This window comes from Pecten maximus, chromosome 3 (assembly GCF_902652985.1).
Source record: "Pecten maximus chromosome 3, xPecMax1.1, whole genome shotgun sequence".
Classification (NCBI taxonomy): Eukaryota; Metazoa; Mollusca; class Bivalvia; order Pectinida; family Pectinidae; genus Pecten; species Pecten maximus.
In genome coordinates, this window is record NC_047017.1 from 7,965,257 (window position 1) to 8,220,593 (window position 255,337).

At 36.7% G+C, this 255,337-nt stretch overlaps 10 protein-coding genes and 1 long non-coding RNA gene across 18 annotated transcripts; 8 read left to right on the plus strand and 3 right to left on the minus strand.

The window, feature by feature from the left end:
- The first annotated feature begins 43,481 nt into the window (after nt 1-43,481).
- Nucleotides 43,482-56,509, plus strand: LOC117323068 (homeobox protein otx5-B-like). 6 transcript variants are annotated; one of them, XM_033878070.1, is made up of 6 exons: nt 43,541-43,611; nt 43,751-43,807; nt 46,508-46,606; nt 49,649-49,963; nt 53,458-53,612; nt 55,121-56,509. In XM_033878070.1, the coding sequence occupies exons 3-6, from the start codon at nt 46,570-46,572 to the stop codon at nt 55,649-55,651; spliced, it is 1,038 nt and encodes a 345-aa protein (XP_033733961.1). In that variant the 5' UTR covers nt 43,541-43,611; nt 43,751-43,807; nt 46,508-46,569; the 3' UTR covers nt 55,652-56,509. The 6 variants fall into 6 exon arrangements, with proteins under 6 accessions (XP_033733963.1, XP_033733960.1, XP_033733964.1 ...); XM_033878072.1 differs by lacking the exon at nt 46,508-46,606 and having other exon boundaries at nt 43,482-43,611; XM_033878069.1 differs by having other exon boundaries at nt 43,495-43,807.
- A 27,195-nt stretch (nt 56,510-83,704) lies between these two features.
- LOC117323069 (28S ribosomal protein S5, mitochondrial-like) lies at nt 83,705-93,921 on the plus strand. Its single transcript, XM_033878074.1, has 11 exons — nt 83,705-83,784; nt 84,842-84,946; nt 87,022-87,138; nt 89,425-89,625; nt 89,911-89,945; nt 90,134-90,224; nt 90,957-91,003; nt 91,440-91,497; nt 91,719-91,781; nt 92,917-93,053; nt 93,499-93,921. The coding sequence occupies exons 1-11, from the start codon at nt 83,727-83,729 to the stop codon at nt 93,772-93,774; spliced, it is 1,188 nt and encodes a 395-aa protein (XP_033733965.1). The 5' UTR covers nt 83,705-83,726; the 3' UTR covers nt 93,775-93,921.
- A 4,062-nt stretch (nt 93,922-97,983) lies between these two features.
- On the plus strand, nt 97,984-115,307 carry LOC117323071. The gene is made up of 7 exons (XM_033878079.1): nt 97,984-98,369; nt 100,827-100,922; nt 102,217-102,369; nt 109,575-109,708; nt 110,464-110,611; nt 111,244-111,373; nt 114,895-115,307. Exons 1-7 carry the CDS (start codon nt 98,064-98,066, stop codon nt 114,990-114,992), a joined length of 1,065 nt encoding a protein of 354 aa, XP_033733970.1. The 5' UTR covers nt 97,984-98,063; the 3' UTR covers nt 114,993-115,307.
- On the minus strand, nt 115,306-127,830 carry LOC117323070 (pre-mRNA-processing factor 39-like). Of its 3 annotated transcripts, XM_033878076.1 has the most exons (15): nt 127,740-127,830; nt 127,129-127,304; nt 126,268-126,393; nt 124,432-124,547; nt 124,054-124,212; nt 123,337-123,529; nt 122,991-123,101; nt 121,908-122,072; nt 121,610-121,736; nt 120,336-120,544; nt 119,924-119,983; nt 119,334-119,518; nt 119,003-119,095; nt 118,473-118,593; nt 115,306-117,544 (listed from the first exon to the last, which is right to left on the minus strand). In XM_033878076.1, exons 1-15 carry the CDS (start codon nt 127,762-127,764, stop codon nt 117,461-117,463), a joined length of 1,950 nt encoding a protein of 649 aa, XP_033733967.1. In that variant the 5' UTR covers nt 127,765-127,830; the 3' UTR covers nt 115,306-117,460. The 3 variants fall into 3 exon arrangements, with proteins under 3 accessions (XP_033733967.1, XP_033733968.1, XP_033733969.1); XM_033878077.1 differs by lacking the exons at nt 127,129-127,304; nt 127,740-127,830 and adding an exon at nt 124,714-124,792; XM_033878078.1 differs by lacking the exons at nt 127,129-127,304; nt 127,740-127,830 and having other exon boundaries at nt 124,671-126,386.
- On the plus strand, nt 127,808-133,760 carry LOC117323073 (transmembrane protein 179-like). Its single transcript, XM_033878080.1, has 4 exons — nt 127,808-128,170; nt 130,741-130,878; nt 131,458-131,545; nt 132,816-133,760. Exons 1-4 carry the CDS (start codon nt 127,869-127,871, stop codon nt 132,975-132,977), a joined length of 690 nt encoding a protein of 229 aa, XP_033733971.1. The 5' UTR covers nt 127,808-127,868; the 3' UTR covers nt 132,978-133,760.
- A 6,765-nt stretch (nt 133,761-140,525) lies between these two features.
- Nucleotides 140,526-143,253, plus strand: LOC117323075. The gene is made up of 2 exons (XR_004531645.1): nt 140,526-141,472; nt 141,529-143,253. It is a non-coding gene; the product is annotated as an uncharacterized LOC117323075 (long non-coding RNA).
- Nucleotides 143,254-143,443: 190 nt separating this feature from the next.
- On the minus strand, nt 143,444-151,335 carry LOC117323074 (ATP synthase subunit s, mitochondrial-like). Its single transcript, XM_033878081.1, has 6 exons — nt 151,232-151,335; nt 148,646-148,779; nt 146,545-146,750; nt 145,664-145,829; nt 144,587-144,917; nt 143,444-143,589 (listed from the first exon to the last, which is right to left on the minus strand). The coding sequence occupies exons 1-5, from the start codon at nt 151,253-151,255 to the stop codon at nt 144,788-144,790; spliced, it is 660 nt and encodes a 219-aa protein (XP_033733972.1). The 5' UTR covers nt 151,256-151,335; the 3' UTR covers nt 143,444-143,589; nt 144,587-144,787.
- A 167-nt stretch (nt 151,336-151,502) lies between these two features.
- On the plus strand, nt 151,503-156,407 carry LOC117323076 (distal membrane-arm assembly complex protein 2-like). Its single transcript, XM_033878082.1, has 5 exons — nt 151,503-151,527; nt 153,605-153,885; nt 154,497-154,723; nt 155,084-155,246; nt 156,159-156,407. Exons 1-5 carry the CDS (start codon nt 151,507-151,509, stop codon nt 156,322-156,324), a joined length of 858 nt encoding a protein of 285 aa, XP_033733973.1. The 5' UTR covers nt 151,503-151,506; the 3' UTR covers nt 156,325-156,407.
- Nucleotides 156,408-169,952: 13,545 nt separating this feature from the next.
- Nucleotides 169,953-204,110, minus strand: LOC117323078 (probable methyltransferase TARBP1). Its single transcript, XM_033878083.1, has 27 exons — nt 204,000-204,110; nt 200,967-202,028; nt 200,560-200,626; nt 199,730-199,875; nt 199,353-199,405; nt 198,757-198,857; nt 198,200-198,335; nt 197,188-197,284; nt 196,548-196,749; nt 195,277-195,525; nt 192,848-192,951; nt 192,379-192,525; nt 191,854-192,038; nt 191,089-191,284; nt 189,742-189,924; nt 188,733-188,905; nt 186,021-186,092; nt 185,030-185,261; nt 183,064-183,213; nt 179,861-179,944; nt 178,988-179,175; nt 177,788-177,875; nt 176,674-176,851; nt 175,887-176,072; nt 174,465-174,589; nt 173,921-174,057; nt 169,953-173,428 (listed from the first exon to the last, which is right to left on the minus strand). Exons 2-27 carry the CDS (start codon nt 202,017-202,019, stop codon nt 173,269-173,271), a joined length of 4,692 nt encoding a protein of 1,563 aa, XP_033733974.1. The 5' UTR covers nt 202,020-202,028; nt 204,000-204,110; the 3' UTR covers nt 169,953-173,268.
- A 209-nt stretch (nt 204,111-204,319) lies between these two features.
- On the plus strand, nt 204,320-214,904 carry LOC117323079 (glia maturation factor beta-like). Its single transcript, XM_033878084.1, has 6 exons — nt 204,320-204,387; nt 207,930-208,026; nt 208,228-208,277; nt 209,500-209,632; nt 210,381-210,454; nt 211,570-214,904. Exons 1-6 carry the CDS (start codon nt 204,385-204,387, stop codon nt 211,639-211,641), a joined length of 429 nt encoding a protein of 142 aa, XP_033733975.1. The 5' UTR covers nt 204,320-204,384; the 3' UTR covers nt 211,642-214,904.
- A 2,923-nt stretch (nt 214,905-217,827) lies between these two features.
- Nucleotides 217,828-233,844, plus strand: LOC117324594. Its single transcript, XM_033880514.1, has 11 exons — nt 217,828-217,941; nt 221,980-222,058; nt 222,839-223,038; nt 223,435-223,601; nt 225,283-225,461; nt 226,333-226,368; nt 227,794-227,898; nt 229,672-229,809; nt 230,177-230,287; nt 230,469-230,636; nt 231,995-233,844. The coding sequence occupies exons 2-11, from the start codon at nt 221,998-222,000 to the stop codon at nt 233,248-233,250; spliced, it is 2,421 nt and encodes an 806-aa protein (XP_033736405.1). The 5' UTR covers nt 217,828-217,941; nt 221,980-221,997; the 3' UTR covers nt 233,251-233,844.
- Nucleotides 233,845-255,337: the final 21,493 nt, after the last annotated feature.

Below are 255,337 nucleotides of genomic sequence, written 5' to 3' on the forward strand. Positions count from 1 at the left end.
TCCTAAGGCCAACGCTGTCATCAGGTCTGTTTTCATGTGTCAGGTGTGATATTCCGACCAGGTGGGGAATATTTCAACCTGCGTCATAAATGATTCTGTATTCTCTATGCCTACACAATTCTTGTCATACACGTTCATTTTTTTTTTTTTTAAACTGGTAATAATGTCAGTATTTTTCATATATAATGCCAACAACATTATTTAATAGGTATAAAACATCATTTGATGTGATATTATTTTGAGAATGATGACTGAATCGAAAGTTAGTATTTCAGAAATTTGTTAGCCCTGTTTATTTGATAAGAGTTTCGGAATCACAGATTTAGGTTTATACACACATGGGCATTCATTTTCAGGGTACCAGATCAGAGTAAACCTTGAAACACCTGGTATTTTTTTGTTATTGTCATTATTTATGTAGATAAGGTAATATCGATCTATCTGTTTAAGAGGTCCCTGTAAACATGCTGTCTCATATTATTCTTGGGCGTTGTTTGTATATTACAATGTTTATAAAGTATCGATTTAATCAAATATCATCTTCGCTTTCAGAAAACAGTATCACAACTTTGATGATAAAGACTTAAGGCTGTATGCTACCTTAATGTTCTGTATAGACTTAAGGCTGTGTGCTACCATATTGTTCTGTAATCACAAGGCTGTATGCTACCATATTGTTCTGAAATGACTTAAGGCTGTATGCTACCATATTGTTCTGTAATGACTTAAGGCTGTATATGTTACCTTATTGCACTGTATAGACTTAAGGCTGTATGCTGCCATATTGCTCTGAAATGACTTAAGGCTGTATGCTACTGTATTGTTCTGTAAAGATTTAAGACTGTATACTACCTTATTGTGCTGTATAGACTTAAGGCTGTATGCTACCTTATTGCGCCATATAGACTTAAGGCTGTATGCTTCCTTATTGTGATGTAAAGATTTAAGACTAGATGCTGCCTTATTGCAATGTGTAGACTTAAGGCTGTATGCTACCATATTGTGATGTAAAGGTTTAAGACTAGATGCTGCCTTATTGCAATGTGTAGACTTAAGGCTGTATGCTACCTTATTGCAATGTATAGACTTAAGGCTGTATGCTACCTTATTGTGATGTATAGTCATAAGACTGGATGCTGCATTATTGCGCTGTATAGACTTAAGGCTGTATGCTACCATATTGTGATGTAAAGGTTTAAGGATGTATCATATGTTGTCTTATTGCGAGATACAAATTATGCACAAGACATCATGTGATCTTTATTTTAGGAAAACAAAGAGAGTAAGTAACTCTTAAGATAAATCTCAGACATTATTTTATGGCAGCATTTGACCTTAAGTAGATTTAGCATTTAAGCTTTGCTGAGGTGAGCTTACATAGTGTATTTGTGTGGAGATTTAAAGGTGCCATAATTGTAAGCTTTTACTGTGATTGCCTCCAAAACCCAGTAAAATGTATAAAACTGTGTAAACTGGACCCTGTGTAGTATGTACAATTATTGAACTGAACCCTGTATACCGTGTACCTCTGTCTAAACTGGATTCTTTGTAACTTGTATATCTGATTAATCTGACACTTCATAATTTACAGATCAATTAGCTATAGGAGAATCATAAAATAAAATTGTGCACTGTCAGCAGCGAAGCCTAAATGAAAAATAAACCTTAAAGATTCTGACCTAATCTCACAGGTAATTGTTTGGATACTCTAATAAACACACAGACCCATTTGCCTGGCACTTTCTAACTTAGCTTATAGTGCTATATAGTGGTGATACAGTGCCGCTCAGAAAAGTATTAAAGCTTTAGACAGTTCCTTACCCCTAAATCCTGGAGATTTTGCTCAATGTGAAAAACCAGTATGATCATGTATTTTAGAATCTCTTTTGGCGAGATCTAATGCCATTTTGCTTACAACAGTGCTTTATTATTCAGGAATTGTATACAGATGTTTATTGTAATTGCCATTTAAGGTTGCTTTTACTTACTAAATATATTATCATCAACAAATTTATGTATATCAGGTATTTTATAAGTTTGAAGAAACATTTTAGTAAGGAATGACATTTTTATTTCTACATTTTAATGAGAAAGACAAAGGTAACAGTCATTTTATATAATTGTAGTTTGATTGTCATACCATCAAAGTCATGATCAAGATTGTCATAACATCAAAGTCATGATCAAGATTGTCATAACATCAAAGTCATGATCAAGATTGTCATAACATCAAAGTCATGATCAAGATTGTCATACCATCAAAGTCATGATCAAGATTGTCATACCAACAAAGTTATTATCAAGATTGTCATAACATCAAAGACATGATCAAGATTGTCATAACATCAAAATCATGATCAGGATTGTCATACCATCAAAGTCATGATCAAGATTGTCATAACATCAAAGTTATGATCAAGATTGCCATACCATCAAAGTCAGGATCAATATTGTCATAACATCAAAGTCATGATCAAGATTGTCATAACATCAAAGTCATGATCAAGATTGTCATAACATCAAAGACATGATCAAGATTGTCATAACAACAAAGTCATGATCAAGATTGTCATACCATCAAAGTCATGATCAAGATTGTCATATCATAAAGTCATGATCAAGATTGTCATACCATCAAAGTCATGATCAAGATTGTCATAACATCAAAGTCATGATCAAGATTGTCATAACATCAAAGTCATGATCAAGATTGTCATACCATCAAAGACATGATCAAGATTGTCATACCATCAAAGACATGATCAAGATTGTCATACCATCAAAGTCATGATCAAGATTGTCATACCAACAAAGTCATGATCAAGATTGTCATACCAACAAAGTCATGATCAAGATTGTCATAACATCAAAGTCATGATCAAGATTGTCATAACATAAAGTCATGATCAAGATTGTCATACCATAAAGTCATGATCAAGATTGTCATACCAACAAAGTCATGATCAAGATTGTCATAACATCAAAGTCATGATCAAGATTGTCATAACATAAAGTCATGATCAAGATTGTCATAACATCAAAGTCATGATCAAGATTGTCATAACATCAAAGTCATGATCAAGATTGTCATAACATTAAGTCATGATCAAGATTGTCATAACGTCAAAGTCATGATCAAGATTGTCATACCATCAAAGTCATGATCAAGATTGTCATAACATCAAAGTCATGATCAAGATTGTCATACCAAAAAAGTCATGATCAAGATTGTCATAACATCAAAGTCATGATCAAGATTGTCATACCATCAAAGTCATGATCAAGATTGTTATAACATCAAATACATGATCAAGATTGTTATAACATCAAAGTCATGATCAAGATTGTCATACCAACGAAGTCATGATCAAGATTGTCATACCATCAAAGTCATGATCAAGATTGTCATAACATCAAAGTCATGATCAAGATTGTCATACCAACAAAGTCATGATCAAGATTGTCATAACAACAAAGTCATGATCAAGATTGTCATAACAAAGTCATGATCAAGATTGTCATAACATCAAAGACATGATCAAGATTGTCATACCAACAAAGTCATGATCAAGATTGTCATACCATCAAAGTCATGATCAAGATTGTCATACCATCAAAGTCATGATCAAGATTGTCATAACATTAAAGTCATGATCAGGATTGTCATACCAACAAAGTCATGATCAAGATTGTCATACCAACAAAGTCATGATCAAGATTGTCATACCAACAAAGTCATGATCAAGATTGTCATAACATCAAAGTCATGATCAAGATTGCCATACCATCAAAGTCATGATCAAGATTGTCATACCATCAAAGTCATGATCAAGATTGTCATAACATCAAAGTCATGATCAAGATTGTCATACCATAAAGTCATGATCAAGATTGTCATACCATCAAAGTCATGATCAAGATTGTCATAACATCAAAGTCATGATCAAGATTGTCATACCATAAAGTCATGATCAAGATTGTCATACCATCAAAGTCATGATCAAGATTGTCATACCATCAAAGTCATGATCAAGAATGTCATAACAACAAAGTCATGATCAAGATTGTCATAACAACAAAGTCATGATCAAGATTGTCATAACAAAGTCATGATCAAGATTGTCATACCATAAAGTCATGATCAAGATTGTCATACCATCAAAGTCATGATCAAGATTGTCATACCATCAAAGTCATGATCATGATTGTCATAACATCAAAGTCATGATCAAGATTGTCATAACATTAAAGTCATGATCAGGATTGTCATACCATCAAAGTCATGATCAAGATTGTCATACCATCAAAGTCATGATCAAGATTGTCATACCATCAAAGTCATGATCAAGATTGTCATAACATCAAAGTCATGATCAAGATTGTCATACCATAAAGTCATGATCAAGATTGTCATACCATCAAAGTCATGATCAAGATTGTCATAACTTCAAAGTCATGATCAAGATTGTCATAACTTCAAAGTCATGATCATGATTGTCATACCATCAAAGTCATGATCAAGTTGTTAATAAAATCTATAAAGCTTGGTATTAAGTTTTGATAAAAACACGAGAGTCATTTTGGTAAGACACAGTACATGAGTTCATGAAATGTTCATCCTCATAATTTTAATATCAAATCTCTTTAAAAAGTACATTTAAAATTTAAATCGGAAAAAATTTCCATCATATTTTGTCATTCTTATGACCCCGGTCATTTCATGATTACGCTCAAATGTATTGTATGAAAAAGTTGACACAGACTCTATCAGTTCAAATGTGGCAGAAATATTTACAGTTTAAAATGTTCCTCATTAGTAATAGTTCAGTGACCATATCAGTGGCTTGTATGGATAAAAAATCACTTTGTTTTTAATTTAGTCTTTGGAAAAAAGCAAATTAATCAAACAGGAGGATGTCGCTACAAATCTGTTGTTTGGATATTCCTGAAATCAAACATTAAAAAATTATCAACAGGGTGTTTTATTGAATTTCTATTAACATTTCAGTTTTTCTGTTTTCAAACCTTTGCATTTGAGCTCAGGTGCCTGAAGAGGAGTTTAATCTGAAAGCAAGGATATTATGACTTTTTGTTATTATTTTTATTAAGAAATTTAAGTGTTCATTTTGTGGGTATTGTTTCATACTTATTGTTTTTGTATGTTGTACAATTGTTGTTGTTGTTTTGGTTTTTTTTTAAGGATGTGTGTTATGAAATCAAGATGTAATAAAATGTTGACATTTGTTTTGCTTGTAACACAATGGTTTTTACCACAGGGACTTGGCACAAATTCTCAGCCTCGTAGCCTGTATATATTACTGGTAATACACTTAAACAGACAATGTGGTTAGGAAGTTATGTCAGGTCCCTGTGGTTTTCTCCAAAAAACATGCTTGTATTACCCGACCTAATTTTTTCTCAGTTGGTGCTTTTTATTTTTTATTAAGATAATAAATTTTATGACCGGTATTCAGTGGATTTCTTACCTGTGTGAAGTTCGTTATTACCTGTTATCATACACAGGTGTCACCAGGTGTTATTTGATAACGGTTCATCACAGAAATGTTTATGATGTTTATTCAATAATGTCATATACAGGATAATCGCTTATGTTATAAATTATTGTTTAAGATAAATCATTTAGTTAGTTCACTTAGCATATCAATTGTTTAGATATTTATTTTCATAATAATGCTCATAGATGTTTTACTAAGGCTTGTATTTTATAAGGAAAAGAATGTTGCGTTTTTTTTCTAAAGATCCAGATCCTCCGGTATATGAAATTGTGATACGAAAATAGTTGGGTTTTTTTTGCATTAATAGAAACTAAACACAGTATGTCTTTAAAATTGTGTTAAATAATACAAAGAATTCTATGAATAGAAGAATTTTTTTGTTCCAAAAATCATTTGATATGTAGATGTCTTTAAATAAAATCAGAGGTCGCTGGTCTGTGAGTGGAAAATAAGGAGCTTTAAATTAAGGCCAACCAGAACAGTATGTTGATTGGTGATATTTGCAAGTTTAATGCTTATTGTATATAGTGCTTTAATTTGTTGTCGATATGCTGGCACACCAATAACTCAAAAAGACATTCACTGGTATTGTAATATTTGAAAATTTTAGTTTTGGGCCACAAATTTTACAGTTAATCTGTCTTCTTAAGGAGGAGTATTTGTATTAAACAACCTCTTGGGGTCAGAGGTCACTGTTTTTTGTCCCATAATCCATTGCATGAAGGGTCAGAGTTGAAGTTTATTTGAATTCTGACTTCTTGAGTCAATGGTCATGCTTCCATCTTTACTTATCATATTTATATTTGTACTGTTGTGTGTATCTGTTTAAAGTTAATCATGCAACATTAAATATGAATATTTCTCTGGTTTTGAAGTTGTTGTTTTTTTGTTTTTTTTTTTTGTTTTTTTTGTCGATAGTGTTTTATCAATAGAAAGAGTCTATGGATATACCACGGGCATGATTACTGATATGGTTTAGTAAAATGGAATATATTTGATAATGGTCAGAGGATCTAGAAAGATGATGATACCTGCCGCATGTATATTCGTCCCACTGAAATCTGCAGGGATATACAGGGCATCAGAATACCATCTAACCAAACCGTCTGAATACAGATTTTGGCCTGAAAGTGGCAGACGTAAACTCCAAATACAAGAAATCCAATTGTCGATATCTACTGTATAAAATACACCAATGATATTCACTAGATCATCGTGTGAGCTTGAACAAAATTTGTATTAAAAAAAAAAAAAACATTTTACCGAACACTCACTGTGTTTCTATGGTTACCGGTTCCGACCAACATCGGTAATCATTCGGGAATTTCCGTCATTAATTTGACGTCGCGTCCTATATAACTTTGGCACCAAGAAAAAAGCAAGTTTCCAATTTTAAGAAAATCTGGGGTCATAAACATGATTTCTATGTATAACTATAGATAGTTATGGGCTTTCAATTGTAACGTTTCCACCAATTCAAAGCTAGGAATGGAGTCGTGGCTCGGCAGAATTTGTCGGAATAATGCAAATGTATATTAGCAATGATATACTGTTCACATTATGTTATACACGTATATGCAATAGACATTATCACTTTGATAATCCTAACCCCCGTGAAAACAAACTTAATGACATCATCTCTCTTCATTCTCTATACTAAACTCCAGACGAGGGTGTTGGGCTACCTGCACTAGGTGACATTTGAACCTTGTCCGGTACAAGTCGACAGGCTGACATTTTCAGCTTTATAAAGACTTGCGTGGGTCAAATATCACTTCAGCGTGAGCAGAGATACCTGGTCTACAAACTACCTTTTGACAGGTCTTGGAAATGATAAAGAAAAATACAAAAAAATCTAGTCACAGCCACCCGGCATGTGTGTTTTACCACTAAAGTGCCCATACACGAAACAAATTAAAATTTGTCCCCGAGAGCAGATTTCCTGTAGGCCCAAAGAGAGCCAACCGGGAGGCCCATTGTAGGGCCACTCCGGGACTGTATCGGACCCTCAATGGCCCTATTGAGGAAATCAAGGGCTCTCTTTTTTAACTTTTCAGTCGGTAGAAAATCGTTTATTAAAATTAATAAAGTTCTTTCGGCCGTACGCTTGTTGTGTACTTGGCAGCTATCAGAAAACGTGGATGTTTCAAAAAAGTGTCTCCGTGAAATGAAGTTGAGGTCATTTATGACACGGTCGATTGACCTTTGAACTCCGACCCCCGGACCACACACGGTACAGAAGACATACCCACCAGGAAAGGTCCCTCCCGTCCGACCCCCTGTCACGTGAACGATGAGCTCCCCATGTCCTTTTCATCTGTTGACAAGGCGGCATTATTCCTGACGGGTGACGGAGCTAACAGACCATTCATATTAAGTTAAAATTATATCATAATCTAAATGTGGGATCTCCATTTTCAATGTCGAAGTTTCGTGTGCGAGGTAGGTAAAGAAATTTAGAAGAAGAAAATTGAATTACCGACTGAATTTCACGGTATCGGCGTGAAAAATACCGAGGCGCTCTCTTGTCGAGCAACTTTTCAATTTAAAGATATATTTTCGTGTTTCTATCGCTTAAATACACGCGCTCTTTGCTTGAAGAATTTCTCGTTAGGGACAGTAATGTATTCAACGCAAAATTTAATAATGAAAATTGTGATTTTCAGTGAGGAAATGTGAACATTCCTAGTATAGTCAATCCTGCTGTTAGTACAAACGGCACCGAGCACCTGCTCCTTGAGGCGAGGTGAACCTGTTTAATCAATTCACATTGTAATTAATTACGTTCCCTGTGCTCATCTGTTGTATTTAGTCTGTTAGCTAATCTGCAATATGCAATTTGGTAGTAACCAATGAACCAATCGGCTTTTAGACAAGTCAAGCTTGTGCAACGTAATGAAGCGTCTGAGCGAGACTGATCAAGCGTTTCCGATCGGCAGAGGGCGACCCTTTCTGATCATCGCTATGACAAAGCGAACATTCTGCTGGTCAAATACGCAACGTAACATTATGTAAACGGACAACTATACGCCCTGGTGTATATGGCCATGTATGTATAAATAACATACACATTCTTACAAATATTCTTATATATAGTCCGAAAAAGTTTTGATTATAATGTAGCGGACGTAAAATCCGTTAAATAAATAAATAAATTTAATTAAAATTGACTGACATTTAAAAACATTTTATTTATGTATTCGTTTTACAAATTATACAATATTCGACAATGTCATCCAGCACATGCCCTTAGGCCTATATGGCTTCATTAAATTGTAGGGATGGGGACGGCGACCGTTCAACGTCAATTTTTCTGTTCCGCATCTAAAATAGCAACCTTACTAAAATTCGATGTTCAATTCCACTCCGTATCATCATCAAACAACATGATAATACGTTTGATATTTTTTCTTTGATTTACGATTCCGTAATGCCAAACATTGGTAGAATTTGTCTTATCGCCTCGTTCAACTTTTACGCCGCCATGTTGGTAGTGTAACCGAAGTACGGGAGCAACGGCTAATTTGATTGGTCAAACGTGCTAAAAAAAATATTGAATTATACAATATCATAATTTATTGTAAAATTGACCTTAGACATGACCCTAAAGGCAGTGTCAATACGGACTTAAATTGAACATCGAATTTTAATTAGATTGCTAAAATTAAAATCTACATAGCTGTAGGTGTCAGCGAGCAATTGTCATGAATACTTAACAGTTGCCATTTAATGATACTGCAACGGTCACGATGTCATATAAAACCGCAAACCGGAATAAAATGCCATATATGACGTCAGAAAGGCGTTGCTTTTTCAGACATTAGGGGCTTAGATATTGAGAATTTATATATACACTACACATTGATCGAGTTTTACCCTTGTTAAGCTTAGCATGGCTTCGGTACGTCAATTGTTATCTATTACATGTACAATGTATCAATGAACTTTACTTACATCATTTTTATCAATGAAAATCAGAAACAATCAATTTGATAAAGTCATGTCATCACTAGCGATGGAGTAGGAACCTAATATCATTACTTTTATCATATTACTTTTTGTTACATAACTTTCATGAATATATTCCACGCAAAATCGGATTTTCAGCAAGGACACGTTAAAGGGGCATTCCTTCGTTCGCATATTAAAAACATGCACAATTTCTGTTGATGAAATCTATGTCGGAACGATGATTATATTGAGTGTTTGTGCCGCTACAAGTTATGAAATTTAACGCCGAAATATACAGGGAAAATGCGTATTGTATAAAAATACCATATGTCTTTGTGGTAATTAGTGATACTTCGGGTCGAATTAAGAATTTTCAGGACTTAACTCGCAGAACTTTAGTTTATCTTGATAGTAAAACTGTCGTATTAATGTAAAGATTGTAACTTTTACTACTTGGAAAAATACATATTTGCAGTAAGTTTAATTTTGACGACCTAAACATTATTCAAACGAAGTAATGCCCCTTTAACAATCATAATATGAGTTTAATCTTTCCTGGTCCGTAGAGCGAGGTGAACTTGTTTAATCTTACGTTCATCCTTACATCATCACTTTTTCTGAAATAGCTTTTATAATTTGTCTTTTTTAACGTCGTGAAATTTCGCCAATATTTGTGTTCATATACAAATCAAGCAATGGAAGAAACTTCTTAATATGCTCCACTTTGAAGCATAGTTTGGTTTGGTTTGGTTTATTTTGTTTAACGTCCTATTAACAGCTAAGGTCATTTAAAGCATAGCGTGGAGTTTTTAATTAAATACATCTTCGTTTATATAGATGTTTGGACCTAGTTGCGTCTGCTTATTTTGAGACTGTTTAGAAAGAAAGAAAAGGCCGACAATCGGCCATCTTGGATTTTGACAATTGGAGATTATAATTCTTATTTCTTAGAAAGCACTTTACAAATCTTTCTTAAATTTAAATTGTGGACAGGTCTTTATCCCTAGATGTGTGTGTTACATTTTGGGTTCACGGTGTCAACACAACAGGAAAAAGTGAAAAGCGAAGGGAAAAATAATTAAATACGAAAAATATAGATTTCAACATGTAGTGGGCCCCAAGATCCTTCGGTGATCTCTTATTCAAAAGACTAGTTTAACTGGGCTTCTATATTTTGTTGATATTGCCGTTATGAAAACAACGTAATTTATTGGAGTTTACTTTCCATACGAACTCGCACAGAAAACAAATAGACGAACATATCTGTATAACATATCCCTGTTAGCACCAAGTAACGTTGTACCATGGCCAGCTGTACCAAAAACAATGAAATAGAAATAAATAAACATACATGTATTTACTTGTGTACTAGAAATAAACATAATCTGTCATAATCCTCGATTCTACGTAATACTTCGGTATTTCAGTACGATATCGCGGACTTATCAACAGACGTCTTACGGAGCTAGTATCATGTAACGGCCGTAGTCTCGAGTGTCATAACACCCACTTCAAAGATTGTTGGTATTCTATCTCCACCATCTTTTAAATCCTGTAAGAAAAATACTGGAGGAATTGTCATCTTTGAAAACAATTGAATCATTTCCATCATACATAACGAGGATAAATAAAAAAAAACAGCGTTTCTATAATTTGGTTTTTCATTCCATCATCATAATTATAATGCTGTATTCGCGGAAATGCAATATATATTGGTTCTGACAGAATCTTACACGAGTTTTCATAACATGTGCGATTGATGAAACTTGTCACAATTTTTTTTTTTTTTTACTCATAGCTGGGTAAAAACAAAGCATTCTTAATCTTGAATTCAATCTTATCTTAAAATAAGATTTTTTTTTTTAATATTTAATGAATGTTGGAAATTGATAACTGAATTTGCCGATATGAAAAATTTAAATAATGAGATGTATTAACATTACTTCGTACTTAATTAAAATACAGGTGCGACCTACTAATCCGTTATTCTAAACTTATGCGTGATAGACACGGCCTACATGTTCTGGAAAATTGAGCGTTTTTGACGCATTTCGTTACGCAGTTGGTCGGACACCGGATCCCAGCCACACGTTTTCTGAGTATATCCGTCCCCTTGTACAGTCGCGCTTCGGCGGAAACTGACCCCCGATCGATGATCGTGACAGATCGAAATGTCACACCCACGCGTTTGGCCACTGCCCACTGAAAGGTGTCGACTGTCGGTTATTTCTTTATTGTGACAATTAAAATAAAGAATGGTTAGCTTCAATTCAATTCAATTCTTCAATCTGGAAGAACCTGGAAAAATACAGTATTCTAATTTCTACTTTTTGTTTTGTTTTTTAGTTGTTTTTTTTGTTGTTGTTTTTTTGTGTTTTTTTTTTTTTCATTGTTGCGTTTTTGTTTTGTTTTTTGTTTTCCTTCGAAAACTTGAATAGATATGAGAAAAAGAAGCCGATACCGGTCATGTTTAGCTCACTTATGTCATTGCACGACGTCCGTCATTCGTCGTCCGTCCGTCCGTCCGTCCGTTAATATTTCTTGAAATTCGGTGTTAGTCATGAACGGCGGAATTTTGACCAAATTTGGATTGAAACATCCTCGGGTGAAGGGCATCCAAATTTGTATAAACGACGTGCCCCCAGGGCTCAAACATGGGAAAAGACCTTTCATTTGGTCCATGTTTGGTCTGAAACATCTGTAGGTGAAGAGAAACAAATTTTGTGTAAACGATATCTATAGCCTGGAGTCTAAACCTAAATTCTTCTTCATCTGTATTTGCAAAATTTTGTCAGAAGCATCCTTGATTGAAGTGGAAATAATTTTGTATAAATGTGGATCTTTCTCCGAATGAGTTAAAGGGGTACAAATAAGCAATTTAAAGAACTTCTCCTGAACGGTTTGACGGATTTTGATCAAATTTGGTCTGGAGGATTTTTGAATTCAGGAGGTCTGATGTATGTAAGAAGGTTATGGCTCTCCGATAGGGATTTAAACGTATATGAGCGCAACGTATACCCTTCTTTATTCTTGGTTTCGCGCGTGTCGTCTGACGGAAATTCCCGAGTGGTTTGCGCGGTCGTCAATATCTCCCACAGTCCCTTAAACTAATACCGATGATATACATGTGTCGTGGAGGCAATAACAATGCACCCTGGAAGAGATTGGCGTGTCATCTGCCGGAAATTCCCGAGTGGTTTGCGTGGGTCATCTGACGGAAATTCCCGAATGGTTTGCGCGGATCGTCTGACATGCTCTGGCTGACGGAAGTAAACATAAGGTTAGTCAGAAATCAACAAAAATTACAACCGGAAGTCACCATATTTGAGGTTAGCCGGAAGTAATCATAAAATACTAACGGAACTAATCAAAATCAGTACGGGAGTATATCAAACCAAATATGTACATGCAGGTGAAATAAACAACTAAATTCGAACGGAAGTGAAAGTTAAATTAGGTATGAACGGAAATGAAATCAAATATTCAAAAAGCTGACGTACATGTAAAATTCAAATAAATTCTGGCGTGTTTAAAATGGTCTTAATTGATAATCGGTATCAAAGAAATTGGATTTGAGCTATTTTAACACTTTGAAAAAAACCACGAATCCACCAGTTTTCATAATTGAAATGCGTGTAACGCTTGAACTCTTTTAATGAGTACAGTTAATATGACACAATTATGTTTCAAACACTTAATACAAAATAATAACACGAGACTATCAACACTACAAAGACTAGCAGATGGAATAACCTCGTTTTGGTAAGTTGGAAACAAGACACTGTCGCGAGGTCGCGCCACCAGTCCATAGGTCGGACGCGTTCGGGGCGTGTGGTCCTTTCGATGTCGAACTGAAGCAGGGAAGACACCTATTCATTGAAATAAAGTCAAAAACGGTAATCGCACTTAGCAAAATTTGGCGAACGCGTTGGCAAGCCAATCTAGAAAAGTGCCTTCGATGAAAGTCCTTATCACTAATTATCTTTGATTTTTGTACGTTCAGAAACTTAAAAAGAATAGTTGAAGAACAATACATTCTTATCTTTTAGCACGGAAGCGATTTGCTATCACGCGCATGCACGTGCGTCCTTAGACTACCCGGGGGAGATTGGCAAACAGTTATCGCTCTTTAAACCGTTACGCACGTGTCTTCAAGAGAAGGACGCGTTAATCCGACATATGCCGCGGTATTTTGTCAAGAGACCAATCTCGTATACCACATATCGGGTGAAAATCTTCACATATACATGGACAACTGGGGATTGGTTCAGGTCACGTGAATACCAGACATGCTCGTAGGCGGACAAAATTGACAAAAAATTGATTAAGATAAAAAGATTCACCGGGAAAGGGATGTGTCTTTGACAATACCAACGTTCACGCTTCAATTAAGATTTAAAATGCGAGACATACACAGGCGTGACACTCATCACTACGGAGATCTTCGTAAAATAAATTAATCAGACTTATTGAAACCAATGGTCAGTTATCGGTATGATATCAATCTAATTCATCTTCGGGTTTTTTAAGGTATTAAGGTGTGCTTAGATGAACAGAAATATATATACAAGTCACTGGAATAGTTTTTTCTCGAAAGTTGCCTCAGTCACGTGTCCAATGCGAGATGCCAGAGATGACACTATGAACCTTACATAGGGTCAAACACGGGTGAATACATCGTGTAATAAGATATTTTCCTTTGAGAAAAAACAAGTATTTGAATATAAAATATGTATATATCTATGAAATTCAAATATTTATTCAACGGTATCATTCATTCATTCGTTCGTTCGTTCGTTCGTTCGTTCGTTCGTTCGTTCGTTCGTTCGTTCGTTCGTTCGTTCGTTCGTTCGTTCGTTCGTTCGTTCAGTTCGTTCGTTCGTTCGTTCGTTCGTTCGTTCGTTCGTTATTTATTTTATTTATTTATTTATTTATTTATTTATTTATCATTTATTTATTGTTATCACTTAATTGACTAATTGATTTTACAAAGAATATGGAACTGTCAAAAGTTCCTACATAGAATAAAGTATTCAATTGATATCTTTGTATACTATTTGTCATTTTAAACAGGAACTAGCGAACTATACCTGTATCGTGTGATGAATGATATTTAGTTATAGTGAGTTATTTATCTCCTCGATGACAGGGTAGTAATAACGTACACTCTGGAATAGGACCCGTACCTGTGGCCAGGTGTGATTTTACCACCTGTAATCAGAGAAGTAGGCGTACTTTTTGTGACAAGGACTCTCCAGCCTTAGTGAGGACTCTTATCGCGACCCTATCGTATACTCACACGACCACAACTTGAAACTTATTTCAATAATTCATTTCTACATGTATTTTACAAATCCGAGTTAGGCCTATCCTCATTGCTGTTTTTACACTTCCAGTGATGAAACTATTTATTTATTTATTTTATTTTGTATTTATTTATTTATTTATTCTTTTATTTAGTCTTTTATTTATTTATTTTTTATTTATTTTTTTATAATTATCTTCTTTTTTTTTTTTTTTTTTTTTTATAAAACCTACTCCTGTCGAAAACGCCGGCAGGAATCGAAACCTTAGGTGACAAGATATCAGCTAGAAAGTTTGGAACCAAAAAGAAAGTAAATAAAAAACAGCAAATGAAGTTTGTTGTTAATGTTTGCCTTCCATTTTCGTTTGTAGAATTTTGTAAAAAATCTAACATCTTTGTCTACGTGGAAAAAATGATGGCTTTCTTTTCAATATATACGCGTACAAAATTGAGACATGGCATAAGTTTGTTTTCTTTATTTATTTGTATATTTATTTATTTTCTTTACATTGAACTATAATTGTGACGTCATATTTTCCTTCGCCGGAAGTAGTGACGATATAAGCAACACTGTTTTAAAAATAAGAAAAAAATGGCAATATCCTCTCCTCGCCACTATTCATACGCCTACTTAACACATACACCAAGCTGTGCTTGCTGGATTGTTTCCAAACGATCCCTGTTTCCGTCGGCTCTACTTTGATGTGGTGACGTCATCGTCATGACGTCAGTTGCACGAACATTCTGTTCGCTTGTACCGGTTTATACGTGAGAGGAGAGCGACCGCTGCTTTCCGTTAGAAGCCATAACACGTTAGTCAGTCGGCAGATCTTATTGAAGATTACTCTCCTATATTTACCGCTAATGCTATTACTGGAGTAAAGCTTCTTAGCGATAGAGACGCGTTTAATTAACGAAATCACGTCATTCAAGCGCAACAAGGACAGAGAAATCCATCAGCTGTTTTTGTTTCTTGGAATATTAAAAAAAACACAGTTAACATAAATGTCATTATGCACAATTCAATATTGAATATTCTTTTTAAAAAGTTAGGTGCGTTCTATGTAGAATATTTGACACGAAACATGATAACTAGGCCACACTTACATAACGCTCTATCAGTGGAGCGAATCGAACCCGCCCGAGGGTGATTCACTCTACAATTACAGGTGCCAAACAGGACTTCGGACCTAATTAGCAGTACTGGCGGTGACCGGTGAAAAAGGTAACAATTACCCGTGGTCAGTCATTACCTACTATACACGGGTCTATCGACACATAAGTAGGGTCATTCAGCCGCTCGGCCAGTGGTCAGTTTGTCTAATCATCTTGGTCAGTACGGCTACTTTTGAAAGATTTAGGAAGTACATGTTTCAAGTTCTTAACAAGATATATGTCCAACTGTGATCAGAAGGCCCGACGGTCAGAGGTATTACTCCTCATCCCTGCACAACAAACTTGTGGTCACTTGTATTGATCAGGAAAAAAATATCTGAAATAGCGCCAAAACACCGTGGATTTTGGAATTTCAACATTTCTATCAGATAACACTGAATTAACCTACTCTGTCTCAAATATAAGTAAATCGATTGAAGTGACATCCTTTTAAACACATTTATTGATGTAGTTTCATGATAGGTATAAAATGTTGTGTGTATTTTGACTCTGTACGTTTATCCAAGAAGCAGACGAATATAAACATGTTCGTTTATTGCTTCACTAGTTCATCACTAGGCCTATCATCAATTTACAAATTAAAACAAAAACAAAAACAAACAAAAAACTCAGAATATATAAGTATGAAAACAAGAGCTGCAATGCATCGGATAATCAAGCTACAATGTATGTAGAAAATGGGGAAAAACACACTAAAAAATCGAAAGCATATGTAAAGTATATGTATGTACAAATGTGGTCGAATCCAAACGAATGTACAATTTAATAGCATGTATATATATATATATAGCTGAAAATAAATCGGTTGAAACTGTTTTTTTCCTCTTCTCCGGAGTCCAAACTGGTCGTAATGCAAGAACCCGAGAATCAGAGTCTAGACCTGCATGTATTAACATTTCTAGTGTACACAACACATTAAACTGTTATTCCTCTGTATATAGTGCTAAGGTTTAAATACACCGTAGCTGTCAAACGGTACAGTTCCCCAAGTCACCTGTCCCAGTGCAGTTGACGGGGTTATATGACCATTAAAAAAGTTATCAGTTATAATTTTTAGCTAGTTTCCACTGATCATTGTGATTTTATTTCAAATTGAATTATCGTTTTCAGCGACCTAGTGTCTATCTACCATGATATTTTTGCGATGAAGTATTCACCAAATATTAAGGAACATATCAAGAAATAACTTGTTCTTAACAATAATTCGTTGTATTTCAAATCACATCGAATACACAAATATAAAAAAAAAATCGGATTTTTTTTTCTCGCGTGACCAGATGTTTTTTTAGGATAGATATTGAGTGTTAATATAACCGGGTTCGTAACCAATTTATGATTTTGTGCACGTGCATTTTACACAAGATACAACAGGTAAATTTAACAGGTGTTCCACCATCTCCTTGGCGGCGCACGAAGAGGCGACGGCAGCCATAAATATATCCTTACATAATTTCAGATTTTTCACTCGAACACGTTTCCCAACTTTCCTCAAACACTTTATCGGGTATATATTTTCGGTCCCAGGGAACCAAACTGTCCCCGGCGGGATACAGGCCTGATAAACTTACATTACTAAGACAATACCACACAGAGAGGAAGAAAAGGTAAGTCACACTGAAAAAGCTTGAGAGACACAGGGCAGATCAGATATATGTCAGAGAGATGTTATCCTTAGTTACGACCATGAATTACCTAGATTGGTCAGTTACAGCTGAGAAATGACAGTTAATGTTATGGTTCGGTGGAAAGAGATATTTTCAATTGATATGTATCAAGTCTACGTAGTTATGCTGTTATGTACCGACATAGGGTGTAAGAATATTTGTGATGGACGGGCGTTACTGAAGCTAAATCATGCGATACCCGTACCGTGTATGCAGTGGCTTTATATGTCCTTGGCCCGATATCCTGCGTAACAGGTAGGGACTTCAAGGTGAAACTGGCGACTAATGACACTTGTTATTCGTAAATTTACATCAATTCATTTGATCGCGGATTATTTCACCTCCTCATTGTATGGGACTAAGGGACCTGAATAGCCAAAGTGATGATACCCGCAGTTGATAGCGCCAACCTGTTGTCGTAGCTGGCCACCATCTTTTGTGTTATTTGTCCTTTCGTTGATCGACAGGCTACAGTCCTCGTAATTGGTGACATAGACCTAAAAGTGTCAGCCATATTGCTTTCGAAGGCTCGCTCGCCGTCTGTTGACGCCCTTGGGTCCATGTAGACCTCTCCAACCCGTCATTTAGAATGGGATACAAGTTAATTATGGACATGGTTTTGTCCGGCAGGCTACGTGTTGATACAGAGGACAATAGTTAAAAGAAAACTGGACAATTGACGGAGCGAAACTGGACAATTGGAACAGGAGAAATACTGCTGTTTATTTCATCGTCAAGGCACTTGTTTCTACTGCCTGGTCAAGCAAGCTTTTTGTTTTTATATTCCAAACAATTATCAGAATTAAACGGAGGATATGTTGGACAACAAACCTCGCGCGTTACAAGAACTAACAATACACTATAAATGGCCACCCGCGGGCGTTTTGTTTATTAAACTGAATTTGTTTGTGAATTATTCCAAACACGCCCTATAGAAGTCGATGTTTTGTTGAAAGAACACTTGACACTTTGTCCCTCCCATTTCTATACAACGGAAGTTACACAACGCCGTTTGTGAGAGTTCTCCATTCACCAAAATGTCTTGACCTTGTTATTTATGGTCAAGTATATTTGTTAACTTCACCTACTCGTACGAAATTAAACAAACCAAGATTTTTTAATGAGATTCATGATGTAAATTTCAGAACGATGGATATCGCTATTTCTTAAACTAAACTTAGACTTTATTCCAATATTAAAATTTTGTAATAATTGCTCAGAATAAACAGGAAATAAAATAACTCCTAATACGACAGTAGACTGCAACTGACTTGATAAAAGTATGGCGTCAAAACTAAAAATGGTTAGTAAACCACGGTTCTAAGATTTCTTTTGAAACCGGAAATGATGACCAACTGATTGGTTTGAAGCAGCAAGTGACGATTTTTTGCGCTCCCAAATTTGCACTGTGTTATGCGATGACCGTCAAAGAATTCTGTTTTAAAGATAACATTGGATTTTATTAATAGGGGAAAAGCAATTAAATGAGTAAAACTGAATAAAAAAAAGGATACAAAAATTCCCTTTTTTTACTCCGAATATGTGTTCTAAATTTTGTAAAGAACATGTTGAAATTATTTCAGAGATAGTTCCTTAAACATTCATTATAAATAATAACCTCACCACTTCATGTCCCCACTGGTAGGGCGTAAGACTTGTATCTGTCCCCACTGGTAGGGCGTAAGACTTGTATCTGTCCCCGCTGGTAGGGCGTAAGACTTGTATCTGTCCCCACTGGTAGGGCGTAAGACTTGTATCTGTCCCCGCTGATAGGGCGTAAGACTTGTATCTGTCCCCGCTGGTAGGGCGTAAGACTTGTATCTGTCCCCGCTGGTAGGGCGTAAGACTTGTATCTGTCCCCGCTGGTAGGGCGTAAGACTTGTATCTGTCCCCGCTGGTAGGGCGTAAGACTTGTATCTGTCCCCACTGGTAGGGCGTAAGACTTGTATCTGTCCCCGCTGGTAGGGCGTAAGACTTGTATCTGTCCCCGCTGGTAGGGCGTAAGACTTGTATCTGTCTCCACTGGTAGGGCGTAAGACTTGTATCTGTCCCCACTGGTAGGGCGTAAGACTTGTATCTGTCCCCACTGGTAGGGCGTAAGACTTGTATCTGTCGTCCTCATTGTATATTTGTTAGAGGCGACTAAATTTGTTACCATTCGATATTCCCGATGTGTCTCTTGAAACTGTTTCACCTTTGGCCATTGGAGGGAGGAGCAATCAGCTATGTAAGGAAGGCTATGCCTTTTATCCTTCTGGCCATAACGCAAAGAATACTCCAAAATGGTCATTTCTGCTCTTTTCAGCATACCATTCTATGGTGGCTGATTTCAGCCATGTCACGCTACCGCATTGGCGCCCACGCCAAGCTAAGATGACAGTGCGCTGTGCGACAAAATGAACGTTTTATGCGACAAAATTATGCGATAATGCGATATAAAAATTCTGTCGCCCTGTTGCCTTGGCGGGCTACTTTTGTCACGAATATTTGTGTCGCACGATGCGCTCTTGCTCTCCGCATGGCGCACTGTCGCTGTTCTCATAGCACATTGTCGCTCTTCGCACGGTGACAAAGCGGCATTGCGACATGGCCAAAATCAGCAATCATAGTATTCCGTTGTCATCACAATAGACCAGAGAGATGTCAGACCAATGTGGCTGTGTGTTATTTCAGTGAGATTACACTAAAATGTCCGATTTAAGTAGGAATTTTCTTAAACAGGTTCTAATGTATTGATGGGACATTCCACAATAAACCCTATACCTTCCACTTTAAATATTCATCCACTGATCATTCTAAATTGTACCCCCTTTGGTACCATTTGAGATGTTAGGCATGCTCTCGATCCATTTATCTAAGTCACTATGGGCATCATATTTTCTTGAGGGTAACTCCGGTTATCAAATCGCTTGTTGTATCCTGATTATATACATAGCTATTGCCCTTTGTTTTGTTTTTTTGTTTTGTTTTTTTAATGACAATACAGCGCATACGCATAAAATTTCCATTGGTAAATTTGTTGGGAGCGTTCTTGTAATACTCTGCCATCTACAACTTCCAAACACGAGTACCCTTTGGAGATGACAGATCTTATGCAACAATAATTTATGTGTAGAGTTATGGCCCTTTCTTATGTTGACAGCGTATCGGGTTCTCTCATTTTCTGGCAATTAACACTAATTTGTATTTAATTGGGCTATTTTAGTTAGACGAAATAGACAGGTTTTATGTTGTACCCTAATATAATATTGTATCCGTTGTAACTTTCTCCACTCTTTTCACAAGAAAACAAAACAAATTGTTTTACAATTCTTTTTGTAAATGCAACCATTGTGTTTTTTATATATCCAAATGTTATTTTGAAGTGGTACGTGAATTTATAATTGATATCAAATAACGTTGCACTTTTTGGGGGAATGAAAATTTATGTTAGAACAGTTGCCAAAAAGTTATTTCAACTTATATATCAATAACTCTTCTGAGTTCGGATGGAAGTACGCGAAGGGTCTAACTGTGGGCAAAAGGTGAAAGGTGATGAAAGGCAGGTGTGTGCTACTGTGCAACCCGACTATACCGGAAGTGATGTAACATTCACATATATCACCTTAATTAAGCTGTCGTGATTTTCGGAGACAAATCTTCCGCCGATAGATTTTATTTACAGTACATGTATGTACCATGGTACTACTGCAAGGATGACCTACTATGCCTTGCTTGTTTTCTTCGTGGTCAATTCGGCGTAGGCAGTAATTAGGCAACGCAAGGACTTATATACATTCATGGTCAAAGGGTTACTGCTTTTGGTTTCCGTGCCGTACACTTAAGCCACGGAGACCAGTGTCCAGCACTGTAATTGTCCAGCAGGAGGTCGAGAATAGATGGTCATCATGCACAAAAGGCCCACCGTGTTATCCAATCATTATGATGGGATGAAGTGTTGCTAAGGGACAGACCCTATCCCTGTTTTCATTATCCGTGAGTACCCCCACGGGCTTGACTATCTACCCTAGTACCTGACGTAACCCCACCCCTGGGACACACCCCTTACCTAGGTAATATATTGGCCGTACTCCTAATTATATCCAAATTGCTGCATCACAGCTATTGTTGATTGACCTCCGCCTCAAAGATATAGTTCGGGATAGTTTACTGGACAATATGTAACTCAGTAGGCTGTCCAGTACTGACCATCACTGACCATCTCAAGGTCAGTTTCGGCACTTTACGTACTAACCGGATTTACATCGGAGGAGTGACTTTGACCTATTTAAAAACAACCACGTGAGTTAGCACGACTGTCGAATCGTTGGGAGTGCAAGTCTCCGAAACGGTTAGATGCAAGGGCTCATTCAGCATCCATTTTATAGAGCCCCGTTTACACAAGTCTTCGGTTGACTTTAAACATATTTATTGTCCAAAATAGGCACAAAGGATTTGGCACAAGTTATGACAACTTATGAAGCCATCTCCTATCAACAAAACATTTTACACAATTGATGACATAGACATTTACAAAGTCAAAGTTAAAATAAGTCAATTTTACATAATTATGCAAATAGTGATATAAAGATAGACACAACTTGCATGTTTAGAATCTCTTGCTTGATTTGATGAAAGCCTGCACATGTTCGAACACATCATTATTTACATCCAAAGCCAAGTCTTCGTTACCAAAACGTAACAAATTTAGATTATTCAAGTAATTTAAAGCATTAAACATATCTGAACGGGCAGTGGAAAAGTATTGACACTCGAAAAGGAAATGGTATGCATTTTCACAAAAATACCCACAATATGCACATTGTGGGTCTTGAACTAGATTTACATGGAAGAGATCATCTTTAAGGGAGCTACAACGGTGTCTTAGCCTAGCATGTATGATGTTTAATTTTCTTTCCCTATAACTATAGAAGCAGGACTGAGTTTTGGGAACATTTTGGGAGAGAGCTAATTTAAAAGATGATAGAGGTAGAGGTGTTGCAGAAAGTCGATAAATTGGAATCCTGAAGTTTTCCTTATTTCTTAAATCATATGGATTGTTATCACCTACTGAGGGGGGTAATAAATTTGATAGATAGCTTGGAGTCAAATTACTGTTCATCTTGTATAACAATTGCAGTTTTCTTCTGGCCCTTCTAACCAGATATAATTCTCGCTGCTTCGCGCTGAGCCCACTTTTCTGAATCTACCAGAGAGCAACCGTCCCAAACCTCACACGCATATTCCAGGACAGGTAATATAAATGATTTATAAATTCTTAATAGAGCATCACGCTTTAGCATATACTTAATTTTCCTTAAGACATTTATTTTTTCATTACTGATTTATAAACTTCATCAATATGATCAAACCAATTTGCATTTGCATTTGAACTCCAAGATGTCTATGGGAACTACTGAAATTTAAGAAATTTTCGTCAAAAATTAAATTAAGATCATCATCAATATCATCATAATTTGATATAAAAATAACCTCAGTTTTTTCTGGATTAAAAGTAACTAGCCATGTTTTTGCCCATCTATTTATTTTTTCTAAATCTCTATTTAAAGCTAATTCTATTTCACGACAAGTAGAAGATGATTTTTTTAAGAGACGTATCATCAGCGAATAGACGAGTCTTCGGTTACAATCACTCCTATAACTTCGAGGGTTGAGAGCGATCATAAATTTTAATAAATGGTAATCGCATATTTAATTAGAATTAATTTGACCGGAAAAGTCATAGTTTTAAAATAACCTTGGCAGTTATCAAAATACCACATTTACATTATACCCCTGCTGCGAAGTCACCAAATGTATGTACGTACATTTCTTAATAATTATTTTATTGTTATTTTTTTCATTTTTTATTATTGTTTATTTATTTATCTATTTTTTATTTCATTTATTTTTTTATTTCATTTATTTTTTTATTTTATTTATTTATTTATTTTCTTTATTTATATTTTTTAGGGGGGAAGGTTCTTCTCTGAATTTTGGACAGACTCGCGTATAACCACCCTAATAAAGAAAATATATGAATATATAACACACCACGGTTTATGTTCCTTGTTTGTTAACGTTCACAGAAACCCAATAAAACACGTTTCTTAACGATCGTAACTTTGGGACAAATTGTTGCCATGACCGCCGAAGGATGACACGATTAGCAATCCGTAAGGTACAGAGTCGGTACATCGTCCTGCTATCACCATTTTTTGACAGGGCGGAGAAATCCCAGCGATATATCAGTCTGTTCATAGTACTTGGTACACTGGTGTACTTTCCTTTGTGAAAAAAAGACGACCGAGATTTGTTTCCTCAATCGAACCTAATGTCAATGTTCCAATGCCCTTCTTTCAGTCTAACATAATATATGTACATGTTATATAAAATTCGACATCTTGGTATGGGTGCGGTGTTCCATGTTAATCAAGCTATATTAGAAATATTTACAATTAAAAACACGTGCACGGATCCCTTTCCTTTGGTGAAAGACCAACATTTGTAGCAGATGTGGACTTTGTCAATATATTACGAAAAAAAGCATCTCGGTTCAATTCAGACATATTTAATAGATCGAGACATATGTAGTTCTGAAACATGGAATAAATTATAATTAATTGCGCGTGTAACTTACATCACACTCAGCAACGCGCGCTCACTATTGACAAATTATTTATGATCTAAGCGAATATATTGAATAAGAAAAGTTCGATCAAATCAAAATTTGAATATAGGTTTGAAATCTTTATTCTGCCTTTAAGGTAGACGTGGTAAAAAAACCTACAAATGAACCATCAAGAATCAAAAGACTACAATAGTCCCTTTTGAGGCTTGTGTCGCACTTGCCTCGCGTGCATTGCTAGCCCGAGTTTCCTCTGGCCCTGACACCATGTCATGGTGCCAGGGCCAGAGGAAATTCGGGCTAATGCATTGCATGTAAACTGTCTGCGCTTGCAACGGTTACCGGTGTCCGACACACTACACAATATTCCAACTATATTGTGCCGTGGTTATAAAATATTCACTTTATTCCGCAAGTTATCCAATTAACACCTCCGGGTCGCGAGTTCGAAACCCACATGGGACATTTGCCTGGTACTGACCGTAGGTTGGTGTTTTTTTCTCTGGATACTCCGGCTTTCCTCCACCTCCAAGACCTGGCACGTCCTAAAATGTCCCTGACTGTCAATAGGACGTTTCACAAAATGAACCAAATTTTTCAATAACGGATACTTTTGGTTTGGTTTGGTTTATTTTTAAGGACGGCCTCCCGTGAGTGCGGCATGCATGCGTGTGGTGAGTGCGTATGTGTGTTTTGGGAGGCTGCGGTATGTTCGTGTTAAGTCTCCTTGTGACAGGCCGGAACTTTTGCCGATTTATAGTGCAACCTCACTGGATACTGAATCACTAATACACGCCGGAATTCACCTGCGCGACCACGTGGGTTCTTTTGGGAACTATGGCTTCTTCCCACTCCACACTAATCCGGTGCAAAAGTGATATTTTCAAGTTAATGAAAGGATATTCCTAATTGTTGTAAAATAAACTTTCAAAGAAATAGAGAGAGGCTGAGGAGAGCGATAACGAATTATAACAATGGCAAAGTGGATAGTGTATACGGATGTTACGGTGCCGACAGCGTTTACACTACATGTCACAAAAATGCAAGGTGACATCCATGGTATAAAATATATCTTATTAAAACCAACAAATGAAAATAAAATGTACAAAAATATATCTTATCAACACCTACAAATGAAAAAATGGTATGAAATATATCTTAATACCAACAAATAAAAAATGGTATAAAATATATCTTATTAACATCAACAAATGAAAAAAAATGGTGTAAGATATCTGTTATATGTTATAAACAAAAACAAATGAAAAATTGGTATAAAACATATCTAATTGACACCACCAAATGAAAAAAAAATGTACAAAAATATCTAATTTACACCAACAAAGGCAAAAATGGTTTAACACATATCTTATTAACACCAACAAATGAAAAAGCGTTCTAAAATGACGGCTAATATAGGAGTGGAGATTGATTGACTGTTCACATTAGTTAAAGATAAACCTGAGTGAAGTATGTAACCAGTGTTATTGTACACAATACAATAGTCATTTTTATTTAATTTATCAATTTTTTTTTTTTTTTTTTTTATTTATTTATTAATTTTTTTTTTTTTTTTATCGATATAGTACTTTTAGCTTGGGAAAGGTTACAAACAACTATTGAAGATGAAAACCCTTTTAACGGACGCAAACTGTATCCTCAATGTGTCTGTTAATTTTATGCATTCTCGGCATTTTTTCATCTGATCGGTAAATGTATAAACTTAGAACAGATTTGTATATTGATGCCGTTATCCCTAAGACCAATTAAACAGTTATCAGACAACCAACAATATTTATTCTTGTCGACAACGCGAAGTATGACAATGAAAAGGGACACATGATGATTTGTAAGTGGAAGATATACCTCTTTATTCCCCAATGATTGACCGTTACTCCACTGAATTAAAGACCGACAAGTATCTAATGTTTGTACACCTTTCCACCTCACTAATGAGCCCGTTATCGCATAACGTAAACAACAAATCCCGTCAAAGCATTCCGCCGAAATTACAACATAACAGAAAAACACATCTTCAGTGCGTTTGAATTGAACGCTGTTCCGTTTACTGTTAAGGGACAATGATTCTGCGACCATAAGTACGAATATATTGTGATCGCTAATGACTGGGGTGGAGAGGGAGGGGCGACGGTCATACTAACTTAAAAACCATCAAAAACACGTAAAAAGCCGTCACCGCCGGCGGACGGTGTCACATTGTTAAATGCTTGTACGATATGGGGCCTTAAAGTGTTATCATATAAAGGAGGGATTTGGATTAAGGGACCTCATATAATCATACGCCTAATTGATCAATCCCAGCTCCAAGCGCCGCTTTCTTTGGTCAGCGTACAAGAAAAACTCAATATTGACCACAAATCCGGTAATCCGCAAATATCAGCGTGCCCTGCCATCTACATAGACTACGTAATTGTATCGGCGCTAACGAGGGTCGAACCTCAAGGTGACAAGACAAAACATAAATAGTCTGGAGTTTCAACAATATACAGGTGCGGATCCATATTCGGTTCGTTATTGTGACTTTTTTCGTAATTACAACATGACATGACCCGTAAATTCTATAAGAAACGCGTAGAAAATGTAACATTAATACATGTTGGAGTGTATCGGAGACTTTTTGTAGTTTGATTTCTCGGTTACAACAAACCTAATATGTGTCGTGAATACTAATTAGGTGTCAAAAGATATCTTATTTAGACTCTTTTTCACAGGTAAAAAGGAAAATGTCGGTTCACACCCCCTTACTTTTTTCTTTTTTTTTTACTTTGACAGCGGCGTATAATAAATACTGATAGTCGAGTTTTGATATTTGCTGCTGAATAGCTCCAATACGACAGTGTCACCTTAATTCATAGTGCCAAGTTCCGCCCTTGTCTCTGTATTAACATATGGGGAACATAATGGTAAGATTTATGCGCCATAAAATTGCCGGCCGTGCCCAGTGAAAGTAAGCACATTCAGCCTTCAATGGAGGGACGGTGACAAGTTGTGCCGGCGGCCACCAGACGGCGCGCCTCTATTGTCAATGGAATAGTTGTGTGTGTAACGTCATGTCGAATTTTAATATGTATTTATCAGTGACTAAAGAGTCAGGTATATTTTCATACTCATGTTTTATTTGAATACCAATATATGACATTGAAATTGCTATAGCAACGTCGAGACCGTGGACACAGCGAGAACTGGAAGACCAACCGCACACCAGAGTTGATCATAATAATGTCTTCTCGTTATAGTGATGATACCTGGCACGTCCTGGGCCTCACAGTTGACTCGACGAAGTACAGCTATTTATGTTGGTCTATTCACTATCCCAATATGTCCAGAATATTTAAATGGCGGTTAAAATTTGTCAATGGCTAACCGCAGAAGTTCGCACCATTTCATTGCGAATTGTTTCCGTACTGAGAAAGTAATGGGCCAGCGGAGGAACCGTTAAACCGCTGTCTGACCAAAATAAATTCTACCCTTGTCATAAAAGGGTTGACGGTTTCTCACCTTCGTTGCGCCACCTACATTTTCGCAGAAAAAATGCTATTTAAGGCTTCAAATCATTGCACATTTTCCTTCGTCGCAAAACAGGGCTTTACTTCATCAACATTTTTCGTCTATAGACACAGATCGTCAATTTTCATTCGTCATCAAAATTAATTTAATCTATTGCCGACTTTATATCAGTTGTAGCAGACAATGTAAAAAAAAATACAACAATGGATATGATAGCAGATCTTAATCACCATTTCATTGGGTATTAGTGATAATTAGTGACCTACACCCCCCTTATTTATCAAAACTTTTCACCAGACCGGAGACATTTGTCACAATGTGTTTTTTTTTATCAGACTGCGTCCATAGCATCAGTTTCGCACATTTTTTTGTCAGGATCCTAGTTTCCGTCTGTGGTACTGCTGGATGTCAACAGTGGAATGGTCAAAAAGTGGAAAATTCTTTCGTTGACACTTTTTCTGTTAAAAAATCTCGTAAGCATGCGCATGTATTGAAGGATTTTATGTTCGCCTGCTCCCATACTCAAGGGATTTCCAAAGAAAAACTATAATATTATATTAAGATAATAGTTTTATTATGACGTCACTTCCGACTCCATTAAAAAACTTGCAAAGTAGTAAGTGACGATGGTAATTTTATTTGATCAGTAGATCAGTAGATTCCTAGAAATGAAACACGATTTGACGGAAAGATGGATATTGATAAGGATACTTGATACAGTTTAGAGAATTCATTCCAGATTTGGACATTTTTCTTTGACAATACCATATTGCCGGGCTTTTTCCTGTACAAAAGAAACCCTTCTTAGTAGTGAGTTGTGTAAACCCTATACAGGACGGGTTGGGAAGATGAGGGTCATCTTGATCTAGTTATCTACTGGCCTATTTAAGATTATTTTTTTGTTATTCTGGTAATAAAACAATTGTTTCATGCCTGGAATATCAGTCAATGGTCGACACTCTTTCCCCGAAGTGTTAGGACCAACCCGAGGGAAGAGTTTCGACGTTCGACTCATAAAGCATGAAACAACTTTGTGACGTTACAGTTGTCATTGACAATTAATCTTAGAGCTAAGAACTTGTGTTTGTTTTCAGTGTTCTGCAGCTATTTATATCTAATTAGTTGAAAATCAATTACTATTTAACTGGCTAACAGGCCAATAGTCTTTAACGATGGTCAACCATCTGCCTCTAAAGCACTACAAGATACCCAGCTAAATATTGCGTACCGCGCCCTATATTTCTTTACAGTGCCAAGAAATCGGGAACGAGGCCATCTGTCCCTTGTTCTAAAAGACGTCACATCCTGAAGGGTGGAGCCGGTCACCCCGGGTACCTGGGGCGTGCGGTCGAAAGGTGTGCCCTTCGTGTCATAATGCACGTGCCACAATTGTTCTCCTGTGTTCATTAGGGACGCAACAACAATAATTCACACAAACACTCGAGACGAGGTCAAATGTCCGGTACTCGATGAACTCTTATTTTAGGATGGACGCTACTTTGGACAATTTTCTCTGTCTTGCCCCATGCATCGCTATACCCCTGTAGTGGCCAAATTAATCAAATTTGTCCTCTGTTAATTTATATTGAATTATCAACATTTATCTTTGAGGAATTTGTTTTATGGTGACAAAAATATTTAGTATTATGTTGAAGTATACAAATAAAAATGTGTTTAAATCAAATCAAATATATGATACAACTCACAATGGACTCCACTCACCACACACTCAACTTAGCATTATTTGAGTCGAGGTCAAGTCAGCGTTTTGTCCGAGAAATCTACACGTGGGTTCTTAGTATCATGAAATACACGGAAACAGGATATTTGGAATAAGGTAAAAAAAATCTTGATATCTATACATCACTTTTGATGACGTAGTCAATCTTATATATGATGATACAGCAGAAAAAATCAAATTCTTCTAAATGTTTTAAATCTTACGAAGGTTTCACTTAATACCCCGAACTGCTTTCAACACACGACGTAGGGTCAAGTCAGGGTCATTCCACGTGATCTGATGACGTAGTCTTCTTTAAATATGATGCAAAAGAAAATAATTAAATTCAGGGGAAATGTAATGTTGTGATTTTCTTAGAACTGTATGAGATATTTGAATGTTCTTTATAACATCCCTTACTACCTCAAACACGCGACATAGTTCGGCGTAAGGTCAAGTTGGGGGGTCATTCCAAGTGACATGTACTGAAAACAAAAGTACTAATTCCTAAAAAGAGCCGCTATCTCTTTAATTCTGATGGAAATAACGCAGATCCGGGCCGTCGTGAATGTGCTGTATTCGGAGTAAGACGACTGCTTTTCGTTTAAATATATCATTTTAGGTATAAATACACAGAATGTCGACCTGCTGACGTAGATTGTCACGGAGTACTATCAACTTCCGGTGAGGACCCCAGCCTGATATAGGTTCATAATTTTGGGGCTAATTTTGTCATCCGAATTTACTCGGGGAGGAAAAGGGCACTACAGATCGTGTCAATAGGGCATCAGAAGTGTCCACTTACATTATCGTCAGCAAATCGACTACGATCTAGAAATATGGCGACTACTGATATTGGGAAAGCATAATTGTACCTCCACAACTTTGTGAATACAAGAACACTTCACTCCACAAGTTCCTAACAGAAATTCAGTAAATCTTATTAAATTGTTAGATATTATATCTTTTTTTTTGGCAGATAGATTTTTATCCTTATTCCTCAATAGTCTATTAATAGCCGATACAGTTAGTGACAGTAGAAATTCTCCAAATGCATCACTTTTACAACATTTTGTGTCTTTTAGAAATTTAATTTTAAATTGAGCGCTTTTTTCATAAAAACAAAATTGTTTTCAAACGATCATTTTTATGGAACATGTAATTTATGGTATACATTTAACAGAAAAATAATATATTTTTTAAATATCTAGGAAAATACGAGGAAAATGGGTCGCTTTTCTGTAATTTCACGGAGGTTGGTTGTTTTTCTTCAGAATTTGTTATTGACAAATTAATCAACTTCAAGAAATTACAAAGTGAAAGAATTGTTATACGCTTATTATATACCGAAAAGTCGAAAGAGTGTGTATACATTTTTTTATGAATGGCAGAGTATGTATAAATATATAGTTGTTTATGTAAAAATGAATATTTAGTTTTGCGGAGACAGCTTGATTTTGCAATTATGATTAATTTAATGAGATTGTTTTAAATCATAGTGTCTCATTATTCCAATGTGGAATGGACATCAAATTCAAGTGGGGTGTGGTATGAATTTTAAAATGAGAAGAAAAAGATGTGTTCTTGTTACACTAATTCTTATTTACTATGTACATGTATTGTGCATCTGATGTATGACACTTTAACAACAAAAATATTTGAATTGAATTGATTTCATAGTTTTTTCTAGTTGTTTTATTTATACGATCACAATAAAATGAAATAAATAAAGGAAATAAATTAGCTCATGGTAATCTCGTGTGGGCCACATTATTCCACCAAAATTACGGCCATTACCACCAGTACATGATCTCTATATTTGTGTCCAGCGATTTTCTTAACCATACGAATCTTGCATCAGGACTGTAACAATCAAAGACATTAAAAACACACATCTATCAAGGTCTATTTATAACAAATAGTGGTAAAAGCATATTTTATGTTATCCCGATGTCGAAAACCTTTAAAAATGGACAGCAATTCCTGATTTTTTTAGAAAAAATTTAATTGGTTTCTTGCAACACATTCTTTCAGACGTAACGCATGACACGTCTTCGACTTTAGCAAGGTTATGTGTGCTTTCAATCAATTTCAACGAATCACGTCCGTTACGCAGGAACATGTCCGTCTTGTCGTCGATTTTAGCGGATAATGACCGTAATAATCAATTTTAGCGGAACGTCCGTAACGACATCACTATGGTCCAGTTTGCGTCCGTCACACCATCAATTTCAGCAGCAATACGTCCGTCTTGGTCAAATCACGCCGTCAATATCAGCAGGGTAACGTCCGCCACGCCGTCAATATCAGCAGGGTTACGTCCGTCACGCCGTCAATATCAGCAGCAGTACGTCCGTCGTGGTCAAATCACGCCGTCAATATCAGCAGAGTTACGTCCGTCACACCATCAATTTTGGCAGCAGTACGTCCGTCGTGGTCAAATCACACCGTCAATATCAGTAGGGTTACGTCCGCCACGCCGTCAATATCAGCAGGGTTACGTCCGTCACGCCATCAATATCAGCAGTTTTACGTCTGCCACACCGTCAATATCAGCAGGGTTACGTTCGCCACGCCATCAATATCAGCAGGGTTACGTCCGCCACGCCGTCAATATCAGCAGGGTTACGTCCGTCACGCCGTCAATATCAGCAGGGTTACGTCCGTCACGCCGTCAATATCAGCAGGGTTACGTCCGTCACGCCGTCAATATCAGCAGGGTTACGTCCGTCACGCCGTCAATATCAGCAGTGTTACGTCCGTCACGCCGTCAATATCAGCAGGGTTACGTCCGTCACGCCGTCAATATCAGTAGGGTTACGTCCGTCACGCCGTCAATATCAGCAGTGTTACGTCCGTCACGCTGTCAATATCAGCAGGGTTACGTCCGTCACGCCGTCAATATCAGCAAGGTTACGTCCGTCACGCCGTCAATATCAGTAGGGTTACGTCCATCACGCCGTCAATATCAGCAAGGTTACGTCTGTCACGCCGTCAATATCAGTGGAGTTACGTCCGTCACGCCGTCAATATCAGTAGGTTACGTCCGTCACGCCATCAATATCAGCAGGGTTACGTCTGCCACGCCGTCAATATCAGCAAGGTTACGTCCGTCACGCCCGTCAGTATCAGCAGGGTGACGTCCGTCACGCCGTCAATATCAGTAGGGTTACGTCCGTCACGCCGTCAATATCAGCAGGGTTACGTCCGTCACGCCGTCAATATCAGTAGGGTTACGTCCGTCACGCCATCAATATCAGTAGGGTTACGTCCGTCACGCCGTCAATATCAGCAGGGTTACGTCCGTCACGCTGTCAATATCAGCAGGGTTACGTCCGTAACGTCGTCAATATCATAGGGTTACGTTCGTAACGTCGTCAATATCAGAAGTGTTACGTCCGTCCTACCGTCAATATCAGCAGGGTTACGTCCGTCACGCCGTCAATATCAGAAGGGTTATGTCCGTCACGCCGTCAATATCAGCAGGGTAACGTCCGTCACGCCGTCAATATCAGTAGGGTTACGTCCGTAACGTCGTCAATATTGGGGAAACGTCCGTCATGCCGTCAATATCAGCAAGGTAACTTCTATCAGGCTTCAAATTTTCTGTAAAGTAACGTACCAAGTTAATTGTAGATAGTATTTATACTTAACAATGTGTAGTATAGCCCTGTGTCTAAGTGGCCGCTAACATGTTCTGTCCCCTAATTAAGGAGTTCCTCCCCCTTTTGTACACTCTTCATCAATTCACGCACCACTTTAAATGGTCTAGATGACCGCTTGACCACATCACGTGTCGCGTTCAACATTCGCTTTGAGAAAAATAACCCCGGGAGAACTGTCTCGTGATGAAATAATTAGCACGGATTATCACAGTAGAGAAATGCCGATAATATCAAATTGTGGTTTATTTCATTATACTTTTGCTGCCGTTTTATTACAAATAATTTTTTGGTCTGAAAGGTCGGTCATTCGGCTGCGAGTCTGGGTTTTGTCTGATATGACCAGAGGTAGATAGCCCAACACCAATGTATGTTTTCACACACACGCCGATTGGCATTATGGCGTCAGTTAGCGCGCGCGTGGCTTCTCGCGAGAACGTGTGTCGAGGCGATAAGGCAATCTCGCCGTGTCATCTCTCGCTATGCAGGCTGCTGGGCAAATTACAGTTCGTTTTGGTCTGAATTTTATTACTTTTTGAATGATATCACAACCGCTCAGCGGAGGACAAGTGTTTCACTGAAATAAGTCATTCTAACATAGCGTTAATGTCGCTTTTGCCGTGACGTTCTGCAAGATTATCTTAACTCGGCACAAGACCGGAGAGCAACCGTCTATTCTGTTGTGAGCAAGCAGGGTGAAGGGTCAAAAAAGGTGACACACCCTCACATCACAAATAATTACAGTCCTAACTGATAGTAACATATTTATCTCCTCAACTCTATCTTTTCACTTCGTGAGCAGCTTTGTCTTGAAAAGAAATTAAATGTCTCCTGAAAGGAAGCCAATCGTTTATTGGGTTGTTCTGAAATAATTCATCGCTATGCGTTTCGACCCCCTCTGCGTGAAGTGTGAATTCTCTGCACGCGCAATAAAAACTCACGCGAGGAATTATGAAATTGAGAATCTATGCGCTGTTATAAAATGGGAGATGAAATTCATCATCCGAGTTCGCTTTCTGAATTTTAAGAAAACAATTGTTATTATCTTTTGTGTTAGTTATAGACATAGAATGTAATCCACATTTGAATAAATACATAAATAAAATCGGATATCCGTGCAAGTAAATTTATGATTTTGAAATTCAAAGACATGTGCTTCTTGTTTTCGCATTCAAATAAAGTTATATCAAATGAATGTAGTCTATATTTACAGACCGCATATCTCACGACAGGCATGTAAACTAAAAAAAATTATGTAATTGGTTCAATTCGCTTTATTGTGAATATCGCTATTTTCGCATATAGCTGTCAGAAACATAACATACCCTGTGTTATCAAATTTTCAAATGAACAAAATCTGTTTACAAGATCATTTACCTATATGTTACTTCCGGTGTTGTCCTTTTGGTCTGATAAACTCTTAACTACCAATATCACCGTAATGATGGCCGTTATACGGCTTCAGATGGTATCGGTCTGCAATCGGACATTGAGCAACGACTGTCGACTGCACTTTAACTCCGTGAAGTCCGTTTGTTGGTAAAAATATCCATAACATAACAATTTAATGACATAACACGACCCAAATTATACATTTATGGTTCAAAGCAAGTGTTATGTAGAGTATAGTCGAAAAAAGACATAGCATATTGCATTGCAAAATGTTCCCGCCTACGAAGTAGACATAATGACAAAGTTAAAAGCGTCACTTTTAAACTCAAACAAGGGTAACATGTTGACTTATGTGTCTCGTGGAGTATGTATAAATTATCCGCCCTGTGTTCTAACTAGCCATATTATACGTGGTCAGGCAATCTAAACACCAGCCATAATTACCTCTGACATAAGAGCAAACAATGGCGATCAAACGTGTACGGTATCTATTTCCTCTAACTAAGGACCATGCAATTCAAAATGAAGACCAATTTTATTCGAGCACTCCATCGCCGAAAATGTCAAACGTGGATCGCCCACTTAAAAGTGTACATAGCGGGTACCTGCGGAACTGACTTCAAAGAGTCTTGGTGACGGAGATCACATTGCTGTTGACGTCGGGACAACGTTTGTGTCTGTATTGTACCATTGCGGCGGTGCCAGACACAAGTATTCCCGCTATGGGGAGCCACCCCTCTCTGTCGTCTGCTTTCCGTATTTGTTTGTTTTTGTTAATATTTACTATGCTATCGTACTATATTTGTACAAAGTTCTGGCAGGGTTCTACCTCTAACTTGTTTGCATTTTCCATGATAGCACTAACAAGCCGAGTGTATGCATTCATTTCACACTCAAGTGCCTTCCTGTTTGACTATTAGTGTTCAAGTTTCCAATTTCTGTCCGTGTGTGGAAGTTGTCGCGTTTTGATACTTTTCGTCACGTTTCGCGGACAAGATAGAATGACCGCCATTTTTCATAAATGTTTTTTATCGCTTCACTTTAACAGATGCTATGTATGAGAAACAGAGATATCTGGAGTTAGCGTTTCCTCGATAAGTTAACAGACATTTAATTAAGGGAAACACATTCAGAAAATTACATTTTCCGAATACCTTACTTCGGGGTGGAATTTTGAGAAAATACAAATGGCCGACTTGTCTACCACTGATAAAGTCTCAAAGACTTGGTTTATCTAAACACGGAAAAGAGGGGCGCAAGAAATAAGGGGAGGGAGGGGTGGAGGTGACAGAAAAAAAAAGGCTCGAAAACATTAAATTTATTTAAACCAGTTCCTCAGTTAAAGCTATCAGCCAAAATGTTGTTATTACCAAATAAAAATAAAATAATTATTCGTGAATATTTTTTTATCTGAGATTGTTCCGATTTGTATACGGTCATTGTAGTCGGTCGCCAATCAGGATGTTACGACTAATTCAAATTTTGGCGGTAATGTTGGAAAGATCTCCGAATGACGTCAGTCGTCTACCGTAGTCAGAAGATCAAGTAGGAAATGTTACTACTCTTTCCGTTCTTTAATCGAATATGACGGGGAAAAAAGATAATGAAAAATTAGAAAGCGTAAATATGGATTTGTTTGTTGCTTTTAATATAATAAATATAAGGATTGCATTTTTTTTTAATGAATGATCGCGACCATTTGTTGTTGTTTTTTTTTTTTTTTTTTGATAGGGAAACAATTTAAGTTATGGTGTTGGTTGATCTGATATTTCATCTGAATAACGCGAGATTGACGCAAGAAGCAAACACTTACATGACATGATCGAGGTTGAAAGCTATCAATAAAGTTACGTTAATTTTAGAACGTGCTTAGATCTATAGTCCGCGATCCTAGCGTCACGAGCATTACAAACAATCTATATCTATATACTGCTCACATTGATACGTACAGAAAGGAGTTGTTGAACATTCACTTAAGTACGAATGGAAATCTTTTACATCCCGATATGAGGGATTAACATTTTCCCGCCATTATGAATTTCTAGAAATCAAAATCAAATTCGTAGGTGTTGGCTGTAAAGCGAACTCCACTTTACATTAGGTTTCAAATAAAAAGATGTTACAGAATCGTCCAAAATATATCAATATTGATATATATATATACCATTGTAAGATCGATATACGATGTATGAATATGAGACCAATATTTTAACTTGAGAGCAGATGATTGAGAAAATCACGGGTAACAATATATTTCTTTGTATTAATTGTTATGTTTACACGGAAAATTCACTCAAAAGACAATCTGTGTCAATTTCCGGAAATAAGAGAAGGAGACTAACAGAGGAAACCAATAGGTGGGATTGCGACTCCGGATTACACGGCCTGAAGTAACTGTCAAAGGTTAGGGCTTTACCGTTCACGTAGTCTAGCGAAAGATAAAACAACAAACAGGACTTGACCTTCGTGTCAGATTTCTTGGCTTCACGTGACCTTCGTTAGCGAGATCAAAGTGGACGCTTAACAGCGAGCACTGGTATTGTTCTGTTTTAAACAAAAATTGTATGGCATTTTAAAAACACTTCTTTTCTGAGTATTTTGAAGAAAGATATCCTGTTTTCGATGAAAATGTTGATAATTATGGTCACGAAAGGAAATGAGATTACAACGCATGTGTACCACGATAAATGATAACACGGTGATAAACGGCGGATACGGCTTTTTAAAAATAGAAAAGAAAGCCAATCTATGTATGCTAAATCATAGGGTTTGTTGAGATGGATGGCTTCGTCAAGATGGGAGGAAAGCCGGGGTCAACTCAATATTATAAATTTGTGAGTTATAACATATAATAATAAAAAATGCTCTAAATTCTTTTACAAAAAAAGCAATACCTTACATATAGTACTTGCGGGATATTGCTTTAAAGAGGAAAAATAAAGAACGAAATTGTATATGTAACATGTTTTGATAGTGATTTTGATCCATGGAGAAATCAACGTTGCTGCTTTTCTTTCTCTCTGGAAATATGGTAATAAGTTGTTAAAAGCTCTTCCATTCGGAGCGATGTTTAGAAAAAGACTTGTATGGTTAACGCTGAATGTTGCATCTTTTTGTAATTTTTCCTTTTCATTGATTTATTTTTCTTCCATTTTTTCTTTTTCTTGTTTTCTTTCTTTTTTAATGCGCATTTCTTCCCTCACGAAGACCCCCTCCTTTGGATCTGCCAATGACACACGCCACCTTGCGTTTCGTAACTTGATGTGACGCCTTGAAAGGATGTGTATTTTGCTGAAGTACCCTAGCTTAGTTTGATAAATCTATCAAAATAAATAACATCATCCGGGGGATTCATCCCTCTTGAGATAAATACAATTTCACGATTTTTCTGTGACATCATTATACATAGAGGCCGCGATGGCCGAGTGGTTAAGGTGTCCCGACACTTTATCACTAGCCTTCCACCTCTGGGTTGCGAGCTCGAAACCCGCGTAGGGCAGTTGCCTTGTACTGACCGTAGGTCGGTGGTTTTTCTCCGGGTACTCTGGCTTTCCTCCACCTCCAAAACCTGGCACGTCCTTAAATTACCCTGGCTTTTTATAGGACGTTAAACAAAATAATAAAAAAAGATCTGAGATATATTAATAAAACGTGTCAGTTTTAGTAACGTTTAATTAAATAAGATTTTAACTAGAAATATTCTTAGTTAGTTAGTATTCGAGTTACAGTTGAGGAATTTCTACATATGTTATTCATCATAATTGTTTTAAAACAACTTTGCATCAACATCCAGTAAATGATTCGTGATGTGTGTAAATTTTGTGTGAAATGTGTGTAAACTTTTGTCAAATCATGCTGAAAATATGACTATGAATGTAGATCAAATGTTAATTGAAATGTTTATGATTTCAATTTATCAATATTTTATTATTCAACTCATGTGCACTCTTGTCCTACATTACAAGGTACTTTCAACATGACGCAACACAGTTATAATATTAATAGTGATAGATAATATGTTTAAGTAATGTATATATCTAATACCTCTTTATTCAAATGTTGTTTTAGTAATGCCTCTATTTTTTTCCAAAAATTTGCTCACATTCGACAAAACTTAAACATTGCATATACAAAAATGTACCCTTTCATTGATCTGTGATTAATTACCTCATAAGAACTCTATTAGAAGTTAAAAGTCTGGATTTTAACCATCGTACAAGGTTTTAATAATGAAAGGACCGAAATAAACAACGAATACAATATCATTCTGAAATGTACATTTCAAACTGAAATATGACTGAAACAGTCCATTAGTCGCCATTATGTCGGAAGCGCGCGTCATTGTTTTGAATAAATACAATACTTATCATTCCTTGAACCCACAAAAGAATTTCAAACTCGTTATGAAATAGATATAATAGAATCTTCGACGGACACATTGAATTAAGTATCAATACGTTTGTTCGTTGTGATTTTATGTCGCGTTAAATGTTTATGTTGGAGTTCTATTGTGAACAAGTCCATAATTGATCAGGTACAATTGTAGGAGATATTGTGTTCTGTCAACAAGACATGCTGTCTGGGTTAAATGTCAAACCAAATTTATCAATAAAAAAAAATGCTAAAACAATATAGAGGCTCATCACACTTGTACAGTTGACAAATGTTTCTTATTCTTTTTCTCAATTTTTCATTTTGATTATTCATTGCCTATTTCGTCAGATTGTGAATCTCAAGTTTATCAATAGTCATTCTCAATTTACCACGTATTTCTTGGTAAAGGCAGTTAGTCCTGGTGAAATGGATTTTCATTTTTTTTTTTTTATTTTATTATTTTTCAGTTTAAGAAGAGTTTCTTCAATAATTCACCGTATCCATAATTTCAGCACAAATTACAATGATGACAGGCAAAGCTAAACATCAATTTCTGAGAAAATTGTAGTGAACCTTTAATTACTTCGGGTCATATTCCTACATCTTCTCTGATGCATGATTTGGCGTGTGTGACATTTTTGCTGTTAATATAATAAAAAATAAAGAATCTTGTATTAAAAAGTTCTTTGACTGAAAACAACAACAACAACAACAATGGTTTTTACATACGCACATGTCAACTGGGAAAACACATGTGGAATGCTTTTTCAGTCATGTTGACAATATTGTTTGTGTTTTCTTTGCTAATGGTCAGAAATATATTTGTATTATGTACCCGGTACAGTGGTGTTTGTGTTTGGTTTGGTTGACCGGATGAAGTCCGGAATCCTTGTGTACATTTTTTATCAGTGTCCGTCCCATGTTCTACCAGGAAATGACCATGGACAAACACGCCCTATGTCAAAAACACTGACCAATGTCCATCCATGACATGTACTACAAAAACACCGGTACCTAACTATAAGGATAAGACACGATAGCGAGATAATTCTTGTATAAACGGGTTTGATACTGACTTTGTTGGTCACCAATGTATACATGTATTAAGAAATTGCTACAAAAACAACTTGCCAGGAGTTCGCGCAGACTTTATTACAATAACTAGATTTCCTACATGACCTTACCTGTTTGCCTAGAAACCATTTACCTGTCGACAGGTGAGAAAAGAGGATAAGTAACTCGTCAAGTCGATAAGGTGATTACTTACCTGTATAATTTACACCTGTTTGTAACCCGACGATCGATTAGTGAACTCGAACGTCTCTGCACATGTTTGATGTTACATAGGTAAAAAATGAGTCCTTAATTTTCAAAGAGGAAGCAAATGAACTCAAATTTAAGGTCTTCATTGCCAATCCTTTGCGGTACCCGGCGATGGAGATATTGTCTGCGTCTCGGCATGTCATCGCTAATCGTTCGTTAATTAGCGGCACGGCTCCTTTGTTACCCCGGAGCAGTATGTACCGTAAGCCGACCATACTGAACACGCGCTCTCCGCTCGAGACCGTAAACCTCATTAACGATGTTTACAAGTTAATTAGGGGGATTTCATCACTTATTTTCGTGGACGCTTTCTCTAGATTTATTAAACAATGATTGTAATTCTAGCACCATGCCCTGGTTTTAATCAAATAATCCCTATGTCGGCTCTCTCTGAACCCCGTATAACTCTCTAATATAACGCGTCCATGGCTTGGTTCATACTGGGGGTGGGGATTCACCTCGGAGTGTGGTGCTTATTAACTAATATTATTATTTGGATTAAAAGTAAAAACAGCAATATACTTAAAGACAATAATAATAAGTGAACAGAATTGTGAGTCCCGATGTTAATATTTTATAAGCCGACAATATCCATTTTTCGTATCCTATTTCTGTATGTTTGTTTTCATACTTATAATATAGATTTAATGCGCTTTCAAATTATATCGTAAATCAGATTACAGGAATTATCTAGAATTTAGGAAGGTATTCACTATAAATAAAGAGAAAACTCCCGTTTTATTTAGTAGTGTAAAGAAAAACGAAGAGTAGGTATATGGTAGATATATATCCTATGGACCTATAACTATCGGGAAATGTTCTCCGAGATTTTTTTAACGTGGGATCATGTACGTCGGAGAATGTGAGACTCGCATGTATGACGTTTAAATACACTAGGAAACCCAGGAATTAACATTTAAACAAAATCGATGTTCCCATAGGAGACATAGTGGTCTTTTAACTAAACGCGTGCAGAAATAAGCACATTATTTTTTATTTAAGTTTGCGCATGGAGGTGGGAGTGTACAAACGCCTTCTTGCTATCTTAATTTTGTTTATTTAATTTTTCTATCTATCATATCTTGAATGTAAATTTTTCTCAGTCTTGTTTATCATAATCAATTATTTTTATTCGTATACTAATTCAATTTAATGTATAAACATATTAAAAGACCTATTTCATATAAATGATAGCATTGTGGGTATTGGACATGGCTCCCTGCTGATAATTTTAACTAGTCATATAAAGGAAAGAAAGAGGATAAAATTATGAGAATGAATTAATATCAAAGAAATAGATAAATATAAGATTTGATTAATTATTCATAAAACATTAGACTGTTGGTGCAGAGTAAAATATGCATAATTAAAAAAAATGTTACACCGAAATAAAGAAATGTTGCTTTCTACGACACCGCTAAAACGTCTTAGGCTATGTCTGTGATATACTCCTGAGAAAAACAACCCTTTTTCGAACAATACAACTCAAACATCAAAATTCATTTTGGAAGTAGCCTGCCCGACAGACGTGTTTAGAATTAAAACGTCTTAGGCTATTTACTTTGAATTTAAATCAATTTTATAACATAGATATTACAAAAAATGATCGGACGCAAGTTATCCAAATTTATCAATGTCCTCTCCATACTACATGTATATAGATGCAAATCTCAGCAATTGTCGAATTATGATCAACAGATGATATATTTTACATAGTATTTAAATAGAGTAGAAAATAATCAGGTAAGGAAGAAGAAAGGAAACAAGAATACTGTAAAGTTAATGAGAATACTGCATAGGAGTTTACGACCTGTCACAGATGAAACTATGGAATATATTGACCAGTACATGTTTTCTTCAAATTGAAAAAAAAGAGGTGCATATCTTTTTTGAACTCAAATAAATGATATTGACCTTACAAATTCCATGATAATCTCGATAATCTACCGATTTATTGTAATTAGGTAATAATTACCACAAAAAATTATAAATTTGTGTTTGTTGAATAAAATCAGAGGTCTGGATTCATGATTAATATCGCTGATCAATTGAAATCAATAATGGTTAAATTTTAATATTATTTTAATAGAATTGATTGTGGTAAGGTCGTTCAAAGCATGTTATTGGACATGGATGTCAAGTAAAATGTTCAGATTTGAATATTTTTGATAATAATTAATATATTGATGGTGAAATCTGCAGGTGTGTTTGATTTTAACAATGACGTCAGAAGGGTAAAACTAATTAAAACACATTTATTAATAATAAATTTGAATCTTAGAGTAAAAGATGCCTTCGTATCACCGAGTCCAAATTGATTGTGTCATTCTACGAGAGATAATTTAATCCCCTGACAAAAATACTAAAAACTTGAGACAGAGCTGAGCTATGTATGACAATGTGATGAAGACATGTCTATCTCAAATTTGTAATATCTCGTCGATCTAAGATTAAATACTCAATTATTTCATGGTTTCGTCGTTATTTAGAGAAATTCTTACATACATGTTTATTTATTTTTGTCAAACGCAAAAACTGATATTTATTTTCTTTCTAAAATCATATACCAAATTATCATTGTTTTAAATGTCACCACGTGTTCAGGTCAAAGCAACTTGAACTGTAGTTTAAGTAATGGGTATGATGTCATTTTAATTCCCCCAAAACTGATATACATATAGCTTCTAATCCAAAATGCTACTATAAAGGATTTTCAATTCTTCTTAAAGACATTTATTTGTTTGTTTGTTTTTAATTTCAAAATATGATTTGACATGTTGTAAGGACAGTAAAATAACATTATCTCTGCTATTCGTTTATATGGTGTCCTCTTACAACTGTCAATATACTTAGGGACGAAAAAGTTAAAATTACAATGCTAAAACAAATATCTTAAACCCATAAGCAAACTCGTAGATTAATTTTACCATTACAGAATAATGGTGCCTCTTATTCTTGGAACGTGTCCTTGTCACAAATTGTAACATTTCAATTCTTTAACCAATCCTTACATCGTGAATTGGTTATTTTTGGAAATCTCAAGTATCTTTCTAAATAACAGTCAGTCTGTTTTATTTCATTCCCCAACAAAAGTATTGAAATAGATCACTTCATCTGTCAATGGTAGGAAATTTACATTATTCTCACGCGCTAGTGGGTTTGAGCGAAGAGTCCATGAACGCTAATCGCTGATTGGCTGGCGCAGATACTGGGGGCGTGTTTACTATCTGTTGTGAGTACATGAACGAAAAGCTGGTCGTGGTAGAATCAATCATTATTATTTATTCATGTCGACGCCGTAAGCTGAGTTTTACACGGTTTAGCTAGCTTCTTAGATTCATCTCTAATCTTCATAAACTATTTTTTGGAAATTTCGACTGTGCTCGTCTCCAGGTATGTTCAGAGCAATCGTATAAGTAAAGCGTTTTGTTGAGGTAAAACTTTCACGTGAATAAGACATTGAATACAATTCACTCTAGCCAGTTCGGTCGCTGTCACTAACACTAATTCGGATTATCCCTATACCCAACAGGTGAATCTGAACAGATCTTGCCTACCACTGGAAGTGTGAGCTGAATGACCATACAAGGTAAGTGTTTTTCAATACCCTAATTTCGGATTAAGTGTTTTGATCCAGATTTTCTAAATCCTCTCAAATCTTCCAATATATTTTAACTGTATTTAAAAGTGTGGTCTTTAACACCGATATAACTGCATCCCTTAAAAACACAAATAAACACTTAAATATATCATCACCGCGGAGTATTTTTTTTATCATATTCCAATAGAATTTTCATATAGCGGTATCATATATATACATTATAAAATGTTATAAATTTTATTTAAGAAGAAAAAAAAATATGCGTAAAAAATTCGGACAGGTACTGGACACAAGACTGGACACGACGAGTAGAACAATAGTGTTTCCGCGTGACTGACCGTAAAACACCTATAGGTTACAAGGGTGGTCAGTGGATACACTTCATATATAGTCCCTTAACACAGGCGGACACTTACATTTCACACAGGACTTGGAGATTGGTAGCTAGTGAAAACGAACTTAGTTGTCGTCGAGTTGTCAACAACGCCGTGTAGATTTCAGTTTTTACTTTTCCGTTATTAGAAATGTCTGTTTCCGACATTCCCCGATTGTTGTCAGATCAAGTAACAGCTGATGAATTGGAAGGTAAGCTATCATCGAGTTCATCTTAAGCGGTTTTCTTCCTGTTTTCAAGACGATAATCACAACTTACACAAGTGTTCACTAAATATATAATATTTAACGGGTGTATGAAACGTCATTTAGAGCGTGCTAACGATATAAAGAAAAAAAATCTAAATATTCTTTTTTATAATCAGTTAAGGAAAGAAGATAATGAATTATAAGGAATAAAGTGGATATTGAAGGATTATCCTGATAATCTTAATTATTAATATTATACAACTTAGTGGGTATCATTTATATGAACTGCACTGATCATTGAGCTATAGTATAACTCAGCTTTAATACTTTAACACATTAATATACTTATATCGTTTACATATCCTCATTTTCTTTATCCACGATTAATATGGACTTTGTAAATATCATTTAACTTCACTTGTACATTTTGAATTAATTTTGATTTTTCTGCAGTGTTTATTTTTTAATTATTTTCCATCTTCCTATTTTTTTTCTCCTGTTTTATTTTACCTTAGCCGTACTTCACCAATACATTTCCTTGTTTTTTTTTTAATTTGTGTTGAACAAAGTGAAGTCAACTATACATTTATCGTGATTCATGCCGGATATATTTCGAGGACGACTTCCTGACGGACGCTACTCATATCTGTGCCTCTGACGTGACATATATATTATATTCGATACCGTGTTTGAAACTTGACCAGTGGACACTCGTGGAAGGGAAACACAGGAAACTAGACTTGTGTAAATGTTAGCCCTGGCTAGGTCCACTCCAGATTTTCTGACCACGCTGTCTCGAGTTACATAACATGTCAACATATGCATGATGAACACCGTGAAAATTTATTTAGCCGAACGTTTTAACAAATAACAAATTGTCAACATTTTTATATTTAAATAAGGTCAAGTTGTGTTTAAAATGTACACACCCAGATTTTAGTAAAGAAATTTTTCGTTGGTCGTTTGGTCTCCCGGGATACGGTACTTGAAAACCTGTGTTTGCCCTCCTGACCATTGTCCACTTCCATTGACCATTACGGCCTCATTTCTCCCCCATTTTATTTACTCAGCTAAACTACCCCACATGATAAACAAGATCTTGGCTGTAATGGATAGTTTAGAGCATGTTTCCTGGAGATTTTTAATAATAACATAATTAATTTTATATATTGTGCCTTTTTAAACATTTTTTTCCGTACAACACTATCAGATGAACGTGTACTTATCCGTTACTTTTCACAGGCGAGAATCAATTGATTATCAAGCAATGCCGTTCGTTTGTCAAGTCAATCTAGTACCGTTAAAGTAAATAGATGTAGTGGTACTGTACCTTTCTCTTTAAAAAAACGGACAATCCGAGTAAATTTGTACTCGACAAATATTTCCTGTGCTCCGATAATGACTTGCCATATTACCCCGCCACTTTGGAAATTGTTAAATTCAAAGGATGTTTGCGCTTTTAATTTGTAAGAAAATTGTTGATTAACACATTTGAGTATCCGTTTGTGTACTTCTCGTTTCTATACCGAGAGTGTGGCAAAAATCGTTAAGGCAAACCTTCGCCCAATATTGACATGGCGTTCTCAAGTAAACAAAACCGGCCTGTCAAAATGGCACTTTTCAAAAGTTCATGACATATCGCTTTCTTACGAGAAAATAAACACATACCCAAACCGTGATTCACATATTAAATGCAAATTAATTTTAATTGCTAAAACTAAATTATTACATTTTGATATAAAAAAACAACAACAAAATGTGACCACAATTTGAATTCTTTTTTTAATTTAGAAAAGCTGGATCAAAACCCTATATGAATGTTATATTTACACCTTTTAAATGTCTGTAGTTTGAGCTTAGATAATTGTGTTGAATTTATTATCATGATTGATGTTGATAACATATTCAATTAAGAATGATATTTATATTATTCACGATTAAAAGATAATTAAAAGATTCAAAAGCCAATTGAACATAATTTACATGAAGATGGAGAGTTATATGAATTACTGCATCGTTAACGAAATTTCTTTTACAATCTCTTGTTGTTGTTTTGGTCGTTGTGTTGTGTGCGGACCTTACATGTTCTTGTCCCTTCACTTATAGGTCAGTGACCATTCCTTGACCACACCTTGACCACACCTTGACCGCACCCGTCAGCAGTTATCATGCACCTCCTAGCCTACCCAAATAATAATTCTCCAGGTATAATATGCTTCATTTTCTTTCCCTCTTTTCGTCACTACTGCCGTGTCCCCAATCTTTCTCTCTGCTTTTGCTTCATCGTCTATAAATATATTTTGATATCTAGATAGACAAACAAATTATTTGTACAACCTAGATAAGTTTATTTGTTTTAGATAATACATTCTATTATTTTGTTTAGATTTGTTTATCTTATCTTAGTATTCAATGTGTAGATGTTCACGTTTCTATTAATACACTAGATCATCAAAGCTTTGAATTGAATTAATAGATCATCAAACTTAGAAATAAGTTAGCAGAACAACAAATGGAATTAAGAAATAGATTATAAATAATATCCTGATGTTTATTTTTGCTTCATTTTGATTCTTTACCGTGTATACAAAAACATTTTTTTCTGTTCTATTAAATCTTTATGATATTACTACCATGGACATTGTTTTTGCAAAGAAAAACATATCTTGATTGTCTCAAAAATATATCTTTATTAAAAAATATATAGGTATTATTAGAATATATTTACTGAATTAATACTTTATACCAGAAATTACAAAACACCAATGAATGAATGTATAGAAAAAAATTGTATAAATATTTTTCATTTAATAGTTCTTTAAATTGTTGTCCAGAATTTATCTAGTTTGTAGGTTATATTATTTATTTTTTCAAATTTTATATTAAAACAAATTAACTAATTATTGTTATTATTAAACAATTCATGCTGTGTTTTGATTTCCATTCAAAAGAAATAAGAATTTAGGGCGGAAATAGAGACCTTCCTATTTATTAAAATATCAGCTAGTTCTTATTCTTTGAGATATAAAAAGTCTGAAAATCTTATTAATTATTTAGATGTTATTTTCAAATTGATATATAGAGAACCAAAGGAGTAATATAATGAAGTTATATAGGATATATTGTAATTCATTTTTTTGTTTTTTGTTCATGGACTATGTTCACATCTGTCTTATACAAGATTTTTTTTGGTTTTTTTTTTGTTATATAAATTCAAGACATGATATTCGCTGCCTCTCTGATCAATAAAATACGGAACTCTTACAAGAAGTGAATTCTGTCTAATGTACATGTAACATATGCTGTAGTTTGTCAACAAAAGGAAATCATTGGATTCAATTGTTTCCCTTTCTTGGCGCTAAACATAGAGTTGTGGAGAAATCGACACAGCGCCCAATATGCTTATTGCAAAACCATAACAACAATTGTAGTTAGATTTCAATTAGTGAATTATTTGCGCGGTCGATATTCCGACATTCTCGGGTGATTCACGCGCGAGGCCACGGATGCACGTGTTAGAGTGACATGCATTCATTGCCAGCTTTTATTTGTCAACCATCATCAAATTGAAATATTCCACTTTCATAATGCTGCTTCTTTTTGTGTGAGCTTTTCGTGTATGTATACGGAGAGATAGAGAAATTCTCGAAATCACAACGCTGATGCGAGGCTCAGGGGACTTTAGATGGTTCGATGCACTACAAAACATAATAATTTCTACAAACCCTGAATTAGTGGCTCAGCTAAATAAACGGCAGACGATACTTTTCCCGCGTTTTTCTCCCTGTCAGTCGCTGAAACATTATTTTACCTCGCTACTTTGCTGAAGTGTCTTCTTTTTACTTATACACCTTACTGATCTTTAAAGCAAACTACATTTCTTTCATTTCATTTATTTGAACAAGAACTCGATTTGAGGGATTAGAAATAAGTTAATTTATCAGTTAAAGAAAACAATTTTGTGAAAATGTAATCATAGTAAACTAAATTGTAATTACACGTTTCATATTCAAGACTGTAAATTTTAATAACAAAAATAACTTCATTTGCAAGCTATAAAATACACAAATTCATATTGATTTTATTAATCTGATGATATTAAGTTTTAAGATAGTTTCCGATAAATATGCGCTTTTTATTTATTTATTTGTTTATTTATTTATTTGTTTATTTATTTATTTATTTACTTTCTTTTCTCCTATTGTCCTGATGATATTCATTTATAATTACATTAATGACATTGTTGTTTGTATTTGGTTCTTAAAATGATAATTGGCCAGTGTATGCTAGCAAATGAAGCTTAAAACAGTATTTTTTATAGTCTTCCTCATTTTGTTAAAGGGCAAGTATTTTAGGGGTCGATGAGTTTAATATCCCCAATATGTCCTCATGATCCCTTATTAATTAAATGTGAACGAGAGAAGGGCTTTCTGGGCCCATTAAGGGATGTTGATGACGGTGTTAACATATGTTGTCTCTGATTGGTTGATGTGACCATCATTGACCAATTACAAATCGCCTTTTATAAACCGCATGTCACCGCGATGGGTGGTTCCAAAGATGAAAACGGAAATAAAAATAAAACAAAGATGGACGCTTATACGTCACAATGTAGGGGCGACTGGACAAGAAGCAACACCTCTTGTCTAGTAGGCGATTATAAAATTGCGAGAGGGACATTATTAAGTCGGGTTAAATTGTTCACGTGTATTAAGTTCAGTGACATAAGGCATGTTATTACTCTTAATATTCTTTGGGATTTTTTTACTGACAATTTGAAGTTAAAAGTAAACACGGCTCCATTAGGTCATTGTTTTGTCGTTGATAACCTATTTATCATTCACAGAGATCTTTATTTGTTTGATACGTCATGTATTTACTAAAGAGGTTTGTTGTGTTTGACATTCAATGTTTATTTATACTTTGAAATTTGTTTAGAATATTGGAATATTTTTATTTTATTTATTTGTTCATTTATTTATCTATTTATTTTATTATTGTTATATATTATTTCCATTATTATTGTTTATTTATTTATTTGTTTTTATTTATTATTAGGAAGTCAATGTTTTTTTCAAAACAATATTTTCTCTGTTTTTGTTCGTTCATATTTCGTTTTCGACATTCTGTATTAGGGAAAATGTTGTTTTGAAACGTCTTTTATAAATATAACAATGTTGTTTTTCTTCTTGTTAGTGATAGAAAATACGACCAATTTTGACCGTTTCTCTCTCTTTATGGTTTCAGCTCAAAACAACGGGATTTCCGAATCGGAACACAGCCAAGCCAGTGAAGGATACAACGATACCTATCGAGTTTCCTCACAGGTGAAAATTGAACCAACTATTCTGGATAGTTCATCTCCCGACTCCGTGCATCAGCATCATCAACATAACCTTCACGTGCAACAATCCCACATGCACCAGACCAGCATGGCTAGTATGGCCTCCATGCCCTACAGCCAGCCTTCCATGGCCAACAAAGCCCCTCCATATACAGTCAACGGCATCAGTCTGACCGGACCCAACATGGAACTCGTGCACCCCGCTATGGGATATCCATGTAAGTAATACATGTTTTTCTTCTTTCTATAAGAAATATTCAAGAGATTGCTTGCAACAAAAGTTGGGGATTTGCCCTAATTTCAAACTAATACATATTTATATTTTTCGTTCGTGGACTGGGACCTCCCACGTCTTTCTCATACATACAGACACGGGGGCATGGCGTATTTGTGTGATGGTGTTGGCAATAGTTTATGTCTATATTATCCCTTAACAAATATTGTATACAGATTTATCAGACCCCCGTGCTTGTCAATATTTTCCCTATTTGTATCAGTTTTAAAGTATTGCTGAATATCTACCCGTCTGAACTGACTATTTCTGGCTTCTTGATGCCTACCTAGTTCACTAAAATGATGTGTGTGTGAATTGTTTTAAGAGTTGTATTATACTTGGGTGTTTCTAACATAACTTAATGATCTATTGATGCAATACATGTTCATGCAGTCTATTTTTAGAATTGATAAGTCATCAGTCACATTTTAAAGATGTGTGGTTTCGTGTCATTCTGATGGTTGTTGAATTGGTTTATCAGTATTTTAATCAATAATTTCATAAATTTTACAATTATAAAGCCCTTCATTGTGGTCAGAAAAATAACTCGGAGCTTATATGACAGATTGTCTATGTGTGACCGTTTGGTTGTTCCGTTGTGTCATAATCAGATGTCATGACGAATTGCACATGCATGTTGTCGGCTTTGACTGTCTCTTAGACTGGGTTCTAGTTTTACGGGGCACATTTGTTTGGGTGTGTTCCGAACCTTACAGGACAATATTTATACAGAAAATTCGTCTCTCGCATCAGCAAGTCATATTGGGAGAATTTCAAAGGTTATATGAGCCAGGTGACCGGTTAATGCAAATGTGTGACCCTAGTCGTCTGAATCAGTATGCACGCGTGTGGATATTGAATGTAGAGAAGGTATGCACGTGTTTGTGAAAGCTTGAGGTAGGAACAAGAGCAGAATTGCTACATGTGGGAGTCTATTCCCTAACCCGTAGTCAGACATCCGGGTATGTTTGCCACCCTGTTACAATCCCTATTGCCCGTATCCATTATAACTTCCCCATTCACAAACGTACATTTCCAGGTCGATAATAGACGAACACAGCGGGATGGGGCTGGAGGTTCTTGTGATAGCTGTGACCATCTTCGCGTCCATTGTTCGCTTGGTTTGGTCCCATCGCGATGAGCATTGTCCATTCTCTCCCCAAACTTGAGGTACAAGCGATACATAGAATGTAACGTAACGTGAAATTCGAGTTGGTCCTTTAATCGTCGCCGTGATCATTAGGTTGTCCCTCAGTGGTGTGGCACTCCAGTAGCAATTACATGTCACAGCATACACAACGAACCCATCCCATCTTGTTGAAATAAAAAATCGTATCGTGTGTTTCAATTAGGGAAAGTTTTATCCCATTAGACCTTACCACAGAAATACAGGTGTTTCATTCTGAAGATGCTTTGCGGTCTTGTGTCCATTCATGTTTCACCCATAGTGAAAACGAACTGCCCCAGAAAAGGACAAACATGGCTTTATTTTCTATCTGACAAATTCTGGTATCCAGGTGGTGTCTTCAACGAGTTTCGCCTTCCCGTGATTGTTGTAACGAAAGTTGTGCTGATCAATTAGAATTTATCAACCAGACAGATTATATTTGTGTAATTTCGAAGTCTGATGGGTAGTTATTAAAACCAATAGGTTCAGAACGTGCGAATGTATCGGCATCTTTGTTAGTGATAAATACAACGGGTAGACATCTATGGGAGATGCCCCGATGAAAATATTACACGCCGTTGTCATCGACCCGATAATATCCATAGCTCTGTTAGTTTCAGGAGCTGCAAAAGTCATATTCCGTCATCAGTTTAAAGTTTTAGTATTATTTTATTAAAGTGGTACTTGTGGGGATTCAAAATATTCAGAAGGATGCCAAAACATTAAACATCATATTATTGTTTATAATAAAATAAAAGTAAGATAAGTATAAATATGTTATTTTTATAAAGCTAACATATATTAGTTATGTGTGGTGTTTGTTCGGTGTGGCTCGCTGATTGATTCGTACCGATATACTCCGCGTTCTAGGTATGCCGCATTTGGCCAGGTATTGATCGATCTACCAGGTAAAAACGTCGGAAAGGAGAAAATGGAAATATCAATGATAATCTACTGGTTCACACACGGAAATGATTCGATACACAATTTTAATCCAATAGAACACTAGGAGAAAACGATGTTACAATTTTCTGGGCTGTAGGTGCGAGACCACGCGACTTTGTAGACTCGACAATGCCGTAGTACATTCGATAATGTCATCTTTTTATTGATCCCGTCAACCTTTTTATAATATTTCTAATGGAAATATCTCTTGATTGAAAGTTGATTGGTATGGTATTATTAAAACAGCTACAATTATTTTTTCATTTGTAGTCAACAATATGGGTACGATTATGTTTAATTTGCGATGAATAATATCGGCTGTTTCAGATAAATTGGCAACAGCTATAGTCTTGCACAGATATTTGTATATTAATATCCAGTAAAATACGAAAAAATCTTTTTAATTTAATCTTGTTTTGAATCTTAACGAAATTGAATCTAGAAGCGTAAGATGTACAATATATCTTTTTTATGAAATTAAACAAAAGTTCAGATGTTGTGTATGAGAAAAACGAACACTGTCAAGATAGCTCCCTCCCGCGCCGTTCATATAGACATCGTTTACGACACACGGAGCAATTTTCTACCTCTCGTCCGTGATAACTTTATATGAAACAATGACGGACCAGCTGCCGACAACAGTCCTTCAGAGTTATTTCTGCCGTGTTTCCATCCGCCAGCACTTTCGATTGAAGAAATATGCGAGCGAGCACAAGGTTTTCACATGAATGCAGCCGTCCTACGATCTCCGTATTCTTATAGTCACGTTTAGGTATTCACCAAGCTGCGACGCTGTCAATAGGGCCTGCATTTTCTATCATGGTGTCGCCCTGTCTTTATTGAAAAACCGGAGAAAGCAATTTTAGTTTGTAAACTTTTACAACAGTGTGTGTGTGTTGCTAGCGGTGGCATAGTGTTATGTTAGTGTGGTGTTTGAGACAGAAGTCAAGATGAGCCGAAAGGATTTTTGTGAGTGACACCAAATATAGCCGCCGTGTACAAAAATAAGGGGCCATATATAATGCCTTTGATAGAGATTGTCTTGACTGTTTAGGGAACCTTATTGGTAAAAGGTTCTTTATGCAAATATGATGCAGTAGGGCGCGCCATAAATATGGCCGCAATAGGTTTATTGCACCTTGGGTGTCACTTTGATAAATGGCTAGTGTCGTCTTCGCGGGTTTGATGCCAGACGAAAGCGAATATCACATCCTTAGAGCTGGCAACAGTCTGGCTATTAAATTATGACTGCATAAAGAGGAAAGAAAACTAATGTTAAATTTTGTAAGTTTTATTAATTTTTTATTCTTTTCGTATCTTTACAGCAGCCAACAACCGAAAGCAACGGAGAGAAAGGACCACATTTACACGAGCACAGCTGGACATTCTCGAAGCCCTGTTCATGAAAACACGCTACCCAGATATTTTCATGAGAGAAGAGGTCGCCCTGAAAATCAACCTTCCAGAGTCCCGCGTACAGGTAAGCACACATTGTCAATCATTTGTACGCTAGTTTCCACAAGATCCAAACTTAATCTAAATAGTTTACAATATCGAAATGTAACGTCAACAATATCGATATATACATGGATGTCGTCAAATTATCGATATAAGCATTGCATCATTACATTTGTGGATAATGGACTCGCATTAAACCAAATACTTTGGCAATAGATTATTCGGATGACTTCGGAATTATTCATTCATTTTGAAATTGACAGTAAAACAGGTGTTTGAACAAATAAAGTTATTCAGTTTTGTTCGCGTTTTGGACAGGAAATGAGATTTTTAATATTTCGGCATTCATTTAAAATAGTGGTCGTTTTCATGATGTGTAGCAATAGTGTTATACACCTACCGCACACGCCGGCTTCAGCGTTATCGAAACACCTTAAGATTCTAATACCTTTATATTCAGCGAGAATCCATCAGTGGAATGAAAGGAAAATAAACCAAAATATTTAGAAAGTGTACCAATTTGTGTTAAATGAAGCGAGCGGGCATGCCATACCAGATGTAGATGGTAGATGTGTGTATACATTGACACGGTGGGCAGGTATTCGTTTCCGTTCCTTTGTAACACCTGTGAACTTTCAATATTTTACCTGCGTCGGGAACACCGGTAAAGGTGTTTGTTCTAGTAATGGCGGTACACAAATCTCTGACCACCACAGAAATAGATCCCTCGGGGCTGTTATCCATCCCTGAAATCCCTCCCCAAATACCCGTCTAGATCAACACGTTTTGGATGAATTTCTGTAACGGTTAGTTTGCTCTGTAACCAAGATTTCGTAATACCTGCCAGTTGGTCAACATCGTCTGTTTTGACACCCGACACATTGGATAATGAGAAACAGGACTACAGAGCCACACTGACACCGGAATATAATTGATAAAATTTGAGCAAAATTTAAGCAAAATTTGAGAAAATATAGCACAAGTGTTTATTTTATCTGGTTGACCATATTTTTGCGGATGCGTTAATTTGTGATTATTTTAACATCTTTTTACAAATGCAATTGGTCAATGTTTTTTGGACGCGTCAAAATTTTTCTAGGCGTATTAACTTCTATGATGATAAAAAAAAAGGATAAATAATTTTTTTTTTCATATTCAATATGAGACATTATTGAGTCACATAATTAAACTTTTTTTATTACGTTTGGAGAATCTTATTATCAATGAGTTTACGTATACTTCAGACTACACGAACATGTTCAATGCTAAATATGAAATAATAAAGAAATAGATAGGACTTGAATTCGTACTGTTATAAGACAAAACACTTGTTCTTGCATTAAAATTATGACCTTGGGTATATATTCTATTACGCGCTTAATTATAAGTAGTAATACGACACTGTTGGACATTTTGGTATCGTTGAACCAAAAGCTACATTAAAGCTCCAGTATTTGTAAAATAGTTTGTATAGATGTTTTCTTTGTTAACAAACTGTTCTTAACATCGTCATTGTTTTGATTGTTTCAGGTTTGGTTCAAGAACAGGAGAGCAAAATGTCGCCAGCAGCAGAAAACACAAGAAGGCAAGCCAAAACCTTCCACACCCAAGAAATCCAAGTCACCTCCTCCTCCAGCGTCGTCACCGGTTTACGGAAAACCTCCTGTTGTCAGCAGCCCGGTCTCAAATGGCTCCATGAACACCGGATCCTCCATCTGGAGTCCCGCCTCCATTCCTCCAGTCAATGACATCATGAACGGAAACAGTTGTATGCAAAGGGGAGGCTACCCCATGAGTAATTCTCAGACCGCAGCCTACCCTCACCAGAACTACGGCCATTCCTCATATTACCACGGTAGCATGGATTACCTGAATCATATGCAGCTTCCAGTCATGTCCAACCAAATGAGTAACACAATGTCCGGTATATCGAATACACATGCGCAGCAGGTATCTTCATACGGAACACTTCCGGGTCCCCAGACCTTAGTTCGCGGTAACCATAACGACTGCCTGGAATACAAGGACACGTCATCATGGCCGAAATTCCAAGTATTGTGAACAGAAGAGCTATATTAATCTATTTATTTAAGTGAACTCCCAAAATGGAGTATCCTGCCCACAACCAGTGCCCAGGTCCTGTGCCAAGTCTCGAGTATAGCAACAAATGGATTTTCCAAGCAGAGCTTGTCGTCTTTTTAAAAAAGACAAATACCGGATGGAGTGTCTGCAATGACGACCAGACGAGCATGACTAATAGCTGGAAACTGTTTGTGTGTTAGGTGCATCAGAAAGATCCACACACCATTTTATGGTCAGTGTGACTCCGGACACTGTCCAGAACTTGTCTTGCCAAGTGCTTTCTGGAAACTGTGACGTCACAAAAGCAGGACATTATGTTTACCGTATATGGTAATGTCGTCGACGACAATCGCATGATAAAGAATAGAATGTGACGAATTTGTACAGAGATAAAATTATAATATTGTACAAACAGATTGTGACTATACGTGGTATGTTAACCTTCAATCACAGACAACCTTGTGAGCCAGTCTCACGAGACACGTACAACTCTCGCGAGATTCTCAAAATTTAAAAATACTCATATAATACAGGCCGTAGTTTCGTATTTACAACGAACTTTGATTTTATCATAGATGGAGATTGATTGTTCAAGCCCATTTTAAGATTAAAAACAAAATTTCAACCATTTTACATTCCTTATAAATCTCATAGTTAATTCTAGCATAATGAAGTGAGAGAGTTTATACCATATCACGTGATGTTTTGATGTGTTCGTGACGTAATGAGAGCGTGCTGATATCTGTAAACAATTGTGTATTTGACGAGAGAATGTTGTTTATGGTGAGTTGGAACATGCTTTTGTGTTCTAATAAATATGTTGTTTTGTAAATCCAATCACGTCTCTTGGTGCTTTTTTCATTAGTTCACTTAAGTTGGTGACATCACATCTCACATGTACCTTACATATCACATTAGTTATATATTATACAACTTACATGTTACATAACTTCCATATTACATAATTTACATATCACAAATTATATATCGCATAACCTGCATATCACATCGCTTATATATTAATATACCAACGCATCAGTTATATATTGCACAAATTATATATTACACAGCTTACATATTAAAACATTTACATATTAATATTTTTTTTGTAACTGACTACAATATCGCACATTTACGTTTCGCATATACCACATAAATTACATATAACATAAATATCTGAATAAATTATGTTTTGTATAAATTGCATACACCAAGAAAATTCAGAAAAAAACAAATTCCATGACAACACTCTCCTTTCAGCTAGACATTAATTACTAGTATAAAGTATATTTGATAAAAATCTAATATCATTGTAAGGATTACAAGTACAGTCGAATCTGTATTAAGCGACCACTCAAGGGAAGTTGAAAAACGGTCTCTTAATGGAGAGTGGTCTCTTAATAGAGATGGTATCTTAAATTTAATAAATGTTCATAAGCTTATTATTCGCTTTATAAATTGGCAATAATGATTTATAATATATATGAAAAATGAACCACCGCTTTGAATAAAACAAAACAATTTTTTTTTTTTTTTTTTTTTTAAGTATTTTTTTTAATAATTATTACTGTGCTAATTTTTCATCACTATATGTATTTTTTGAAATTCTTTCAGCATAGCAAAATACATCGATTTAACATGAGAAATATATTTCATTGGTTAATTTGATTACTTTCAAATTATTTTTTTTTTTTTTTTAATTCCTGAAATCTTGATCCGGATTTCCGCTCCGATTATTATTTACGTTCCTGCATTTCCTTCTTTAAAAACGGCGACTTTTTCACCGGCAAATATCTGTTTTAATGTCTCAAAAAAGATAACAAATCACGATTTAACAGTAAATTAACTGTTTATGCATTCCTTCATTGTTATATTTCGCATGCAAATTGATATATCGTATATAAAACGTCTGAAAATCGTCAGAATTCTAGACGGTGACTTCGGCTCATCTCCCGTCCTTTGGCACGTAAAGTAAAACTACTTGGGTGTTATTAAGGCGAAAATGGTAATGTAAGGCGTTTTGGAGACTTCTGGTCGCTTATTGGAGAGTTATTTTTATCATGGGAACGAAAAATATGCGAAGTTATGGTAATCAGAAATATGTTACCTTAATTGGAGGTCAATATATTTAATTAACAATACTTTCTTATTAATCATTCCTGACCAGGAAGAGGAAAAACCAAATCAATGCTTGTGATAACATTGATACAAACAGAGGTAGTCTAATAAAAAGGAATTCGCACGAATGTCTGAAGCAAATCCCTAATAAATATATATACATGTTTGTGCGAAGTCTGAGCCACAGTCTAGAAAGTTTGAATATCGTTTGGAATTATATCTGTAGAAACTGTGTTTTTTTATAAGTTTAAGTATATATTATCGATGGAAGAAGTGAGGTAAAAACTATTGAAAACAAACCACACATATAATCTTGACTAGACCGAGTTCAGACTACCAGTTTCTTAGTCGGTAAAATGTAAACAGTAGTTCCCCTCTACCTATGCTATTTAGAAATATTTGTATATAACTGTTCAAAATTCTTGTCGATATGAAACATAGAGTTGAAATGGATGACATTTTTGGGGGGAAAAAGACAAGATGGAATATTCCAGTTTTTTGGAGAAACAATTTTAAACTTCATGTTTTTATTGTTATCATCAGTATTGACGTGTGACATGATAAAACTATCCTCTTTTCGAAATAGAATAAAGCCAGTCGCCTAATTTAAAAACTGCTATGAAATATAATCCGTCACCAGAAGTACTGCTGCAAGTTACATTAACGCTGTTCTATGTTGCTGTAGTTGGTCCATCCGATTTCAATACATCAATACAGAATTCTTGATTATGGTAACAAATGTAGCATACATTTTAATATAATCTAAAGGGTTTTTCTGTAACATTATATAAAGAATATTGTTTCGTTAAAGTAAGAATTTCACCAAAGCATGGATATCGAAGTAAAAACATTGATGTTAAAGATTGGTCACGCTAGACAGATCATGATAGTACCATAAACACTTAATATATTATTTGCACTGTTAGTGCTTTTCAGGTTTTTTTCAGTACAAGAAGAACCGATGGGATTGTACACCTCTGAGTCACATACTGATAGGATGTTTGAAATATATAGTATATATATCCGATGATTAATAAAATAAACAATGCGTACTGTATATCATGTTTAAACATAATTGTAATAGAACATAATGTAGTTATTGTAGAATACCCAGATGTGGTCAGAACGCAGACTATCTGAAGTGGGGGAGATATAAAATAAAATATATTCATTATATTAATCAAATGTTAAATTCAGGTTTAGTAAATGCCGATTAATAAATAAAAAGTCAAATTTGTCCTATTAGGAGTTTCTTCTAGAAGCTTACAATATGGGAATCTTGGAGGGAAACACTGAAAATGATTTATGATTTAATTTACATTGAATAAAAATTAATAGAAATTGAGACATACTATCTTTTCAAAAGTTACCGTCATAGAAAACTAGATAGTGAAATATAATGCTAATGATATCGACAGAAGTAGCTCCAGTGCTAATATTTATCACTGATCTGAGGGTGTTTTTATAGAATATTTTCTCTGTCACTATGTAATATTAAAAAAAAAAAAAAAAAAATCGAGATACACAGTGATGTCTAAAGGTGTCAAGATTGGTTTACCTAATCAAAAACATGCCAAGATTGGTTTACCTAATCAAAAACATGCCAAGATTGGTTTACCTAATCAAAAACATGCCAAGATTGGTTTACCAAATCAAAAACATGCCAAGATTGGTTTACCAAATCAAAAACATGTCAAGATTGGGTTTACCAATTCAAAAACATGCCAAGATTGGTTTACCAAATCAAAAACATGCCAAGATTGGTTTACCAAATCAAAAACATGTCAAGATTGGGTTTACCAATTCAAAAACATGTCAAGATTGGGTTTACCAATTCAAAAACATGCCAAGATTGGTTTACCAAATCAAAAACATGCCAAGATTGGTTTACCAAATCAAAAACATGCCAAGATTGGGTTTACCAATTCAAAAACATGCCAAGATTGGTTTACCAAATCAAAAACATGCCAAGATTGGTTTACCAAATCAAAAACATGCCAAGATTGGTTTACCAAATCAAAAACATGTCAAGATTGGTTTACCAAATCAAAAACATGCCAAGATTGGTTTACCAAATCAAAAACATGCCAAGATTGGTTTACCAAATCAAAAACATGCCAAGATTGGGTTTACCCAATCAAAAACATGCCAAGATTGGGTTTACCCAATCAAAAACATGCCAAGATTGGGTTTACCGAATTAAAAACATGCAAAGATTGGGTTTACCGATTGAAAAACGTGTCACGATTGGGTTTACCAAATTAAAAACATGCCAGGGTAGGGTCTACCGTTTTAAAAACAGGCCACGATTGGGTTTACCGATTGGAAATATTGACAAGATTAACTGATGTTCATTGTAGTATTGTTCAGAATCAAGCAAAATTAAAAGCAGGCCGTGGCCCTCAAACCTTTCTACAATATAAGTTACGGAATGCTCCCTTTCGTAAACTAAGTAGAATTACATTGCACATTAACACCATACAACAATATCAGGTAAGGAATGCTCCCTTTCGTAGACTATGTAGCATTACATTGCACGTCAACACCATATTGTAATATTTTATGTTTGTTTTACGGGTGTACTAAAGCCACACAAGTGAGTAACACGCCTCAATATAGATATATACAGTATACTCCTGATATTCCATGTATATTAGTGACCAAGTTGTACAAGACTGTTGGGTGTTTCAGAAAAAAAATGCCTCTACTTTATCGTCTTAATAAAATCAAAAATTGGAAACATATTAAATAAATTGTAAATCAATAAATTGGGGACAACAAAACAATTTGATTACTAGTAATATATTAGCTGCAACAATACAAATACATATGTACACTATGCTAAATATAAAAGTCTAAAATGGAGGTTTAAAGAAAAATGATTGTTATTGATTAATTGAAACAGACAGAAATAGTACAGCACCAACAAAACGCCAAGAGGACAGAAAAATATCATGGAAGCAGTTAGAAATTAGGCCATAACAAAAAGAGGAAATAAGCTTAGCCCATATTTTTGAAAATATTGAAATCAATTTTTAGTAACTCGTTGGAGTCATGTGACGGGATTCCAACTTACCAGTACACTTAGAAATAACTACATGTTTGCTATTTGATATATGAGTATGAACATTAATACTGCGTCAGAAACATGCGTCCGATATGTGAAATTCTTGGAAGGATATCTGCTAACATTGGTATCTTACTTGATTTGTTGAATTCGGCTGAGTTTTCACATACAGATGTGTATAGGTATTATCATTTACGAGTGTAACATGAAACACTTTGCCTTTCAATGTTTATTTTATGGATGTACGTGTATTGACGCTGCGGTATATTTTGTCCTTGTGTGTTGACGCTGTGCTATATGTTGTCCCTGTGTGTGAACGCCGTGGTATATTTTGTCCCTGTGTGTAACGCTGTGGTATATTTTGTCTTGTATGTTGACGCTGTGGTATATTTTGTCCTTGTGTGTTGACGCTGTGCTATATGTTGTCCCTGTGTGTGGTCGCCGTGGTATATTTTGTCCCTGTGTATAACGCTGTGGTATATTTTGTCTTGTATGTTGACGCTGTGGTATATTTTGTCCTTGTGTGTTGACACTTTCGTATATTTTGTCCCTGTGTGTTGACGCTGTGGTATATTTTGTCCCTGTGTGTTGACGCTGTGGTATGTTTTGTCCCTGTGTGTTGACACTTTCGTATATTTTGTCCCTGTGTGTGACGCTGTGGTATATTTTGTCCCTGTTTGTTTACACTGTGGTATATTTTGTCCCTGTGTGTTGACGCTGTGGTATATTTTGTCCTTTTGTGTTGACGCTGTGGTATATTTTGTCCTTTTGTGTTAACACTGTGGTATATTTTGTCCCTGTGTGTTGACATTGTAGTATATTTTGTCCCTGTGTGTAATTCTGTGGTATATTATATCTGTGTTTTGACGCTATGATATATTTTGTCCCTGTGTTTTGACACTATGATATATTTTATCCCTGTGTGTTGTGGTATGCCCTTGACGTTGTTGTAGAGTTTGATATGGTGTGATGACCGTGGTGTGTGTTTATTTTGTACCCGGTTTAATTAATAAGGTACATATTTATGCAGTTTGTTTACCTATATCACAATTGTGACACCATCTTCAGAGTATATGCTGTTCAAATGCAAAAGTTAGGTTCTGATCTTACTTTTAAAAGAATGAAGTTGGTCCGCGAGTTATTGAAAATTACTGTTATTTTTGGGTTTAAACCCAATCTGAGAAAATGAACAGACAACATTTAGAATGCTTGTTTGACAACAGTCCGGTAAATTGGTATATGTAATGAGGGCCGATAGCGTCTAAGTTCACTGTATTTGCAAGTGTAGTTAAGACTGATATTCAAATTATTTCTAAAACAATTGCTGCAGTTTCCGTAGTATGTACAGGTGCTAAATTCAGTAATTTCTCGGTTGCTATATGATGTTGATATACTACACTGATGACGTAGAGAAGTGTGTAGGCATATGAGACGTACGTCAGAATGACAATAGTGAAATAATATCATTAGTCCAGAAACGTTATATTTTGGTAAGTTATCGATTGGTTCCTCACGAATTTCACACAATCAGTCACCAGCTTAAAACTTGACACACTGACAACGTTGACACGTCACAGATATACGATATATGTCAAACTGTGTCCCTCACTCTCGATCAATAGTCAATATTCTGTTACATCAATATACGAGATATTTATTGCAATTTCCGAGCTTTCACTCGCGGACACCCGGGGTAATTCAGGTTTTTACCATGCTACACAAATTTGTACAAAATAATCTCTAGCTCTCTTTATTTACAATTATAGTCACTATATCAACAAAAGTCTTTGTTTTCCAGTCAATAAAACGAAATTACCAGCTAATCAATGGTATATTTAAGTAAGTTGTCACGAGATGCAATTTCCTACATTAAACTGTTTCCCGATGCATGAGAAGGAATTTATGCTAGAAAGAGTTTTAATAGAATCATAGTCTCGATCGTTATATCAAATCTTTTATTTTATATTTTTAGTTCATACAGGTATCGTGATCAAACATACTGAAATTGTATCTTAGCATACTTATATCGAATTTAAACATACTGATATCGAATTTAAACATACTGATATCGAATTTAGATATACTGATATCGAATTTAAACATACTTATATCGAATTTAGACATACTTATATCGAATTTAAACATACTGATATCGAATTTAAACATACTGATATCGAATTTAAATATACTGATATCGAATTTAAACATACTGATATCGAATTTAAATATACTGATATCGAATTTAAACATACTGATATCGAATTTAAACATACTGATATCGAATTTAAATATACTGATATCGAATTTAAACATACTGATATCGTGTTTAAAGATACTTATATGGTTTTAAACATAGCAATATCGAGTTTGTAGATACTGATATCGAATTTAAACAAACTAATATTGAATTTAAACATACTGATAAACAATTTGAACATGCAGATATCGAACTTAAATATATTGATATCGAATTTAAACATACTGATATCGTGTTTAAACATACTGATATCGTGTTTAAACATAACGATATCATGTTTAAACATACTGATGTCGTGTTTAAACATACTGATATCGTGTTTAAACATAACGATATCATGTTTAAATATACTGATGTCGTGTTTAAACATACTGATATCGTGTTTAAACATACTGATATCGTGTTTAAACATACTCTTATCGTTTTAAGCATACTGATATCGTGTTTAAACATACTCTTATCGTTTTAAGCATACTGATACCGTGTTTAAACATACTGATATCGTGTTTAAACATACTCGTATCGTTTTAAACATACTGATATCGTGTTTAAACATACTCTTATCGTTTTAAGCATACTGATATCATGTTTAAACATACTGATATCGTGTTTAAACATACTGATACCGTGTTTAAACATACTGATATCGTGTTTAAACATACTCTTATCGTTTTAAGCATACTGATATCGTGTTTAAACATACTGATATCGTGTTTTAACATACTCGTATCGTTCTAAGTATACAGATATCGTGTTTAAACATACTGATATCGTGATTAAACATAACGATATGTTTATACTGATATCTTGTTTCAATATACTTATATCGTTTTAAACATAGTTATATCGAATTCAAACATACTGATATCGAATTTAAACATACTGATATCGAATTTAAATATACTGATATCGAATTTAAACATACTTATATCGAATTTAGACATACTTATATCGAATTTAAACATACTGATATCGAATTTAAACATATTGATATCGAATTTGAATATACTGATATCGAATTTAAACATACTGATATCGAATTTAAATATACTGATATCGAATTTAAACATACTGATATCGAATTTAAACATACTGATATCGAATTTAAATATACTGATATCGAATTTAAACATACTGATATCGTGTTTAAAGATACTTATATGGTTTTAAACATAGCGATATCGAGTTTGTAGATACTGATATCGAAGTTTAACTTATTGATATCGAATTTAAACATACTAATATTGAATTTAAACATACTGATAAACAATTTGAACATGCAGATATCGAACTTAAATATATTGATATCGAATTTAAACATACTGATATTGTGTTTAAACATACTGATATCGTGTTAAAACATACTGATATCGTGTTTAAACATACTGATATCGTGTTTAAACATAACGATATCATGTTTAAACATACTGATGTCGTGTTTAAACATACTGATATCGTGTTTAAACATACTGATATCGTGTTTAAACATACTGATATCGTGTTTAAACATACTCTTATCGTTTTAAGCATACTGATATCGTGTTTAAACATACTCTTATCGTTTTAAGCATACTGATACCGTGTTTAAACATACTGATATCGTGTTTAAACATACTCGTATTGTTTTAAACATACTGATATCGTGTTTAAACATACTCTTATCGTTTTAAGCATACTGATATCATGTTTAAACATACTGATATCGTGTTTAAACATACTGATACCGTGTTTAAACATACTGATATCGTGTTTATACTGATATCTTGTTTAAATATACTTATATCGTTTTAAACATACTCTTATCGTTTTAAGCATACTGATATCGTGTTTAAACATACTGATATCGTGATTAAACATAACGATATCATGTTTATACTGATATCTTGTTTAAATATACTTATATCGTTTTAAACATACTTATATCGTTTTAAACATACTGATATCGTTTTAAACCATATTGTTATCTTTATAGCGCATCGGTTAACATGTTATAAATGATGACAACAATAACATGTATATTTACTAGATAGTAAATAAACAAAGGAGTTGATCCAGTAGTTTTCGTTAACGTATACATTTCATCATTCCCTCTGCGAATACATTGTTTCGGCCCTTAAAATGACCATACAATAAATATAAATGTGAATACAGCCGAATCTGTCCTAGTGAACATCTCTATCAGGCGACACTCTGTTTTAAGCCACCACTTCAATTCCCACTAGATGTTTGCCCAAATAGACAATAGTTTACTTTTTTCACACATTATTAACTTCCAAAAACGAAAAGGTATTGGGGGACTTCGAATTCGACTGCATAGGTTTCGTTGTCATAGGAACTATACGGAGGCTTCTAATTGGTCGAAATTTAGATATTGTTCGATTTCAATGAAAATTTGGTATATATGGGTATTAGGGGACTGTGGTTTCAACTGCACAGGCTTCGTTGATATGGGTACGAAAATGAGGCTTCTGATTAGTCGAAATTTAGATATTGTCCGATTTCAATGAAAATTTGCATAATTTGGTTTAGGGGACTGCGGTTTCAACTGCTTGGGTTTCGTTGACATGGGTACTATAGGGAGATTTCCGATTGGTCGAAATTTAGATATTGCTCGATTTCAATAAAAAATGGTATATAGGGGTATTAAAGGACTGCGATCTTAACTACATGGGCTTCGTTACCATGGGTGCTATGCGGAGATTGCTGATAGGTCGAAATTCAGTTAGTGTTCGATATCAATAAAGATTGGTATATAGGGTTTTGAGGGCCTTTTTGCGTGACTTCCATAATGATACCCCATTACAATCAGCACTTGTTATTATTGACATTCTATAAAGTAAATATGAAACTGATGATAATCTCTATCAAGATCCAAGACCAACTCTATTAAGTGACAATTCTCCATTTTGTTATTCGGCCTCCATCGAGTGGTCTCTAAATACAGATTCGACTGTATCTGTAATATTTTCATCATTAGCAACAAAACGATCTTTAAAGAAATACACGAGAAAAGGAGAATACCGAAGCGTGTACATACTAATATCTGTAATTCGAGCAAAAAAAAAACGACAACAATGCAACAAAGATGAGTGAATTAAGTTTAGGATAAATAGTATATTGCTGATATATTTATGCATGCTATTCTGCTTTGACATTGACTCTCGGTATTTGTCTAGATTGTCTTGGAATTCAATTCTTCAATCACGACCTCTTTTGTTATAATTAAAGAATGGACGTTTTAAATAAATTCTAAATTATAATTATAATGCACTAATGTCATGATGATGTCATCAAATACTACACGTGCGGATTGTTTGTGTTTTGTCTCTTTGTAATAGTACGGAACTGATGCCAACTTTATAGTGCTACCTCACTAAAATATACAGTTGAAGACACACAGCAGAACACCTCACCCGGTCACATTATACTAACACACATGAGGACACTCCTTCCGGTCCCATTATACTGACACACAGGAGGACACATCGCCCGGTCACATTATACTGACACACAGGAGGACACATCGCCCGGTCACATTATACTGACAACCTGTCATCCCAGTCCAACAAAATGTTGATCGTTAAGAAGTAGTAGCGACTACCATTTTACAGACTCGATATGACTCGGCCAGGCATCGTCGCTATACAAGGCTTCTGATTGCGTTACATTTTACGAACGTTCGTAGAGTACAACGTAATCAGAATCATTGGCTAGCGAAGATGCGGCAATACCCAAAGTCTTCCTCACAGAGGCAACGTTCAACTAAAGGCCAGAAGAGAGTCAATGTAAACGGAGACGTTAGGAAGAAGAAAGTGGACTAGAATGAAGAGAAAGGGTAATATCCAAATACAGTCGCCCTTTACGATCATACAATGGGAGCAGCAGGTACAATTGTTAAGCTCTGCCTTCAGGCACGAAGGGAGACCTGATGGAGGTATGGACATCGTGAAACTGATAGAAGGCACGTCATCTAAATATAGGGTGGAGTAGATGACGAGTTATCACTGGAAATAGACTATTGCATTTTCGCCTTGACGACCTTTTCTGAATTCGTATCAGATGAACAGACAATTAGCACTACCTTATAGGTAACACCAGATATCAGCTAACAGTGACGCTCGCAGCAACTGGTATACATGATACTGTGGTAAGCCCCCCACAGTAAGTGACATCTCACTGTCCTATGCTAGACCATCACCAGCTCGCATCACTTAACCAGACAGTACGATTCTCAAATACGTAAATGATAATTGCTTTTTATATGTGTTGACGAAACGCTATGTGAATATACAGGCGCTAGGGCGATCTCCAAAGAGGAAGGCGTGGGGGTTAGCGAGTTGAAATCGAACCCTTTTCATCATGTGTGCATTGATATGATATTTACAACACGGCCGAATGAAAGGAGAGGTCGACGGTATTCAGTGGACGTGATGGGAATGTGTGATAGACACATCAGGCCGATATCAATTGATAATAATTGCTTCAAAGTGAATCGAACACGTCTCAGGTGTTACAGAGTGGGGTAGTGATGCTCTTTTACTTGTTGTAACGTTTTAATTTCCCGTTGAATGACACCGTCTTTCAATAAAAAGTTTTCAATTAATAAACGCATTGAGTGTGCCCTGATGTGCTGAGTGACGGACCATCCGTACTCCTGTCAATAGTCGCTGGCTAATAGCGTACCCTGTTACTGTACACAAGGCCCACAAAGACGTCATCAAATGTGAATTACTGCCAAAATGTTACTTTACAAAAAGTATATTTATTTGTATACAGCAGTCAGCGAGACCCTACCATATCGAAATTTAGTGTGTCACAGAGCATACCATATACACCTTATGCTGGAGAATTCGTGTCCCTTTGGCAGGTATTAAATCATGGTTTTGATAAAGCTGGGCTTCTAAAAATGTTTTATAAAATAGTATTGGATAAGAAAAGTGTCGATAAACTAATTTTGTTTCATTATTATCATATACAATGATATTTGCATTTTTCTGTGTAATTTTTTTTAAACAACAAAATATTTGCGATGACCAATCACTCCAAACTATGGCGACTATGTCACACACGATACCTTCTTTTAACTTTTTTTTAGAACTATGATATAATATAAGTAATAAATATACTCCATTTACCATGACTCATAAAATTCCTGTCTTTCTCCAGTTTTTTCAAGATGTATTTTGAAATGGATATCCTTTTTCATATTTCAATTGTATTCGAAAGTTTTGATTGATATTAAGACACAAAACATGTTTGTTGTACGCCCGAAAAATTAATGAAAAAATAAAAATATAGATGAAACAGAGGACTTTAATATCAATATAACTCTTCTTTCCATAGGTAATGTCATGACAGCTACTCCTGTTCAATGTGTTTATGTAACAAAGACGAATTATGTACTACAATGACATGGTATTATGATGCAGTGTTTACGTTAAGCACGGATTTGCGTAGTTTCTACTGGAGCTGGTAAAATCTACTCTAACTAGAATCTATAGATGTTGGCCAACCACAGGTAGGATATTATTGATGCTGCCATCACTGTGGTTTGGTAACAGAACTCCTAGATTTGACTGGAGACCTCATACTTGGTGTCAGATGTCACATAAGAAATGCTCATTCTAGAACATGCTTTTTTGTCTCAAACGTCTGTTACAGTCTCTTTGAAAGGGTTTTGCAACTTGTCTACACCTATCGGTATTCTGATAACATTTTGAAATGTACTACCATCATGATATTGTATTTAAACATCATTAATTAGTTTCAGGACTGGCCATATTTATAATAATTTTCCTGATATATCTTAATATATGATAGCTAAAACACAAGCCAGCAATATAAATCATACGCTCATCATATGCCATGCTTCCCTCGCTATTTGGAATATCGGTAAAAATTTACAGCTCAAGTTGGATTGTAGTTCAATCTTAAGAGCGACGAACTGTAAAACACGTGGTACATTTATATGCTGTTAAATCACGTGATATATACTTTATCAGAATGTATCAAATGTTCAAATAAATGACTTGTTGAAACGGTTGCAATTTCTTTATCAATTTGTCAGTAAAAATTGCAAATACTTACAAAAAATAACAAGCTTCATTGAAATATTTAAATAACCCGCATTAAGTCTTGCCCAAAATTTTATTAACGAATTCTAAAATAGTCTATTTAAAATATGTCGACGGTCTTGTTCAATCTTTGAGATTGTGGGTCGCAGACATTGCTTGTAAATGTTTCCAGTCGAGGCTTAAAGTAACCTGCTTGTTACGCTTTAATTAATTCGAATAATTACATGGTTCAGAATATAACACATATGTGTAATGTTGAAAATTGTGAAATTCACTGAAAATTATCAAATGGAATGAATCCTTGGTCTTTTTCACCTTCCCATTCAGATTTTGGTTTCGCCTCCTGTCTCAACATTTTAGGTCCTTAGCACCACTGACGAATCCTAGAAGGACGAAACAACTGTATGATGTTATTCAATAATTTAGGCTCTACCCTATCTTACTATCAATTTGTTTTGAAATGTGCTTATATCTTATGTTTTTGTTCTGGATTTCTTTTGTTTTGTTTTTTAATCTTCTTGTTACTACTTCAAGCTACTAAGTAATGCCGGGCAGTGGTCTGACCCTTATCAACTTTGCAACCCAATCGGAAAGGCACTCGGAAACCCTCTTTAAATCCACTCGGGTCTTTCCGTCGTAACGAAAAGGGCCGAGTGGGTTTCCGATTGCTTTACAACTATGTGACACAAAACAAAAGATTGTCTTTGATTGTATCTGTCAGTTATAGTATTGTATGGTGCTCAATCCTGTAATGGAATCAGAATTTTAATCGTCCACTTCCCCTACTTTACAAGGACTATACAATTGAGATAGGAAAGAATTTGAATTGAAAACAAATTAATTCAAAGTGACCTCTTGAATTTGTGTTTTTGATTGTATCTCTAACTTACGACCACACCGATTTACTTTTTTGTTTTGTAGTTTGTGAAATGAAAAGGAGTTAATTTAGTAAAAACATATCGCTAAAATATACACCATGTAATTGTTGCCTTTAAGAATTGACTTTAATGCTGTATACATGTGGTTCTTAATTTTCGCGGGGCTATTATTTTGTAGTTATCCCAATCAAATCTAGTTTGCGGGCATTAATTTATGCGTAACCATTCGTTGAAATTATTCTGCAGTAAACACTTCTATAAATCTCTAAATTTCAGTGTATTCGCGGGGTATTTATTTTCGGGCTACAAATACATGTATATATTTGATGAGAGTAAATATAGCAAAATTAAATCCACCGCATATTACCAAATCGACAGTTACTTATTCTCTTGTTTTCTACCGTATCAGTGTTCTGGGTTGAGTATATTTTGTCATTGTGTGTTAATGTTGTGATATACATGTAATTTGTTTCGTCTGTGTTATTTTTGTCCTCGTGCGTGAACACAGAAATGTTACGAATGCACATCCTACGTTTAAATAATCCCAATGATGCACTGTTACGACTATACAATCGTGCTATGTCCTGCTCTGAAATCGCAGAGGGATCTTGGAAACAATTCTAGGCTTTTCTCATAATTTTTTTGTTCTTTTTGTTGGAAGCCATTCATAAAGGTGAAATAAATAAAATTAAGTCAACATTACATGTCCCCTTGATATGAAATTATATTTTATGATGGCGTCTTTGTTTCATCTCATAACACCTAATTGTTTCCATTATTGGTTGAAATTGTTCGGCAAAGTTGAATTTGTAAACTTTACTTTTAAACATGTCTTTCCTCACTCTGTTGTGTATTCAAAGTCGTCTTGCGAGCTTCATTGTTATCCAAATATTATCTCATACACCACATTCTTAAATATCTGCATCACCGTTCTTCATTTCCTTGTTACTTCTTTCAGAAATAATTTGTAAAGTTGCTGGCTTGTTAGTATTGCCTTATGCGTTTACTATACATTTCCAGGAATGTCTTCTTGAATAACAAATCAATTTACCATCTTTCTAATAGAAACCACACAAGAAGCGTTCACCACTTTTGTCATTTGTCCACATCAGTATATTCAGATGAACCATAGTTGAATACTTTTGACTTTTCACAATAACTGATTATATGACCACATTATACGCTCCACGTTTTGGCTCGATGGATGTTTCTCTTGGAGAAATATTTCCTTAATTTAAGTATCTGTGAAACATACCGTTATATCCATAGACTGTTGGTCCTCCTTGTACTTCTCTGTATATATTGAAGCAGATATAAACCTCATCCCGTATAAATACGCTCCGTCGACAATGAAGAGTTATAGCTCAAAGGGTATGTAATGGAGCAGTTTCCAGTAATCTGATTTTGTCTCTCCCCTTGTCACTTCTCCTATACTGGTGTTCGCACCCATTACAAGCAATTTACGCCATTCATGCTGAATCTGTTTGCCCCGGCAAAGCGGATTACTCGTGATCCGAAAACTAAGAGATGCTAATCTCCTTTATTAGAAATTAATTATGTGTATAATGATGCGAGGATTGGGACAATCATTGGTATAAGAAGTATATTAAATAGCGTGTGGAGGTTTGTGCCCAATCAGTTTAAATCTCAGGTCGTTTACTTTAGTGTATCGGGACGACTATTTGGGTGATTCGAACGGCCATGTTTGTCTATATAGCAGCTTAAAATTTCCACACAATTTAATCTTTTCCAAAAACCATGCGGCATGTGCTGTCTACTGCGCCTGTTAACCACCATCACCAGCTCGGGGAATGATGATATTCAATGGGGTGAGTCGGTGCGAAAAGGCAGTCATGCACGAAGCAAAACAGCACGAAGGCTTGTTCTATATGTCTGTTGCATCTCAACGGGCAAGAGGCTTGCTATTGATGTTTTCACTGACATTTCCAATCATTTTTAGGTCCTTCATTGAAGGCCCGGGAACTGCGGTCGACATTTGCAATTTAATTCAACCACATGATAGTAAATAATAAATGAAACATTTCCTAAAGCAACCAATACTGTTGACGTTTGTTAGCGGTGTAAGGAATATGTAAATGAGGGCATTTGAATGTGTGCGGGCTCCCCCAGCTCACCCCTGGAGTCGAACACAAAAGTCAACTCGAGGGCGGCCATTCATTACGGTTTGAATACTGGGGCAAACCGCATAAAATGCTTTCAATATTAGCAACTTATCTCATTGAATTAATGTAATAAAGACGTATATTTTGAATATGGTGCTTGAATATGATTGATATGAATTAGATAATTATAGGCGATCTTTGAACGGGTTTCAGACAAAATTGTGCATTATGTATGATGTACAACGCCCAGGGTTTGTAAGGATCGTCCGAAACCCTACCGATTAGGGGTCTACAGTCAGCATTCTTACTGACAACACGTATATCTAGGTCGTGCCAAGTCGAGCATGCCAAACGTGTTGATATAATGATATTACATGTTTTTATACCCGTTAATAGGTTGACGAGACGAACCTAAAGAAAAAACACGGAGCTTAGTAACATTCCCATGTTCCGGATATAAACCTGGATGTAAACCTATATAGTGAAATTTTCCGTAAAATACTTTCAGCTATTTTACATCATTATCGAAAACTCTTGAATGTAATACCATACATTTTCGTGGAATACTTTTAGCTGTTTTACATCTTTACAGAAAGAGTTCCAAAATTCCATAAAGTGTAAATTTTCGTGAAATACTTTTAGCTGTTTTGCATCATTATCGAAAACTCTTGAACCATAAATAATACCATAAATTTTCATGAAATAATTAAAGCTATTTTTCGTCATTACCGAAAGTGTTACAAAAATCTGGGAGGTAATCAGATAAAGTGTAAATTTTCGTGAAATACTTTTAGCTGTTTTGCATCATTATCGAAAACTCTTGAATGTAATACCATACATTTTCGTGAAATAATTTAAGCTATTTTTCGTCATTATCGAAAGTGTTGCAAAAATCTGGGATGTAATCCCATAAAGTGTAAATTTTCGTGAAATACTTTTAACTGTTTTGCATCATCACCGAAAGAGTTCCGGAATAAATACACTTAACATAACGTAATTAACATGATAATATCATTATATTGTATTCGCTCCCAAGCCATTATACACATGTACATTATTTGCTCAAATCTATCCATCAAATTATTCAAACTCATGAAGTGAAATCACGAGAAAAAAACTTAAAACTATGATATGTTTTTCAACATGGTTCCAAAAATATTTACTTATAAATATTTATTGTTTTCTCGACAATGGTCATGACGCCCTTAAACATGTCCCCTAACAGAGCGAACGAACATCTCGACTGCTTCACATGTTTCATAACAAGGTATTGTTTGCGTCATGTTGCGTTTCAATGCTTCAAAGCATCATTATCATATATATATTACTGGAATAATTACTCGACACATGTCAGGGAGAGTAAATTTAGTTCAGAATTGTTTAGCCTATGGTGGCAGTAAAATCATTGATATGGAGCTTAAAAGGGAAAACATATTTTTGTTCTACAGTCAGACCCCAGTTTTGTTTCATCTAAAAAAAATAAAGGAATGTAAAGGATATCGAAACTGAACTAAGACAGACAATACCTGAAATTTCAGACAAAGAATTTGTTCTCGTTCATAAACTGTATATATGTGTCTGTAAGAATTACACTGGGATTGTAGTCACCTGTCTACGTTAGCAACACGACAATCTTTCACGCTCATCATCAATAAATGTCCATTTTAGATATAATTGCGTAAATGGGACTTGGGAATTTTCAATCAACGTTTGAGAATGCAGATACAGGTGGAAGACATAGCCTGTTGTTATTGCCGGTAGAATGTCGATCTTTGCGACTATCCTTCCACGCGCTAATGGCCCCTCATTCATTCAGTGTATCATCTCTAAAGTGAAGTATCAATTTAGCACAATATAGTTGGACATTATGTTGCATTTCTGCCCGTCTCCAGAATCGCGTCCCAATAAGCATGTCCTCAGTCTCGCCGCGACGTCCTATTCACAAGTGACATTGACATCCACACGGGCCGGACATCCCTCATCTTGCTCAAATGGAAAAAGCAATTCAACGTAAATGAGGCATTTCTTCATTATCGATCGACGATTATTAATTGATTATTGTTTTATTGTCTATAACAAAGGATCACGCTGTCGATATCTGCACTGTGAAGGCAGAGTCAAAAGAGAGTCAGCTTGTATATTGAAATACACAGGCACGCACAGACACCATGCTAGTGTTTAATGAGAAGTGATCTAAATTGAATGGAGTCGATTTGTATTGATTTTTGACCTAAAGCATGCTTCCATACATTATTCATGATTTTTATTTCAGTAACACAAGATAGCACGTGACTTGAAAAGTTGACCGAGCTTTTGAAATCTGAAGTCATAAAATACAGACCTAAGGAAAGCGAAAAAGGATGCTTCAGTATTGTTTCACCTGAAGAAATCTGTAGTTCTGTATCGATCCATTTGCCATCAAAAGACGACCAATATTGTACCGGAACTGACGAAATACGCAACAGCGGCGCGCGACAATGTCCGCGGGAAGTAGACGGGATATGAAGCTACGGCGGAAACATTTCTTACATCTGCTGATTGCTGCTCGACAATGCGAGCGCCGGCTGACTTGTACAGAACAAAGATGGACAGGGCCAACCTCACTACGCTCTGGTCACAGGTATTGACAAATTGATTCATTTGGAAAACACCATTTCCACTGTGAAATCTAAGAAATAATTAAAGACGAAATAGTCACCGTTGGTGATATTGAATGCAGTGTATGTGCTTACCGAAGAGTGAAACATCGGTGTTGGCATACAAACCACTGGGATTAAAAAAACAGTAAAAACACAACAACACACATGCATGAAATGTACCTACATACACCAATGACCGTCAAATTTCCGTCGGTATACAATAGGCTGTTTAGAATTGTATATGTACAGATCCGTTTTCACCAACCCGAAAAGTTCCGGAACCATCCATACATCTCAAAAGGATATATAAATATGCATTTCTGATAATAAAGGTTATGTTTTTTGTCTTCCATTGTGTATGCAAATTCTCCAAGATTTGAAATGAAATAATGAATTTTCTGCTGACGCAGTCGGGAGCCATTTGCCCAATTGACATAGGTCAGAGGTCACCTGCTTCATTCAAGTCACCATTGTTAGCCGATTCGGATCAATACGAATTGTGGATAAAATGTATGACTTATTTTATAATTAATTGTTGGAAAAAATGAAAGGAATTTTAATTTAATTGAAATAAATCTCGATAATTAAATGAATGTCATCTAATACAAAATCTTCTAAAATCGTGCGATTGTTTGAAATGATTTCAAAAAGACATGCGCACACGAGAACATCAAAGCGATACGCATGTCATGCTAGTTAAGTAAACACCTAAGACTATAAGCATGACTTTGCTGATATGTTTTATGACATAGATTACTCAATACAATATATGGATACTCAAGTTTGCCGTCAAGTTGACCAATCGAACACAATCGAACACACCTTTTGGGGTAATATTCAACAGTGATCGGCAATCATCGGTACATTCCGTAAACATATCGTATATTTCCTCAGGACACTAGTCTGCAAAATATACCAACGTACCGATCGGTACAACTTTGTTTTGTATTGTCATTATTTTTTTCTCTGTTTCATGGAATCTACGAAGGCGTCAACGCCGTTCATAGTAATTGGGTCCATCAGTGCCACGTGACTGATGATAACCTAACATGGTATAGCTTAAAACAAAACTCATCTTTCACATCATACAGATAACGGTATAACCAGTCTATCATAGAACGGATAACAAATCTTTATTAATTAGTTAGTTTTTTTTTGTATCGACTACATGACTCCACATATTGCTCCAATCCTTGTCACCACCGGAGACCTACATGGGGCCAGAGACTTGTATATCAGTATATATATACGTCTCTGATGGCCGGCCTGTTAGTTGTCTGTCGACAAATCGGTTCGTCACTTATTAATTGAACATTTAAGGCATTAATGATTACGGACTTGTAGATGTTGATACAGGCCTTGGAAGTCTTTGACAAGGCTTGTCTGCAAACAACATAATACCACTGGGTCCAACATTATGTCATTAACAACTCTGTCGGTTCCAACCATTTGGACCTCGATAAACGAAAACGGCCCTAATATACCAACTTTGCCACTACCGTGCAATAGTGAAATGTAACCACGTAATTGACTTTAGTTTGTGTCGGTCATTTTAGATAGGTATCACATACCCCTCATCTTTTCGAACTCTCACAAAGACTAGAAGAGAGACAGACACATGAATATTCGGGAACTAAAATAAGAGGCAAATTCCCACTCATACGATTAAGGGGCTTCGATAGCTCAGTCGATTAAAGCGCCGGCCCTGTAACCTCAGGTGAAGGTCCGAGGTGTGTGGTTCGACGCTCCCTACCCGTGTCGGTTTGTGTTTCTCGGGAAGCTGAGAAACGGAGCGGTCTGTACTGTTAAGGTTGTGTCCTTGGGCAAGACATGTTTCCTTAATTGCTCTGGATAGCATGCGACGAGTCTCTCGTATGTCTTTAAGTGAGGTAGTCAACAACTACTACAAGATATTCACACATTAGTCGCCTCCAACGAACGATATTGTGGGTCTATTTTGTTGTATCAGTTGTATCCCAGACCAAAACCACCGGTTTATGTTACATTTAGTGAATATTGAAAAGCACTGATCATATCCATATTAGTTCCAGAACGTTTATGAGTGTGATCTGTATCTATGGCAACATGAAAATAAAATAATGTTTACATCAGAAAGTTTTTTTTTTTATTGATTATCTTAGTCTTTGTTCCTTGCAACATGCATTACTGCTGTAGTGGTTCAGGGAAAGAACCTGCAAAGTACCAGTAAATGCTTGCACAAAACAATACCGCACATTGAGAGGTTGTGAACCAGAACGACAACTTGACATTTAGACTTTACATACTTAAACACGGAATCAATTTAATCAACATCATAATCATATCGCCATACGCTTGTGCTGTCGCAAATAAAAAAAACACTTCCTTCCGTTCAGAGGGTCAAGGAATTCCAAAAGGGGATACACTATCTTCTCTTCTAATTTGTATTATAGAAAAATATGTCAAAGACAAATCGTGGTAGAATATCGCAGTTTATTCAGAATGCTTTTTAATTTTCAATTTATACATCAATAGACTTGTTCATACATTCTTCATTGTTAAAACAGATTTTATACGGGAATTAATGAAGATGGTGTTGTTTAAGATGCAAAAAGAATATCGCATACGTTATGACCGGAAAAGGATTTTTGTTTACAGTAAATAACTGTTTTTTTCGCTAAAAACTTGATTTTTTGTGCATGCACATCCAAAGGAAATTAGAAAACTTGTTAAAAATTTTCTCTATTATTATATATATGTATATTTTTAATTTCATATTGTTCCCGCATTAGCAAGAATTAATTAGTAAACTTTACAATGCTTTATTTGCATTATATTAGACATTATTCCTGCCAGCAGCAAATACCTTTTTTTAAATTTCTTGTTGCCATTTTCACTTATTAAATATTTTCATAAAAAATTTCAAATGAATAAGAATGGTTGATTGTACAAATACCAATCAAAACCATGTTCTAACATCGTGTTCGTGTGTAAATTTAAAAGTTAGTTAATTGGCGGCAATGATTTTGCACAATTCGGTGAAAGTTTTAAGGATGATGTCACCGGTTGCTGTCAGAATTACACCTGGAGATATTTGCGGACAACTACAACTGTTAATTGACAAGTAAAAACAAATTTTAAAACTCCGCCTTATGTCTATGTCCGGTGTTAACATTTAATTTTTATTTTGAATTATGCCCTCCAATGAATCCATTCTGTAATAACAAACCAGCAGAGAAAAGAAAGGCTAGATAAATAAAATGACCGTTGGTCTCACAAAGAAGCACTTGACCAAGGCCCAAGGCCATTTTATTTGGGTCAGTACTGACTATTTTCCCACAATAGTGACCGCAGAATCGATAGACTGACCCCACGGTCCGGCGAAGAGTTCTCGGGACAGTGCCGATTACTTCCAGCCGGATGAGCTGGACAAACACCCCAGGGCGACACGGACGGACGTAACTCACATTTAGACGTGTATATCTTAGTCACGTGATATCAGGTGTCAATTTAAATTTCATTTCTCGACCCATTCACAAATAATTTATAAACATGCTTTATAAATACTATTTTGGTGAGTAATTCCTCTGTTTTACCGATTCCACTGTTATCGGTATGTCAAGTCGGCTGATCCCATTTTAAGCATTGGGGTATTTTATTAGGGCAACTTTCAGAATAGGAATATTTATTCTCATATTTCATAAAAAAAACCCATTATTTTTAAAAAGCAATGCAGATAATTGCAATTTCTAAAACAATTTGTGTGAAAATATCATTTGATCAAAGGATTTGTTCTTGCACAAAATAGCGTAATATTCATAAGATGGGTATTTGCATATTTTCATAAATAATATTCACAATTCTGATATAAAACAGGAGAAAGACATGGTAGTCATGCTAAGACTGTTTGTTGGTAAAGTTGCATTCTTAATTCAAAATTATTTCTAAAAAACTTTGGCAATATATAAATTATATAGGGGGGGGGGGGGGGGGGGGGGGGCTGTCATATTTTAAAAATATAAACCTTCACAATCGTTTTTGGGCTAGTGTTGGATAATTTGCTGGCATATACTGAGAAGTTGTCTTTATCAGTCAACGTTGAGAAAACATAAATTGTGTTTTTGTTCAGAAAATCAGCAGTTTCCATAGGAATATGGCAGTATAATGGTGTCACGCTTGATTCTGCAAACGTTTTTTCTTATTTGGGAAAGAAACTCAATATGAATGGAATTTTGAATCAGTCGGCGTCACAGGGAATGAAAGAGAGTCTATAATGTTTATTTGTTGTACCTGGTTGTCACATTTTGATACGTATGTTGACAGTCTAGCTAACTACGCCTGTAAGGACAACTTCATCTAGATTTTTGCAAGAATCTTTAGAATATCCACTCCGAATGTAGTAATTTATGTCAAACTGGGCAGATTTCCTCTCTTTATTTCAAGAAAAGTTACAACTTTGAAATATTGGTAAAAAGGACACAGCCAACAACTGCAATGCATGGTATCGCGATATTAACAAGGAGTGTGAAACAAACTCACTTTGTAAATGGTATGCGTGATTATTGTATTCACAGAGTAGAGCTATCACTCATCTTTTTTTTTTTAGCGAAACAGATATTTCTAAACAGCATTCTTCTCTGCTTCTTCGAAATATCTGGTATTTCAACTTATTGATGGTCATGTCTGGTTAAAGTTTATTTAAATAGATAAAAAAAAAGCAATTGTAGAATTACATCGGTCTTCACACACAACCTTAAGAGCATGCTAGAAGAAATATGAAGAATGGTACCTGCAATCGGAACCCCTCGTCATTTTCTCCGAAACTAGATTCACAGACGGAGGCGAGGTGTTCCGATTGTGGTACCTGCTGTCCCCATTACTTGATCGTAAGATGCGACTTAATTGGGATCTTATAATTTCTCTTCTTTCTAAACAACGTTCTTCTTCCTAATGTAACCCTTCACACTGACCCACTTTTGGCCTTTAGTTGAGCGTTCGTCCCTGTTAGGAAAGCGTTGCATCCTGATCGAGACATGCCAAAGTTTATGAAAATGGTAGTTGCAACTTAGCGCTCAGCCTTATGGGAGACTGGTTCACCACTGTCAGTACAATCTAGACCTCACACATCGGAGGTCGTCCTTAAATGACTATAGCTGTAGATTGGACGTTAAACAACATTAAACCAAACCAAATATATCAGAATTCCCCGTAACAGGATTTTGTTTTCCTCATTAAGAAGATGAATTCCACTTTATACTAAAATGGCCATTCTTATTTGAGGCAAGAATTTGACACATTAAGATATACTATCGCAGGAATTCCTCTGTCTAAGAAGTAATAATTGATTGACTTCTGAAAACATTAGCTAATTAGACAACTTGGGTTAGTTCGTATTTCAATTCAACTTTTTTACAGTAAAAAAAAATAATTTGATGGCTACATTAAATAAAATATAATGAATACAAAATTCTAAATCAAACTGGATATATACATACATATATCATGCGAGTTTACTGCGACCACTTTGATGATAGATAACTAGTGTATGTATATTGTATCAATTTTGTATCTAATTTGATCATTAATTACTACGAAGTCTAAGTACTGTTTTGATTGATGATGCACTCACTATACATATATCGTAATGTTAAGATATGACTGTCCATCTCACATGAATTTGACCTTGAATGTTCATTGTATTGTAATTGATATATCGATGAGATATACATGCTCAATAAAAATTAAGAATTGGAATATGAATTAGTGTATCGCACACCGTTCCTGTACATAAGTCACAAAGGACGAGCCTCACAGAGTTAGTGGCTTGTCGACTTGTTCATTCAAAATTCAGCGTCGGTTTTTGCACAACAATCTTAAGCTTTGCACTCGTATATTTAGGAATAAGGTAAATATATCTTTGGTTTAACGTTAGCTGGTATTTATCATTTTTCGAACTACGCAAATTGCGTAAGACTTCAGAACAGATACTTTCCCTACACCTAGTCCACTTGGAATCTGCACAAATCGTGATGCCCAAATACTAATCAAATGTCGGTGTTCTCAAATATCGTATCAATGTCAAGTTCAGAAGTTTGTATTGGGGTTTAGGGGTTTAACATCCCCGCAAAAGCCAGCGTCATATGAGGACGAATGTCAATGAGACACCACCAGCCAGTGTCATATGAGGACGGGTGTCAATGAGACACCAACAGCCAGTGTCATATGAGGACGGGTGTCAATAAGACCTGTAAGGAGAAAATTCTGAAAGACAGAGCGAATAGAGAGAGAAAAAAGAAAGATTTATGATTGAAGATCACCATTGTTACAATGGGGGCAGAAGATCTATTTTGGGCTCCCCAATGTCCCCTAGAAAGAAGATCCACAAGATAATCCCCGATTCTTTTAGCCGCCTTCTACGATTAACATGCAGTGGGATACAGCTGGCCTTATTCTAGGGATCTCCAGAAAAACCCTTCCAGACCACCGGACCCTGTAGGGTGCCCCACATTTAGTCGCCCAGGATGACATGCAGCGAGATAGAGCAGGTATATTGTTCCGAAACCAAAACAAGGGATAATACAGGGTAAATGGGTTTGTTCGATTTTTTTTTTTCATTTTTTTTTTTCAAGCCATGCTCTGCATTTTTTCTCTCTAAATCATCGTCCGTTACTCACTGGAATATTTGATGATAGCTACAAATCAGTAGAGATGTATTATCAGCAAAAAGATCAGGTAAAATTTCGATTTCTTTTTCACATATCACCTACAGTTTATGTTTATTAAGAAATCCTCAATGACACAGAACCCTGTTATAGTATCACTGATACTACAACAGTAATCGTTTGGTACAGAATGTGTTAAACCCCATCGAAGGCTTTAAATGGATAAATTTGACATTTTTAACGTGCGAGTGTCCAGATCATTTCCTTCGATTTTCCGGGAATCTCGGTTTATATCGGGGAAGTTGAAAGCTGTGTGAGATGACCTTTGACCCATTGCCTACGTCACATTCAGACTATCTGATCTGTATGTCATAAACCTTTATGAACTTCTTAAAATTTGTTTTCTTAGAAATTGCGCTACACAAAGCGAACATGTGAGGTACGATTTCAACGAAAGTAGTTTCTAAAAAGTGTACAGTGCGTACTGTTCGCGTTTAAGTTATTCTTACTTTTTTTCGATATCTTATTTTCTAAATTTGCGCGAGAAATGTAGATGTTGGTCCGTGAATGTGAATTGTTTAAAATACTTGAAATGGCGAAATTACTATCAAAGTAGTACTCGTTTTGACATATTGAAGACTTGTATTTTAACACTTGTTTAGATCCGATTGTTCATTTCCGACAATTAGCGTCGTAAAATAAGAAAATAATACAGTTCGTCATAATTACAACAGTTAGATATCTAGATGTATTATCTATTTAACGGAATCATGCGACACAGCCGATGGCGTTTATATATACGCCTTGTCAAAAAATGCTTGAAATAGCACCCAATGATACACAACAAAAATAAAAATCTTGTCTTAAATATGAAAGTATTTTGTAAGGCAGAAAGGGGCGCAACTCTTAAACATGAGCATTGACTGTTTTATGTAAATAACTGTATAATGTGTAATTATTACGAGAGAAATGCGATTTTTGTTTGCTGAATTTTTTTTCAGTTTTGAAATCTTTTTTATTCATCCTTTTACATATAGTATACATACAGGTACATTATATTACATGGTATAATAATACAGACATATCATTACAGCAGTAAGATGTACAATACGTATTAAGTGATGAATAAAAAAAAAAGGATTGGTTTTTTTTTTTTGGAATACAGAGACAAACAAACAAACAACCTTCCACTCACGCTTTCTCTCATTTTAATATATTGTGTTTAAGATTTGCTGAAAATTGGTAGATAGTTACAATCGGTAAAAATGATAATAATGTGTTGGCAGTCCAAAACAATTACGATTGCGTTTGAATTGTTAAGAGTTGTTTCCCTGAAAACATGTTGAATACATCATTTCACGTGAAAATTGAAGATTATGTGAGCGTTGAATTAAATTCGAGAAGGCGGGTGGGGTGGGGTACCCGGGGCTGCAATTTTAACCCAGTGCTTATAAATGAACTGTTAATTACAGAGTTATGATCAATGTACCGGGTAACTGTGAAAGCTATACTGAGAGTGGGCGGTCCATGGAATAGCAACTTCCATAAGAAATACAAACAAAACACAACCAGTTCAACTTAATTTACATTGTATGTGACAGTTTTTTTTCCATATGATTTCCACTTACATATATTACAGAGTTTCCTGATGTCCCAACATCCGACATTTTGACGGACATACTTTTAGTTGTTTGAAAGATCTCTAAACCTTTTGATAAAACAAATATTTGGAATTCAAACTAAAGGAATCGGCTATGTATTGTGGTTGATTAATTAGAGCCATTTTTGGGGGGTTCTCGCCGTTTCTTTTCTTAAAAGACACTTTTTGGGTCAAAAGGTTAAAAGAGCAATTCTTGGTCGTTTATCAGCGAGTTGCTCATTTTGCTTTTTCGTGGTAGATATGGCACTTTTTTTATTTTACTTTAAGAAAACAACATTTTTTTCTGGTCAAAAACGAACCTAATTCAATAGATTTATTAGTTCATATCACTAATTCAATTTTTATCACTAAGAAAAACCTAAATAATTTCTACTAATTAAGTTAATTGGTGTACTTTAATCTTATTCATTTAGTCCATCACTGCTAGAATTTATGATATACAAATTCAATATTCAATGTTGACGTTAATCAATTTTGAAGTGTAATCTCTTTATTAGCCGACAAGGCAGTGCACTAGGGGAAGCAACTCGTGTAGAGGAGAGCAGCGTGAACAACCAATCAGAAGAGTTCTTACAAACTTGTAAACAAGAAGGCATCATGGCCGCCTTCGGCATGCTTCTGGGGCGGTCAATCATGAGATCGTCTCGTGCACTTGGTAAATCAGCTTGTAAAGACATACTTAACACATGTATGGCTTTAATGCCACAGTTGGAATGATATCCATAGATATTTCCAGTGAAAATTGCTGCAGTGGGTTAGAAATAGGGATGTCCTCTGTCATGACACTGACACTTTGAGATATTTCTTCGATTCATGTATACAAACTGTAAACGTTGGGTCTGAGAGCAATATGACGACAAATATGTATAAATCAAGATATAAAACAATAACAAGGCAGGCTAAATAATACACCAGTCTTGATACATGTACTATGATTACTGAGTAAAATTTAAAAAAAAACAAATGCAGTAGCAAAAAAGAAAGATTGTAATAGTAATTTTGGCATATTAAATTAGCCAGCCGACAAAGCATGACAAAACAGGTAATGTGACTACAATTGCAGTTTGATATTTATCACTTAAGGTCTTAAAACAAAAAAGTTTGGTTTGGGAAGGTATCTGGTTGGGGAAAACCACCAACTTTTGTATATATGCAAGCTTTTGAGATAACAAAATTTTATTCTACAGAAATTAAGTAAGAGTATGATTGTATCCCAGTATTAAAGACATAGTTCCTACTTAAATCATTATCTTCCGTTTATACTCTGGTATATCTGACCTTATTTACATGCAGCACAAACATATAATGTAGTCATTAATGTTGTGCAACAGGAAAGCAAGTAGTGTGACTCCACTGGGGATCAAACCTGCGACCCTCAGCTTCCTGGTCCGCCGCTCTATAGACAGACCTAAAGGAAAATTCTTCCTAGCACAAAGCTGCATGGACTGACCTTGCCATCATTTATAGACAGTTGGAACACTGTAGTGAACAAGTTACTGTAACAATGTTATATGATATTTATTATTATTGCCCAAAACACACATACGCACTCACTACACGCATACATTTCGCATGCACGGGAGGCCTTATTATTATTGCCAATATTATTTCTTTAGCTTTCAGCAGTATATCACTTGATATTCAGATAGTGATCTGTTGGGGTTTCTCCTGTACTAAAGGAATTCAGAAATATTTAATGTGATATTTTTCAGAAGTGAACAGCTTGTTGACAGGGGCAGTGAGTAGACCAATACTACAGCCATGTTGTGTCCAATCTACAATCATCATCACCAGAGACGCCAGTTTCTTCAACAGATGTAAGGCACCTTAAAACATGTAGCTGGTATAAAATTTATGTGAAGTCAAATTGAAAAAGGATTAATTGTCAGCAACAAAGCTGTCAGTTCCCAAAGTCTAGCTAAATCCAAAAAATATTTCGCAGTATAGAATATTGTTAAAGTCTTTTCATCAGTGGTTTGAAATGGTACACACTTTTTTTCTTCACTAGCAAAAGATTTGTTTTTAGGTCATCTGACCCAAAGGGTCAGGATGACCTATAGTCATCGTGCTTCGTCCGTCGTCGTCCGCCGTCCGCCGTGCGCCGTCCGTAAACTTTTTCTTTCAAAACGCTACTCCTCCTTAACGCTTGGGTGGATTACTTCCAAATTTGGTTTGAAGCATCATTGGGGGAGGGCAATCATATTTTATATAAATGAGGCTGGTCTGACCCCTGGGGCCAGAAGGGCGGGGCCCCAAAAAGGGAACTTAGGTGAATATTGCTATAAAATCCTACTCCTCCTTTACCATTAGGTGGAGTACAACTAAATTTGGTGTGAAACATCATTGGGGAAGGGCGGTCATATTTTATATAAATGAAGTTGGTGTGACCCCTGGGGCCTGAGGGGCGGGGCCCCAAAAGGGGAACTTTGATGAAATTTTGCTATAAAATCCTACTCCTCCTTAACCCTTTAGTGGATTTCAACCAGATATGTTGTGAAACATCATTTGGGGAGGGCGGTCATATTTTATATAAATGAGGCTGGTGTGACCACTAGGGCCTGAGGGGCGGGGCCCCAAATGGGGAACTTTGATGAAATTTTGCTATAAAATCCTACTCCTCCTTAACCCTTTAGTGGATTTCAACCAGATATGTTGTGAAACATCATTGGGGGAGGGTGGTCATATTTTATATAAATGAGGCTGGTGTGAGCCCTGGGGCCAGAGTGACGGGCCCAAAAAAGGGAACTTTGATGAAATTTTGCTATAAAATCCTACTCGTCCTTAACCCTTTGGTGGATTTCAACCAGATATTGTGTGAAACATCATTGGTGGAGGGTGGTCATATTTTATATAAATGAGGCTGGTGTGGCCCCTGGGGCCAGAGGGGCGGGGCCCCAAAAGGGGAACTTTGATGAAATTTTGCTGTAAAATCCTACTCCTCCTAACACCCATAGTGAATTATTACCAAATTTGGTGTGAAACATCATTGGAGGAGGACAATCATATTTTATATAAATGAGGCTGGTTTGACCCCTAGGGCCAGAGGGGCGGGGCCCCAAAAGGGGAACTTTGGTGGATTTTTGCTATAAATCCTACTTCTCTCTAACCGTTGGGTGGATTAATACGAAATATGGTGTGAAACATCCTTTGGGAAGGATGGTCATATTTTATATAAACGAGGCTAGTGTGACCCCTGGGGCCTGAGGGGCAGGGCCCCAAAAGGGGAACTTTGGTGAATATTTGCTGTTAAATCCTAATCCTCCCTAACCTTTTGGTGGATTACAACCAAATTTGATGTGAAACATAAGGTGACGGCAATCATATTTTTTAATGAGACAGGTTTGACCCCTGGGGAAAAAAAGATGGGGCAAAAGGAGCGCTTAGGTTAAACATTTCTTAAAAATGCAATTCCTCCTTAATGCCTGAATTGATTACAACCATATTTAGTATGAAACATCATTGGGGAAAGGCAATCCTAATTGATATAAATGAGTCTTGTCTGACCCATTGGGACAGAGGGGCATGCCCCAAAAATGGGAACTTGGCTAAAATTTTGCTTCATGATGCTGCTCTTCCTGGACAAGCTAAATGGATAAAAACCAAATTTGATCTAAAACATAACTGGCTGCGATAAATAATTTATGGTAATAATGCTGGATTGGGGTGTGTGTCCCTGCTGTGAGTGTAAGTGTTTGTCAGATGACCGTTAAGGCCCATGGGCCTCTTGTTTCTTGATATTTCCATGAAGATAAACATTATCTAAAGCCTCCCACCCCTTAAATGAGGACTGGATTATTTTGATCAGATAACTCTAAAAGAGATTTAGACATTGCATGTTTCCTTTGTTGTTATAAATTGACTTGATTTATAATGTTTTCCTTCATTCACACAGTAACCGATACACAGATCTGGGACAGCGTCACAGGAGTCAGTAACCAAGGAAAGATGAAGGGTCGTGCCAAAGGCAAACGCAGAAAGTTCAATGTCAAAACAAGATTTGGGGAAGGAGGTAAAGTTTCAAATGTTACAATATGATTTGGAGAAGGACGTAAAGTTTTACACTTTTGGATGTAGATCAAAATATACACTGATAATAGGGTGGTTGTGTATTTACACCAATTAAAATGTTATTATTTAATTACACTGATAACAGAGTGGTTGTATAATTACAGTGATAACAGGGTGGTTGTGTAATTACACTGATTGCAGAGTGGTTGTGTAATTACAGTGATAACAGGGTGGTTGTGTAATTACAGTGATAACAGGGTAGTTGTGTAATTACACTGATAACAAGGTGGTTGTAATTACAGTGATAACAGGGTGGTTGTGTAATTACAGTGATAACAGGGTAGTTGTGTAATTACACTGATAACAAGGTGGTTGTGTAATTACAATGATAACAGGGTAGTTGTGTAATTACACTGATAACAGAGTGGTTGTGTAATAACACTGATAACAGGGTAGTTGTGTAATTACACTGATAACAGAGTGGTTGTGTAATTACACTGATAACAGGGTGGTTGTGTAATTACACTAATAACAGGGTAGTTGTGTAATTACACTAATAACAGGGTGGTTGTGTAATTACACTGATAACAGGGTGGTTGTGTAATTACACTGATAACAGAGTGGTTGTGTAATTACAGTGATAACAGGGTAGTTGTGTAATTACACTAATAACAGGGTGGTTGTGTAATTACACTGATAACAGGGTAGTTGTGTAATTACACTGATAACAGAGTGGTTGTGTAATTACAGTGATAACAGGGTAGTTGTGTAATTACACTGATAACAGGGTGGTTGTGTAATTACACTGATAACAGGGTAGTTGTGTAATTACACTGATAACAGAGTAGTTGTGTAATTACACTGATAACAGGGTAGTTGTGTAATTACACTGATAACAGAGTAGTTGTGTAATTACAATGATAACAGAGTGGTTGTGTAATTTCAGTGATAACAGAGTGGTTGTGTAATTACACTGATAACAGGGTGGTTGTGTAATAACACTGATAACAGGGTAGTCGTGTTTACCCTAATAACAAGGTGGTTGTGTAATTACACTTATAACAAGGTGGTTGTGTAATTACACTGATTGCAGGGTGGTTGTGTAATAACACTGATAACAGAGTAGTTGTGTAATTACACTGATAACAGGGTAGTTATTTAATTACACTGATAACAGGTTGGTTGTGTAATTACACTGATAACAGAGTGGTTGTGTAATTACACTGATAACAGAGTGGTTGTGTAATTACAGTGATAACAGGGTAGTTGTGTAATTACCCTGATAACAGGATAGTTGTGTAATTACACTGATAACAGGGTGGTAGTGTAATTACACTGATAACAGAGTAGTTGTGTAATTACACTGATAACAGAGTAGTTGTGTAATTACACTGATAACAGAGTAGTTGTGTAATTACACTAATAACAGGGTAGTCGTGTAATTACACTAATAACAGGGTAGTCGTGTAATTACACTGATAACAGGGTAGTTGTGTAATTACACTGATAACAGAGTAGTTGTGTAATTACACTGATAACAGGGTAGTTGTGTAATTACACTGATAACAGGGTAGTCGTGTAATTACACTGATAACAGGGTAGTCGTGTAATTACACTGATAACAGGGTAGTTGTGTAATTACACTGATAACAGAGTAGTTGTGTAATTACACTGATAACAGAGTAGTTGTGTAATTACACTAATAACAGGGTAGTCGTGTAATTACACTAATAACAGGGTAGTCGTGTAATTACACTAATAACAGGGTAGTCGTGTAATTACACTGATAACAGGGTGGTTGTGTAATTACAGTGATAACAGGGTGGTTGTAATTACACTGATAACAGTGGTTGTGTAATTACACTGATAACAGGGTGGTAGTGTAATTACACTGATAACAGAGTAGTTGTGTAATTACACTGATAACAGAGTAGTTGTGTAATTACACTGATAACAGTGGTTGTGTAATTACACTGATAACAGGGTGGTAGTGTAATTACACTGATAACAGTGTAGTTGTGTAATTACACTGATAACAGAGTAGTTGTGTAATTACACTGATAACAGTGGTTGTGTAATTACACTGATAACAGGGTGGTAGTGTAATTACACTAATAACAGGGTAGTCGTGTAATTACACTAATAACAGGGTAGTCGTGTAATTACACTAATAACAGGGTAGTCGTGTAATTACACTGATAACAGCTTACGATAGTTATGTTTTCAAGACATTCAGACTCCTTTATGATTTCATAGTAACATTTATTTTGTTTTTTTAACCCCATAGGGAAGTATAAAATGAGTTACCCGTCTATGAGTGGAATGGGACGAGATACATCGATCACTTCTGAGAAAGTTGATGCTACCAGAGTAAATGAAGATTCTAAGAAGGCACCCAAAAGAGAAAAATTATTCCCACTACAGCGAGGCTATGTCGGGAGAAGGATTGTGGGAGCCAAACTGGACCCTCCCAAGCCTAAAGGAGATTGTAAGTAACTGTTGACAATAATTATTATATTGACCGTCCCTATTCCAAAATGTTTGATAATTATTCTTCAACAGGGTATTGTATTTACTGTGTAGAAAAGTTGCGTGATATTAATTATTATTGAATACTGTGACAGTTAATTCAAACTTAAGGCAGCAATGATTGAACTTTGAAAAAAAATTTGAATTTCTTTACTTAATCACAATAATTTTCAAGATTAATTTGTGTGTTAATATATGTATATTTAGTTACTCAAACTTATTAATTTAATTTACTGCATTTCAGTTACATTTGAAGGTTTCCAGACAGTCTGTGTTCAGGTTAGTTGAATTTCTGTGTACATGCAAAATATTACTGGTTGTCCATCATACGTTTCATGTTTGTGAATGTAAAACTAAACTAATTTTCAGAATTAAAATACATACGTTTTCACGATTTTTAAACAGACAACAGCAGAAACATCAGTTTGCTTAGCCTTGTAAAATTGTGGTATAATTTCTGTTTTCAGCATTCCATTGTAGCCAACATGACGGGGACACTAGGACGAAAGAGGTCCCATACCGCTCTTGTTGTTGTAGGAAACGGCAAAGGTTTGGCAGGTAAGTTAGCATTTACTGATGGCCACTGGGGCTGCAAACCACAATGATTCCGTACATAGGATGTCATGGACGATACACTGACTTTATCACAGAAAGATCATGTGTGTTACTTCAAACAGCAATACAACATGCTAACAGACCTGTTTCGCTCATCTGTGTAGAATTTCTGTTTCGGAAACACATTAAATATTTTAACCTTCTTAGTAGTTCTGACAAGGTAACACTACATTTTGAATATTGTTATGAGATTAAATCTTTGTTGGAAGATTTCTACTGTTTTTCTCAAACTTTTTCAAACTGACACCATCAGGCTTTAAGTAGATATTTTATAGTAGAATGACTGGGCATGTCAAGTCTTCAGAAAAAGTCCTTTGATTATTTTGATAATTTTCGTTATGAAAGCAAATAAGATAAACCTATTCCTGGTAATTCATGTTTAAAACATTTTGATTAGCATTAAAACCAGTGTCAATTGAATACTTGTCTAATATAATGACTTGACACCTTTTTTGCTGCTTTTTCAGAAAACTAAAAATTTAAGTACAACGTATTTGGGCACCATAACTGACCCATGTTAATGAACTGAAAGTTGTTTTTCTATTCGGAAGCTTTTTTATGTGTTCTATGCTTAAAAACCATGTCTAGTCTTATAGTTCTTTAGAAGATGTATGTGTCAGGTTAGCTACCAACAGAAGTAATCATTATGAAAAACTGTGTTTTTATCGTACACAGGGTATGCCTCGGCCACTTCAACGTCACAGTTTAGGTGTATTGAAAAGGTAAGAATGGAAGATAAGTACTAGTCATTTCAAACAATTTTAGCATGTAAACGGCTGGAACAAGTTTTACTGTGTAAATTATTTTGAGTAAAAGTAATCTAGTGTGACCTTTGTCAGTATCTCGGATTTCCACTACTGAATATGTTGCTTTTTTCAAATAAATTAGAATAACAGTGATTTTGTTTCAAACCATTGCCTGTGAGGTATAGTGAAGCTTACAGCTTTTGTTGTCCAGGGCAACATGTGTTACATCTCCAAACAAGATCTTAAAATAATCTTGCAGATGAGATATTTTGTTTTCTGCTTAATAACTTCCATGTCAGGTTACAGCATCAACAAAACGGCTTTGGATATATCAGACACAAGTCTTTATTTTCTGGCTCTTAGATACCTAGAACCAGCTATGTGTTATGATGCATGTTTGATTCCATTTAAGGCAAGAGATGGAGCATCACAACATCTGCGGCACATTGACTTATATGACGGCCACACAGGTAAATATTTTAAATCTTTTGTATCGTGCTCTCATTCTTTCTTCAAAACATGTACATGTTCTAAAAACTAGAAGGTAGAAATTAAGGAGACAATTCAATTTTAAGCAGAGGAGAATATATTTAATATTTAGCAAGTTAATAGATGACAATCTAGTGAATATCATGGATCCACCAAATTGTCAAAATAAATTCCCACAAAAATAACCTTCTATTTGTTACAGTATTCCACAACATCCGAGCTACAGAGGGTCACACAACAGTCATGGTTAACAAGCAGGATAAAGGTAAGACAATTTTGCTTTGATGAACAAAAGATTTTAACTTCATTTTTACAGAAAGATGTATATCTATCACTTGCTCATATATTTAATTAAGATTTAATTAACAGTAGGTCAATTTAACACAACCACAATAGATTCTGAAAATTATTATTAATGAATATTCATTGAATAAATGAAAATGTGTGAGGGTTAAATTGTTTATGTAAGTTATAATCGATTGTTATAAACTTGAAAAAAAAAAATCACAAAAAAAAAGAAACGTGTGTAAAGTTCATGAATATTAAGATTTTCATCTCCCGTGTCTGAAGTGAATTTGTGACGTTTTGATCGAGTTCATGTCTTGAGTAGCGAGACTTTAAACTCTTTTGTTTGAAAGGGCCAAGTGAATTTATGACATGATAAATTAAAGGCTGGACATCTAATTGTAACCACAATATCATAGGAAATAAAATGAGTTTTAACACCTTTGTTATCAAATTTTTAAGAATTTATTTAAGTGCTGTGCACACATCCTTTTCAAGATCATTCCTGATGTCTGAAATTCCACCATCTTGATTCCATATCATTCATTAAGACATTTCATCTGTAACATGGTTACCTTGTTATTCGATCATATCAATTATTATGAGGTCAATATGGTGTTCCATTAACCTGGTAGAATCAAAATTTCTATTTTAGATATGAAACTTGTTTGTAAAATGATGGAATTGCATTATATTTATCTTAAAAACAGACATGGGGCGTTGTGACATCACCGTGATAAAAATGTCATAAATGCAATATTGACTCGGTGATTCTAAAAATGGAAACATCAGGTTAATATCTCAAAATATTGACCCACATATGATCATGTTTTAGCCGTTGTGAAATGAGGAAAGTTTCAGTTTGTGTAAAACATTGGGATGTTTCATTTGTAACATTTAGTGTAACATGTAGCATGTTATCAAACTGTGAAATCAAAATATACTGTAAGGCTAAGAAAATGAATTACTTGGTTCTCAGGCCCTCCTTTATCTACTTTGAAGTGAAAAGAATCCCCTCATCCATTGTATTTTTCTGGTTGAATAAAATCAACACCACCTTTTTTCTTCTAAAATTTTGTGTATTAGGGATGAAGTACGGTTTTTTCCGTCTACAGGTTATGGACTGAAGTGTCACAGGATAATTAAGTCCATCTGTGAGTTGTATGGAATCGAAAATATCCATGTTAAGATTGAGGGAAGGATCAATGACACCAACATTGCCAAAGCTTTCTTCAAGGCACTTCTCCAACAGGTAACTCATAACTTTTCTTTCTTGTGACCTGGTGAGGATATTTCAGTGAGGTAGCACTTGAAAGTGGTTTTGATTGAGTGACCACATCACCCACAATGCTATCAAAACAAAATTCTGAAACAAAATTCAGATTCAGAAAAGGTAAAAAAAATTCTTGGATTATACCAATAGTTATTTTTCAAATGGTCAATGTTTTCTGTTACCATATATATAAAAACTCCAGAAAATTTTGAGAAAATTCTGAAAACAATATGGATGTATCATCTATAAGTTCACATGGCATGAAGTTCTAGAATACCCAGGTACTCCTGTTTTCCAGCAGGTACCTGCTTAGTAGTGCTATGAAATTACTCATATAAATGACCTTGACCTCATTAATTGTGATTATTGACATGCACATTGTAATCAGATTATGAACAATGATTATGAATACGTTATACTGTAGGAAACGCACCAGGAGCTTGCTGACCGCATGAAGATGCATGTCGTGGAGTTCCGCAGGGAGAAACACTACTTCCCACAAGTGGTTGCTTCACCACAAGATGGTGCCATCAAAGAGGCCCCCAAGGATAAGAAAACTATGAATTTGAGAACTTGTATTTCAAAGGAAAGACTCAATTTTTCCCCAAAAGACCACCAATATTTTACAAGGGCACTCCGTCATGGTACAAGAAGTCACATCAACTGTATAAAATCAGAAATCAGAAAAGTGCACAGATGAAAAGGCGCATACTAGGACTTGAAAATTTCTCCAACAGGGATGTTTAACATATAGCTTATCATTAATAGAGAATTTTAGAAATGTGTGTTCGAGAGGAAAGACTTCTTGATGCGAGTGATCGAGAAAATACATGTTTTCCAACAGGCATTTGTGTTGAGTGTTTATTTCATTTCAAACATTTTTGGAAAATTTATAATAATGAAGACTTGTCATTTGGCGAAAATCATGTCATAGGTAAAACTACAGCAACAATGAAGACCAGGATCATAGCTCAAATTTGTGGGAAATGAAACCAGAAAAAAACAGAAAATCAAAATCAAGCCACATAAATGAAGGTGTGGGGGGGGGGGGGGGGGGGGGCAAAGAAAATAGGAGTACTCTGGAAACAAAAACATTTCCGCCCCTTTCAATCGTTTTGTAAACACTTGATATGTCTAGATCAATCTCCCTTATTGGTCTCTTGAAAGTATGGCATGTATGCAGATCTGTTTACCCTATGAGTCAAAACCTTTGAGTCATAGTGTAAATAGACATATCAAGTGTGTACAAACTGATACGATATTGACGTGGCCCTGTGGTTAAATATCCAGTTATCAACCTTTGTTTCTGCAGTACGAATTGAAAGGTTCCATAAGAATGCCTGGGCTAAATAAACTGTCCATTAGCAGATGTTCAGAAAATCACAAGTTTGTAGAGCATTAGTGGTAATGTATAAACTATGACAAAAGCTGGTATGTTACTAATGAGGAAAAGAAAGTTAAGATTGTAAACTTTCGTGTGGATTAATTCTACCATGCATTTTCAGCAAACCAAAACTACAATAATTACAGAGCATACTATTTAGCTTAACAAGACAACCACACTTCGATAATTATTTGTATGATTTACAATAGAAGTGGCTTGTATGCATTAGGTAAGACTCTTGAGAAGAAGACCAAATAAATTCACTCCAGAGTTGATATGATGGTTGGTATAACAAGAGTTGTTTAATTATTGTATGCACCGTATGTTTATTGGTTGGTGAAATAAAAGTTGCATCGATTTTCTATCTCGACCTACAAAGTGAGAAAAATGAAGCCGCACTGACTTTCTGTCTTGACCTACAAAGTGAGAAAACAGAATTCTCACGACTTTATATCTCGAACCGCAATATGAGAAAATAAAAGTTTCACCGAATTTTTATCTCGATCTACAAAGTGAGAAAATTAAAGAGTCGAAACGACTACTTTTCTATCTCGACCTACAATACGAGAAAACATAATTTTATGACTTTTCTATACCTAAATGTACAAAGTGACAAAATTTAAGTCTCATTAACTTTTTTCTCTCTCCCTACAATTTGAGAAAACAAAATTTACTCAAGTTTCCATCTCAACCAACAAAACGAAGAAAAAAAAGTCACGCATTTTTTCTATCTCGACCTACAAAGTGAGAAAATTGAAGCCGAACCACTTTCTTTCTCGACCTACAAAGTGAGAAAATTGAAGCCGAACCACTTTCTTTCTCGACCTACAAAGTGAGAAAATTGAAACCGAACCACTTTCTTTCTCGACCTACGAAGTGAGAACATTGAAGTCGAGCCACTTTCTCTCTCGACCTACGAAGTGAGAACATTGAAGCTGAACCACTTTCTATCTCGACCTATAAAGTAGGAAAATGAAGTCGCATTGACTTTTCTTTCTCTCCCGACTACAATATGAAAACACAGAATTCACACGAGTTTTCTATCTCGACCCTCAAAATTAGAAAATACAAGTCACGTGGCTTTTCTGTCTCGACCTACTAAGAGAGAAAATAGGAGCCAAGGCATGAATAACTTGCACAAACAGACGGGAGTGAAAATATTTCTAAAAAATCTTCTTTTTGGATAGCATCCTTGAAGAAACATTGAAAACTATCGTTAGATAATAAAATAAGACACGTTTATTGAAACCACTTCAAAATATGATGCATTTTTGTGTCATGCACTCATAGTTTGTGGTTCAAATGAAATAAATACTAAACATATTAATTGTTATTTTTTCGGTGTTCGATTACATCATACATGTAGAGGTCAATGTATATGTATGTTTTAATCAAACGAAATATCTATCTCGTTGAACACATTGACTATGTCAACGCTTTAGCTTTTAGTGAAACGTTACCATGTACCCCTAAACGTAAAATAGTATTTGGTCCTATTTACGACCATCATGGCATGGACATCATACTTTAGTCATTTGCTTTTTATATATTATTAGATATTTAACAAATGCAATATGCACAATATTAATCTATACATTTGGTTAAACATACGTCATGTACATTATTACAGACGTTATGAAATACATGTATACATAATAAATCGTTGTCATTCTAGAAGTCTACGAGGTGATTTTTTAACGTTAAAACAGATTATCTTTTACAGTTTGAATTAAAACTCAAACTTTTTTGCGTCAAGTAAATTACAAGCACAATATTAAACTTTGATATTCTTTCTGAAATGAACATAACTGTTATCTCGAACTTAATATGTAACACATGCATATACAACAGTTTTAACTAATGCCTGGTTTCTGGAGACTTTCATTTGACATTGCATGGGGACGTTTGATCCCTTAATTTACAGCACAATAAATAGACTAAATACACTAATTGGACTCATCGCAAGGTGGTCTCGGAAACTGGCACGCCAGTGTGACTCATAACATATATGTAAATGTTGACTGCAAATTCGCATTTTGTACACAAATGAGTTTTCTAGCAAGTCAATCACGTTGCATCATATTTTGACGACTTCTGGCAACCTGCTTGTCGCAATTCTTCCTGGCAACTTTTGACTTTGTTTATAGTTTATATCAAGAAAAAGCGTGTTGTTGTTACTTTGGTCAGCGAACATGGACATCGGGTACGCACACAAGGCAGCATTGAAATTACCGAACACGCATTGTCAGAAACTAAGAAATGATAAATCGTTCAATTCTTTTTCTGTGCTTCTGTCTTTACGAAAGATCGACTTTCGTCTCGTGCCATCCGGTATATTTGTCTTTTTTTCTAGCATTCGGTCATGTTATTCACCAAACGATATTGTATTCTTCCATCGAAAGTGTCTGATCTGTCTGCATATATCTCGGAAATAGAGATGAATATCAAATTCCTCATTATCGTCTTAGTCTATCTGTGTTTCCTTTTATACCTAATGCCTGTAATTTATGGAATAACTTTCCGCTGGAAAAAGAAATAACGACACTTTTAAACAGTTTAAGATATCGATCAAATCTTGTAATTTACCCTTATATGAAAAAGTTTTTAAACAGTACGGTAAAGGAGAGTGAACATTTGACAAGGTCGTATCGTAATGATGTTAACAATCTTAATAATCGATTTATACGAGGCTATAAGTAAACATGTTCAAAACTTTATTTTTGATAGCAATATTTATATTTAGTATGTGTATAATTAATATACAGCGTACATGTTTAATATCCATAGTGTCATCTGCCTGCCCGTTATTTTTTACTATGTTTTCTCATTTCACCGACAAGTATCCTTCTTTCTTTCTCTTCCCATCCTTTTCTTTTCCTTTTATTTTTATGTTCTGTTTAAGATACTACGATAGAATTATTATATGCTGTTTACCATAAGGTCATTACATAATTGTACTACGGAGAGGACATTGATATAAGTTGTGATAACTTTCGTCTAATCCTTTTGTGTATTGTTTATGCAATAAAATTGATTTAAGATAAAGATATTTAGATTTAGTTTCCTAAAACCAGAGACCTATATAATAGTATATAGGTCTCTGCTAAAACTATATATAGCTGTATGTTTTTTTTTAAACGTCGTCATTTTGCTTATTGGCAATTGTGACACAGGGAATTCCACTTTTTACCAACTTTGATGTTGGAAAAAAGTCACTGAGAAGCACATAACGTTACAGTTTGTTAATTGTGAAATGTGAAATTATTCTGGAAATATGAAAATACGGAAAACGACACTGGTTTTGTTAATTTCAAATTAATTCACTTTATAGGCTAGTCAAACGTCAGCAGCTCAACGTTACAGTTTGTTAATTGTGAAATGTGAAATTATTCTGGAAATATGAAAATACGGAAAACGACACTGGTTTTGTTTATTTCAAATTAATTCACTTTATAGGCTAGTCAAAACGTCAGCAGCTCCCAGTTAGCACGGAGTTATCCTTCTTCGTAAAGGTCATTCCGACGCTAGAGGGCGCAGTTTCTACTTCCACTTCATCTTCATCGATCAAGAAACAGGATAAGTGTAAGCAGTGCAAGCTTTTGGTAATGGCCTCTACCAACGCAAAACCTCTGAAAGACGAGACCAGGGACATGTCCTTAGATGACAAACTGGCGTATTTGGACAAGGAAATTCGATTGCTGCACCGATTTTGTACGGAATCTGGCTACAGCGAACAACACATAGAACGATGTGCCGAGCCATTTTTCAGGCCCATCAAATCAGCCAAGCGGAAGAAATTGAGGTGTCATCTTATTCTGGTGGCAGCCGCCGTGGCTGTGTTCTCAGCTCTGTTGTATATCGATCCAGCGTACAGACTGATGGCGTCCACAGGACGGCACGCTTACATTAAAGTTAGTATTTTTCTATCTGACAATGCAATTGGACAGACTGAGTAACGTATGGCAAGCCGTTTGGGTTTTTACCTATTAATCTGTATTCAAAATAAAGATATCATTATTAATATAAAAATTAAAGATATCTTTAATTCAAATAAAGATATCTTTGATTTAAATAGAGATATCTTTAATTGAATTAGAGATATCTGTATTTGAATTAGAGATATCTCTATTTAAAATACAGATATCTCTAATTAAACACGAAATAGAGATATCTCTAATTCAAATACAGATATCTCTAATTCAATTAAAGATATCTGTATTTCAATTAGAGATATCTGCATTTCATTGTAAATAAAGATATCTGTATTTAAAATAAAGATATCTTTAATTCAAATACAGATATCTCTAATTCAAATACAGATATCTCTTATTCAATTAAAGATATCTCTATTTCAAATACAGATATCTCTAATTGTTGTAGAAATACAGATATCTTTATTTTAAATAGAGATATCTCTATTTGAATTAAAGATATCTTTATTTGACATGAAATAGAGATATATATCTGTATTTAACCATCAAATAGGAAAAACGACTGCTCCCTTGATTCTCCCTTTTGCGCATGACGGAAGTAAAGCAGTAGTGAGGCAAAATGGCGGGAAATGCAGACCGTGTGCTGCTTTCAATGGTACTGCGTATAGCCACAACAGTTCGCTCTATTTCCCGTAGAACAGTTGCCATGTTCTATTCTTTAGAAATCCCCTCCAAGTAGCAAGTTTATCGGTTTAGACCTACATCTTTCATGCATGCATATGGAATCCGGATAGTCCAATTTAATTACAAGCGTTTCGTTAACACTGATCAGGATTAGGGAGTAATCATTATTTTCTTTGTGTTTCAATATTAATCTTCGCACTGAGCAAACACGTGTAAATACAGATATCTTTAATTCAAATAGAGATATCTGTATTTGAAATAGAGATATCTGTATTGCAAAGTAATTGCAGATATCTCTAATTCAATTAAAGAGATCTCTATTTAAATTGAGATATCTTTAATTGAATTAGAGATATCTGTATTTGAATTAGAGATATCTGTATTTAAAATGAAGACATCTCTATTTAAACAAAATTAAAGATATCTCTATTTAAAATAGGGATATCTTTAATTCAAATAGAGATATCTCTATTTTAAATAAAGATATCTTTAATTGGACAAGAATTAAAGATATCTCTATTTAAAATAAAGATATCTCAATTACAATTAAAGATATCTGTAATTCAAATAGAGATATCTGAATTTGAAATAGAGATATCTCTAATTTAAAAGAAGATATCTCTATTTTCTGTAGAAATAGAGATATCTGTATTTAAATTAGACATATCTTTATTTAAATAGAGATATCTTTATTTAAATTACAGATATCTCTAATTAAATAGAGATATCTTCATTTTAAATAGAGATATCGTTAATTAAATAGAGATATCTTCATTTCAATAGGTAAAAACCCAAACGGCTTGCCATAGTAACACAATATATGTAGCCTCAATTGGAACCCCCCTCGTCATTAGTACTTAGTAATATAAGTTGGTAGCTACTAGCTATTCCGAGTTTCTGGCCCTGACACCAATCTAACTGGTACAAGTGATGGGTATAAAATCTATATATATAAGTAAACCAGACATCTATCTTTCGGGGACGTGGTTTCGTGGCCAAGTGGTTATAATGTGTTCCGACACATTATCACTAGCCGTCCACCTCTGGGTTGTGAGATCGAAACCCATGTGGGGCAGTTGCCAGGTATACTGACCGTAAGCCGGTGGTTTTTCTCCGGGTACTCCGACTTTCCTCCACCTCCAAAACCTGGCACGTCCTAAAATGACACTGGCTGTTAATAGGACGTTAAACAAAGACAAACAAACATCTGTCTTTCATAAACACAGGGGTTTGACACGATCATATGATCCATAACGAAATATTTAATATCAGAGTTTGACCCCCCCCCATCAATAAGCTTGTTGTCAATTTCACTCTTGGTCACATCATGTCAAGTCCCAATAGTCTATATTAAAGTCTAGAGTCAAGGATATAGCTACTGTTGTAGCTGAGAAGCAGTAGTCGAAAGTGTGCCCCCCCCCCCCCCAAAAAAAAAACAAACAAATTCAATGACAGTAACTCTATCAACAAAGGACTTTTTGAAAAACACTCTCCGAAGAGTTTAAGACATAATTTTATGTGAGAACCTCTTGCAGAAGGATACTGATTCTGTCCACTGGCTGAGACACACCAAAGTCTACCATACTGGCAGCTATATAATTGGTAAAAGGTACTATTGACTTGGTATTTGTCACTACACTTTGAAGTAAGGACTGGTATACCCGTCGTCAATAGTATGTGATATTAGAAACTAAGTTCTACCAACACATGTAATATTCTGTCCTCTGTCAGCTATATGTATTTATTTTACAGATTCTGCCTTATTGGGATTGGTCGGCCATGTTTGATTGGACCTGTCTGATCAACAACCCCTTGTATGCAGATGATTTGAAGGAGGATGATTGTAAAGTATGGTTTTACCTAAATATAGAACAGAATTGTTGTTTATGTAACTCATGAAAATATCAATTAAATTTGATTCAAACATGTTTACTTTATCTTTGAAAATCAAATAGAAAAATTCTGCAGCTATGTGTCCCCTTTGAATGAGGAGGATACTTGCATCACCTAAAACTGATGTGCAGTGCACTGTCATAAGGTTTGACACTGACATAAGGTTTGACACTGACATTGACCTCAATGTCAAAGGTCAAATAAGTGTGAATCGCCAGACGTTGTAACTTCAGAACTAATGAAAAAATGTTGATGAAACTAGAAGAATAGTTGCATCACCTAAAGTAAGACAATGTGCAGTGCACTACCTTTAGGTTGCTGTGACCTTGACCTCAAGGTCATAGGTCCAATAAGAGCAATTTTCTAATAATTTCTTGTCAGGGCCATGACTTCTAATCTTCTTAAGATGTTTTAATGAAACTTAAAACAAACTTCTATCACCTAAAGCTGAAGTCAGTGCACTGAGGTTATGTCACTATGACATTGACCTCAATGTCAAAAAGTGCAAATTTTTCAGAATTTTTTGTCCATGCCAAACATTCTACGCTTTTGAAAATGTTGATGAAACTTGTAGCAGTGTTGCATTCTCTAAGCACTGCTGTAGGTCACTGTGACCTTGACCTCAAGGTCAAAGGTCATATATAAGTGCTTAATATTCCAATAATTGTTGTCTGGGTGATAACCTTTTAACCTTTAATAACATCTTATGAACATTGCTTTTTGTCTTCACCCACTGACCAAGTGCAATGCACTCTCAATGGATCATTGTGACCTTGACCTCAAGGTCATAAGTCAAGTAAGTGCAAGTTTTGTCCAGGCCATAACTGTTGAACTATTAGTATCTTGACAAAACTTGCAGTATACTTACATTACCTGAAGTTGAAATGCAATGAACTACTGTATGGTCACTTTGACCTTAATGTCCAGGTCAAATGTCAAAATGCATGTTAACGTTTATTTTTCTGATTCTAGTGAAAGTTGTTGTATACCATTATATCTCTACTGACAAAGTGCAGTGCGACCTTGACCTACAAGTCAAAGGTCAATGCGGTGCAAAAAAAATCAATGTATAAAGAGAGAAGGGGAGACAAATGTTTTTGTTCACAAAATCAATCTCTAGTTAAACATTTGAATTATACAGATGCTGTTGTTTAAGTGGTGCCAATTTTATGTGAAGTATAATAGACTTCATAGGAATTACATTTATGAACATTTTCTAAAAACCTTGACTCTGTTTGAATCTTTCTAGTCCTGTGTTGATATTGAGGCTATAGAGAGGGCGAGTGACCTTGACCCCGTCTACTTTGCCGAGGAGTACTTGAAGAAAGACATACCAGTTATTATAGAGGACGGTCTGAAAAATTGGCCAGAACAGGACATAACCATCGCTAAAATCAAGGAGGTAAGCAAATAATGTTAGAACATCATGTGACAGTGTTCCCATTCACGTAGAAACGTGCGTGATTCACGCTCATTCTACAAAAATCACGTACATATTTTTGTCTCCATGCGTGACTTGCACGCGCTAAAATGTGCAAATATCGTAGGAAATATTGGTTAAATTTGTATTAAGAACTTCTTCAAATCTTGATATTATTTAAGACTATAGGCACGGTAAAAACCGCTGCTCCGAATGATTTTAAAACTAGTAAAACTTCAGGGTTTTCTCCGTAAACAGCTCGATCTTTCAAGCGTTTGAATTCGTTATCTGTGCATCACTCGCGATGTAAAGCGCGTAAATGATCGAGACTAAACCAAAATGGCTGCTATGGTGAACAAGGGTTTTTTAAACCGCAGCACTCGCATGGCAAGCGATTACGACTTGCAGTCAGTGACAGTGATGGCAACATCAACGGCAAAATTGTCCCGTATTCCCCAAGCCAAAGAAGATCAAACGTTCTCAGACGAAACGGCTGGGGGAGTTTGATTGGCTTTGGACCGGCGAGCTCGAGATTACTGAGGATGACGGCGACAACAAAAACATTTCATACATGTATTGCAATGTTTGTAAAAGACATAGGCCTAATCATGACTCAAAATCTCCCCTTTATAAATGGAATGTCAAACTTTCCAAGATCAGCACTATTACGGCAACAAGACACACAAGAACACGTGATTGTTAAACAAAATGCAAAACAAATCAATTACATGACCGCTGCTAAAATAAATGTCCAGGAAAAAAGCCCGTATTATTTAATGTTTTTCCAATAAACATGTAATATATAATCCAGGTTCATTTATGGTTAATGTGAGTGTTGTTGAAAAGAATGAGATGCAATCTGTCTTAGTTTTCCTTAAATCAATAAGTATTAATTATATAATCCAGAATGCATTAAATTAAGGTGAGGTTTCAGAATTAGTTTTAATAACATAAAACAAAAGGAAGTGGCTGCTATATTTAAATCCCCAGATTAGCCCTTTAAATTCTGTTTGATTTTGTCTGTTTTACAGTTTGTTACTTATCATAGAACTTTCAACATTGACATTGTGCATCACGTCTAATTACGTGTATCGATCAAACTCCATAAAGTTTACTATACAAATAAAGAATAGTAATTGCATTTGAGCTGTGCATTTGTTTTTATTGAAAATGAAAAGTGAAACACAATACAACTCTGACAGAGTATGATTAAAATTTCATTTGAAATTTGCAGCAACACATTTTTCAACTGGTCCTCAAATACTTACCTGTACCCTCAAAAATCTTGCTGTACCCCCAATTTTCAAACCATGGGGGTGCCAAAACCCCCAGAAAGAAATATGGGTGGGAACACTGATGTGATGACATGTGATCCAGTCATTGTTAGAACATCACATGACGACATGTGATCCAGGCATTATTAGAACATCACATGACGACATGTGATCCAGTCATTGTTAGAACATCACATGGTGACATGTGATCCAGTCATTGTTAGAACATCACATGATGACAGGTGATCCAGTCATTGTTAGAACATGACGACATGTGATCCAGTCATTGTTAGAACATCACATGACGACATGTGATCCAGGCATTATTAGAACATCACATGACGACATGTGATCCAGTCATTGTTAGAACATCACATGGTGACATGTGATCCAGTCATTGTTAGAACATCACATGATGACAGGTGATCCAGTCATTGTTAGAACATGACGACATGTGATCCAGTCATTGTTAGAACATGACGACATGTGATCCAGGCATTGTTAGAACATCACATGACGACATGTGATCCAGTCATTGTTAGAACATCACATGACGACATGTGATCCAGGTATTGTTAGATTATCATGTGATGACAGGTGATCCAGTCATTGTTAGATTATCACATGACGACAGGTGATCCAGTCATTGTTAGATTATCTCATGACGACAGGTGATCCAGTCATTGTTAGAACATCACATGACGACATGTGATCCAGGTATTGTTAGATTATCATGTGATGACAGGTGATCCAGTCATTGTTTGAACATCACATGACATGTGATCCAGTCATTGTTAGATTATCACATGACGACAGGTGATCCAGTCATTGTTAGAACATCACATGACGACATGTGATCCAGGTATTGTTAGAACATCACATGGTGATGTGTGATCCAGTCATTGTTAGAACATCACATGACGACATGTGATCCAGGCATTGTTAGAACATCACATGACGACAGGTGATCCAGTCATTGTTAGAACATCACATGACGACATGTGATCCAGGTATTGTTAGAACATCACATGACGACATGTGATCCAGTCATTGTTCGAACATCACATGATGACAGGTGATCCAGGCATTGTTAGAACATCACATGATGACAGGTGATCCAGTCATTGTTAGAACATCACATGACGACATGTGATCCAGGTATTGTTAGAACATCACATGACGACATGTGATCCAGGCATTGTTAGAACATCACATGACGACATGTGATCCAGGTATTGTTAGAACATCACATGATGACATGTGATCCAGGCATTGTTAGAACATCACATGATGACAGGTGATCCAGTCATTGTTAGAACATCACATGACGACAGGTGATCCAGTCATTGTTAGAACATCACATGACGACAGGTGATCCAGTCATTGTTAGAACATCACATGATGACAGGTGATCCAGTCATTGTTAGAACATCACATGACGACATGTGATCCAGGTATTGTTAGATTATCATGTGATGACAGGTGATCCAGTCATTGTTAGAACATCACATGACGACATGTGATCCAGGCATTATTAGAACATCACATGACGACATGTGATCCAGTCATTGTTAGAACATCACATGGTGACATGTGATCCAGTCATTGTTAGAACATCACATGATGACAGGTGATCCAGTCATTGTTAGAACATGACGACATGTGATCCAGGCATTGTTAGAACATGACGACATGTGATCCAGGCATTGTTAGAACATCACATGACGACATGTGATCCAGTCATTGTTAGAACATCACATGACGACATGTGATCCAGGTATTGTTAGATTATCATGTGATGACAGGTGATCCAGTCATTGTTAGATTATCACATGACGACAGGTGATCCAGTCATTGTTAGATTATCTCATGACGACAGGTGATCCAGTCATTGTTAGAACATCACATGACGACATGTGATCCAGGTATTGTTAGATTATCATGTGATGACAGGTGATCCAGTCATTGTTAGAACATCACATGACATGTGATCCAGTCATTGTTAGATTATCACATGACGACAGGTGATCCAGTCATTGTTAGAACATCACATGACGACATGTGATCCAGGTATTGTTAGAACATCACATGGTGATGTGTGATCCAGTCATTGTTAGAACATCACATGACGACATGTGATCCAGGCATTGTTAGAACATCACATGACGACAGGTGATCCAGTCATTGTTAGAACATCACATGACGACATGTGATCCAGGTATTGTTAGAACATCACATGACGACATGTGATCCAGTCATTGTTCGAACATCACATGATGACAGGTGATCCAGGCATTGTTAGAACATCACATGATGACAGGTGATCCAGTCATTGTTAGAACATCACATGACGACATGTGATCCAGGTATTGTTAGAACATCACATGACGACATGTGATCCAGGCATTGTTAGAACATTATGTGACGACATGTGATCCAGGCATTGTTAGAACATCACATGACGACATGTGATCCAGGCATTGTTAGAACATCACATGACGACATGTGATCCAGGCATTGTTAGAACATCACATGATGACAGGTGATCCAGTCATTGTTAGAACATCACATGATGACAGGTGATCCAGTCATTGTTAGAACATCACATGACGACAGGTGATCCAGTCATTGTTAGAACATCACATGACGACATGTGATCCAGGTATTGTTAGAACATCACATGATGACATGTGATCCAGGTATTGTTAGAACATCACATGACGACATGTGATCCAGGCATTGTTAGATTATCATGTGATGATATGTGATCCAGTTATTGTTAGAACATCACATGACATGTGATCCAGGTATTGTTAGAACATCACATGATGACATGTGATCCAGGCATTGTTAGAACATCACATGATGACAGGTGATCCAGTCATTGTTAGAACATCACATGACGACAGGTGATCCAGTCATTGTTAGAACATCACATGACGACAGGTGATCCAGTCATTGTTAGAACATCACATGATGACAGGTGATCCAGTCATTGTTAGAACATCACATGGTGATGTGTGATCCAGTCATTGTTAGAACATCACATGGTGATGTGTGATCCAGTCATTGTTAGAACATCACATGGTGATGTGTGATCCAGTCATTGTTAGAACATAACATGACGACATGTGATCCAGGTATTGTTAGAACATCACATGACGACATGTGATCCAGTCATTGTTAGATTATCATGTGATGACAGGTGATCCAGTCAATGTTAGAACATCACATGACGACAGGTGATCCAGTCATTGTTAGATTATCACATGACGACATGTGATCCAGGCATTGTTAGAACATCACATGACGACATGTGATCCAGTCATTGTTAGAACATCACATGATGACATGTGATCCAGTCAATGTTAGAACATCACATGACGACAGGTGATCCAGTCATTGTTAGATTATCACATGACGACATGTGATCCAGGCATTGTTAGAACATCACATGACGACATGTGATCCAGTCATTGTTAGAACATCACATGGCGTCATGTGATCCAGTCATTGTTAGATTATCACATGACGACAGGTGATCCAGTCATTGTTAGAACATCACATGACGACATCTGATCCAGTCATTGTTAGATTATCACATGACGACAGGTGATCCAGTCATTGTTAGATTATCATGTGATGATATGTGATCCAGTCATTGTTAGAACATCACATGACGACAGGTGATCCAGGCATTGTTAGAACATCACATGATGACATGTGATCCAGTCATTGTTAGAACATCACATGATATGTGATCCAGTCATTGTTAGAACATCACATGGTGACAGGTGATCCAGTCATTGTTAGAACATCACATGACGACATGTGATCCAGTCATTGTTAGATTATCATGTGATGACAGGTGATCCAGTCATTGTTAGAACATCACATGACGACATGTGATCCAGTCATTGTTAGAACATCACATGACATGTGATCCAGGTATTGTTAGATTATCATGTGATGACAGGTGATCCAGTCATTGTTAGAACATCACATGACGACATGTGATCCAGGCATTGTTAGAACATCACATGACGACATGTGATCCAGGCATTGTTAGAACATCACATGACGACATGTGATCCAGGCATTGTTAGAACATCACATGGTGATATGTGATCCAGTCATTGTTAGATTATCACATGACGACATATGATCCAGTTATTGTTAGAACATCACATGACGACATGTGATCCAGTCATTGTTAGATTATCATGTGATGACAGGTGATCCAGGTATTGTTAGAACATCACATGACGACAGGTGATCCAGGTATTGTTAGATTATCATGTGATGACAGGTGATCCAGTCATTGTTAGATTATCATGTGATGACAGGTGATCCAGTCATTGTTAGAACATCACATGATGACAGGTGATCCAGTCATTGTTAGAACATCACATGATGACAGGTGATCCAGGTATTGTTAGAACATCACATGACGACAGGTGATCCAGTCATTGTTAGATTATCATGTGATGACAGGTGATCCAGTCATTGTTAGAACATCACATGACATGTGATCCAGGTATTGTTAGAACATCACATGACGACATGTGATCCAGTCATTGTTAGAACATCACATGATGACAGGTGATTCAGGCATTGAAGTATAAATTAATTCTGTAATAAATTTTGACTTTTGTCCTAGAAATAAAACATTTGGTAATGTTAAGAATATATAGGATAATATTCAGTTCATTTCAGACTCAGATTTTGTTATTCAGACATAATGACATCAGTATTTTTAGCTGTACTAAAACCTGAAGATTTTCATATCTTTATATGTCACCTATGACCTGTATTTTTGTATTGTTTGTCGTTGTCTTTTTGTAAACATTTCTCGTTATTGCTTTTTCTCCTGATGAGGTAGTGCGACACAGACCTTACATTGATCAGACGGTCACGGTCTGTAAATGATCCAAGCTAATGATAGAACTGTTGTTATCAAATCGGCTGCAATCTTTGAAATATTTTTAATGCTATATATTTCTATTTTGAAAATAAAGTTTTATTGAGATCAGACTTCCAATAATGAGTTATATAACTTTCAGTTGAGTCAGACACAGTTTCCTATTTGATCCACTTATTACCATGTAGTTGTTGCATTTCATGGGGAAGATTTTGCGGTTGGCCCAGTATCTATCGGGGTATCTATTATTCAATGAGCACAAATCTATAGTAGAATTAGATCCCCCACAAATATTACCATCAAGGTATATAAAATAAATGATCAGCTACATGTCATGATGGGGAATCATGTCCATTTGTCCCAAAATCATGACCTACAAAGTCATTAAAAAGACGAACTTGACAATCCTTCATTGACGCTTGGAGCAGAATGGGCTGTACAATTAAAGAAACATAAATGAACCATTCTGGTATCCATACCTTGGGAATTAATATCACATGTACCAGATTACCAGTGACATGGCACTGTGTATGGCCCTTAGGTTCGCCTCAATTAGTAGGTACTGTGCTTGTATCACAATTACCTGTTAATTGGATGTAAAATAATGCCCCCCCAATCTCTTTAAACAAGAGTTCCAATGGGCCTGTATCAATCACCTGCTTCTCTTAGCCTTCTGATTTTTCAGAAGTCATTTAAAAAATTAGCAAATTTGACACCTGTGGCCTTGACAATAGGTCTAGGTCATATTCATTTAAACAAACTTGGTAGCCTTCATTACAGATTTTGACTGTGGTCCTCTGAAGGCCATGCCATGTCACATCATAAGCTCACTTGCATTTCAGGCAGATGAGCTAAAAATAACTTTTTAAAAAAGATTTGTCTTGCCTGGTATGTCCATGTTTGAAAAGAAAAAGTGCAGAGTTTATGTTTAAAAAATCGTAACTAAGGTTTAAAAACTCATAACTGTGATGAGGTTTATTAAATTATTGTAGCTGTATGAGGAACACAAGATCATGGTGCAGCACCCTGTGTGTAACATGTCCTCCAGTATCGCGATGAAGAGACGATCCAATAACCAATGGAAAATGCTTGATGAGATCGAAAACCAGAACTTCTTTATACAGTGGTACGTCACACAATAAAATCTTACTGCCTTCTCTTTCTTTAGGTATGAAAGTTTATTCTGATTAGCAAGAAGAATATTAAGTGATGTTTACTGTTGTTGTAGAGAGAACATTGAGTGATGTTTATTGTTGTTGTAGAGAGAACATTGAGTGATGTTTATTGTTGTTGTAGAGAGAACATTGAGTGACGTTTATTGTTGTTGTAGAGAGAACATTGAGTGACGTTTACTGTTGTTGTAGAGAGAACATTGAGTGATGTTTACTGTTGTTGTAGAGAGAACATCGAGTGATGTTTATTGTTGTTGTAGAGAGAACATTGAGTGATGTTTACTGTTGTTGTAGAGAGAACATCGAGTTATGTTTACTGTTGTTGTAGAGAGAACATTGAGTGACGTTTACTGCTGTTGTAGAGAGAACATCGAGTTATGTTTACTGTTGTTGTAGAGAGAGAACATTGAGTGATGTTTACTGTTGTTGTAGAGAGAGAACATTGAGTGATGTTTACTGTTGTTGTAGAGAGAACATTGAGTGATGTTTACTGTTGTTGTAGAGAGAACATTGAGTGATGTTTACTGTTGTTGTAGAGAGAACATTGAGTGATGTTTACTGTTGTTGTAGAGAGAGAATATTGAGTGATGTTTACTGTTGTTGTAGAGAGAGAATATTGAGTGATGTTTACTGTTGTTGTAGAGAGAACATTGAGTGATGTTTACTGTTGTTGCAGGGAAAGATAATTAAATGATGTTTGTTGTTGTAGGGAGAATTGTCACCCCAAAGCAGGAAAGGCCTTCAGGTCAGAGTTTTACCGTCGTCCTTACTTTATGCCACAGATGGTTGAAATAGAAACAAGTAACTGGTTGTTCATGTCACGTGGGAGATCCAAACCAGGAGCTGAACCTATGCTGGTGCGTCATTGACAAAATTATTGTCCAGAATAGAATTTAATTTCTGACTTCAGATGTTTTTAACAATTAAGAACTAGCAATACTTTTCAGAAGAGAGTTTTGAGAGAGCCACAAAATACCGTCTTTGATATAATCAAGTTCCATTTGAAATAAGGGGCATATAACTGGAATATGTCAGACATTTAACACTGCAGTCTTAAAATTTATTTTATGAGAAGTGCAGGTGTATCTAATTATAGGTCCATGCTATCAAAATGTGTTAATAGATAAAGTTGGGTTTTTATGCAGTTCCAAATATTGTTGTTTCTGTTCTTAGGTAATAAATTTTCAGTAAACCCCTATTGATGAAATTACAGATTTTAACTCAATATTTTTCAATATGTTCTAAATTAAATGCACCTCTATAAATTTTTGTCCATTGTTAATCTGATGAAGTATATTTAACCACTTGGCAGTTTCAACATTTATCCTTACATATTTCTGTTCATCATGACCTCAGACCTTTTCATTCTTTAATAAAGGTACCCATCCATAAATTTGATGGAAATATATATTTAACTACTTGGCAGTTTCAACATTATCGTTACATATTTCTGTTCATCATGACCTCCGACCTTTTCATTCTTTAACAGGTACCCATCCATAGACAGCTGTTGATTATGATTCAACTCAAAGGCGAGGTGGAAGTACACATTGTGCCAGATAAGTTGTGCGAGACGCAGTGTAAGACAATCACAGCTGTCCTCTCCGAGGGGCAAATACGTAAGTGTTAAATATAACTTAGTGGAGTTTACCAAATAAGTTGTGCAAGACATCGTTTAGTAAACCATTCAGACGTCCTTACTCAGGGGACAGATATTTAGTAAAATTCTGATATTTACTTTTATTAGGTCATCTGACCCAAAGGGTCAGGATGACCTATAGTCATCGTGTTTCGTCCGTCGTCGTCCGCCGTGCGCCGTCCGCCGTCCGTAAACTTTTTCTTTCAAAACGCTACTCCTCCTTAACGCTTGGGTGGATTACTTCCAAATTTGGTTTGAAGCATCATTGGGGGAGGGCAATCATATTTTATATAAATGAGGCTGGTCTGACCCCTGCGGCCAGAAGGGCGGGGCGCCAAAAAGGGAACTTAGGTGAATATTGCTATAAAATCCTACTCCTCCTTTACCCTTGGGCGGATTACAACTAAATTTGGTGTGAAACATCATTTGGGGAGGGCGGTCATATATTTTATATAAATGAGGCTAGTGTGACCCCTGGGGCCAGAGGTGCGGGGCCCCAAAAGGGCAACTTTGATGAAATTTTGCTTTAAAATACTACTCCTCCAAAACCCAAAAGTAGATTATTACAAAATTTGGTGTGGAACATCGTTAGAGGAGGACAATCATATTTTATATAGATGAGGCCCCTCTGACCCCTGGGGCCAGAGGGGCCGGGCCCCAAATAGGGAACTTTGGTGGATATTTGCTATAAAATCCTACTCCTCCTTTACCCTTTGGTGGATTACAACTAAATTTGGTGTGAAACATTATTGGGGGAGGGTGGTCATATTTTATATAAATGAGGCTGGTGTGAGCCCTGGGGCCAGAGTGACGGGCCCAAAAAAGGGAACTTTGATGAAATTTTGCTATAAAATCCTACTCGTCCTTAACCCTTTGGTGGATTTCAACCAGATATGTTGTGAAACATCATTTGGGGAGGGCGGTCATATATTTTATATAAATGAGGCTAGTGTGACCCCTGGGGCCAGAGGTGCGGGGCCCCAAAAGGGCAACTTTGATGAAATTTTGCTTTAAAATACTACTCCTCCAAAACCCAAAAGTAGATTATTACAAAATTTGGTGTGGAACATCGTTAGAGGAGGACAATCATATTTTATATAGATGAGGCCCCTCTGACCCCTGGGGCCAGGCCCCAAATAGGGAACTTTGGTGGATATTTGCTATAAAATCCTACTCCTCCTTTACCCTTTGGTGGATTACAACTAAATTTGGTGTGAAACATTATTGGGGGAGGGTGGTCATATTTTATATAAATGAGGCTGGTGTGAGCCCTGGGGCCAGAGTGACGGGCCCAAAAAAGGGAACTTTGATGAAATTTTGCTATAAAATCCTACTCGTCCTTAACCCTTTGGTGGATTTCAACCAGATATTGTGTGAAACATCATTGGGGGAGGGTGGTCATATTTTATATAAATGAGGCTGGTGTGGCCCCTGGGGCCAGAGGGGCGGGCCCCAAAAGGGGAACTTTGATGAAATTTTGCTTTAAAATACTACTCCTCCTAACCCCCATAGTGAATTATTACCAAATTTGGTGTGAAACATCATTGGAGGAGGACAATCATATTTTATATAAATGAGGCTGGTTTGACCCCTAGGGCCAGAGGGGCGGGGCCCCAAAAGGTGAACTTTGGTGAATTTTTGCTATAAATCCTACTTCTCTCTAACCCTTGGGTGGATTAATACGAAATATGGTGTAAAACATCCTTTGGGAAGGGTGGTCATATTTTATATAAACGAGGCTAGTGTGACCCCTGGGGCCTGAGGGGCAGGGCCCCAAAAGGGTGGTGAATATTTGCTGTTAAATCCTAATCCTCCCTAACCTTTTGGTGGATTACAACCTAATTTGATGTGAAACATAAGATGACGGCAATCATATTTTTTAATGAGACAGGTTTGACCCCTGGGGAAAAAAAGATGGGGCAAAAGGAGCGCTTAGGTTAAACATTTCTTAAAAATGCAATTCCTCCTTAATGCCTTAATTGATTACAACCATATTTAGTATGAAACATCATTGGGGAAAGGCAATCCTAATTGATATAAATGAGTCTTTTCTGACCCATTGGGACAGAGGGGCATGCCCCAAAAATGGGAACTTGGCTAAAATTTTGCTTTATGATGCTGCTCTTCCTGGACAAGCTAAATGGATAAAAACCAAATTTGATCCAAAACATAACTGGCTGCGATAAATAATTTATGGTACATTTAATAATGCTGGATTGAGGGGTGTGTCCCTGCTGTAAGTGTAAGTGTTTGTCAGATGACCGTTAAGGCCCATGGGCCTCTTGTTAAAGATTAATGTAAGGTCCCAATCATTTGTAGACAGGATATAGAGACCAGCAAGGGTGTATTCCTGTTGATACTGCGTCATCATTATTGTAGATCAATTTGATTCATTATAAAATGGACTGTTAAAGTGGCATTCTGTCGTTGAAATGAGTTTTTTTTTAATTTTTCTCAAATAGTAAAAGTTAGAAACTTTACTATAAGACAACACTCAAAAGTCTGAAGATAACCAAAGTTCTTAAAAATATAAATTTTGGAAAATGTAACTTCAACCCAAAGTGCGAAAATTAAATGGTACCAATGACTATCAATACAAGCATGCGCAGACAAGTTTACAAACAGCGTACACGGCTCCCCTAGTTAGCGATTAATTTTACAAGTGTATTTGTTTTATCTTTAGCCATTTACTTTATTTACATTCATGCTCACATTAGTTTGTAAGCACAGCACACGTGTTTGCACTCTGTGGTGCTCATATTTACTTTGTGCAGGAGGAAGATGTTTGTGTGTAATATTTTAAATGTTTTATATTCTGAACTTATTTACTAGCTATACATGTTACCATAAAAGAAGTACTGTAATTTGGGTATAACAGCTAGGCTATAATTGGGGTTTGTCATCACAACAAAAACGATTCACCGATGTTATTGGCTATATGCTGTAATCTGTGTACGGTTGTCTGTGGTGTCATGTGATATCTTAATGAAGTGTAGGAGGCAAGACTGAATATTCCAGTGCAGATTTTCTGTACAAATTATATTTATTCCATGACAGTTAGTCATAAATATGAGTGTAAGCTTCTTTTATTTATAAATCTTATAAATTACTATAAAACTTGCACCTGGCGTTGGAACAAAGGAATGCCCCTTTATCAAGTTATTGCTAGGTTTCTTTGATGGTTGCATTCCTTGGAACAAAGTAAGGGTGGTGTACTGCAATCATAAGTATCCATCTGTCAGTAGGTGATGGTAATTGCTCTTTGAACAATTTATGAACATCTTTGCTTTCATTTTAAGATTTCCTTTCCAATATCTTTCTGGCAGTTGTCCTTATTATATCTGTAAATGTTATCAAATTAGCCACATTTTTGGTGAAATTCTAGTTGTTCTTTGTAAGCGTTTGATCATTCATACAACTACCTACCTCCTTGTGACATCTTATCTCAGTAAAGTATTAATCAACTGAGATTTCATTAACTCTTAATTCTTTTTATTCCAGTGTTGGTGACAATGACGGATGTTCTGTACGACTTGCTTTATCTACCATATGGAGATGAGGAAAATATCTCCATTGCAGTACTTGGAACTTTTGATTGACAGCCAGCACTACCAGAATAAACCTGCTATACAAATTCTAGCAGCGACAGAAAACATGTATTTTATTTAGTATGCATGTTAATTTGCTGGAACTTTGAATTTAACTTGTGATTTTGATTATGTCAGTCTACAAATGTTTTAAATAGTTATAACAAAATACATGTAGCTATTTTTACAGAAGTTTGGAACTATAGGTATTTACTCATAATTTGTATAAACATCGTCCAATAGTTGACAGAAAGTAAATGCTGTTTAAAAACAAAGTTGGAGTCTTTAAGGTGTTTTAATCATTAAAGACGCAACAAGTATCATACACTTTGAAAAATTTGTTGAATTTATTCAAAAGTACAATAATCAAAATCCAACTGTTTCTGTAACATCAACAAGGCGTTGTACTTATACAACATAACATTAGGTCTGATCCCACACACCATACACACTAATAGTAATATCGTCCACAGCCGATGAATTTACCTCGGACCTTGGAATTCCTAACATAGCATGATCTACAAAATTTCCTCTAAGTGGTCAGTTACCTTGTAATGTTAAACTGCTGTGTCCTACCACACAAGGATAAATTGAATTGTTTTTATTTGCATATACAATGTTTTCAAATCAGCACTTTCTATTAGAGTCTCAAATAAAAGAAATTGAAAATCCCAAAGCGATCTTTAGAAAGAATCTACGAAGTTCTAAACCAAGACAAGGGGGCCCAGACTCCCAAACATCTATGGCAAGATTATAAATATGGCCCAGACTCTCGAACATCTATGACCCCGTTATAAATATGGCTCAGACTCTCGAACATCTATGGCCAGATTAAAAATATGGCTCAGACTCTCGAACATCTATGGCCAGATTAAAAATATGGCTCAGACTCTCGAACATCTATGGCCAGATTATAAATATGGCTCAGACTCTCGGACATCTATGGCCCCGTTATAAATAGGGACCAGAATCTTGATATCTATGACCAGGTTATATATAGGGCCCAGACTCCCAAACATCTATGACAACGTTAAAATAGAGTGTAGCCTAATAGTGTAGTCACCAAAACTTACACTCAAATCGTACACTGGTTGTCATATACGAATGTCTATGTGATTACTACGTATAAAATTAAAGATTAATTCTGTATTCTTTGAGAAATGGCCATAAAAAGAATTGTTTGACAAATGACAACAGATCTAAGAAATTTGAACTGCTGTCCATCTGATGATGGTCAAGCTATATAAGTAGGACTAGATAAAACTTTTTCATTCTAATATTTACCCAAGCAATACATAACAGAATCATCTCCCCTTAGTGACCAGACATTCACAATCATCTCATCTAAAAAGTTCAATTCTATAACTAAATTTTCCCATCTAACAGGTGAAGCTATTTTTCTCTCTGTTATTACAAAAATAGTTGCTATAGCCCTAATTCTCCTAGAGAACTATTAATGCTCCTGTGACACGAGGGAGAAAATAATTTACCTGGAAATAGAAAACCAAAGTTGTTTGTAGATGGCATCAAACTGGGCTGATAAATATGACTATAGTTACCAGGTAATCCTTGCACAAATCAAGGTAACTTATCAATAAGGATATGATCTTGTTGTTCTGAGTAAATATAGGTAGGCCTTCACCATCATATGGCTGTTATCAGATATCAAACGAATGAAGAAAATCATTGAAATTGGATCTTTTCATAGAGATTATGGTCCGTGTCTTGTTTAGAAAACTTGTGGGAACATTACATTTAAGAAACTTTGATGAGTTCATTTAGGTCTTTTATGAAGATACAGGTACCTAACACAACTGATGCTCCGAATACTAGTTTTAAGAATTTATATAGGTACACAATTTTTTTTATCACAACTGATGACCACACTCTTGTCCAAATGGCAACTCAAAAAGAACTTTGACAATGAGAAGCCCTTACAAAATTAAAAATTAAATGCTCTGTGTATTGTTAGTGATGGCAGACTAATTATGGAGTAGTATGCAATACTTAACTTTCTTTAAGAAGTTGGAGACCTTACACTATAGACAAAACACAAACTAATTACTATGAAGTGAGAAATAGTGTAGTGTTTTAGCATATCATCACATCAATTATCCACCGAGTAACTTCATCAATACATACCAACCATCTCATCAATTATCCAACCAGCAATTTCATTAATACATAACTGATGTACATTGTTGACTGCAATTAAAAAGTTACTTTATGAAAGTATTCAAATCTCAAAATCACCGGAATATTGCATTATCTCCACACATTTGCTAACATGATCTTACGTCTCAAATTCTCTTGAATGACCTGGAATTACTATCAGACACATTTCATTGGTCACATATTACATTGTTTCTAAGAGTCTATTTTTGTCTCTCCAGACATTATGTTCCCTCGGTAACACCCATAAGAGGTAAGGACCTTTATATCCTCATCATCGACTGGCTGTAGGATTGTGGTGTCGTCTGTCAGGACTGATGGTGATAGCCGCCATGGTGATAGCCCGCTCCATAGTGTCCACCCCACTGTGGTGCGTAATTGTATCCCGAATTCTGAAGTACAAACAACCAATTTTAAAGCCTATGTTTTACGGGTTACTGAATTACAAACAACCAATTTTTTAAGCCTATGTTTTCCCAACATAAATTTGCTGCCACGAAGGCAAAGAAAATGAGTGAGCAGCATCAGTACATTATCCAAGATTTACATAATCAAGAAGCCAAAGTTAAATGTGAAAATCCACCATGACTTGAATGGAAACATTTGATGAACGAACGGATGCTTTTCTGTTTATCATACAGAGATTAATTCAGCATACACAGGGTTGGTTCACGATTTGACTAAAAGTTTTATTTTTAGATGTTTATTACATATTTACTTATGAATTGTTAATGTAACGGAGCAGATTTGAAGGAAATTAAATGAAGATAACCCATAAGGGATAATGAAGTTTAGCTTCATAAAGTTTTATATTTTTAAACAAAAACATTGAGAGACTTTAATACAATAAAGAGGAAACAGGTATTTTTCTTAAATCTGTCAAGGTCATCATTAAATCTTTCATCAGTACCTTATGATGACAATTTCTACATTTGGCTCGGACTTTCCAAACACTTCCTGATTAGCATTAAATACCATTGTTCAAGTTCATACTAATGCATATATATACCAAGTTCATACTAATGCATATATATACCAGTCTTTCTGAACTTAAAAACCTAGTAGTATATATACCAAAACACATTATATAAATACTAATGAAATTAAATTATTTTTTCAGTGAATAAGATCATCACAATGGATTCCATTTGCAGAAATAAAGCTCCCTCAACTGATTGGTATTAAAGAAATGGTTTGATCATGTAACATCCCTAACTTTGCAGTTTCATTCCTGAAAAATTGCTTCCCAAAGTACTTTCTACCTTAACAAGACAAAAAGGCAATTTCTAGTTATCCATCCATCACAATGGTATACTGTACCTGGTATCCTCCCCAATGATAAGGATAATTTGTATGACCTGTGTCCTGTGGTGGCACACTCATATCACCCGCTCCATTCTGTACAGTTTCTGGCTTACTTCTCTTCTCTGAAGGTTCCTCACTAAAATGTACATTGTTATTTTAAAAACTTCAATAAATGTCTTTTTCATGCCACTTGTATCAATAACCAGATTATAATCTGTTAATTTGATTGAAATATTGCTTTAATGTAAATACTAACTCTAATTCAGTCAGTGGGCTTCTTGCAGGACAATAGAATAGTGTTTGTTGACAACTCTCCTGAACAGAATTATATGGATCAGTTATTTACTTGGTATGTGCTTATTGCCAGATTTGTAAAACAATAGATTTTTGTTGTCCCTAACAGGCAATTAATCTTGATTAATGTACCATTCAGCCAGTGTTTTTAAAGTCAAGGTAGCCTTTGTCTATATATAACTGTCCCAGGACTCCTGATGGTAATGAAGGACAAAGGGATAAAAAAAATTTAAGATTTGTGGGAAACTCACTGTGAATGGCCGGTCTGTTCATGAGGCCTCTTTTTACGCTCTGCATGTAAATCTTTCATTAGTTTCTGATGTTCATCATAGGCTTCCTTTAATCTGAAATCAACATTGTTCCTATAATCGTAATATACTTTGTAGTCATAAATGTCAAGTGTTTGATGACTCCGAAATATTAAATACTGAATGGTTTCAGTTTCAAAGAATTTTTGTGCCACAGAATATATTTAAGACGTGTCTTTAGTGGGCAAGTTGTAAACAACATCTAAAATCATCATCCTTAAAAATTGTTAAGACCAGTCCATAGGATCAGAAAATGTGTATGTGTGTAACTTACTTTGATATTGCGCCTCCAAAATCTTCCAAGAACTCCAGTTTTCTCTGTGACATCTTAACTTTGGTTTCTAAGGGGAAGTTTTCACACTCCAGGATCATAGAAAATACCTCAGTAAGCTTATCCTCCTGGACCGGATAGTTCTGGTACTCAAGGTCGATCAGTTGGAGATACAGCTTCAGGTTACCCTGCATAACAAAAGTTTAAATTAGGTTTTGCATTGTAGAAAACAATGAAATTATCGTTATCATGGAACATATTTGATCCCTAATAGCAATAGTTAACCTCCACAGCTACACTAACAGCAAATATTTGAACCCTAGTACAGTTATAAAGAGGTTTACTGATACCTTTCTACACATGCACAAAATAAAATCAACATTTAGAAACCAACGCTGACACCTATGCCGAGGCAACAACATTAGCTGTCCCTCTCTCTGAGAGGCGAGCTAAATATCACACACCTTACCCTCAATTAAACATTGTGTTTCAAATCTTACAGAGTTAATTTATAAATCTAGGACATGGGAGCAATTTTGATTAAAAGCCCTAAATTAATACTAAGAACTTCAAGGCTATTTTTCCGAACATACCTTGTCTTTTTCAATGGCATCTGTTAATACTTTTCTGGCCTGCTCCCGCTCTCCACAAATCTGAAATAAACAATTACATTAATTACCTATTAAATATCGTAATCACTTCAAATGCCTAAATAATGAACAACTTAATTGGATCTGTCTCAAAATTATTTTTGATGATAAGAAGTTTTCATTTGAATGAATAATCGCTTAAGCTGAAATTGGTACATAATCCCTTAAGCTGGATTGTTAAAAGTATCGACACTGCAATTTCACAATTTTTAGACTAAGGCCTCCACTATTAAATTCAAAATTTCTAAACTTTGATGAAATAGTCATCTAAAGTTACTATATCACAGTCCTGTAAACCATTTCAAGGGAAAGACACTGCCTAAATTCTAAAGATGAATAAAAAATGTCAATTTACCTTAAAGAGATAGCGAGCATACTTGATGGAGAAGTAGGAGCCGATTTCTGGCAGTGAGGCATTCTCGATGTAGTCACGGAATAGGGCCTCAGCATCTTCCTTACTACCAGTCCTCCTCTCGAGGCTTATCCTTCTCATGGATACCATCACTAAGCCAGGGACGACCTTGTCCAGATTAGCTAGAATCTCCCATGCAGACGAGTGGTTTCCTGTGATCATACAATGTAAATGTTACCAGCTCAATCTCCTTGGATTAAATAATTATTCAATTATCTCCACGGGCTATTAATTATAGGGTACATGTGGCTATATTTACATTTTGGTGGCAAAGCCACGATATAAACTTAGTAAAAAGATCTGCAGTCTGTGTGACCATAATTGACACCCAAAACGTGACAACAATCCATGCCGCGCATGAATATATTCACCCACCGGAACTACTTGTAACTAACGTAAATCGGTTTTTATGTTAATTAAAAAGTATCAAAAAGACATTTTATACAATATTGTTACACAAATAATAAAAAGAATTGAACAGACTCTGCTTTATTTCGTATTATTTCAATGCACTTTTTTTTTTGCCAATCTACATGTGACAATGAATTTTGAATAAATAGGCTGTTCTATTTGTCGAACCCCATTGACGAAAAATTGGCATTTTTATGCTAACTCAATTTTCAAAAATAACAAAACGAATATGTTGAGAATGTAAATATAAGCATTAAACTGTCTTTTTTTGGTGTCTATGGTCGATATAGATGCCAGAGCTTTGCAAACAAACATGTCATATTGAGCGCACAATATGACATGTTTGTTTGCAAAGCTCTGGCATCTATATCGACCATAGACACCAAAAAAAGACAGTTTAATCCTTAAATGTATTTCAACATATAGATCTACATACAGTGTAAATAGATATGAATTGGCTATTCGGATGTTATACCTTTCATATGATCTAACCAAACATCAGATTCAGTTACTGTAGTACTGATTATTTTGAGAAACGGAGCTTTTTTAAGAAAATCTGGGTGAAAGTCAATGCCAAAAGAAAAGACTTAATTTCCAATTTGTTGTTATGGTGAAACAAAAATTGTTGGGAGTCATAGAAAGTGCTTAAGAACCTCATCTAACATCTGGAATAGTCCTAAACATATCTGGGATGAACATGACTAATACGGACAAATGGAGGCTTTTAAAGCCCAATATTGTTCTTCGATAACGAAGGTTGTCAATTTTGGATAGAATCTGTATATACTGCTGGACAGCTTAATTACCCTGTCGCTCTTCAAATGCTGCCCAGGCAAGATGGATGTAGGGTTTCTTTGGCAGATGTATTTTACAGGCTCGAGTGTAGACATTGCGCACACCTTCTGCCCCATGGTCCTCCATATACTTTGCATACTGGTGAAAAATAGACATTGCATTAGAAAATTAAATCACTTAATAAATATCCATTATCCTTAAAAGGAGTAAAAACATGTTACACATTTGATAGACTTTGGGTAAAAACACAAAATAATGGGTACTCACTTGGTTTTAAATACTTGATCAGAATATCAAAATCATGAATACCTTCATCCAGAAATCTTCGTAGAGAGCACTGGCAATCATGCAACGTTCAAACAGTGTCACAACCCTTTTGTAGTCCCCATTCTGCATTTCATAGTCCAAATATTCTCTCCAGTTTTTCAGTTGTGAGCGCTCTAATGGTTTCACATGGAAGTATGGCCTTTTTATCTGCCAACAAAAAACCCAAATATAATCACATCTTTTTTATAATAAGAAATGCAAATGCTCAATCGTCGCATGGTTTTTGATGCAAACCTGAACTGTAAATAGAAACTTTTGGCAAAATCAAATTATCTGAGTATTGAGCGTTAAATATTTATCAGTCTTTACAAAATTACTCTTAAAATGTACATTTGTTTCCTTGGGTACACCAAGGAAACAAATGTACATTTTAAGAGTAATTTTGTAAAGACTGATAAATATTTAACATCTAACGTTATGATTTGTCTGTATTCTATTCATTTTTATGCCATTCATTTAAAGAACTCATCATGTTTAATTTGCAACTGTAAACCAAAAATCAATATAACAATTGCTTTCATCCTATAGCATTTTCGCTGATATAAATCAAAGTTTTGTCAGGATGTCCACCCTAGTCAGTGTTATCAGACACGTACCTGCGACTAACTATGGTAACTTGGTTATAGAAAATTTTCAGTTAAGCAAGACATGCAGATTTAGGAACTTATCTTTCAATATCTCTCATAAACATTGTACAATAGTTTGCCTATAAAAGTAGTTTGCTATTTCCATAATCAGCCTGTTGATAAGTTGGTTTCTGGAGTTTTAGACCTGCTCTCCATTGAAGACCACCAGAACAGTTTTGGTTTGTTTGTTTTTGTTTAACGTCCTATTAACAGCTAGGGTGATTTAAGGACGTGCCAGGTTTTGGAGGTGGAGGAAAGCCGAGTACCCGGAGAAAAACCACTGGCCTACTATCAGTACCTGGCAACTGCCCCACGTAGGTTTCGAACTCGCAACCCAGAGGTGGAGGGCTAGTGATAAAGTGTCGGGACACCTTAACCACTCGGCCACCGCGGCCCCCACCAGTACAGACACCAACGAGTTCTAACTACTGTCACTTACTGCCTCCTCGTAATTCCACCTTTTGCTGACTTCCTCCTCTGTCTTTTTGAAAGTTTCCTCCTGAATTTGTATAATTCTCTCCTTTATCTTGTTTATTTCTGCTTCATCTCCCTGACAAAAGCCAAAGATAAACTATTAAATCGTAGACAGTAAGGTGATCAATGGGTATCTCCACAACACAACTTTAGTATCAATTACAATTACCCTAACCCTAATATTAATACAACACATTCGGCATTTCAACAGTGAATCTCTAAGTATTAGGCTAAGCTTTCCACATGACATTCAACGTTCTACACTTCTATTAAGGATTTGGTTAGAAAACATATTGCTAACTTAGTCTCACCTTTCCTCCGTCTGTTTCCATACCGGGAGGGACATCCTCCTCACCAGGGGGAGCTACATCTCCAGAGGGCACAGCATCCTCATCTTCCTCATCAGGGGAGGCTGATTTGGCAACAACATCTTGTCGTAGCTTCAGGAAGTCATCAAGACTCAAAATCTCTTTGGGATTGTGCATGTAAACATGCTGTTTGAAGCTGGAATGTCAAGTTTACAATAATGTACAACTCAAGAAATTATATTTAGTATTAATCATCTGCCAAAGTCCAGGACAAATAGAATATGAAGCAAGTGTAATTATAATAACTTTTTTTACACTCGGACTTAATCTCACATCTACAGTATTTTTTCTATAAATATTTTTTAATACTTAATACAAATATATTCATCCTTTTAAACTTTCAAAAATAAAGATAATTGCCAAGACTATAAAGGTGCAGAACACAAATGAATAGACTGTGTAAAATTCTACTAGAATGACTTATATTTGATCGTAAATGTTGGGAAATGTTCACCAGCTGTGTGTCCTATCTAGTTATAGGTAAATTAATGATCCTAAACTTCACTTGGTTAAGTCAGTTTTATTATTAACATTTTATCTTCTTTTTAGTTTCTTAGAAACCTCAAAAGTCTTATCCTTCGATCGAGATTTCTCTGTCTATACCACACAGGACACACAGATTCTGTCAGTGTTAATGAACAATGAATATTGAAAACCTACTTCTCAAAGTGGTGGCTATAGAGCTGTGTTGGTATGGCTAGCAGTCGAGTGTAGAGCTCAGTCACTCGCATCATGTCCTTCTCCCAGGTAATGTAGGAGTCCCACAGCTTGTCTGACCGGAAATCATGGCCCGCTGCTGACAATGCTTTTTCATACAACCTATAAAGGATATTGATGATGATTTCCTTATCTTCGTATAATAACTGGTATAGGTACATTTATTTGAAAAGGGTATATTTTATGTTTATTAACTGTACGAGTATTTGAAAAGGGTATGTTTTATGTTTATTTACTGTCCATACAGAAGTTAATTGAAAGTATGTCATCAAACTTATAGTATTGGCCATCTAATTTCAGAGTGTTAAAATTCTAACTTACTTCCTGATGTCAGATTCTCCCTGTTCTGTGCTTGTGTATTCGCCTATATAAAAGTTGATATAATGTAGCCATAATTCTATGCTCAGTGGAATCGCCACAACTCCTTTGTCAAACACCTGTAGGGGAAAAAAACAGCCAAAAATCATTACATGATTACTTCCCTTGTTTTAAATCCAAATCTAATCCGGCAACACATTCAACATGAAATATACAAAACCAACAGTGATTCGCGGCATTACCATCGGAAACAAATTCCTGTGCAAGTCAACGCGATGTACAAACTTTTGTGTTTCTCTTCTGCTGTGGTGACCATGTTTCCCCTTCAAGCTGACGTCTTGGGTTCCTAGCTTGGGATGAGCAACTAGGAAGAGATTGTAAGATCCCTCATGAACAAAGGGCCAAGAACATTTGGGGGAAATTTAAGCAATCATATCCCCATCAGCTTACACAATACTGACAAAGTCATGGTTACTCAATTTCTGCAAAGAAAAACATTTTATCACTGTCAAAGGTCTCCTTTTTTAACCCAAGCAGTAAATGTTTATTTCAATACCTTGCCTTCAACTTCAGTCCCTATATCCTGGGATTACCAATCACCATTCAACCTACAATTTAATTTTATGTACAACCTATTGTTTTGTTGCAGCAAGCCTCTGTAAGAAGAGCAAATCATTCCTGATCATACATTTTGTTAGCATGTATACTCTCTATTGATCTATTTTAGCAGAAGACAAGATATCAAATCTACAAAATATACAGTTCATCCCAAACTCCATATATGATAAATGAAGATTTCATTGTACATAGTCACAACATATGAAAATTATAATAATACCATAGAATTCCGTCATTCATTCAATATTTGATACATATCCCAGATCTCACATGTTGGTGTCTCAGCTGCAATAAAGATTGTCTTACCTGTACTATGGTATATACCAACCACCACCTCAGAGGAACACTAAAATATCACCTAACATTCAGGAGTTTACAGGTACCGACATTAAGTATGTTCATTTTTTTTTAGTGATGCATTCACTTAAAATATTTCTGTTTAAACTTTCTTGTCACCACAACGATCCAGTTAACCCTGGAGATTATTGTTTTAACTCTTCAGAACTGATTTTGGTACTAGCGCTTGCAAGGACATGTGTAATTGACTTATATTCTGAATCTTGAGATATTGATCAACTGAAAGCCCTGCCCCAAACTTGAAATGTTTAGTTGGAATTCGTAGTGAAGCTATGCACTGCAGTGATGGTTTTTTTTTTGCAATACATACAAATATAAATTTTGATACATTCCAACCCAGCTGCTGGGTCACTATTGATGGCATGAAAATCAAAAATGAATATTAGATATAATGAGAAAAGCTGGTAATTAGTTGGTGTATGGGGATTTGGAATATATAGTAATAAATCATTTATTACCATGTCTGTTCTGAAAATACCAAGTCATTTCCCCATCTGTCACATTTCTTTTTATACCAAAGCCAAAATATGAAATTGAGCCTACTTTCCCAAACCAAGAAAAGTTTCAATTGTAGTCTTTTAGAAATCCAATTCCATCACTTTTCTCAGAAAAAATTTCTGAAATCACTTCATTTTGTTCATTAAGCCTTGTTTAACAGGATCTGAACCAGCAAACAGATATCAAAACATTGTTTATATACATGTGCTTCAGTTTAAAGAAACACTTCCATTCCAGGTATCTGAATTGGAAACCGAACCGATATATTTGTCGCAAATAATTCTCTCACAATGAAAGTGATTTCCAGAAACCTTTTTGATTAGTGATCAAAAAGAATAATTTTCAAGCTGAAACATTTAACCATACCTCAGTTGCCTTTTCAAGGTTGCCATGCCTCTTTTCCATGTCAGCATACTTTTTCCAATACCCGTAACAATATGGATAGTGACCAAAGAAGGCGTCATATGCTTCTCTGGCTGCTTCAATTTTATTCTGCAATGACAATTATTTTGTTCTTTATTTTCAATTTTCAAAACTTTCTAGCTTCAATCAGCTATCACTTTGACCATTTGCAAATACAGCTTTATTTTGTCATACATAATGTTAAATGTGGAATTAAACCTGTGTTTCTGAAGTCTTACTTAATCATGAAAGTGCTGATTTGTTCTCTAATGGAAGGTGGTAACTGTATAGATGGAATGTAACTTAACAGCAATTTGGGATTAAAAAAAAAACTTAATGTAAGGTTATGGTTGTCGTTACTGCAACTTAGTGTAAGCTCGTTAAACATAATTAGCAATAATGTTTTGCTGCGATATAACTATATATTACTCCCACATTAGACGGTTATAGGCCTGCATTTTAGTAATAAATAAGTTAAACAAATGCAGGATAATTGGAAAAAGAAACACATTTTTTTTTCTCATGCATTTGCAACAAAAAAGGGGCATCATCTTTTTCAACAAGCGCCAATATTTAATGTGACACTATATTTGCACAACTTTGATTATGGGGCCATGTTCAAAAGATTTTCATAATGTCCTTTTTTATTACAAATGTATAAAAGAAATTTATGTGCTTCATTCTATTTCAAATTATCCTGCATTTGAGTAACTTATTTATTATATAATGTAGTACCGTTACCAAAATCCAGGACTATTACTGATTTATAGTATGCAGGATTGTGTCAAACGTTTCATTATCATTTCTCATTTGTTTTATAACCACCTCTTGTTCTACATATTGAAGAAGGTATGTCCATCCTGTGAAGTCCGAAGGATTGTCACGCACTGCTTTCCAGTATTTTTCAAGCTCTGTATTTAATGCGACAGCCTCAGCAGGCGTTTCATCTTTTGCTGCTTCTTCCACATTCGCAACATCTTCTTTGGGTTCTTCTTCTTGCCCTGATAGCGAAAGTTATATGGTTTGTTTGTCAAAGTGTTAACAATACACCGTACTAGTACGACACGCATTTAAATTCGTCAAAACAGGTTATGCGACATGTTTATATATGCAAGTCTAGCTTTTTGCACCATCATTTGTGCTGCAAAAAATATCGAAAACATGTGACACCTCGTTTTTATTGGTGATATTGCATATCTTATCTAAATGAAATAGTAATTTCGTCTCAATTAAAGAATCACAAAGAGAAAACACTAAATAACTGAATAAAAACAGGGGATTCTGTAATTATTCCCTTTATGCTGCTGATTAAATGAAAATAAACGCCTGTTCATTATGCAACTAGAAAATAAGTACATTGCATTAAAGTCAGATAAACATAAAGCAAAGAGCACTCATCTGATATGTCTCAATCAATAAGATTACAACTGGACTACCTTGATTGTCTTTAACGTCTTCCATATCGTCCTACTTCTACCAGCCGACATCAATATAACAATGCATGCTGGGAAAACCGGAAGTAAACATGTCATGTGCTAAAAGGGAGGTTTAACCCGAGTTTTAACATGGGACTCGGTAACATTCTTGTTCTGTCACAAGTGACAGCATATTTTGTGTCGTTCATTGTGGCATTTATGTTGTTTATACCCGTTTCTGTTAACGTAAACGAATTCGGCGGACACTGTCTTCTTTATGCTAAAGGAAAATGGGTGAGCGCAGCCAACTCCTCTCAGATGGAACTGGAGAACGTTGTTTGGGGTCCCTCCAGTGCTTGTGGCTTCAATATCTTTATGGGCGTCATAGTCATGCTGATATCAATGTTCTATGTCGTTTGGGAATCTGCTTATCTGATCAAAGACACTGACAGGTAACAATTATGATGAACTGCAAATAATAACCATATGTTGATTTCTACTTTCAGTTTGTCAAATCAATATCCATAAATCGAAAAGGTTCTGGCCGACTGTATCTTTCACCTGAACAGACATATCGCCCTTTCATACTAGATCTATATATTTTAGCCCATGAGTCAATGACCAAATGAAAATCGTTACCTCTAACTGGTGTACATCATATATACACCATTGATATAATTATAGCTATTGGCAAGCTGTCAATATAAAAACACTTATATAATGGTGCCATTATGTACAGACAGCTTGAAACACTTTACTGAATGCTTGAGCATTCATTTGGTGGAAACTGAAGACTTGTGAAAGAATTTGTTTTGGGAAATTTAACAGGGATTGGGAAGCTTAAGGCCGAGTCTAGATTTTAAAAATTCTTATGGGCCATTTTCTCTTTGTCTATGTAAGACTTTCAAATTTCCATGTGCCATAAGAATTTTTATGTCCCTAAATGCAGCCATTTGGGGACCAAATTTCACACCCGAGTCGCTGTAGATAAAATAAGTGTATGTTTTTTTTTGCAAGATGCTTTCGACAGGCATGATCAGTCTGTATAATGATATCTGATAAACCTGAGTGTTAATCGGCAATAATTGCTATTACCTGTAATGCAATAGTGCATTTAGTCTAACGTGGTAATATAATTGAACATTTTCACCGACTTCAAAATTCTGACAAATCTTTATCGTGTATGGATAATCATAATCCTGTACTCTTATTCTGTCACAATTCATCAACTAGAATTCCACAGAAGTGGATTATATAGCCTGTGCCCACTTAATTGAAAAGTGTCATTTTGAAAATTTCATGGTCATCATATTAATTATTAAAATCATCATACTTTCTGTTTTCTGAATAAGGCACATACATGTGTGAAGATTCAATTTAATGTGGCAAAAGGTTGCGGAAAAAAGGATGAAAAACTATTAATTGTGATAATAACCAGAATGCAAAGGACCATAAATTATTAATTCTAGCAAAAATGGAATTTCGATATGGGGTTCAAAATCAGCCTGTAATTTGACACAATAAAAGTACATGATAAGTAACAAAAAAAGTCTAGAAAACAGGTAATTATGAAAAGGGCAATAACTCCAGCAAAAATTTTACCAGACTGAAGGAGTTGGCTTGTACTTGCAATCGACTTCTTTGTTATTTCTATGATCATACAACATGGTTATCTCTGAAATTGGTGCTCAGCAAATTTGTTTAAAATAGATACCGTACATGTATCTGGGGCCAAAAGCTTATCATCAAGAATATGGGGACAACCTTTCTTTATTATTTATAAGAATTGAAGTGCAGCATTTTAACATTTGTTTGTAAATTATGATGGTATTATCAGAATACCTCAACTATATTCTCCAATATGCACTAATATTTACCTTGGAATATGATAGAATGGGATTATCAAGAGGACTGGGGGTCCAACATGGGAAATATATTTAAAACACTTGTCTGCATGTCCATTCAAATAAAGGGATTTTAACTTCAGATACATCCTCGATACCAGGGATGATGATCAAATACTCTATCTTCACATCTGATCTGAAACATCCTTCACTGAAGTACACTTACATGTACCAGTACATAAGGAAGTTGTGTCTCGCTGAATACAGATCCAGGCCTGATAATGTAAAATGAGCAAGCTAAAACAATTACAATTTATCTATCTGTACAGGAAGGATCTAACCTGAGAGCACAAGGGTTCCATTACAAATGATATAACATATGAGATGAGTCTGGAGACAGATTTAGTAATTTACATCTTTATTAAATTCTTCTCCCATAATGTCAATAAAAATTTCACCTTGGTCTAATAGAAGGTCCCTCCCTCAGAGTAATCACTTAATGTGATAATATCATTAAGGTCACATTTTGTAGTGAACTCTGTGGGTGAACTCTAGTTGTTGATTTTATGGCTTGATGATTACATTATAAAACTTACACTGTTGTTGTTACATCCCACAGGGTTGATAGGTTGTGGATGTCGAATTAAAGAAGTTAGACTTTGTTTACGGGTATTGAATTTAGCAATACAACAACTTCTTTACTTTCTGCAGTAAATAGTTCTTTACATTTGTTTTTATACAAATATTAGCTGGGTATTTCATTTTGGTGCCTTAATTAATTAATAGCCCAACCTAATTAAAATCAGATGTACATTTGTACTACGCTACTCTCCGTTCATACGTACGTCTGATTTTGATTAGATTGTTAATAGCCGCTATTATTCGGGGCCGCGGTGGACAAGTGGTTAAGGTGTCCCGACACTTTATCACTAGCCCTCCACCTCTGGGTTGCGAGTTCGAAACCTACATGGGGCAGTTGCCAGGTACTGACAGGTACACCGGCTTTCCTCCACCTCCATAACCTGGCACATCCTTAAATGACCCTGGCTGTTAATAGGACGTTAAAAAAAAAACAAAAAAAAACAAGCCGCTATTATATCGAAATTAAAGATGATAAAGGAAACTAAACCATCTTGCAGACTACATGGCGTTCACTGTTGTATATTTGTATGTTTTAGTTCATGGCTGGATGCCTTCATGACTGCGATCGTGTCGTTGGTGATTTTCCTGTTGCTGTTTGCCTCTTCTCTCACACTCAGCGTCGGATTTCATACCTGGTGTTCATTACTGACAACTCCTCCGTCAGATATTCTTCAGTAAGTACAGATAGCTAGAATTCAGTCAATTTTATTTCTATTGACAAAAGAATTCCACTTGTTCAATTCACTAGGTGGAATATTGCCCTCTGTTTGTTTGTCTAAATGTCCAAATTTTTATCTTTTCATATTTTAGGATACCTCATCTTTTATGATAACATAGATACATGTCTATATTATACAATTTAAATTAAGAAAGCAAGGAATTTGGAAGGTGTATATTAGGGCACAGTATTTTTCCCCAACATCGACATAAATTTTCTCAATCAGTCATTATTTATTTCTGCACATTTCAGTCTTTTTAAGATAATCTTTTTGTTTAGAAATAAATTTAGCCAAATGTTTAATGTGTTCTGTGGAATTTGCCAATATAGTAAGCAAAATATTTTATTAAATTTTTCATATTGAATTCCAAATAAAGATTTAAAACCACTGTTGCTACATATATGTTTCCAAATTTTCTGCATGCGGTTAATTGCCCACAAATTGCACCAACTTTCAAATAGGTTTCATCCTCAAAATACCTATAAAAGAAAGCGCTGAAAAGGCCATATTAAGAATTATATTTCCTGTCTACAGATGTGAATTCGGAGATTTTATCCAGTTTACAGACAAAGGAACAAACCTCGAAACGGGAAATTTTTATACAGAAATGACTCTGGCGCAGGTAAGTAAAATATATCCGAGACTAATTTATTTAAGGATTAACTTAGTTCCAGGTAAGTAAAATGTATTCAAGACAATTTATGATCTAATGGTTAAACTAAGTAAGTAAAATATATTTGAGACTAAATGATTTAATGATTAACCTTGGTAAGTACAATTGTAGAATGTATTTGAGACTGATTGATTTAATTATTAACCTTAATTAGTACCGGTAAGTAGAATACATTTTAGATTAATTAACCTGTAAGGATAAACTTTTTATTTTGTTTGAGTATGAAATCATCAGTCCAATGGAGCATGAGGTAATTGTTATGTAAATTTGAATCGCCAAATTTGGTTTTAGAGTATCTCTGATAGTGGTCGAGTGTTGTATTAAAACTGTGTCAAAAATATAGAGTTATGTCCCTTGCTTACTTGGCAAGACCAGATTATCTTTCATACTATTTAACATAAAATTCTTTTTTCCCTCTATAAGTTGGGGCCGCGGTGGCCGAGTGGTTAAGGTGTCCCGACACTTTAACACTAGCCCTCCACCTCTGGGTTGCAAGTTCGAAACCTACGTGGGGCAGTTGCCAGGTACTGACTGTAGGCCGGTGGTTTTTCTCCGGGTACTCCGGCTTTCCTCCACCTCCAAAACCTGGCACGTCCTTAAATGACCCTGGCTGTTAATAGGACGTTAAACAAAAACAAACCAAACCCTCTATAAGTAATAACCAGATGCAGATGCCTACACTTATATCAAAATTTTACACTGGGGATTGCCAGATGTACTGAAAACAAGAAATATCTTTAGAAAATATAAACGGCATACCGGGTAGTTTTAATTAGTGCTGGTGGTTATATATATATCATATAAAACTGCTGGTGAAATAAATTAATGAACTAATGCGTTTCAGCACAGATAACAAAATTATATCTGTTTGAATCATTTTTGGTGATAATAAGACTGCATTTGAATCAGAAATATAATTTTATTAATGTGTTACATGTATTTGAAAAGATTCATCCACTTATTCAGCTTGCATTCAATCTTAACTTTGTTTCGTTTTTAACTGCATATCTGCATTTTGCATTTACCGCTACATTGACCAATCAAATCAACCTAAAGAATATTATATGGCTATACCGAAAAACTGGAGACTCCAGTCACAAACTGGAGACTCGTTATGGATGTGTAACTGTGTATATCGATGCTATGCATTGTTACACTATTATGTATGTGAAAATTTTATATATTTGCTTATAATGGCAATGCTTATATATTTTTCCAGTTTGCTGGTTGGATGTTGTGGATTTGCTGGCTCCTATTGACAATCTTTGCATTTATGAAAGTTTTCCGATATCATCAACAAGAAACATTCACAACAAGCATGAATAGGGAGAGACAACGCTTACTGCAGAGAGTGGGACATCAGACACCTGTGGTATTGTAGACGTCACCTAAATGTTTACAATGTTACAACTTATATCGGGGAGACAACGCTTACTGCAGAGAGTGGGACATCAGACACCTGTCGTATTGTAGACGTCACCTAAATGTTTACAATGTTACAACTTATATCGGGAGAGACGTGCGCTCACTTCACAGTGTGGGACATCAGACACCTGTCGTATTGTAGACGTCACCTAAATGTTTACAATATTACAACTTATATCGGGGAGACAACGCTTACTGCAGAGAGTGGGACATCAGACACCTGTCGTATTGTAGACGTCACCTAAATGTTTACAATGTTACAACTTATATCGGGGAGACAACGCTTAATACTGCAGAGAGTGGGACATTGATCGGACACCTGTCGTATTGTAGACGTCACCAAAATGTTTACAATATATTACAACTTATATCGGGAGAGACGTGCGCTCACTTCACAGTGTGGGACATAAAACTCTGGTCATATCGTAGCCGTCACTCAAATGTTTACAGTATTATTACAGCTTACATCAGGAGATACAGGAAGTGGGGCATTCAACAGTTTTTACTGTACATGTAGGTGTTACTGTAACAGTTATATGCTTGAATAGGTTTACTAGCAAAACATTCACTACCGTGGGTGGGATATTCAACATTAATTGGTTGTAGGCACTACTGAAACATATTTAGACTGTCCGGCTGTCTGTAGGATATTAAAATAAAAAACGAGAACAAGATTTTGACAACTGAGATTAATTACAAACTTAATGTGAGAAAAAATATGCTGCTCTATGTAAATTAATATTGGAAATTGTTTTTATTTTATTCCCAAGATAATGTACTCGGTAAGATATCTAGTGGCCATTACAAATTGTGCCCCGCCTCTTTTACATACAAACAACAATAGTCTATAAATAGTCAATAAAAAAAGCCATAGATCTGATTTCACTAAAATACCTTGATCATACATGTTTTAAAAGATAATTGGATAAGTTACTTATTCTCTACTGCCACAGGCAGCTGGGGATATCACTTACAGGTGGGGGGATACCACATACAGGTGAGGGGATACCACACACAGGTGGGGGGATACCACATACAGGTGAGGGAAATGGATACCACATAGAGGTGGGGGGATATGGATACCACATACAGGTGGGGGATATGGATACCACATACAGGTGGGGAGGGGGGATACCACATACAGGTGAGGGATATGGATACCACATACAGGTGAGGGATACCACATACAGGTGGGGAGGGGGGATACCACATACAGATGAGGGATATGGATACCACATACAGGTGGGGATATGGATACCACATACAGGTGAGGGGATGCCACATACAGGTGAGGGATATGGATACCACATACAGGTGAGGGATACCACATACAGGTGGGGAGGGGGGATGCCACATACAGGTGAGGGATATGGATACCACATACAGGTGAGGGATATAGATACCACATACAGGTGGGGGATATAGATACCACATACAGGTGGGAGGATACCACATACAGGTGGGGGATATGGATACCACATACAGGTGGGGGATATGGATACCACATACAGGTGGGGATATGGATACCACATACAGGTGGGGGATATGGATACCACATACAGGTAGGAGGATACCACATACAGGTGAGGGATATGGATACCACATACAGGTGGGAGGATACCACATACAGGTGGGGGATATGGATACCACATACAGGTGGGAGGATACCACATACAGGTGGGGGATATGGATACCACATACAGGTGGGGGATATGGATACCACATACAGGTGGGGGATATGGATACCACATAAAGGTGAGGGATATGGATACCACATACAGGTGGGGGATATTAATACCACATACAGGTGGGGGATATAGATACCACATACAGGTGGGGGATATGGATACCACATACAGGTGGGAGGATACCACATACAGGTGGGGGATATGGATACCACATACAGGTGGGAGGATACCACATACAGGTGGGAGGATACCACATACAGGTGGGGGATATGGACACCACATACAGGTGGGTGATATAGATACCACATACAGGTGGGAGGATACCACATACAGGTGGGGGATATGGATACCACATACAGGTGGGGGATATGGATACCACATACAGGTGGGAGGATACCACATACAGGTGGGGCATATGGATACCACATACAGGTGGGAGGATACCACATACAGGTGAGGGATATGGATACCACATACAGGTGGGAGGATACCACATACAGGTGGGGCATATGGATACCACATACAGGTGGGAGGATACCACATACAGGTGAGGGATATGGATACCACATACAGGTGAGGGATACCACATACAGGTGGGGAGGGGGGATGCCACATACAGGTGAGGGATATGGATACCACATACAGGTGAGGGATATAGATACCACATACAGGTGGGGGATATAGATACCACATACAGGTGGGGGATATAGATACCACATACAGGTGGGTGATATAGATACCACATACAGGTGGGTGATATAGATACCACATACAGGTGGGGAGGGGGGAAACCACATACAGGTGAGGAATATGGATACCACATACAGGTGGGGATATGGATACCACATACAGGTGAGGGGATGCCACATACAGGTGAGGGATATGGATACCACATACAGGTGAGGGGATGCCTCATACAGGTGGGGGATATGGATACCACATACAGGTGGGGGATATGGATACCACATACAGGTAGGAGGATACCACATACAGGTGAGGGATATGGATACCACATACGGGTGGGGGATATTAATACCACATACAGGTGGGGGATATAGATACCACATACAGGTGGGTGATATAGATACCACATACAGGTGGGGGATATGGATACCACATACAGGTGGGAGGATACCACATACAGGTGGGGGATATGGATACCACATACAGGTGGGGGATATGGATACCACATACAGGTGGGGGATATGGATACCACATACAGGTGGGGGATATGGATACCACATACAGGTGGGGATATGGATACCACATACAGGTGGGGGATATGGATACCACATACAGGTAGGAGGATACCACATACAGGTGAGGGATATGGATACCACATACAGGTGGGAGGATACCACATACAGGTGGGGGATATGGATACCACATACAGGTGGGAGGATACCACATACAGGTGGGGGATATGAATACCACATACAGGTGGGGGATATGGATACCACATACAGGTAGGAGGATACCACATACAGGTGAGGGATATGGATACCACATACAGGTGGGGGATATTAATACCACATACAGGTGGGGGATATAGATACCACATACAGGTGGGGGATATGGATACCACATACAGGTGGGAGGATACCACATACAGGTGGGGGATATGGATACCACATACAGGTGGGAGGATACCACATACAGGTGGGGGATATGGATACCACATACAGGTGGGAGGATACCACATACAGGTGGGGGATATGGATACCACATACAGGTGGGTGATATAGATACCACATACAGGTGGGGGATATGGATACCACATACAGGTGGGGGATATGGATACCACATACAGGTGGGAGGATACCACATACAGGTGGGGGATATGGATACCACATACAGGTGGGAGGATACCACATACAGGTGGGGGATATGGATACCACATACAGGTGGGTGATATAGATACCACATACAGGTGGGAGGATACCACATACAGGTGGGGGATATGGATACCACATACAGGTGGGGGATATGGATACCACATACAGGTGGGAGGATACCACATACAGGTGGGGGATATGGATACCACATACAGGTGGGAGGATACCACATACAGGTGAGGGATATGGATACCACATACAGGTGAGGGATACCACATACAGGTGGGGAGGGGGGATGCCACATACAGGTGAGGGATATGGATACCACATACAGGTGAGGGATATAGATACCACATACAGGTGGGGGATATAGATACCACATACAGGTGGGGGATATAGATACCACATACAGGTGGGGGATATAGATACCACATACAGGTGGGTGATATAGATACCACATACAGGTGGGGAGGGGGGAAACCACATACAGGTGAGGAATATGGATACCACATACAGGTGGGGATATGGATACCACATACAGGTGAGGGGATGCCACATACAGGTGAGGGATATGGATACCACATACAGGTGAGGGGATGCCTCATACAGGTGGGGGATATGGATACCACATACAGGTGGGGGATATGGATACCACATACAGGTAGGAGGATACCACATACAGGTGAGGGATATGGATACCACATACAGGTGGGGGATATTAATACCACATACAGGTGGGGGATATAGATACCACATACAGGTGAGGGGATATAGATACCACATACAGGTGGGTGATATAGATACCACATACAGGTGGGGGATATGGATACCACATACAGGTGGGAGGATACCACATACAGGTGGGGGATATGGATACCACATACAGGTGGGGGATATGGATACCACATACAGGTGGGGGATATGGATACCACATACAGGTGGGGGATATGGATACCACATACAGGTGGGGATATGGATACCACATACAGGTGGGGGATATGGATACCACATACAGGTAGGAGGATACCACATACAGGTGAGGGATATGGATACCACATACAGGTGGGAGGATACCACATACAGGTGGGGGATATGGATACCACATACAGGTGGGAGGATACCACATACAGGTGGGGGATATGGATACCACATACAGGTGGGGGATATGGATACCACATACAGGTAGGAGGATACCACATACAGGTGAGGGATATGGATACCACATACAGGTGGGGGATATTAATACCACATACAGGTGGGGGATATAGATACCACATACAGGTGGGGGATATGGATACCACATACAGGTGGGAGGATACCACATACAGGTGGGGGATATGGATACCACATACAGGTGGGAGGATACCACATACAGGTGGGGGATATGGATACCACATACAGGAGGGAGGATACCACATACAGGTGGGGGATATGGATACCACATACAGGTGGGTGATATAGATACCACATACAGGTGGGGGATATGGATACCACATACAGGTGGGGATATGGATACCACATACAGGTGGGAGGATACCACATACAGGTGGGGGATATGGATACCACATACAGGTGGGAGGATACCACATACAGGTGGGGGATATGGATACCACATACAGGTGGGGGATATGAATACCACATACAGGTGGGGGATATGGATACCACATACAGGTGGGAGGATACCACATACAGGTGGGGGATATGGATACCACATACAGGTGAGGGATACCACATACAGGTGGGGGATATGGATACCACATACAGGTGGGGGATATGGATACCACATACAGGTGGGAGGATATGGATACCACATACAGGTGGGAGGATACCACATACAGGTGAGGGGATATGGATACCACATACAGGTGGGTGATATAGATACCACATACAGGTGGGGGATATGGATACCACATACAGGTGGGGGATATGGATACCACATACAGGTGAGGGGATATGGATACCACATACAGGTGGGGGGTATGGATACCACATACAGGTGGGGGATGTAGATACCACATACAGGTGGGGATATGGATACCACATACAGGTGGGAGGATACCACATACAGGTGGGGGATATGGATACCACATACAGGTGGGGGATATGGATACCACATACAGGTGGGAGGATACCACATACAGGTGGGGGATATGGATACCACATACAGGTGGGAGGATACCACATACAGGTGGGGGATATGGATACCACATACAGGTGGGAGGATACCACATACAGGTGGGGGATATGGATACCACATACAGGTTGGAGGATACCACATACAGGTGGGGGATATGGATACCACATACAGGTGGGGATATGGATACCACATACAGGTGGGAGGATACCACATACAGGTGGGGGATATGGATACCACATACAGGTGAGGGATACCACATACAGGTGGGGGATATGGATACCACATACAGGTGGGGGATATGGATACCACATACAGGTGGGAGGATATGGATACCACATACAGGTGAGGGATACCACATACAGGTGAGGGATACCACATACAGGTGGGGGATATGGATACCACATACAGGTGAGGGGATATGGATACCACATACAGGTGGGTGATATAGATACCACATACAGATGGGGATATGGATACCACATACAGGTGGGGGATATGGATACCACATACAGGTGAGGGGATATGGATACCACATACAGGTGGGGGGTATGGATACCACATACAGGTGGGGGATGTAGATACCACATACAGGTGGGGATATGGATACCACATACAGGTGGGGGGATACCACATACAGGTGGGGGGTATGGATACCACATACAGGTGGGGGATGTAGATACCACATACAGGTGGGGGGATACCACATACAGGTCGGGGATATAGATACCGAATACAGGTGAGGGATATGGATACACATACAGGTGGGGGATATGGCTACCACATACAGGTGGGGGATATGGATACCACATACAGGTGGGGGGATATGGAAACCACATACAGGTGGGGAGGGGGATACCACATACAGGTGGGGGATATGGATACCACATACAGGTGGGGGATATAGATACCACATACAGGTAGGGATATGGATACCACATGCAGGTGGATATACAACAGGTCTTATCCCTATAACAAATACTTCTACTTTTAAATTATGATATTCAGTTTGAAGAATTCTCAGATTTATTTTGCATGATATGTGCTTTTAAAATTTACAACTTGTATACCAATATATACCTGTCAATCAGCTTTTTGCAGACTTCTGGGATTGAATCTCCTCATAAGATAATGTGAAGAGAATTGTATACATTATGTTATTTATGTATATATTTGTATTAGTGAAAATTAAATTGTTTTATTTCATTACACGTACACTTCCGAGATGGTCTGTTTTTCCTGTGTAAAATCTTGTATTATGTATATTATGTACATTGAATTATTCGTAATATTGAAGATTTATACATCCATGTAATGTTAGCTTGAAAATTTTGTATGATTGTGTATATACACACACATGCTTTCATGATTTTTGTGCATGGATTTGAACTGCAGAAATTTTGATGCTTGACTGAGAGTAAACTCATTAACAGTTAATTGTGTTTTCAATCTGTATAAAGTTTGATTTATACTGTACAAACATTACTGAAATATGCTTTTTTTGAAAATTTAAAACCACTGAAAGAAACTATGTATCTGCAATTTTGTTTAGTATTGTATGTAACCTTTATTTTATCTATTATTTATTTTTCTTCCTTTGTCTCATTTTCTATATATGCCAACTCCTGAACATATTTTCCCGAATATCAGAAATCTTTCTACTCTAGCAGGAAGTGCACTTAGCTATTTATAGATGTTAAAGATATTTTCAAATTCATGTATTACTGTTCTTTATACTGTAAAAGTGGAAATATTCGCAGTGTGGAAATTTTCGCTTATTTCGCTATCAGTAAATCTCCGCGAATATTTCCACACGCGAATATATTAACACATAAAAATACTAGATATAAAAGATACAAGTTAGCGCAAAAATATCTTGACGGCGCGAGAATATCCACACCGCGAACACTTTGGAAGCTGGCTTAGCGAAAATTTCCACATGCGAAAATATCCACTTTTACAGTACATTATACATAGCAGGCAGGGTACTCAAAAAGTTTATCCATTGAGATGTTAAAAGATTCAGTCGTTGAATTAATAGTTTACTTACCTTACAAAAGCAAAATTTGCACTTGTGATCCTTGGCGAGAAAACAAATACCTAGTAATGCTCATTTTGATACCAAAAGATGCATATGGTTAATGAAACTGAGAGTGATATTTGTGCTGAATTGATGTAACAAAATTTATTTTACTTTAGATTAATTACATTCCAGTTTACTGTATTGATACCAGTACTGATGTTTCAAACCAAAACAAGGTAGATGTGTTGAGTGAATAGACTGTATTTCATTAAAGTCCTGTGTTATCATTGAGCTGTTCAATGAAATACCTCCGGAGTATCTGAAGAAGGATTATGGGACCCTTACCATTTAAATTGTTTTAAAGTTAAAATGCCTAGTGTATTTCAACAGTACAAGACATGCCAGTATTCAAAATAATTATATATCAATGATATTTTATAATAATTATATTTACTGGTACTTATGATTTGTCAGCAAATTGATTAGTTTGTTATATGTACATTGCAAAGTTACTGATCCGAGGACATATACTGTAAATATACCTATTTTAGTGGTAATCTGATTATGTACCTCCAAAATGAAGTTAGGGCGGGGGTACTGGAATCAGGTTGTACGTCCATCCATCTGTCTTTGTCAAGGATTTGTCTGGTACACTAAATTCCTACAGTTTTGATAAAATCTTTCGTGAATCTTTGTTGATGCAATCATGATGCACTGAAGTTGTTTTTCAGCCTATTTTTTACGGCAGTGATATACCTTTTAGTGTTGATTGTAGACCGAATCTTTATAATGTCGGTAGGTAGACCGAATCTTTATAATGTCGGTAGGTAGACCGAATCTTTATAATGTCGGTAGGTAGACCGAATCTTTATAATGTCGGTAGGTAGACCGAATCTTTATAATGTCCGTAGAACTCCTACAGCTGTTGTCCAAACATCTCAAAACTGCACCAATGTAGTTGGTACACACCGATGTGCACATGAGTTAACGTTTTTATCCGTGTATATATCCATGTTTGTAGACATATAATCTTGTCTGACCAACTCCTCCATCAGTTTTCATCCAAACCTTTTGAAATTTTACTGAATGTTCTGGCATTAATGCCCTTTTCCTGTGCTTGTAGACAGAATCTTGTGTGGACAACTTTTCCCACAGCCAAAATTCTATAAACTTAAATACTCAGCACACAAGCATGTTCAATCAAGTTCTGTACGTGTACTTACTGTTTTGTTCGCTATTTTTCCCTTTTTTTTATCTTTACTAACAAGTGACTGATGTAGAGTGGGAATCCAGATAGATTGAGGAGTGGAGAGTATTAGTCAGCCATCCTGGTGACAGTTCTAGTTGTTTAATGGGTGGAGTTGGAATCAGGGTAGATTAAGGAGCGGGGAGTATTAGTCAGCCATCCTGGTGACAGTTCTAGCTGAAGACATTGCCCTATATTATCATTCCGTTAATCAAAGTTTTGACATGTGTCCTGTATTACATGTATCGTTAATGCTCCAGTTCATCAATTTGCCAATCTATTTTGATAACACCAAAGTTTGAACTCTTACTGTTTAATATATTATATAACCCAGGTTATTATTGACAGGTTTATCTTCAGCTATTACGGCGCATTCACCATTCGGTGGACACGAGTATATAAACCAGGTGAAACTGCTTACAACATATTATAGCGGCATGTTTGATGGCTAGATAAAGCTACTTAATAGGTTTTTGTATAGGTTTTTGTATTTAAATCACATTTTGTAGAGAAATTATCATGTTTTGGTATATGTTCCATATGTTTCTGTATGGTAGTATAAACCACAGGGACTTGGTACAAGTTTCTGACCATGAGTTCCATATACATACTGTAGGTGTATTATACAGTATACATGTATTTGGAACATGGGGTTGAGAACGCGCCAAGTCCCTGTGATATACGAGCTCCATTGTAGTAAGTACAGTATTATTTACATCATGTTAATAAGGACTGAATGCATAATTTTTCTATTTTGGGCACTTTACAAATACTGTTTTATTTTACTATCTAAACTGAATTCAAATGAATAGTTTTACATTTTTCTACTTTGTTAAAATATCAAATTAATTATCTGTAGGCTTAATAATAAGATAACAAAAAATCTTGCATAGAAATCAAACTTTTACAACAGTAATTTTAAAATTTTACAAAGAAAGAAACACGATTTAAATTAATCACTGTTGTTGGCCAGGTCAGCAATGTGCACGGGGCTTACGCTTCGGTAAGATGTACTTGGGGAAAACCCATGACATCACTCTGGTGACCTCATTCCTCTTTTCACTTATGATCATTGGATACAACATGCTGTCCTGGCGGAAAGCAGATGCATTACACAGCCAGACCACTGGCTCTAACTAGAACATGTTGTTTCTGTTCAGATTTGTATGTGTTGGTTATGTGCCATAATGGGTTACGTATGATTGGATTAATATTATTTTCTTCCAGGTTTTACAATTTATTTGGTTGTATATTTGTATGTAAAACTATGGTTATTATGTTATCAAATAAAATACAATTAATATTCCGCTATCGATCAGTGTTTGTAATTATTATCTTTTTCTGTGATCTATTGTGTCAAAAGCAGGTGACATATAGGTATGTCAGCATCAGAGTTTTCCGTACAGAGGTTGCCGTGCGATAACTCTACTGTAAACGTGGTTATTTTCGCAGGGTGTGTGTGTAATTTCGCGATTTTGATATGTAAACAATACAGGTTTTCGTGATCGATCCACCTTTATTTGTAGTTCGAGATCATGCAAATTGATATCAAAGGGGAAATTTTCGCGATCAAAAGGACTACGTGTAATAAGCTTTAATTTCCCCCTCGCCTAAATTTCCGTGTTTACAGTAGTTCAACAAACAAGAGGCCCAGAGGGCCTGTATCGCTCACCTGGTTTCATGAGATATGAAACAAGAATGATGCTTAAGTATATTTGCCACTGGTATTGCTATGTCAATATATCATAAGCATTTTATATGGGTACATGAACATTGCTTTTATTGAAATTCTAAAAATGTCAATTTAGCCAAATTGATCCCTTTTGGCCCCACCATTTGTACAATTTTGAATCCTTACCCCAAGTAGATGCTACCTGGCGAATATGAGTGATATCCATTGAATATATAGTTTCAGAGAAGAAGCTGTTCCTATCAATTTAGCCAAATTGACCCTGTTTGGCCCCGCCCCTCAGCCCCCTGGGGGATCAGCCCCACCATTTGTAAAATTTTACATCCATACCCAAAGGGGATGTTACCAGGCATATATGAGCAATATCCTTTGCTTGGTTTCAGAGAAGAAGTCGTTTATATCAACATAGCTATATTGACCCCTTTTGGCCCCGCCCCTCAGGCCCTCTGGGGGGGTCAGCCCCATCATTTGTACAATTTTGAATCCCCACCCCATAGTGATGCTACTAGGCAAATATGAGCGATATCCATTTCTCTGTTTCAGAGAAGAAGACGTTTATATCAATATAGCCCAATTGGCCACATTAGGCCCCGCCCCTCAGGTCCCTGGGGGGTCAGCCCCATTATTTGTACAATTTGGAATCCCCTACCCATAGTGATGCTACCAGGCAAATATGAGCGATATCCATTGCTCGGTTTCAGAGAAGAAGTCGTTTATATCAACATAGCTATATTGACCCCTTTTGGCCCCACCCCTCAGGCCCCTGGGGGGTCAGCCCCACCATTTGTACAATTTTGAGTCCCCACCCCAAAGGGATGCTTCTGACCAAATTTGGTCAAATTCTGATCTGTGGTTATGAAGAAGTCAATTGTTGACGGACGGACGGACGGACGACGGACGCCACGGTATGGCATAAGCTCACCTTGGTCCTTCGGACCAGGTGAGCTAAAAAAGGCGTTAAGAGTCACTTGCATCTTAAGTGCTATGAAACAACATCGAAAAAAACAAAGATGTCTTAAAACACCAAATATCAATTTGATGGCAAAAATTGACAACAGTATAAGTGTTGTATTCAGGATAATGCTTGCAAATTTATCAATGTCAAACTTTGTTCACAAACTCTCTCATGATCCTGCTTTTCATCCTGTGTTTATTTAGGTTTAGGTTCATCTGTAAAGTCTATTTGGCACTCGGAGGGCAGTTTCTTTTTCAGCTGTTCAACACATGCAGACTTGCCTTCGATCCTTTTCAAGTCAAACAGTAAGAGAGATTGTAACTTCCTGAAAATGTAAAAATAAATCAATAAAACAGGGATCTCACTTCTTTAATTTGGGTTTCCGAAACAATTACGTATATGTACTGATGCAAACATGTACTGTTGTGGTCTGGAACTGATGTTCACCAGAACTGTACTTGGTTACAAGGAAGTAACATTCATTCCAGATCTAGAAGATTTCTTTTGTAATTGATGTTTACACTTTTCTTTTTTAAACTGCATAACAAACATTTTGTGTAGACATCAACGATAATCATAGAAGTATCTATATTTCTCCGGGGTGGTTCCCCAACGTCGAGGTCATAAGTACCATTACTTTTGGATAGATAACCTAAGGTCAAGGTCACAAGTAACATTACTATTGGCCAAATAACCGAAGGTCAAGGTCATAAGTAACATTACTATTGTGTAGATACCTAAGGTCAAGGTCTAAAGTAACATTACTTTTGGCCAAATAAGTGAAGGTCAAGGTCATAAGTAACATTAGTATTAGGTAGATACCTAAGCTCAAGGTCACAAGTAACATTACTTTTGGGTAGATACCCTAAGATCAAGGTCACAAGTAACATTACTTATGGCCAAATAACTGAAGGTCAAGGTCATAAGTAACATTACTATTAGGTAGGTACCTAAGCTCAAGGTCACAAGTAACATAACTATTGGGTACATACTCTAAGCTCAAGGTCACAAGTAACATTACTATTGGGTAGATACCCTAAAGTCAAGGTCACAAATAACATAATGACATACTTGAGTTGTTCAAGCTGGTCTAAACCGGACTGTGTGATGCGAGGGCAGCTGCTGATCTGGAGATGTTCGAGGGAGTCGGTCAGGTGACAAGACAAGTAGGATAACATGCTATCTGACGCGAAGGTGCACTTATGTAGGGTAAACTTTTTTACATGCTTCAATCCAGCTGAAAATTAAAAAAAAAAGACAATTACTATTTAAATATTGTTACAGGAAAACTGATGTCATCAAAACTGGAATGGTCAACAACAATGTTACTATTATATAATACTTCTTGTTCCCATAGCAACAATTATATTGATATGTCCCTTCTAAAAATAACACGCTTTAAATATAAATATCACTATGTAACTGTATATGATACATACAAATTTTAACAAATATCAACCAAGAAGGTCAGTACTTGAAACAAGGCCCAGTGGGCCTGTACCACTCACCTGCCAAAATTTGGTCTAGGAAAATTTATGCAGGTACTAATTTAAGCTGATTACCTCTTAGGCACTTTTATTAACTATCAAAATAAGCTAAGTCTATTCATTTAAATCAATTTTTTAGCCGATAATTCTAGCATACTTCTGGGACTCATGGTCTTGGACAAAATGCTGTTATAAGATTTTAGCCTATTTGATGCATGGCGGATGCAAAGATGGACGAACAGACGGCAGATGACACACAATGGCATAAGCTTGCTTGCTCCTCGGGCAGTAATCTGAAAGTCTCTGATGTTTTATTGGCCTTTTAATATCAGCCCTTATCAAATTTTCAAGAAGCACCATAGTCGGCCCATATCAGATTTTTTTTATTAATACTTGGTGGTTTCCATAAATATTGAAGCAATACTGTATATCAATATGTCTGTGGTAAAATCTCCGAATTCTTACCTAAATATCCAAAGCCATTTGGTAGCACAACAGCCTCATCACAAATGATCTCCTCAATTTTTAGGCCTAGGTTCTGGGGCAGCCTGTTAAAGTCAGTCTCAGTGTGATTTGGGGATCCCACCCATCGGACAGCACCGCCATTTTTGACCAGCCATTCTGCACATGCCCTGTCAGGTCCTACTTCTTTGATACGATAGGAATAAACCCTTTGTAAGAAAAGCAGTTTTCAGTGTAAGAGAAAATCTATGAAAGGTAGCATGCCTTACTAAGGACATAATGTAAATTATCTTCCATCACAAGTTACAGTGAAGTATTGTAAAAGACTTGAGTTGGTTGTTAAGGCACTAGGGGTGGGTATTGCAGTCAATTTACATATTGCAATATTTGAGGGGATACTATCGCAATATATCATGATATATTGTATTTTAGTAATTTTGAATGAATTTTATAGAACAAATGACTGAAATATGAACATCAGAGTTAAAACAATTGCTTGGTTAAATCAAGTTATGTACAGAAATCTGCCTTATTTTGATGTCATACACACACCCACAAGATTTCTAACACACCCAACCAGTTAAATTAAGGTTTAAATAGAAAACTATATTGAAAAAAATCAAGATTCTGCAGTTAAAATCCCTGAAATAGTTGAAGAAATTTGCTGCAATATAGCAATACTGAAAATCATATTGCAGTCAATTTTCATATTGTAATATATTGGCTTTTGCAGTATAATTGCCCACCCCTAAAAGGCACTAAATATGTAAAGGGAAGGAGTGATGAAACTTACCCTACCTGTGCTGGCCTTCAACTAGCAACCTCTTGCTCTCAAAGCAAGCAGCCTACCACTAGTCTAAAGGGAAATTTCCACTTGACTGACCTGTACTCTCTCTACTTTTACAGTATACGGAAATCACTCAACCTCATCAGTTTCTATTTTGTTTTCTTTTGTTTTGTCCATCAGTTGATAAATGGTGATATGTTAATCCCATATTGTACCTGATAACCGATTCTTTTCCTGACATCTTCACTTAATTAAATTCCAAACAATTTACAAGCACTCCTGGCTGTTTATATTATATATTTATTACCTTATAACACACTTTATAGTATACAAAATCTTCACATATGATATTTATATCATATAACAAGATTATGTGACATTTCAATATACAGTGCATTCCGCTTAATTGGGTTGCCTATTTGCGGGGACTTTTTACCCGATTAACCGACTTATGCAATAAGCCGAAATGCAAGTCGCCATCTTGGATTTGGTCCGTAATGGTTGTCCGACTTGGGTCGATTTTGGATGAAATATTTGCGTTATTATTGTTAATAAACGGTGTTTTTGTTTGTGCTTTTACTGATGTCAAATTGTCAGATTACTAATACTAATTGTATAAAAATACATGTACATATTGTATTATAATAATAAAACCTTAAAGATTGTTTCTTATTCACGACACAGTACAATCGTAGCACCTCAAATCCCCTCATACATCCGTGTTTCATCCACGTGTTCCTAATTTGACATACGATCTAAGGACTCGCCAACAATTACAGCTAAAATCATTGATGTTTATCATAGAGACATTCTTATGTTCGCTATGTATACAAAATTGATTCAGATCTCAGGGAGAATATGTCATATATAGTTGCCACTGAAATTAAGCCACAAAAGCCTCTTTTAATATGCAAAAATGAAATTTTGATTGTGTATATTTATCATACTAAATAGAAGAGCTGCCAATGCCCCCCTTTTTGTTTCATAGCTGACACAATACTCCGGAGGTTTCTGATGTTTTATCAGCCTTTTCAGAATCTTATATGGGCTAAGTAGCTATACATGTACATTTGTATATAGTTGTCCATATAAGATTTTCAAAAGGCTGTTCTGATGTTTTATCAGCCTTATTGGCCTTTTCAAAATCTGAAATGGGCCAGGTACATTTTGTACTAGTTAGTAAGGCCCATATCAGATGTTTAAATTGCCGATGAAATATCAGAAACCATTCAGATTAGTAACACAATAGTATATATGTGTATTGACTGCACCTTCACAGATTTATTTATTTATTTCCGTGACTCTCATTATACTCACTGATTAATGACCCCCAGGAGCCTCATCCATAGTGAAGATAAGATCGAGTTGGGATCAGTAGTGTGTAGCATGTGTGCCGTCTGAACTTGGACACCTCCTTGCTGTACCCCACATGTTACTGCTTTTAGGCAATTCTGAAGTCAAGAACAAATATAGAATTATCCAGGTATACAGTCTATTGTAAAATGACAAAACATTTTTTTTTATGATAAACAAGTGACAGCCTTTCAAAGTTCATTAATTGCCAGTCATTAAATGTGGTAGTGTTAGATTAATTTCTAAGTGATGTGAAGATAATTTCCTATATAATTGCCAGTCATTAAATGTACGTGGTAGTGTTAGATTAATTTCTAAGTGATGTGAAGATAATTTCCTATGAGAGGGTTCATACAGATTATGTCAAACCAAATTCAAGACCTTTTCAAGGCTTTTTAACTGTCTTGATTAAATATCCAAGGCCCTTTTACCTTTCATCTAAGCCAGTTTAGCCAGGAGAACAAAAAAGCAATTTATAACTATCCACTTGATCAAAATACAACTTGACATGGTAGTTGTCCTTATCAAACAGTTATTAAAACAGTAATGTCAGTAGGGGAGGCGGTAAAGACAAAGTTGAATTCAAATAATCAGTGGCCAGGTTTTCACCTCCTAATGAAACCTTAATATTCCAGGATTTTTTCAAAGCTGTCAACTGATTGTCAAGGCTTTTCAAGACCCAGGATGAAATTCAAGGCTTTTCAAGGCCTGTGCTGACTACATGATACAACATATCTAAGTATGTATATGTAATTGGAGTGAAACTGATTATGGAATAATATATACATTGATGCACTAGACTGTAAAAATAAGATAATACTACAATACTACATTGTATTGTGAAAGAACAGGTAAAAACAAATTCCTGAAGAGTGCCTGGAGAAAAATTGAACCCAGGTCTCTGGAGGGATAATCCATGGTTCTGACTACGAAGTGATAATCCATGGCTCAGGCTACAGAGTAATAATCCATGGCTCTGGCTATGGAGAGATAATCCATGGTTCAGGCTACGGAGAGATAATCCATGGCTCTGGCTATGGAGTGATAATCCATGGCTCTGTCTATGGAGTGATAATCCATGGCTCTGGCTCCGGAGTGATAATCCATGGTTCTGGCTACAGAGTAATAATCCATGGCTCTGGCTACGGAGTGATAATCCATGGCTCTGTCTACGGAGTGATAATCCATGGCTCTATCTATGGAGTGATAATCCGTGGTTCTGTCTACGGAGTGATAATCCATGGCTCTTTCTACAGAGTGATAATCCATGGCTCTGGCTACGGAGAGATAATCCATGGCTCTAGCTCCGGAGTGATAATCCATGGCTCTAGCTCTGGAGTGAGAATCCATGGCTCTGGCTACGGAGTGATAATCCATGGCTCTGGCTACGGAGAGATAATCCATGGCTCTAGCTCCGGAGTGATAATCCATGGCTCTGGCTACGGAGTGATAATCCATGGCTCAGGCTACAGAGTAATAATCCATAGCTCTGGCTACGGAGAGATAATCCATGGCTCTGGCTATGGAGTGATAATCCATGGCTCTAGCTACGGAGTGATAATCCATGGCTCTGGCTACCGAGTGATAATCCATGTCTCTGGCTTATGAGTGATAATCCATGGCTTTGGCTCCGGAGTGATAATCCATGGCTCTGGCTACCTCCTGAGCCGAAATAGTAGAAATAGAGCCTAATTCATATCTACATGTACATGTACATACTTCTACTTGTCTTTAAACTATGAAAACTTTCTGTATTTAAATTAGAAAGTTCTATGCTTTACACAACTCAAGTAAAATCCGAGGACCGAGTCTATTCTTAAATATTAAGTAGTATGTTAATGATAAAGCTGAGGGTATAACATCATACATTAGACTATTTGCAGATGGCATCATGTACCTCACCGTAACATCCCAGTGTGATACAAACACCCTGCAAAGAGATCTCGATAAATTAGCCCTCTGGGAGTCAAAATGGAAAATTGCATTCCACCTTTGGAAACCCTTGGAAATGCCAAGTCATTTCTGTCACCAGGAACAGTCATACGATCAGTCACCCATACATGCATGCTACACGGCCATGAATTAGAACACGTAAGAGAAGCCAAATACCTAGGAGTCACCATTGATTCTAGTCTAAGATAGGATACACACATAAATAATATAACAAAAAAAGTTCACTAGCGGATCCAGGGACCCCCAGGACCCCCCTCCCCCCCCCCCCCCTTTTTGGATGAGGAATTTTTTTTTATAGCCTTAAAAATGAAATGTCTATGCCAATCACTATATTTACGTCTCTGACTTAAGTATCTACTCTAGGAGATGAACGTTTGTCTCTAGATCTAAAATAGTCCTAACTTATACATTGCATCAGCATTCACGAATCAAGTTCAAGTTGTTTCCCAATGCCATAAAGTTACTGTATCGATAATTCAAAATGGTGTATAACTAATAAACGCAAATTCTTTAAAAAGGAGACGTGTTATCTTTTTATTTGTCGGATTAATTAATACCACTTTTTTCTGTTCTTCTCGCTTCTTTGTAAGTTCTTACCCTGAGCAGAATCGCCGACGCCATCAAGTCACCGAAATCGTCTGTCAATCTATTTTTAGCGATAAAAGTGAAACTAGAAGCTGTGTCGCTCCTGCTACAACAAATGTCAATATATTGATATCATATTTCAAAATGTGCTTTGTTGATGGTCCGAATACTTTGTGTAGATGAATTCAATCAATTTAAATAAAACATTACATGCGCATTTACATTTTTTGTGGGTCGTAAGCAAAACTGTTCTTCAATATTTTTCAAAATCTTAAGCGAGCTTCAGCATGGCTACCCTAACAGGACAGGTACGTACATTGTAGGTCTAGTTTGTTGAGCGCCGTTGTTTGCTGTATTGTAGGTTTATCTTATGCTGTGGTGTGCCTTCCGTTCATCGCATATGCATCCGGTGTTAATTTCCCCCTTTTACACAATTCCTCCTCAATAAGCAAGTAGCCCACCCCAATATGTAAGAGGTGTAGCCTGTGGCTAGTGTGGGACAAGACCGGGGTTCGAACATGTGACCTCCGAACACAAGCCGGATGCTGTACTTATTGAGCTATCTGGTCGCTGATGATCAACCCGGTCCACTTCAGTTCCGCTACATTCTTCCATCCCTTTTAAAGTCTTCGACCCTGAAGACATAATAACTCACAACCCGTCCCAGGTTCGGGTATCCCCCTGTCAAGTATTCACCTCACTTGAAACAAGGTACGTTTTGTCACAGGCATCAAATGTGATAGGAGTTGAAAAATGCACGGCCAGACCAGGGTTTAAACCCGGGACCTCCGAACATTAGCCGGATGCTCTACCAATTGAGCTACTTGCTGTTGCCATTGATTGACCTGGTCCAGTTCCACTACCAATTAACACAGGTTATGATACTGAACAGCTGAGCAAGTGTTAAAAACCTCTAACATTGTTGGAGTAGTACATATACACGTAGATGGGTCAGAATGATGAACACCGATAAAAAATCTTGATGACAGATAACAGCATACTGGGATGAATTGCAAATTTGTTCAGATCCATAAATTATATCATTTTTGGGCTGGGCTAGTAGGCTTCCACATGCAACGATGAAAGAATACCAAGTTTGTTCAAAAGAATGACCTTGACCTACTTCAAGGTTACAGGGTCAAATAAATTGAAAGTTTTGTGCATTTTTTTCATTAACCAAGAGATGCAGGGCCATGATATAGGGCCAGTAGCATGCTAGGATGAAGAGTGCTCCCAAGTTTGTTCAAATGAATTACCTTAACCTACTTTGGTTAACACAGTGGTCAAATGTGTTAAAATATTCAAAAGTGAAACAACTTATTGTCATTAACCAAGAGACACAGGGTTATGATAATCGGCCAGTACTGTATCATGCTGGGATGAAAGTTTTTGGAGTTGAATCATCCTGACCTTCGTTCAAGGTCCCAGCGGTCAAAAGTACTAATATCTGTTTATTTTTTTCCTGAATATTAAAACCCCAGGGTAATGATATTTGCCACATACCAATTACTGTTGAAAAAATGGAATTAATTTGATGTTGCAATAGTATGCTCTTGACAAGCTGCAAAATGATACAGGCCCAGTGGGCCTCTTTTATAGGGGCACACACAATATGTACTGGAATCAGTCAATTCATTTTTTTTTTTTTTTATGTAAAAGTAAGATGAAAAGTATGTACAGTATGCATATACCGGTACATAACATAAACTTACTCGAGGAAGATAAGGAAAGTTTTGGTGGCTTAATTACTCCCGATAGATATCCAACACTTGAATCTATCAGATTTAAGTTTGATATTTGGTACCACAGGGACAATTAGGCCCCTGATGTTGCTGAAACCAAGATGCCCTCGTCATGATTGATATTAATATTTATTCAAATGAATGACCTTGACCAATATAAAGTTCACAGGGTTTTGGGAGTGATCTTGAAACAACTGTTCAATAATCATTAATCATGAGGCCTTACGCCTTATGGTCATGATAAGGCCTGTAGCTGGATTGAAATTTTGTTCAAATATAAATTGTATACGACTGACCAGACCTACTTTCAAGGTCATAGGAGTACTAGTATAACTTTAATTGATTTCATTCCATGGATGATGGTCAAGGTCATTAGCATGTTTGGCGGTAGTGATCAAAGGCCTATCATATTTGTTCGATTTGCTGAATTTTTTTAAGGTCACAGGGACCAAGTTATTTTGGAAAAAAGAATTATAAATTGTAGCGGAATTCAGAATATGCTTAAAACTTAAAACTGACAAAGTGTGACATGTACAGGTGAGACATACTGTTACATGGTATTTTTGTTACTGTCAATGTTTGTATTTGAAAATCTAAATATGTATGTTTTAATGTAGTTTCTGTTGTTTTTTTTTTCATCCAGAGATGTCTTTTCAAGCGAAACTCTTTAAAGCGGATGTCAACTACTTTAAAAAAAATGCTGTACCAGTCCACGTCACAGAGGTCGTCAGATTCTGACCCAACATCACCTGAGGGTCCGGTCCAAAAAAAAGGTTTAATTGATCGTGTGCTGGATTCCTGGGCGATAAGCTATAAAAACACAACTCCTGAAACCAAATGGACAACTTATCAAGATTTATCTTTATCGATGATCACTGAAGAGTTAAAGAAGCATGAATGGAATAGAAAAGTTAAAAGTCAAAGGTATAATATTGAAATTGAGTTGACTTTCAGAAATTGCCTGGTTTCCTCACTTCTACATAAACACTACTATACATATGTCGGATGACAGTATGGAAATAAAATTATTGTCCCAAGGCCAGTCCCGAGAAACGCTCCAATATATGTTAGCAACAATTTCCAATTGTTAGCGAGTTACTGAAGCCCTCTCCCAACACAAACACTACAGGTAACAGAAGCCTGAGTTTCCTCTGGCCCTGACACCATCTCTGATGTAGGGCCCCTACACCAGACATGGGGTCAGGGCCAGAGGAAACTCGGGCTAAGGTAACAGGTAATGGTGTATTCAGGGATCTCCCTGCCTGCCTGTAAATAGCATTTTTCCCCTATATACATACCTTTCTGTAGCAAAAACTTTTTTTTTTTGTTAAAAGACTATGCTAACAGATCATCGAGGTAAAGAACTTTTTATCTGTTTCAATTAGAGCACCCATCCTCTTGTCTTGAATACAGATGGGAGTGAATGCACTTAAAGGGGCCGGTGCACTTAGGTCAGTTACGGTATTACTAATTGCTCAGAATTGTGGTATAAAGGGCCAATTATCTCGGACCATATAATTTGTCTATCTCTTCAGCTTCAACCTCAAGCGATACCAGTCCATGGGTCCCGAAATGTCCGCAGCTCTATTCGTTATTAACAACGGAGGAAAGGTAAAAGTTGATCAATTTAAGGAGTGGATTTCATCTTCGAAGGATGACCCCACAACAATGATTCTGCCAGAAACTCGACTGGACGACTTGAAAGTGGAAGGCTTAGACCTATCAGGAGTAAAACTTGTTTTTGAAGCATACAGAAATTTTGGTAAGAATTAACTGGATCGCTTATTATACCCATTTACAATGTAACAGAATAACTTCTGTCATCTCATAAAAAAAAATCATAAAAAGCAAACTATTTATACGATGTACAAACTTGAGTAAAATACAAAATATAAAGAATTCTGGTGATTTCAAAAGGCAAAATGAATAAAAAAAAACATTCTGAGGCTCAGAGCATACCTCTACAGAGTTTGAAATATAATAAAAAGATCAAGTTTTGTTTGGGAGAATATCTAGGCACCTTTATAAGTCAGTTCCTGGAGATGTGCCTTCTTGTGGTATTCACTGAAAATGTTAATTATTATACATGTAGGTAACATTTGTGTTTTTATCTTCATTGTAGTGGACCTACACCATGTCCGATACATCTGTGTCCGGGATAATGAATTCTTTGATGACTTTACCTTGACACAACTCTGGGTTTTCCGAGACAGCCTGGAATTCCTAGATATCAGCAACTGTCCGACAGTCACAGAGCGAGGGCTAGCATGGCTTCATCACCTTGAGTAAGGACTAACTTCAAGGTCTAATTACCAAAACTACCAGGCCTCGACTTCCCAATTTGTCTAAATTTTAATTTTTCTTTACTCTATTGAAAATGTGCAGTTCTTGATGAAATAAAATAAAGTCTTTTATGGAGGTGAAGAATAAGAAAAATAGCTAAGAGTCGAAGCTAGGTTCTTTGGCGATAAAGATTCATGAAACAATTTTCTTGAAAGAAATAGTTTAGATATCAATGAACAGATTTACAGGTTTTTACCCAGTAGGAAGTATTACATATGAGTTGTGTGAAAAACAGAATGTTTTACTTGTGACTATTTCATAACGGAATTTATTGAACTTGTATGACATAGCCAGTCGTGTAACATCCTTTATTTATTAATGAAGACATATTTGGAGATAAATTGACAGAGGAAGAGCAATTACAAAGTGAACAATTAAAACTGTCAGTGTATCAAAGTATATATGTATAATGTATATAAGTATATATAAAATTCCTAATAGACAAATTGTCTACAGAAAATTGAAATCCCATAGCCCAAGTAATTTTTCCATGGACCCATTTTGTAAACATATTGTTGAAAGTAGCATAACTGTGTCACGCAAACACTTGCATCATCCAGTTGATACTCACTCAAATGGTTGAAGCAAATAGCATGCTGTTCTTGGTAAAAACACCTTGATTGTAAACTCTGATTTCATATGATCATTTGTCAGAAAATATTGGAATGTTGTTAACATGAATAGTAATGTATGTCAGGACTCAAACTTTTCATAGCCAATCGGGCCAACACTTAGAAATTTTACATAGACCGGCCAGGTTTTCTATAGCCTCGGGCCATCTGCCCACCTTTACTTTCGAATACTGTTTAAACATAAAGCAGTATTGTAACAAAATCTCTTTTTTTGTATTGCAGGAATTTAAAATGTTTAAGACTAGATGACTTGAAAGGTGTTGAGGATCCAGAAATTGTGATCGAGTTAGTACGTGATATGCTACCGAACTGCCATGTCCAAGGGACTATAGGAATTTCTCCCATCCATGAAGATACAGAACCGGACCCACTAAACCAGGACTCATAGTCATAGACATTAACTTATATACTTTTTATAAATTGTTGTGTATTGGAAATGAAGTTATTTAATTCTAGATTTTTGTCAACTACTTTGATGTTGTTCTTCACATTTCTTTTAAATCACTACTTGTCCTGAACGTCTAAATGGATTTCGAAGAAATTTGGTCAGGTAATGGACAATCAGGGAAAAGGAGATTCAATGATTTATATATGGAGTGTGTGGCTTTCCTGGGGCACAATAGGGAGAATATAAATAAATCAATTAAAACAATTTAAAACCGCCGGGTAGAGTGGGGGGGGGGGGGGGGGGGGGGGGGGGGGGGGGTCTCGAAAGGAAGCTAGCTGAAATATACAACTAATAAAGGTGCAATCATTTCTTAAATAAGTAAGATTTTTACCTCGAGATTGAGGAATCCCGACAGGAGATATTAACTCAAATCTGGCTTTCAATGCTTTTTGATGACTATACTGACAAGAATATAGTCACCTACTGGTGACCAATCATGGAAAACATGGAAATTGTCCCTGCTGAAGTCTTTGTAGTCAAATAACCGTTAAGACCTGAATGGGCCTCTTATTTATATTCAATTGCACACATCATTACCTGGATCCAGTACTTTGGAATGTGAAGATTTTGCGCCTACGTATGGAAGATATATAGACCTGTGTCATAACCAATAGAGGATTATTCCCTACATGACGTTTTCCCTTATGAAATAGACAAACCCTCAAAAAAAGAGAGAGAGAAAAAATCACAAAACCAGAGCACAATCACTGAAATCATGAGAAAGAAATAGCATTGTAAGCTGGAACACTGGGCCTCTCAGCTTGAGCATATTTGACCCCTTCCCTGACCTTGAATGTAGGTCAAAGTCATTTATTTGAAAAATAAAGAGATACCAGAGGGATCTTTGTACCCACCATTGAATGATACATATCAGTAAAATGAAAGATTGATCTTCTCTCTTCTTTTCCCTTCTTTCACTCTTCCTTCAAAGCATCCAATAACTTTATATAACACTATATAGCAGAAGCAACCTGCAATTGTTAAAATCCAAGATGGCTATACTCTTTGTCATCCATTTAGTTCTTTCAATCAGACTCAATCAGCACAACTGGAGACCAAGGGGAACTGCTACATTCAAATTTGAGAAAGACCCATAATAGTCATTTAATTCTTTAAGAAATTGTTACTGAAGTTTCAAGTTTCAAAATCCAAGATGGCTGCCTGTTGGCCATGTTGTTGTCAAGATGGTCCTATACAGAAATATGCATAACTAGCGATCAAAGGGAACCTACATATGAAATTTGAGAACTTGCAGTAACTAACTTCAATTGTCAAAATCTAAGATGGCCGCTTGTAGGCCATATTGTTTTCCGGTCGGTCCAAAAATGCAGTATGCATAACTAGGGATCAAGGGTAATTTACAAAACGTACATAAAAAATTTGAGAAAGACACCTTGAATACTTTCTGAGAAATAGAGATAACAAACTTCAATTGTCAAAATCCAAAATGGCCACCTGTTGACCATCTTCTTTTCCGATCGGTCCAGATAACAAACTTCAACTGTCAAAATCCAAAATGGCCACCTGTTGACCATCTTCTTTTCCGATCGGTCCAAAAATGCAGTATGCATAAGAAGAGACCAAGGGTAACCTACATTTACAAATTGAGAAAGATCCCTTTAGTTCTTTCTTAGAAATAGCGATCAATCGTCAAAATCCAAGATGGCCGCCTGTCGGCCATGTTGTTTTCTGATCGGTTCAAAAATGCAATATGCACAACTAAGGACCAGTAGGGACTTACATATGAAATTTGAGAAAGACCCCTTTAGTATTTTATGAAAAATAACGATAATGATAATTGATTACGAAGGGAGGGAAGGACGGACCACAGACACAGGGCGATTTGAAACTTTGAAGCACTTTACTATGGTAACCTCGCGATCTCGCGACCTCGATTTAGGTCGAGGTTTCGAGATTACGAGGTGGCCTTAACCTTTCACCATACTTTATTTCCCCAGCATGCTTCAGGTCCAAAATGAGGTCCCTGGGCCTCTTGTTTTTGAGAAGTATCTTAGCATATTTGGCCCCTTGTGACCTTAAATGTAGGTCAAGATCGTTCATTTGAACAACTTAGTGGCCCTTCACCCAAGCATGCTACAGATCAATACCTGGCTCCTGGACCTCTTTGTTATTAGCCAACATTGCACCACAACATAAGTTCAGTTGCCCTTCGGGCAACTTAGCTAAAAACTCCATATTTCTATATAGGATACCTCAGATATACATGAACTTCATGATTAGGGTATACCGTCATCTGTGGTGGCCGGTCTATAGTGATTCCTCTGTCCGTACGTCAGAAACACTTTTGTTACTGCTTCATAACTTTGTAACCAGTCAAGGAAAAGTATGAAACTTCGTAAGATTGTTATATAACCACTAATAGGCGTGTTACATAAAAAATTATGTGTGTCCTCAAAAGGTCAAGGTCACAAACATCTTATACGATGGATTACAGAATGTTGTGTACTCTCCTTTACATTGCAATCAGTTAAAACCTGCCAAATTTGATACCGTAAAGATAAACATCGGTTAGTGTAGTCTGTTGTCAGTGTCACTTTTTATTCTGCTACTCATTCAAATACGCTTAACAGAATTCAACAAACTTTCAAGATTCTTAATCATGGCATATGGAGATGGCGGGGTCCTTAAAGATGGTGTCTGTATCCATGCCATCTAATTCCTAAAAAATTGAGAGAGAAATAAAAAACAAGAGGCCCATGGGGCCTGTATCGCTCACCTGGTTGGATTAGACCAAATGTCAAAATAATGTTCATATACAATTTCTTTTATTTGTAAATCTCTAACAATGCTATATATGGTTATAGTGTGGGAATCCGAACTGCTTTACAGATTAATGAAGTCCAGACTCTCTAAGGTCTGAAAGAATTGTTTTTAGAACATGCATGCATTCATCACTTTATGACTAGTAGCGATTTAAAGCAATTAACTCTATTTCCCCTATTGGGCCCCGCCCTTTTGTGGTCAGAGTCACCAATTATTCAAAATCTATTCCCCTTCCCCCAAGGATGTTTCTGACCAAATTGGGTTCAAATCCATTCATAACTTTATGACAAGTAGCGATTTAAAGGAATTACCTCAATTTCCCTTATTGGGCCGCGCCCCTTTGGCCCCTCGGGGTCAGAGTCACCATTTATGCAAAATCTGTTCCCCTTCTGCCAAGGATGTTTCTGACCAAATTGGGTTCAAATCCATTCATAACTTTATGACTAGTAGCGATTTAAAGGAATTACCTCTATTTCCCCTATTGGGCCCCGCCCCTTTGGCCTCTTTGGGGTCAGAGTCACCATTTATGCAAAATCTGTTCCCCTTCCCCTGAGGATGTTTCTGACTAAATTGGGTTCAAATCCATTCATAACTTCATGACTAGTAGCGATTTAAAGGAATTACCTCTATTTCCCCTATTTGGCCCCGTCCCTTTGGAGTCAGAGCCACCATTTATTCAAAATCAGTTTCCCTTCCCACAAGGATGTTTCTGACCAAATTGGGTTCAAATCCATTCATAACTTTGTGACTAGTAGCGATTTAAAGGAATTACCTCTATTTCCTCTATTGGGTCCCGCCCTTTTGGCCCCTTTGGGGTCAGAGCCATCATTTATGCAAAATCTGTTCCCCTTCCCCCAAGGATGTCTGTGACCAAATTGGGTTAAAATCCATTAATAACTTTATGACTAGTAGCGATTTAAAGGAATTACCTCTATTTCCCCTATTGGGCCCCACCCCTTTGGCCCCTCGGGGGTCAGAGTCACCATTTATGCAAAATCTGTTCCACTTCTGCCAAGGATGTTTCTGACCAAATTGGGTTCAAATCCATTCATAACTTTATGACTAGTAGCGATTTAAAGGAATTACCTCTATTTCCCCTATTGGGCCCCGCCCCTTTGGCCCCTTTGGGGTCAGAGTCAACATTTATGCAAAATCTGTTCCCCTTTCCCCCAGGATGTTTCTGACCAAATTGGGTTCAAGTCTATTTATAACTTTATGACTTGTAGCGATTTAAAGGAATTGTCTCTATTTCCCCTATTGGGCCCGCCCCTTTGGCCCCTTTGGGGTCAGAGCCACGATTTATGCAAAATCTGTTTCCCTTCCTCCAAGGATGTTTCTGACCAAATTGGGTTAAAATCCATTCATAACTTGATGACTAGTAGCAATTTAAAGGAATTACCTCTATTTCCCCTATTGGGCCCCACCCTTTTGGCCCCTTTGGGGTCAGAGCCACCATTTGTGCAAAATCTGTTCCCCTTCCCCTAAGGATGTCTCTGACCGAATTTGGTTAAAATCCATTCATAACTTTATGACAAGTAGGGATTTAAAGGAATTACCTCTATTTCCCCTATTGGGCCCCGCCCTTTTGGCCCCTTTGGGGTCAGAACCACCATTTATGCAAAATCTGTTCCCCTTCCCCCAAGGATGTCTCGGACCAAATTGGGTTCAAATCCATTCATAGCTTTATGACAAGTAGCGATTTAAAGGAATTGCCTCTATTTCCCCTATTGGGCCCCACCCTTTTGGCCCCTTTGGGGTCAGAGCCACCATTTGTGCAAATCTGATCCCCTTACGCCAAGGATGTTTTTTTTGACCAAATTTGGTAAAAATCCAATAAGAATTTTTTGACTAGTAGCGATTTGAAGCAAATGTTGACGGACGGACGGACGGACGGACGTCGGACGCCGCACCATGACATAAGCTCACCGGACCTTCGGTCCAGGTGAGCTAAAAAACCAGGAGACACATAAGCAGTCAACACATTATTTACTTCAGTTGGTTTTGTTTCATTCATCATCATCTTTCCTGACCTATATACACAGGCAAAATGTCTTCTGGTCAATTCAGGTCAAATTCAGGTCAATTTCATGTGTAAATTTCCTGGTCAAATTGACCTGAAGAAAGCAGAATAGTTAATTCATGTCAAGAGATTGACATGAAGATTTCTTCAAGTGAAATTAACTTCATTTCCAGGTCAATTTTACCTCCAGACATTTTACCTGTGTGCTATACTTGTAGAGATACTATCTGATGGAAGGATCCTGTCTGAACAAAACCAGGTACAATACATTCATTGCACCCCGTACATCTATTGTTTTAAATTTGAATAACCTGATAAGCACTAGCTATGTTTTGTGATAAGAAATGCTTGTACAAATTTTGTCACAGAAAGTGCTAGTCATCACTAACAAAATCAACATTTTAAATGTAAATAAAGTTTTTACGTAGTCCCAGTATGATTTATACTATAGTAGATTAGTCTTAGGAATTTAATCTACATTTAATTTGCCGTCGCCAGTTGTGAGAGCTCTCCTCATACCACCGTCCCTGCAAGACCGATGAAAGCAAGGACACGTTTCACAGCAATTTCACTGGAAATTCAGTGAATTCTCTCATATGTTTTTTTTTAGGCTGTGTAATACAAAACTCATTGCACATAAATTTCAATCCATAATATTTTTTTAAAAGGTGACAAAACACATCATCTTGTGTTTCACAACTTGTCAATGTATATACAAATGTAGTAATATAATATTAGCCCCTATACTCTTACTATCATCTCATATCTCATATAGTATATAGCAGAAGTAGGGGGTTACAAGAAGCAGACGCCTGTGACCAGGTGTCATTCAATCGAATGTTTGACAATTAATATTTTACGTGACCATTCAAGGGAGATAACTTCAGTTATTCATAACCCTCCAGTCACTCAGTAATTCCAGAAACTTGTATATATCTGATATACAAGTCTCTGGTAATCCACGACTGTGAATCCCGCCAAATGAAAATTAATGTTTTTACATGACCAATCAAGGAAATATACTTCAGTGTATTTCAGAACTGTTGAATCACGCGGAAATCCACAAATGTGAATTCCCCATATATGTCATCTTGGACTAGTCCGAATTTTCTGACGATCTTACTACGCAGGCAGCTTTAAAGGTGATATTAACATCAGAACCCTTCGGATTAATCTTGGACGTGATGATGAATCCTGGAAGTTGAGAAGATTTTTGAAATTTTAGTCAATTTGACCCTTTTTGGTCCCACCCATCAGCCCCTGGGGGTCGGTCAGTGCCAACATGTGCATACCATCAAATTGTCATCCCATGCTGATAATGTTAACGAAGTTAGAATTAATTCCAATAGAAATCAAACAAACGAGTGTCAAAAATGTGTTTTTCCCTATATAAATTATAGTAAACTTTACCCCCTCCCCAGGGGCAAACATGAGACTCAAGGGTCATAAAATTCACAATTTTGGTAAAGCACCTTAAGACCCTTTCACCTATGATGAGTATTTAATTCTGCCTTATTTAGGTCTTGAGAAGTTCTGTAACTACCTGGTAAGTAACTACATCCTGTATTTGTCAACAAAACATGACATTTTCTGTAGTTAGTTGGAAAATATGTACTTACAGAAAATCACATTTCTCTTATATAAATCTTAATATTTGAAATGTTTTCTGTCTTATACTGTCAACATGTTTTTCATCCGTGCCATTTGGGAGTGAACTGTTTTCCGTCGAACGAACTGTAAAGTTAATAAAATTAATGAATGTGTTCTTGACATATTCATACATCAATCACATCCGATGTGTTCCGGAGTAAATTTGAGAAGTTCCGATGGTCCTTGAGTGGTTCATGGGAGAAAACTCAGTACTGTATTACTAAATGCATGTATTACACAAATGTAGGTAAAGTACACAGCACTTGGGTGTTTCAAGGAAGATAACTCCAGTATGATTACACAACCCTTCAGTGATTCAAGGAAGATAACTCCAGTATGATTACACAATCCTTCAGTGATTCAAGGAAGATAACTCCAGTATGATTACACAACCCTTCAGTGATTCAAGGAAGATAACTCCAGTATGATTACACAATCCTTCAGTGATTCAAGGAAGATAACTCCAGTATGATTACACAACCCTTCAGTGATTCAAGGAAGATAACTCCAGTATGATTACACAACCCTTCAGTGATTCAAGGAAGATAACTCCAGTATGATTACACAACCCTTCAGTGATTCAAGGAGATAACTCAAGTATATCACCAAGTCCTTGAGTAATGCAAGGGAGATAAGTATAGTATACTACACAGTCCTTCAATAATTCAAGGGACATAATTAAGTCTAGTATATTACACAACCATTCCAGAATTCAAGGAGATAACTTCAGTATATCACGCAGTCCTTGAGAAATTCAAGGGAGATAAGTAAAGTTTACTACACATTCCTTTGAAATTCAACGGAGATAAGTATATTACACAACCCTTGTGTGATACAAGGGAAATAATTTCAGCATATTACAAAATTTTTCAGTATTTCAAGGGGTGATAAGTCTTATGGGCTTTTCACTTTCCATTTTAATGAAAACTAAACTATCCTTTGTCAGACCTCTGTGAAACATATATAGATACACCACAGCTATCCTCTGTCAGACCTCTTTGAGACATACATAGATACACCACAGCTATCCTCTGTCAGACCGCTGTGAGACACATATAGACACACCACAGCTATCCTCTGTCAGACCGCTGTGAGACATATATAGACACACCACAGCTACAGTATCCTCTGTCAGACCTCTTTGAGACATACATAGATACACCACAGCTATCTCCTCTGTCAGACCTCTGTGAGACACACCACAGCTATCCTCTGTCAGACCTCTGTGAGGTATACATAGACACACCACAGCTATCCTCTGTCAGACCTCTGTGAGAAATACACAAATACACCACAGCTCTCCTCTATCAGACCTCTGTCAGACATACACAGATACACCACAGCTATCCTCTGTCAGCCCTCTGTGAGAAATACACAGATACACCACAGCTCTCCTCTGTTAGAGCTCTGTGAGACATACACAGATACACCACAGCTATCCTCTGTCAGACCTCTGTGAGACATGCATAGAAACACCACAGCTACCCTCTGTCAGACCTCTGTGAGACTTCTGTGAGACATACATCGATACACCACAGCTATCCTCTGTCAGCCCTCTGTGAGACATACATAGATAGATTCACCACAGCTCTCCTCTGTCAGACCTCTGTGATACCTCTGTGAGACATACATCGATACACCACAGCTACCCTCTGTCAGACCACAGCTATCCTCTGTCAGACCGCTGTGAGACATATATAGACACACCACAGCTATCCTCTGTCAGACCTCTGTGAGGCATACATACATAGATACACCACAGCTATCCTGTCAATGAAAGGATTAAACTTAGGGTAGATAAACTCATGTGTTGCCGACTCCAAGTAAGCCCTGATGGCCCTGTGGTAGTCCCCGAGTGTTTGATAACACATCCCCAGTAGTGTATGAACTATCCAATGCTTTTGTCCTCCTTGTTCTTCATCGTACTGGACCTGTATCATGTGAGTTAATGCTTTATCGCGCCCGCCGGTGTCACCAAGCTCATGGCAACACAGGAATGTCAAAAACAGGGCATACGGTAGAGGCGGGATGGTAACTAATGCACATTTCTTGGTCAGCTCCAGCGAAAAATGAGGGAGATGCATGCTCTCTTTATCAAAGCAAATGAGGCTTACGTATATTTTCTGGAGCCTCTTTAATGTCCAGTCATACAGTTGAGGATAAATTTGTCTATACAATATGCGTAGTCCTGGATGACGAAGGGAGTCCTTTGTGTAGTATGATGCTAGTTTCATTACTTGTCTACTCATCTCCAGGCATTTACTGAAATTCCCCGTCAGAAAATGGAAAGTTGCCAAATACAACACATTTGTGCCCATTACATCACAGGGGGTCATCCAGTACTTACATTTTCTCAGTTTCCGGTACCTTATCTTGTTGCTTTGAGCAGCCCCATTTTCATATGTATCTTTAGACATCCGTTCTGATGAAAGGCATTTGAGGTTGTTAACAGCACATAAGTATGTGTACAATTCATCAAACTCTGACTTTGTTGAAGATAATAACCAAAATGCCCTCCTGGTTTTCTGGTATGAGGAATAAAATACAACTAATAAAGCAGTAAGAATATCCCTATCCCGTACCATATTTTCTGTTTCAGCTGACCTTTTGAGTACAAGCACAGCCTGTATGGAGGTGTCACACAAATCCTCCCAAATCGAAGGTTGGTGGAGGTTTCCTGACGAGAGACACAACCATTTCATCTGATAGTAGTTGTCCAAAATGTCCAGCAGTATCCGTTGATTCTGTCCACGTACTTTCCTCTGGAATAAGTTGTTGCCTGGGATAAAATAATGGGGACAGAATCCTGCTCTGACCCACGCAATCAGAATGTTGAAGCAAAACCAAAAACAATTAAAAAGGTGTTTGTCTTGCCAAAACATTTGACTGGAATTCTCTATTGCATGAAACATGGTTGTTTTTAGGAAGTAGGAGCACAAGATGTCATCATCCTCAAGGTTTTCTTTCAATGTCCGTTTTATACTTTTTAAGAAATATTTTAGCAGTTTGTATACTTTTACTTGGATGTGACTAAAGGAGTGAACTAAAGATCTTTCTGCTGGTGCAAATGAGATTCTCCATTGTAACAATGTATCTTCTGAGCATTTATCTCCAACTGGGACAAGATGGAATCCACTGTTAACAATTTTGTCTATTAATGTTTGATGTGGCCATCCATACAGACGAGTACGTGAAATCCATTCATTTGCTTCCTTTGGCCATCTGTTGCATGAAAAACAACGCACTTGGTCTATGTCTATCACTCCTCCTTTAAGTGTGCTGCTTGGTCCATTGGATTCATTTTTTGTACCGCGTAATCTAGATAAATCATTGACAACTAACTCTCTGTAGATATCACTGGAAATGAACAATGAACTCCCAATACTAACTACTGAATCTGAAAGGAATTTATTACGTTTTAGCTGACCTATCTCCAAGTGGACATAACCAGGGCGGCAATCTGCTTCTCGAATATATAGAATGGTTTTGTGGACCAGGTGTTGAGTAATGCATTGATCAGAGTACAGTACTGCTACGCTGTTGTCTATAAACATCACGTCTATGTCTGAACCATTTTGTGAACATCCTTCTCCATAACTTCCTACGGCAAGGGATTCGGGAATATCACATTTGTTCAAACGATCATCTAAGACAGTCATCCTCCTTTCATTTTTAATCATCTCCATTGTCCCAGTATACTTCCTCTCCAGGTATAATGACAGGAGCACAGACATCCGATCATGCTCCGCGGAGTTCATCATCAGGGCTGATCTGTTTAAAGATGTTGAAAAAAATAAATCTTTACCATGATGTTTTACACCTCACCTAAAGAAAATCTGGTAAAGGGATAAGTGAAATGTCTGTAGGTTTTAGTTCACATAATATTATCAGATTAACACATTTAAAAGTATTCATACTGTCATCCAAAGTCCTTAAAAGGAGGGAAAACATCCGCATCAAATTAATGTTAATGTTGAAATCAGTGGTTTAAAAAATCATTCTGCAAAGATAACACTTATAAGAGTATATTACCCACCTAACAACATATACTTACCTAGCTACAGCATTCAATATAATATTAGGTAAGACGTTTACTTGATCGCGGCTCTAGTATGTACCTAGGTAATGACGCCGATTCGATATATATATAAGTAGGCTGGGTTGCAAACATGACAAATGACATGGGTAGATTTTCTTGTTTGCGAATTTTGCGGAAATTTCATGGTAATTAAAGGATAAAAAACACACTAGAAAGTTCTGAACACATGCAAGATAATACGTAAGTCATTATAATAAGTAACTGATAACACTTAAAATGGGTGGTGCATGTCCGCTTACTTCTCGAAACAGTTCCTAACTAACAGGAAACAGGAAGTAAAACAATACTGTGTATCAGGACGCTGACACATACCGGAGAATCTCATTTCATCCCAATCCATACTGATGACATCTGTATTAAACTTTTTTTCTCATATACATTTTTGAAAATGAGAGTTATGGCATGGCAGAAAAAGTAAAAGTAATTTTAGATATGTCCATTTGCTCGTTTTTGTTTTGTTTTTGCTATGATAGGTCAACAATACCAATTTGACATAATATCTGATTTTAAGTGAATTTTACCTTTTTCAGTACAAATCCATACAATATCTACATGCGTTGTCAGATATATATGGATGCTTACAGAACTAACAAAAATAGTATTTTCTTTCAAATTATAGAATTTTAATTTCTTTAACCTGAACGTTCAACCCAGAATAGCAATTTAAGTTACCCCTACCGCTTAGGTAATTTTCAATGGCAAAATACTCATTTCTTCATCATTTTTGGCAGATATAAGGCTTTATATAATAAATTCGGCTATTAAACTTTTCAAATATCTATTAAAGAATAAATATTTAGCAGATCAAAAGAACACAAGTTAATCTAAACAGCCATAAAAATGGGAGGTCCGTGTGCTTCCTTTTTTGTCACATTATTATTTTGTTATTTTTCACCATTTCGGGGTCAGAAATCCTTAAGTGCTTTAAGTCACACTAGAAATGTATATATATATATATATAAATGTATAATTTTCCGCAATGTGGTATGCTATTTTCATTATATTGACCTTAACAAAGTTGTACAGCAAAAATGAACTTGCTACAATCAAAAATGACAACACACTGATGACTTAGTGTATCTAGAGTCAAAAACGGTGAAGGGCTTTTCATGAAGGTCAAGACATACACCTTTTCAAAATGGCCGCTGAAGTGGCGATTCATTAAAAATCTTGTGAAAAAAGTTCTATAAACAACAGACGTTTAGAGTTTTGACAAATTTTTCAGATTTATGTTTGCTGATAAGACTGGCCATATTTTGTTTAATATTACAAAAACCCTTACAAATGATCAAAACGAGACTGAAACAACAAACGAGTACATTTTATATGGATGGACTCGCATATGATGGACACACACACATCCATGTGACAAATAGTAATCTATGTAAAACAGAATGAACTTTGACCGACATTGTATAATGGTGGGTCCAGAACCAAGCCATCATTTTTCATAGATTTTTAGCAAGTCAATTTCATGTAGCGATATGTTGATTAATGTTTGGTTGAAACTATTCCCTGAGTGTTACTTGTTTCAGTCTCCTGAATTGGACTGTCCATTGGATGCTGAATGCTACTTCACTGTTCAAAACAATACTACTCCAGAAAAACTCGGAGCATTCAAACACAGGTGTGAAAGTTTTCTTGGTGAGCAACATTCCTTTGTTTGGTCCGACAGAGCTTATGTTTTGAAGCGTGCAGACAGATTGGACACACACTCTGTTTTATGACGTAAAAGATCTGTCAGACGTGTTTTTGACATGAAATAGATCTGTCAGACGTGTTTTTGACTATTCTAAATGACATGTAATAGATCTGTCAGACGTGTTTTTGACTATTCTAAATGACATGTAATAGTTCTGTCAGACGTATTTTTGACATTGTTTTATGACATGTAACAGTTCTGTCAGACGTATTTTTGACACTCTGATATGACATGTAATAGATCTGTCGGACGTGTTTTTGACACTGTTTTATGACATGTAATAGTTTTGTCAGACGTATTTTTGACATTCTGTTTTATGACATGTAATAGTTCTGTCAGATGTGTTTTTGACACTGTTTTACTTGACAGGTAATAGTTCAGATGTGTTTTTGACACTGTTTTACTTGACAGGTAATAGTTCTGTCAGATGTGTTTTTGACGCTCTTTAGATGACATGTAATAGTTATGTCAGACGTATTTTTGACGCTCCGTTTTGTGACATGTAATAAATCTGTCAGACTTGTTTTTGACATTCTGTTTTATATGACATGTAATAGTTTTTTCAAACGTGTTTTGACACAGTTTTACGACATGAAATAGTTCTGTCAGACATGTTTTTGACACTGTTTTACGACATGAAATAGTTCTGTCAGACATGTTTTTGACACTGTTTTATGACATGTAATAAATCTGTCAGACTTGTTTTGACACTATTTTATATGACATGTAATAGACCTGTCAGACGTATATTTGACATTCTGTTTTATATGACATGTTATAGTTCTGGCAGACGTGTTTTTGACTATTTTATGACATGTAATAGTTTTGTCAGACGTGTTTTGACACACTGTTTTACGACATGAAATAGTTCTGTCAGACGTGTTTTTGACATTCTGTTTTATATGACATATAATAGTTTTGTCAGACGTGTTTTTACATTCTTTTATATGACATATAATAGATTTGTCAGACGAATTTTTGACACAGATTTACGACATGAAATAGTTCTGTCAGACGTGTTTTTGACACTGTTTTACGACATGAAATAGTTCTGTCAGACGTGCTTTTGACATTCTGTTTTATATGACATGTAATAGATCTGTCAGACGTGTTTTGACACTATTTTATATGACATGTAATAGATCTGTCAGACGTATTTTGACACAGTTTTACGATCATATGAAATAGATCTGTCTTATACCTACCTGTATACTTTGGTGGAATACAGTTTTAATATGTATTTGACTGTGTTCTGTTCCTATTTCCCATTTATTTGGCTTTACTTATTTTAATGGAATGAGAAACACTACAAATTATTGTTCACAATGATCTTTGTCACAATATAAACCAGTACCATACAACATTCACAAAAACAATTTAACTACAAAATCATACACTAATTAACATACAGGTAAATATATCAAATGTCATCTGATACACTTCAAAGGTATCGCAGACTTTTCCGTGAATTCCAAAGACAATCCATCAGATGAAGACATGGAACACTAATTTACTGACGACAAAGAGAAGGGTGAAATAAAATACGATTATCAGAGCTACACAACAGAAATTCTTGTATTCAGCAGTTTGTGTGTGGATACATAACTTTCTTTACCTAAGTGTCAAAGATACCAGACATTTCTGTGAGCATTTATAAAATATGTTAGATAACTTATTCATAAAAACATCAATACATTTTTAACATTTTAACTAATTGTTTCTTTTATTTCTGTAATATGTTACAATTCAACAAGGACAGATATTTTTCAAATGATATGTTAAAAATGACTTGTTTTCAAGCTTGACTTATTTTTTAAGAAGGCATATTGTCAAGACTGTTTTTTGTTTTCGTAGGAAATTACAGGCCTATTTTGATACAGGTACTGATCATGAGTTAGGCTTTTTTTAAGGTCGGCTTATTTGATTTGTTTTAGGGTATTACCCAGGTCAAGTAATTAATTGCAATCTCAAGTCAGCTTTCACTTTCATGCCCTTTACCTGGTACATGTATATATTTTTGGTTCAGTAGAATCAGTTCTGGCACTAGTGTTAACAGGGACATTCTATTTGATATAGAAATATACATGTAAAACTGTGGTTACGAAAGTAAATATTGTCCAATGATACACCCACATACCAAATTTCGTCAATTTAAAAAAAAAAAAATTTCAACCAGTGTAAATTTTGTTGTAAGTTTTGTTTGAATGTAAAGCTGAAGCTAAAGACCGTTGTCCTACAAGACACTGTATGTACCAAATTTGGAAATCGGACAATAGTTAGATTAGACAATATTTTAATTTGACTAATTAGAGGCCAGGAAATGGTGGCTGATTTGCCAAAACAGATAAAACATTACAGTTGTTTATGAAGCATCTTACTTCCCCAACATACCAGATGTCATTGAAATCAGACGATTTTAAAATCTAGGGCAATGATGGCCATTTTGTCACCATGACATCCTTAACTTTTGGTATAAAATGAGCAATGTCATGTTATTAATCCTTTACATTATGTTTTGTTATGTTCCATCAAACGGGAAAAAGTTAATACTGGACATGATTTTGACCAATAAGAGGCGACGCTGGTCATTTAGAATGTTTAATCCAGACCAGAAATAAGGTGAACATATAGACATCATTATACTGGGTCTACATGTAAAGTGTGTTACAATAGGTCAGCCCACTTCCTCAGGATGACTTAATTAGTAAAGTTTGTTACAATAGGTCACCCCACTTCCTAAGGATGACTTAATTAGTAAAGTGTGTTACAATAGGTCAGCCCACTTCCTAAGGATGGCTTAATTAGTAAAGTTTGTTACAATAGGTCAGCCCACTTCCTAAGGATGACTTAATTAGTAAAGTGTGTTACAATAGGTCAGCCCACTTCCTAAGGATGACTTAATTAGTAAAGTTTGTTACAATAGGTCAGCCCACTTCCTCAGGATGACTTAATTAGTAAAGTTTGTTACAATAGGTCAGCCCACTTCCTCAGGATGGCTTAATTAGTAAAGTGTGTTACAATAGGTCATCCCACTTCCTCAGGATGGCTTAATTAGTAAAGTTTGTTACAATAGGTCAGCCCACTTCCTCAGGATGACTTAATTAGTAAAGTTTGTTACAATAGGTCAGCCCACTTCCTCAGGATGGCTTAATTAGTAAAGTTTGTTACAATAGGTCAGCCCACTTCCTAAGGATGACTTAATTAGTAAAGTTTGTTACAATAGGTCAGCCCACTTCCTCAGGATGACTTAATTAGTAAAGTTTGTTACAATAGGTCAGCCCACTTCCTAAGGATGACTTAATTAGTAAAGTTTGTTACAATAGGTCAGCCCACTTCCTAAGGATGACTTAATTAGTAAAGTTTGTTACAATAGGTCAGCCCACTTCCTAAGGATGACTTAATTAGTAAAGTGTGTTACAATAGGTCAGCCCACTTCCTAAGGATGACTTAATTAGTAAAGTTTGTTACAATAGGTCAGCCCACTTCCTCAGGATGGCTTTATTAGTAATAAGAGACAGACCAGAAGCAATAGGTCCTAAAAAACCTCAAGAGACTTAAATTATTAACAATAATATGAAACCAATAACGATTTGTCCACCCCACTTCATTTTGGGGAAAAGATTATGTTTTATTTTTCATTACAGGTAATCTTCATTGGTGGTCATGGCACAATATTGAACATAACTTTAAGTCAGATATATGTTTCCATGTAGTTCATATAAATGAAATGCTTCATTTTATGGTTCCATATAGTTCCTATAAATAAAATGCTTCATTTCAACCTTAATTAATAATAGACTTTTTCACAATTTCATGTCCAATAAGATTTTCCGAGCCACAAGTTTTTTGTCCCACAGAGATGACATTTACATTGACCACACTATAACATCCAACATCGACACAAACTTAATTCTTAACAACAGTTTTCAACCTTGACCTTCAGTAATAGCGAGACCTTCACACACACGATGAGCAGTTAGTTCACCTGACAAATTGTTGCACTGTTATCTCATCCTCAGGAACCCATGGAAGATTAAGGTCCCCAAACATGATGTTGCTGTAGTTCCCCTAACATGTTGTTGCCTTTATTCCAATCCCTTCACAAAGCATGTACAACTCATTGACATTGTTATTCTCACATTCAGAGTGTATTTGTTCCTCTTACTAAGTTGTAGACATAGCGGTCACATAACGAGTGGTTGTTGGATATGGAATTTATTTCGCACGAGTATGTTATTTTTTAATAGTTACGAAGACACGAGCTTAAGAGAGTTTTTTTTGTAACTATAAAAAAATAAATAAGTGTGAAATAGATTTCATATTCAAAAATCACGAGTCGTGTGGCTTGTTTCTACCACAATAATATCGGCTTGAATCGAAGGGAAATGTGGCCAAGTCTTATTTCCCGTATCCAAATAAGGTGTACAGATGACAGCCAGGACCCGCTGATGTGACGTCATTCGATTACTGATGATGTCAATAACAATTGCAGCTCGGGTCAATGTTCGAATTCTTGACCAATCAAAAGACTGGAAGGTATATATCCAACAGTCGGCACATTTATACAATAGCTTGAGAGTGGAATAACACAGCGTAGTGTGGTAGAAATAAAAATTCCTCACTTTGGAGTTAATCTGTCCCCTTTATAAGTTGTTGACGTCGATACTCCCACACCAGCAGAGCTCCACTGACGTGAACATTGAGAGAGCGGATAATACCTTGCTGTGGAATCTCCACACAGACATCAAGGAGGTTGATCAGTTCCACAGGGATTCCCTCACGCTCATTCCTGGAAACACAGAATAGGATACTGTAAAATGTACACAACACCTGTCTCTATTTATTACTATTCATTCATATGGAGTGTACTAGTAATTTTCCACACACATACTGTAAATGTATGTATTTTAGCGGTGATCTGATTTTAGTTCTTGTTGAAAGTATTCCTCTAAACTATGACTGCTAATAACTATTTATATTGTTAACTACAACAGGAACTTTAGTGCACTAATTCATCATTACACTAATTTGTTTACAGCATTTCTCAAGAAATAGCGATAACAATCTACAACTGTCAAAATTCAAGATGGCAATCTGTCGATTATTTGAGTTATTCATTTTTAAATTTTTTTATCAGTCTTAAAATTTAACAGGAACAACAAGAATCTTCCTATCAAGCTAGAGAAATATCCTCGTGAGTACTAATCAAGAGGTAGCCATGACAAGGTCTAGTTACAGATGGATGGACCACAGATGAAGAGCGATGTACAGAATGACATACCCGAGAAGGAGAAGAGATTTATGAGGGAACTGGAAGTCTGTCAGGGAAACAGAATTGGCTGTCTGCTCCACCCCTACCAGGGTGTACCCTTCCTGTTTCTTCTCAGTTAGGAATGCTGTTAGTTTGGTCTTGTACACCTGCAATCAATGGTCACAGAAACAATTATAGTACATGTAAGTAGCTATCATTTCTACCCAAAAATATCAGAAATATTTTTCAAAAATGTAAGAATTCACAGGAATCTTTTGATGACAGCTAATCCCTTTTTCAATCAAATTCTGCTGACAACAAATGGACGACAGATGATACATGCATGGTATCATACCCGACAGAAAGTTCAGTTAAATACAAGAGGCCCAGAGGGCCTGTATTGCTCACCCGGTGAGCTAACAATGTATATGAGACAATTTTGTGATTTAAACAATTACAACCACATACAAATGAGACCATGATAGATCAATTGATTTAAACATCCTAGTGAAACTACAGGAAACTACCTGTGAGGATCGGCAGACATTTCTGTGCTTTTACACTAGGAACCTACCTCTGAGATCGGCAGCCACTTCTGTGCTGTCACACTAAGTGTCTGAAACATTTTATCTTCTAGGTACTTCATCTTGCCGATAACAAATTCAGACACACCGAAGATCTCGCTTGTACGACACAGACCTGTTGAAAATGTAAGATGATGAACATTCAAACTTTTATATCATGTCTATAAACAGTACTATTCTCTTTGTTCAACCACAATTAAAATACACTATTCTTCAAAGAGTTGATGTCCAATGCATATTATTTTTTTAACAGGCTTCTTTATCAGTGTATTTTAGACCCCATCCTTCAAAGTTGGGGACTTCGTTAGACTTTGGCTTTCCCGTTTTCGCTTTAACATACCTCTAAGTTTTTTTAGTTTTTCTATAAGGGAGGTAACCTTCTCTGACCTTTCTACGAGGTTGGAGAGCTTCTTTACAAGGGAAGTAACCACCTCTGACCTACCTCCAAGGTAAGGGAGCTTCTTTATAAGGGAGATAACTACCTCTAACCTACCTCCAAGGTTGGGAAGCTTCTTCACAAAGGAGATAACTACCACGGACCTACCTCCAAGGTTGGGGCGCTTCTTTATAAGGGAGATAACTACCGCTGACCTACCTCCAAGGTTGGGGCGCTTCTCTACAAGGGAGGTAACTATGTCTGACTTACCTCTAAGGTTGAGGAGCTTCCTTATAAGGGAGATAACTACCTCTAACCTACCTCCAAGGTTGGGGAGCTTCCTTATAAGGAAGATAACTTTTTCTGACCTACCTTCAAGGTTGGGGAGCTTCTTCATAAGGGAGGTAACTACCTCTGACCTACCTCCAAGGTTGGGGAGCTTCCCTATAAGGAAGATAACTTCTTCTGACCTACCTCCAAGGTTACGGGAGCTTCTCTATAAGGGAGATAACTTCTTCTGACCTACCTCCAAGGTTGGGGAGCTTTCTTACAAGGGAGGTAACCACCTCTGACCTACCTCCAAGGTTGGGGAGCTTCCCTATAAGGATGATAACCACCTCTGACCTACCTCCAAGGTTGGGGAGCTTCCCTATAAGGATGATAACCACCTCTGACCTACCTCCAAGGTTGAGGAGCTTCCCTATAAGGATGATAACCACCTCTGACCTACCTCCAAGGTTGAGGAGCTTCTCTATAAGGGAGATAACTACATCTGACCTACCTCCAAGGTTGGGGAGCTTCTCTATAAGGGAGATAACTACTTCTGACCTAATTCTAAGGTTGGGGAGCTTCTCTATAAAGGAGGTAACTATATCTGACCTACCTCCAAGGTTGGGGGAGCTTCTCTATAAGGGAGATAACTACATCAGACATACCTCCAAGGTTGGGGAGCTTCTCTATAAGGGAGATAACTACATCTGACCTACCTCCAAGGTTGGGAGCTTCTCTATAAGGGAGATAACTACATCAGACATACCTCCAAGGTTTGGGAGCTTTTCTATAAGGGAGGTAACCAGGACTAATCCTCCTGCCTGATGCCGCTTCTTACAGAAGTCAAGTTCCTCTTGTGCTTCGTCGTCAGGTGTCATCATTCTCCATGGCATTATCTTTTTCTGGAAATCTCCGCCCTCCTCCTCCTCTTCTTCCTCTCCACCAGCTGTATCTGTCACATCATGGAGGCACAATTTTACATGTTACGACAACATCCATCTAGCCTTCTCAGTAATGGTACATAGTTAGTGTTACAGTGTCATGTTCAGTTAAGTCAGACTTAAAATTATAGTGCTACCTTACTGAATCATACTACTGAAGACATCCAGCAGGACATCATGCCCAGTCACATTATACTGACAGAAGGCGAACCAGTCATTTGACAACCAAAATGTTTAGCACTAATTTGAGACTCAGTCTTGGCCAGAACCCATCAAGATAGGCCTTCTTCACAGAGGCAAATGCTCAAAAAATTAAAAGTCGAAAGTGAGGCTGTGTCAAGGAAGACATTAAAAAGAATAAAGTGTTTTTTATGAAATATGAGAAAAGATTAGCTCCCAAATTGCCTACTTTTATCATGCAATGGGGGTAGCAGGTACAGTATTATAATTCTTACGCTATTCCTTAAGGGTGGTTCTCAAAAACAGCGAAAAATAGAAACCCATGAAAATACCCTTTACAGTACTCCTTCATGAGAATGGATTTTACTTCATTGTTTTATTGTATGCTTGAATATATATTGTTAAAAGATTCCTGAACACCATCACACTTACTGCTGTTTGCTATTTTCCAGGTGCCTGCCTCAGAATTTGCCAGTGAGGGTGAGGTGTTAAGGATTGGTATCCAGAGAGATTTCTCTCCCCTTGCGGTCATGTCATCCAGAAATATCTGTGGTAGGATCCACTCGTCATCCATGATACAGGCCAGGCGAGGCAGAGTGTAGAAAATTGTCTACAACAAGGCATATCACAGGCAGATCAAACACTTAGTTAAAACAAGCATACTGGGTATTACTAAGCAATAGATGTCCCCTACCTGCCCCTGCTTAAAATAGTAACAGCGACCTTGACCTTGACCAAAAAACCCTGAAACTCAAACTTGTCCGAGATAGTATGGTCCTTTATCATTGCATGAAGTTTGATCAAAATCCCTCAAGGAATGAAGCTACTAGCTATAGAGCACTGGCAAACTTTGGCGTTACATACGTGCGTATAAGACTGACAAGACGGACAGAGAGGAAACCTATAGTCTCCCCGGGTAATTAACTGCTAGCTGTTTTTCCAATCTATTTAGAGAATCATACAAAACAGTTGAAATCTTTAAATTTTTCTTTTCTGTTTTTTTTTTTTTTACATTGATTGCACTGTAACTTTTATGATATAATTCTGAGGTTGACAGGGTCCCAGCAAGCTAATTTTGGGTTCTGATAATTATCCAGTCATTAAACAGAATGTGAATTAAAATTTAAAGTAAGAATAAGGTTACAAATAAAATAAATGATAATAAGCATTCTAGTCAAATATTAAGGGACATCTATGGATACAATTGTATCAGTCTTAGGGCTAAATTTACAACAGTGTAGCTGTATCCTCAGATGTTTGAAGTAAGAATCTCTCCACATTTCATGAATAAATTTAATGAGATGCACTACAAATGTTTTTTTTCCCATTTTGACATGTCAATTAATCTTTGAAAGGGGTATTTTGGGATGACTTTGTCTATCCTACAAAAAATTCAAACAACACAAATGTAAATGTAGTTGACCATATGTATATCATTCACACAAAATTGTATTTATAGGCCAAACTCCAATTCTTAAATTATAAGTTTCATATGTCTTTAAAGATGTTTAAAAGCAGAGAACATTTGCTATTTGTATGTATATACCTCAATACTAAAGTCACGTTGGAAGTCAAAGTCCTTCATGAAAAAGTTTTCCATTAGTTTGGTGAGATTTTTAGTCGAGTTGTAGTTCCTGTAATCAAAACACTGAGATAATATATCACATAATAACAGAATATTCAGAGCTTTATATCAACTAATTACACAACAGAATATTTAACACTTTAAATTTAAAGAAGCATTCCCCTGTTGAAATGATTTTATGCTACAGTATATGATAATATCGTTTATCAACTAAACAGGAATCTTGTATTTTTCTAAACTAGTAAAAGTCATAGGCTTTATCTTAATATGACACTCAAAGTCCAAAAATAGCCTTAAGTTCTTACGAATTAAACTATTTGACAAGAGTCCCATGGGCCCAATCATAGTACACTGTAGCAATCATAGTGGTACCGTTGGCCATTGCAGCCATCTTGAAATTCTGACTAATCCGAAAATTAACAACACTTGGTCAGGACCATCTCAAGATCATGGTAGGCAAGTTTGTGTTGAATCCAACAAGTGGAACTTGTGAAGATTTTTTAAAATGTTGTTGTTTAGGAAAACCATGATTTTGCAATCATGTTACAAACTTTGGCTGCCATATGTCAAAGTATTTACTAGACCGAAAAATAACAACATGTTGAACTCTTATAAATAATGTTTTTAAAACAGGCTCACTTAACTCATATATAACTAATCACAGGTAGCTTTTGCGTGCTATACAGTAGGATTCTTCAGACGTACTGACAGTGGTGTTCAGTCACCTAACTGGGCGACTGAACTCCTATCCTTTTGCCTGCTATCCAGCAGGACACTTCAGACCTACTGACAGTGGTGTTCAGTCACCTAACTGGGCGACTGAACTCCTATCCTTTTGCCTGCTATCCAGTAGGATTCTTCAGACCTACTGACAGTGGTGTTCAGTCACATGACTGGGTGACTGAACTCCTATCTACCATTCGAACAAAGGAATGTCCATTTAGCTGAGAGTTATTCATATGAAATGTTGATTTCTGAGTATTTTACATATGTAGATAAAAGTCTTGAAACATAACACACTTAGTAGATAATTTCTTTCTAATTACTATAGTTACCAGTTCATGTGTATCCATCGGTCTTTTTGTTTAAAGAACTCTTATCTGACTAGTCAAACTTTAATAATTTAACTGAATGAACACATTGCCAGTAATTAAGTCGTACTTGCTCTCCTCAATGAACCGTGTCACAGAATCCAGGAATGGGAAGGCAGTGAGGACCTGGCCGATGTCCAGAGTGTGACACTGGTCCCACATCTTCATCATGGTGACTTGGGCGTGGATCCTCGTATTAAAGTGGTGTGCCATACACCAGGGTAGTACTGCCGACACCGCTGACATGTAATATTGTGTCTACAAAGGCATCATATTGAGTCACAAATACAAAATCAATCTCATTTTATATTGAACATGTTGTTGGGGAATACAGTAGCTGGTATTTTTGAGATTGATAAACTCAGAAACAGATTTGATTCAACACTCATCATACCAATGTTAAACCAGAGTAGTGTGAAAGCTACCATGTTGACCTTGGGTTTAATGAGATCTTAGGATAAAGTTACCATGTTGATCTTGGGTTTAATGATATTTTATGATAAAGGTACCATGTTGATCTTGGGTTTAATGATATTTTATGATAAAGGTACCATGTTGATCTTGGGTTTAATGATATTTTATGATAAAGTTACCATGTTGATCTTGGGTTTAATGATATTTTATGATAAAGGTACCATGTTGATCTTGGGTTTAATGATATTTTATGATAAAGAATTTTGCTTGTAGAGGTATAATAGAGATTGTTTAATGATGCTTATACATACCAAAGGAAAACTGGTTATCAAGAGCTCTCAAAGTTATTGTTGAAAATCATAAGAATGATTTGAACTTTTACCTGATGTTGCGACCTTAACCTTTCGGTTATGGACATGTGGAGTGTTACATAGCATGTATACAAGTATCATCAGCATCTTATACTGTAGTAAATTTATTGTGCTGAAATGAAAACACGGATGGAAGAGGCTATCCTGTCCAACTTTACCTGTTTGCTGCCTTTGAGGTGAGGTCCCAATAAGGCAACTGTACAAAGTAGACTGCAGATAACCACTGTGTTTCTCTCGTCAAGCTGAAATCAATTAAATAGAGGACAATAGAATATTTTACTGTCTCTGTTTGAGGTTAATAGAATATTTTACAGTCTATGTTTGAGGTCAATAAAATATTCACTGTCTGTGTTTGAGGTTAATAGAATATTTTACTGTCTGTGTTTGAGGTCAATAGAATATTTTACTGTCTGTGTCTGAGGTTAATAGAATATTTTACTGTCTGTGTCTGAGGTTAATAGAATATTTTACTGTCTGTGTCTGAGGTTAATAGAATATTTTACTGTCTGTGTCTGAGGTCAATAGAATATTTTACTGTCTATGTTTGAGGTTAATAGAATATTTTACTGTCTGTGTTTGAGGTTAATAGAATATTTTACTGTCTCTGTTTGAGGTTAATAGAATATTTTACTGTCTCTGTTTGAGGTTAATAGAATATTTTACTGTCTGTGTTTGAGGTTAATAAAATATTCACTGTCTGTGTCTGAGGTTAATAAAATATTCACTGTCTGTGTCTGAGGTTAATAGAATATTTTACTGTCTGTGTCTGAGGTCAATAGAATATTCACTGTCTGTGTCTGAGGTTAATAAAATATTCACTGTCTGTGTTTGAGGTCAATAGAATATTTTACTGTCTGTGTCTGAGGTTAATAGAATATTTTACTGTCTGTGTTTGAGGTTAATAAAATATTCACTGTCTGTGTCTGAGGTTAATAGAATATTTTACTGTCTGTGTTTGAGGTCAATAGAATATTTTACTGTCTGTGTTTGAAGTCAATAGAATATTTTACTGTCTGTGTCTGCGGTTAATAGAATATTTTACTGTCTGTGTTTGAGGTCAATAGAATATTTTACTGTCTGTGTTTGAGGTCAATAGAATATTTTACTGTCTGTGTTTGAGGTCAATAGAATATTTTACTGTCTGTGTTTGAGGTTAATAGAATATTCACTGTCTGTGTTTGAGGTTAATAAAATATTCACTGTCTGTGTTTGAGGTTAATAAAATATTCACTGTCTGTGTCTGAGGTTAATGGAATATTTCACTGTCGGTGTTTGAGGTTAATAAAATATTCACTGTCTGTGTTTGAGGTTAATAAAATATTCACTGTCTGTGTTTGAGGTTAATAGAATATTTTACTGTCTGTGTTTGAGGTCAATAGAATATTTTACTGTCTGTGTTTGAGGTCAATAGAATATTTTACTGTCTGTGTTTGAGGTCAATAGAATATTTTACTGTCTGTGTCTGAGGTTAATGGAATATTTCACTGTCTGTGTTTGAGGTTAATAAAATATTCACTGTCTGTGTTTGAGGTTAATAAAATATTCACTGTCTGTGTTTGAGGTTAATAGAATATTTTACTGTCTGTGTTTGAGGTCAATAGAATATTTCACTGTCTGTGTTTGAGGTTAATAGAATATTTTACTGTCTGTGTCTGAGGTTAATGGAATATTTCACTGTCTGTGTTTGAGGTTAATAGAATATTTTACTGTCTGTGTTTGAGGTTAATAGAATATTTTACTGTCTCTGTTTGAGGTCAATAGAATATTTTACTGTCTATGTTTGAGGTCAATAGAATATTTCACTGTCTGTGTTTGAGGTTAATAAAATATTCACTGTCTGTGTTTGAGGTTAATAAAATATTCACTGTCTGTGTTTGAGGTCAATAGAATATTTTACTGTCTCTGTTTGAGGTTAATAGAATATTTTACTGTCTATGTTTGAGGTTCATAGAATATTTACTGCCTATGTTTGAGGTTAATAGAATATTTAATGCCTATGTTTGAGGTTAATAGAATATTTTACTGTCTGTGTTTGAGGTTAATAGAATATTCACTGTCTGTGTTTGAGGTTAATAAAATATTCACTGTCTGTGTTTGAGGTTAATAGAATATTTTACTGTCTCTGTTTGAGGTTAATAGAATATTTTACTGTCTATGTTTGAGGTTATTAGAATATTTACTGCCTATGTTTGAGGTTAATAGAATATTTACTGCCTATGTTTGAGGTTAATAGAATATTTTACTGTCTGTGTTTGAGGTTAATGGAATATTTTGTTGTCTCTGTTTGAGGTCAATCAAATATTTCACTGCCTAAGTTAGAGGTCAATAGAATATTTCACTGTCTGTGTTTGAGGTCAATAAAATATTCACTGTCTGTGTCTGAGGTCAATAGAATATTTTATTATCTGTTTGAGGTAATAGGATATTTTACTGCCTATGTTTGAGGTCAATAGAATATTTCACTGCCCATGTTTGAGGTCAATAGACTATTTTACTGCCAATGTTTGAGGTTAATAGAATATTTTACTGTCTATGTTTGAGGTCAATAGAATATTTTACTGCCTATGTTTGAGGTTAATAGAATATTTTACTGTCTATGTTTGAGGTCAATAGAATATTTTACTGCCTATGTTTGAGGTCAATAGAATATTTTACTGTCTATGTTTGAGGTTAATAGAATATTTTACTGCCTATGTTTGAGGTTAATAGAATATTTTACTGTCTATGTTTGAGGTCAATAGAAAATTTTAATGTCTATGTTTGAGGTTAATAGAATATTTTACTGTCTATGTTTGAGGTTAATAGAATATTTTACTGTCTGTGTTTGAGGTTAATAGAATATTTTACTGTCTGTGTTTGAGGTTAATAAAATATTCACTGTCTGTGTCTGAGGTTAATAAAATATTTTACTGTCTATGTTTGAGGTTAATAGAATATTTTACTGCCTATGTTTGAGGTTAATAGAATATTTTACTGTCAGAGTTTGAGGTCAATAGAATATTTTTGTGTCTGTGTTTGAGGTTAATAGAATATTTTACAGTCTGTGTTTGAGGTTAATGGAATATTTTACTGTCTGAGTTTGAGGTCAATAGAATATTTTACTGTCTATGTTTGAGGTTAATGGAATATTTTATTGTCTATGTTTGAGGTCAATCGAATATTTCACTGCCTAAGTTAGAGGTTAATTTATTTCAGTCAAAAGCTGTCAAACAAAATCCCATTCAACACTGAGCCAAAAATGAGACGTTAATACCATATGACATTTGATAGATTTTCATGAATGAGAATTATTTTGTAAAATAGGTAAATTAGTACTGTAGTAGGATAGCATATATACTTAAGTCTGTTAAGAGATACTCACGTCTACAAACATATCGATGAGTCTTTTCTGTAGGTAATCAAACCTGAGCATCAGACGGAGCATGAGCCACTGTACATAGTTACGGATGGACGGCTGGTTTGGTTGACCCATCACCTCTCTACACAGATTCCACATCTTATCAACATTTCCCTGAAATACATAATTGACATTTAAAAGTATTTTTCAAACCCAACTTTCAAAGCAAACTTACAATCCTAATCATAACAAACATGAATGTACGCAAACCTTTTTCAGCATCAAAATTTTCACATCTTACATGCCTTTGTTTTCAACATGTGACATCAGTAATATCTTAATTCTAATGTCACATTGGGTTTAATTTAGTGGGCAAGATTCTAAAAATACCCCGAGCTTGTACAAGGGAGTGTAACACTAAAGAGTAATGGCACAGCTTGTACAAGGGTGTATGACACCAAAGGGTAATGGCACAAATTGTACAAGGGAGTGTGACATGAAAGAGTAATGGCACAGCTTGTACAAGGGTGTATGACACCAAAGAGTAATGGCACAACTTGTACAAGGGTGTATGACACCAAAGAATAATGGCATAGCTTGTACAAGGGTGTGTGACACCAAAGAGTAATGGCACAACTTGTACAAGGGAGTGTGACACCCAAAAGTAATGACACAACTTGTACAAGGAAGGGAGTGTGACACTAAAGAGTAATGGCACAGATTGTACAAGGGAGTGAGACACCAAAGAGTATTGGCATAGCTTGTACAAGGGAGTGTGACACCAAAGAGTATTGGCATAGCTTGTACAAGGGAGTGTGACACTAAAGAGTAATGGCTAAGCTTGTACAAAGGAGTGTGACACCAAAGAGTAACGACACAGCTTGTACAAGGGAGTATGACTCTAAAGAGTAATGGCACAGCTTGTACAAGGGAGTGAGACACCAAAGAGTATTGGCATAGCTTGTACAAGGGAGTGTGACACCAAAGAGTATTGGCATAGCTTGTACAAGGGAGTGTGACACTAAAGAGTAATGGCACAGCTTGTACAAGGGAGTGAGACACCAAAAAGTATTGGCATAGCTTGTACAAGGGAGTGTGACACCAAAGAGTATTGGCATAGCTTGTACAAGGGAGTGTGACACTAAAGAGTAATGGCACAGCTTGTACAAAGGAGTGTGACACCAAAGAGTAACGACATAGCTTGTACAAGGGAGTATGACTCTAAAGAGTAATAGCACAGCTTGTACAAGGGAGAATGACTCTAAAGAGTAATGGCACAGCTTGTACAAGGGAGTGTGACACCAAAGAGTAACGACACAGCTTGTACAAGGGAGTATGACTCTAAAGAGTAATGGCACAGCTTGTACAAGGGAGTGAGACACCAAAGAGTATTGGCATAGCTTGTACAAGGGAGTGTGACACCAAAGAGTATTGGCATAGCTTGTACAAGGGAGTGTGACACTAAAGAGTAATGGCACAGCTTGTACAAAGGAGTGTGACACCAAAGAGTAACGACATAGCTTGTACAAGGGAGTATGACTCTAAAGAGTAATGGCACAGCTTGTACAAGGGAGAATGACTCTAAAGAGTAATGGCACAGCTTGTACAAGGGAGTGTGACACCAAAGAGTAACGACACAGCTTGTACAAGGGAGTATGACTCTAAAGAGTAAAGGCACAGCTTGTACAAGGGAGTGTGACTCTAAAGAGTAATGGCACAGCTTGTACAAAGGAGTGTGAAGTCAGTTTGTATGGAGGAGTGACTTACCTCCTTAGAATGAGCAAGAAAGTGAGTCACCTCATTGTAATGTCAATTTATAGAAGGAGTGAATCATCTCATTGTAATGTCAGTTTAAACGAGGGAGTGAGTCTTCTCATTGTAATGTCAGTTTGTACAAGGAAATGTGACACCTTAGTTGTTGTGTTATTCTCCACAAAGACACATGCAAAAATTGATGGAATATACCACATGTATTAATAGTTTTATTTACCTCCACAATGAATGGTTCCAACAGCACAAGAAATTGGAAAGCCCTGTTTTTTTGACGATGAGCCATTGAATTTGGGAAAGTAGTTCCTTTGTGAGCGATTGTCATTTCCTTGTATCTGTCAATCATTGTGTCAATCATCCCCTGAACCACTGTGGTGTGGGCGGGGTTATCTGTCTGGAGGCGGAGCAACAGGTTTATCACAGATGCTCTCACTGACATATCAGTCGGCATGCTAAAAAATACAGAAATATATTATAACTAAAGAGAATGTGACAGGTTCATTACACAACAGGTTCATTGGGCCTGTATCATTCAACTGGCAATTATAGGCTAGGGACTTTACTGTAATTATAACTAGAACTGTCACCAGGATGACTGACTAATATCCCCGCAATCTGCACGAGTCAATGGTAAATTGGAACTGTTAATTAGAGGCTAACTAAGATAACCCAGTAATATAGTGACCAGTTGCCATAGCAACCATAATTTTGAGAAAAAGAAAGTGGCATGCACATCTACACATGGTCCTCTGTATTTGTGTGAAGTTTCATTGAAATCAGCCCTTCGGTTTAGGAGGAGTTGTCCGGACAAACTTAAAAGTTATGGTTCTTATCGAAAAACCTGTTTATAGTGACCAGTTGCCATAGCAACCATAATTTTGAGAAAAAGAAAATGGCATGCACATCTACATATGATCATTAATATGTGTGTGAAGTTTCATTGGAATCGGCCCATCGGTTTAGGAGGAGTTGTCCGGACAAAATGTGTCTACAGACGGACAACCTGATCCAGTATACCCCCCTAACTTCGTTGCGGGGGGTATAACTATAAATGGTAAAACGTGGACAATTTTTGTATTGGAAATAGTGAGCGAGGCTCACACACATATATCCACCACCCGTTTATCCTTGACTGTATCTAGAGACAAAGAAGTTTAAAAGCTTTTAAATCAGACACATGTATTAATTCTTTACTTTCACTTTACAAATACCTTTTCATGACTTCGTTGACAGAACATGCACTTCCAAGATCCTGTATGTAAGCATTTAACTCCAGCGTCTGTCTGTAACAAATTAAATCTATCTTAAAACAAGAGGCCCAGAGGGCCTGTATCGCTCACCTGGATTTCATGAGATATGAAACAAGAATGATGATTAAGTATATTTGTCACTGGTATTGCTATGTCAATATATCATAGGCATTTTATATGGGTACGTAAGGATTTGATGTCAAAAAATGCATTAATCCATGAAATAAAATTAACTTTTGGCACAACCCCATACGGATGCTACCACACAAATGTGAGTGATATCCATTGCTTAGTTTCAGAAAAGAAGTTGGTTAAACCAATTGACCCCTTTTGACCCCTACTTCTGCACCCCGGGGGGAGTGAGGGTCAGTTCCTTCCTTTATAAAATTTTGAATCCCTACCCAAAAGGTTGCTACCAGGCAAATATGAGCGATATCTCTTGCTTAGTTTCAAAGAAGAAGTTGTTCATATCAATTCATGTGGGGGGGGGGGGGGGGGGGGGGGGGGGGGGGGGGGGGGGGGGGTCAGCTCCATCATTTGTACAATTTTTAATCCCCACCCCATAGTGATGCTACCAGGCAAATATGAGCGATATCTCCATCGCTTGGTTTCAGAGAAGAAGTCATTTATATTAAGAGAGCCAAATTGACCCCTTTTGGCCCCGCCCCTCAGACCCCTTGGGGGTCAGCCCCACCATTTGTACAGTTTTGAATCCCCACTCCATAGGGATGCTACCAGGTAAATATGAGGGATATCCATTGCTTAGTTTCAGAGCAGAAGTCGTTTATATCAATTCTGTGACCCCTTTTGGCCCCGCCCTCAGACCCCAGGGGGTCAGCCCCGTCATTTGTACAATTTCAAATTCCTACCCCAAGGTGATGCTACCAGTAAAATATGAGAGATATCCATTGTTTGGTTCCAGAGAAGAAGTCAATTATATGAATATAGCCCGATAGACCACATTTGGCCCCGCCCCTCACGCCCTTGGGGGGTCAGTCCCATCATTTGTACAATTTTAAATCCCAACCCCATAGTGATGCTACCAGGCAAATATGAGTGACAGCCATTGCTTGGTTTCAGAGAAGAAGACGTTTATATCAATAGCGCAAAAATGACCCCTTTTGGCCCCGCCCCAGAGGCCCCCAGGGGGTCAGCCCCATCATTTGTACAATTCTGAGTCCCCTACCCATAGGGATGCTTCTGACCAAATTTGGTCAAATTCTGATGTGTGGTTATGAAGAAGAAGTCAATTGTTGACGGACGGACGGACGATGGACGACGGACGACGGACGACAGACGGACGGACGGACGACGGACGACGGACGCAACGGTATGGCATAAGCTCACCTTGGTCCTTCGGACCAGGTGAGCTAATAATGGAAAACTGTCAAGGTAAATATTTTGTTTATCAATCTTATAAGTGACTGAGTGTCTTATAGTCAGTACATGATATAATTCTTGTGCTAATGAGAAAGTATCATTTTTTGTGACTTATTCATAAGTAAAATTGATTTAATTATCTTGTACTTTTATATCAGTGAGCGACCTCATTCTCATGTTCATTAGTAAATGACTTGATTTTCCTGTTTTATCAGTAAGTGACCTACTTCCCTTGTTTATCTGTAAGTGACCAACTTCCTGTGTTTATCTGTAAGTGACCTACTTCCTGTGTTTACATGTAAGTGACCAACTTCCCATGTTTATCTGTAAGTGACCTACTTCCTGTGTTTACATGTAAGTGACCTACTTCCTGTGTTTACATGTAAGTGACCAACTTCCTGTGTTTATCTGTAAGTGACCTACTTCCTGTGTTTACATGTAAGTGACTTACTTCCCATGTTTATCTGTAAGTGACCAACTTCCCATGTTTATCTGTATGTGACCTACTTCCTGTGTTTATCTGTAAGTGACCTACTTCCCATGTTTATCTGTAAGTGACCTACTTCCTGTGTTTATCTGTAAGTGACCTACTTCCCATGTTTTTCTGTATGTGACCTACTTCCCATGTTTATCTGTAAGTGACCTACTTCCCATGTTTATCTGTAAGTGACCTACTTCCTGTGTTTATCTGTAAGTGACCTACTTCCTGTGTTTATCTGTAAGTGACCTACTTCCTGTGTTTATCTGTAAGTGACCTACTTCCCATGTTTATCTGTAAGTGACTTACTTCCCATGTTTATCTGTAAGTGACCTACTTCCCATGTTTATCTGTAAGTGACCTACTTCCTGTGTTTATCTGTAAGTGACCTACTTCCCATGTTTTTCTGTATGTGACCTACTTCCTGTGTTTATCTGTAAGTGACCAACTTCCCATGTTTATCTGTATGTGACCTACTTCCTGTGTTTATCTGTAAGTGACCTACTTCCCATGTTTATCTGTAAGTGGCCTACTTCCTGTGTTTATCTGTAAGTGACCTACTTCTCTTGTTTATCTAAAAGTGACCTACTTTCCATGTTTTTCTGTAAATGACCCACTTCCCTTCTTTACCTATAAAGTCACCTACTTCCTGTAATCATTTATAAATGCCTTCTTTATGAGTTAAGTGTCCAGAGTAAGTGATCTTCTTCCTGTAATCATTTATAAATCCCTTGTTTATCTGTAAGTGACCTACTTCCTGTAATCATATATAAATCCCTTGTTTATGAGTTAAATGTCCAGAGTAAGCGACCTACTTCTCCTGTCGTTTGTGTATGGTGCCGTAGAGACAGCAGGACACCATCATTGAGTAGAACTTTGACATATGAGGAAGAAGTTTGGCATCGGTCCATACATGACACAGATGAGCAGCTAGTATGTGAAACAGTCCATTCTTTCCCTCTCCCAGCTCCAAAATTAAATCAGCATACTGCAATGTGAAAGAAACATTGATCTTAGTTTGAATTGTTGGCTTGTTGAATTATTACAGTCAAACCTCTATGATTCGAACTTCGTTGATTCGAATTTCTCACTGTATCAAACTTTTTGCTTGGTCCCTAATTTTCTCACTGTATAACACTACTAACAAACCTATGTAACTATGATTCGAATTTTTATAAATTGAAGTTTTCGATGTATCAAACTTTTTTCATGGCCCTTTAGCTATGATATTATAGGTAATTAACATCTCATGATTACGGAACAGTGAAACAAGAGGATCAATTTTAAACACACACAATTAGCAATGTCTTCTCTCATACTCAAAGTGATTTGTTTTATTTCAGTATTCAGTTTATTATGAAATGTAAGTGTATTAGTGCTTTCATTTTGACTTGTTCGTTTCGTATGTATATAGTCGCGGTCGTTATTCCGCATTTTATATCTTCAGCAGGGAAAACGTTAGCGTAAGTGTGCATTGTACTTTTTTGCTAAAATGTAATATACATAATTGTTTTGTAAAAATGATACATATTTAATTAATAAAATGCTTAATGGATGAAAAGTATCTTTTATTTTGTTGTGTTTGAAGTAAATCAACAGCCAGGCATGTCAGAGTTATGGTCATTATCATGAAAAAGTCGATCTATTGTCAACCATGAATAATTCGAAGTCCCGCTGTTTCGAAGTTTTTCCCTTGAACTTTGAAACTTCGAAGTTTGACTGTACTTATAAAATTAAAGTTAGTTAGGGCTGTCATATATACATGTATAACCCCTCCCCTGCCTACATGTACACCCCATCATGGACCTAGAAATTTAGTTTTACCTGTACAAGCTTTTGGATGATGGGTGAGTCACCTGGCAGTGACAACAGGGCAGGCTGGAAAGCTATGGCGGTGAAATAAGACATGATAGTGAGGTAGGCAGTACCACGTGTGTCCTCCTGGGCTACTGACCAGGTCAATTCCAGGGTCTCTATCACCTTGGCAACAGAACCCTCACTAGTTACCTGAAGTGATACAGACAAAAGTCAATTAACAAATTAAATTAGAGTATCTGTTGATTAAACATTTCATGAATGCTGATTAAAAAAACGGATATAGTTGGCACAAAATGAAAATGTAGCTCAGTATTTTGTAAAGGGAGTAACAAGATATTGACTCACTGGAGGAAGAAGTAACATGACAATGACTTGCCAGTGGTATGAGTAACTTAACATTGACTTGCCAGTGGTAGGAATAACATGACATTGACTCAACAGTGATAGGAGTAACATGACATTGACTTGCTAGTGGTGAGAGTAACATGACAATGACTCGCTAGTGGTAGGAGTAACATGACATTGACTCGCCAGTGATAGGAGTAACATGACATTGACTCGCCAGTGGTAGCAGTAACATGGCATTGACTCACCACTGGTAGGAGTAACATGAAATTGACTCACCAGTGGTGAGAGTAACATGACAATGACTCACCAGTGGTAGGAGTAACATGACATTGACTCACCAGTGATAGGAGTAACATGACATTGACTCACCAGTGATAGGAGTAACATGGAATTGACTCGCCAGTGGTAGCAGTAACATGGCATTGACTCACCACTGGTAGGAGTAACATGAAATTGACTCACCAGTGGTGAGAGTAACATGACAATGACTCACCAGTGGTAGGAGTAACATGAAATTGACTCACCAGTGATAGGAGTAACATGACATTGACTCACCAGTGATAGGAGTAACATGGAATTGACTCGCCAGTGGTAGCAGTAACATGGCATTGACTCACCAGTGATATGAGTAACATGAAATTGACTCACCAGCGATAGGAGTACCATGACATTGACTCACCAGTGGTAGGAGTAACATGACATTGACTCACCAGTGGTAGCAGTAATACGACATTGACTCACCAGTGATAGGAGTAACATGACATTGACTCACCAGTGGTACGAGTAACATGACATTGACTCGCTAGTGGTAGAAGTAACTTGGCAATTGCTCACTAAAACAAGTGGACATCTATGGCTCAGAAGAGGAAAAATTAATTTATCATTGACTCAGTGCCAGGTGTACATGAAGCATGACATTGACCTTTAAGAGCTGATAGTAACTTCACATTGACTTACCAGTGGTACTCATCAGACACGCGTCGTTGAGTAACTTAATTGACTCACCAGAGGCAGGAGTAACTTGACACACTGTAAGACCACTAGGACAGTATCTGCCTTGGTAAGGGACAAACACTCCAGACACAGGTCTAGCAGGGCTGTGGCTGGGCGGTTTAGTGGCCGTCCGAGGTTGAGATTCAGCAGCTGCATCTTCCACTGGGATGATAAGAACATGGACGAGAACCGACCCCACTCTTCACGGCTGAGGGAGATTTTAACAAAATATTTCATTTCCTTAACATGCAAATTATACATTTATCATATATTTGACCCATTCTATCAAGTCATACAGCTATGTCATCAATATCATAAGACATATGTATACAAACTGTTGTGACATCATACTAATATATGTCATCAGAATAACTTCGCACAATAGTCTGTAGAGAAAAAACAGACTGTGCGAGTAGAAATCTGCCTGTAATATATAAAGCTTTTAGACCATGCAAAAGGAATCTGTATTATAGAGAGTTTTTAGACAATGCGAGAAGGAATATACCTGTATAATATAGAGTTTTTAGACAATGCGAGATATTTTAAAGTTTTACTTTATATATTGTCATAAATACGAGATTTTCATAAATAGAATCTTACACTTGTGAGCTCCTCTATATGTATAGCATGTGCATTACAGAAGACGATGGCGGAGGATTGATTTCCCTTTTAACTAGTTTATGATTCTTCTGCATTTTGATTAATAAATATAACTAATCCAATATATTTTTCATTCTACAGCACTGTTGCTCTCTACAAAGCAAATTCTTTCCTCACCTCTCCACTGCCGAGGGACGTGCGAGTGAGAGTGTGATGTCTGCCTTCTGCGAATATTGGTAGATTTCCTCGACCACTGCCTGTTGCTGTGGTGACAGGCCCTGACACGGCACAGTGTACACGCTGGCCACGGCACCAAGGACTGCCCCAGCCCCTACCAGTTGGATCTGTCCTTCCATAGTCGCCTGGAGAAACAAATACACGTATGTGGAATCTATCGCAATATAAAGTTTTATTAGAACTTTCTTGGAACCTAGAAGAATGATAATATTTGAATTTTCCCATTCAAATTATGCAAGGACAGTGTACAATCCTGTATTTAATACGTGTATGTGTTGTGACGTACATGTAATATGTGACTATATCATTTTGTGGTGTGTTATTACACAAGATTATCACCCATATGTAACATGACCTAAACTAGCATCAATTGGTTAAAAATTCCCTGTGAATTGTGTTTGAATGCATGCGGACTGTACTTTGAAACAATTCTTAGATGTACTATTTCAAGAAAAGAGAACTCACCTGGGGTAAGGCAGACACCTCAGACAGGGTGTGTATACAACTTGTAACAAGGCGGTGGAAACAGGTAACCGAACTGTTGTCATGGAAACGCTGTATCACCTCAGTAACAGCTCTTTCACCAAGTTCTATACTAGGAAGGTCTTTAGTCTGAAATGATTGTTTCAGTATAAGTAAGGGGAAACATGGAGTAATTCAGTGGGTCTGGGTTTAAATCTCTGACTGAACATTCATTGCCTTCACCATTACATTGAACAGTGGATGACATTTACTCGTGAGATTTAAGAAGCCAAAAAAAAATATATATTTCATCACATTAGCAACATATTAATGATTGTCAGAATATATATTCACAAAAATGTAGCACATAGCTACAATACAGGTAGTATTGAGAAAATCAATGGACAGGTGTTAATCCTATTGTGATTGGACAGGTGTTAATCCTATTGTAATGCCTGACAATCATCCCCACCTCTCTCCAACCTCCGGTCATCCTCTGCTGTACGAATAACACCAGCTCTGTATGACAACTTGCCAGCGCCTCTTGCACAATGCCAAACAATTCATCTGTGGTTGCTGTAATGGCAAAATTTATCAAATTTGGCCTATTGCTTCGACTTGACCCCCTCAGTATTTTCTATGATATTTAATCTATTCTGATATCTTATATGATACTTACTGATAAAACATTTACAGCTTTTTGACACATCAGTCATTTCTTGTAATTAGATCAGTTTATAAAAAGCTACAAATACAGTGTACCCTCGACCTATCGCCACCCGAATCTACCGCCACCCTTGCATACCGCCACCTACACCCCTAGAACGGATTTCCCTTCTATATAATTCCCTCGTTAAATTCGCCACCCTCACATACCGCCATCCGCCACGTTCATAACAATACAAACGTCCCGAATCCCTATATATTACCCTCAACGATATCGCCATCGTGGTCTGTTTTTTCTGCGATCGAGGAACTCTTTAGTGTTCTATTTATAGAATTAGGGTATTTCCTTTTTCACAGGTAACTTAGTTATACGCTTGAATGAGTTTCTATCACTCAGGTAGATTTATGTATCGATGTTTATATATGTGACATCTACACACAGGTATGGTTTGATTTGTAATAAAGCATGACTGATTTCTGCTCAATAAGTGTTCTTATTTATGGTATGAACGATTTGGCTTCGTCAGTCGAGATGGAAACTCCGAGACGAAAGCGTGTTCTTCGGACTTGATCCAGTGCCGCGTAATTTCCAATAAAATTCGACAGATTGTAATGGATGGCATGAGCAGAATTTTCAGAAATTACATATGTAAATGTGTTTTTGTAAGCTACGAAACGTACGGTCAATACCATGGTGTCTTATATGTTAACTCATTGTGTATTTATTAAAACGTTGGTACAACATTATCTTTTACTGTTGTAATTTTCATGATTCGATACTAATGCCACCCTCGTTATACCGCCATAATTGACACGGACGAAATGTGGCGATATATCGAGGGTAGACTGTACATATATATAAAAGCATTATAAATCACAACTATCAGTGTTACTAAGTGTAGCACAATATCTTGTTGGTTTTCCATTGATGACCGATACCTAAAAGATGATGACTCATTACTCGTAGCACTTTGTAATCCTCAAACTAATAACATTGTCTATAGGAGTTGAGGAGTTTTATTTCATTTTCATCATTGCTATATTTGGTGATGGTTTTCCCAATATTAAACAAGAGACAGACCAAGGACGCAGTGGAATTGGAATATGCCATGGTCTGATGATAGGCCACCATCCATGGCCACCACCTGATGATAGGCCATCATCCATGGCCACCACCTGATGATAGGCCATCATCCATGGCCACCACCTGATGATAGGCCACCATCCATGGCCACCACCTGATGATAGGCCACCATCTGATGACAGGCCACCATCTGATGATAGGTCACCATAGGCCACCATCTGATGATAGACCACCATAGACCACCACCTGATGATAGACCACCATCTGATGATAGGTCACCATAGGCCACCATCTGATGATAGGCCACCATCTGATGATAGGCCACCATCTGATGATAGACCACAATCTGATGATAAGCCACCATCTGATGATAGGCCACCATAGGCCACCATCTGATGATAGGCCACCATCTGATGATAGACCACCATCTGATGATAGGCCACCATCTGATGATAGGCCACCATCTGATGATAGGCCACCATCTGATGATAGGCCACCACCTGATGATAGGCCACCATCCATGGCCACCATCTGATGATAGGTCACCATCTGATGATAGACCACCATCTGATGATAGGCCACCATCTGATGATAGGCCACCATAGGCCACCATCTGATGATAGGCCACCATCTGATGATAGGCCACCATCTGATGATAGACCACTATCTGATGATAGGCCACCATCTGATGATAGGTCACCATCTGATGATAGGCCACCATCTGATGATAGGCCACCATAGGCCACCATCTGATGATAGACCACCATCTGATGATAGGCCACCATCTGATGATAGGCCACCATCTGATGATAGACCACCACCTGATGATAGGCCACCATCTGATGATAGGCCACCACCTGATGATAGGCCACCACATGATGATGGTGGGCTAGAAACTTACTACCATGGACATTGCGTAACTATCAACTAAAGAGTCTTTTACACAATGAAACAGTGTATTTTTGATTTCAGAAAAAAATGTTTTGCTTAAAAAAACTGTCCCTCTTAAGACCATCTAAACTGTTCACTTAAACATTGCCAGACTATCACACACACACCTAAGTCTCCCCCAATTCAAGAATTCCTGGAAAGTAAAAATTTGTATATGAAGACCACCTTCTGGTTGTCTATAGATGTTTGACTCTCTTTACCTGTGAGTGTACCGAGTTCTGACATAAAACACAGTAATAGTTCCACTGCCCTCTCAGCCTTGTGGGCCGGCATGTATGGTCGACTGTTCACTGTGTTCACAATCTCTGTCAAATCTCCCAGAATTCCAGATAAAGATGGCTGTGATTTGTTAATATTGGCTACCAATGGCAACACTTTCGCATCCACAGCCAAAAATGCAAAGCGAACAATCTGTACAGCCTCCATCTCGCTCCAAGTGAATTTGGAACCTGGTGAGAAACGTATTAATACAAGGATGATTATTAAGGAAAAGAAGGTATCAAAATTAAAGTGCTTCACTTTTATAGCTACCATTTATAAACTGAATTCTAATCATGTATTGTACAAATGAAACACAAGATATTAGCACCATCTATTACAAATTTATCTTTAGAAACAGCAGAGCCAAAATTTAACTAGAGATTGCTTTTCTGAACAAAAACTCTCTCACTCGGCACTGAATTCTTTTGCACTAAATTAACCTGTGTCCCTAAGGCCAAGGTTTCAATGATCAAATGACAAAGGGCTGCATTTAGTGAGCGAGAAATAAAGGTATACCACACTTTTCATTAAGATGTCTTATAACGATTAAAAAGTAATTGCTATATGAGAAATATTATGACCAAATTGAAAACATACAGAAAACATATCTTCAACAGTCAAGAAATGATGCCTGGAAGAAATTCACACTTATTTGACCTTTGACCTTTCACTTTCATTATATTTTCTAATGGGTTAAAGGTTATTGCCTGGACAAACTTTATTGAAAAAGTTGCACTTATTTGACTTTTAACCTTGAGATCAAAGTCACTAACCAAACAGCTGTACATTGGCTTTAGGTGATACAAGTATACTGCAAGTTTACAGTTATGAAGTTATGCCCCAGACAATAAATTAAGAAGAACTGGTACTAACATACAATATGTCTCCTTTCATTTACATACTACATCATACAACTGTTTCATCTTTCCAGGATTGGTCAGTGTGAAAAGAAATAAAAAAAAAAACATGAAAAATATCAATCTTTCCCCCATGATTCCATTCAACTAATTACTTGCCGCTTTTATCCTCAAATAAGTCCCTTTCCCGCGTGTTAAAAAATTCAGTAAAGATTTGAGAGGGCTTCTTTGTGATCACTTTCATCTTTCTATTTTGGAGTTTAAGATTCTACAAAAATGAATAAGAGAGCTATTTGCAGGCATTATTGGAATACAGAAACGAAGACATTTTTTTTATAAAACCCATCCAGTACCTTCAGATACTTGGACAAAGGCTGTAGCCTCTTTCTGTAGATAGTTCTGGATATCAGGACATGACCAGTTCTTTACATTCGAATCAGAAAATCTCTCTATTTGATTGACAACATTTTTCCAAAGAGTTGTTCCCCTTTGTAGACTCTCCGTCATGTTAAACACAGCTAACACTGTTGCCCATTCCTTAGGCAGCACACTTTCCTATAAAACAAGCAAATCTGATAATAATCATACTGTATTAGATTTTATAAGAATGGTCCATGTTGGAACTTGGAATATACCAGTGTAATGTACCAGAACGATCCACTCTTAAAACTTTGAACCAGAAAACTTAAAATTAAATGCAATGTTTTAATACCACAAAATGTGATCAAGAACATATCAATAATAGTTACTATTCAAAGACAATTATCCTTATACTATTATTATGTGACACATTTACCTTGAAAAGCTAATGGGGATTTATCTCTAATTTTGACATAAATACCTTGCATAGGAGCTGACACTCGGGGAAGGTTATACATTATTTGATTGAATGATATACCAAGGGAACCCTATCTTGTCAAGCAGACAATGAATCGAACATCGAATAATCAAATCAAACATGAATTTATATATGTAAATATATTTTCAACTTACTAAGTCAACTAGGTTGACCAAAGCCTCAGCAAAGTAACACTGTGCAGCTCCTCGGATATAGCTGTTGATGGAGGAAATGGTAGCACTCAGGGATTTCCTGTAACAAAAGTAATGATAATAAACACAAATTACCTTAATGTTAAAGCCAAGAGTAAAGGTAGTCTCACTGGCTTTAGCTAAGGAGACTTCCCCTCTTGTTTAATAGCATTCACTTAGGGAGGGAGACATCACTATTTCGAGCCCCAACATGGGCAGGATATTTTCAATTAATTCATTCGTCCTATCACATTACTGTAAATCACTCTGATTTTGAGAATACTCTATTTCGCAAAATTACCTCTACAGACAAATTTACGAATACATCATTTCGCAAACCCTGACCTAGAAATGACCGATTTGTAAATTATGAGCTATAAAGAGTCATGATTCCTATATAGTTAACCATCCTATATAGTTAACCGATAGTTCAGTCACCATTCGAAGATCTTAATTTCATTAAAATTGATCTCAAAGTCTTTGATTTCAGATTGACTCTACTCACAAACTTTTCACTACAGGCCTTATATCAAGTTGCTGGGCTTCCTGATTATTGAGAAGAAGTCGTTTAAAGATTTAAGCATATTTGACCCCTGTAACCTTGAATGAAGGTCAAGGTCATACATTTGAATAAACTTGATAGCCCGTCACCCAAGTAGCTACAGGCCTAATATCAAGTCCCTGGGCCTCATGGTTATTGGTAAGAAGTCATTTAAATATTTTAGCATATTTGACCCCTGTGACCTTGAATGTGTGTCAAGGTCATTCATTTAAACAAACTTGGTAGCCCTTCATGCAAATCTATATATACAATGTATATATTTTTTCATATATTATATACCCTTTTCATGTTATCGATTTTGAGTTACAATTATGGTATTGTTATTATGTCGGTATTCTCTGTTGTTTTTTTTTAGGTGAGATGACAAGTATGTCAGTATTCTCTGGGTTTTTTTTTAGGTGTGATGATAAGTACCTTAGATTGAGGATGATCTCCCTGTCCAGTAGAGGTGAAGGTGGGACCCGGGACAGTCCCTTACACAGGAACAAGAAGGGAAGAGGGCCCCAGGAGTTGCTGCTCATGGTTTGCATCACGTCTCGGAAAAATGACACTGAAACCAACAATCATGTATCAAATAAAGTCCTTAAATTCTGTTAGTTATTAAAAGTTTTGTTGACATATATAGATATGGAAATACTTCTAATAACCTCCTTTTCCTCAGTTTGAAATGAATAAAATCAGGAATAAACAAAATTACTTAATCCTTCAGAAAAAAATTACTTAATCCTTCAGAAAATTTGAATGATTTTTATTTTATTTTTTGCAAAATGGGTGCTAGTTGTAAAATTCATTATCTGCCTGGTGATGAACACCTACCTTTTGACTATAAATAACTTGTTAGAGGCTTTTTATATTGAGACTTGGCTCATTCAATATCATTCAAAGTAATAATTAACAAGAGATTATTAAGGTTTTAAATATGCAATTTAAACATCCATAATACACTGAGTAAAGAAGAAGTTTGCTACTACCTCTCTTCTCTGTGGTTTTCAGCTCTCTCCAACAATTAGCAAAGAAGTCTGACAATCCCACACCAGCATTAGACACTGTACCTTGGAGGGTATTTTGGGGTCTGTAGAAATAACAAAATTCTCATAAGGTATTTCTGTGAATTAGCTCACATATAATAATTGGTTTTACATATATGGTAAGTTTTAGCTTTTCTTAACTTTCTGTTCTTCCTTTTTATTAACTGTTTTACTGAATACATGTTTGACAAAACATACAAAATGGATAGTTTAACATACAAAACTATGGCCAAAGACATATCTGAAAAATCCTTTTTGTCAGGCATAGTGGAAAAAATTCAAACTTTGAAACCCAAGCTTGCTTCCTGTCAGAGATGTTGCTTTTTACAATCAATCTCAGAATTCTTGTACAGCTAGGGACCAACACTATCAGAAATAGTGATAACAAACTTATTTTATCGAAATCCAAAATTGTTGTAAATCTTGTACATTTTTTCAATTTTATAAATTGGGGAAAAAACATTTACCGATTTACATTTCAAACTGTCTCTTCAGGGAGAAACTAAACATTTATAACATTGAATATATAATCGACTTACTTGCTGAAATTTTTACTGTCTTGAATCGTGAGAAGAAATTCACCACTAATATACTACAATGGAAAAAAAACATATAAACAGTATTTATTCCCTGCGAAGAAATTATCCTAATTCAGTGAGTAAAAGGACAAATAGAAATGAGAAAGACAAAAAATTTTCATGAGTCAAAAATATGAAATGTCAGCGCATTGTCTCCTCTGCAGCTATGCTGAAGTAACCTATCCATCAAAGAGACGGTGACAAATGACGATTACAAATAAAAGACCATCTCAAAGACAAGAATTCTAGATACATGCACTCACAAAGACAAAATATTTATCAAACTGACAATTCTTTCTTTTATCCAAGTTAATGATTAAAAGTTTAGAAGCCAATACCTTTTCTTCTCCTTGGTGAAGGAGGGGACACAACCCCAGGTCTAAAAACAACACTGTTTCTGTCGCCCATCTCATAATGGTGACACTCTCGTGCTTTAGGGCTCGTCTGATTAAGGCTGTTATCCACGAGGTGTGTAGAGGGATTTCTAAAAGGTCAAATAGCATTTGTATATGTTTATAGATAATCTAACTTTTTTGTATTCAATCAGTACAAGTTTAGGTAAACAAAAGGCCCAATGGTCTTTTTCTGAAAGTTTAATTCTCTTGTGATTTTCAAAGCTGATTTAGGTTATTGAAAGTGGATTCCATTCTTTTTAGCAACTGCTACATGTCAAATATTTTGTCATCATGATGAAACAATTTGATGAAATTTACAAAGTTGACCCCTTTGACCTTGAAATTTGGACAAGGTAATTAATTTGAATCAACTTTATAACCCTTCAAATGACCCTGTGCCTCTGGTTATTGAGAAGTTGTCTAAAGGAAAGAGCTGATGTTGGACGGACAGATAGATAACGGACAGTGTGCACCAGGGTATGAACTCAATTGCCCTTCGAGCAGGAGAGCCAATAAAATGCAGAGATACAACGTTAACCATTACGGACCAAATCAAAGATGGCGACGTGCATTTCGGCTTATTGCATAAGTCGGTTAATTGGGTAAAAAGCCCCCACGAATAGGCAACCCAATTAAGAAGAATGCACTGTATATGAAATCCCCATTGAAGGAAACTAAATGCAAATTCCCTAAACAACATTAACTTTCCTCAATTCCTTTCAACTTGTTTGGTGATGTACTATAGGAATATTATAAGACTTTTTTTAGTTTACCTTGGTCCAGTGATGAGGCTTTTATCAGATTCTGCATTCTAGGAAGTAAAGGATTAATGACATGTACCTACAACAGAACAAATCAGTTGTCAAAATAAATTCAAACAGAATTTGCAATATATCTAATTATATACAAATTGGTAGTCTCATTGTTTCAGTACAGGTGCAGATCTAGTTTATTTACTATACATCTAACTATATACATGTACAAATTCATAGTTTCATTGTTTAAGTTGAGGTGTGAACCTAGTTTATTTACAATATATTTAATTATATATACAAATTTACATTTGTAATTGTTTGAGTACAGTTGTGGACATGGTGTAATATGTAATTATATACAAATTCACAGTTCCTTTGTTTAAGTAAAGGTGTGGACAAATTTTATTTTTGTCTTAAATTTGTACCTGTTTTTCCTCAAAGGTTTCCATAAGCATGATGACATCCTCCCATATTTTACTAAGACCAGCCTGTTTGGTCCAGCAGAACTTCGCTGTGTGTTCCCCCGCATCCTGTAATCTCACATCCACCTCTCCTTGCTGACACAGATCAATTGTTCTTTTCAACAGGTAAATACTTTGTTTCCTGACTAATGTATCCTCACTACGGATTCCGTTCTGGATAATACTCCAGTAGGATTCAGATGTCCGAATGTCCACCTCAGCTACCGTGTAATTACCTTCTGCCGGCAGGAAGTAATTCGCTAGAGAACAAAGTAACATGCTAGGTTTGCAGCTCGAATTGTCCTCTTCCCATATAGATAAGATAGTCTGCCAGCTGGATGCCAATCTATTGGTCGGCTTGCCGTTATCTAACTTCAACAGCAGCAAAAGGCATTGGCTTGTCATGTGTAGAATTGTCTGCTTGTCAAAAAGTCTTAAAATATTCAATAAATGTTTAAACACTTCCTCAAGATGTTTATCTAAAATTACATCGGATTTGATTAATCTTTGCTGAAAATCTTCGTCAATACATGTTCTTATCAAATTTTTCACAACTTCAAGAGCACATATAACATCAATATATTCTGCTTGAGATTCCGACTTTTTATTTGTGGATGCAGTCCTGTCAAGAATGTGGTCATTCAATGAAGCCGAGTAGAGATTTAGGAGAGACACAAATAGTCCTGCTGAACCTTTCTGTACACAAAGGGCCTGTAGAGACCCCACTCTGGACAGCAAGACAACATTGTGGGACCGGCTATCAAATGATGGATGAAGTTTGGACAGCAAAGGGATGCAAATACTATCAGTTACATCTTTACAAACTTTTGATATCGCAGCATCATTCACTGAAAAGTTACTGACAATGTTTTCCAGAACTCCTAAAATGGGCAAGATTTCAGGACTTGTCAACTTATCTTCAGAGATGATAGGTAAAATTTTACTGACAACATTGTCCACTAATTTCTCTTTGTCTATTTGAGGGCTCCTCAGAAGCTGAAAATTACTGTCAGTCATCGTGACCCACTGTAACAGAAAGAAACTTAATGATAACACCATGAACCTTCATTTCCATTATTATCTATATTATTACTTATACTTTTCAATGAAGCAACAAAAGAATCTTATTTACAGTGATAAATCAATACAATCAAACCTTGTCATCTTAAAGTCAGTGGCAGGTAATGGAACAACTAGATATTTGAGGTACATTGTAACCAAGTATAAAAATATATAAAAAATATATAAATATAATCTAGATAGTATATGATGGACAGGTGGTGACAGATATATATTGATGGATCAATGGAGGAAATAACAGAATGACGAGGAGATGGTGATCGGCGGATTGATGGAGAGAATAATAGAATGATGGACAGATGGTGAGAGACGGATAAATGGAGGAAATAACAGAATGACAGGGAGATGGTGACTGACAGATCGATGGAGGAAATAGCAGAATGACGAATACATGGTAGCGTCGTTCGACAAAGGGAGATGCAGAATGATGGACAGATGGTGACGGACAGATCGATGATGGGAGAAACAAAGTAACGGACAGATGGTGATGGATGGATCAATAGAGGGAATGTCAGACAGATGGTGACAGACTGATTGATTGTGGGAATAACAGAATGATGAACAGGTGGTTACCGACGAATGGATGGAGAGAATAGAATGATGGTTAGATGGTGACGCACAGATCTATGAAAGGAAAATCATGTAACATGTACCAGGGGTACAACAGAGCGGTCACCCATCCAAGAGTTGACCACGCTCGACGTTGCTCAACTTCGGTACACAGACACCACACTCAACATGCATTCAAAAACTAGCTATTTGACTATGCAGCTGAAATGCCCAAATCCATGAACCATCACAATCAGAGTGATAAACAGATGGTGATGGACCGATTGATTGTACATGTGGGAATAACAGAATGATGAACATTGAACAGGTGACGATAGACTGATCGATGGAGGGAATAGAATGATGGATAGATGACAATAGAATGATCGATGGAGGGAATAGGATGATGGATAAATGATGAGAGCCTGATCGATGGAGGGAATAGAATGATGGATAGATGCGTGTTGACAGGGAATATCAACAGAACGATCATCTGTCAGATGATAAAACACAGATCAATATAGGGAACAGAATGCTGGACGGATCAGGTGACAGACATGCAGATCTTTGGATAAAATAACACAATGACAGACAGATGGTGATGGACAGATCAATGAAGGGAATAACAGAATGATGGACAGACAATGACACACGTACGGATCGATGGAGGCAATAATAGAATGATGGAGACACACTATATAGCACCTTAGAAATTAGAATCAATGGTCACTTTTGGGTGTTGTAGTGGCTGCATTTGATGTGAGAGTAAGACATGTATTATAAAAAAAACCTCGCTGTCATCACCTAGTATAGTACTCTAATAATATTAGAGGTTTACACGACAGGAAACTTTTGACAGGCTGTCTGAGGGGATATGAGGTCGCAATATCCACCAATGTAATCAGGTGGAATAAGACCTCATATACGTATAGGAGTACTAGTATAGGTACTTGTAGTCTTGTATCTGGTAATTAGTATAGCACCAGAGTGAAAATGTGATCCGCGATATCTAATATATACAGATATTTCAACTCTGGTGTTCCTACTACTCCTATACGTATATGAGGTCTTATTCCACCTGATTACATTGGTGGATATGTTACATGACAGCCTGTCAAAAGTTTCCTGTCGTGTAAACCTCTAATATTATTGGAGTAGTGTTCCTACCATACAAGTACCTACGCATCATGTGATCTGTACTGATTTCTATGCCTTTGGATTGACAATATGCAATGTACCAACTATTATACAGTGACTATATACAGCTGATACAGGACTATATTTTGTAGTGTTCTTCTTTATGATTTGCTAATTCTGTCAATATAGAAATATTATGTGTTGATCACATCATATAGCCTATACGCTTACGAAATTGTTGGTTGTAAATGATGACACCTGTCCTTAATCGTCACAAGATACACGTGCACATGCATACATTATATTTATCACATGTCACCACAGCCAACGACAACAATCTCCACGTGGGTTTATCATCATCTTATTTTGATCCGAAACGAAATAAATCATTTTTTTAATCAGTCATATCGTATGATTATTTCGAATAATAAATATTTATAGAGTTTAATTAATGGTATAATAAAACACGATGTTCTGTGATATATATATAAAAACATTTTTTTTATCCAAATATGTGCCGTATATTTCTGTAGTTAGTAATATGTATAAATCAAGAAGTCTCGACTAATTTCACTTCCTATTTCCGGTCACTTGTCAACTTCGGGTTTTAAAAATCATGGTAAGCTCATTTAGAGTGTAAAGCATTGCACAATTGGTGTCTTTTGACATGGCCTCGTCGTGGATTTCCCAACATAATATTTTACACAACAACGAAATATGTTTATGGTATACACACGACTCGCACGGCAGAAAGTCCAGCATTGGACTGTAACCGGTTGTTAGGGGGGAGGGGCACTGACAGTTTGCAGATTCTGCTGCGATCACGACCTCATCTCTGAATGTCACTCCTCCTTACACCTACAATCTACCGATTTATAAAGAACTAAATATTTTGGAAATATAGAAAATAAATGTCTAAAATGGAAAATTAAGTAGATCTAATTGGTGTAGGTAAAAATATTGTAAATTACTTTAGAAGTTGTGTGTGTACATACATTGTCGGGATTGTGTACAATGCATCGTTTCTCTTACTTCATTAATATAGTAGTGATAGGATATTGTTAGGGGATCAAATTGTGGATCTGAATGGCAGTTGCAAGGTTGATCAAATGGTGGAAGTGTTAAAAAAGACTAGCTATCTAGTGCGAGTTTAGTAGGTGTCTGGTTAATGATTGTTTTCCTCTCCTGTCACATTAGGCACCCTACTTAATAGCCATTGAAGGTGCTACAGAGTCTCATCTGTGTCTTCTGAGTCACAGATTTTGTTGAAGGAGGGAAGAATGTAGCCGAACTGGACTTGACTGAAGCTTAGGGCTGGTGTCAGCAAGTATTTAATTTGGTCGCTGAGGTTTCTCATGATCAAATTTCCGCAAATTTAACTGTAACAGTGGAAAGAGAAAATGTAGCAGCCTGGAGCCAGAACGGGGTTTGAACCTGGAACCCTCTGAACTCTAGACGGACACTCTAACACTGAGCTACCTGGTCGTCAATGATTGACCCTGGCCAGTTCCGCTACATTCCTCCCTCCTTTTTTTCAAGTCTTCGCCTCCGAAGACCACAAGTTTAGATATCCCCTTGCTAAGCATACTCCCAATACTTTAAACAAGGGTAGGCAGCTTGCCAATTATGTAACAGGAGAAGGAGAAAATGTAGCAGCCAGACGGGTTCGAACCTGGGACCTGCTGAATTCTAGACGGACACTCTACCATGGAGCTACCTGGTCGCTGATGATCGACCCATGCAGATCCGCTACATAACAAATTTTTCGAGGTCATTGGGAATTTTCGTTGTTTATTACTCTAGCTCCAAAATTACCCCCCTCCCCCCCTAGTCCCCCTTAGTCATATGTATATTAATATCAATTGTGGATATTCACCCGAGGACTTGGTCCAGATGATGGACATTGATGTGTTCGACCTCAGGAGTTTACTTGACAAATATGCTGCCTTGACAGTGGACAAATCTCCAGGCTCATAGATGATGCTCTAATGATGGTGAAAACTGCAGTGACTAGCCAGAGATTAAAAAAAAACCCCAGAAATTAAAGATCTAGCAGGTGTCATTCGCTGATGGAAAGCTTGACTCAAGCATTCATTAGGTACAATGTGCTGGGTCAGTTAATTGCTAAGACCTAAAGGTTGGAAGATAAGGTACAGAAGCTGCTGACTCAAGTTGGAAATTTAGAGGACATCCCAGGTATTCCAATGGGTAACCTATTCTTGGTCACTTACCAGAGCAGACATTACCGGACCACAGCCGTATCACCGTCTACAACTGTGGGAGACCGGGACACTTTCACAAGGGATTGTAAACAGTCAAAGGGGTGAGGTAAACAGACAGTGTCTCCTCAAAGGTCAAGGTCGCCATCATAAGTGAAGCCGATCGGGCCATTTAAAATGCCAAAGGGTTGAGGCAATAGGCTACCTTTCAACCTGAGTTGTGCTGGCAAGCAACACAGATTGACAGCCATTGGATTTTTAAATGCAGGAGGTAACTCTCCATGAAAAAAAATATATTGGCCAAGACACTCTATCTTCCCATTATGACTGTTGTTGATGCGATTATAGATACTGCAGCCCAGGTATGTGTTATAAGCAATGAGTGCTTTAACACCTAGGCCTTAGTGGAATACCTTCACGGCAGATATGGCTGAGAGGAGTAGGGAAATATTCCAAACTTCTAGCCAGAATTTTCGATGATAAAGATGACAGGATAGGGTCTATTAACACCAAGGCTGCTTTCGTGGTAGCAGATATTGGGAATGCTGTTATCATTGCCATTGATTTTCTAAAAAGACACAAGGCTTATATCAAAGTGATTCAGGCTAAGTATGTAGGTGATAATTTAGAGGAGGAGCCTCGAATATTGGCCCTGACTGTACAGAAGAAAGTGGTCTTGCCTCTGAGACTGCTAAGTTTGTACAATTACTGCTAGGGGGCTCGGTTAGAAGCTAGGTCACATGGTTATCCGTTCTTCTAAGAGCATGAAGGGGTTGTTTTCACTGTCTATTCTTATTCGGTCTCTGGGTCAGGGTATGTTATTGCTTAATCCTATAAAGAAGTTTATCTCGCTGAATAAAAATTAGGAGGTGAGAGTTGGAATGAAAGTGTACAGTATCTTTACAAAGGGGGAGGAGGAGGCAACAATTTTTCCATCGAAGTAAAAGCTTCTCAATGCTCTTATCTCATATACAGCTCTTTTCTCTGGAACTTCAAACACATGGGGCAGCTGTACATGTGCTATCACAGAAAATACAGTAAATATTTGTACTATGATTATAACCTCTGAAAGTATATTGTAATCTGTATATGCATAAAAGGTGCATATGTTTACTTGTTTACTTGCATTTGGGGAAGGCTGTGTTGTGTGAAATTTAATACCCACAAACAAGTTCCAAAATCAAATTAGACCACTGTGAAATATTAGCTCTGCTAAATTAAGCTACTGTGCAGTAATTTCACCTTACCTAGTAGACTAATTGATAAATTTGAAACTTTAAATACAGTGAAACCTGCCATGTGTCGGATATGACAATGTGTCGGTAAAGTCAGTGTGTTGGATATGACAGTATGTCAGATATGACAGTGTGTCAGTAAAGTCAGTGTGTGGGATATGACAGTATGTCAGATATGACAGTGTGTCGGTAAAGTCAGTGTGTCAGATATGATGGTGTGTTGGATATGACAGTGTGTCAGTAAAGTCAATGTGTCTGATATGACAGTGTGTCGGTAAACCCAGTGTGTCGGCTATGTCAGTGTGTCTGTTACGTCAGTGTGTCAGATATGACAGTGTGTCGGTAAACCCAGTGTGTCAGTTATGTCAGTGTGTCTGTTACGTCAGTGTGTCGGATATGACAGTGTCAGTAAAGTCAGTGTGTCGGATATGACAGTGTGTCGGTAAAGTCAGTGTGGCGGATATGACAGTATGTTGGATATGACAGTATGTTGGATATGACAGTGTGTCGGTAAAGTCAGTGTGGCGGATGTGTTGGTAAAGTCAGTGTTGGCAATAACAGAAGAGCATGTCTCCAGTTCTGGGTGATATGGTCAGATGCTACAGAATGTTGTTAAAGTCAGTGATCGGTAAAGTCAGGTTTCACTATACAATTGTTATTGGTAGAGTTACCATTTATGTATTGAACCTTAATGTTTTGTTTTGCAGACTGCTTCCAACAACTTTTCTACTATACCTGAGGAACTTAAAGGAAAGATGAAAAAATTTCGATTCAGAAAAGAAAAAACAATAGCAGCTATCATAAGTAAGTGATATGATATAAACACATGATGCAGATTTCAATTCTGCAAAAATTAATTAAAGAGTTAATTAGTATGGATAATCAGAGAGAACCATGATATGTGTTAATGAAACCTACAGACCAGGCTAGCTTACTTGGTATCTTGTCTGTATTTATTTGTACTGAATTTAGAATTCTTATATTTTTCTTAATTTATAATTTTAGTGAAGATAAACAAGGACAACGACGAGGTGGAATTGGAGGAGGAATTGGAGGTAGAAATGGATTTGATGTCTTTATATTAGAACCTTAACCAAGTTTATCTGTGGTGTTAAAATAAGAGGCAGACATATTTGATCCATGTATGGTTACATGAGGCCATTATTGATTTTATTAATAAAACAAAAACATCAGTTTTGTCCTACTCAATTTATGTGATAGGACTATGGCTATGAATTTGGTATAAAGAACCATTGCAGCTAGGAGAGCTGTTATTTCAGTGAAGTAATTTAATGTCGAGGAGAGATCACATAACTTGTGTATCATATGTGTTTTTTAGTCCCCTGGGAAGGGGGGGGGGGGGGGGGGGGGGAGGCATAGGATTGCATAGTATCCATCCATCTTTCTGTGTTATGCCCTTTAGCTTGTCTGGGCTTTAAGTCATACACATACAACTTGCCACTGAAACTTCACACAGAGGGGATTAAGTGGCACAGTACTAGTGGTAACACACTTGCCTTTCACTTAAGAAGCAAATGTTCAGATTCCCTTGTTCCAACATGAAAAGGTCTGGGGTCAATTACCTGACCACCTGTGTTTTCACCAGGTGCACCAGTTCCCTCCTTCAACAAGACCTGTGATGTTGTTCCGTCAGGGCCAACAAGAGTGATTAATAGAAGTTGATATATCTTGTTCTGCAATTGTTGTGAAATAAATAAAGTTTACATACTGATATGTTCATGTTCAATTACACATGCAAATGTGTTATCAAAGTTCCAAAAGTAATTATAAGTTACTCTGACCTACATTTTGACCTTTGACCTGCATCAAAGAAAATGCTTGTTTGGGATCTTTCTTCTACACTACTTGTTACTGGAGTTCTCAACTTGGGCATGTAGAAGTGTATCATTTATCAAATATATGTCACTCTGACATACATAAATACCTTTGTCCCAGATCATGTGGGGACTGTAGGTCAAAGTAGGTTACACAGACCTATAATAAGACATTTGACCTTGATCTGGGCGGGAACTGTCATTTGCCAAATTGCAAGTATTTAACTTGCCACAAAAGTATGTTAATGAGTGCATTTTATTGTAATTTCTTACCCTATTTTCAACTCTGACCTTCATTTTGTATATCCAGTATGGAAATACAATTTGCTAAGTTTTCTTGTCAAGTCTAATGTCTGTAAGTACCAGTTTTGTAATTTCCAATTTACAAACAAAAACAGCATGACAAATGCTGGACCTGACAATGTATTGGAATCTATTTCAGGACTGTACTATTGAGGAGATTCAAGAGGAAATCTGTGCTCAACAACCACGCTACATTGTCATCAGCTATAAATACTCACATGGTGACGGACGTATCTCATATCCAATCTTCTTTGTTTACTACTCACCTGGCGGTACGTATACTGTAACAATACTTATCTTGTCACAGATCAATACAGCGATGAATTGGTGTATCCACTATAGCTTCTGTTGTACACGAATAATGTAATTAGCACCAACATAAATTTGCAGATCTGTTTTTTGCAGGAAAAGTGCTAAAATATCTGCACTTTATCAATCCCCTTTTGTATTAGGAATAAAGGACAGATTACGAAAAGACATAAACTTCAAAAACATGATCTTTATGCAAAAAATCCCAATTAGTGTTTTCTGGAAATGTTTCCAGTGAAATCTATGTTGGAAATAAATATCTGGGTCAGGAGTTAGGGTCACATTAAAATTCACACTATCAATTTATAATGCAACATTTCAAAACAGACATAATCGTGACATGGTTCATACAGACACATAATAAAACAAATTGTATCTGTGCTGTATAAAGTTATCCTACCCAGACAGACAGCTTGGAGCTGGAACCCATTTGATTATCTCCCTGCAAAAAAAACTTATTCAAGCTAACCTTATGTTTGAAAGTTTTCAGTATTTTGGAAATATTTTCCAAGAATTTGCTTATCTGTTTTAATTTTTTACTCTGAAAAACAGCTATTTTGGTATATCAAGTGTTTAACGCCTTTAGTCAATATGAGCCTATCAGAAGCGTAGTATTAATACTTAAAACGAGGCCTATTGATTATGACACTCGTGAGTCAGTTTAACAGTTTAACAAGTTAGTTTTGTAACATATGACCACTTTTGTGACAGGATGCAGCACAGCCCTACAGATGCGGTATGCTGGCACAAAATCCAGGTTACAACAGGAACTCGGAATCACTAAGGTGAGTTTCATTATACAACAGGCCCAAAGGGCTTTATCAATCACCTGAATTCCAATATATATATATAGTTGATTTTTTTTTGCTTTTGAAAACATGACTTATGTGAGTGTTATTCAAGGTGTTAAAACCAATAACTCTGCCTTATCCGGTATCTAAAACTGGGGAATATTTTATTGTCTCTATCTAAAGAAGGCCCAAATTATTAAAAAAAGTGATTGTGCTGTATACTAGAATAATATTGTTAAATTAAAGAACGATTTTGTAAAAGGTTTTGGGAAAACTCTTCTGCACCCGTCTCTCATGCCAGGGGGGTGGTAATGCATGTAACATTTAACCATCATCTCATGAATACATAACTACATTTACATAACAATGGACAAAATACACCGATACAGTAATGTATAATTTTCCTAAAGAATTTACAGTACCAATTTAACCCCATCCCCAATTCGACCACTTTGAGCTCTGCCTCTCAAGTTTTTATGTTTCATAGTATCAAATTGTCATCTCATGGCTTTAATTACAGTCAAGTTTGAATTATTTGAATTATTACCATGTAGAGCTATTGACCTGATTTTACAGTTTAGAGTTATTGACCTAATTTTACAGTTTAGAGATATTGACCCAATTTTACAGTTTAGAGTTATTGACCTAATTTTACAGTTTAGAGATATTGACCCAATTTTACAGTTTAGAGTTATTGACCTAATTTTACAGTTTAGAGATATTGACCTAATTTTACAGCTTAGTTATTGACCTAATTTTACAGTTTAGAGATATTGACCTAATTTTACAGTTTAGAGTTATTGACCTAATTTTACAGCTTAGAGTTATTGACCTAGTTAATTTCACGTTTATCTGTGAGGCGTATTTCTTTCTTTGCATTTGCCTACATTGTATAACTCACAAGTTGCTAAAATACTAAAATTTACAAGAAGTAAAGAGGCACAAGTTGTAATTGTATTCTCAAAAATCCTAACTCAATTTAAGTAGACAACAGAATTTTGATGTAGAAATGTTTTATTTGTAAAAAAAAAAGTGTCAGTATTTTCATGATAAATTATTAATGCATCACTAAAAGTTATTGTGTTAATCTTTTATTGTTGTTATTTCAGACTTTTATAATCGAAGATATTGAAGCACTGACAGAAGAATATTTAAATACCCAAGTGGAATTTTACCGGTAGTACAGGAGTTGTCTCCCCTTGAAGGTTCACATGATGATATGCCATCATAGTCCAATTAATGTAGAGAGAATCGGATTTCCTTTGCGTGGTTTGAATGTTTGAACTGCATGGTGTCGCAAGTGTTGAAAGACAGACAAAAAGTTTGACACCTTTTGGACCTTAATTTTTTACTTCAATATCTGCTTTATGAAACAATTCTTTTGTACATACCATCCAACCAAAGACATTCAACAAAGATACATAACTTTCAACAGTTAAGCCACAGAAAGGAATGCACCGAACAGTGAGTCAGATTAGACAGGTTAATGATTGAATGACTGGATTCCACAGGGTGTCAGACAAGACAGGTTTCATTGTACATGTACATTGTGTACATGCTTATTTATCCTTATATGTCTGGTTCCTCTGCATCAATGGGGGAAAAAAAGAAATAGAAAAAAGTGTTCCAAAGGTTTGAAGTATGATGAACATTTGACAGTTTGAAGTATGATGAAAATTTGACAGTTTGAAGTATGATTAACATGTGGATCTATTACGGTCTGTTCCTGATTCTCGGCATTCCCTGAATCTGCAGAATAAATCATTAATAATCTGCTGTCATATTGATTTGCAGCGCTCTGAAGAGCTTTGTTGGTGATTTTCAGCCTCAAAGATCTTGGAGACAGATAACTTGTTTGATTTGGTTCAAACCATTAATGTGAGATTTATACAGAGTATGAAGTCTGTAATCAAGATTGATCATTATACAGAAAACTACTTTGCAGGGAAACGGTTTTAAGAAACTTTTATAGGATAATTAATGTTTCATTGTTAAGCAAAATTAAAAGAAAACACAAAATATGTCTGAAGAATCACTGCAGTACATGTATGCTTGTTTCGGATTTTTTTCATGACATAATTTTCAGGGAGCTTATAAAATCTTGTTTTTAAGTACTTGACTGAAGGATGAAAAGTGTGAACATTTTAAAAATGAGTTTTTTTGAGCACCAACATTCCGGAGCATTAAGTACCTCCCCTTTGTCTCAGGTTCTAAGATGTTGGGACCATGGTCTGTCAGGTGATATTTGTTCTCGTGATAAAATACTTACAATGGTCGTCAGATATTTTTAGTGACATCATACCAAAGTTTTGTTTTCGATTTTGTGTGCTAGACTTATAAAGACGAGTGTTTGATATCATTCCGTTAAACTTTTCTTGTATTTTGAGCTTCTAAATGTATCATTCACTATTTTATAGTTTCTTTCATACTTCAAATATATTTTAAGCTTTTTTTCTTAAAAAGACGTTTTACTCTAAAGACTTGTACCTACTTATTTTAAGTATCAGCATTAATTATCTACCAAATACTTTTTTGCCTTTAGGACAACAAGATATACATATGCCAGCTTGCTACGCAATGTAACTTAAAATTTTAAGGTTGAGCCCTCCTGTCCTAGTCTTGAGGATTAGCCATTTTCCTGATAAAGCTGATCATTTTTGCTTACCAGCTTAAAATTCCTAAAATCAATAGTTTGATAATCTTATATAATCTTAGATATTGTTCTTTGAGATCATTAACCTATTTGATTTTATGGTATAAAAGTTAGTTTAGATGCTGATCAGGGGGGATAAGTTGATAAATCAGGAGAATTTTCCTGTTAATCAAAGGGGCATGACAGACATCCAACCATCTCGGTCTGTATACTGTATGTGTTTTATATACAATATGTGTACATGTATTTATACAGACTTTGGGGAATCTATGACATGTCCCTGTGTAAATAATGGAATTATTGTTCACTTTACACAAACAAAAACTTCTTTTAATTATTTGTTTGGTGTGTACATACTTTTAATTATTTTTTTGGTGTGTATTTGGTTAAGATGTCTCCCACATCTGTTCATATTTTCAACCTAATCTTACCTAAAATGCTCAATTTTCATTCATTGTCACCATTTTGGAGCTCACTTGATGTGAAACGTCATTGTTTATCAATCATTACTATTATTATAAAATTGTTATATTTATTAATAATTTGTAATTTGTAAAAATCAACATTCTTCAAAGAAAAATCCTGTCATCAGGGCTTCCAGTAGACCCTTGAGAGTATGTTTTTGACTCTCGAAATGATGGGTGACTCTTGGGTTTGAAGGGACTTGTCTATTTGACATATGTTTTGACCCTTCAGATTTCTCAGAAATAGTGATTTGACTCCTGAAATTGCTAAAAGTAAAGGTCAACTAGATGCTCTGGTAATAAAATTTTGAAATATGTCCAGTAGCCACTTCCTTTTCGAATCAACCTCCAGAATCCAATAGTTTTACTAAGTCAGACGGATATACCTACTACCTATATGTAATGTGATGTATATATCAATCAGGATATGTCTGGATTGTAAATAGAGTCAAACCTTGTTGTCTCCTCTCTTATAACTTATCACCCTTCTTATATCATAATAACAATTCAGTTCCAATAGCAAAATTTCTATACATCTCAAATCTTGAATGTTTTTTTTTCATAGCCTAACTTACATGGAGATAATGAAGTTTGACTATGTGCTTTACATATTTGTGTGTATATATTACAATATGTACCTATATTTACAAACTGTCATATCCTAAACATTATATTCACAAACATTTTTATACCATCACTTGTATGCTATGATATACAGTACACATATATACCATTATTTACAGGATATATCTTAACATAGAGTTTGTACCAAAGTCATACTTTTAATCATCGATCAGACATTTATCTTGTTGACGCCAGTGTAGAAGTATTGAAGGAATCTTACCTGTCAAACAAACATAGTACCATATATATCAATTGCACTGGTACAGTGTATATATACAATACATTGTTTGAATTTTATCTGTTGTTTTAAATTTTTTGTTGCAATTACATTCTTTTTTGAAGGGGCAGGGGGATGCAAGTTTTTTAAGTGTCAGCAATTTTCAAAGATGTTATTGTTAATTTTCTTATTTTCTTGTCTTTGTTGAAATTTTTATATTCCCGTCTCGAACTTAAAGTTATCATTCAACTTTTTATGGGCCTGTGATATTGATAAAAAACACAATAGCAATTACATATTGTAAGTTCACATTTGATACACAGGGACTTGTATTATTTTTGACATATATTGTGTCCTAAAAGAATAGGCTTTTATACAAATGTGTATTTGTCCATTCTCTGTTTGGTCTATTTATTGAAACTACTGCTTTTGAAACAATGTACTGGTACATTTATGCATATCTGAATAAATTTGGTTTGAAACCAATCATGGAGTTATCAAATCTTTCCATCAAACATCTCTTCACCACTTACACAGATTCTTGTATCACTTTAAAAGATCACCAGACAAGATCAAATTACTGAAATAAAAAAAAAAAATGTAGTAACACTACCACTCCTTCAACAAGTTAATCACAACTTACATAAATCATAACTTTAGCAAAAATTACTACCAACTTTGAAAGAGGTGAACTGGGGGAGATCTCCCGACAAAATGAAATATCAAAACAAATACTTTTAAACAATCTGCATCATGCGGAGCGAAAGTGAGTGTAACCCCTGCCCTGGAGAAGTAAGGTGTGAATTCTGTAAACCTTTCCTATGGACAGAAACTTTTGGCAAGGGGCTAGTTGTTCAGATTCTATTTAAAATTTTGGCTGGCATTTTATAAATATTCATATAACTCTTTCCATTCAATTTTAATTCTTCTTTTTTTTAATGTACAAACAAAAACCAGTATACACATAATGTTTTTCATCTGAAGACTATCTACCGTCTCATTAAAATGACAATGCATTGTCCAATCTGGTCATCATTATACATGACTTCATGACGTAGTATTATTGATCTATATTTTATCAGATTGTGAATCGTTCCAATTAATATGATTTGGAACACGCACGCGCGCTACAGCACTTAGGACCCATTTCATCAATATTCCTAAACTTCAAATTTTCCATAGAAAAACATAACAGAGTTTCTGGAAAGTTTTCTACTACGATCTTTGTCTCTGTAGCTGAAGACTTTAAGATAAGGAATATACTTAGGTCAATGAATGACACTCGCCACTCAATTTTATTGAATCATACGCCCAGATATCTTAATTTGCTAGCTTAGGCTTCCAAGTCGATTTCATTTTTGACTGACATATGGGTCAGCAAACTTACACGAACATTTCACCCATCGTTGTGCCTCAAAAACGACGGATCAAATTCGGTCGCGATGGTAAACGCATGACCGATATTGGCATTTCACGAACACTAAGACATATTTGTAAAGAAATAAAATAGAAATTCTGTTATGTTCAAACATAAACATCTACGGTAGGTTCGACGACAGCAAGAATAAAATTGTCCATCATCCACCCCACCCCACCCCAATCATATGTATATGAACCAAAAACGATCCATACACATAGTTTGCATTATTTTTTCATTATCCGCCGCAAAACGCATTTACGCGGGTATTAAACTGAGTCAGTCTCTCTGGTCGTGCATCCGTGCACACGTACGTTGTTCCAGCGGTGCCTTCTGGTATACATGGAGTGGTTTGCATTCCTCATAATTTTCCTGTAACAATGGAAACAAACTGTTAAAAGCCTAAATACCGCACTTCATGCAAACAACAATATTCATACATGTATGGGTAGTTTCAATTTCTCTAGTGTGGCGCGGGAGATATTAATGACTATTGCCTTCTTGTATACGATAGAAATAACAAACGGTCTTCTCAAAATCAGGAACCGCATGTGTCATGATAAAATGAACACCATATGCCTAGTATTAAGCATTTATATATTGTACATTGAATTGAATTAATCCCTACATTTTGTAAACCAACATCGTCACTAGATACATTACCAATACGAAACCAAACTTGTCGACACCAAACTCGATGGTATCACTTGTTAAATAGTTATTCAACTCAGAACAAAATTGTCAAACATAATCGCATCTCAATTATATGTTTTTTTCGCAACCAGATAGATATCTACATTACCTTTTTTCATTCGAAAAAAACCCCTATTAAAACAATTGTATACCAACGTTTTTCAATCGTCAGAACGTTGTTTGGAATGTTAAGCGAGTCAATTTTTCCGCCTTCACGTTCAAAAGTCCCTGTTCTCACTTTCAAATATTTGATAATTCTTAACTTTTACATATGGCTGCCCTACGTTTTTACAGACGACACTGTTTGGAAACAAAATCGTTCAGTTTGTTTTACGCATGTGCAAAGGTTGAAACAAAAAAGCGCCGTTTTAATTGACAGGTATGTCCATTTCTGGGCGTGGTTTCACAACTGACGTGGATGGCATTGGATAGATTGGATTGGCGGTGAGATATTTTCCAACTGTCTGGCCGATATAGGCCTAGAAAAATCGAAACAAAGAAGACATGGAGCAATTTGATTTTGAGAAATGAAAAAACAGAAAATTGATAATCTTATATCTGCTCTTATGGATGTGCCATTATTGCAGCTGATTGGTGCATTTTTCTTTTCTTTTTCTTCTGGAAACAAGTGTGCGCTATTTGATGGTGTCATTTTCCTGTAAATGTATCAGACATATGATTCAAGCTATTGTAATGTTAAGCTTAGGTTTGAAATTCAATTCAATTCAATTCAATTCAATTCAAACTTCATTTACAGTCGGTACATATTATAACGAATCAACATTAGCTCTAATGAGCTATCAAACCCGACTCAAACAGTAAACGAGACATGCACTGATACAAAATAAAATAAATAAAAATAAATAAAACATAAAAAAAACATACAAGTTACTTACCTGATTGTGAGTTTAAAAAAATAAGAAAAAAAAATGGAATTTAAAACATTGTGAATTTGTAAAAAACAGATAATTGCAGAAAATAATTGTTTGGTGAACATATTTTTCTTTTGGAGTTTTTAGAGATTGCAGTAGCACTTTACAATATGGATATTAAACATTTAGCAATAAGCTATGAAATATGTGGGGGTTTTTTTTTGCCTTGAGTGAGTATAAATTATAAACAAACCAATTTGTTTATTCTAAACGTAACATAAATCTCATATGGCGGCCTTACAGATCAAAGGGTCAACTGAGGTAAACGGAAATGGCTCATTAGGTGCTCGGTATTGTCTCCAATACAATACCCCCTTTGGGACCCCTCAGGTGTAAAACGGAAGTTTAGGCAATACCGGAATAGAAGCGACAGGTATCAGCTCCCGGAACACACCCGAAATGACCTACCCGTAAATACTGATATCAATAACTTTTGGTTTAAAAAGAATATCCGGGAATACACTTCTTCGGATAAAGCTAGGTAAGGATTTTCAGGTGAAGTGGTCGCGATCACAATAAATCGTGGACAGGTGTGAAATGGTCAGGTGACGTTACGAGTCTGGCTGTCTTACTGTTTTTGTCGGTTGTTTACCTGTGTAATTATTCCTACGTAAGCTATATTGTAATGTAAAATACAGCAGAATTTGAAAGCTGTTGGTAATTAAGAATTTACACCAGGTAAATAGTCTCGATCACGATAGATCAGGGACAGGTATGAAATGGTCAGGTAAGACAACGATTTGTCTGTTTATTGTCAGTTGTTTACATCTGTGTAATTATTACTACGTAAGTTATGTTAATTCACCACCCAAGTACACAAAATAGACAACATATGGGAGAATACCTTAAAACAGGTTAAATGATACCTGAGTATATGTATACATGTATATGTACATTGTCCACATACATATATGTATAACTGCCCAATTATAAGTTCTTACACTAAATTATCTCCCCTTGACCTTACTTCCTACATACATGTACGTGTACCAAAATTATAAAGTTCATTTTACCTATAATTCTAATATTCTAAAATACTTGCACAGGGACTTGACACAGATGCTCAACCTCACAATGAGTTTGTATGTGTACAGCTACTCATTACGTTTTGTGTACAAGGCAGGTTTTAATTAAATGGATCACAGATTATTTCCCCAAGTAATGGTGTACGAATTGTACCTGCTACCCCCATTGCATGATCATACAGGGTTACTAATTTTGAGATTATGATATCTTTTCTCCTTAAACAACCACCTTCCTGCCTTTAGTTAAGTGTTTGCCCCTGTGATGACATCTGCGCTAGCCAAGGCTTCTGATTACGTTACACTCCACGAACCCTTGGCAGATATAGTCGTGTTCAAACCGTCACGCCCTGGAATCCCAGGGCACCCAATCAAATCGCGTTTTACATCCAGGCTTGGTTTCAAAGTAAACAAAAATTGCGGCGCCCAGTGCAGAGCTACATCGTCGACTATGTCATGACATTTTACCTAAAAACAGAGACGTACAATCATTGGGAAACATTCGCAGTGATTGATCAATTTATATAAGTCATTGATCACATATCTCATCAAAATGACACAAGCCTCCATGTGCGTTTGTAAACATCACCGATGAAGTAAATCGGTAACGTTCATTTTGATTGGTCGAAAATTTCATGTGTAAAGGGTGGTAATTTCGAATCTCCGCTAGAGGGCCAGAACTGACGCCTATATCTGCCAAGGGTTCGTGGAGTGTAACGTAATCAGAAGCCTTGGCTAGCGAAGATGCTGTGAGGAAAGCTTTTTTAGGTTCTGTCCCCTGACCGAGGCAGACCATGCCAGAGTCTCAATTATAACATTAATCATCAGTGTTTTGGGAGTGGAATGAATGGTTCGCCCTGTTATCAGTAATGTGACTTGTGTCCTGCTGGGTGTCTGTGGAGTCCTAGCAGTATACTTCAGTGAGGTAGCACTCAAAAGTCGGCAAATGCGGTCTCTGAAATCACACATTCACCACACACATGTAGCTTGTACGTGACGGCAATCCCTCAATGACCATAGCTGTGTTGATAGGACTTTTAGATAATACTGAACAAAACAAAACCCATCAGATTGATCATTGGAGTGGTGGGATGACAAGTTGGGGTCGGATCCCTGGTGGTGACCTTAGGTACTGACCATTGGAGTGGTGGGATGACAAGTTGGGGTCAGATCCCTGGTGGTGACCTTAGGTACTGATCATTGGAGTGGTGGGATGACAAGTTGAGGTTGGATCCCTGGTGGTGACCTTAGGTACTGACCATTGGAGTGGTGGGATGACAAGTTGAGGTTTGGATCCCTGGTGGTGACCTTAGGTACTGACCATTGGAGTGGTGGGATGACAAGTTGAGGTTTGGATCCCTGGTGGTGACCTTAGGTACTAATCATTGGAGTGGTGGGATGACAAGTTGTGGTTTGGATCCCTGGTGGTGACCTTAGATACTGATCATTGGAGTGGTTGGATGACAAGTTGGGGTCAGATCCCTGGTGGTGACCTTAGATACTGATCATTGGAGTGGTGGGATGACAAGTTGGGGTCGGATCCCTGGTGGTGACCTTAGATACTGATCATTGGAGTGGTGGGATGACAAGTTGAGGTTGGATCCCTGGTGGTGACCTTAGGTACTGATCATTGGAGTGGTGGGATGACAAGTTGGGATCGGATCCCTGGTGGTGACCTTAGGTACTGACCATTGGAGTGGTGCGGTGACAAGTTGGGGTCGGATCCCTGGTGGTGACCTTAGGTACTGACCATTGGAGTGGTGGGATGACAAGTTGAGGTTTGGATCCCTGGTGGTGACCTTAGGTACTGATCATTGGAGTGGTTGGATGACAAGTTGGGGTTGGATCCCTGGTGGTGACCTTAGGTACTAATCATTGGAGTGGTGGGATGACAAGTTAGGTTTGGATCCCTGGTGGTGACCGTCGGTACTGATCATTGGAGTGGTGGGATGACAAGTTGGGGTCGGATCCCTGGTGGTGACCTTAGGTACTGATCATTGGAGTGGTGGGATGACAAGTTGGGGTTGGATCCCTGGTGGTGACCTTAGGTACTGATCATTGGAGTGGTGGGATGACAAGTTGAGGTTGGATCCCTGGTGGTGACCTTAGATACTGATCATTGGAGTGGTGGGATGACAAGTTGGGGTCGGATCCCTGGTGGTGACCTTAGATACTGATCATTGGAGTGGTGGGATGACAAGTTGAGGTTGGATCCCTGGTGGTGACCTTAGATACTGATCATTGGAGTGGTGGGATGACAAGTTGAGGTTGGATCCCTGGTGGTGACCTTAGGTACTGACCATTGGAGTGGTGGGATGACAAGTTGAGGTTTGGATCCCTGGTGGTGACCTTAGGTACTGATCATTGGAGTGGTTGGATGACAAGTTGGGGTTGGATCCCTGGTGGTGACCTAAGGTACTGATCATTGGAGTGGTGGGATGACAAGTTGAGGTTTGGATCCCTGGTGGTGACCTTAGATACTGATCATTGGAGTGGTGGGATGACAAGTTGGGATCGGATCCCTGGTGGTGACCTTAGGTACTGATCATTGGAGTGGTGGGATGACAAGTTGGGATCGGATCCCTGGTGGTGACCTTAGGTACTGACCATTGGAGTGGTGCGGTGACAAGTTGGGGTCGGATCCCTGGTGGTGACCTTAGGTACTGACCATTGGAGTGGTGGGATGACAAGTTGAGGTTTGGATCCCTGGTGGTGACCTTAGGTACTGATCATTGGAGTGGTTGGATGACAAGTTGGGGTTGGATCCCTGGTGGTGACCTAAGGTACTGATCATTGGAGTGGTGCGGTGACAAGTTGGGATCGGATCCCTGGTGGTGACCTTAGGTACTGATCATTGGAGTGGTGCGGTGACAAGTTGGGATCGGATCCCTGGTGGTGACCTTAGGTACTGATCATTGGAGTGGTGGGGTGACAAGTTGAGGTTGGATCCCTGGTGGTGACCTTAGGTACTAATCATTGGAGTGGCGGGATGACAAGTTGGGGTTGGATCCCTGGTGGTGACCTTAGGTACTGACCATTGGAGTGGTGGGATGACAATTTGGGGTCGGATCCCTGGTGGTGACCTTAGGTACTACATTGGAGTGGTGGGATGACAAGTTGGGGTTGGATCCCTGGTGGTGACCTTAGGTCCTGGTGGTGACCTTAGGTACTGATCATTGGAGTGGTGGGGTGACAAGTTGGGGTCGGATCCCTGGTGGTGACCTTAGGTACTGATCATTGGAGTGTTGGGATACTTAACAAGTTGAGGTTCATTTTGAAACAGAATACACATCTATTCATCAAGATGTTTCACATCAAGGAGTCACAGGGTTCAGAGGAAACTTGGACTAACGCCTGTAGAAAAGTTATTTGTTTACTTTTTTTTCATAGATATTTATTTTCAGTGGAGTTGTTCAGTGCTAAAGTGAAAGTAGAAATATGCTAAGCAAATAGCAACATAGATTAAGTTAATTAATTTTCATGTCATTCTATTTCAGTGTCCATAGTAACCTGAGATGAGATTGTTTTGGGGGCTTGTGATTGTCCTGTTGTTGGGGTCAGTCACGCTTTGTAGAGGTATGTTCACTGTTATGATACTGTTAATTGTGAAAATTGAATGATATAGAATAATTAAAATGCAGGCCAAATGTAGCAAATCGTCAGAGCAATTTAAACTATGTTCAAATAACTTGCATAATTATAATGAATGGACAATTTTAACCAAAACTGAATGTCTTTATTCATCAATGGTCCATCGCTTGATTTCCCTAGCTGATGTCAAATTTATGTTATGTACATGTTATATACTGGTTTGTCAGATATCTAATCATTGATGGTCTAAGGGGAAGTAACCCCATTCTTGATTTCGATTGTTGTTTATTTTAAAACAGTTTAGTTATAAATCCTGATAAGTTTACTGGCAACTTGTTTATAATTGTTTTTTGGAGAATATTATGGTGATCCTCAAGAATGTTATGTGTGATTTTGTAACAGTTACTATATAACAGCATTGTGGTATATTCATCATATCCATAAGTCAATTTGTATATGTAAGCAAGCATTGACATTGATAATTATATCACAAGTTTATTTTTGTAATCTTATTGGTAATGATTTGTATTCTATTGCCATTGACAGCTCAGAATTACCTCCATTTAGTAAGTTGCTAACTCAATAAGAGTACATTTATAAACATTTTTTTTTTTGCTATTTAAAATGCAAAGAAGATTTTGTTCATAGAGTAAAAAAAATCAGTGTGTGATCAGTATATAAAGATAATTTTTGTTAATTGTACAATGGTTAAACCAAAATTTAAAAAACAAGCAAAAAAAAAAAACAATTACCTCCCCTTTTTAGGATGGCGAGTAGTCCTGAAGGTGGCAGCAGGAGAGGATGTGTCACCAGCATCAAGTTTGTATGATCTTTGGACCTCATCTCACAATCTGAATGATGATGCTGCAGGAATTGCCCAAGTACAAGATTCATACTTTGCCCCAGCTTCACCATCATATAAATCCAGGATTGTCAATAACTGGGCCAAATCCAACATTCAAAATGTAAATTTTCTCTCACTGATTTTACATTAACATTGAATTACAACTGCTGACATATTTTAATTGGCAAAATGTACATAATTACATAATTATATTTGTCTGCAGAATTTGTTTTTTCAGTTTTTCTTTTATATTGATATACATGTTCTTGTAACTCTTGCTATTTCAATAAAGATGCTAACATATTTTTTCCTAAAAACTGAGCACAGAAGAAAACGTTTAGTGATATTTTTAAACTGCATAATAATCAAAGTGCTCAGAAGAAATAATTGTAATATTTTTAAAAATTGTTCAAATATTGATAAAAATGTGAATGTATTTTTATCATCCAATTCATACATATAAATTGACATAAATTAAAGATAATTGTCATTGAATTAAAACTGCCATCTTATTCAGGTGAAGGTTGGTATGTACAGAGACGGAATGGAGGTTGTAAGCATTATATTCAATAGTAGTTGGTCAGACACCATGACCTCTTGGTTTTCTGAGGAGAACATCATTCAACAAGGTCAGCGTTACACTGACCTTTCTCCCGGGACCATTAAAAACTGTAGCGCTGATGGGTAAGTACACTCCATTTATCTATGTCTTAATTTTGATTATCTTGTTAAATCTTTCATTGATTTTTTTTTAATTCTTTGCATAAAAAAATTGAAAATTTGATAATTATTTGATATACAGTAGAGAGAATTCCCTGGAGATAGAATAAGGAAAGATTTCACTTCCTGGTAATTTATGAAATGAATGTAAGTTATGTTTTGTGAATTGAATTAAATATGCTTCCTTGTTCCCTGTTATCAAATAACCAGATGATAATTGGATGTTAAATTTATAAAAAACAAACCAAACCTTTCTGGTTAAGAAATTACAAAATTTACTACAGACAACCTCTCACCCCTCAACCCTCAACCCTCACCTCTCACCCCCCCCCCCCCCTCCCTCACACACACCCCTCCCTCCCTCACACACACCCCTCCCTCAACCCCCCTCCCTCACCAACCACCTCTCACCCCTCACCCCTCACCCCCCCCCTCACCTCTCACCCCACCCATCCCTCACCCCCCCATCCCTCACCCCCCCTCCCTCACACACACCCCTCCCTCAACCCCCCTCCCTCACCAACCACCTCTCACCCCTAACCCCCCACCTCTCACCCCTCACCCCGACCTCTCACCCCTCATCCCTACCCCCCACCTCTCACCCCGACCTCTCACCCTCAACCCCTCACCCCTACCCCTCACCCCCACCTCTCACCCCTCACACCGACATCTCACCCCTCGCCCCTACCCCTCACCTCTCACCCCTACCCCTCACCCCTCACCACCACCTCTCACTCCTCACCCCTCACACAGACCTCTCATCCTCACCCTCACCCTCACCCCTACCCCCACCTCTCACTCCTCATCCCTACCGCTCACCTCCCACCCCTCACCCTGACCTCTCACCCCTTCTCCTCACCTCTCGCCCCTACCCCTCACCCCCACCTCTCACCCCTCACCCCACCTCTCACCCCTCACCCCTCACCTTTCACCCCTCACCTCTCACCCCCACCTCTCCCCCTTCACCCTGACCTCTCACTTCTACTCCTCACCTCTGGCCCCTACCCCTCACCCCTCACCCCACCTCTCACCCCTCACCTCTCACCCCTCACCTTTCACCCCTCACCTCTCACCCCCACCTCTCACCCCTCACCTTTCACCCCACCTCTCACCCCCACCTCTCACCCCTCACCTCTCACCCCTCACCCCTCACCCCTCACCTTTCACCCCTCACCTCTCACCCCCACCTCTCACCCCCACCTCTCACCCCTCACCCTCTCACCCCTCACCTTTCACCCCTCACCTCTCACCCCTCACCTCTACCCACCCATATAAATGACAAGTTTCCTGTGATACAGGCAATGACCATATTGGTCAGCAGATAAATCCCTTTCTCCAGATAAGTCCACATTTTTCATTTTTAGCAAAATCATCAATTTCAAAACAGTAAGCTTAAAGTGGTTCATAATTAATTAAAAAGATTCATAAAAAAATCAATACTTAACTTTATATCTAGGGGAAGGGGCTTAATTGAGGATGAATACATGTAAATAAATGACCAATTTCTGTGGCACAAAGAGAACTGATTTATTTATACAATAACTGTACTTGTGCTATAGTAAAGTGATATCCCCATTATCAACTGCACAATTTGAACATTAATATAAAATTTTCAAATTTACAAAATGGTTCTTCTGTTCGCTAGCCAATCTGATAAAGGACACCGCTTCCTCATTACATCCACAACCTCCACAGCCTGCGACGTCATGAGTGGCTGGATGGTCGTAATAGACAAGGGTCGTACAGGACAGTGTCACTGGGACTATGGATATGAAATGCCATTTTTCTTGTACTCTCCAAACAGAACCAGTACAACCATGTTGAGTAAGTCCCTATTAATTTATCAGCAGCTTTTGCAAGCCAGTTTAATTCCCATTTATCTGTCTAATTTTCGATACTAGTGTAAATGACCTTGCTTATAAGTCAAATTCATGCTTTGTGACTTTTAGAGCCATCTTTGACTGAATTGTCACGGGGTACATAACGCCGACAATGACATATACATGTATTCCTTAAATCATTTTGAGGTCATGATTCCTGTAATGTAACATTTAAGTCCTCAGTTTAAAAAGTAATTAACTTAAGGTCATTGCATTTTCTGGGAAATTATAAAACAAACATATTTGCTCCATGATTTATTCACAATTTAATTCTTTATTTTTTTATTTGATATGTCTTCAAAGACAGTGGAAAAGGTATATTTAATATACACTTCACTGATGATCTCTGATTAATTGAGAATCCAGCTACAGTCAAATGTAATTGTGACATTTTACTGTGGTAGTACAGCCGTATTATACATGTACTCCTCTAGACCACCTGTCCAGTATAGACTGCAGTGATAACAGTGTTAGATTCATTCTTTGCTGGGAGGTCGAAAAGTGACTAGCTAGATGGGTATCCATGTAATTTCAATAGAAAGAACATAAACTGTCATCAACCGTGCCAGACAAGTTACATGTCGGCCCAGTAGTGTTGTAAAAAACCCATAACGGTCTTACATCACATCATACATGACCGTAGGCCGGTGGTTTTTCTCCGGGTACTCCGGCTTTCCTCCACCTCCAAAACCTGGCACGTCCTTAAATGACCCTGGCTGTTAATAGGACGTTAAACAAAAACAAACAAACAAACAAACATCACATCATGTGACTTACTCAAGGGTTATTACTCGTGACAATTATTTTTTTTGCAGAAATGGTCACCGCTAGCGTTTTCGTTATTTTTGTGGGTAAGTAAGAACCGCCCCCGCCCTTCCACTTTTTAATTTCCTACCGAAAACTTGATACAGTGCAACTTCCGAAAACCGAACCTTCTAAAAACCGAACACCTCTGAATACCGAACGAATTGTCATTGTACGGAATTGGTCCTTCTTTATTATAGTATTAAAAAACTTCCAAATACCGATCCCTCTGAATTCCGAACACCGGACTGATTTTGTGTCCGGTTCCTGTTAAAATATACCAAAAATTACTTCTGAAAACCGGCCTTACCTGAGCGATTATGACACGAGGTCAGGCCAGTCAACCGTGAAACAACAACTGTGACGGGTATTGTGTGAAGCCTTATTGTCTCGGGACCTACGTGGGTGATTTGTACAGGTATCCAATATATACCCCAAAGGGGCATTATGACGGAAGGCCTAGTGTATAATCAACACGACAATTATGAAACGATGCCACACTTCATTAAAGCGCGTCGGTTCGTTTATCTTCTCAATGCAAGTAGAGCTGGAAGCCTGAGTTTCGCATTTAATTTACATTAGGCCCAAAAGGGGTTGTTTTCGTAAAGAAGCCCGTGATGTTTTCTTAGACAACAGCGATGTCGGAAATACGACCAGTATCATCTGATCAATTGATATTGATATTGAAACAAAACATCTTCACACCCTTTAATATTATTTGATGTGTAAAATATTCCGTATCGGACTATTGGCCCCATCCACATGACGGAAGCTTCACCGGATGTAACAAAATGTAGGCCGATCGTAAAGTGTAGTTGTACATGTGAAAATACTGTTTAAAACTATTGTTATAGTCATTTGCCTTTCTTATATATTCTGCAATATATACATTGATTAACTTTCATAATATGCATATTATTCAGACAATCCAAATTGTCTAAGTATGTACGTGCCGTTTTGTAATCGGGTGCATTCTAATAAAACATCGTCCAACCAATTATATCCGGAATTTGACCGGTCATTTTTCGATCAACTTCTCCAAACCGAACCCTCTATAAACCGAACAAATAGTCATGTCCCATGCATGTTCGGTTTATAGAGGTTCCACTGTATTTAGAATAAATGATAATTATCGTAAGTTTTGTGGTAATGTTTGCTGTGAATTTAATTTCACTGTGGTCATTTAATATAGGATCGAGAGGAAAAAATACCTGGTGAAATTATATGTACAAACAGATATATGAAAATGCTCACTGCAGAATGTTAATAACATGGCGTGGTTGTTAGAAACTTTATACCCACAAACTATGAGGTAGTTCTGACTGTGAAAACTGCAAAATGTTAGCCTCTGTGAAATTTCAACAACAATATAGCCCTGTATATTGTTTAAAAACCATACGCGTTAGAATCACTGAAAGTTTATAAACTATGCTATTGTAAAGAAATATTAATTTGATTTGATTATTTTTCAGACGACTGTGTTGACAACCCTTGCCAATCGGGTGGGACCTGTCATAATAACCTGGGAGTGACCCACTGTGTTTGTACTGACCAGAACTATGGCTACACCTGTGAGAGTAAGTTTATACTGACCAGTGGTCAAAATTGTAATGCATGTTTCCAGTTCTTTAACCTTAATGTTAGAAACTGTATGTATAAACAATGAGACTTACATGCATATGGCGGTTCTTTTGAAAAATCTAACCATCAAAAGATCCTCCTTGTTTGGCAGCTGTTTTATTGACCCATTACCATGGCAGGTTTGTCTAGAGTTTATACTGACCAATGGTCAAAATTGTAATGCAAGGGTAATCTCTATGTGGAAAGGTAGATACACCTTCCATATTACAATCTTGTTCAAACTTAATCAAATTCAAACTTCACACATAGTTTTCCTATTGGTTGTGCTTACTTGAGATTGCTTTTCAGGTCAAGGTCACTATTAGGCATACATGCCATACCTCCTGGCGTGAGACAAAATCTCCCTTATTTTCAAGTCATTTATTGGCTCCCGGGAGGAGATCCTGAATTCCTGTATATTCCCTCCAGTATTTTAACCAACGCCATTTTTGTTTACAACTCAGTAGTTTTGGGCTACATTAAGTGATTATATGAGCGATCTGTTCGTGTGATCACTCAGTCAAAATAGCAGAGACCAATTTTCTATCCAAACTAATTCAGTTCAGATAAGATCTTGATCTCCACCAAATCAAAAGATCAAAGGTTACATTGTTGGTGCCAATGTCACCATTACTGGAAATTACAAAACAATCCTTTAACAGCAAACCAATTAAGGTGTGCATTAGTATCATTCATTTGTTCAGCATTAATTACATTGTTAAATATTGAAAAGTTCATATGTGAGCTGGAAATGATAATTATTGTTGAGGATCTGAAATAAATTCTGATATTGCATGATTTTATTCTGGTATGGACCTTCACAAAATTGACACTTCCTCACTTTTGGCCTTTGGTTGAGTTTGCCCCTGGTCCTGGTTTTGGATTCTGTCCCCTACTAGTCAGGGAATTTAGAATGGTAGTTACTGTTCCTGCTTAAGGTTCAGTACTTTTGGAGTGGTGCGACTGGTTGCCCAATGTCAGTAAAATGTGACTGTTTGAGGTGTCTTGTTTGCCAAACGAGTGTGTAAACGTAGTTTTTGCTTCTTCTGCTTAATGCTCAGCATTTTGGGAGTGGGACGACTGGTTTGCCCATTGTCAGTTTAATGTAACTGGGTGAGGTGTCTTGTTCACCAAACGAGTGTCTAAATGAAGTTTTTGTTTCTTCTGCTTAATGCTCAGCATTTTAGGAGTGCAGGGACAACTGGTTTGCCCGTTGTCAGTATAATGTGACTGTATAAGGTGTCCTACTTTAGTGGCAATATAAGTACAGTTCGGTGAGGTCGCACTATAAAGTCAGCATCAGTGCCACAATATCACAATGACAAAAACACAAACGTACCACAGCTCCTCACAACACTCACACCACATGCAGCTCACACACAGGGGTCCATCCATGTATAACAATGCTTTTGATAGGCCTTTAAACTTTACAAAAGCGTTTGGTTTGGTTTGTTTTTGTTTAACGTCCTATTAACAGCCAGGGTCATTTAAGAACGTTCCAGGTTTTGGAGGTGGAGGAAAGCCGGAGTACCAAGAGAAAAACCACAGGCCTATGGTCAGTACGTACCTGGCAACTGCCCCACGTAGGTTTTGAACTCGCAACCCAGAGGTGGAGGGCTAGTGATAAAGTGTCGGGACACCTTAACCACTCGGCCCTTTACAAAAGCCAAACCAATCGCAAACTAGACATTGAATATGCTTTATTGTTCTGATTTGTTTTCCTTTTGTAGCTGTTTGTCCCTGTCAGTATGGGACCTGTGTGAAGGAACCAGCCAACAGTGGATCTGATTCTAGGATCTTTGAAATCGGCGGAGAGAAACTGTCCTGCAACTGTACGACAGGGTACACTGGAGTCCATTGCGACCAAGGTAGGAAACAGTAATTTTTTTTTTAAAGTTACAAAAACATAGCTTTAGCGGAAAAATAACTAATGCGAGTTAAAGAAATAGCGTATACAACAACCACGAGTTTGTGTGACCTGTTTCTTACCACATTAAAAAAGCTCAATTCTGAGGATGAATTGTATGGCAGCTGTTTTAGGATAAAAGACTGAAACTACTTAAGGGCAAAAGAATTGCAGTCACCTGTAACTGTAGAGAAAAAACTAGACATATGGTCAGCAGAGTATCCTCTTCTTATCAATGTGAATTACAGTTAAGTTTACTCAATAGTATTTTGTTGCTGTTTTTGTGCACTCAAAAAATAGAAAGAATTATTTATTGTGTATTTGAACAGACATTGATGACTGTTTGGGAGACCCCTGTTCAAATGGTGGAGTCTGTGTTGACGGTGTCCAGTCCTATATCTGTGAATGTCCTGTTGGTTACCATGGCACCCATTGTGAACGTAAGTTTGTGCAGACATACTTTCAGTTTTCATTTCAATATTGGTTTGGAATTATGAAATTAGAAAAAATTAGAAAAAAATATTAAAATACAATTGAATTTTTAAATAGATATTTAAATTAATATTGTTCTGAACAAACAGTTTGAAGTGACCTGAACTGGTGAATATTTTTCATCTACAGTAACAAGAGACAAGGAAATTACCATTCAGAGTACCACTGGGGCGATCGTCGCTGTAGCCGTGGTTGTCCCCCTTGTTGTCATTGTCATCATCCTTGTGGTCGTCTACGGGATCTACATCAAACGTAACCCTGATGGATATGGCCGTGCGACTATCTACAAACATTCAGGTGACAAATCCGAGATAAATTTAATTAGATACATATTTATCCAATAGGAGTACTCCGGGTTCGTCGATAACGACCTACCTGAAAAGCGACTTAATTCCAACAAAACCATATGATCAGATACATTTCCTCCTGAACCAACCCTATAGATATTCCTATTTTTGGAGTCTTCCACGAGGATTTCAATATTTTAATGGGATAACACTTAATTGGTAGATGATAAAATATGTTACGGTTTGATTTTTCAATTGTCCCCTTGTAACGAAGTAGGGGGGGGGGGGGGGGGGGTTACATTGCATTATCGTTCTGTTCATATGTAGGTGGTTGGGTGAGTATGTTTGCCTTTGTCAGAGCTCTAGCAATTTCATTTTTGATCGGATTTGGATTCAAACTTCATATAACAGTCAAGTATATGAAAATACCTTGAAAGAGAGGGTGCCAAGGTCAAGAGTAAGGTCACTGTTACTATTTATAGTAAATCTTTGTCAGTGCTCCAATAACTGAAATAATTATCTTTTTAGCAGATTTTGATCAAATTTCATTTAATGGTCAAGGTTGAGGTAATTGTTACTATTTTAAGACTATCCCTGCTTAGGCAACTTCATTTTCAAACAGATATATTGATCAAACTTCATAGATTGATCAAGTATTAGAAATATATTTCCTCAAACAAGTTGGTCTCTAGGCTTATCACAGGAATATTTCAACAGTTCTCCTATATAACACAATTGTGCCTTACACACAAAAATAACTCAACAATCATATAAATTGCAAGGCGGGACCACGCCCGGACTGAATCACAGGAATATTTCAGCAGTTATTATAACTGAGGAGATTTGCTTCGCTTGAAATGCCTTGTTCACATTGGTGCCGTGTTTGATTCTATTATACCAAACATGCAAGTCCTGTCAGCTGGCCTCAAATACTTGTTTTTATTACATAACAATTAGCAAGATCATGTCATTCATGAACAGAATTATGTTAAACAGTTGATACACAGCTTTGTATTTCTGTACGTTGTCTTCAATCTTACTGCATGTAAAAGGCTTCTTTCCAAAGGACATTAGAAGAATCCAAAAATTTAAAATTTAAAGATTCAACTTTTATTTTTGAAATATTTAGTAGAAAATATCTGATGGCAGTATGAAGCCTTGAACTAACTCAAACTTAATGTCCTATTTTTAATTTTTTGAGACATCTGTGTAGAAATATTGTTAAAATAATTGTTACCACAGATTTTCAGTTGATTGTTGATGGTGAAATTATTTCTTCGCCCTGTTCATCAAATCAATAGTATATGAAATGAAATAAGAAAACAATCTTTTGGATTAAATACAAAAAATGATCCTCTAATGTTTCAGCTATAGCAAGAGACTTCGTCCGACGCAGTTTCCGCAGGATTTCTGGTCGGAGAACCCGTCAGAATAAGGATCAATCTTTAAAGGAAACGACAAAAGACAACAAAAAAATAATTTCATCAGAGCAAATTACGTTTGAATATGATAACTCTGGATTCAGAGAAGGGGATGTTGATGATGGTTTTGGCGATGGAGATAGTTCAAAGCGAGGCTACAGTAGGCAGGATTCAGAACACATTGATCTCACCCCTGAGGACCAGTCAGTTATTTCTGGCGAATCTGTCAGAACAAAAACGCCCCCACATGTTGTTGGGTACACAAAGTACTTGGATCCTCGTTCCACAGGCAGATCACACAGTACAAGTCCAAGATTTGATATGGAACACCCTTATCCTGAAAGTAGTCAAGATTCAAATACCAGTGGCTCCCTCTACCAGGAAATGAATCCAGGTCTGACACCAGACTATGGTCCGGCTTATCAACCTGAAACTTCATCTCACCAAGATGGCGTTTCTATCCAGCTGAAGACCTCTAGTGCTCCACGTCTCGAGTCCAAACGCCCTGAGGCAGCTCCACGGAATAACAGGGAACATAAAAATCAAAATGTTGTACCCCCGTCTAATGATCGCTATAATCCAGACATTCAAAGAAGATCTGACGATAGATATAATCCAGATCCACGGTCCAGCGACCGTAACAAACCTGACATTGTACCACATGACAACCAAGGTGGTTACCCGCGTTCAAATGATCGTTATAATCTGGACGCACAACCTGTCGTCAGATATAAACCTCCATCCCAATCAGATGACCGTTACAACACAGACAATCAGTCAAGGTCGAATGACCGGTATAACCCCGACGTTCAGCCTCCTGCCAGAGTGCAGTCTCGACCTGACGATCGTTACAATAGTCCCCACTCAACTGAGCAACACACTGCAAGCTCCAAACCACGTCCAGTTAAATTAGACTTTGATGCTGACCCGAGAAACAGACACCCAGCAAGACATACACCTACTAGAGAGAATCGTCCATCCGTTGGTTATTCTCCCAGAAATCCCACCACCCCAGGGTATTCCCCAGGAAACCCGACCTCCCCAGGGTATTCCCCAGGAAACCCCACCTCCCCAGGGTATTCCCCAGGAAACCCTACCTCCAGGTCCTATCCTCAGCATGCCAGGTCCCCTCGCCAGGAATCTCCACCCCAGGGCAAGATGATCCTGGATGATGGAGAACCCATTCGGGAAATTAGCATTTAGTGATAAATGGATATAACACCTATCAACTCTCACACACATCTATCAACTCTTAACACACCTGTCGACTCACACACACCTACCAATTCTCACACACACCTGTCAACTCTCACACACACCTGCCAACTCTCACACACACCTGTCAACTCTCGCATACACTGCCAACTCTCACACACACCTGTCAACTCTCGCATACACCTGTCAACTCTCACACACACCTACCAACTCTCACACACACCTGTCGACTCACACACACCTGCCAACTCTCACACACACCTGTCAACTCTCACACACACCTGCCAATTCTCACACACACCTGTCAACTCTCACATACACCTGCCAACTCTCACACACACCTGCCAATTCTCACACACACCTGTCAACCCTCACACACATCTATCAACTCTCACACACACCTGTCAACTCTCACATACACCTGCCAACTCTCACACACACCTGCCAACTCTCATACACACATGTCAACTCTCACATACACCTGTCGACTCTCACATACACCTGCCAACTCTCACACACACCTGTCAACTCTCACACACCTGTCAACTCACACACACACTTGTCAACTCACACACACACACACCTGTCGACTCACACACACACATCTGTCAACTCTCACACACACACCTGTCAACTCACACACACACCTGTCAACTCACACACACACCTGCCAACTCTCACACACACCTGTCAACTCTCGCATACACCTGCCAACTCTCACACACACCTGTCAACTCTCGCATACACCTGTCAACTCTCACACACACCTACCAACTCTCACACACACCTGTCGACTCACACACACCTGCCAACTCTCACACACACCTGTCAACTCTCACACACACCTGCCAATTCTCACACACACCTGTCAACTCTCACATACACCTGCCAACTCTCACACACACCTGCCAATTCTCACACACACCTGTCAACCCTCACACACATCTATCAACTCTCACACACACCTGTCAACTCTCACATACACCTGCCAACTCTCACATACACCTGCCAACTCTCACACACACCTGCCAACTCTCATACACACATGTCAACTCTCACATACACCTGTCGACTCTCACATACACCTGCCAACTCTCACACACACCTGTCAACTCTCACACACCTGTCAACTCACACACACACTTGTCAACTCACACACACACACCTGTCGACTCACACACACACATCTGTCAACTCTCACACACACACCTGTCAACTCACACACACACCTGTCAACTCACACACACACCTGCCAACTCTTATACAAATCTCCTGGCCTTTAATTCACTGCCATCTGTTTACTCTCATGATCAGGATTTGAGTCCCAAGATATCTTGCCAATTATTTTAAGTACTTAAAATCTTACAATATTCATCTTTATATGCTCTTATCATTCCCATCTTTGATGTAAACTCTTAATGTAGAGTTCTATAGGAACTAAGGATACTTTCTAGGTGATCATGAGTAGGTTTTTTTGTCAGCAGCTATACTTAGTACTTATTGAGCACAAACTTATGAACAGAAATTCTAATTATGATTGATAATCAATACAGAGTTTCATATTATCACAAATTTTGAAATATTTACATCATAGTCATTAAAATATCTTTACTTTTATATTTATAATTCTAATTTACAATACACATGTTTAATATTACATATTTATACAACTATAAATATAGTTATAATATACAAATGCACATATCAAAATATCATTGCAGATATTTCATCTCTTCCCATGTTATAATGAGTAGAGTCAAATATATTTGGCCAAAGGTGCTTGTATTTTACTGTGCGAGGTGTTGCACCAAAACATGTACATAATTCCAATATACACTGCAGTCTTAATCAGAATTTGTTCCTTTTTCACACATTTTGTTTAACAGAATGTTGTCGATTACATTGTTTGTATATTAAGTAGGAAAATAAGATTTTTGAAATCAATTAAAAAAATTCTTTACTTTTACGTAGATAATATCTGTTTCTTCATAAATAGTTGTGGTATTTTGTAAATTTTCATTGTCATTCAATTTAAAAGAAAAAATCAAAAGTTTTAAAAGGTTGTCAAACGGACTTCACTTTCTCATGTCCCAGGATAAGAAATTAACCCCAGGGCTGGACACTCTGGGGTTATTTTTTCATTCTTGAGTCGTAGGAATGTATATAAAGGTCCTGACTCAAAATTACAAACATGCACCTCTTAAAACCAAATACCAAATTAAGTCAAAATTAACCGACATGCATGTATGGCAAGTGAAGTTGTCATTTATTCATGGAGCAATGTTGATCTAACACTACGTCAAATTACATAAGATATCTCATTTATAACAGAAGATATCTTATTTATTACATAAGATATCTCATTTATAACAGAAGATATCTTATTTATTACATAAGATATCTCATTTATAACAGAAGATATCTTATTTATTACATAAGATATCTCATTTATAACAGAAGATATCTTATTTATTACATAAGATATCTAATTTATAACAGAAGATATCTTATTTATTACATAAGATATCTCATTTATTATAGAAGATATCTTATTTATATATTATCTATTATATAAGATATAATTTATTATAGAAGATATCTTATTTATATCTTATTTATATCTTATTTATTACATAAGATATTTCATTTGTTATTGAAGATATCTTACTTATTATATAGGATATCTCATTTATTATTAGAAATATCTTATTCATAATGTAAGATATTTCATTTATTATATATCTTATTTATCATACGATATCTTATTTAAGTTCATGAGATATCTAACGTTTTTATGACATATGTTATACAGATACCTTATAAAAGATATGATATCTCATAGTATATAAGATATCTTATGATTGTGATTTTGTTTGTTAATGGATCAACATTGCTCCATTAATATTGCTCCATTAATAAATGATAACTTACATGTACATGTAGCTTGTCATATACATGTTAAGGAGCTGAAATCTCTATATATTTGTCCATTATGTCCAAGTAGTACCGCTACTTACAAATGTATTATCATCTCAATTTTCATAAAACATGACATCCAAGATTTAGTATACATGTACTCTCAATATTTGAGAATCATGTAATTGATTTTACCCTTAGGGATAATGTAATATTGTTTCATAATCATTTATTATATTTTCTAACGTCGTCTTAAAAGAATAAAGATTAATTGTGAAGTAGAGCAAACAAAACATTAATCAATATTTTTAATTCCCTGACCAGACATGAAAATAATTAGGACCCATGCCTGATGATGAATGGTTTCCCGGGGTTACCGTGACGTCATTCCAGTCTCCTGCATGCTTCCGTCTGAGACAACTTAATATCTAATTTAATTCTTTATTAATCTTCAGAATTACATCTCATCGATTAATTAATGATAATAATATTATAATTTAATTATATAATGATAATTTATAATACCATGAAGTTTTTTTTTTTAATTATCAGAATATTTGAAGCGCATCTTTAATATTAATGATGTCAGACTACTTGGATTGGAAGCGGTCTCAATGGCCAGGTATATGGATATCGAAAGGATATTTATTTAAATTAAACTTAAATTATTGATATTTTTACATCACTTCAGATCAAAGTAAAAACAAGAATGTGCTGATCAAATTAATTATTATAGTCCATTTACCGGTGCTCTGATTGGTGGCTTTACCGCCATCAAATGTATGTTTTATATAGATATATCTCAGCCGTCCAGGATCATATCAATTTGGAATCGTTTTTAAAGCATGTTGAACAGGTTTTAAAAATGGCTTTTATAATTGAGCAATTTTAATCATAATGTAATTTCACGTCCTATCTAATGTAATCACACACGTTAATGAGAATTTTTTTCTGTAAATCTTAAAATTGACATATTTTTACATTTGGAATTTTTAATACTTAAAAATGGATTGTCTGGTTTTATTCTCCTTGTGCTTTTTCTAAGGTCTTTTTTTGCAAATTTGATTTTTTGTTCTGACATATTTGACCCTTGTTTAATCGATTTTGAGTTAGAATGATCGTTTCGTTTTCATTGTCGGTATTCTGGGTAATTTGTTGATTTTTATCTCAATGTCCATTTATATAAGATCCACTGAAAAAAACTTTCCAAACAGATTGACAGATTAGAACTTTCCTTAATCAAATATCAACACGGAGCTGAGAGTTTGTAATTTAAGTGGGAAAAATGAATGTATTTTTAAGCTTTAATTGAAATAGTTGAAATATTGTACAAAGAAAGCTACTTATGCAAACCTTACTATGGCCAAAAAGAATTTTTGAACTAAATAACTTTCTCATTTTATATTAAAATGATATTTTTGATTTTAAAAAAATGTCATGTCTCTCTGAATATATGATATTACTTATCTGTTATTGAATACACATCATGGGACCTACCTAAAATGTCGCCTGTCAATCAGTATCGACACATGTCCAGAGCCGGTCTACCTTGGAAGACCATCTATCTATAACAATTATAATGCATAAGAATCCTATTTAGTTATAGCCTTTTTAAAAGACGGAATGTGTATTCGGATCAGTTTTTCACTCGGATAAATAGCCTTGATACATGTACATGTAGACGGTTTTAAATGCCCCCCCCCCCCATTGAGGTATGAATACTAAACATTTAAAACTTTTACGAAACAGTTTTACCAACTGATACTAATATCTTATAAAGCCTTTGTATACAGGTTTTTCTGTATGTTATTATATCAATTCTAGAGATATTTATGTATTTTTTTACGATTTAATTCGAGGAGGGACTTTAATATATCGGAAGTATTTATCCAAAAGTTTTAAACAAGAGATAAACTTCATGTGTGTTTTGTTTCTAAGATTTACATAGAATAGTTACCAGTTGATCGATATTTATTTTAACCTCAAAAGTACATCGATTTGATTCGATATACTATTTTACATAATACCGTTGTATGTTTTTTGCCTTCCCTCTCCTTTCATTGGAGGAGTTGGAGCGTTTTGAAATAATGTTAATACAATAATATTACAGGAAACGTAATTATGTCATTATATCATAACCTGTGACGTAATGGACGAATTTATCCAATTTCTGTAGATCTAGAGGAGCCTTGTTTTTTATAAGAAGCATATAATAAATGTATTTTTCCGAACCACAGGCGTCTGCATCTAATTAATTGGCTATTTATGAAAAAAAAATCAAATATTAACCCCTACTCCTACTAGATATAGTAGGATTAGGGGATAATATTTTTTTCTGTAAAAAGTATCCAGATGCAGACGCCTGTGATCGTTTTGGTGAAATGGCAAGCAAATTAAGCAAGTTAAAAGAAAATAAAGATATTGTAACCCTTCTTCGTTATGTATACAGCGTAAAGCACGGGAACAAACTAATTATGCAGTCCACGTTCTTGCACGCGTGGCTATTTATATAATTTTAACTTACATGTAGAAAAACAAAATGTATATTCCATATACGCATTCGCTACTTAACATGTACATGTAGATAGCTTAAGGGTACTGCCTATGACTATGTAATGTATTTAAGTAATCTAATAGAGTAACTGTGATTGAAATCAGCTAGCTGCTGTTACAGAATTTAACATGATAAGTTTTAACGTAATTTCAAATTGATTATGTGCAATTATATCTACATTGATTCCAATCGGGAGCTGTCGGCATTTTCCGTAACTGAAAAAAATACTCGTTACGGATCCCGGAAAGACGATGGAGTGGGAACCCGCTTGTAGTGACTTGACTGTTCATCAATAGCCAATGTCTATATTTAGGTGCTTTTTTATTCTAATTCGGTGTGGAAATTGTACCTCGCCAGCCATAAATATCTTCTCATACTTTGCATTATATTTAGACGAAAATTGACGATTTCGTCACATGTTCTTCCACGCATCGATGAAATCGGATATCACTATACCATGTATATTATGTAACGTAACTGTGATTTAGAAATTTGTTGAATTATGATTTATTTAATTCATAAGAGAATTGTTGCTGTACTTGTTTATTGAAAGCATTGTGTGTAAATGTTTCCTCGTTGGCATTGACACCTATCCAAATTACGGGTGTATGGTCATGTCAATCGGGACTGGACCGTCGACAATTTCCGTAAACGAGAAATACCGATGGTACCCGATTGCATTCGCCTAATCTCGGCTGATTCCGGTACCGTTCATCTTTGAAGTAGGCATTGAATCTGCCGAGATGTGACGAGTGACCCGATTGGTGGCCATATGAAGTGATCGAATATTGTTTAATTTGTTTATCATATTTTTCGTTACATTTTTTACTTTCAACGAAAAAAAGAGGAAATATAACCTAATTCCTTCATATATAGGATCTAATTGGTATCAGAATTTTAAAATTGTCTTAGATAGTTGTATTATAGTTTTTTATAATTTGTTTATGAATGTCTATTACTAACTATGCAGAATTTGAACGAATTTGATTAATCTATAGAATAATGTTATTGTCTTAAACACTAAATTTGGTTTCTCTGAACAAAATGAACAGCTTTTTATGGATTTCATTTTCGGCTGATGAATATTTGGCAATCTCTCCCAGAGTGCATTGCGGTTCCCTTGTGTTATGAAGGGAACCGCAATGCATTCTGGGAGTGATTGAACTAATGGGTTGTCTCGTTTCCAGGATACACCAGTGCAGGAATGCACTGTCTAATTATTAGCTACCTGACACTGTCTACGTAGACCCCTGTACAGGCGGATTTCGTCAGCTTGCACAGGCTGCATCATCCAATCGAGCTGTAATTATATAAGCGCCTTTCAATTAATTCAATTAATTCAATTTATAATACGTTAAAGTATTTTAATATTAATGACAGGTTCTGGGAACTAGCCCGAGTTTCCTCTGACCCTGATAGGGCCGGCGCAAAATCGGGCTATCTAGGAACATGCCCAGTCCCATTTATTTGTAAACCGAAAATGACAGCTGCAAATCCATTGCATTGTAAAATAAAGAGAGTGGTATTTAAAAAAACACATCTATGATTTCAAAGTGCGCTTCGTCAACGTAGAGTTTGGTATCTAATATGGGACAGGCTATTTGTGAACAAAATGTTTCATCATTATTTCAAACAATTTCTGATCATTTGTGGGACAACATATATATTTAGGGGAGAATGCCAAAAGGAAAGCAACAATTTATTTTCAATCTGACAAACCAGATTACGCTGGACTCAGCCACAACTGATCCGCGGTTCATTACCTAATGTTTTAGCGGGAAATTTTTATACAAATCACCAGCGGATCTAAGGGGGGTCATGGTCCCCTTTTTCGGATGAGGACTTTTGCACGTGAAATTCACGTGGAGAGGGCAAAAAAAAGGGGAAAATATCACATGAAATTTACATGAAATTCAAGTGGGAAATTTTCACGAAAAAAAAATCAATTTCACGTGAATTTCACGTGAAGGAATTTTTATCTCTCACCTATACTGTGAATGGATCATGCAGCTCCACCATTATTACATTATTACACGGACATTGATGGTTGAACATATGTATTGAAGATTTTAGGAATACAAAGAATTTATCAGCATTGTAGTTGTCAGAGTTTTATGTTTCTGATAGTTCATCAAAGTTTTGTAAGACGTCAGATCAGTGTGTTTAAGGGATCGGTGATCTGCCGAGGTGAAAGAATGTCACTTCAGAAATTAACTGGATTCCTAAACCAAGGTCCATGTATATGTACGCATTCGTGGTAAGTGTCCAACATTACAAATATCACAGTTTTAATCAGAATGGTATGTTGGGAATCTCAAAGTGTTTGATCCATCGCTAGGCGAGGGAAAAAGAATGGAACTTGTTTTTGATTGAAGGGTTTTGGAACAAAGGCTTTATGATGAAATGGGAATTCATCAAATACAACCGGAGAATGCTCACATGTAAGGAAGACGATAAGTTTAGCTTACTAATTGAAACGAAATCAGAGTATTTCTACAGGGACTTGAAAAAGAACTCCCAATCCATGGTCCATATCTATAGATTTGAATTTTCTGTCGCAGTTGTACCGAGAGAAATACTCTGTACAACTACGACAAAATTCAAATCTTTATCAGATATCTTCGGATCACCAACACATAGTGTATATGATACATTGTGCTAATAAATATATATATAACATAGTAACACAAATGACGAAGGAAGACAACTTTGTTTTGATTCGAGCCCTGACCGGGCCTTGAACTCACGATCTACGGCACCCAATCACCTAGCCAGAAATACCTGCATCTTATACCACTGCGCCACATCGGCGGTCTGGGGTGGCGCAGTGGTATAAGCTGCGGGTATTTCTGGCAAGGCGATTGGGTGCCATAGATCGTGAGTTCAAGGCCCGTTCAGGGCACGAGTCAAAAAGTTGTCTCCCTCCGTCATTTGTGTTACAATGTTACATATATATATATATGTATTGTAGTATATATGGACTGTGGTTTGGGAATTTCCTGCTAAGTTCCAGTGAGTATTCCAGAAGAGTATCCGCATTTTGCTCCCGAGAACAACCGCAATGATCTATTTCTACAATCTTAGTTCCAATCCAAAGCATGCCACGTCCCCCAAAAGATGACCGAGATGGTGACAATGAAACCACATAACATCTACGATAATTGAACTGGACCTTACTTCATATCACTAAAGCAATTGAAGTCTTCCTCAGTTATAATATGCTGTATATTTTACAGTTTCTCCATAATTCTTTAATCCATGATCCTATATATAGACCTTGCACCGAAGGTTTTATTATTATCTCGAAGAGTAATTAATAATTGAATTTAGATTTTTTTGCTGTAACCCAAGATTCAGGTTGTTGGGTTGTCTTTAATATGTCATTAACGCGACGCTCCCCGATTTACGGTTTTCTTTCGAACTGTAAAATATTTTACCGGATGTAGCGTGGGCCTCAGTAAGGAGTATCGCTTTACTTGTAGCGACTTATAATTATGACGCGTTCTTCTTGTTACCAAGACAATGGCTGCATTTTTTTTTGTTTTCTACACCTTGACACAATGTATATAAAGCCATAAATCTGCTTCACAAAGCAGGGGACCTCCAACACAGCACGAGAAATATTCTCTCCCTACAAGAGGTGGGGGCATAGTAAAAAAAGGGGCGGGGACATAGTAAAAGGAGGGACGGGGGCATAGCTCATTTGGTTAGAGCGCGGCCATTGACTTCAGTTGGAAATCCGAGATACGGGGTCCGTATACCCGTTAGTCTGTGTTTCTTGGGAAGTTTAGAAACGGGCCGTGTGTGCTCTCGTGGTTGTCCTTGGGCAAGACTGACACATTACACTTTTTGCTCTTGAAAACATGCGACGCGCCTCCCGTATATATGCTGTTCAAAGAGGTAGTCACCAACTACTACAAGGATAACCTGCCTTAAAATGACATTGGCAGTTCACCGGACGATAAACACAGCAAACAAGCAAACAACCTCCCTACTATTCTGAATTCTATAGCCTCACCTAAATAAAAACAGGTACTTTTCCCCATAATTATAAACCAGTTAACCAGGATCTCAGTTACATTGTACGTACGTGTATCGGGTTGTTATGCCGATATTAGGATCCGCGCTGTTTAAATGTTAATATTGGATTCGGATACTTATATATAGTTATTTGGGAAAACACTGATTTATGCGATGGCTCTTCATGTGTTGACCAGGTTCTGATAATGATGTCATTATCAACATAACTACATCATACAATTTCTTTGTCCTTCTTGTAGGAAACTAAAATCCAAGATATAGGTCGAAAGAAATAGGAAGATGTTGATCATTAGATACCCAATAATTCAATAAACCTCATGATTTTCTTCAATACAAGTATATTGGATTTCCTGTAATGTGCCACTATTGAGCTGAATTATGACGTGACATTCAGGTTACGACAAACCTCGGTGACGGAAGTTCACCAGCAGTGTATACCACCTATAACGACAATCCTCGGTGACGGAAGCTCACCAGCAGTGTATACCACCTATAACGACAAACCTCGGTGACGGAAGCTCACCAGCAGTGTATACCACCTATAACGACAAACCTCGGTGACGGAAGTTCACCAGCAGTGTATACCACCTATAACGACAAACCTCGGTGACGGAAGCTCACCAGCAGTGTATACCACCAATAACGACAAACCTCGGTGACGGAAGCTCACCAGCAGTGTATACCACCTATAACGACAAACCTCGGTGATGGAAGCTCACCAGCAGTGTATACCACCTATAACGACAAACCTCGGTGACGGAAGCTCACTAACAGTGTATACCACCTATAACGACAAACCTCGGTGACGGAAGCTCACCAGCAGTGTATACCACCTATAACGACAAACCTCGGTGATGGAAGCTCACCAGCAGTGTATACCACCTATAACGACAAACCTCGGTGATGGAAGCTTACCAGCAGTGTATATCACTTATAACGACAAACCTCGCTGACGGAAGCTCACCAGCAGTGTATCACTTATAACGACAAACCTCGGTGACGGAAGCTCACCAGCAGTGTATACCACCTATAACGACAAACCTCGGTGACGGAAGCTCACAAGCAGTGTATACCACCTATAACGACAAACCTCGGTGACGGAAGCTCACCAGCAGTGTATACCACCTATAACGATAAACCTCGGTGACGGAGCTCACCAGCAGTGTATACCACCTATGACGACAAACCTCGGTGACGGAAGCTCACTAACAATGTATACCACTATAACGACAAACCTCGGTGATGGAAGCTCACCAGCAGTGTATACCACCTATAACGACAAATCTCGGTGACGGAAGCTCACCAGCAGTGTATACCACCTATAACGACAAACCTCGGTGACGGAAGCTCACCAGCAGTGTATACCACCTATAACGACAAACCTCGGTGACGGAAGCTCACCAGCAGTGTATATCACCTATAACGATAAACCTCGGTGACGGAAGCTCACAAGCAGTGTATACCACCTATAACGACAAACCTCGGTGACGGAAGCTCACCAGCAGTGTATACCACCTATAACGATAAACCTCGGTGACGGAGCTCACCAGCAGTGTATACCACCTATGACGACAAACCTCTGTGACGGAAGCTCACTAACAGTGTATACCACTATAACGACAAACCTCGGTGATGGAAGCTCACCAGCAGTGTATACCACCTATAACGACAAATCTCGGTGACGGAAGCTCACCAGCAGTGTATACCACCTATAACGACAAACCTCGGTGATGGAAGCTCACCAGCAGTGTATACCACCTATAACGACAAACCTCGGTGACGGAAGCTCACTAACAGTGTATACCACCTATAACGACAAACCTCGGTGACGGTTTATACCAGCACTCGGAACTCCTCGAATGTAACTTCGCAACATCACAGCCGAGGAGTTCCGATTGGTATACCAGTGTACCAGTAGTTTGATCCATACTATTCATTTTACTTTATTGAATCATATTATTTAGTGTATGGATGCTATACTGTCATGTGCCAGTACATTGCTCTACCCGAGCTGACTTGAATTATATTCTTTGTAATTAAGATGTCGATGAGATGCAAACTCTCAAGACTAATAGAATTTGAATTAAAAGTTAACACTAACAAAAGCGGATAGTTACTAAAAGCCATCAGAGTAGAACGTAGTAAAAATGCTTGGTATAAAAACTGGCCCAGATTACTGAATTCTTCAACATAACCAGTTGATAGTCAATTGATTAACTTATAGACAGAGGGATTAACCCGATTGTGAGGCTTTATACATTTCATTGCTTGGCTCGTTTCCTCCCTTGCGTCGTCCTCGGTGTTTTGTTTGTATTAATCCTGTTAATCCCTGTGGTTCATCTTGTGTATGGCTCCCTTGATTATAGCGCAATTTCCCCTTTTTGCTTCCCGAGACGTTTTCCTGTATTATTTTCAATTTCACGTCTTCTTAAAAATCGTCCCATAGTTCTCCGACATCACTAATGTACATTTTGCCTCAATATTACGAATTATCATTTTGTCGAATTAATATTAAATTTGATAAAATTTTAAATCGAATTTATTGTACAGAAAAGATTTATGGAGGTCATATACGTTTTGTTTTCGCTGTGTATCAACATAATTGATTAAACTTTCTGATGAACGTATAGCGAGTATATTGAAAACAATACTCGATCGAGGAAGACCTAATCTTTATACTACCTTGTCGGGGTCAACCAGTGCTTTAGATTATACAGCGATCAGTAATCTCAATAAATATAAGATTAATGTTAGTGGAGTAATGATATTAGCACAATTAATGAGAGAAATCTTCCGATTCATATATTCCAGAATGGACATAATGATCTGGTATATTCATCCGGAAAATTGGGACAGACGCGAGCATTTGTCCTACATTGAGGTTAACTTATTTTCGGTATCAGTAGAAACTAGCTTCCTTATAGCTACCGATCGCAAGCATGACGAAACTTCATTAGAGGCTAGTCGGCTCATTAAACAGAACAGCCGACATTACCGGTTCATCCCTAACACTGTGCTGATGTATGTCGCTAGATTTTGTATTAACTGCGATTCTCTGTAAGCCATACGGTTAAGGATGCGATGTCAAAAACCTGCCCATCCACAATAATTTTCAACGGATTATCCGAGTTCCTCCCACGTAAAACATGTTCAATCCGGGCCAATTAGTGTGAACTTGTTTCGCAATTTCTGTTAACTAAATTGATTCATTCTTAAAACGGGTTTTTAAATTTTCATTTTTTTTCTCATTTTGTTAATGCCGCCAATTGAACTCAGATAGAGCCGTTTCTTACTAATGGTAACTACAGGTTAGAATTCATATCTATAAAAATAACATGTCCTCATTAGACCTATTCTGTTCAGATAAAATGAGGTTTCCGCGCGACCGATACACACATGCTATTGGATATGAACATCCACAACTGCTATTTATTCCACAATTTTTATTCTAATGACAGTCTCCAAACATCGCCATTTCACCAAGATGATTGACGTATTGTCTTAATATAGTGACGTCACGAATAATTTTCTTCATATAGTTACACCAATTGGAAATGGGTGAGGTTGTAATGCAGAACAAATGAAATATTATACAAGTACAGATGAAACTTCCTTTAAAATACCTCATCAAATCACCGGGAGGTAAATATAACTTCTAGCCAGGTTCATGGAATGTTATATTAACCTCTGCTAAAATAAATCTCGGCACGCATGACATCATTTCTATTTTCAGCCGGTGTTAACATACTATTCCATGGACCTGACAAAACATTATATTATTTCCTTGGTGATACCATGGGGTATTTCCAAGGAAATGATTGATGTCACGTGATCTCATTAGGACCAATGAGTGATAGCGTTACATGCCAATCATTTTAATTGATCAAACACACTGTACCCGAGTGAACAATATGAATAAAAAAGATAGTGCGATTCATTTACCTACTTTTTGATTTAAACATATTTTATTTGTAATTTACAATTTGTTACAAAGGGATTGGGCACAAGTTTTCCAACTTATATTAAGCCCTCTCCCGATACAATTTTACATTGAGAAAAAATTCACATGATGGTAGTTTTATTTACATATTTACAATCTAATTTTATAAGAAATAGAGAGAAAGAGAGAGAGAGAGACAGAAGGGGAGGGAGACGGAGAGAAAGGGGAAGAGAGGGGGAGTTGGAGGGGGAAGGAAGAGAGAGACAGAAAGAGATTTTATAAGATATTGATACAAATAATCTTATATATATGGGATATACATGTATATCTAAATACTTCAAAAAGACAAATAGTTTTGTGGTAGACCTAAGCGGACTCGGGCAACAATCACTTTGGTACACAATTCGACTTTCCTTTCGTTCAAACTTGTCTAATGTCTATGATAATCCATTACCTACTTAATTAGAAACAGTTTATGAGTCAATACTAAATAGGTCAAAGCACAGTCGCATGTCTCTTGGAAAATTCAATGAATTAACAGCGATGTAATTGTATAATAAGAACCGTGTGTATCGACATCCGATAGACTAATACATTTTTTTTATATTCTAACAAGTCCATTCATTAAGGAATAGTCGAGTTATATGTGTGAAAATCACGAGCAGACCCTATCTTTAATGACTTGTCTAGTATAATACCCAGTAGCTTTGCGCCAATTAGACTCCTTCCCTTGCACGAAGTTAGGCGACCTAATGCCTGTTATTTGTATATAACTGTTAAAGGAAAGGTTTCCTAGTTCTCCTGACACAGCCGGTGTACCAGATTAAGTACATCGCGTGCAGATTATCGGATCATATAGTATAGTAGTATATATATATAATTTTAGATTCGCATGAGTACACAGACACCCGCATGCTCCCAATCATATCATGTATGTACGTATGTTATCTATTGATGAGATCTTGTTTCGTAATTACAAGGATGTATCCTTAAGATAAGAGTATATATAGATATAAAACAAAGCGGGTTTTTATGGTAAATATAAAGATTGTGCATGTCCATAGAAAAATCTTTTCTGATAAAATTTTGACGACACTTTGAATGAAATTGACCAATTTTTGCAGGACGGAGGAGTCCCAGACCTTCCTCTATATATTAGTCAAAATCGGTGTCGGACTTGTAAACGTGCTAAGCACCTATGGTTCAACAGCTTGGCTCGTCGGTGTATTTTTGGATTTCACATTTTGAGATTTTATTTAACCAAGCTTAATTACATAGAATATATTACTAGCAATCAATTTTCATTACTTGAATATTTTTTATGCTTATACCAACATCAATTCAATTGTGGTGACGTCATGGACATTTTACCTGTCAGATGATATTTGCGTTTCCAAAGCCACAGGTGTAAACGTTAACGTTAGCACTAAAACTTATACCATTAAAATTGGCAAACAATGTCTGTTTTTTTCTCTCATTATGTCGGTATTGGATTTCGATTATATTTGATGATGGCTCATATGATGCTTATACTACAATATGTAACAGCGTCAACACATAGTCAGCATACAACATTTGCCCTGACACCAAATATATCGTATCATCAGTACTTCAGGACAGCAATTACAACAGGAGTACACAAGATTAAAGTTAATACAAAAGAAAAAAAGTTGACGTAAAAACAAAAGACAGCGATAAGCCGTGTAAAGTGGTTTAAAATAAAGGTTTTCAAAATTTATCAGTAAATCACATCTGAAGCTTAACACGAACATTGTATAACACTAAAAAATACCAACACTATAACACTATCCAGACACATTACGTCATCGCATTGTTTACACACAACTACACATCACCACACCTATTGTCTAATTAAATTTGTCGTTATTTTTTTTTCAATTTCAATTATTTTTTATGCTAATAATACTTTTATTTGCCTGGATTCTGACACGTTCTCGTTAAATAGAAAACCTTTTGATATAGTGATTTTTTATAATCCTCACTGTATCGACTATCGAAGACAATCCCTTTGGAGAAATGAATCCATATTTATTTGTTTATTTTGGCTTCCAGGATACTATATTGACATTCTTACCTCCTGTAAATATTGTCATTAAGCTAAAAGACTTTTGTTTTAACCGTCAACTCACCTTTATTTCTAGTCACATGAGTACACAACGATTAATACGGTAGCCATTTTTATCAGATAAAGCTGATGGTCCTTCCAATCTAATTAAAATTAGACTTGTAATTTCCGTTCCTCTACGATACACCGCAATACTGTATTGCAGTGTATCGTAGAGGAACGGAAATGACAAGTCTAATTTTAATTAGATTGATAGTCCTTCTCATTCAGATTTACACCTATAGAAATTCACATCAATGGACGACTGTGGTGTGTTGGATAGTAAATAACATATTATTGTGAAATCACACACACACAGATACGAGAACAAATCGAAATAAAAAAAGAGAAAACATAAAAAATAAAATAAAAAAAAGAACCACCACCACCACCACCACCAACAACAACAACAACAACAAAACAAAAAACAACAAAAAATTCAATGATTAACGTCCGCGGACGGTTTCTTTGATGTACTCTAACAAATTACCGTTGTCCATCACGGAATCCGGAATACCGATATCCGTAATTATCCGTACAATATCATCTCATTGGAGGCAAGAGGTTTGATATTTCCCGATTATATTCACATGTAATATCTTATATTACAATATAATGCTGTAGATAATTTATATGATTAAACTTTCCTGTGTGTACCACCATTAGTCCTTTTTTTTTCTCAAGATTTTCCAAGATTTATCAAAGGTACTGTAAAGGATGTGTTAATTTCTCCTTTGCAAAGTCATTTCAGTGTAACTTCATTTCGCAAGTATATTCGATTCACTTTCAAAGATAAAAAAATACAATAGTTACCTTATATTGCTAATACACAGACACAAAGCTAATTAGTGTAAACAAAAATATCACACATATCTTACATTACCACCATAACCTGGCTTATCTTAAATTACTCGTTTCTAATGCTGGTACATATTTCTAGATTAAAGGGATTGCTATAAAATCACACAAGATATTGACATATTGAAATAAACTTTGAAACTTAGATATAACAGAGTAGTTTTTAAAGCTATGAATCATACTGCTATTTCTTCCATTTATGACTCGTCAGTGAACCATACAGCTGTCTCTTCCTTTTATGACTCGCCAGTGAATGATACAGCTGATTCGCCTTTCTAGAACTCATCAATAAACCATACAGCTGTTTCTCCCTTCTAAGACTCGTCAGTGAATCATACTGCTGTTTGTCCCTTCTAAGACTTGTCAGTGAATTATACTGCTGTTTGTCCTTCTAATACTCGTCAGTGAATCATACAGCTGATTCCCCTTCTAGGACTCGTCAATGAATCATACAGCTGGTTGTTCCTTCCAAGACTCGTCGCTAAATCATACAGCTTTTTGCCTTTCTAGGACTCGTCAGTTAATCATACAGCTGTTTATCCCTTCTAAGACTCGTCAGTGAATGATACAGCTGTTTCCTCCTTTTAAGACTCGCCAGTGAATCATACAGCTGGTTCTTCCTTCTAAGACTCGCCAGTGAATCATACAGCTGTTTCTCCCTTCTAAGACTCGTCAGTGAATTAAACTGCTGTTTGTCCTTCTAAGACTCGCCAGTGAATCATACAGCTGTTTCTCCCTTCTAAGACTCGTCAGTGAATTAAACTGCTGTTTGTCCTTCTAATACTCGTCAGTGAATCATACAGCTGTTTCTCCCTTCTAGGACTCGTCAGTGATGATAGGTCAACGAAAGTAAAATATAACAGCTCCCTATCTAGATTTCGACATTTCTTTTAACACTAAGAAGCTGAACATCACAGATGTGGTTTAGAAGGACGAAACAGATTGATGGTGTCTCGAACATCACTGACGAGGTTTAGTAGGACGAAACAGATTTATGATGTACGGAATATTGCTGATGAGGTTTAGAAGGAAGGAAGAGATTTATGATGTCCCGAACATTACTGACGAGGTTAAGTGGTACGAAACAGATTGATGATGTCCCGAACATCACAGATGAGGTTTAGAAGGACGAAACAGATTGATAATGTCCCGAACATCACAGATGAGGTTTAGAAGGACGAAACAGATTGATGATGTCCCGAACATCACATATGAGGTTTAGAAGGACGAAACAGATTGATGATGTGCCCAACATCACTGACGAGGTTTAGAAGGACGAAACAGATTGATGATGTCCCGAACATCACTGACGAGGTTAAGAGGGACAAACCAGCTTCACCGTCCTGTGTACTTCATTATTATCCCCGAGCGCTCTTTGGTAAGACAACTGAATGCAAATTTGTTAATATATATTGATCTCACTATCTAACAGGTGTATCACACCTATGATGTAAAACGTACATGCACTTATAAATTAGACTCGTTTCCAACAAAAACTGAGAAATTTCCTCGGTAACTAATATAACTGTAGTTGTCACAAATAGTGGAAATGTTACAAAACCACCAGACAGTAACATTGTAATGTCATTGTACATTTATTGTATTGTACTCCACATATAATCAAATGATCTTCTTTCAGTGTGGCCCAATTTAGGTATAGCTCCAGCTTACTATGTTAAAATACAGTACTATATACCCGATATAATATTACAGCCATCTCCAACAGCAGAATTATAAAAACACCTCCGTTCTGTGGACAACTGACTCTGCACAGAGAGTAAACTGAGAAATGTTAAGTATAAACTGGCATCTGACAATAGTAGTTATTAAATAGAATACTCAAAGGCTCCATTCATTTATTTATTTTACCACTTCTAAGTGGGAGACATTGATTTTACTCGTCAGTGAAGCATACTGCTGTTTCACCCTTTTAGGACTTCAGTGATGATAGAAAGTAAAATATTACAGCTCCCTATCTAGATTTTGTATTAACTGCGATTCTCTGTAGGCCATACGGTGAAAGATGCGAGGTCAAAAACCTGCCCATCCACAATAATTTTCAACGGATTATCCGAGTTCCTCCCACGTAAAACATGTTCAATCCGGGCCAATTAGTGTGAACTTGTTTCGCAATTTCTGTTAACTAAATTGATTCATTCTTAAAACGGGTTTTTAAATTTTCATTTTTTCTCCTCATTTTGTTAATGCCGTCAATTGAACTCAGATAGAGCCGTTTCTTACTAATGGTAACTACAGGTTAGAATTCATATCTATAAAAATAACATATCTTCATTAGACCTATTCTGTTCAGATAAAAAGAGGTTACCATGCGACCGAAATACACATGCTATTGGATATGAACATCCACAACTGCTATTTATTCCACAATTTTTACTCTAATGACAGTCTCCAAACATCGCCATTTCACCAAGATGATTGACGTAATGTCTTGATATAGTGACGTCACGAATAATTTTCTTCATATAGTTACACCAATTGGAAATGGGTGAGGTTGTAATGCAGAACAAATGAAATATAATACAAATACAGATGAAAGTTCCTTTAAAATACCTCATCAAATCACCAGGAGGTTAATATAACGTCTAGCCAGGTTCGTGGAATGTTATATTAACATCTGCTAAAAATAAATCTCAGCACGCATGACATAATTTCTATTTTTAGCCGAGTTGATATAAGATTTTACGAACCTGACAAAACATTATATTAACTCCTCGGTGATGTCATGGGGGTATTTCCAAGGAAATAATTAATGTCACGTGATCTCATTAGGACCAATGAGTAATAGTGTTACATAACATATTGACCTCATTCAAGGTTCATAATTGATCAAACACCCTGTACCCGAGTTAACAATATGAATAAAAAAGATAGTGCGATTCATGTATCTACTTAATTAGAAACAGTTTCTGAGTCAATACTAAATAGGTCAAAGCACAGTCGCATGTCTCTTGGAAAATTCAATGAATTAACAGCGATGTAATTGTATAATAAAGAGGTGTGTATCGACATCCGATAGACTAATACACATATGTTTCACCCTTTTAGGACTTCAGTGATGATAGGTCAACGAAAGTAAAATATTACAGCTCCCTATCTAGATTTTTGACATTTCTTTCGAACCTAAACATCACAGACGGCGTTTAGAAGGACGAAACAGCTTTATGATGTCCCGAACATCACTGACGAGGTTTAGAAGGACGAAACAGCTTTATGATGTCCCGAACATCACTGACGAGGTTTAGAAGGACGAAACAAATTTATGATGTCCCGAACATCACTGACGAGGTTTAGAAGGATGGGACAGCTTTATGCTGTCCCGAACATCACTGACGAAGTTTAGAAGGACGAAACAGCTTTATGATGTCACGAACATCACTGACGAAGTTTAGAAGGAAGAAGCAGCTTTATAATGCAACACATACATATATAATACTTTTTTTTGTGTTTTTTTTGTATCTTTATTCTTGATTTATATGGCTAATATCTATGTCTTTTATAAAAACAAAATTGATATGCAAATAGGTTCTGTTCTATTTATAAGTATATATCGCCACTGTTATGTTTACTCCACTCATCTATTGTATACCGCTGGTATGACCTTGTCCCGTGATGATCTCCACCCTCGACACCAATTAGTACAAAGCTGTATTGTAATATATACACGTTTCCAATCCAAATGAATGAGTATGGACCACATTATCCCTGTTTTTTTAATATCTGAAAGCTACAGAATGGATATATGAGAATTATGAAAAAAACACACATTTCCTTTATTTGGTCCAATTTCCATAATAAAAATAGTAATCGATATGTAAAAGAACAAACGATGGAGATTAATTTTACGTGTAGCATAGCTGTCAGTAAGAGTCGAGTTTCCATTTGCGGGCAGTGACCGCCATTATTAGAATAAAAACAGAGAATGCCAACATAACGAACACTATCTTCTTTCTTAATCAAAATTAACAAAACGTGAGAAAATAAAAACAAACGAATTGATGAGATAAAAATGCAATATAAGGGGAACAGTAAGATTTACTCCAGAAATGGAATTTATGGAATTTACCATCCGATCCTAAAGAACATGTCTTCAATCAAAACATGATTTTTCTACTCGCTACACTACCTCTCCATTCCAAACGTAAGGTTAGCCGTCCGTTTCTTGTAATGAGAGTGTTTCCAAGAAAAGCAAGTAGGAAGCATATACATTTCCATAGAAAATACACCAAAGGTGAAGTATCATGACAAAGACTTACATTCTGATTGTCAACATCTTGAGCTTGGTGACCAGCTCTTCTAACGGACTATTGGCATGCTTATTATTAGATTTTTTTCATATGAAGCTGATTATATTGAACAGTTTATCAGAACAGGTAAGAGAGGCATTATAAAGTCCTCCTTTGCTTGTTGATATGCCTCCTAGTCTAGTGGTCCCTCGTAACCGTCGTAACACTCAATTGTGATTGTGACTCAACCCTGTATGGTGAGTGAAGCTGAAGTAGCACAAGACGCTAACTCTCTCGGAACCACATGGTCTGATTCATTTAGTACCAATAATGAATAATGACACTAATTAAATAAGTATTTATATAATAATCCGAATTTTTATGTTAATGACCGTAGCGGCTAAACAACAACTGTTCTGAATACATATTGGAAAAACTAGATGCCCTGACCACACGGGAACATTGTACGATGTTTACTTGTCGAAATATACGCAATTTAATTCCAATCCAAACCGCCTCACAGCTTCAGGTCGCCATCTTTGTTCAAATCAAAGCATCTGTGCATTTGAAGGGTCAGTATTGTAAAGCTTCTTAACGATCTTGTGATGCAAATTTTAAGATTATAATAGAAACGAAATATGAATTTTAAAATAATTTGATTTCAATTACTTCTGCTTTAGGTTAGCAAATCGTAGCAATTATTTACGATGAAAATTTAATGTTGCACTTTAAACTGATCCCAATATTTTTATTCATGCATTTTTTAGTTTACAGATATGGTCATATTAAATAATTCATCTTCTCAACGATAGTCGATCTAATTACTTATCCGCGAGATTTTTCTATTAAGAATATTTGTACTTCTCATGCACAGTGCATCTTTGTTTAAAATTGACTGGTCTACAGGTCTGATCTGACTCCCTCAGCTGACCCCGACCACGGGCCACACTAAAATACGCCTTAACACTCATAATAAATGTATCAACGGCAGAATCGTCTGGATTACTACAATTTTTACCTTTTAAATACTTTAATATATAAATACTTATTACCGGTTAGCTTGTAATGTTAACAAAAATAATAATAACAACAAAACTTATCATTCCTGATGCCTTGCTTTAAATATTTCCTTGAAAATCACAAGTTGTAAATTTTAACCAAGAAGGAAGTGTACTTGTCCCTATAGTATTGTTATATAAAGTATGAGGTCTTTATGTCAAAGTAAAGTATATTTCCCTTATAAATTTGTTCCTGTTTTACATAAAGACAAATACGTTGTTTATAGGGTTTTCTTTGTTGTCATTATTCTGCTCTGTGTAGTTGATCTGTATACACTTACAATATTATATTATACTTTGACAACAAACGTTTGTTAGACGGAGGTTGCAAAACACCAA

Bases quoted from the DNA above. Each gene is read 5' to 3' on its own strand.
- LOC117323068 (XM_033878068.1), top strand. From the start codon at position 44,344: ATGTCTGTTTCCGACATTCCCCGATTGTTGTCAGATCAAGTAACAGCT. The intron at 49,964-53,457 runs GTAAGTAATACA...GTATCTTTACAG, and splicing joins CCCCGCTATGGGATATCCAT to CAGCCAACAACCGAAAGCAA. The intron at 53,613-55,120 runs GTAAGCACACAT...TGATTGTTTCAG, and splicing joins TTCCAGAGTCCCGCGTACAG to GTTTGGTTCAAGAACAGGAG.
- LOC117323069 (XM_033878074.1), top strand. From the start codon at position 83,727: ATGGCCGCCTTCGGCATGCTTCTGGGGCGGTCAATCATGAGATCGTCT. The intron at 87,139-89,424 runs GTAAAGTTTCAA...TTAACCCCATAG, and splicing joins AACAAGATTTGGGGAAGGAG to GGAAGTATAAAATGAGTTAC. The intron at 91,004-91,439 runs GTAAGAATGGAA...ATTCCATTTAAG, and splicing joins AGTTTAGGTGTATTGAAAAG to GCAAGAGATGGAGCATCACA.
- LOC117323071 (XM_033878079.1), top strand. From the start codon at position 98,064: ATGGCCTCTACCAACGCAAAACCTCTGAAAGACGAGACCAGGGACATG. The intron at 98,370-100,826 runs GTTAGTATTTTT...TTTATTTTACAG, and splicing joins GACGGCACGCTTACATTAAA to ATTCTGCCTTATTGGGATTG. The intron at 110,612-111,243 runs GTGCGTCATTGA...ATTCTTTAACAG, and splicing joins CAGGAGCTGAACCTATGCTG to GTACCCATCCATAGACAGCT.
- LOC117323070 (XM_033878076.1), bottom strand. From the start codon at position 127,764: ATGGAAGACGTTAAAGACAATCAAG. The intron at 126,394-127,128 runs GTGGTTATAAAA...TTGTCATTGCAG, and splicing joins TTCAATATGTAGAACAAGAG to AATAAAATTGAAGCAGCCAG. The intron at 119,984-120,335 runs GTAAATTGACAT...TGTTTATTTCAG, and splicing joins ATGCTCGCTATCTCTTTAAG to ATTTGTGGAGAGCGGGAGCA.
- LOC117323073 (XM_033878080.1), top strand. From the start codon at position 127,869: ATGGGACTCGGTAACATTCTTGTTCTGTCACAAGTGACAGCATATTTT. The intron at 128,171-130,740 runs GTAACAATTATG...TGTATGTTTTAG, and splicing joins CTGATCAAAGACACTGACAG to TTCATGGCTGGATGCCTTCA. The intron at 130,879-131,457 runs GTAAGTACAGAT...TCCTGTCTACAG, and splicing joins CCTCCGTCAGATATTCTTCA to ATGTGAATTCGGAGATTTTA.
- LOC117323074 (XM_033878081.1), bottom strand. From the start codon at position 151,255: ATGGCGTCGGCGATTCTGCTCAGG. The intron at 146,751-148,645 runs GTGAGTATAATG...TTTCTTACAAAG, and splicing joins CTCCTGGGGGTCATTAATCA to GGTTTATTCCTATCGTATCA. The intron at 144,918-145,663 runs GTATGTCATTAT...TTACATTTTCAG, and splicing joins GACCAGCTTGAACAACTCAA to GAAGTTACAATCTCTCTTAC.
- LOC117323076 (XM_033878082.1), top strand. From the start codon at position 151,507: ATGGCTACCCTAACAGGACAG. The intron at 151,528-153,604 runs GTACGTACATTG...TTTTTCATCCAG, and splicing joins TGGCTACCCTAACAGGACAG to AGATGTCTTTTCAAGCGAAA. The intron at 153,886-154,496 runs GTATAATATTGA...CTATCTCTTCAG, and splicing joins AGAAAAGTTAAAAGTCAAAG to CTTCAACCTCAAGCGATACC.
- LOC117323078 (XM_033878083.1), bottom strand. From the start codon at position 202,019: ATGACTGACAGTAATTTTCAGCTTCTGAGGAGCCCTCAAATAGACAAA. The intron at 199,406-199,729 runs GTATTGGCTTCT...TTTCCATTGTAG, and splicing joins TTCACCAAGGAGAAGAAAAG to TATATTAGTGGTGAATTTCT. The intron at 177,876-178,987 runs GTACGACTTAAT...TTTTGATTACAG, and splicing joins CGGTTCATTGAGGAGAGCAA to GAACTACAACTCGACTAAAA.
- LOC117323079 (XM_033878084.1), top strand. The intron at 208,027-208,227 runs GTAAGTGATATG...TTATAATTTTAG, and splicing joins AACAATAGCAGCTATCATAA to TGAAGATAAACAAGGACAAC. The intron at 210,455-211,569 runs GTGAGTTTCATT...TTGTTATTTCAG, and splicing joins AGGAACTCGGAATCACTAAG to ACTTTTATAATCGAAGATAT.
- LOC117324594 (XM_033880514.1), top strand. From the start codon at position 221,998: ATGAGATTGTTTTGGGGGCTTGTGATTGTCCTGTTGTTGGGGTCAGTC. The intron at 223,602-225,282 runs GTAAGTACACTC...TCTGTTCGCTAG, and splicing joins AAAAACTGTAGCGCTGATGG to CCAATCTGATAAAGGACACC. The intron at 226,369-227,793 runs GTAAGTAAGAAC...ATTATTTTTCAG, and splicing joins CGTTTTCGTTATTTTTGTGG to ACGACTGTGTTGACAACCCT.